The sequence below is a fragment of the Ursus maritimus genome, unplaced genomic scaffold (genome assembly GCF_017311325.1).
Source record: "Ursus maritimus isolate PB19 unplaced genomic scaffold, ASM1731132v1 scaffold_22, whole genome shotgun sequence".
Lineage (NCBI taxonomy): Eukaryota > Metazoa > Chordata > Mammalia > Carnivora > Ursidae > Ursus > Ursus maritimus.
This window is the reverse complement of record NW_024424675.1, coordinates 32,544,279-32,825,327: the sequence shown is the minus strand read 5'-3', so window position 1 is coordinate 32,825,327 and position 281,049 is coordinate 32,544,279. Positions and strand designations below refer to the sequence as shown.

The following is a 281,049-nucleotide window of genomic DNA, read 5'->3' as shown; positions in this document are numbered from 1 at the left end:
AAAAAAAAAAAAAAAAAAAAGAGCGACTTGTCCAGGGTCACCCATCGGACAGGATTCACACCCAGTGCAGTGTTCTGGTAAACGTCCATTGCCTCTGCAGGCACTGAGCCAGGTTCTCAGCTTTGTTATTAAAATCACCTTTTTAAATTTTTGGAATAATTTTAGATGTACAGAAAAGTTGCAAAAATAGTAGAGTGGCTATCTTTCAGCCAGCTTGCCCCCCTGGGAACAGGGTCCATGTGTATATTAACGTTGGGACGATATTATTAATTATCAGCCGCAATGCCATTAACTGCAGGTCTCATTCAGCTTTCACTAGTTTTTCTAATAAATATGATTTTTCTCTTCCAGGATCCAATCCGCATTACATGTATAGTTCGTAATCTTTTTTAGGGTCACGACACTGGTCTGGCTCACACATTTGGACTTGAGCTGACATACTTTTAAAATCTGCCCTATTAGAGCGCATGTTCTATATCACTGGTGTTCAAACTGCACTTTGCTACCCATTCACCCGGGGGCCTGAGCCGGAGAGTTCATAGACCCCCCCCTCAGGGAGGCCAGTGGATAGGGGTCAGGAGGTCTGTGAACTTTATGGGGAAAATGGCCTTTTTCATTAGCATCCCCTTCTATTGTGAATATGGACCAAAAAAATAGGGGAGTCTTGGCTGTGCTTGGGATTTTGTCAGGAAGAGAAAGAATATATTTTCCTATCATGTTAATCACTGCTGCCCTCAAAATATCGTCTATGCTGACTGCTACCTCCCTAGATCTTACGGTTGGATACAAAAACGAAGCACCCACTGCTATCACCGTCATATCTTGATAAATATGTTTCAGTATAATTGTTTTTCTGTAAGTCTCTGAATTTTCTTTTATGCATTGAGAAATATTCTAGAAGGGATCCATAGGCTTTCGTCAACCAGATTTTCTTGGCACAAAAGTATTGTCTTAATAAGTTAATAAGAACTTCTGTTAGGTAGTAAATAACGACGAAATACATTTATGCAGCTTCCTATAAACACGACAGTGTTTTTAGCACTTTATAGGCCTTAACTCATTTTCATTCTCACTGTATTTTGAATGCAGTCAAAATCATATAAATATGTAGACTTACATAAAATACCCACTTTATAACCTAACTGGTCAATTAATGAGATAGTGCTGCGACTCTGAGCAACCCAGATTTTTACGATTCCCTTCCCTCTAGGAGTCCTCAAGGAGGTCGGTGAATCACCAGAAATGAGACACCACGTGTGAATAAGCAAATCATCATTTCACTGCTTGTTGTGGGCAGGTGCTCGGCCTGCAGGCTCTTTAGTGCTCAGGACACCTTGGGAGGTAGGGAATGTTGCTCCCATTTTACAGATGGGTAAACAGATCCAAAAGGCAAAGTCACTTTCCTCCGATTCTACAGCTAGTTAATGTAGGACTGGGATTTAGACCTAGTTCTAATTAACTTTAATATCCCAGTTTTCAACCACAATACCACACTAATATATTTGCTGGGAAGGAGGGCCCACAGCTATTTTGTAAAGTTTAAGCAAATTTACTGATGCTGATTTATAGGTCCCATGGCTCCCTCACAATTATCTCCACAGGTCCTTAACTCAAAAATTGTTAGAACCTCTGCCCTACACACCAGGCTTCCTGAAGGACATTTAAAATTGGATTCAACAGGGGCGCCTGGGGGGCTCAGTTGGTAAAGTGTCTGCTTTCGGCTCAGGTCACGATCCCAGGGCCCTGGGATCGAGCCCCACATCCAGCTCCCTGCTCAGTGGGAAGCCTGCTTCTGCCCCTGCCTGCCACGCCCTGTTTGTGCTCTGACAAATACATAAAATATTTTTTAAAAAATTTTAAAAATAAATAAAATTGGATTCAACAGGCAAAGAACTTCTAGACCACTTCCCAAGAACTCAACCATCACCTCACATATGCTGGTCTCCAGCTCCACCACTCACACTGATGTCTTTGGAAAGTTCCTGCAGCTCCGTATCCCCTCACAGCCAAGCCAAATGCTTCTGCCACTGCCACTTCTCACAGGAAGCCCTCCTTCCTGCTCCCCTGACCTACCACAGCTCTGCCTCCAATACTCCCAGCCCCCTCCACACACACCTTCTAATCGATTTGCGTTAGTGACGCGTCTGCCTTCCCCACTTGACTAGAAGCTACCAAGGGCAAGAACCACGTCTAACTCGTTACTATGGGCTTCCCAGAGGGCCTGGTAAGCCGGGAGGTGCTTAAGTATGGAATGAAGGAATACTGGGTTATCTGAAAATCCTGAGGAGGTTTAAAAGGCCCAGGCCCTACTCTGAAATCTTCTTTCGATTTGTCTGACTCCAGTGTCTGTCTTTAAGAGCTCCCCAGGGGATTTTAATAAGCCAGGGTTGAGAAACATCCCATGAGCCCAATACTCTCATCGTATAGGTGAAGTTCAGAAGCCATGGGCTAAAGGTCACAGAGCTACTGAGTCGAGCGGCCAAATTATCACCCATCAGGTGCTAAGTGGGCTGGGCACATGGCACTCAAGTGCTCAGTAAATGGGGAAGAAGGAATGATGAATGAAGCAGCCTGACCCTCTCGTTTTCCAAATGGAAACTGAGGTCCTGAACATAAGAGTCAGTGGAAATTCTGAGGTATGAATTTCTAGAATCTGGCATACAGTAGGCACTCAATAAATGCTTGTTGAATGAACCAAGTTTACAGGGAGCCCCAATAAGTCCAGCTGTGTGACTGGGACTGGACTCCCACCCCCTCCCCTCCAGAGCAGACAAGGCTGCAAATGGACATCAAGCTGGGAGTCAGACACAGCCCCCCAAACTCTCCAAGGAGTAGCTCAGCACCAACTCCTTGGAAGCCACAAGGAAGGAAGGGAGGGGCGTGCAGCCAGCAGGAGGACAGGAGGGGCAGGCTCTCTATCCTCTGCAGGAGCCCCCAGTCCTCACCTTAGCGCTGGTAATCACGCCATAGGGAGAGAACTCTTTTCTCAGCTTCTCATCATCGATGGAGTCATCCAGGTTCTTAACGTACAGGTTCACACCCTAGAAAGAGAGGTTACTGCGGGGTGCGTCCCTTCCCCTCCAAGCCCCGGGTTGCCCTGTGTCGGGGGCCTGGAAGCCCTGGCCACCCAGCCTCTTGTTTCCAATCTTGCATGGTACCCATGCCCCCCCGTCACTCAGCATGCCCATCCCCTGGAAGCTACAGCCCCCAACCCCCCAACCTCCAAAGCCAAGTTCACAGACGTGGGATTGCCGGAGGAAGGCTTCCCACTCAGGGCCCTCCACACACATGGACATGCTCACATAGCAGCAGCTGTCACCAGGGGGCTGTCACCTGGTAACGGGTCGCCCGGTCCTGCTTCATCTGCTCGAACCTACGCTTCAGCTCGTTCTGCCGTTCCACCCGCTTCTGGGCCCGGCCCACGTACAGCAGCCGCCCGCTCACCTCCTTGCCATTCATGTCCGTCACAGCCTGGCCAGGGAAGGGGCGAGAGTCCTTGGTAACCACCCCCACGAGGCTCTGGCCTCTAGTCCCAGCATCCGGGCCTGAAGGGGGCCACCTGCAAGCTGGCCAGCCTCGCTAGCTGAGAATAATTAGCACCAGGATAAAGGCCACTTAAAGTGAATCCACTTTTTAAAAACAGGGGACAAAATTTCAGAATAAACCGTAGATTTAAAAAATTTGGGGACGCCTGGGTGGCGTCTGCCTTTGGCTCAGGTCATGATCTCAGGGTCCTTGTTCGGCAGGAAGCCTGCTTCTCCCTCTGCCTGCTGCTTCCCCTGCTTGTTCGTTCGTGTTCTCTCTCTCTCTCTCTGGCAAATAAAATCTTTAAAAAATAAAAAAATAAAAATTTGATTGGAGCTATACTTTAAAAAGTGAAATTGAAATAAGCAAATCTCCCACATTTAACATTTAGGCTCTTCACTGTACCTACACTGATTGTCTGAACGGAGCAGCGAGCAGAATTCTTTCAAAATGGCGTGAGAGCATAATCAACAGCCTTCACTTCATGTTGGATTTCACAGCATAAAGAATCTATTTTGCTAACTAGGAGGGCTTTCGTTTTTGTTCTTAAGAAACAGGTCTTAACCGTTTTTTCTTTTTCTTTTCGTCAGTTAGCCGGCCTAAGACTGCTGTGTCCTAAATTGTCAGTGGCTTTGATTGCATGACATGCAACTTCTCTTAATGCGTTTATACTGAACTGAATTTACATGGACTCATCTGCAAAAAAAAAAAAAAAAAAAAAAAATCAGCAAAAGGTAGACTCCTGTGAGTGCCAGCTCAATGGCTAGGATTAGACACTAGCATTAGTGAGAAGAAATGTTTGAAAGGGGACTTTTTAAAGTAAGCTCTATGCCCAACATGGGGCTTGAACAGAAGGGAACTGACTTTTTAAGTGGTCAGCTAGTTAGTATTTTCACATAGGGGCGCCCGGGCGGCTCAGTCGGGTAACTGCTGAGCCTGTACTGGTGGAGCAGACAGGGCAGCGTGTGCAGCCCTTAGCGCTGGTCCGTGCTAAGTGCTCAGGGAGCAGCGGCTGCCATCGAGATGGCACCGGGTCAGATCTCCAGCCAGCATCCACAGTGAGCTGAGATCCCCTATGTCCAATGGTCTTGTACCTACTGGCAGGTGCCACACCAGAGATTTAGTGGTGAAATGAGACCCGGTCTCTACCCTCAGGTTCTCTACATGGAGATCGGTGTTACTGATGGAGAGGGGCAGAAGGGGCACCTCACCAGAAGCATGAGGACAGAAGAGGCTTCTTGGAGGAGGGAAAGCGTACGTGGAAACCCACAGGGTAAGCGCTAAGTAGTCTAAAGCCACACTGTCTCATAGGGCGGTCACTAGCCACATGTAGCCCCTGAGCACTCGAACCATGGCTGGTCTGAGTTCACCTGTGCTGGGAGCACCGGATTTCAAAGAATTAACACAAAAAAGGGGGAGTGTCAAATATCTCCATTTTAATATACACTGGAGTGATAATTTCAGTAGGTTAAGTTGAATGAGACATTACAAAAATCAACTTGTTTTTGGTTTTTTACCCTTTTTAATGTGGCTGCTGGAAAATTTTAAATCTCATATGTGGCTCCCACTATATTTCCATTGGACAGCATTAAGCTAAAGAGCAAGGGAAGAGAAATGTTTTGAGAAACAGCATTTGCAAAGACCTGGGAGCAAGGAATCACATAGCACATCCCCTCCCCAGCCTCAATCCCACCATCAATTCAAGAAGAGGGCAGTGGCTGTCTCAGAGGCCCCTCTGCCTCCCATGTGTGGCAAGAACCTACAAAAAGCAGTTGGCCTTAGGGTTTGGAAGCACCCAACGGAGGCTGAAACCTTCTGCCTTTGCCACAGGAAGGAAGGGCCCTGACTGGTGTGGGCCCAGACTGCAGAGGGATTTTCCTCTCCTCCACGGCAGCTGGAGCCCCCTGCACCTGATCTCCTTTCTTGCTAGGGCTGGCTTGGTGCCTCCTCCATGAAACAGAGCCATGGGGAGGCTCCTACCTTCTGGGCTTCTTCGTGCTTCTCAAAGTTGACAAAGCCGAAGCCTCGGGAGTGGCCGATGTCGTCCCTCATCACCTTCACACTCAGCATTTTCCCTGGGAAGGGCCAACCTGGCTCAAAGGGGAGTTTGGGAAGCCCCAAGATGTTCTCCTCCCTTCCCCCACGATGTGGTTTTAGACTACTTAATGCTGCCCCCTACTGACCCCTCAGGAAGCCCCCAGAAAGGCCCCTCCTCCCAGCCCAACCTGGGAATAGACAAAGTGATCCCTGATTCCCTTGGGGAGCTTGCCCACCAAACTGGGAGAAGAGGTCCTGCAGGCCCTGCTCGTCCACATCCACATGGAGGTTCTTCACATAAATGTTGGTGAACTCCACGGCCCGAGCTCCCAGCTCTGCTTCCCGCTCCCGTCGGGACTTGAAGTGGCCCACGAAGCTGCGGACACACTGATGGGGTTGGCAGCTGCCAGCCCTCAGCCACCCCATTCCACCCAGCAACCCAGGGTCACTTGCACAGATTGCTGCCAGCCTCCAAGGCCCCCGTACCCCTCATCAGGAGGTTGGGCAGGGCACTCGTTAGATGGAATACAGCCAAGGCCAGGCCACCTCCAACAGCCAAGATTCTATGCTCTAGCATAAGGTTAAGAAGAATTCATTCTTGGGGCAAATGTACAGGGAGCTCCTACCATCTGCCAGGCAGCTGAGTGCGCAGGAGAGCAGGGCAAGCCTGAACTTGGAAGTCATACAGATGAGGGCCTGAATCCTCACGCTGCGCTTGCCTAGCGGTGTGACCCTGGGCAAGTTACTTAACCTCTCTGAGCCTCAGTGTTCATTCCTATAAAACTGGGGATGAAGGGCACCTGGCTGGCTCAGTCAGTGGAGGATGTAACTCTTGGTCTCAGGGCTGTAAGTTCAAGCCCCACATTGGATGTAGAGATTATTAAAAAAAAAAAAAAATACAGGGGCACCTGTGTGGCTCAGTCAGTCAGTTAAGTGTCTGCCTTTGACTGAGGTCATGATCCCAGGGTCCTGGGATCAAGTCCCACATCGGGCTCCCTGCTCAGTGGGAGCCTGCTTCTCCCACTGCCCCTCCCCCTGCTCATGACTGTTCTCTCTCTGAAATAAATAAAATCTTTAAGAAAAAATACAAAATAAAATAAGAACTGGGGATGAAACTCAGGTCATACATTTGCTGACTCATGTAACAGTCCTGGATGTGCTAAGGAAGCAGTGGTGAGAGAAGCAGACATGGTCCACGCCAGGGTTACTGTGGGGCGACGGAAAATATTAATTTTCAAAATTGTCATTTCCAAGTTCATGTAAACACACCTAGGAAAGTATCCTAGGTTAAGAAGAAAACATAAGAAAATTCGATGGCATCTATAGCCCCCTTAGCACAAACAAGCGGTAGCCGGCACTAAAAATTACAGAGCATGGAGTCGCAAAGGTGAACCGGGCAAACCACAGCTAACAAAGATCATGTCCTTCTGCGACCTGGGGAAAGCCCGCCGGGCTCGCTTTCACGGATCGGAGCCTCCCCGAGCCGCTCCGGACAAAGCAACTCTCAGCTCTCCCAGCTTAGAGCCTCCTTCCCTCGGTGGCGCTGAGCGTGGGCTGGTGGTCACGCAGGCAGAATCCAGACTGGGGGAGGGGATTATCCGCAGCATCTGCAGCTCCACTGCCCCCCATGAAGTGAGGGGGGGGCTACCGAATTTACATGTATGAAGATGGCAGGCTGAGCTTCGGCCTACTTCCCTCACCCGTCCCCATGAAACGACACAAAAGGTTTAAGAAAAAAATTCACAGCCCTGCCGAGAAGGCTGGAAAGCAGACGAAATCACTGACCCCTGCGGTGATCTGGCCATTAGCTGCTCCTGCTGGAATTTCAAAATCCCCTTCCTTACGACTCAGAGCAATCCTCTGAGGAGTATCCACAGGCCTGTTCTTCCCTGGGGCAAGGGAACTCCCGAGGGACTAAACTCTTCCGAGGTCACACCGCCCGCAGCGTTCTGGCTGCGCTCCGCGCCCAGCGCCCATGAGATGGTGACCGGCAGCTCCCCCTCCCCCCACCACGTGCCACCACTCACACTTTGCGGTCATTCAGCAGCATCCCGTTCATGGTGGCAATGGCCTGCTGCGCAGCCTCGTGGGTCTCAAAGTGGACAAAGCCGAAGCCCCGGGACCCATGATCGTCACACACCACCTGGACCGCAGGGGAGAAGGATGGGGTGGGGGGGCACCCAACAGAGGGTTCAGGTACAAAACAATGGCAAAAGTGACGAATAACGACTGAGTGTGGACTCTGCGCCCCACACGGGGTCCCTTCAAGTTCCACTCCACCCCCAGCTCTTCTATCCAGATTTAATCATGTTGACTGGGGGCCCCACTCTGGACCAAGCACTGCTGAGGGGATCACATGCTCATCTTGTCATATTTGCTAGAAGAGCCCCTCCAGGCAATTCGTAACCTCTGAGCCCCAGCTGCCTGATTGGGGAAAATGGGAATAAAAGGGCTAGGCCAAGGTCACTAGCCAGCAAAGTTTCTGCTTATGACAGCTACCACTGAGATAGTGAACAGGGTGCTGGGTGTCCTTTCAATGTCGGGAAGACTACCAGACTTAAAATACAGGCACCACAAGCCTATGAGGTGGGCTCTACCATGGCCCCCTTGTAGAGGAAGCCGAGGTGTGGAGAAGTTACACAGCTGGCCCAGGGTCACACTGCCAGGAAACGGAGGAGGTGGGATTTGATCCCCAGACGGTCAGCACCAAAGTCCAAGATCTGACCCACTATGTTGTGCTGACTTCTTGGCAGCTGGACAGACTACACGTGGCCAGTGCTTTGCCCATCGCACTCCAGAACCCTTTCCCCAGCAGCCGCATGGACTTGGTTTCTATCCTGAGCCTCTGACTACATGGTTCACTAGGCTTTTCCCTCAGAGCCCAATTTCCAGCTTTTCCAAAAAGTCTCGGCGTCTCCAACCAGCCTGAGAACTCCCGGGGTATGCCCCATACCGTGTGCCTCGTATCTGACCTGGCCCACCACCACAATGGGTCCTCGTTAGGCCTCAGAGACTTGCCCGGGTCACAGCCAGCTTTCTGTCCAATCCTCAGTGGCCCAGAGGAATCCTCGAGACTTGACTGCCCTGATGGCCTTAATTAGCAGCCTTCCTGTATCCATGCCCTTTACCCTGTTGTGTCTACTGTCCTCTCTCTCTGAATTTGGACTGGTCTCATGACTTCGGACTGTTGCTTTGGCCAACAGAATGCAGCGGAAGGGAAGGAGGGCCAGTTCCGAGCTTACATCTCAAGAGGCCTGGTAAGCTTCCACTCGGTCTCCTTGGACACTGCTCTTTGTCAGGAGAATAGTCTGGGCTAGCCCACTGGAGGAGGAAAGACCACAGGGAGGAGAGCCGAGGTGCTCCAGCTGACAGCCAACCACACTCTAGAAACAGAGCCAGTCAGCCTGCAGCGGGCATAAGAAGGAGCCAGCCGAGAGCAGAACTGCCCAGATTGCCAACTGCAGAATTATGAGCTAAAGAAATGGGGGTTGCTGCCAGCCTCTAAGCCAGCGTTGGTTACGCAGCAAGAGCTGACCGTTACACAGGGACTTCTGACGCATCTGCCGAGAGAACTGGCGTAACTCCCATGCGCCCAGAGCCGCGCTGAACAGACCTGGGGGCTGTGAAGTGAGGTGTGGCTCGGGATCCCTCTGCCACTCGGGTATTTGACACAGACCCTGCCCCACAAGGGGACACACCCACCTTGCAAGACAAGATGTTCCCAAAGGTGGAGAAGGTATCATATAAGGCCTTGTTGTCAATGGAGTCCTCCAGGTTCTTGATGAAGATGTTGCCCACACCCGACTTGCGGAGTCCTGGGTCTCGCTGGGACCACATGATGCGGACAGGCTGGCCTTTGATCACTTCAAAGTTCATCGTGTCCAGCGCCCGCTCCGCTGGACGGGGGGAGAAAAAAAAGCAGCAAGTAAGGGGATTTCTTTCCCTGAGCCCCAAGGTGCTTCATTGGAAGGAAAAAAGGAAAAAAAAAAAAAGTGTCACTGTCTGGGTGTCACTTGAGAGAAGAACCTGGAGCCTTAGGTTCTGAGAAAGAATTCATGTGCGGGGCGTGCCTCCCACCTCCCCGCTGGGGTCTCATGCAGCTCCTCACAATAGCCATGTGAGCATATTTCTATCCCCACTTCACAGAAGGAAAACAGAGGCTCAGAAAGGGGAAGAGTCCGTGGCAGAGCGAGGTCCGCTGCAGTTTTCGGAAGCACACAGACTAGATGACAATGCAAAGGAGGGCCCATAGGACAAACAGCAGCAGCAGTTAGGGGAATTCAGAGCTCAGAAGTATGGAGGGGCAGAGTTGAGACTCAATCCCAAGTCGTAGGGCTTTGGGAGAGAACACCTCTCTGAGCTTGTTTCTTCACCTGCGAAGTGGGGATGATGAGACGTTGACCCCCTTTCCACATCTAACAAAGGGAGGTAATACTATCTACCTCCAGGGGTTTGGACAGGTTGAAAATTAAGTAAGATACGCAAGGTGCCTTACACTTTGTGCCTGGCATAAAATAGGAGTTTGGTAAACGGTCATGTGTCTGAAAACTAACAGCCTATGCCCATTCTCCTGCCACTGCTATCGCCTGTGCCCTCCCCACTGAGAGGCAAAATCCCTTCTCTTCCCTAGAGCTCAATTTATCTCCCCTGTGAAGTCTGGCAGAAAGGTCAGAGCATGCAGGGCTTGGAGGAGAGGTTAGAGGCAGTGGTGGGTAAGCAGAGCAGAGGAGAAGGCTCTCTGGAATCCAGCTCAGTCACCTGCTGGGAAACAGGGAGAACCACCCCAGCAAACCCTGATTTAGGAAACCTTCCCACCTACCCAGGAGACCCAAAGGAAGAGGGGCGTCTTTTGGATTTGGCTGGGGCAGGCCTTTGGAGTTGTTTCTGGAGTTTAAAGCCTCAACATTAGAGTTACCCTTATTTTTCTCAGGTTTGCACTTAAGGAGCCCTTACGATGCACCAAAGGATACCGGAAATACTTCGCGGACACAGCGCATTCCTTCTGTGTTATTGGAGAATAAGCCTTCGCCCCTTTTCACAGATGGAGAGGTGTGGAGTGTGAACTCTTGGTCAAGCTCACGCCTGGTGGCAGAGCTTTCACAAAACCTGGTGCTCTCCATCTTTATCCCCTGCGCTGTCAGAGACCTGACAAACTAATCAGTCCTATCAGCTCTGAGAAATCGGTTGCGGGGCCTGGGGTGGAGACTTTCCGTGCACACTCAGATCCGGCCGCTGGGAAGGGTGCGAGCCCAAGGCCCAGCTCTCCTGGCGCCCCCCACTCATCGCCTGGCGCCCCCCACTCATCGCCTGCCTCCTCACCAAGTGCTTCGACTTGCTCATCCTCCCAGCCACTCTATAAAGGCAGGTACGATCCCCATTTTTCAGATCGGCAACTGAAACTCAGAAAGTCTGAGTAATTGCTCAAAGTCACACAGCTGCCGGCTTTCTAACCCTTCTAACCCGAGGTCTGCCTGACCCCAAGGCCCTTGGCTGTTTTCACTCGGCCTTAATTAATTGCTATTTCCCCTCTGTAGAAGGGAGCAGCAGCAAAACACACAGTAGGCACACACTAATTGTCCGGTCCTGCCTCAGGCCCCTTCCCACGCCCTATGTCCCTGGGCCTCAGTCTCCCAGGAGCGGCCAGAGATGCCTGCGCGGGCCCGAGCTGCGTCGGTCGGTCGGCGGGGCGGCCGGGCGTCTGCGCGTCCGTCCCCCTCCCCCGGGCTCACCGTCGGCCGGCTGCTGGAAGTTGATGTAGGCGTAGCCCAGCGAGCGGCGGGTGGCCACGTCGCGGCACACGCGGATGGACAGGATGGGGCCGGCGGGCGAGAACTTCTCGTACAGCATGGCCTCGGTCACGTCGGGGTGCAGGTCGCCCACGTAGAGCGAGGCGAGCGGGTAGCCCGGGCCGCTGGCGTTCATGGCGTTCACCGAGGCGCCGCGGCGGGGCTCTCCTCCCGAGCGTAGCCCCTGCCTTTAGCCCGCGCCGCGCCCCGCCCCGCCCCGCGCCCCGCCCCGCGCCCCGCCCCGCCCCGCGCCCCACCTGGGACCCCTCAGCGCTCCAGGAGCCCCAGCTGGGGCCTCTGGGACCCCGCCTCCGGAGGCGGGGCGCGCCCTCAACCCGGCCTGGGGTCGGGCTGCGGGGACGCGGGTCAGAGCCGGCCCGAGACTAGTTCCAGTCCCGAAGGTCATTGCCTCCGGGCCTCTCGGTCCATTTCCCTTCTCAGTAAAACCCGGCCGGCGCGCTTCTCCGGGATTAGAAGGGACCAGGGGCATTCTGTGCGTCTCACCGACGGAGAGAATTCCGAGGCCGACACCCAGTTTCAAAGCTTGCGCACCTTGCCTCCTGTCTTTCTCAAGACAGCCCAAATCCAGCACCCCCTCTGGAACGGGCCTTATGACCTGGGACTGAAGGCTCCACTGGAGAATTTGAGACCACGAAGGTCTTCCCTGATACTGGCTCTCCTATCATCAACATCTTTTCCGGATATTCCTAGCCCGCACTCTTTTTTTGAGAGACAGTGGGGCGGGGCGGGGCAGAGGGGAGAGAAAGAATCCTAAGCATGCTCCACGTTAAGCGTGGAGCCCGACGCGGGCTCAATGCCAAAACCCTGAGATCATGACTTGAGAGGACATCAGAGTCGGATTCCCAACCCACTGAGCCAGCCAGGCACCCCCCACCCCACCCCACCCTTCTTTTGACAGCCATTCCCCGTGCATTCCATCAGGAAGCTTCACTGTTACCCTATGGGGACAGTAGGGACCTGACAGTACAAGGCTGTGGCAGTGGCCCCAAGCTGAGCTTGCAGTCTCAACCTAGCCGTGGTGTGGGGGACATTTAAAAGAAAATTCCAATGCATTGTGGGCCATATTTCCCAGTATTTCCCCCTGCCTCTCAAAGGGACTCTCCTGGTTCCCTAATGGCAACAAAGCAGGCAGGTTTCCACTGACCTCTGCTGGAGGGTGGTTTCGACAGGCACAAGAGCTCTGATCTAGTCTGGTTGTGCAGCACAGAGTAGCAAGCAAGCACCAGACTTCTAATCTTGGGCTGAAAAATACCCTCATTTTTCCCCTCCCCTTACGGGAGGGTGGAAGTTTTTAGAGAGAAGGCAAATGCCATGAGGAAACAGTGCTGCGGGCTCCCACAAAGTGCTAGGACAGAAGACAGTCTGGTAGAACCCTGGGTATGACTGGGGGGGCCTACTCTGGGCCAAGCACCTGCCTCACGCAAGCATCTGGCACAGGCTTGGTTACATCTCAGGGTTAAAAAAAAAAAAGTGTGTGTGTGTCTTGAATGGGATGCAAAGTAACTGTTATTAGCAAATCTCAGAAGCTACAAAAGAGGACTTAACACCTGGATAGTTCCTTGTGGAGGATGGAGAGGCATCCCATACTAGGTAAAGTGGCTGTTTATTAATGGTAATTTCTTCCCCTTTACAACACCTTGACTTCAGTTCTAAATAGGATGAAATAAAGATGTTCCCCTACTTTCAAACAAAGAGTAGACCAGAATAGGGAGCTAGTTCTGGTAGTGACAGAGATGGCGCCATACATCAGTTCACAGGCAACTGATAAAATTTTTTATTTCACTTTTGAATTTTTACACTTTTCCTGATTATTCCGTGTTAAGGTGGAAACTAGAACTGTTTAAAAGACATACACAAATCTAGTACATCGATAACCGGGGATTTTTCTTTTTCCTTTTTTTTTTTTTTGCTATACTATTTTCACAACCACAGGAGTGCTTGCTAGGCAATATAACCGTCACAGAAGCAAACGTGAGGCAGAATACTGGTAAGGAAAAACGAAGCAAGAAAGAGCTACCAGATATACAGACAGGCTCGTTCCACATTCACTACTGCATTTTCAAGCGCCAAGTATCAACTGCACATTTTTGTTCAGCTAGAAAGGGGGGGGAGGGATTTTTTTGTTTTTTTTGTTTTGTTTTGTTTTTTGGTTTTAAATCAGTGCATGAATGTTTCTTTTCTCATTTCAGCAGATGGACAAACAGGTGGACACTACAGCTACGTGGAATGTTTGAGGGAGAGGGGGTACTGTGAGACTGGTAGGCCTGGCTATTCTGGACTCTCCCCACGGTGGTGGTCATGCAACTTCCCTGCATTATAGGGTCTTGTTCGAACATGTCTATGAACTTGGCTGGAGGAGCACACTTGAGAGATCTGGTGACAGGTACTAACAAGCGTTATCAGGGCTGGCTGCAACACAGGGAGAAATCACGGGTATTTAAAAACACTTTTTTGATTCAGATCTTGGTCTGACTGAAGAGCAACAAGCGTGATGAAAACTGGAGGAAGCCAGAGCTATGTGCTGGAAGCTCTTCTTGACTCTCTGAAGCGAGGCCTGCTGACCAAGGTGCTCGCCGTCTTTACTCACCCCCTCCAGGCCCCCCACCCTGCCCACACGGTATCAAACAATGAACAGAAGATGACGATAGAATTCAAAAAGGAAAAATGTGTAAGGAAGGACAGAACTTTAAAGAGGGAAAAGAAAAACCAAAGTCAACAGTCAAAAAGGACAGTGGGAAGAATGTTTCGATTTCAAAATTTAAAAGCCCCAAGCTAGGAAGCACCCAAAGACTGAGTACTTCTTAAGTGAAAGGCGATCTCTGCAGAACATGACTCCTAAAGGTATTACCCAGGGAACAGATAAGGCCATTCATAAGACACACGGCTTTTTTCTTCTTTAGGTCCTGGTTACAAGGAAAACAGATTCCACTACTGGAGCACAAGCTGCCAATCAGTAAGATGGCTGTGGGAGAGGGGTGTTAGTCACGTGTTCTAGGAGCACTGGACCTTTTCATGGTGGCAAAACCCAATTATCTGCCACAAAGAGTTTCCATTTCAGGCTTCGACTTTACTCAGAGGAAGACACTGTGGTCATCTGCAGTCATGAACTTTTGAGTGGCAACAGCCCAAACCGGCCAAGTGTCTGTAATCCCCAAAAAACATGCAGAACTACTGTGAGTTGCTGTCACACTTGAATGTCACAGGGCAGGTGTCTCACTCCGCGTCCCAGCGTCACAATATAATCTCTATAACTTTCTGTACAACTTTACAATGGAACTGTTATTTCAGTGACTATTTTGATATCAGATCAAACTTTCCAAAAAGTTACACATAATTCAGGTCTATTTTTTCTATCAGTAAGAGTTCTGCTAAGTTACAAAACCCCATAATCACAGTGTTCAGTTTTAAAAAAATTCAACACACAGTAATCCTGTCAATGTTAATCAAAAATCAAAACTTCAGAATGCCGTGGCGTTTATGTGACCAATCTGAGTTTTAGATACAAACACCGGCTGTTTATCCCATGGACCCTTTTGCTAGGCTGAGGCTGTGAAAAATTGAAAGTCGACGTACGACTCTTTTTTTTTTTTTTTTTTTTTTTTTTTTTATCGCACAAAGGGATATATGTGGAGGGTACAGAGTGACACTGAACAGATCACGAAGCACAACAGACATTAGTTCTCTCCCTCCCCAGCATCTCCTTCATCTCCCTGGTTTTCCGACGTCCACAGCTGCAAGAGAAAAACAGAGCTCTAATCAAAACGGGGCTACTAACATTCACTCAGGGAGGCAGCCCCAGTCTGGACCACCTCATCTCACTGAACTGCTTCAAATTCTTCCTGTATTACTGCAGACAGCGAGGACTGCAAAGGTCAAAACTTGAGCAATCATTTACAACCAATTTAACAACTTAATACTTGTAACTCTACTCACAGGGTACAAACGCCCTCGGGTCTTGGGCAATAGTGAATTCTCAGGCCGGTGAGTAGGAACAAGACTATGAACCCTCCAGAAGCAGCGGCGGAAACCAGCAGTACTTACAGTGAGATTGTCCCTAAGCAACTGCATGATCAGGGTGCTGTCTTTGTAAGACTCTTCATTCAGTGTATCCAATTCGGCAATGGCCTCATCGAATGCCTAAAACAAAGAGGCTTCAGCAGAGCTGTCAGAGGTTCTCTGGAGCTAGGTTAGCCCCCCCTCTTTTTTTTCTGTTAACAAATGAATACACTTTCTTTTCCTGTACAGTACCTTTGGGGGAACTGAGGCTATTATTAACGACCTTGTTTGCTAGTTGTTTCAGCAAACAGATAATGCATGTTTATAAAGCACCAACCAAAATGACAAAAAATTCCCAGATAAGAACTTCACTGTATGTGATAAGACAGCAGGTCAACCCAGCACAAATCCACATAATTTTTTAATTGCCAAAGATACTTCTGGTAGTCCTTTTCTTTACTAAAACTCAAAAGGTCTGGACACACAAGGAATAAAGGGAGAACAGAAGTTCACACCACTAATCTGATTCAATCAAGTGATGGACTTTAGAGAATTCATGTACTTTTTCCAAATTAAGAAAAAATTTTAAAGTAACAGTGTGCATGTTGAAAGCCTTAAAAAATATGTAAAAAAGGCGGCTGAGTTACTGATAGAAGGTAGGAGGTAACCCAGCACAGAAAGAAAACCTGGTCTGATTTTTTGCATTTACAGCCTGTAACTTCAAATCTTGGTACAAGGAATACAATACGTAACGGAGGCCTACAGAGCCCAAAGCTTGACAAGAAACAACACACTACCTTCCCCCTGAATTTTCTACAACCATCCCCAAACCAATAATTACACAATGAAAACAAAAATCAGCAGGAGGTGTTGAGAAGAAATCAAAAGTGATAGGTCTGTACTTATGTCACAAAAGATCTACTCCTATCTCCAGAACATCCTCAGAGAAGGCTATGACAGTGAGTTGTTAAGTTCAGGCAATAAAAAGAAGTTATTTAACACACACACACACACACACACACACACATACACACACACAAGCAGTGTTTTACTATAATCAGAAACCACAGAGGGTCTTTCTCACCGTTTTTGCCAGGCTGCAAGCCTTTTCAGGAGAGTTTAGAATCTCATAGTAGAAGACTGAGAAGTTCAGTGCCAGGCCAAGTCGAATTGGGTGTGTAGGCTGCATTTCTTTCTTACTAATTTCAAATGCTTCCTGGTAAGCCTGCTGGGAGTTCGACACAGTGGCTATAAGAAAGATAAGAACATTAAAGGGGAGGTTCTTTCCTGGGTGCATCACAAGCTGGACCACCATCCAGCTAGTTTACCACACTGGGCAGGAGTGAGGAGTCATCAAATGAGGGTCAGTGTCTCCACCATCTGATTAACAACCACTTGTTGCACGTTTATTCTAAGCCAACAGACTAGTACTACATTAAATGCTTTGGCGGGGGGAAAGCAGAAATAACCTTTAACAAGATAGAACACGGGAAACAATATGCTCCAGCGGAAGAATCACTGACTTCATAGAGTCAACAGACTCAAACTTGAATTCCCAACTCGTACTCATTAAATGTGGGGCTTGGAATAAGTGAAAACCTCCGTGAGCCTTGGTTTCCTCCTCAGAAAAATGGGCAGATCCCTGCTGGAACTCCTAGAGTTATGCAAGGAATAAAGGAGACTCTGAAATACGCGGCACATAGTAGGCACTTACTGAAGCAGCACTGCAGTTCTCACCATCACAAAGCACGTATGTGATCAAACACACGCATCGTTACTCACCAAGCTGCCTTTACACCACCAGACATTTTAAAGTTTTACTTCTAAACACAAAGACACACATAATCCTCAAGAAAAACAGGTCTTTTTTTTTTTTTTTTTTAAGAAAAAGATCTCTTTAAATGCACCACTGCATCACACTTTCCATACCCTCTGCACTTTCCCCTTAGATACATTCTGATTTGTCAACCCCCATTGTGCTGACCCGCTAGCCACGGGTCAGCGTCATGCTGATGGTCTTTTAAATTCTCAGTACTGTGATGTTCCTGTCTACACAGCAAAAACTGTTTAAAATTATTATGGAGGAGGACTGGCTCCACTACTGGTCAAATTTCTTAAAAAAAAAAAAAAAAAGTTACTTACTTTGCTTATTATCTCCAGAAGCCACCTCAGAAAGATATCTAAAATAATCTCCTTTCATTTTCAAGTAGAACACCTTGCTTTCTGGTTGTGTAGCATTGGGAATAAGATATTTGTCCAACAGCTCCTAAAAAATGATTCACATTCTGTTAAGAATCTGGAAATATTATAAGATGTTAAAACTATGTTTGAGATTCAAGACACACTACCACTTCTAAATAATTTTGAAGATTAAAAAAAACATAATTTGCATCCAAAGCTTTTAAGCGGTTTTTAGCCCAGGTCCTAACAGCAGATGCCTGTATTCTTCGGTTAAAAATCACTATGACCATCCACAAAGGGTTGATTAAAGTACAGCCATACAATGGAATGCCACGTAAGGCCTTAAAAATGATGATGCAGAACTATACCGATAACATGGAAAGGTTCTCAAAAGTCTGAGTGAAACGAAAAGATCGTAAGTAGCACATGAATCCTATTTTAATATTAAGATATGTATGTGTACACGCAAATACATAAGGGAAAACTCCTGAGGGGTATTTATCAATATGTTAATAATGACTCTCTACGTGATCGGATTAGAAATGATTTTTACTTTCTTATTTATACTCCTCTGCCTGGTCACCCCCCCTTTTTTTACAAAACAATGAACTTGCATTACTTCTGTAATTTAAAAAAAGAAAAAATCTTTCCCTTTTGAGAGGAAAAAGGTGATAATAAAGCAAAACTGCCAAAAACTAAGTTGAAAATCAATCAGACCCGGGTAGAAATCCCTCCTCTGCCGCTTACCATCTGTGCCCCTGGACAAACGATTTAAGCACCCTGAGCCTCAGTTTTCCCGGCTACGCAATGGGGAAGCACAATAGCCATCTTCTAGGGTACGAGGATAAATGAGCTAGTGTACATAAAGCGCTTAACACGATGCCTGGCACGTAGTAAGCACTCAAAAAGTAGCTAATACTATTATTAATAATAAATTCCTTTAAACATTTATGCTTACAACAAAAGCAGTTCTGAAGGAGTCCAAGCTTCGTATACAGAGCAATATTTTCGAAGAGTTGTTTTAGAATGTGGCATCCTGAAAAACTGGTTAAGAGGCAGTAAGTACCATGCTTTTCTTCACATTCTTTCAGATGCTCTTAAAGCTGGTCTACATTTCAGGAATTATGGAACTTCCTTGCCCTTGGAATGCATGCCATACTTCATCTGAATACCAGATGTACCTAACATTCAGGAATTAGTGCACCATTAACAAACCCCCAAATTACCAAAAGGCAACAAACTCAGCCATTGACACTCTTACACCAGAGTCTAATAAGAGCAGCTCAATGCAAAAGCTTAGTTGTAAGGGGATTTAATCAATCAAAGTGGGAAGATGCAAGGGGCAGTAGTCATTTTAATACTCTTTGCAGACAGACAGGGTGTAACTCCTTATGGGTTAGGGAGGAGGAGGACTGCCTGACGGCTGACAAGCTTTGTACTGGTTTTCAAAAGAAAGGAGTCATGGGCAGTAATTCGGAGAGGCAGCCAGCAGGGGGAGGTAGATCCACAAGTGTGAATTCCTTTTCCCTTCAAAGCAGCCCTCACCGTTCATTTTTACCTGATTTCACCTGGAAGAAAAAGAAAGTTCCCAGTGGGCTCAGGATGTGAGAGAAAGACAATATGATCATGATTTGCTCTAGGATACGCACCCCTCCCGTCCAACCCCAGACTGTGGCCAGAGCCAAATAGTTACGGATCAGTCATGTGACTAAAGCGTATCTAAATCCCAGGAGAGGACAATCCCCGGACCATTTTTGATGTGGCTTTGGCACGCAGGCCGAACGGACGGACGTGGCTAACTTTTAGGACCTCACGCTGTGCGGCCATGACTAGGAGAGGGTAAGGGGAGCTCGGCTTCTTGCTCCCGCCTCCCCGGCTGGAGATGACACCACCGCTCAGACACAGAAGAGCCTGTCTGCGGCTGCGCCGACCGAGATCCTGCCTACGTGGGCTCGATTTCTAAAGAAAAGATGGAGGGACACGGATTCAATGCTCCTGTTTGTCACAGGTCTTTCTGAAGGGAGAGGAAAACACCCCATTCGTGATGAGCAAACTCGGATCAAATAGGAGGTGAGGAAAATCACATCATATGCTTAAAAATCAGTTCCGGCTGGTTTGCAGCTCTCCAGTATATTCAGACACCTCTCTCTCACGAGCCGTTTGAGTTTGCATTTGAACGTTACGTTAATACCGTCTGGAAATCGCCGTGTGAAACCCAACCCTGGCCTCTTACCAGAACATCATTGCAGATGTCCTGCAGCTCGGCCTCGATCTTCTCCCGGTACTCTTTGCCCATCTGCTGCTTCTTCTCATTCCTCTCGGTTTTCTGCTCGATGCTGGAGATGACGCGCCAGGAGGAGCGGCGGGCGCCCACCACGTTCTTGTAGGCGACCGAGAGCAGATTCCTCTCCTCGTTGGAGAGCTCGTGCCCCTGCTCCGTGACGGCCTTCATGGCCGCGGCCATGTCGTCATAGCGCTCGGCCTGCTCGGCAAGCTTGGCTTTCTGAACCAGCTCACTTTTATCCATGGTCGTTCCCTACAACAGCAGCGACAGAGAGGAGAGAGAGAGGAGAGCGACGGCGTCAGGCTTCCGGGCCCCGAAACGCACGCGCGGGCCTTCTTCCACCCGCCTGGACGTGAACGCGGGACGCGCACCTGCCGGTGCCCTCCGCCGCCGAACATGAGCGCTGACGGGGCTGAGGACCTTGCTGGGGGTTTCTGCCAATTAATTCTCAGACTGTCCTACAGAGTAGATACGTTCACAACGATCCCTTCCCCCACCTTTCTGAGGTGGAGAAATGGGAGGTTCAGAAAAGGCAAGTGACGTGCCGGCAATACTGCTAGGAGACCGCAGACTCCAGTCTCTCTGTCCCCACGAGCCCCATCTGCCTCCCCAACACATGCAGGCTGCTGAGCAACTGTTTCTTTAGAAGCTGATGCTAAAGACACTTCCTAACTTCTTTCGAGAATTGTCTGGTTTTGACCAAATCTGGTCTTCCCCCACAGCATCGGGAAAAACACCTGAAGTGTGAGGACTGCTTCGATTAATCTTAAAGTGAAGACAGGCCTTTCAGTGTTACATCTGGCAGTGCCCATCAAGCAGTAGGAACCTAAAAAAACAGGAGCCATTTTTGTCATATCTTCCGCAATTTGCTAACTTTTGCAGGACACACTGCAGACAAGAGCATAAACTAAAGGCAGGCAGATGTGGCTCTTTCTAGCACCAGCTCTGCTACTTACAAGTGGAGTGTGACCTTGGTCACATCACTTAATCTCTGAGAGCTTCAATTTCCTTCCTGGAAAGTAACAATACCTACTTTCCGTGGGGCTGCTGTGAGAACAAATGACCTAATAATCCACGTGAAGGTGCTTTGAGAAGTTTAGAGCATTACGCACAAATATCAGGCACTAACTTTCTGTATGGTACAGGCTGTAAGAGAAAGGACTTGTATTCAAGATGCATAGCAACAGAACTTCAAACCTAATTGAGTTCATTTAAAGTTTTTTTTGAAAGAGACAAAAATTTCAGTGACTTCAGTTTACCAAACCCTCTATACACCGATCAGTAAATACTCCTCAAATTATTCACCTCACCTTAGTCAATTCCCCCACTATAATAATCACCATTTATAGAGAATGCAGTAATTTTTGGATAATATGTAGCTAAAAAAATTTGTTACCAATAAGTTTTATGTACTGTTAATTTAAATTTCGATAAGTCCATCTGTGCCACAGTGTAAAAATACGCTACTATCTTAAAGTATAATAAGGTGAATACTACTTTAAATTGTCGTAGAAGTATCAGTATTTTTAGAACAAATTCTTACAGAGGCACCTGGCCGGCTCACTCAGTAGCACATGCAACTCTTGATCTCAGGGTCAAGAGTTTGAGCCTCATGTTGGGTGCAGAGATTACTTAAAAATAAAATCTTAAAAACAAAATAAAACAAAACACCCCAAATTCTTTCGTTACTACATACACAGTATCACAATTTAAGACTGAAAACAATTACTAATTTTTAAAATAGCAAAGGAAGTATTGCCCCTTCCTCACACAGAATTGTTTTGCCTCAGGTCATTTCTATATTTTCAAGTGAGAAATCCTACAGACAGGGCCCTACCACATGAAAATGTTTTATTAGATGGAGCACAATGGTAAGATCCCCCCAAATCTAGACAACTGAGGAGGAGTTGGTTCTCTAAGTTCGGAACTACTATTTTTCTTCCCATGGGTTATTATCTAAGTCATACTCGAGCTGCGTCCTACGTAAGGCTCACTAATTCTAAGCTTCCACGCAGTGAAGCAAGTCTCGCCTAATCTGCCTGGCATCTTCACCCACGTCACTGGAATGAGACTCTGAAACATTCCATTTGCTCTCCTACATTTCCCGGCAGCCCCCAGGCATTCAGGATGGGTCACAGGGTGAGTTGTGCCTCATGGAACAGCAGAAATGATGCTATTTCCAGGTGGAAACTGTGAAGAGCCTTTATGTCATTTGCCAGGCTCTCTTCCCTGACCTCAGCTGCCTAGAAGGCCACATCCTCTAGATGGTGTGCTAGTGCCTGGAGCCTGAGTCCCTGAGGGACTGCTGTACAGAGACTCCTACGGGCCAGCACGGGCCATGGCGGTGTGAAAACGAAACTCGTGTCAAGCCCGAGATGTTGGTGCTGTCTGCTGCCACAACACAGCCTAGTCTACTCTGATAAAAGTACATCAAAAGGGGCGCCTGGGTGGCTCAGTCGGTTAAGCGTGTGCCTTCAGCTCAGGTCATGATCCCAGGGTCCTGCGATCGAGTCATGCATCAGGCTCCCTGCTCAGGGGGGAGCCTGCTTCTCCCTCTGCCTGCCGCTCCCCTTGCTTGTGCTCTCTCTGACAAATAAACAAAATCTTTAAAAAAAAAGTACATCAAAAGGACACCATTCTTCAGCTTCGAATTACACACTTTCTCAGTTTATGTCTAACTTTCTTGACCACAAAGTCTTTCAATCAGGATACAACCTGCATCAGCAAATAATCCCACTTCATTGTTTCTCAAAGTGAAAAGCAGACAGAAGTCAACTTTCGATCAACTTCAGAAACGTTCCAGTCTGCAGACAAAATCAAAGTTAGCAGTCACTCAGTGGCCCACTCCAAAGTTCATCAAAGGGCACCTGTGCAACTCTACCAGGAAAGATTTCAATTAATAAAGTACTGGCCAAAAGCCAATTCAGAGCTAAGCCATCCCGTGCAGGATAATAAAAGAGTAACAGAGAAATACAAAGGATCAACACTGCTCAAGATGCCATGAAACCCTTGGGCCTTACGAAGCCCCCCAATTAAGCGCCCCTCCCAAACGTTAAAAGTTAAATCATACCTCTCTGAAGAATCCTACTTCTTGGGAGCTCCCAAAAGTACACACCCAGCTTCTCTCAAAATCAGATGTGGCCTGTTTGGGGAGCCAACTATTTTAAGCTTCTTCAGGATCTCTGCAAGAGCCCTTGGACATTGAAAGCCATCATGATATGGTAAGACCAAACGCATGCCTTAAAAAATGTTATCTGTTTAAAAAAATTTAATTCCACGTGCACACACACAAAACAACCACAACAAACAAAATCCACAGCTAAATGTCCTGATGACTACTGCTTACATAACTTTTGACTTATATAACACGGATTTTGAAGCAGCTAGACCAATTTCAACAGGAAATGGGTTACACAACACCCAGCAGTTTGGAAGAAGGCAGGAGACAAGGGAGATCTGGAATTGTTCCTAGTTCTACATCTGCAATAGCCTCCCATTCACTCTCTCCCCAGACCCACTACCTGCAGTCCCCTTCGTGTCTCTTCGATCAGACTCATTCTTAAAACTCTGATCAAGTCACTTCCTGCTCAAAATTCTTTTAAGTTCCTTCCTGCTGATAGTAGTCAGATTCCCTCCTGTCATTGAAGATTTCCCAACCTATCTTCCCAGCCTTTTGCCAGAACATGCCTTCCACACAATTTGTGCTTCTGCCAAAATGGTCTTCTTACAGAGTCTGCTTTTCTGTCTCCTTGTCTTTGCTCACCAAACCACTCCCTCTGCCTGGAATGTCCTCTCCCATTTACTCGGCATACAAAATTCTTCAGAGCATGGCTCAAGTGCCATCCCCTTCACGAAGCCTATCTGAAGCCACTAAGCTGGAGATGTCTTAATATGCTAGCCACCAGCCACATGTAGCTAGTGTCACATGTGGAAACCGTAATATTCTGGATCTATGGAGTTCAACTTTAAAAAACAATTAAATTTCACTTCTCTATACTTTTTAAATGTAGAAGATTTTAAGTTACATGTGGTTCATATTCCATCAGATAGCACTGCTCCAAGCTGCAAATATTCTCAACAAAGCATTTCATCTATACCTCTCTTGAGGTCCTATCACATTTCTTCAGCACTACAATTATTTGTATATCTCTTCAAGTCCCTCGCCACACCAACTCTTTTAGGGCAGATCTCCCACAGCGTCTTGCACATCATTGGTATGAACAAGCATCTGCTGAATGAACAGATACCCACATGAAAGAATAAAACTGCAAATTTGGCACAGTTTTCGCTCTGCTCAAATAATTCAAAGCACCTATTCTTCACAAGCACATGAAATCCTCATAATGTGTGCACCTCATTCCATGTACTCCTGCATCCTACTTCAAAGTTACTCCACCAAAGGTGCGGCACAGGGAACGGTGGTGGTGGTACTGTAACTGCGTCGTTCAGCGACGATGGTGGCTACACTCGGGTGAGCACAGAATTAACATGCAGACTTGCTGAATCACTACCTCATACACCAGAACTAATGTACCACACTGCGTATCGACTATACTTCCATTAAAAAAGAAGAACAGCAAAGTGACTCGTAGTCCTGCTGTCACCCTCACTCAGTCACTTCGAATGACTCTCTTTTGGCAGCTCCATCTAAACTCTGCCTGGCCTTCAAAGTCCTTCGTGATTTTGGCTCCTCCAAATCCGTCAGGCTTCATCATCGGCCGCTCTCCAAAATGTGCCTTTCCCTCCGCTGAACACCTCGAACACCATAGAAATGTCATGCTCAAACACCCCTGATATTAATTTTCTAGTTCCTTCGTCTAGAATGCTCTCCCATTTACTTCCTGCCTATGCAAATCGTATCCATCCAACTGGCTAGAAAGTCTTCCACGGCTACCCCGGCCCCTGCTAACGTACCGGCCCGTGAATCCAAATGTACTTGCAGCCTATCATACAGTCCAGGGCCTACACCGTGTGTTTTCTGGCAGAGATGAGGAGTAGTGTCTCTTTACAAGCAGTTCCACGTGTATATGTCCTCAAAGGAAAGCTTCACATTTGTTTCTCATTTAACGTCTCACACTGTGCCAAGCAGAAAGTTAATGCTCAGATAAGTAGCTGTAAATTTTTTCAACAAATCAGTACTGAGAGAGCAGGAAGAACCCAGGGCGGCTGTATTCGGGATGGCAGAAAGGCAGCAAGCCTAGGTCTAAGAGCGGGACGTGTACGACAAAGCCACGTGAATGTGTTCGAGCTCAGCCTTCCAATCCCTACACTGAAGACAGAGCATCCTCCTCAGAAGACATGTTGTGAAGAGGAGATGCAGGGAATTAAAGGAAATTTTTTTAAAAAATGCATAGTGCAAACCAAATGGAAGTACTATTATGCATCTCACAGGATCTACACATCACTGTTTCAGTCCACAATGGGAGTTTAGATTCTTTCTTACTTATTTAACATACAACCCATGAGAAGGAAAGCAAGTCTAGATTCATCTGGTACAGGAAGTGAATGTGTTACAGTGTTAACATTCCTAGATAGGACTCCACCCTCCAACAGCCTCACAACGGACACGCATGTTAACTGTAACACTTTTATCCATTAGTTCCTAATTGGGTTTTCTTGAATTGAATGCTAAGAAGTGATGGTTTATAATCAGGACCTACTTTTCTTCTGAGACTTTCAACCAATGTCCTACCAAGAAAAAACTCAGCAAGAGAGCCTTTGCCTCTTAAAAAACCTTAAAAGACTGCAGTTTCACCATCAGGCCTGGCACTAATAGCACAAAGACACTAGAGCAAACTTCTCCTTGTGCTGGGCACAGATCAGGAAGAAACAGAGATGCCTCTGAAGCGTTCTCAAGCACAGCCACAGGACGACGACGGGTGTCTGTCTGTTCTAAGCCACTGCATGCAGCACTTTAGAGGAATGGGAAGCATGTGCTGATTAAGTCAGCAATGCTTAGTGAAAAACTGGAAACCATCTAAATATCTAATAGGGGAGTGATTAAGAAGAGGGATAGGTGGTACAAGACTATATGGCTGTCAAAAGAAGAGATTTAATGTCATAGATCTGTTAAAGAAATATATACAATACGAAGAAGAAAAAGATGTACAAAAGTATTTCATTTTTGTAAAACACGCCTAAAAATACTATGAAAAATAATTCTAAGGGTGCCCGTGAAATAACAGGATTTCCTTCAAATACATGAAACCTCCAGTCTGACAGTAAATGGTGAAACTAGAGTATCTATGAACCCACCAAGGCCCTCTATTTCANNNNCCCTAAGGGATTTCTCTTAGCCAGGTTCAGAATATTGAGAGGCCATCTCCCAGTGGCCAGAGGCAGACATCCAAGTATAAGAGAAGAAAAAAGTAAAAATACAAGTGACTACCCTGTTAATCCATATTAAAAAAAAAAAAACAAAAAAGCAGCCTTGCAAATAAAGAGAATGACCTCGTGAAATGTGGCCTTTAGAAGTATTGAACTTTCAGCTATGTTTTGTTTTCAAGGAAAAGAACCGGCTCAATTCCTTTTTTTCTTTTTTTTTAAGTAGGCTCCACACCCAACGTGAGGCTTGAACTCACATCCCTGAGATCAAAAGCTGCATGCTCTACTGACTGAGCCAGCCAGGCGCCCCATGCTCAATTCTGAAATACTGAGCTTTAATCGAATTTGATTATTTCCTAGAAATTTAAAATTGAGGATTCCATTGTCTATCATGTGTGAGGATTATTAAACCTCTATTATGAAACACACACCAGTGGAATTTGTTTCTAGGAAAGCCCTACATACTACAAATCTCGGCTTCTACAGAGAAATTAGGTGATTTTTGGAGTAACTTCTCTGAACCTGTTTCCTTAAATGTCAAAAGGAGACATTAGCAGCTATCAAGGATGTACCAAAAAATGGCTAGATGGTGATGGTCAGAGTAAAGGCTCAACAGACACATTCTTACTCTTTTTGTTTTGGTTTGGGTTATGGGGGGGGTGACAGAGGGAGAGGGAGAGATAATCTCAAGCAGACTCCATGCTCAGTGCATGCTGCCTGATGCAGGGCTGGACCTCATGACCCTGAGATCATAACCTGAAATGAAATCAGGAGTAGGACACCCAACTGACTGAGCCATCTAGGCGCTCCAACACATTCTTACTCTTATTACTTCAGAAAAATGAAGTGCATATAATTTAATTGAGTGTTGAAATCACTGTAAATGAAAACACTACCAGTATGTCCAGGAACTTTCCTTGGAATTCACAAGAAATACAATTACAATAGCGTGGTCCTCACCTCTGAGAGCTTACACTCCCCCAGTAGGAACAGAAGACGGCCCATATTTGAGGGTTATAAAGCTTCTTGAAAAAGCAAGCAGCTAGAATTAGAGGGAAGAGGTTTAGTTTAAAAAGTGCCTGTGTCCTCACTGGTTTTCTGGGCTGGAAGGGTTCTGCCAGGAGAGGAAAAGGATACTCCAGGTAGGGACAGGAAACACCGATGTATGAATAAAGAGCATATTATGTTCTTCTAGATGAAACTGAAGAAATCGAAGGCCAAAGTAGATAAAGAGATGAGCAGAGTTATGAACCTGGAGAGAAAACTGACAGGAGCATCTTAAAAATCTAGACCCCCAAGCTTCCATGGGGCAAGGAACTGACAGTCAATTCTGACTCGTGTGCACAGTCGTACCATTCCAGACAGAGCATCCGCAGAGCCACAAGGCCAAAGTTAAGAGTTCCGGAGTCACTCCGCTGAAGGAAAAACAGATGCCAAGCTACAGCAGGAGGGACTTGAGAAAGGCAGTGGGGCCAGGTGGTTAGGGGGTGTTACCCAGAAAAAGTGAAGTACTCCTAGCTCTTAAAGAAAACTACTCACTGAAAAACACCCACTCTAAAAATGTCTGTGTGCCATTCTACACACAAATTTCACAGTCCTGTCATAAACCGAACTCCATTCAAACATTTGCTGGCTCTGTGTTAGAAAATGAAACACAGCATGTCCTAAATACAAAATCATTAGCACTGATGTCCAGCAAACACAGAATTGTGGAGGGCAACTTCACTTCCATTTCAAAAATCTCTTCCCTCTTCCACATCAGTTGTTGAGTATCACTGTTAATGATGTCCAAATAGCCAAAATTAAACTTTAAAAAATGGAGATATTGAATGATATGCCCAAGGTCACACACTGTGAATCAACAGCAGATAGGACAATAAATTGACCTCTTGGCGTTAGGTGATCAATCCCAAAAGACAACCTGCTAATTCTGATCCATAAACACAGCTCCGTTGGTCAATTCTTTGAGTTCAAAAGCTTTGAGCCCACCAATGTAATGGAGTGACCTAGCCCAATTTACCAGTACCACACACCAACGCCATAGGTTCCTTGATCTCTGTGTTTTCTCGTGCATAGAACAGGCAAATCTATTTCGTATGGTTCTTGGAAAGATTAAGTTAGTTCATGACGCAAAATACTTAAGTCTCTACACGCTGTAAGCACTCAAATGGCAGCCACACACAAGTCTACCAAATGTGGTCAGCCAGGGAAGGGACACTTACTACACACCTCATTTCTTTTACATCCAGATGGATTTCTTTAAAGACTTTTAAATGAAAGGCACATGTTAACTTACCTATGCCTATTTCTGAAGTAGCACTTAGCATAGTTTACTGTAAACATCTTTACTGACTCCCACACTGGACTGTGAGCTTAAGGTAGGAACCCAGACTTGGATCTTTGGGCACCCAATGTGTGGCACAATGTGTGCCATGCTGAGTTTGACTATTTGATCACTTGGTGCACTTTTTTTTTTTTTAAAGATTTTATTTATTTATTTATTTGATAGAGATAGAGACAGCCAGCGAGAGAGGGAACACAAGCAGGGGGAGTGGGAGAGGAAGAAGCAGGCTCATAGCGGAGGAGCCTGACGTGGGGCTCGATCCCATAACGCCGGGATCACACCCTGAGCGGGAGGCAGACGCTTAACCGCTGTGCCACCCAGGCGCCCCCACTTGGTGCACTTTTTAAAAGACGTGAACAAGGCTATTATTTCCTATGTGGACAGAGGTAAGTAGACCACACCTGACCTATAAAGTACAGACTATATTTATCCTCTGCCTTAGTCTACTTTAGAATAAAGCCACCCCAGCTCCAATCAGGAACAACACTATGGTTTCTGACTGATGTTTCTCAGCTACCAATTTTTGTACTTACAGATTCAAAGTGAATTTCAACAAGCCCTTGGAGTACTTTCTGTCTATCTCCTCTTTTCAAAAGTCCATACCAGCTAACTGATTTAGTAAACATAACAAAAATACCCATCATTTATAGTTTACCCAAATGTGTAAAGCACTAGGGCTTTATTATCAACTCATTTAATCCTAAACATCCTATGAGGCAGGTCCCCTTTAATAGATGGATGCCAAGAGTAACTTGCCCAGGGTCACGCAGGTAAAACGGGCACACGCGCTTTCCTCTATTAGCTCCTAACGATCAACTATGATTCTCAATGCTTACTTTTGGAAAAGACAGGATGGACAATTAAAAAAAAAAAAAACTATACAGAGTTATTACCGTGAGGTTTCAGGGATTGGCCTCAAGTTAATTTATCTAGCTCTAAAAATCAAAATAAAACTAAGTTAAAAACAGCATTTGCCCAAAGCTCAACAGACTGTCAAACAAGCTTTAAGGTGAAGTTTGTAGGCAAATAGTAACAATGGCCAGGACTCATATCTACTTTATTGTCACCTTTGTCCAGGTCAAGGCCATTCAGAAATAACTTTTACTGTTGGGTCTCTTAGAGGAAAACAATGAAATAAAACTAACAGGAAGAAACTTACATAAGAGAGGACTGGCCATATTTAAAAAAAAGTCCTCTCTCTAACCTACAGTCTGCTGGGAATGACTTGTTCTCTTGAGGCCATCAATCAATCTCACCTCATTATAAGTACATATTAGAAACACATAACTATGCCTGTATTAGAAGATCTTTTAGCCCAGAAAGCAGTAAGCTCTCTTACTTGGCTTTTAGCACATGTATCCCAAAATAGAAAGTACTTTGGTCCCTTTTTCCTAAGTATTCCCCTTAGAAAAATTCCCTTAGAATCCAGCTCCAACTGTTAAGTTTCTCCCTCATGACATACAGATGACTACCAGAACCATATTCGTGTAGGGACCAAGATGGTTGTGATGCCTAAAAGTTGCTTTTATCCAATGAATTTCTTGTCCCATGGCTAGTGTGAATTGTCTGTCACCTTTCCCTAGAAAAATGTAGGAACCAAGGAACGGAAAGTCCCTTTACAAGTAAATCTTAGTTTATTCTGGGGTATCCTTATTCCGTAAAGGAAAATTGCCCAGTTTGACATCATTGAAAGAACAGGTAGCCTAATAGAACATTATACTTTACAATTATAATTTACTATTTCCTCATCTCTTCCTCCCCAATGAAATATGGAAAAATCTAAAAATCTACAGAAAAAATAGTATGATAAACCAAAATTACTGATGGGAGTCCTGACCAAATTCTGTTAGATGAAGAACCAAGTGTTAGAATAAATCAGCATGCCACAAAGTAACTGATGAACTTTCTCACTAGTATGAAGCAAATGCTAGAAACACTGGGTTTTTCACAAGCTTGCTTCCTGATGCACATCAGCAGTATCATCCCACAGGCCAGAATGAATATAGTCCGCCCAAAAATCACATATGTATCTTCAGAAACAGCTAAAATTCCTGTGCGAACACATTTACTTTAATAGGATACATGTAAAGAAAAATTAAGGACTAAATGGTGTTCCCATGAAACATCCTCCACCACAGGTAGACACTTAACATTAGAGCCGGACTGCCTGGTTTGACTCCTGGCTCCAGCACTTACTTACCTTGTCGTGTGTGTTTGTGTGTGTGTGTGTGTGTGTACACCCCTGGGAAAATTATTTAACTCTTCTATGCCTCAGTTTCCTCATCTGTAAAATGGGGCTAACAGTACTTACCTATCATTGGTTGTTATGAAGGCTTCTTTAGTAGGTGTAAAGGACTTAGAACAAAGCTTGGCACATAGTAGGCGATGTGATAGCTATTATTATTATTGTTATAGACTAACTGTCCTGATGCTACCTCATCAGTTGGTGAATAAATCACAAACAGATAATGTGTCTATGCTATATAGCATATATGCTGTATCTAGTCTCTATATATGTATATTCACGGATATGATCAAATAACATATATTAAACACCTACTATATCCCAAATGCTTATTTTGATTATTGAGTTTATCACAAGAATGCAACAAAGACTATTACCATTTGCATTGTACAGATGAGAAAATAGGCTCAGAAAGACTGGAGATGCTGTACACAAAATAAAGTTCTACAATAATGCATCAATTTTTGAAAGCAACATGTATACAAAGCAGGGATGGGTCTCATCAGAATGCAGCTGGAGAAAAAAAGAAAACCATTAATAGTGAATTCTGTGATTAAAAAAACAAAACCAAAAGCTTATATTTAACAGTTTACAGTCTGTAAAAAGGCCCCAAGACAATTCTGGAGATAGAGAAACTAAGAACCAGACATTAAGTAACATACTGAATATCCCACAGTTAGAAAATGCTGCAGGCAAGACCTGAATCAAATTTATCTGACTCCAGGTCCAGTGCTCTTTGTTTCTGTATCCACAGCCAAACGGGCAAAAGGCACTTTTCGCAGTGGCTCAAATCTCTGGAGACTCTGCCTCCGGAACTAGCATCATGGGAATTTGCTCAGCCTGGTTTTATGGAGGCTGCCTCCCTGATCTATAGAGCTCCAATTCTAAAATGGCTTCAACATAACACAAGCACTGCATGATGGGAAATGTACAGAAGATTATAGGGTAGGAGCCATACTCCAGGGGCTGTCAGTCCAGAAATATTTGCTCCTGATGAATGAGGATATTCAATCTAAAAACTAGGCGTGTGGTCTAGGCCAAATTACCTCATTTCTCATAAAGACTTCATCTGTAATATGGGTGAATGGTTTCTTATCTCACTGAAAAGAGAGGGTAGGAAAATCATTCAGCAGTTGCTGCTGGATTATTACTCTTCCATTTGGAAGACCACACCTAAAATTCTAAGTTGGGTCTAGAAAAAACGGACAGGTTTTTACCCTCACCTTCCTGTATGCTAAAGAAATAGATCCAAGAAAAATGAGGGCTCAGACAACTGAGATATTCCTAACCGAGAAATGGGATACACTGGAAGCAGTCAAGAAGAAAACCATTAAGAATCAACATTATTTATACATATACATTTCCAAAGAGAAAATGCAAAAAGCTGAGTAGCCACGTGTCCAGTTCTATAAACTGCCTATGTGTGTGGTTTCATATGAACTGAGACACAGTGAGAAATACAGACAATTTTCATTATTCTTGAAAGTGCTTCATCTTTCTTTCTGGATCCTGTGGCCTCCTGATTTTGTATGTTCGTAACATCATCCTGCCAAATCTCTTCTCCCACACAGGGCAAGTAAAATCAGAGTCTGATGCTATCTAGCCTTAGCAAAAAGAAAAGGGAGTGAAGACAAGGACAAGAGACGTGCATCTTTAGAGACAGGTTGACAAACTGTCTTACCAATACTGCCACCTTTGAAAACCCCATTACATGCAGTTCTCCATTTGCAATAGACAAAGATGTACTCAATCCTCCGAAGAAAAGGGGCCCAAATCAATCCTATCCCTTCCCCACCACCAGGGAGGCCACCAGGCAAATTTCAGTCCTAAAAACGTGCTAACACACAGTATGGGGGAATCTGGGGTGAGAACACAAAAGACTCTAGCATTAAATGACGGTAAATACCGTGGGAAAACGCTCCCGATTTCCAGCCTCTGATCTTTTTATTCTGGGGATCGGGCCTGACTCAGTGACCGGTTCCAACAAATGCATTTTCTTGACTCAAACCTCAACCCTGTGCTTCTCAGGGGATCTCGGGTCCTGCTAGGCTCCCAAACCAGCGAACGATGATGAAATGACTTTACTGCAAAGTGGGAGGGGGTTTTCCCTCTGCTCTCTCCCAAGGTTAAACCCCTTACCCATCCAGAGAGTCAACAGAGACCCTGGGGCTCGAAAACTCGCCCGTATTTGGTTAAATTTTAATTTCTGAAAACCAGAAAGCAAGGAGCAGGGGTGACAGGGCTTAAAAGGCTGGTTTTCGCCGCCCGAGGAACAGGGAGGGGTCGCGCGGGGATCGAAGGTAGGTGGCGAAGGAGGGTCGGGGGTCCGCGGTTTAAGGTCCCTTCCGGCCCCATACGGAGCCGCACCCCGCCCGCAGGGCAGGGCCGCAGGCGGCGAGGGCTGCCTGGGCCTTTCCAAGAGCGAAGGAGCCCGGCCCCGGAAACAGGGAGGGGCCGCGGCCAGGCCGGGCCCGCGCCGCAGGCGGCCGCGCGGGGCCAGAAAAGCTGCGCGCCACCACCTCCCGGGCCCACCCGCGGGGTCGCCCGCGTCGCCGTGGCCGTCGCCGCCCGGAGGGAGCTTCGCGCTTGGGCCCCCAGGGGCCCCGGGCGGACCCTGCGCCGCACTCACCGGGGGAGGGCAAAAGGAGGCAAAGACGCTTGTGAGCGAAGCTCCGAGCGCGGTGACCGCTTCCTTCCCAGGCCCACTCCTCAGGCGGCAGCGGCGGCGGCTGCAGTGGCGGCGGCGGCAGCAGCTACCCCGGCTCCGGAATCGGCGGCGGCGGTGGCGGCAGCTCCACTTCCGCTCCGGTCACCACTTCCGCTCCGGCCCGAGCCCCGCCCCGCCCCTGCGCCGGCTCCTCATTGGGCGAGCGGGGCACGGGGTTGCCCCGGCCGCCCGAGAGGGGCGCTGACGGAGGGAGAAGGAAGGAGAGCGGAGGCCCGGACGCTGCGGACGGGGAGCGAGGAGGGGGCGGGCGGAGGGAGACGGAAATGGGGGCAGGGGGCGGAAAGAGGCAGTGGGAGAAGAGGGGGCGGAGCTGGGGCTGGGAGAGGGGGAAGTGTGGGAACCGGGGGTACTGGGCGAGGCGAAGGTTTGGGCGGGCCCGAGCCCCCGGTGCTGCGCTCCCAACTTGGGCTCGGAAACCCGGCAGGGCCAATCCCACAGACGCCGGGGTCATCGGTTCCCTCCCCAGCCAAAAAGGAATCGCCACCGAGTCGGAGGCTGAAGTCAATCCCTTTTGGCTGTGTGCTTTGGGAATACTGGACCTAGGAAAGGACAGAAATTGCTCATCCCTCAATTTTCGCTTAATCTTCCCTTCAGCCCTTCGAGGCACTCATCATTTTCTCCTTTTGTGGACAGGAGAGGCCACGTGAAGTGCCAGGACTCGAACCGGCCAAGTCTTTTGTTTTTTTTGAATCCCGTGTCTCTGATCTCTTCGTTGAGACACGCCCTTCCCAAGGCTTCTACGGGAAGCTCAAGGAAAGGAAACCGGCTTCTGCAGCCCCTCACTCAGTTCTCCAGAATGTCTCTCACCTCCTCTCCCGCCCTTTCATTCATTCTTTCAACAAATATTTATGGAGCAGGCTTTGTGCTTAGTGCTGGAGACACACAAGCGCAAGACAGCCGGGCCCTGCTGTCCTGGAGTTTACAGTCTGGTAGGAGAAAGAACAAAGTAAATAGGCCTTTGTCCTCTCTCCTTTACCCTTACTTAGCTCAATGATAGACTTCTAACTCATCACCCTGCCCTCAGCCCTGCCCCCATCAGCTGCCAAAGCGATCTTTAAAAAATGCCATTCTTATCTTCACTTTCTTGCTTAAATCCTTTGGTGATTACTCAGTCCTGGAAGACAAGTGATAAGCTTCTTGAGTGTGACAGTCGAGGTTCTCCAGAAGCCACCCTTAACCTTGCCCCTTTCCCTGCTACTTCCCCTCCATCCTAAAACCCCATTTCAATTGGATGATGCCTTATCCTCCCACCATGCCAGCTCCAGTATTTCTAAACCATTTCTGTTCGTTGCCAACATTTTTTAAAGACTGAGCGATTTCTGTGTGACCAGAAATCTGCATCAGTGCCTTGTCTGGCAGCACTGTGTCTACATTTCTGTGTGGCAACAGTTGGCTGAGGCCAAGGAGAGGCTGCCCACACTAGGTGAGGCACAGACTTTTCAAAGTGTCAGGGTCCCCTCCTGACCTGAGTCTGCTTTTCCCATTTATGTTATCTGTTATAAGGCCTTTGGGCCAGTGGCCCCTACACTTTTAACTTGAGCAAGAGTGAAAGAGAATGTTGTATAGTGTAAACAGCATGGATTTGACGTTAAAACCACAGGATTTTGAACCCTGGAAGAGTTTCCCAGTGCAAAAACTTCTCCTTGGGAATCCATCTTTGGCAAACTAAAAAGATCAATAATCTAGAGATTGCCCAGGTTGAAATAAGACTTAATGTAATCTGACTGTGCCTTCTGTCCCCATCCAGAAAATGCCTTGATGGGTCAGAGAGCTCATGATAATTACACCCAAATGATGTCATCATTACGTTGAGAGAACAGAAGTGCCCTTTTGCCAGGCATCCCTGAGTGTCTGCTCTCGGGTTGCATGGATTACCTGCTTTCACCATCTCTGTGTTCTAGGCCAGAGGTCAGCAAACCACAGCTATTAATTGACAGACAAAATACAATGTTACAGATGCAGCTATAAGAATATATAGGCCCAGGTTATTATGGGAGCCTGGGAAGGGCCCCAACTCATCTTGGAAGGGGAGTGTGGTAGGAGAGCAGGAAAGCCTTTCTGAAAGGGAAGACACTTGAGCTTTAGGTTCCATAAAGGACTTATTTTTTTAATTAATAGACTTTTTTAGAGCAGTTTTAGATTCATAGAAAAATCAAAAAGATAGTACAGAGAATTCCCATAGACCCAATCTCTGCCCACCCACAGTTTCCCTTAATATTAACAGCTTAGTGTCGTACATCAGTTACAACTGATGTACCAATATTGATGTGTTCTTATTAACTAAACTCAATAGTTTACGATAGGGTCTTTTATTTAGAGAAAGAGAGCATGAGCGGGGGTCGGGGAGGGGCAGAGAGAGAGGGGAGGAAAGAGAGGATCTTAAGCAGGCTACATGCTCAGCGTGGAGCCCAACTCGGGGCTCGATCTCAAGACCCCGAGATCATGACCTGAGCCGAAATCGAGAGTCAGAGGCTTAACCAGACCAGCAACCCAGGTTCTCCAGGGGTCATTCTTTTCGTTGTACAGTTCATTGGATTTGACAAATACATAATGTCTGGTATATACCGTTACAGTATCATACACAACACTTTCACCGCCTTAAAGCTCCTCTGTGCCCTCTGCCCCCTGGGTAATAAGGGAAGATGCTGAGCAAGAGGCAGAATTGCCTGCTTGTTTTGCTCCATCCTGTCCCCAGGGGGCCTGTGCTCTCTTTAAATAACATTTAGGCTAAAAGCAAAAAATAAAAGACAAAAAAACCCAAAAAACAAAAACCACAAAAAAACCTCAACTGTTTAATTATTCAACCCTCACCCCCTGCCCTCACCCCAATCCTTGGGAATCACTTCTCTTTTACACTGGCTTTAGTTTTGCCTTTTCCAGATGTCATATAGTTGGAATCATACAGTCTGAAGACTTTACTGACTGGATTCTTTCACTAAGCAGTATGATTCAAGGTTCCTCCAGGTCTTTTTATAGCTTGATAGCTCATTTCTTTTAATCACTAAATAATATTCCATTGTATGAATGCACCACAGTTTGGCCATTCACCTGCTATTACGGACTGACTCATGTCTTCCAAAAAGATACGTTGAAGTCCTAGTCCCTGGTACCTGTGAACGTGGCCTTATTTGGAAAAGCCTTTGCGGATGTAATCTAGGCAAGATGAAGTCATTAGGGTGGATTCTAATCCAATATGATTGATGGCCTCATAAAAAAAAGGAAGAGGCCCTGTGGTGACAGAGGCAGCCAAAAGCTGACGAACGCCAAGGGCCCATAACCACCACCTGAAACCAGGAAGAGGCAGGAAAGGACTCTACCCAGAGTCTAGGGGCGGTTGGGGGGGTGGGGGGGGGACCTCTGACCCTGTCAGCCTTCCCCACACCTGGATTTCAGACTTATAGCTTGTTGAACTGTGAGAGAATAGATTCCGTTGTTTTCAGCCACCCAGTTCGTGGTACTTTCTTCCAGCCGCCCTAGGAATACTACCTACTCAGGGACAGCTGTCTTGATTCCGTTTCTGACAATTCTGAATAAAACTGCTAGAAACCTCTGTGTGCAAGTTGTTGTGTGGACAAAAGTTTTCAGCTCATTTGGGTGAAGAACTAGGAGCATGATTGCTAAGTCACATGTTAAAACTATGTTGAGCTTTGTAAAAGATGGTCAACTGTCTTCCAAAGAGGCTGTACCATTTCAAATTTCCACCAGCAGTGGAATTTCCACCAGCAGGGAAAGAGAGTGCCTGATGCTTCCTGGTCATGTCAGCATTTGGTATTGTCAGGTTTTGTTGTTTTTGTTTTGTTTTTTATTTCAGCCATTCTTACGTAGATATGTAAAGCAAGAACCTAATTTGTTTCTCTTAAATTTCTTTTTGTTCCTATTACTCTGATATTTCATGGTTAATAGCCTTTAGACACCCAGTGGTCTCCCTCCCTTCCTTCCTTCCTTCCTTCCTTCCTTCCTTCCTTCCTTCCTTCCTTCCTTCCTTCCTTCCTTCCCCTTCACTTCCCCTCCCTTCCTTTTCTTTCCTTATTTCCTCCATCCCTCCTTTCTTCCTTTCTTTCACTTTTTATTATGACAACAATTTTCAAACACAGAAGTATAACAGTACAGTAAACTCCACGTACCCATCACCCAGCTTTATTTTCATATTTGATCTATCCTTTATACCTTTTTTTTTTTTTTAGAGAAAGAGGGAGAGAGGGAGAACACATGCACAGGGAAGGGCAGAGGGAGAGGGAGAGAGAGAGAGGATTTAAAGCAGGCTCCATGCCCAGTGTGGGGGTTGATCTCATGACCCTGAGATCATGACCTGAGCCAAAATCAAGAGTCAGATTCTTAACCAACTGAGCCAACTAGGTGCCCATTTTTGCAAGAGGATTTTACAGCAAGTCCCAGATATTTTATCATTGTAAATACTTTAGTATGTAGCTCTAACAGATGAGAATTTAAAAACTAATAATGACATAACCACAATTCTGTGATCTCACTTAAGGAAATTAACATACCGTCCATGTTTGATTTTCCCTAATTGTCTCAAAAATGACTTTTTTCAAAAAGAATTTACAACTTTAAAAAAAATATATTTTATTTATTTATTTGACAGAGAGAAAGAGACAGCCAGTGAGAGAGGGAACACAAGCAGGGGGAGTGGGAGAGGAAGAAGCAGGCTCCCAGTGGAGGAGCCTGATGCCGGCTCAATCCCAGAACGCCGGGACGACGCCCTGAGCCAAAGGCAGACGCTTAACGACTAAGCCACCCAGGTGCCCCCCAAAATGACTTTTTTATATTGGCTTACTTAAGTCAGGATTCAAGGTCTACCAATTGTATTTAGTTGCTAATTCTCATTTAATCTGCAATAATTACTCCTCTTTTTTAAAAAATACAAGTGATTTGTTGAAAAAACTGGGTAAATTATCCTATAGAATTTCTCACAGTTTGAATTTTGATGATTGGACCCTTGTGGTGTTTTTAAAATGTGACACCATGCCTTGAATATCCTGTATTAGATTGCAGTTCAGGGGCACCTGGGTGGCTCAGTCATTTAGCATCTGCCTTTGGCTCAGGGTTTGATCCCAGGGTTCTGGGATCAAGCCCCGTATCTGGCTCCCTGCTCTGCTGGGAGCCTGCTTCTTCCTCTCCCACTCCCCCTGCTTGTGTTCCCTCTCTTGCTGGCTGTCTCTCTCTCTGTCAAATAAATAAATACAAATCTAAAGAAAAAAAAGATTCCAGTTCCGTTTTTGGCAAGAATATTTTACAGGTGAGAGTGTGTATTTCCTATGGCATCATATCGAAGGCATATAATGTCTAATTGTTTCTCAATGATCTCTTTCCGTTTGAAAACCCACTTCCTTCAGCTCTGGGATATTTTGAGGAATTCTTTCTTTGAAGATGTCTTTCTTCCATCTCCCTATTTTCTACGTCTTCACTTTCTGGAACTCCCACTTATTCACATATCTGAGCTCTTGGAATGATTTTCTAATATCATTGTTTTTCTCCTTCTCTTATGTTTCGTGTGTGTGTGTGTGTGTGTGTGTGTGTGTGTGTGTGTGTGTTTGGGTCTCCTTTCTGAAGATCATCTTCCAACCTGTATTTAGTCAGAGCTCTGTGTAGGAGACGGAAGCAGAAACCACTCTAGATATTTTAAGCAGAAAGGAATTTAATATAGGAAATTAGGTGCTTGCAGACTCGTTGAGAGAGTTGGCACTGCCAACTTGGGGAGGGTGGGAAGGGGGCAGGGAGGGGAGGGACAACTCTTGTTTCAAAGTCACCACAGCTGTGATTGAGAGGTCAGCATTGTTAGGGCTCCTCCTACTGCTGCCACCATGGCTTCCTGACCCGGCGAAGCTGGAAACTGGACACTGGATCAGAGACTCTGGCCACTGACATTTGTTCCCAAAGTAATTTGTTTCCAAAGACCAGAGAGCTGTTGTCTGGCTTGAATAAGAAGTTGAAATTGTGGGGTAGTCTAGGACTACCATCCAATCCGTTCTGGCTTTTTGTTTTGATGGAACACAGGCTGAGATCCTGACTTAGGTCTACCGGTATGATCAGAAACAGAGCCCCCATGGCTCTCACTAACTTTGCCACAGAAGAGTAGACTGTATCAGGGGACGAGAAATCTCCAAGATCGCTGAATTGAATTTTGGTCACATAATCACCTTTGCTTTCACAATGAGGTCATTGGGAAGGCAGGTATCAGTAACCTAAAAAGAGAGAGAGAGAGAGAGAGAGAGAGAGATTGTGAGTCTGCATTTCAATTTCATGATAACTGGACCAGAAATAAGTTTCACAGTGTGTCTAGGTTTTGCAGATTTCTACCTGCAGAGAAAATGGCAAGGCATTGTCATGCTTTAGCACTTCCTCTAGCCTGGAAAGTTCGCGGAGCTATCCGCCTCCAGTCTGTTTCTTCAGAGTACCAGCTGGGCAAAAAGAACCATTAATTTGTTGGGTGTTTGTGTGTGTATTTTAAGAATGATATTTTTTAACATTTAATTTTAAGTAAGAAAACACCTGCTGTATTCATTTTAAATAATGTATTTTTGTTACATGGTGATGCACGCATATACTTGCATTGTAAGAAAACTAAAATATTAAAGATTAAAAATTAAAGTCCCCTGTGAGCCCTGCTCCCCAATGCCATCCCCCCCGAAAGTAACAAAGTAGCAATTATAGAGCAGAGCTCGTTCGTCATGGTAGGTCAGGTTATGCTGCAGTAACAAACACTGTCAAAATCTCAGTGCTTTCAACAACAAAGATTTACTTCTTGATCCTTATGTGTTTGTGTTTGTCATGGGTTGGCTTCAGCTGTTTCTGTGGACATAGGTTGAAGGAGCAGCCAGGATGTGCTAATCTCATGGCAGAGGGAAAAGAAAGAATGGTGGAAGCTTTTAAAGTTTCTGCTTAGAAGTATCATGTCATTTTCACTCACATTTCCTTGGTCAAAGCAAATCACATGGCCAAGCCCGACTTCAATAGGGGTGGAGATGTATAATCCTTCCACAGGGAGGGGCAGTGAAAATTTTCCCATAGTTTTATAGAATTCATAAAACCGTAGAAATAGGTATCATTTTAATATAATTTATTATGGTACTGAATCTTACTTTCTGCATGCAAAAACATATCTTAGAAGTCTTTCCATGTTATGCAAATAGATCCATCTCCTTTTCAAACAGCTGCATAATATGCCATAATATGGATGCACTATAGTTTATTTAGCTATTTCCCTATTTGAAGACGTTTAAATTGTTTCTAATTTTTTAGTATTGTAAACAAGGGTGTAGCAATATCGTCGCACTTGCCCCTTAGGCATATGTGCGAGTGTTTCTCTAGGGTGGGTAGGGAGAAATGCAATGGCTGATGAACGTCCTGTGCCAATTTTCTCTCTGAATCTCAATATGGCACGCTCACGAGATAATTCTAAAGAGAGTTTAATAAAGACTGTTTACAAAGAATAGTGCAGTGCCCCAGGGCTGGTGACAGCAAAGCTATCACCAGCCCTGGGCCAGAAGGAGCAAGGTGAGAGAGCAGGGAGTAGAACAGAGAGGAGAGTCATGTGGAATGGGATGGGTGAAGCCAGCCCAATATGGCCCCACAAGGAAGGAGCCGAGGGAATAAATGCCTCAAATCACTCATTTCCCTCTGGTCTCCTACTGGGCTGACCTGAACCTGATGACGGAGGGCCAGAGGGAGTCTGTTGCTGTAGCCCACGCAGGCCTGCCCCTGAGGACACAGAGGAGGAGAGGAGAATAGAGAGCCAACCTGGAGAACCAAATAGAAGATATCCACCCCATCTCCTACCCACAGTATAGGAAATGACTTAATTGTTTGCCAATATCATCAGCAATAAATAAATAAGTACTTAAAAGTGCATTTTTGGGGCGGGGCGCCTGGGTGGCACAGTGGTTAAGCGTCTGCCTTCGGCTCAGGGCGTGATCCCGGCGTTCTGGGATCGAGCCCCACATCAGGCTCCTCCGCTATGAGCCTGCTTCCTCCTCTCCCACTCCCCCTGCTGTGTACCCTCTCTCGCTGGCTGTCTCTATCTCTGTCAAATAAATAAATAAAATCTTTAAAAATAAATAAATAAATAAAAGTGCATTTTTGGGGCACCTGGCTGGCTCAGTTGGTAGAGCATGAAACTCTTGATCTCAGGGTTGTGAGGTCAAGCCCCACACTGGGTGTGGAGCCTACTAAATTAAACAATAAGTGCATTTTTTATTTGCATTGCTCTAATTATTAGCAAGGACTTCTGCTGATCATTCAGGGACACGGATTGTCTCTTCTTCCCTGGATACTGCTTCAGCAATTGTGTAATCCTATCTGGGCCAGTGGACAGGAAGAGCTGAGAAATGGATCTCGTGGCATCTTTCGAGTCCTGGGTCAAGCCTTACCTGAGGCTGCACACGACTATTTGGTAACACGAGCCAGTGAAGTCCCTTTTATTTCAGACAGTTTTGTTGTTGGTCACTCATAACTGAAAGGCCTCCCACTGATCTGGGATTTGAACCCCGTTCTTCGTAGACTATACCATGCTTTGTATATGTTCTGTGCATATAAATTTGGGGCTAAATGAGACCTTAGACATCATTCTATTCCAATTCTTTCGTTTTCATTTATATATTCAAAAGTTTAAACATACAAAATTAGAAGGCAGTAATGAGACAAATCTCTTGTCAGTTTTGCTTCTAATTTTAAATAGTAAAGAAACAGAACATTGTCAATCAAGTTGAAATCACTTTCGTATCCTTCCTCAGTTCCTTTCCTCAGGGGAAACAACTATCGGGAATTGGTTGTATATTTTTTCCTACCGTATTTTAATTGGTTTACCACATATGCATGTATCTATGAACAATACAGAGAATCGCTTTCTGGGTTTAAAGTTTTTTGTACGAATGCCGTCTTGTCATATGTAACATTGTGTACTTTGCTTTTACCATTCAGCATTAGGGTCTCAAGACCTAAACATGCTCATACTCACAGATACGCTTAATTTTCACTGTCGTACGGGCGCCTGGGTGGCTCAGTCGGTTAAGTGACTGCCTTCAGCTCAGGTCATGATCCCAGAGTCCTGGGATTGAGCCCCACATGGGGCTCCCTGCTCAGTGGGGAGCCTGCTTTTCCCTCTCTCTCTGTGGCTCCCCGTGCTTGTGCTCTCTTGCTTTCTCCCTGTCAAATAAATAAATAAATAAAATCTTTAAATTGTTTTTCACTGTTGTGATAGTATTGCATTGCCTGAATATATCACAACATACTTACCTAATTTATTTCCATAACACATACTGATATTATAGGTTGTTCCTTCAATGCTGCAATGAACATACTAGAACATCTCACGGGACACACTTGCAAGAATGTCTCTAGGGTATATGTTTAAAAGTGGAGCTGCTACATCGTAATATATGCACATTTTTCAGCTTTACTACAAATCATTAATTTACATTGACTGTACTAAGTTATAGTTCCACCAGCATTGTATGAAAATCTCTGTTTTCTCCATATCTACGTCAACACCTGGAATTATTGGGCTTTTGGATTTTGCCAATTTGATTGGTGTGAAATTGTATCTGCTTGTCTTAATTTGCATTTCTCTTATTACTAGGGAAGGTAAGCATCTTTTCTTATGTTTATTGATGATTCTGCTTCCTCTTCCAACTTTCTCACTGTGCCAGTGAAAAGAACATGACAAAGATCACACAGTTTGGGGCTCCTGGGTTGCTCAGATGGTTAAGCGTCTGCCTTCGGCTCAGGTCATGATCCCAGGGTCCTGGGATCAAGCCCTGTGTTGGGCCCCTGCTCAATGGGGAGTCTGCTTCTCCCTCTCCTTCTTCCCTCCCCTCTCACCCCCGCCACTCATGTTCTCTCTCTCCCTTCTCTGTCTCTCAAATAAATAAATACAATCTTAAAAAAAAAAAAAGATCACATAGTTCATCAGCAACTGTGCTAGGTTTAAAACTTGGGTCTTCTACCTCCAGTCTAGTCTTTTTTCCAGCACATTGAATCACTTTCAGATATAAATTTTTAGAGTGCTGTTGTTTCTACTAATGGTTACAACAAAGAAAAGATCTTTTTCCTTCTAGTTAAATGTTAAGACTATGAATTGTCGATAGTTGGATGCTGTATCAGTAAGGATGAGGATTGTCTGTGAATAAAAGAGATGACAAATATCAGTGACTTTAACAAGCTAGAAATTGTTTTATTTCCCCTCCCTTGTAAAAGTGGGAGACAAGGAGTTTGTCATTGATTTGTGCCATGAAGTCTTCTGGGGCTTAGGCACCTTTAATCTTGTTGCTTCATTCTACATAGCTGCTATTTCCAAGTTCACCTCATGTTCCAAAATAGCTGCTCCAACTCCTGCCATTACATCTTCATCCAAACCTGGTGGTAAAGAGGAAGAGACCAGGGGGAATGGTGGAGGTATTAGATGCAACACAGCTGTCTCTTAATGAAGGTTCTAGAATCTGCTATGTGATTACCTGATTTACATCCTGTTGGACAAAACTCAGCTACATGGCCATGCTTGACTGTTAGGGAAGTTGGGAAGATGAGCATTCATCTGGGGCACCATGTACCTAGGCACAAGGGAGATGATCTCTAAATGCTATTCAGATTCCAAGAATTGTACACTCATCTTTCTGTGGCAGGTGAGCTGGTCCTGCTTTCTAGGAGGAGTGTCCCTGTCCTCTGACCTCATGACGCCTGACTCTTCCCTCGAGGAAACTCTGCCTTGTCCAGAATCCTCATGGCCATATCTGATAGACACTAGTGTCACCTTTTGAGGGACCTGCCCAGGTTTTCATAGTCCTGTTTCCCAATGGTTTGGGAACCCTGGAACTTCTCATTGCCTTGTAGAAGAGAGGGAGACACTTATTAGGAGACATTTAGTGGTCTCTGCCCCAGATGCTAAGAAAAACGTCTGGCCCGTTTTTTTTCCATATTTAAGTGCACAAGTCTCATTTTACATGGAGATTAAGATCTAAAGACAGTTCTTAAAGAAAGATCATAAGTCAAAATTATTCTTGACATACCCACATGTGTGGTCCTCTACCACTCGGTGGACGTGTACCAATCGGCTGTTGCTGCTCTACGAGCCACCCCCAAACAACGCGGTAGAACACAACTGCCATTTACGTTCATGTCTGCTTCTGCTGGTTGACTGATCGAGGCTGGGCTCAGCGGGACTTGCCTGGGCTTGGCTCCAAGCTGTAGATGGGGTCAAGGTCTGCTCTACGTGTCTCTCGTCTTCTTTAGATTAGCAGGCTAGCCAGGCCACGTTCTCTGGGATTGCAGAAGCACAAGAGGGCAAGGTCAACCGTGCAAACCCATTTCAAGCTTCTGCTTGTGTCAAAACTGCTCACATCCCATTGGGAAAAGCAAGTCACGCGGCCAAGCCTAGTGTCAGTGGGTGGGGAAACAAAGAGTGCCCTGCTCTGCGCCAAGCTGAAGAAGTAGCATAACCAAGCCCACCAGTCTCCAGCATCGAAAATTCTCTCCGTCTGTGGAGGTGGCGTAGGGGAAAGACTGGAATATTTTTAAACAATTTGATTTACCACGAAGTGATTATTTATTTATTTATTTATTTAAAGATGTTATGTATTTGAGAGAGACCACAAGAGAAAGAGCAGGAGCAGAGGGGAGGAGTAGAGGGAGAGGGAGAAGCAGGCTCTCTGCTGAGCGGGGAGCCCGATGCAGGACTCGATCCTAAGCCCCTGGGATCATGACCTGAGCCGCTTAACCGCTTAACCAACTGAGCCACCCACGCGCCCCAACACAGAGTGATTTTTTAAAAATCAGTTACTCCAGTACATTAGTCAGTTTGTGGCCCTCAATCCTTCTGTTCCTTATTTGAGGATGTCAAGAAATCCATCACCAATCACTTGCCCAGCTAGCTGAACATCGCATTTTGCTTCTTTGTTAATGGCTTGGAACCCACAAAGTAATCTATATATTATCTCTGCGTGAATTGGTTAAAATACGCTGGTTTTGCAGCTGTGTGGCAGGCACGGCCTGAGCCACAGTTTCATTGATTGGATGGTGGGCAGAACCACTTCCGTGCTTTCACTCCCCCTCCCACTATGCATGCCACTGGCCTTGTCTACCTACCAGCTGTTCCCCTTATTTGAGCAGCACTGCAGATAAGATAGGTGCCTGGCTCTGTAGTAGAAACTGTGGCATGCTGCCCAGAACCCCCACTCCGGGACTACGGCTCTTACTCCCCCAGCTGCTGGGAGCATTGGCGGCTGACAGCACTCACCTGAGTCCCTCTTGGGGACTTGCCCTTGGCTGAAGCTCGTAACCTAGCCCGAGTACTGCATCCAATGACTGAATGAAGCGTGAGTCACAAGGTCCAGCCTCCTTGCCACCCCGGCTCCATACTACCCCCCCCCCTTCCTCCAGGGTGGACATCCTCTGAGGCCTCGTCAGATAAAGCTACATGGCAGTTTGACTTGCCCCTTCCCCTATGCTCCGGAAAGCACTCCGCAGTAGGCTTTCTGCAAGCACACCTCCACTCTGGAGTCTGATTCCTGCGGCATGTCACCTTCAATAGGCTCTGAAGTCACACTGAGCTGGCCTTGAGTCTTATCTCAAATACCCACTAGCTATATGGCTTCGGACATTATGAATGTGCTGGAAGCCTCTGTAAGTCAGATTTTTAATCTCTAAAGACGCAATAATAGTAGTATCTGCCTCTTCTAGCGACGGCGGAGGATGAAGAGAAATAATGAATGTAAAGCACTTAGCACAGTATCTGGTGCATGTTAGATTTGGCTGAAATGTATCCCCCCACCCCTGTTTACTCAGCTCCTTGCGGGCATTTCCAGAAACCTGTGTCTGACCCACGCCCCACTGAAGCAGAAACGGACCTGTTGTGCTACCTTGTGTCCAGCAGATGGCGCCAGCGGACAAGGCTGCAGTGTCGTCCCGCTCAGTTAACAATTTCCACTACTCAGAGGCGATATACATCAGTTTCCTGTACATTAGCTCGTCTGATTCTCCTTCATCAACCGTTTACCAAGTGCTGACTATTCTGTCGTTTATTCTTTCATCCCTTCCTCCAACAAATGCTTACTGAGCACTTACTCCAGCCAAAGGGCAGCTTTAAATCTCTTCTAAAACATCACAGTGACTAAGAAGCAACAACAAAATAGAATTCCAAGCCCCTGCTGGCAAGCTGGGTTATGAGATGAAAAGACAAGTTTTAGGCACTGGCATTGGGCTGGCGCCCGCTCGTTCAGGAAGAAGGCTGCTTTAATAAAGCGAAAGAAGCAGAATATGACCGAGACAGAGTCAGGAGGCAATGATCATTCTTCAGGAGCAGCGAGGGGCTTTTGCAGACCACCCACAGGCATTCCCAAGGGCTATGGACCCGAGGGTGGAAAAACTGGTCCCAGGGCTGGTTACAAGTGCCGAGTGGGAGAAAGAAGAAAGAATCCATAAAGGAGGTGTCGATGTGCTTGGGATGAGGGGTTAGCTGGTCTGGATTCAGGAGCCCCAGACTGGAGTCATTTTGCAGGTCCGTCAGCCATGCAGACAGGCCAGCAGGCACCCCTGGAAACCACCAGCCCAGGGCCCAGCCGAGGTCTGTTTCTGTGGTTGGGAGAGAGAGGCTGCCCACCTCTAGCCTTCTCGAACCCACTCCAGAACTGTGGGGGAATGAGCTTTCCTGAAGGTCAACGCACGGGGTCGTTGTAAAGCTTGAATGAGAGATGTATATCAGTGGCTGGTTACACAATCACTAAATGATAACTATTTATTGCTGATACTACTACTACTACCAGTCAATGGTTCTTATGATCTTCTCTGATGTAATTGCTAAGAGCAAGGTTTTATTAGAGGTACCCAAAATGGCAATCTACAGACAGTTGATTATTTGGGGGTTACAAGAGGATCCGGGATTCTGAAGGTAAAGAGAACACTAAGGCAGGGAACGGGATACACAGATGAACTCAGTAAAGTTGGTTGAATGGATGGCAAAGGGGGATTCTCTTCTAACAGCAAGAGTTACTTTCATGATTCCAACAAGCATTTACGGAGACCGACTCTGAGCCCAGCACTGTGCTTGCTATTGGAGGCACAGAGTTAGGCAAGCATCTTGTGTGTTTTCAAGGCGCTCTAAGTGCAAGGATAGAAAGCCAAGGTACCTAAGGGTCTAGCCTGGTGATGGAAATGAGGGAAGAGGTTGAGGTACGAGGAGGGAACATGGGTAAAAGAAATATTTTACTTTCTTCTTTCATCCACTATATATTAAAAAAAAAAACAACAGTGTTGCAAGAGTTGTGACAAATGGCTCTGATATGAGGCTTTAATGCAGAGACAATAGGGCATGGTGGGGACTGTGGAGAAATAGAGAAACCATGCTCTGTCCAAAGGGGCCTGCTGTCACAAGGGTGGAGAACTGTACCCATCTTACTGGAGTTCCAGTTTATCAAGAGAAGCCAGAAATTGAAATTTTCATGTGCAATCTCTTAATTTTTAATTTTTGGCAATGAATGAAAAAAAAAAAAGTAAAAACACCATGTGGGTCCAAACAGTGCAGGCCAAATAAAATATAATTCAGTCTGAATGCCAGATCTGAGCCTGAGGGTCCAGGGTATGACCTCTAGTCCAAGTGGAAGACAGATGGGTGCATGGGCAATTGCGACCCAGCTTGATAAGTTTAAAGATGGCAGGATGAGATGCGGTGGGTGCACAGAAGAGCTGGGGGGTGGAGTTGTGGTCTCTGAGGAGGAGAAGATGCCTGGTCTGAGTCCTATAGGAAGGGCCCAACTGGCCCTGGGAACTAGGGTCTGGCGATCCAGTCAGAGGGAAGGGCACAGGGCAGTTCAGGAGCCCAGTGGGCGGGCAAAGCTCAGGGGTCAGATGGGGCGGGGAGCAGGGGGAGATGAAGCTGGGGAGGGGGGCAGGACCCGATGGAGGGTGCCCTTAACCGCATCATCTATATTCAACAATTTCTTAGTTTTCCCTCCTTGTAATTTCTGCTGTTTTTGATAGAAAACCAGAGGTCGCTTCTGTGCCCCTAAAACAAGCCATTTCCTGTGATAAGGAGAAGCTCTTCAGCTTCCAAAGTTGGCTCTTTCTCCTTCCCTGCTTTGGCTCTTTCTCATCTGTGCCTCCCTCTGATCCCCACAGTATTAAAGAAAATAAATACTTTTGACCTTTGTCAGAACACCTTGGACTTGCCAGTACAGAAAGAAACAATTTGCACAGGAGGAAATGATTCCGTTCCTCCCAAATGAACCTTTCTCTGTGTCCAGGGCCAAGTGTGGTTCTGATTCAGAGACTATAGGAGTGGCCAGCAGGGCCCCGGGCCGGAAGACAGGAGCCCATTCTAGTCCTGATCCTGCGGACTGACTTCTCGTGTAGCTGTGGGTAAGAGCTGTGCCTACGCAAGTGGGTTGGACGGTCTCCCAGAACCTTCTCTCGTCAGGACCCGGGGCCCAGATCTCTTGCGCACAGAGCCAGTCTGGACCTGAGGTCTGTGACGTGTTGCCAATCTAACCCGTGTGTGCTGCATGTCACGCTCCGTGCCAGGCTCTTTCCACGCGTGATTTCATGTAATCCTCACCCTGCTTTATAAACAAGGAAGCCAAAGCCTAGGAAAGTGGCCCAAGAGGGTGAAGCATGTATGCACGACCTCAGAGACTATGTTATTTGAAACAAAATAGAGTTCATTGTGATGGTGAGTTCTCTGTGTCACCCTGACTGTGCTGAGGCACGGGCCAGAGAGCTGGTGTCATGCTCTCTCTGCGTGTGTCTGGGAGGCTGTCTCTGGAGGTGACTAGCATTCGAATCCAGAGACAGAGTAAAGAAGACCCACCTTGCCAATGGTGGGGGTGGGGGTGGGGAATCGCTCAGGCTGTTGACGGCCTGAATAGAATAAGGCAGAGGGAGCGTGCATTTGCTCTCTCTGCCTGAGCTGGGCCATCCGCCGTCTCCTGCCCTTGGACACAGGCACTCCTGGTTCTCAGCTCCTCAGATTCAGACCAGGACTGACACCACCTGCTCCCTGGGTTCTCAGGCCTTTGGATTGTTCCACCACTGGCTTTCCTGGCTTCCAGCCTACAGACATCAGATTATGAGCATGTGAGCCAGTTCCTGCGATACATCTCTCTCTTTCTCTCTCATACACACACACGTACAGACACACGCATATCTGTATCTGTTCTCCGGAGGGTCCTGCTAATACGTTCATACACGTGATAACATATCAAACAGCACAGACCCTTTACCATGAAAAGTAAACTCTCCTGCCCATCTCCCAGCTCCCCTGGGGCAACCTCTTTTAATCGTTTTGATTTTCTAGCGATAATCTCCCTAAAGATGAACAATGACTAGATAATATTTACTGTCTGTAAAGTTTGCTTATACTCCCTGCTTTCTCCCACTGTTGGTATTTATATACTTACCCATAGTTCTCATTTCTCCCCATAAGTTCAATAAACATCTCCTCTATTTTCTTCCTCCATCACGTGGACAGTCCCTTTTGACATCCCTTCCTTAAGGCGAAGGCATGAGCAGTATTTTTTCTCCATCTTTTGTCCCTGCTTCTATTTTCCACCTTTTGTCAGCCTCGCCGATTTCAAAAGTTCCCCACCTCTTTTCGTTGTGTGTAACCACATGACCAATGCTGGCTGTTGGGTTGTGGGAGGGAGTGACCTTTGTTACAGTCGGTTGGGGCGGCTAATGGCTGTGAGAATTCCATGCCCTGCAGGAAGACATGCGTGCTCTCCTCCCTGCTGCTACACCTAGCAACATTCCACAGGGAAGAACTTCTGTTCGTCTGGGTCCCAGGAGAGCAGAGCAGCCCCACCAAGAGACCGTCAATGTGTAGTATGAGGGAGATGTAAATCCTTGTTGTCCTAAGCCTCTGAGAGCTTGGGGGTTATTTGTTACGTGGCATAACCAAGCACACCCTAACTGATGCAGTGAACATATTATAGTCTGTCCTGCAAATACAACCAAGAGTTCCATGTTTTGTCCGTACTTCAAACAAACATATTACAAAAAAGACAAACTTTCTCTGTCCTTGCATGTCTGAAAATGTCTGAGTTTACCCTCCTACTTGATTACATTTGGCCAGGAATAGAATTCTAGGTTAAACATTTCAGAACTTTTAAACCATGTTATGGGCGTCTGACTTTTCCCTTCTGATGAGAAATCTTTTTTTTTTCCAAGTAGGCTCCATGCCCAGTGTGGAGCCCAACACAGGGCTCAAACTCACGAGCCTGAGCCGAGATCAAGAGTCAGCCACTTAACCGACTGAGCCACCCAGGTGCCCCATTCTGATGGGAAATCTAATACTGGTCTGAGTCTTTTTTCTTCATAGATGAATATATTTTTAAGCCATGAAAAACTTTTAGAATCTTTAAGATGTATTGTGTCTGAAACAGTCTCTTAACTTTATCCTCATGTTTTTCTTTCTTTCTTTCTTTCTTTCTTTCTTTCTTTCTTTCTTTCTTCCTCCCTCCCTCCCTCCCTCCCTCCCTCCTTCCTTTCCTTTCCTTTCCTTTCCTTTCCTTTCCTTTCCTTTCCTTTCCTTTCCTTTCCTTTCTTTCCTTTTTTAGAGAGAGAGAGAGAGTGCATGAGTGGTGTGGGGGGAGGCAGAGGGAGAGGGAGTGAGAGAGAGAATCTTAATCAGGCTTATGCCCGTATTTTCTCCCAACCTGTTGCTTGTCATCTCGTTCTTTCTAGGTTATCTTTTGCATAGCAGATGTGTTAAATTTTAATCAAGTCCAGATAATCAATGATTTCTTTTGTGGATCATGGCTTTGGTGTTGAACCTAAAGGCATCCCCAGACCTAAGTTTTTCTCCTGTTGTCTTCTAGGAGTTTGGAATACATATAATTTTAATCTAACCTGTGGCTGTTGCCCCATCCAGTTGGTTTCTGACAATGCCCTTGGCATATTGTCCTCTTACAGCCTTGGCCGTGTTAACATTCTGCAACCTTCTCTCCCTTATCTAGCTGGGACGGCAATTTGAGCCCCGCATTTAAAACCTCCCAGTACTTACGTCTGCCAGATTACCTCCCCTCTCTTTACAAGTCTTCTTATCAAATTCAATTGAGACTTACACTTCCGTAACCAAGATTCGTTTGATTCCACACGGGCTTAGAAGCTGATGTCTTCTCTCCGAGGTGGAATTACATTTACCAAGCTCAGGGGATTGATGTGGGAAGTCAGAACGTCAGCGTATTCACTGATAACGGGGAATATACTTGCCGAGCAGACTGGAATACTCTCATCAGCATGGCCAGCGCATCCGCTCGTGAAGGCAGATGTAAGTGAACAGCCGAATTATACAAAGAAGGCGGCCTGGTGAGCTTTGATCATTGGGCTCTACTGAGGAAGGGCCCACCGCATACCCAACATTGTGCTGGACACAAGGTGGAGAACGGTGAATGAGATGAGACCAGACAGATGAACGTGAGAATGAGAGAGAATGGGCGCGGTGCTCACAGGGCCTCAGGTGCTGGGAGAAGGCAGGCCCTGAACAATAATGAGACTTCTAGGTAAAAAAGCCTATACACCTTTGCTTCTGCTTTCTCCTTGAACCTACTAAAATAACAGTTACAGGGATTTTTTTTTTTTTTTAAAGGCAATACACAGAGACAGAGGTCAACGAGCTATGGTCCCCAAGCCAGAGCTAGCCTGCGGCCTGTTTAGGTACGGCCCGTACTAACAATAGTTTTATCTTTGCAAGTGGTTAGAAAAAAATCAAAACAAGAATAACATTTGGTGACACGTGAGAATGCTATGAAAGTCAGATTTCAGTGTTCATAAATAAAGTTTGGTGGGAATGCGGCCATGTGTTCCAATGTATGTTCTATGTATTGTCTACGGCTGCTCTCAGGCTACAATGACGTAGTTAAGTAGGTGCGAAGGAGACCATATGGCGTGCAAAGCCAAAAATATTTACTATCTGGCCCTTTACAGGAAAAAAAATGCCCACCCTGGCTCTAGAGCAGCACCGTTCAATGGAACTTTCTGCAACGACAGAGATGTCACGCACTGTCCAATACAGTAGCTAGCCACTCGCTCCCTGGGGCCACTGAGCCCTTGGAAGGTGGTGAGTGCGACTAAGGACCTGAACGTTTCTATAATTTATTTTAATGAATTTAAATTTAACTAGCGGCACGCGGCCGAAGCGGCTGCATCGGGTGGCATAGCGGTCGACTGTAACAGGAGGGTATCTGGGTCGGGAAACACCACGTGTCGTGGACGATGGGGCATCATCCTGAAAGCAGAGGGAATATGCGAAAGTTCACATATGGAAGGTTGATGTGCCCCACCCAATCTTCTCCTTACAGGCTTCTTTCCTGACCTAGATTCCAGAACGCTGGCAGGGAGAATTATGCGTTCCTAAAAAGAAACTATAAGAACCGTGTTTGGGGAATTTGACCAGCTCAGTAGGAAGAACCTAAAGATCCATTGGGGGCTTCCTAATAGTCTTACCAACGCTGGCAGTGAATAGACCTCCCGCCAATCACATAGTGGCCGGGAAACTTTAGACTGGGTCCCATGGTTCCGTATGAGCGGACAGCCAAGGACCCTCATACATTTGAGGGAAAATGTAAATGGGAAAGAGACCAAACAGACAGATGAACAGATCGAAGCAAAGATCTCTGGGAACACATATTCTATTAAATTTGGAGATCTATGATGCTGGAGGAGAACCATGGTCTTTATTTTCATTAAGCTCAATTTCAGTGCAGCATTTTCTTCACTTATAAACAACATAAGCAACAACCTATAGTAGTATTAGCACTTCTGGTGACTTCGTCACCCATAGAAACCAGATATTTTTCTATCAGAATGTTATTGTTGAAATCATTTCAAAATACCATTTATGCTCGTCACGACTTTGAAATGGTGGTAGTTATTAGACATACTGCTAATTCTTCTAATATAGAAGCACATATGTTACTATATGACAGATTTGTTTTTTAAATATTTTGATAACTGCCTTTTGATATACATGATTTCCTCTGTAATCCTATGCATGGAAGTTTATTCCTTTAAAAATATGACGCTGAGAAAAGGTCCACGGGCTTCACCAGACTGCAGGGGGTCCAGGGCACAAGAAGGTTAAGAATCCCACCCCCCCATTAATGTTCTCTTTAGGGCTGTAAGTGGATGGGGGATGGAGACAATAATCATGAAACACTGTGTGCCAGATTTTAAAACTCATAATTCGAAGAGTAATTATTATTATTATTTTGATAGCTTTCATTAGTCCTTTAACATGCTCATTTTGTCATTTCAATGGGATGTTTGGAGGGAGGAGAGACGAAGAGAGGGACTTAATTAGCTCTCTTGACCCAAAAGCTCAGTTTTCTTTTGTAAGAATAGGTGCACGCACATCATAAGCAAGTTAGAAAAGTACAAAGAGGACAACAAAAACCACCTCCAATCCCACGACCCATTTGGTGAACATTGTTCCAGACAGCACTGTGTGCATACACACGTAAATATACATACACACCCACACAAACACACAGAGATCAAAATACGTATGAAGAGACATACGTAATGTTTAACGAGAACAGGATCAAAGTACACATTTAACATTATTTTATTTTTTACTACACATGTATTGTTATTGTGTTTCTTCCCCTGCATTTATCTTTTACAGCAATAACAAGAACTGAGATAGGTGATTATTTTCACCATCCAGGCAAGGAAACAGAGACTCAGATCAGGGAAGCCTTGTCTGTGATCATACCTGGTGAGAGAGGAGGAAATCTCTTGGTCATCCCAGAATGACATACTGTTCAAGGACCTCCTGCCCGTGAGGGGGCAAACCCAGGAGTTCAGCTGAATTGAGAGATCTTCGTCCTCTCGGCTGCATTGACCTGAAAGCTTGTGACCTGAAATCTTAGTGATTTCCGGGGGATTCTAGCTCGGGTGGAGGTGACCCATATGCCAAGTCCCAACAGAGATCTGCTGAGAAGCTTCGGTTGAACTGTCACACTTGGAGGCAGGAATCTGGCACATCCTGGGTTCCTTTCTTTATTTCCGTTCTGATTCCTTTGGGAAGCAAATGGGAACAATTCTTTGCACTAACCCCAAATGCAACAACTCACTCCAGGCTGTCTCCATGGGCACCACGTGCTGCAGTGGGCAGATGGAAGACCCTACACACCAAGGCTGGGCTCTTCATCCTGTCTGGCTCCCAGGAACAGGAGGAAGGAGAGAAAGTGAACTTCCTGAGGTCAGTCCCAGAGTTTATTTAATCTACAGGTTCCCAAAGCTTGGATGGGCTACCCCAGAATCACCTAAGGAGCTTGTGGAAAGTAGTGACCCTGAGGATCCCAGAGCAGCGGATGTCAAGCTGGGTTACCCATTAGCATCAGCAGGGAAGCCTTTAAAAAACAAAATGTGGGGCATGGATGGCTCAGCCGGTTAAACGTCTGCCTTCAGCTCAGGTCATGATCTCAGGGTCCTGGGATGGAGCCCCACGTCGGGCTCCCTGCTCCATGGGGCGTCTGCTTGTCGCTTTCCCCACCTCTTGTGCTCTCTCTCAAAGAAAGAAATAAGATCTTTAAAAAAGAAATGGCAGAGTAGGCATGTTATGAACTCAATGTTTTATCTTCCCAAAACTTGTGTGTTGAAACCTTACCCATCCCTTACCGAAGAGGATGCTATTACGAGGTGGAGCCTTTGGGAGGATTAGAGGAGGTCCTGAGGGCCAAGCCACTTAATGGGATTAGCGCTTTAGGAGCTCAACCTGCTCTCTGCCCAGCGAGGATGGGACCGGAAGTTGGCAGTCTGCAGCCTGGAAGGGGGCCCTCCCCAGAACCCGCCCGCGCTGGCTCCTGACCTGGGACTTCCCACCCCCCAGACTGGAAGAAAGGAAGTCCTGTTGTTTATCAGTCACCCCCTGCATGATGTTTCTCTGAGAGCCGTCCTAGCCACTGCTAAGACAAGGTGCTCCCAGCTCTCCGGTAAAACTGAAAAAACAAGCAGAAACTGTCAGGACGAACTTGGTCAGAACTCTGGAAAACCGTCAAGGTTCAGCGCCACCAGGTCAACGCTGAATGAAGAAAAGAGCAACTCAAAAACGGCTCAGTGCAAATAGGGGTGTCGTCTGAGACAGAGTTGTGACAGCCTGGCTAAGTGTTCGAGGAGCACCCCAGCAGGAGCCAGTCTGCACTTACTGAGCGGGGTGTGTGTGTGTGTGTGTGTGTCACTGAAGTATAGTTGACACACAATGGGATATTAGTGTCAGGTGTACAACAGAGTGATTCAACCTGTGCTCGCAAGGGTAGCCGCCATCGGTCCCCATCCACTGTTCCACTCCCCTTGACTCTATTCCCTCCGCTGGGCCTTTCTTCCCCGTGACTTCTTCATTCCCTAACTGGAAGCCTGTACCTCCCACTCCTTCACCCACTGTGCCCACCCCCGACCTCCCGTCCCCTCTGGCACCCACCAGTTCCCAGAGGTGTGTTTTGTTGGTTTTGCTTTTAGTTGTGGTGTTTGAGGAAATGTCTGTCAGACACAGTGGGAGGGGAGCTGAAGAAACAGGCTTCAGCGATGAACTACGTGTGGGTCTGGGTTCATTCGTTACAGCAGCCACAGAACCTACCACGCGCCCAGTCTGTGTTCGCTCTCGCCGTCGGGGACGGACTCCAGCTTTTTGTGCGCCCGGTGAATACGAATCGTGATAAAAATAGTGAGGACCAGAATTCACCAGAAGCCGTATATCAGGGTATCTGTTCCTCTTCTGCTTACCTTTTGGCATCTGAAGCATCTAAAAACACTTTATTCAGTTAAAAAAATAATAATAATTCTGAACCTGCTACTTTGTTCCACTACTCGGGCCTAATTCCACACTTTGGTGAAAGTTAATAGTTTTGTTTGTTTGTTTGTTTGTTTGTTTAACAGGGAGAGTGGTGGTGAAATGATAACACAGCCTAGGTGGGAAGTTGGAGAGCTGGGCCCTGGTCTCAGCTCTGCCTCTGCCTGGCTGTGTGACTTAGGTCATCTTGCTTCCCTTCTCTGGGTTCCATTTGCGCCATTTAGAAAATGAGAGCGTGGGACCAATAATAACTCCCATTTGTCAGATGCCTACGACGTGCAATTATACGTGTGGGGAGCCACACAAAAGCTGTGTGAGGTATCCTCCCCATTTTATAGTTGAGAAAATTGAGATGTCCAGGGAGGTTAAGTGACTTGCCCAAGGTCACAGAGTTGGTATCCGGCAGAGCTGAGATTTAAAACCAGGACGTTTTGGCTCTTTTAGGTAAGCCCCTCTACACTGCACATGTTTCAGAGGTCCACACTGTCCTTGCAGAACATATTTACACAGCGCCTGGTTTTCTCTGTACGTCACGGTGAGGGTGATGGCACTATCTTTCCACTTGAAGCCTCCGGAACCTGGTCCATCTCTTGCATTTCTGAGAACCTCTGACTCAGGGACTTCTCTCACAAACACACATTCTCCATCTCACCTTCTGTGACAGACAGTCCTAGTTGCTGAACCAATGTCTGGTCTTCCCTTTTTGCTTAGACAGAATCTTAATTTTGTTTGAATAAAATGCACCCAGTTAAAAAATACCTGCCCGTACTCCCTTGCAGCTAAAGATGGTCCCCTGACCCAGCTCTGACCAATGAGATGTAAGTGGACGTTTGGATTGGGCTTCTTGGGAATATATCATCTTCTTCATACTAAGGGGTGGGGGACGTCAGCAGGCACAAGCGTTTTCCTCATTGCTTTTGTTTTCATTCCTGCCTGGAATGTAGGTGAGGTTTCTGGAAGTGGAGCAGCCATCTTGCGACTCTGAGGGTGAGAGCCACCTGCTAAGGATAACAGAGCAGGAAGACAAGAAGCTTCAGTTCTTAGCAATTTCTTTGTAATCAGTCCTCCGTACCAGCCTGTATTGCCTACCTCCAAGCTTCTTTTTACATGAGAAAAACAAAGCTTTATATGGTCAGATTTCTGTTCTGTCAACTTCATGCAATCCTAACTGACAAGTTCTCCAAGAAAAGTCTCTCCTCTGCCCTGTCGTCCTGACATGTGGCCTTCATAAGCACCTGTGGTGACTCAAAAATAGACCTGGGGGAGGAGAAATTGGCCATTGCCGTGATTCTGAACTTGCTGAGCCATCACCTGTTCAGCCCGTGCTCTGAAGAAGAGTCTGTTAATTCCACTCTCCTTGGCCAGCCAGAGCAGGAGCCTGTGTCTGTGTGCGCTCCGGGAAGCTCAAATATAGCTCAGGCTCCTTCACTGCTCCTGCTGAGTGTGCAGCCTCTGCGTGTCTGACAGCCCCGGGGAAGAATGAGGAAGCTTCTCCCAGGAGGTTAGAGTCTGAAGAAGGTGCTGGAAAACAGGGATGTTGACAAGAGCTTCACTCCTGCCTCCTGGAAGGTGGGTATTATACCTCCTTGTTAGCAGATGACAAAACTTGCTTGAGGTCCAAACTGAGGCTCAGAGGGGGAAGTGACCATGTGTCAGTCTGACTATTTGGTTGCATGCAACAGAAAAGGACTCTGTTTAGCTGGAGGGAAAAAAATAGTTTGGGGGAAGAATATGGGATGGCTCACAGAATTTCCGCAACGCTGGAGAATCAAGTTGAACACAAAGGGACCCACGGTTCCAGGTGGTCTGGGTAGCAGAAACCAGCTTCAGGATGACAGAGCTCGAGTCAGGAGCCCACTGCACAGTTAAGGAGGGCAGGAAGCCTTGACAGACCTACTTTCCAGGTGTTGGAATAAGTGGTTTTCCTGAAGCAACCTGAGGGTTCAAGTACCAGAAGAATAGCAAGAGGATGTTCGGTGCAAAAAAAAAAAAAAAAAAAAAAAGTTCACTGGAGGTAATATAGAATTGGTCAAGGGGGATGGGTTTGGGGAGCTGGCTGACCTTAGTTCAAATCTTAGCTCTGACCTTTGGTCAAACCAATTCACCTGTTAAGCCTTGATTTCCTCCTCTGTGTGTGCTGAGAATGAGACATGTTTAATCTGCTAGAACATAAGCTCTTGCGGGCGAGGACTTTTGTCCCCCACCCCCTTCCAAATGCTATATCCCCAGCACCTAGCCGAGTGTATGGCTTGTAGCTGATGCTAAAAGCGTATTTATTGAATGAGTGAATGAACTCTACATTTGTCCCAGAATACCTCTTATGTAGGAGCTACTTTGTTGAAACTATAACGTGATTGGTGCTCGGAGTGGAAAGTGAGCACCCCCTCCTGCCTCACTGCCTCCCTCCAGGGAGGGAGGAGAAGGAAGAGAAATCTAGGCAGACACTGAGGTAGATAAAAGGACGTCCACTCTGCAAACTCTTCCCCTGACACACTCCCCACCAGCACGCTGACCTGCTTACTCACATCAGTCACTCTGCCCTCGGCCTCACAAGTGAGGCTCTTTGGATGAAAACAACAATCCCACGTTGAGTGCAGGACGGATTCATTCTCGCAATCTCCAGGACGTCCCGGTATAATGTGGGCGTGTTAAACTCTGCTGATAGGTCTGATGGGTTAAGAAGTCTGCAGTCACCACACCCCTACGTTTCACATGACATAGAGTGGCAAACGGACTAAATCGCAGCCTTTTTTTTTTTTTTTTTTTTTGTCGAAAAACAAAACACACACACGGCAGGGCATCACTGGTGAAATGAATGCATTTCAACTTTCTCAGTCATGTTTTCATTCACCAGTCTCGACAAGACGAAATTCTGAGTAGTTTTTCTCCCCAGGGCCACTGTAGAAATACAAAGCATAAAAGAAAGAGACAAGCTTTGAAGAAATAGGGATTTTGGTATCTTTGGTCCCTGCCATTTATTGAATGCAGCCCCCCGACCGCAGCTACCACTTCTAGCATTTCCATCTCCATCATCTGCACCGTGAAAATTATCATCAGCATGGTTATCACTACATAGTAGATGACACTGGGACCCTACCCAGATGCCCTTCACCAGGCTGGTGTGCTCATTTCCCAGCTGCTGTGACAGTTGGTTGCTCACAGGTCATGGCCACTCCCTTCTGAGAATACCCCTCAGCCAGTGGAACTGCCTTGCCAGGAAATGCCTGGGAAGTTGTGCCCCTGAAGGTAGCCCGCACTCAATGACTTGTCTAACCGGATGTGTAAGTCCCCTGCCCCCTTGCTGCGAGCTGGGATAACTCGCTGGCTGTTCATGCTCCTCCAGCTCTCTTTGAGATCAGAAGGCAGAGGCAAGACTGCAGCCGAACCCACATTTTTTGGCCTTTCTCCCCTGTCCTATTCTGTTTCCCTTAGCCCCTCAAAGCCTTCATCTGAGCGATCCCTCGATAAGTCCTTGAACAAGAATCCCATTACAGAGCTTACTTCCAGAGAACCCAGGCTAGGACACACTACGACCACTGTAATCACTATCCTAGTAGACATCTATTGGAATGCTTTCCCTGCCCACACCCGCTTCTGGGAGAAATTCCACCTTGCACAGACATTCGTGTGTTGGAGCTGGCGGGCTCTAGCTCATGAAGGTCCAAGGCACAGATTCTCCCCAACTCTGTGTTGAATGACATCGCACTGATAGCTTGGAATCAGACATGGCTAGAGTATTTACACCATGGAAATTGGCAAAATATTTTGTGTTATTGTTTATTTGGGAGCGCTAGTTGTGAAATATTTACTGGCATAGCATCAGACATAGGTTGGCCGTACATTTCCAAACCTTTGTTGGAATGCCAGCTCTGAGTTGTAACTTGAGGGGCGGAGGTAGACTCCTACCCCTGGGGGGACTTATCCATAGGCTTCCAGTGGCATATGAATCATGTGGTGAGAAAAAATGGCTTAGGTCTGCAGGTGTCTCATGGAATTGGGAAATCAATAAGTTGTGGCCAGCTGGCAAGGAGAATTGAATAATGCTAATAATCATAGCTGCCATTTATTGAATGCTAAGCTAAATCTGTGTTGTGCTCAGCACTTTGTGTATTTTGTGTTATCTTGTGTAAGTCTTGTAATACCCCTTGCAGGAATACCATCATCCCATTTTATCAGCTTGCAGAAGCTCAGGGAAGTCAAGTCTTTGCCTAAGGCCACGTCGCTTTTTGGTGCAAGAACTGGGATTTGACCCCTACTCTTTCCGACTCCAGAGCCTGTAGCCATAGCCACTCATGAAACAGATCTGGGGGCCCAGACAGGCAAAAGCCACAGGCCCAGGGATGCTAAAGTGAACAGAAACCAGGGTAAGGCAAATGTGCTCATCAGGACACTTTGGTTTCCAGTTGCAAAAACTAAACTTGAATCAGCTTCAGTAAAAAGGATTCTTCCTTGGCTCAAATCTATCCTTAGGAGGGACAGAATGAGGGCTGCCTTTAGGGCAGACTGGAAGAAGGGTCTGGAATCCCAAACCAAGCAATCAATTCTCTCTCTCTCTCTCACTTCCCCCACCCTTTCTTTCTCCTTTCCCCTCTCCCCTTTGTTTCTCTTAGGGAAAGACTGTCCCAGCTACCCTGGGCTTTTGGTCCCATCTGATTGCAGAGAGTAGCTGTCCAAGGCATCCAAAAGGTAGTGGGGGCCTGAACCCAGAACTTATGCCAGATGACTCTCTGATTAGTGAGGAGACAGATTATGAAGACGATGAAAAATCTCATGGTTAGTGGATAGCCTCCATAGCTCATCATCTTTTCCCATGCTTGGAATTCCTGGACTTGATCACCGTTCTTCTCCGGCAGCAGGTGGTGTGAAGTAGAAGAGAGAGACTGCAGGTTTGCTGTCTGGGAGATCTTGACTCAAACAGCAGCGATCCCCCTACCCACCCAATACATTGCCTGCGAGATATTTGATGGTTAACTGGCAGTGTGGCTTTGGGCAAGTCACCTCACTTCTCTGAATCTGAATTTGCCCTTGTATGATGTGGAGACGACCATCACGCTTAGCTAGCAGTGTTGTGAAGATGAAATGAATAAGGTGAAGCACCTGGACCAGAGATGGTGCTTCGTCAGTGTGAGTTCCCACAGCCACTCGCTTTCCCAGCAGAATCAGCTCTCCTCTATTAGGTCATTTCTGACTAGGCTAGTGGGATGGCCTCCACTCTTACCCAGGGATACAGGGGAAAGGGAAATATATTATATTAAAAATATCTGGATGAGGCCCCAATTCTCTGTTCTGCAAGCAGTTACATAAATCCCAAAGTCATCTCTGTCTTCCCCTGCCACGCTGGCTAGCCTCCAGACCAATTAAACATTGATGATGTAGCTATACTTATCTCCAACTCCTTCTTCCCACCAAGGCTTGGACATCAATTCTCTCTTTCAAATAAAAAATTTAACCCTCACATTTTTGGAGTTCTTCGGTTTATGAAGTACTTCCAGATTCACTGGTTTCACATACTTATTATAGCAGGTGAAGCAATATGGAAAAGTACAAAGAAAGAAGTGAGAAAGTCAAGTGATCAAGGTCAACATCACGAATGGTAAGTCGTGATGATATTATGTGCTCCTGCTGGGATGTGGTAAAAAGAGTACATCACTCCCCCCCAAACCTACAACCTCAGTCTAATCATGAGAAAACATGAGGCTAGCTGAAATTGAGGATAATCTTTTTTTTTTTTTAAGATTTTATTTATTTATTTGACAGAGAGAGAGACCGCCAGCGAGAGCGGAAACACAAGCAGGGGGAGTGGGAGAGGAAGAAGCAGACTCCCAGCAGAGGAGCCCGATGTGGGGCTCGATCCCAGGACTCTGGGATCACGCCCTGAGCCGAAGGCAGACGCTTAATGACTGACCCACCCAGGTGCCCCGAAATTGAGGATATTCTACTAAATATCTGACCACCACTCTTTGAAAGTGTCAAGACTGTGAAAGACAAGGAAAGATGGAGAAACTGTCACAGGCCAGAGGAGCCTGAGGAGACATGACATCTGAATGCAACATGGTATCCTGGTTCAGAGACTGGAACAGAAAAAGGACATCAGTGGAAAAATTGGACAATCCCAATGAAGTCTGTAGTGTAGTTAATCACATCATGCATATGTTAATTTATAAGTTAATTTCATTCTGATGAATGCACCAAGCTTATGTAAGGATGTTAGAGCAAGTTGAGTGAAGAGTAAACGAGATGGGACTTTCTGCACTGTCTTTGCAACTCTTCTGCAAATCTACAATCATTTCAAATTTAAAAGTCTAAAAACAAAAGCAAACTAAAAAGCCTGAAATGTGCATAATTCGAATGAAATGAACATCATGCCAAGCATCTTTCAATGCATGTACGCAGATAATCAGAAATAATTTTATCGAAATTGTTTCATATTATAATACTCTTCTTCAATTTTGAAAGACATTTCAAATATCTTTCATCATTTGCATCATTTATTTGACTGGGATTTAACAGAATTTTTGTGAATGAAAGTAAAGATGAAAGACTATCTGAACTTTAGATATCTCTTTTTCCACCAAAAGCAGTATTATCTCATCAAAGATCCTTCCGGAAAACATCAGGAGGTTGCAGTCATCAATGTTTTTAGCCAAATATTTCAATTTCACATCGTGACTCCCTGCGGTGAAACATTAGCACTGTTATGCTTTTTTCCCCGTCTCTTCTCCCCAAACTTCCCATTTTGTATTAGCTATATTATTATGTTTACATTGTTGGGTGAAATAGTTAAAGATTGGTTTTAGTCATGGGTTACAGAAAAACGAATAGTAGCTTAAACAAACAAGTAGTGAAGAGTTAGACAGTTGCTGCCTCTGGTTCAGGGCCTCAAGGATGTCAGGACTGGGGTCTCTGCAAGTCTCCTGGAGTTTTCCTCATGATTACAAAAGAGCTGCTCCAGCTCCCACCACCGTGTGCTTATTCCACTAAAAGAAGGAGAAAATGATCCTATCAAGAAAGTTTCCCACAAATTCCTAGTCTGTATCTCATTGACCGTAACTGCACTCATATGCCACCTCTGGCTGCAAAAGAGGTTAGGAAATGTGGGATTTTTTTTTTTTTGACTAAATACATTTGATGGACCTAATAAAATTGGTATTTCTTAGTAAGGAAAGCAGAGCTGCTAATTCTCACAGTTATTTTTTTCTTGTTCTATATTTAAGCATATTTAATATTTACAGGTAATCTTATATTTGAAAGCTTCTTTGTACCTAAATTCTTTATTTTGATCCACTTCTTGGTTGGAAGGATTTCATTGTCAGGGATGAGCTGAAGCTTAGGAAGCAGCCACAAAAACCTGCCTTGCACCCCTTCTCATTTCTCCACTGCCCTGGAATGACTGTAAATGGAAAGAGAGAGTGAAGGGGGCCCAAACCCAGCTCCCTTACCCAGGCAGATGCTATCACTTTAAAAGAGAGAGGAGGCAGAGCTGGCTTACCGCTGGCAGAAAAGGCTTCTGATTGACAGCCAGCATGCTCCCCAGAGGTCTGATGTCATTGCCAGTGAGCAACAAGGAGTCTAACTGGCAGCAGAACGAGGAGCCTGGGAGCCAGGAGCCATTGCCGTGACTGGGATGGCTCTGGGCAGCACCCACCCCAGCAGGCTTTTAAAGTTGCGGTAATTTGTCTTAAGGACGTTACTTTGAGTCCAACCCAGGCTCTTCAGAGCCCCTCTCCCAGCTTTACCTATCAAGCAGGGCTGGGCACTGGGCTTCTCTCCTCCATTCTCTCTATCCTTGGAACCAAGTATTCTGCCTGCAAGACCAGACTCCAGTTCACCTCGAGTGCCAGATCTGGACCACAACTGGCTCTCAAGTGCATGCTGTCCTCCCTACACCCCCTCCGATAACGAATTTGATGTTATTTTTTTCTAACTATAAAACTACTATAGACACCGTAAAAAAAAGGAAGGAAAGAAGGGTGCCTGGGTGGCTCAATCGGTGGGGTGTCCAACTCTTAATTTCTGCTCAGGTCATGATCTCAGGGTGGAGAGATCGAGCCCAGCCTTGAGCTCTGTGCTCAGCCGTGGAGTCTGCTTGAATTCTCTCCCTCTATCTCTGCCTCCTCTCCCTGCTCGTGTGCTCTCATTCTCAAAATAAAGAAATAAAATCTTAAAAGAAAAAAAAAAAGAAAGGAAAGAAAGTACCCATTGACTCTTGGACATTGATGACCTCCGAGCAGTTGAAAATCAGGTATAACTTTGGACTCCCTGAAAACTTAACTACGAAGAGCCTACTGTTGTCCAGAAGCCTTACTGATAACATAAATGGTTAATTCATACATATTTTGCATGTTACATGTATTATATATTGTATTTTTTTTTTAAAAAGATTTTATTTATTTATTTGACACAGAGACAGCCAGTGAGAGAGACAGCCAGTGAGAGAGAGACAAGCAGGGGGAGTAGGTGAGGAAGAAGCAGCCTCCCAGCAGAGCAGCCTGATGTGGGGCTCGATCCCAGATCGCTGGGATCACGCCCTGAGCCGAAGGCAGAGGCTCAACAACTGAGCCACCCAGGCACCCCTATATATTGTATTCTTACAATAAAGTGAGCTAGAGAAAAGAAAGTGTTAAGAAAATCATAAAAGAGAGAAAATACATTTACAGTACTGGACTGTATTTATTGAAAAAAATCTGTGTATAAGTGGACCCATGCAGTTCAAACCCCTGTTGTTCAAGGGTCAACTGTAGAGAATACTATAAAGAATAAAATGAAAATTATATTTAGCAACAATCACTACTAACATTCTTCTGTTCCTTTCCTTCAGGACTTTTTCTATGCGTTTATGTATTTTTTCTTTTTTAGCAGAACATAGCTTATATAAACTTCTATCAAGCACACAGATTTTAATTATACAACTGGATTGATTTTTATGTGTGCACAGACCAACGTGACCCCAACCCAAATCAAGATCTAGAACATTTCCAGCACTCTAGGAGGCTTCCCAATTGACAACCCTCTCAATCTCGATCACCACACTCAAGTCTTTCCTACTTTTGAATGTCATAAAAATGGCATACATGCATTTTAAAAGTTAAAAGGGGACACAGCTGTTTTACATATTTTTTGATTAGTATATCATGAATATTTCCCAGTCATAATTTTTTCAAAACTGCTTAATGACTATGTATTTTATCATACGCATCTACATGATTAATTTAATTATCCTTCAATTTTTGCACAATTAAGTTTATTTCTGAATTTTTGCTATTCTAAACAGTACTATGTGGAACATTTTTATACAGCAAGAGGATAGAATAGTGAAGTTGTTCAGAGCATGGGTTTCAGAGTTAAAGAGATTGGAGTTTGAGCCCCAGCCTATCACTTGCTCGACAGGCTTGAATTTGTGCAATTTACAACACCTTGTTGAGCCTCAGTTTCCCCACCTGAAAATGGACATGGCCATACCCAACTCATTGGATGTGGCTGCAAGGGCTAATTGAGGTAAGCATAAAGAGCTTAGCATATTGCCTGGCACTGAATGAACACCCAGTAAATGTTAAGCTGCTATTATTCATCTTTTTGCTCACTTCTAATTATTTCCTTAGGAAAAATTCCTAGAAGTCGAATTGCTGGATCAAAGAGTGCTTGTCTTTAGGGTTTTTAATACAGTCTGCCAAATAGCCCTCCAGATAAGCTGTGCCAATTCACAGAACTACCAGCTGCGCGTGAGAGCGCCCTTCCACCACCATCTCTCAACAATCAGTATCATCGTAAAGAAGAGAGGGAGCAAGCCAGAAAGAACAAAGAGAAGGAAAAAGAAAAAGAGAAACCTTGCCAATCAGATAGGGGGGAAAACCCCTTATTGTTGTTTTGCTTTCTGGTGAGATTGACCATTTTCTTTTCTTATATTGGCCATTTGTTTTTCTTCATTTGGAGATCTGCCCGGTCAGGTTTTTTGCTATTTTTTTCTCTCGGGACATGTGCTGGTGTTTCAATAACTGGACTATTACCCGGTTTGAGAAGTCCTGTTCCATCTCTGTATGGGCCACAGTTTCTGTGATGGGCCTTTGGCCTTGGTCATCATTCCCAAGTTCCTACCTTGGTGGTCTACCTGATATCCTGGTTCCTTTAGGTTCAGGCTTCTGCTTCATTCTGGCCAGGACCCCCTGCTCTCTCACTATCCCATACCTTGCCAGCCTGAGATGCATAGTGCCTAGAGCAGCTAAGAATCCAGTGTCTCTTTTTCCCTTTAAATGCATGTTTGCCCAACATTTGCTTAGGAAGGAGGCTGCATGAGACATAAGAAAAGAGGTGGGAAGGAAGAATCCTTGTGGCAATAAGCAATTCAGCTCTGGCCCTGAACTTGCATAACTGGCTTAATGAGACTAGCGCCCTGGAGTTCAGCAGATCCATCTCCCTTAGAAGGCAGTTTAACAGTACAAATCATCTTTTCCCTCCCCAATGCCCAAGCAGTTTAAGTATCCCCTTCAAACGAGCATAGTGGTACTCTTGAAAGGAATCCAGGTCAGTATAATTCTTTCCATCTCATTTCATATGCAAAGTTGCTTTAGACCCTCAGAGATGCATAGCACCTTTGACAGATTAGAACTCTTGGCAACTGCCCATCTGATGATTGCTTTCCTGGTTCTGCCTGGTCCTGGTAGAAGCCTGGGTTTCTGAGATCTTTGGGGTCATTCCTCGCCAAAGAGGTGATCCAGGACACAGGGACATGAAGTAAACTCTCTAAAAAACTTGACTGTCCTGAAAGAAGATACCATTCCCTTCAATTAAATTGGAGAATATTTAAAAAGAGAGTGAGATGAGAGAAGGAAAGAAAATGAATTATCTAGAAATTAACTTAGCCAAGCATGTCAGAGAAAGCTCACTAATGGAGATGTGTATTTCTTGGGTAAATAGAGATACCTTTGTGAAAGGTAAGGCACAGCATTGTCATGGTGTCAACTCATATAATTCTAACTAATATTTGGGGGAGAGAAATTAGATAAACCAATTCCAAAATTTGCATGGAAGAGTAAGTTTCCAGGAGTAGCTAAGACAAGTAGTCTCAAAAATAAAAGCAAAGGTTTTTTTTTTTTTTTAAGATTTTTTATTTATTTATTCGGCAGAGATAGAGACAGCCAGCGAGAGAGGGAACACAAGCAGGGGGAGTAGTGGGAGAGGAAGAAGCAGGCTCATAGCGGAGGAGCCTGATGTGGGGCTCGATCCCACAACGCCGGGATCACGCCCTGAGCCGAAGGCAGACGTTTAACCGCTGTGCCACCCAGGCGCCCCAAAAGCAAAGGTTTTGAAGTGTAAGCACTACAGACCAAAGGAACAGAAGAGAAGAATCCAGCAAGAGACCCATGCATGTGAGTATTTGGTATGTGATAGAGAGGGCAGCACAGATCAGTGGGGAAAGGATGGATTATTTTAACGGTGTTAGGAAAGTGACTCTGCTGTATGGAAAAAATAAAATAACATCTTATCTCATATCACATAAAGACAAATTTCAGCTGAATTAAGAAGCTATAAAAAATTGAAAGGCAAATCGGTATGATATTGAGTTAGGGAAACATTTCTTAAATAAGATACAAAACCATAAAGGAAATAACTGATGGATTCCTGTTCAATAAATGACATCACAGACAAAGTTAAAAGGTATTTGCATCATATGTACAACAGCAGATGATAAAAAATTAAAATCTCAATTATATAAGAAACTGAGTAGTAAATCAAAATTTGGCAACCCAAGAGAAAAATAGGCAAACTCACTTTCTGAGAAACTCAAGTAGTGAATAAACATATGAAGACAAACAGTATATTAGATATCAGAGAAAGAAAAATCAAAACAGTGATATTTGGCTTTAGATTCATCAGACTGGAGGAAAAAAAAAATCAGTCCTGGCTAGGATGTAGGGAGATGAGAACCTAATACCTTGTAAATTAGTGTAGACACTCTGAAGTGTAATTCCAAAGTATTTCGCGAAACTGAATACATTTTAATCCATTATTTTCCTAATTGTGGGTCACGGGCCATTAACACATTATAAAATTAGATTAGTAAGTTGTAATTGATGTTTAAAAAGGGAAATTGAGCTAAATAGAATAAAACACACCAGAATGTTTTTCTTATGATGAGGATAAGCACTATTTCACAAAACTTTTGTTTCACTTGTGTTCATGGAGGGAGCCTTACCAGATTCTGCTGTAAAAAATGTATTTCTAATGCTGCATCATAGTCAAAAGAGTTGGAAAGACACTGTTAACCCTGCCACCCAGCACCCCACTTCTGCTTAGAAACTCTAGCAGAGATAAAGAGACGGGTATGAAGATATTCATCACAGTGTTCTTTATAACAGGCATGTGATGGCAACAAGTTCCACCAGTCTGAAAATGAATCATGTTTTAATGAAGGCAAAAATTAGACAGTCCTTAAAACAAATGAATTTGAGTTACACAAGTTAACACAGATCTCAGCGAAAACAAAAACAAAAAACAAAAATACCAGTATTGATTGAACAAAAAGGGGCAATAGAATGTAATACACAGCACGATAGCATTTACATGAGGTTTGATAAATGCCCTCCCAAAGCAGTATTATATATTGTTTGGGGATACACACACATATATGTAAGCAAGGTTTTGGGGGTGGATTGTCGAGGCTTACACATCTGACATGTGAAAGTAGGTGCCGGTGGTGGTAGGGAGTGGGAGTTATGCAGTTGTGGGACTGTGATAAAAAACAACAAAAAGAATCACAAAGACAATAGCTAATTTGAGAGAATGGGGACTAACGTCATATGCTTCTGGAGAGGAAGAGTGGGCCAATATTGTTTGGGGAGATTTGTCAATACTTATTAAAAGCTTCCAGAACATGCATCTTTTTTTTTTTTTAACGATTTTATTTATTTATTCGACAAGATAGAGACAGCCAGCTAGAGAGGGAACACAAGCAGGGGGAGTGGGAGAGGAAGAAGCAGGCTCATAGCGGAGGAGCCTGATGTGGGGCTCGATCCCATAACGCCGGGATCACGCCCTGAGCCGAAGGCGTGATCTTAACCGCTGAGCCACCCAGGTGCCCCATGAACATGCATCTTTTTGACCAGTGTTTCCACGTCTAAGGAAGCCATTAAGCGTTAAGTCCAACAGCTGAACTACAAGAGTGTTTCTTTGAATTTTAACATGAGAGCAAAAACATTAAATCATATGAAAGGTTATTCAGTAATTTAAAAGAGTGACATAGAAGTATATTTATTGCTGTGGGAAAATGTTCATGATAGGAAGCTAAGTGGAAAAAAACAGATCACAGGCCATGAAACTACTTACAGTATGAGACCATTAAAAAAGCACTTATATGAAACATGGTCAAGGCAGGGAAAAGGGAGAAAAACATCAGGTTAAAAAGTGGCTGTCTCTGGGTAGTGTGATGAAGATGATTTTCAATTTTGCCTTTGTGCTTATTTTCTCCCCACAATTTCCTAAAATGTGCAAACATTATTTTTGTAATAAAATTCATTTATTTTGATTTGAAAATTGAGGAGGCTATCCAGATGATTTGTCAAATGGAAGGAACTAGGTTGAGAAGGGAGAATGAGGCATGAAACTATCAGGATGGGAAATGAGGAGACGGTCAAGGAGCTCAGAAGCAGGGAGGGCAAGGAGAAAGTCTGGAGAACAGAGGATCTGGCCGTGACTTACAGGGACTCTGCAGCCTAGCGGCTTGGCCTGGAGGGAGGGGTCAAGGTGCGGAGTCTCAGCCCTGACGCAGCCCAGCCCTACCTCCTACAGGCAGTTTGCCAGTCTTCAGATGCCCAGTGGCCCAGACTCCATCATCTTCAAGCCTTGATCCGTTGTCATTGTCCTGTTGGTCAGGCTGGGAGTGAAGATTCCCCCAAATATGGGGCTCTGTTCACCATGGGGAACCTCAAGCCACTATCAGCCTCAGCTGGGTATAGCCAGAATGAGACAGGGAAGGGTTCCTTGAGGGTCACATGTAATAGCCTCAAGTCTAAAGGGTTCATAAATGAGCCATCCAAATGGGCAGGACCTGGAGAGCACTGGGACAGAAAGAATGTCTTAGTCATGTAATGCTGAGTATCAAATTACCACGTACATAAGGGCTTACACACACACACACACACACACACACACACACACACACACACGTTTACTAGCTCACAGTTTCTGTGGGTTAGGAGTCTGGGCAAGGTTCTGCTGGGTTTTTGCTTCAGGGTCGCTCAGAAGGCTGCAGTCAAGGTGCTGGCCTGGGCTGTGGTCTCTTCTGCAGGCTCAATGAGAGAAGAATCTGCCTCCAAGCTCACATGGCTGTTGGCAACATTCGGTTCCTCTGGGCTTTTGGATTGAGGGTCTTCATTCCTAGTGGGCTGTTGGCCAGAGGTTGCCCTTGGGCCTGCCTGACGTGACCCCTTGCTTCATCAAGCATGCAAACGGAGAAGGGCAAGAGAGAGAGTATGTCAGCAATGTGGATGTTACCATGGAATGCGATCTAAGCATGGGCATGACATCCCATCACTTTGGTCTCCTGTTATAGGTTAGAAGCAAGTCACAGGTTGCACCCGCACTCAAGGGTATTCTTGGGTACCCGGTGCATGGGCACGGGTCCGGGGGGGAGGATCATCTTGGAGTCAACCCAGGAAAAGGGCAACCCAGAGAACAACAAGCTGAAACAAGAGGGTGTGAGACTAAGGAATGGGATGGGGACCCCTGGGGATGGGATGTCCAGAACCATCTCAGTTATAGCCCTGAAAGGACATCCTGGGCAGCCCCTCAGTCCCAGGGAAACCAGAACAGTTGGAACACAGATGATGTGTCACACTACCCAATGTAGAGAGTCTCTGTTTCATGGACAAAGTTTTCACTTGGCATTGCTATGTCTTATCACTTCTCTAAGACCATCAACCAGCCTTTTATCAAAGAGATCGCTGGCTTCAGACCCAAGCCTTCTGCAGGCTACCGTATCTCCCTATAACTTCGTGTCATTTCAGTTGTGTCCTATTTACTTATCTTGTTACTTTCTATTTATGGAAAGTGATACTGGGTTCTTCATTTATAGTAGTGTTACCAAATTTTCATCTCAAGTAAATGCACCTAAACAAAAAGTCAGTTGAAGGAATAGCAACAAAATTATAATATTCGCGGCTTATGACCGCTGCACAAATCTGGAAGGCCTGTGCCACATGCCACTCTTGCCCATCAGCACCTGTGTGACTACACACTGTCCTACCTTCCCCTCCATTCATCCACACCAGTCACACTGGCCTCCTTGCCTTCTCCCCAGCACAGCAGGCACACTCCCCACCTCAGGGCTTTTGCACCTGCTGTTCCTTCTGCCTGGAACATTCTTTCTTCAGTCATCTGCACGAGTCACCCCTTCAGGCCTTTCCTTAAATGTCACCTTCCCATGATGCCTTCCCTGGCCATCCTGCATGACATCCTGCATATCAGTCCCACTCTGGACACTCCCCATTATCCTTTACTGTAGGTTTGGGGTTTGTTTGGGTTTTTAAGCTTATTTTTCTTTTTTATCCTGTTTCTCCCCCTTAGAATATCAGTTTCAAGAGGACAGAAATTTTTGTCTGTTCAAGTATTGGGTTTTTTTTTCAAAGATTTTATTTCTTTATTTGTCACAGAGAGAGCGAGCGAGAGAGCACAAGCAGGGGGAGCAGCAAGCAGAGGAAGAAGCGGGCTCCCTGCTGAGGAAGGAGCCTAATGCGGGACTCAGTCCCAGGACCCTGAGATCATGACCTGAGCCGAAGGCAGAGGCTTAACCAAATGAGCCACCCAGGGGCCCCTGTTTGAGTATTGTTTTCTGCACTCCCCAGGACCTAGAATGGTGCCTGGCTCAAAGGAAGTGCTCAGTAACTACTTACTCTCCAAGGGTTCTGTGGTGCGTGCGTGAGTCAGCGGGGTTCACAGGTACAAGGCTGGGGGGATGGCTGTCATTACCTTACTCCTCTCCCACACATTCCTCCCATGATCCAGGACCTGCACTCCCATTCCTCCTTCCTGTCTGCCCCCTGTACCCCCCAATCAGAAACGAAGACACCTGCCATGAAAATCAACATTTAGACGTGGCTTGGAGACGCTCTGGCTGAGTCTGGGGTTACTTGGTATCCAATAAAACATATTAAAGAGATGCAGGAGAATGTCGAAGAGTCTCTGGCAGGAAATAGAGTCAGATAAGTATATCCATGGGATGCTTTTGGTGACCAAAAATCCCCCCAAAAACAACAACAAACCCCCCCCCCAAACCCCCACCCCCAAAGCCCGAAGCAAAATGTATTAAACGATAATGAGATGTATATGCTAATAATTATCCCAACCCACTAAGTAGGGCAGCTCCAAGGTTGGTTAATTCAGTGGCTCAATGACATCATTAAGGATTTGGGCTCTTTTACCTGTTCCGCCGTCCACTGTTGCAGCTTTGTCCTAATTTAGCTTCCCTCTTGGTTGCAATAAGAATATGTCCAGCCATGGAAAAGGTGATGTTTCTCTCTCATGTCTATTTTTCAAGGGCGAGGGCACCTCTCCAAGTAGCTGCTTGCCCCCCGAATTTCACTCACTTCACAATGGCCAGAACTGGGTCCTAGGCATACACCAAACACGGGCAAGAAGAATGTGGGGCTTGTAGTGGAGGGTGAATTACCCAAATAAAAACAGAGGAAGGGGCAGGAAGATGGATTTGGTTAGGCAAGCTACCATGTAGGTTTCAGATGACCTCATGAAGGAACGGAACCGAGAACTGAAGTATCAGGCATCGAGGTCACCCGCTCCCTATTCCCATGGCTTGATTTGCTCTGTTCATTTCCACAGACTTCTTTTTCGCTGTCCTGCTTCTCTGGGCAGCCTGGCTTTCTTCACAGACATGGTCCATGGCCCAGACAAGGCTCCATTAGCCTCAACTTCATTTCTCCTCCCTGTTGAAGTACAAATACCCAGTAGTAAAGCTGTTAGCTAGGGAAGGGAACCGCTGTGACAAACACGTTTGAAATCTCAACGACTTCGGAGGATACAATTTTATTTCTTGCTTATATCCCAGCCCGATTGGGGTCAGTGTGTGTGTCTGCGTGTGTGTACGTGCGCGTGTGTGCGTGCGCATGTGTGCTGATCGAGGGTGACCCAAGAAGAGTAAGAGCAGCGTGATCCTGGGGCTGCTACAGGTGAAGCCTTGCTTAGAGGCAGCCCAAATGGGGTCTGCAATAAAGCCGAACTTTGTTCCCTGTCTTCCTGTCGCCCATGATCCCCCTCCCTCTCTCTTGCTTGTGCCTCTGCCTCTTTTGTTCTTGCGTCTCTCTGTTACTGTATCCCTCTCTCTTTCCTAGTCTTTGTCTCTTTCTACCCTTTGTTTCCTTTTTTCTCTGTCTCTTGTCCGAAGTGGTGGTTTATCGGAGCAGAAATCACACCCAGTTTTTTTTCCTCTCTTTTTTTAAACCGTAATGCCCCTCACCAAATAGTAACTGAAGATAGTCTTTGTGAAGAAGTGGAGAAGGTGTGTTCCTGCCCCCTTTGCTCCCTGTCCCCCCACCCCCCTCCCCACGCTTGCTCCCTGCCACTGGAGCACATCCGTTGCTTCCCCAGAGGGAGAATGGAGCCCGGAAGTCATAGGAAGGAAGCAGCAGAACGCAGGAGACTGAGTCATGCAGTGGTAACAGGTCCTGGCTTTGTTCCAGCTCTGTCTGGCCGTCCAGATGACCCAGGACTGCCATCCCACATAACTCTGTGGAGCTCTTTGTAGTTTTTAAAATACAGGTGAGCTCAGAATCTCCCTAAGGGGAATTCTGTGGCAAGGATGCTCTGTCCATTCTATGGAGCCAAGGAGGGCATGGGCTGTATCCAAGGTCCCACAAGAAGGTGGTGGTAAAGGCACTTAATGGCTTCCGCTATAGGGAAGGACTCCAGCCTCTAGCTCAGGGGTGGCCCTTAGTAAAATTTGCTGAAACATACCAGCCACCACAATGCTGATGATGACGATAGTTAATATAGTAAACACCTACCATGTGCTCTGCAGTGTGTTAAGTGTTTTATTTGCAATATCTCACTTAATTCACCCCACCCACTCCCAACTCTTTCAAGTAGATACTTGTAACATCCCCATTTTATAGGTGAGAAAACCGAGGCACACAGAAATTTAGTACTTTGCCTCAGAGAGAAAACCACATCGTTAGTAAATGTCAGTGCAATTGAGATGAATAGGTGGGTGGGTGGATGGATGGGTGGAAGAATACATTAATGGTTAGGTAGTTGGCTAGGGACTTGGAGTTAATAAAAGATTTTGATATCTCTATCCCCCTCAGCTTAGTCATGTATTAGCCACTTAAAGGCAAGAAGTGAGCCAAGGAAATACAAGAGTCCTCTCTCGAGCTCCAGTCTACATGGACAAGTTCATAAACAGCGGCATTCACGCTCAGTCAAGGATAAATTCATACCAACCAGGGTGCAGAGAGGCAGATACACGCACAAGAACAGAATCTTACAATGATACACAGATATCACTAGCACAACCCAGTTACACACACACACCAGGACATACAGAGGCCAGGATGCATGTTGCATTCAAGGGCAGACTGGACTCACTTCACACAGGAACACACACCTTGCAAGGACATGTTTAGAGACAAGGTCATTCACAGACAAGGACACAGATATGCAGAAATGCCCATCTATTGCAAGACGCGCACAAAGAAACAGATGTTTTACACGTGCACGTGCACACACACACGCACACATGCACACCCCTACCCCAGTAGGCAGGACACAGACACAGTCTGTCTCTTTCTGACAAAGCTGCAAACAGGCCCCTGTAGGGTTTAGCTATATTCTAGCCACTTCTCCCTTTCTCTAGAAAGGCACTCACCTGGGTCTTGTTAAATATGCAAAATTTAGGGGGCCACTTCCCTCAACGCTTTGTCTTAGAGGAGAACCCTTGAACAGAGGTGCTCCATCCAAAATGCGTTGTTTTCTCTTGATGCTCTGGAGCTGGGCAGTACCTCTGTCTTTCCTTTTCCTTCCTGGTCTTTACGAGTCCAGTCCGTCTCTTAATCCGGCTCAAGTAACCTCTGCAACTTCCTCAGGGTCAGCCATCCTGGCCCCGCCTCAGCCTTGTCATTTGTTGCCTCCCACCCGAGGCCCAGAGACTTAGGACCCAGGGTCCCCCTCCCTCCTCCACTTCACCTTTCCACAGGGCCTTCCTGCTCAGCCTCCCCGGCCTTTCCTGGGGAGGAAACAATCAGTGGTCTTTTGGTTCAAATTAGGATTTAACCTAAAGAGAAGGAGGAAGGCAACCCTCTGAATTCCAATCTATTCCTTCCAGAGAAGCCCCAGGGATTATTTTAACATGCAAATGTAAGGGCAGTGACTTTGTTTTATTTACTGATCTCTCTCTCTCTCTCTCTCTCTCTCTCTCTCTCTCCTCAGGGCCGAGAACAGTGCTGGGCACATAATAGGTGCTGTTTTCGGCTTAAACGCCACTTCCCCGGGGAAGTCTTCCTAGATTCCCTCAGGCTGGATTAGAACCACCCTACCCCCTCACACACTAGCAGGTGCAGACATGCACACACATGCACTAAAAGCACATAAATATATATCTTGTATGACACACATCACAATTGTAATTAAAATTATTATTATAGTAAAATAATTATATCATGTTATAATTAAATAATTATTGGCATAATTAACTGTTTAATGTTGCCAGACTGTAAACTCCATGAATTCGGGGACCAGGTCTGTTTTATTCCTCTCCGTGTGCCTAGGGCTGAGTACAATGACTGGACTGGGTGGGCACTCCAAATTACTCAATGAATGTGTCTATTGAGTACCTACAATCTACCAGGCATTGTATTGACATCTCATCTTCACCATGACTTGGTAAAGTGAATGTGAATTATACTCATTTTTTGATGGGACTCGCCCAAGGTCACACAGCTAAACTAAGGGTGGGCACTTAAACTCAAGGCAGGCAGTTCTTCTTCGACTACAAGCTACTGAGCCCTTGGCAATCTGTCTGGCCCTTGGCATCCTCCCTCTCCCTGGGCTGTGAAGCCCACACCACGAGTTTGTTCCTGACTCCCCACTGTTCCCTGTTCTGGACTCACCACTTCCCCCATCCCCCATCTCGAGCATCCCCACTATCAAACTTGTTCTTGGAACACATTATTCATACTCAGGTACAAGTAGTGGACACCTTAGATTTCCCATGGGAAAATGATATATTTACAAGAGATCGAAGATTTAAGCTTACAGGCCCAAACCCTACTGGGGGAATTTTAGGCATGAGCTAACCAAGAAAGGAGAAACCACACCAGGAGGCCACTGCCTATCTTGCTGGCCAGAGGCCAAGTCTGTTTCCGTTGGCTTGCTCTCCTCCTCTACACTGCCAGCTTGGTCTGCGTTCTCCCCAGGGACCCCCTGCCTCTCTTGCCAGGTGAGCAGGCAACCTGGAGCACAGCAGGAAAAGCACCGGCCCAGGTCAGGAGGCTTCTGCTGTGGTACCAGTTCTGCCCCTATGGGCGATACGGCTTTAGCCAGTCCCTTGCTCTTTCTGGGCCTCAGTTTCCCTCTCTCCCAGCGGGGGGAGGCGTTGGATGACCTTTCCGATTCCTCCCAGCTCTGGACGTCTGCCTCTGACAGATGGGGCTGTCCGGTCCTGAGTCGTAGGAGCTCACGCTTGCAGAGCACATACTGTGTTTGGGCACTGTTCTAAGAACTCCACATTTATAACTCACTCCATGATGACACTCGCCCTGGGAGGCGTTGTCCCCGTTTTACAACTGAAGAAACAGGCCCGGAAGAAGTTAATTCGCTTGCTCAAGGTCACGATTCCATTGTGGCATACGATATTAGCCCCAGACTCAGCGGTGTCAAACAACCACCATTTATTCTGTGGGCCAGGAATTTGGGAAGGGCTCCGCTGAGCAGTTCCTGCTTGCGTGTCTCTCATGCAGCTGCCATGGGATGGCAGTGGGGGCTGCGTCAAAGTTAGACACCCGAGATCACTCACTCACATGTCTGGTAGTTGATGCTGGCTGTTGGTGGGGGGCTCAGCTAGGCCCACTGTAGCCTCTCCAGCAAGCATGGCTCAGGGTCCTTATGTGGAGGCTGGCATCACCCAGAGTGCACAACCCAAGTGAGCCAGGAAGAAGCTGCGGGAAACTTTCTGACCTAGCTTCAGAAGTGACGCATGTCACTTCTTCTGCATTCTACTGGTTACAAGCCTGTCACTAAGGTTGACCCAGACTTAAGGGGAGGGGACATAGACCCTACTTCTCAATGGGAGGGCAAGGAACGTGCATACACGCTTTAAAACTACCACAGTGACTGAGATGATAAGTGGAAAAGCTAGAATGTGAACCTCTAAGCAGGGTCTGCATGCAGAACTGGCACGCATGTCTACTTTCAACATTTAGGCCTGGTTCCTGGGAGTCTCACTGCTTGTCAATCAGAAATGCCTCATGGGTCCCTGAGACTCCTTCCCCAGCTCCAGTCCAGCCTGCCCTGGCCTCCCTGTTGTCCTGTCCCTTCTCTCGGCCTCTGAGTGCCGCTCTCCCTCCGGCCTGTCTTCCTTCTGCCATGGTCTTAGGAGGCCAGCAGGGCCATGGACAGAGCACTGGCATTTCCTGCTTGCTGTGACCTTGGGTGTGTCATTTCCCCTCTGAAAGCCTCTGTTCACCTGTCAGCTTGGTGGGAAGGTATTCATCCAGTCAAGTATTTACTGAGCACCTGCTTTGTGCTAGGCACTCTTCTAGGCTCTAGGAACGGGGAGAGACAATGAGCAAATAATCAAGAAAAAAATATGTACAGTGTCATATATATATGATATGTCAGATAGTGATAAGGGCTAGAGAGACAAGTAAAGCAGAGTAAGGAGGATTTGGCATTTCAGGGAGGGGTGTCGCTACTTTACAAAGGGTGGTGAGGGTAGACTTTACCAAGAAAGTGATGTTTGAGCACAGGTCTGTGAGAGCGAGCCACACAGCTCCCTGGAGGGAAAAGTGTTTCAGCCAGAGGGAACAGCAAGGTCAGGACAGGGCATCTGGAGCTGACGGAGCCAGGGGCGTGATAAGAGGTAGGACAGACAGGGAGCAGAGCCAAAGGAGTTAGGACCACGCCCGCTTGGACTCTTACCCCGAGTGAAATGAAACCATGGCAGGGCTTTTGGCAAAGGAGCAGCAGCCTCTGACTTCCGTTTTCGACATCCCGATCCTGACCTTGAAGATGGAGGAGGTTATGAGCAAGAACTAGAGAGCCATTTCTAGGAGCTAAGAACAACTCAAGAGCAACTCCCCAGCAAAAGGCCAGCGAGGAAACAGGGGCCTCGTCCCACAGCCACAAGAAACTGCATGCTGCTACCAACGTGAATGAGCTTAGAAGCAGGTTCTTCTGCAGAACCATCAGACAAGAGCCCCATCTTGCTGGTACGTTGTGAGGCCCCAAGCAAAGAACACTGTCAAAACTGCTTAGATTTCTCACCTACATGACTGTCCACTAATACATGGATATTGTTAAGCCTCTTAGATTGTTATGCAGTCACAGAAAACTAACGCACATGTTATCTTCATCCTCACGGCCATCCAAAGTAGAGGGTCTCCCCATTATACAGACGAGGGAACAGGTCAGTGAGAAGGGCTTTGCCCTAGGCCACACAGAAGGGCAGTGCCACAGCTGGGATCAAAACTCTGGGATCTTGCCATCTCCCCAGGCTGCTTTGTAAAGAGTGAGTGAGAGCAGCTGGCAGAGGTTAGACATCTGGGGCTTGGCTAGATGGGGACCTCAGGCCCTGGGTTAGACAGAGAATGGAGTTCGGGTTTCCGACTGTGATTGTGTTAATCCTGGGGGCTCTGAGTGTGTGTGTGAGTCTGAAGACTATGGGTCCCTGGAGGTATCTGTGGGTGTGTCTGTGAGCGTGTGATCCTGGTGCAGTGTGTCTCCTTGTCTGTGTGCATCTGGGGGAATGTATCTGTCACCGGGAGTGACTGAGGCTGTGTGTGTCTGGGTGTGAGCATGCGTGTGTCGGGTGAAGTGTGTTTCAGTGACTGGGTCTGGGTCTGAAGGTCACCGTGTATGAGTCGCCCAGTGTTTGCTAGCGTTTGTGTGTCTGAGTGAATCAGTGCTCAGGGAGTCAATGGGGGGGGGGCTGAGTGTCTCTGTGTGCAGATCTGAGAGTGTGCGTCACCGGAGTGTATGAGTGTCTCTGTGTGTGAATTTTAGGATGTGTGTGAGTAGTGTGGGTGCATGAGAGTGTGTGTGCCTGTCTGAACTCTGTAGGTTTCTGTGGGATCTGAGGGTCTCCCTGCATGGCCAGGGGTGGGGGGCGTCCCTGCTTTTCATTCTGATTGCACGTGCGGGTCTCCTTTTGAGTCAGTATGTGTCTGTGGGTGTGTCTACCTTTGTCGGTCTTGTGTGAGTCTGAGGGTGTCCACAGGTGTATCTACCTGTGTGGGTCTCCGGAGACTGTCAGAGGGTGTCTGCGGATTGATTCAGCAAGTATCTCTACGAGCAAGTGAGTTTGTGGGTGCATCTCTCTGGGTGTGTGTGAGTCTGAAGGTGTCTTGCAGAGAGAATGCCCTCGTGTGGGAGCCTGTTTGAACTCCTCTGCGGGTTCACGTGTGAATCCGAGGGTCTCTGTGGGGGAGGCCGAGTGCTGTGAGCTGGTCGCTCTGAGTGCGTCCCTTCTGAGCCTGTCTGCGTCCCCGGGTGAGGCCTGTCTCGGTCGGTGACTGGATGCCTGCATCCGGGGCTGCGTGGAGGGTCGGCCCAGAGCCGGGGGCACGGCCCCGGGACCAGGGCGCAACCCGTTCGGCCCGCTCCTCCCACGGGGCGCGCACACCTGCCGGGCTGGGGGTGGCGAGGACCGGCCCCGCCCGCACCCTCCCGGCTCCCACGCCCCCGCGCGCGGCGCCCCCTCCCCCGGGCGGCGCCGATTGGCTGCTGCGGCTGCTTCGAGCCCGCCCCGCGCGGCCGGCTGGGGGCGCCGCGGGCCAGAGCGTTGCGCCGCCACCTCCTCCGCCGCTGCCGCCGCCGCCGCCACCACCGCGACCGCCGCCGTCGCCGCTGCCGCCGCCGGGACACAGCGCGCCTCGGGCTCCGCGCGCCGCCAGCTCGGGCCCGCCCGCCGCGCCCGCCAGCCCCGCCGCGGAGCCCCGGCCTAGCCCCGGGCCGCCGCCACCACGCCGCGCGCCGTACTCCGCGTCAAGAATGGGGCGGCCAAGCTGCCCAAGCCGCCCGCCGCCGCCGCCGCCGCGGCGGAGGCTCCCGGCGCGGGCGCGGGCATGGAGCGCTCGCAGAGCCGCCTCAGCCTGTCCGCCTCCTTCGAGGCGCTCGCCATCTACTTCCCGTGCATGAACTCCTTCGACGACGAGGACGCGGGTAAGCGCGCGGCCCGCCCTCATCCCCGGGGTGGGGGTGGGGGGTCCCGGGAGCCAGGGCCGGAGGCCCCCTGCCCGACCCGGTGCGCCCCGAGAGGGGGCCACTCTCTCCTCCCTACCGCCAGCCCTGCTCGGGATACGCCCCCACCCACGGGGCCCCAAGGTCTAGAGCATGCGGTGCCTTCTAGCCTCCAGCCGCCCCTAGGGACCCCTAGCTCCTCTGCATTCACCCTTTTCCCGCAGGTGGGCCCTTAGGGTTGGCTGGGCCAGCTCTCTTTACTCACCTGAGCCTACTGGATGCCCCCTGTCTTGTCCCTGGTTCCGACCTGCCACCCTCCCTGAGCCTCCCTCCTGTCTACCCTACACCTCGAGCCCCGGGGCTTTGGCCGCCTCACCCCTGGGGCTCCGACGCGCCCCCCGTCGTTGGAGGTGGCGCGCAGACCTTACCTCTCCATCTTTGTCTTGCCTGCATCCGGAGGCTCCCTGCCCAGGACCCCCGCCATGCGCCTAAGGCCTTGAGAGTCCTCATTTGGCTCTCCTCCCCTTCCCCCAGAGCCTGGGGCTCCAGACTCCCGGTTCCTATCATACTGGGGCGGACCGCGGGGAGACTGGCCGGGTGCGGCCTTTCCACCCCTCTCCTCCCGGCTGGTCCCGGAGGGAGGCGTAGGGCGGCGCCAACTCCTCACCTGCGCACCCCCCGGAATGTGCCGGGACCTTGGGTGCTCTTGTCCCTGGAGTAGCCCTTCTGGGTGGGCTGAACCCGGCCACCATCCAGCGGCCCGAGGAAGCTCGAGCTCCCGGGCCTGTGCGCAGCCTCAGCCAGAGCCCGAGGGGCGGGGAAATGTAGGGAAACCTGCTCTTTGGGGCCCTGGGACCGGGCAGAGGGAACATGAGGGCTCCAGATATGTTTCTGCGGTGAGGAAGCCAATCCACCAACAGGTGGGGTAGCTAGAGGGCTTGGGTGAGAGTTCCCCAAAGAGTGCCAAATTGGGAGTCAGAATCAGGTTCCAGTCTTGCTTCTCTACTTATTATCTGTGACCTTGGGCAAGTCCTGTCACCCCTAGCCTCGAATCCTCATCTGTAAAATGGGGTGAGAGTGCCTCAGACACAGGATGCAGTTGAAAGTGTTTACTGAATATCTGATGTAACAGAAGCTGACCATCTGAGAGTATTTGAGTTCAGGGAGAGGACAAAAAGGAGAGGGGCGTTTGTGGTGGGGAGGAGCAAAATGGCTTCATGGACACTTTGAGAACCTGATGAAAATATGGACTCTCTCTTCAAAAAATACACATATGAACTATCCTCAAAATTTTGTCTGCAGTTTTAGGGAGTTTATGGGTCCTGCTTAAGACTCCCTGACTGCAGGGACCCTTGCCTGGTCTCCAGGTTATCTGGTGAGACATGGGATGGAGCCGTGGGTAATGGGTGCTCACCTCTTCCTGCTGGAGCAGGAGGGAGGCAGGAGGGGAAAAGGTTCTCCAGAAGAATTTGTTGGCCAAGGAAATGAATGAGGGGTACATGAGGCAGACTCCTGACAGACCTAGAGTTGGGGGTGGGGTAAAGATGGTTCTTGCAGAGCCATTTTACAGAATCACCATTTTATGGAAAAAGTAAGTGAGGCTCAGAGCATCAAGAGCTTCCCCCTTGATGTAGCTGAGGGAGGTCGCTGTTCGGCACAGGGCGAGATGAGGGATGGCGAGGCTGTCTAACACAGTGGCCTCCACTGGAGGAAATCAGGTTAGTATGAGGGCTGGGAGAGGGACCCCCACCAGCATAGGCGAGCTGACTCCTCCACCCTTTGGCTAATGGTCAGGGACTCTCCTGAAGTTCAGCAGGCCACTTGGGTCTCAAGAGGCAGGTGGGGCAGGAGCATGGGTTTGTAGGAGCAGGGACAGTTAGGTTTTTTTCTCCTAAGTCATGCTCCATGTCCTCGGTCAGATGCCTTGGTTATCATTGCTGGTTGCAGGCAACTTGCTCTGATTTCGCTCAAGTCAGAATAGAGAACTTCATGTAATAGTAGAGATTTTTTTTTTTTTTTAAAGGTCCACCTGATGTTTTTTCAATCAAGTTTCTTCAAATTCTTGTTTTCCCCTTGGAAGAGACCTAGAAATCATCCTGTCCAACCCCTTTTGCCCTCCAATGGAAGAGTGTGTGTGCATGCATGTGTGTGTGTGTGTGTGTGTGTGTGTGTGTATAACCCAAGGTCACCCAATGAGGTAGGCACAGAGCTGAGACAAAAATCAGGTTTCCGGTTCTCTTTCCAGTAAACTACTAGCTTTCTGTCTGAAAGAGGATTTTTTTAAAAAGCCAAATCTCCCTGTGTGGAAAATGGTTCCCAGGTGAGGGGGCCCCAGGGAACGGCTGACAGCCAAGAGTTTGGTTTGGGCATCTTGCGCTCATTGTCTGCTCATCTTAAGGGATGCTTCGAGTTTGGGAGGGGGAGGGGGATAGTCAAGTTTCATTTCCGGGAGACTAATGAGTGTCTGGTAAAAATCGGAAGTAGGAAACGTTGTCTCGGTGCGTAATTTCTCTTGTTCTTCTCAGAGTCATTAATTTTCTCCTAAAAAAAGCCTTCTGGATTTATTCTTGTAGAACAGCACTGTGCTGAACTAATTTCTAAAAGCAGTGTGAATAATCTGTCACCTACTGGACAGAGACCGCTTCTGTAGGAGGGCTACTAGACCTGGCTTCGCTCCACCTTCCTCTTCCCTGATCCCTCCCCTGGCCCATGAATGCCAGTCTGTCTGATGGCTCGGAGGTGTGTCTCTGACAGCCTCTGGCTCATCGTGGTGCCTCCTCTTTGATGCTGCTTCCAAATCCCGTGGAATGCATCTTGTCCATCACCCAGGTCGAGCCAGAGCCATCTGTGGGCTTTACCTGCCCCTTCAGCTGGTTTCCTGAGAAACTGTGTGAGGAGAAGGCTCTCTCATTAGTCTTAACTGGGCCAGAGTACTTTCCTATACTGGGCTTGGGAGACTTGGACGTTCTGTGGGCATAGGAACCGGCTCCTTTCTCCAACCCTGAGGCTCGGGAGGCTGGTCAGTGTAGGCTCGTAGAATTCCTCCCAAGGAGCGTCTTCCCTCTCCTTGCACTCTGACCTCGTTTCTTATGCTGCTTTTGTCCCTTTTCCAAAGATGCTGGGGCTTTAGAGAGACATGACTTGGGGCATTATTGTGTAGGTGTCTTCACTGCTCAGCCTTGCTGGCACTGGGTTTGTAATTGGGGAGTTCAATGCAAGACCTTAGTGTTTTCACCTGGATGAGGAGGAAAATAATAGCATGGACTGCATAGGGTCAACATTTTAAAAATGATTACGTTTCAAAAGGCATCCTCCTAGGTACTTTAAATGTATTATTTTAATTCTTCCCTCATAGCAACCCTATTAAAGTAACATTTAACATCCCCATTTTCAGGTAAGAAAACTGAGGCACAGAGAGTATTTGTTCAAGGTCACTCAGCCAGGAAGAGAGGGAGTTAGGATTTGAACTTGAGCAATCTGACCGAAACATCCACGCTTTTGATTATTATATTGTTTGTGGTCTGCAAAGGGCTTAGTACAGTATCTGGCACCAGGTAGGCTCTCAATACCTGTTAGCTATTATCTAATTATCAAACAAGACTTGTTTTTTGAGCATGACTATAAAAAAGAATCTGTGAGGTTCGCAAAATGTTAGCTTTTATAATTCTTATAAGCTAATTTGTTGCATTGTTGTAGCTATTAAGACAGTGATGGGCCCTCTTTCTTGGCAGTGATTTAAAGATGGGGATCTGGGGGACTTGCATGTGGAACAGGGGGGTGGGGAGCAGTCCAACTCCCTGTTTCCCTGTTCTTCCGGAACAGTTAATTTTCATCACATCTGTAGTCCTGGCCCTGCTACAGTGCACTGGGGCACGGCTGGGGAGCAAGGGTGTCTCCACTTTCCAACAAATGCCAAAGGCGGTTATTAACATCAGGGTCTGGAATTGAGGATGGTGTCCCTGAGTCTGACCAAGTGGTTTCAGCATCCAATTCTCCCTGGTCTGGGAGAAGGGCGGAGAAGCTGGTGCAGCCAGCTCTGATTTGCCCATAGGATGCTTCGATCCAGCACAGGAGGAAGTTGCCATGGCAACACCAGGCCGGCTACCGGTCCCTCTCATAGCGGTTAGGGCCACATCTCTGGGCTGCAGAGCCCTTCGCTGCACCGCCCTCTTCGGCTCAGGCCAAATCTGGTGGGTGGGGCGGCATGGTGAATGGATCCCACCGACTAGTACCAAAGCCCACTCCCTCTGTTTTTGGACAGAGGGAGATGGAGGGGGTTGTCTGGGTTTCTTCTCCTGGATTGTGGGGTGGAGATGCCTGCGTCTTGCCAGACAGATCCTGGCCGGGGGAATTAAGAGCTTTAATTCTTGCCCGCACCCGGGGCACCTGGAATGACAGCACCGGACCTCCCTCCCCACCCCCAATTTGCTACATTTGGCAGAGTTTTCTTTCCCAGACCAAGTGCTAACTTTTGTCCTTGAAATTTGACCTGAGCTTTTTCTGAGAAACAAAATGTCATGCTGTCCCACCTCTTCCTGCTAAGAGGGTGGGTGGGACCGGAGTACTTCAGCCCCAGAGGGGGGCTAGGGCCCAGCGGATAAGGGGGAATGGTGAGGCAGAGGCCTTAAAGTATCCTTTGGAATCAGGTCCACTTGAGGTGTGAGGCTGGGGCTTTGAAGCCTCCATTCCCACCCTCTTTTCTAGGGCAGGCCACTTCCTGTTCCCCCTCTTTGTCTCCTCCCCCAATTTACCACCAAGTGCTGTCATGTCCTTTAGTTTCGGGAGTTGGGCAGAACTCTTCTAGATTTGGGTAACTGAGGCATGGTAAAGAATTGAACCAATGTTTCCCTGGTTCATGTCGCGGGGTGGGGTGAGAGTGTGGACCCAAACTACTTTATCTGAATCAAATTATCCTGAAAGAAGCATCTTAGAAAAATCGGATGCATGGGGATTTAGCCCTTCCCCCACTACCCAGACCACTGCCCTACAGGTCTGCCTCTATGCCGTCAGAGCTCTTTCTTTAAATCCCTCTCCCTCGGGCACCCCCTCTTCCCTGTCCCCAGGCAGCCAGACTCCCGGCTCCGGCTTCCTGGAGTTTGCAGTTGCAGGAGGGCCTGTCTGGTTCCGATGGGTGGGAAGCGGGAAGGAGGGCTCCATGCGCTTCGTCTCCCTTGGAGGGTGGTGCTCTGGCTCCCTCCCCACCCACCTGGGCCCTGAGGCAGAGCCAGTTCTCCAGGCGGGCTGAGTGAGGGCGGGGCGGAGGTGTGGAGGAAGAGCTGGAGTGTGAGCGAGCCTCCGAGTCAGCTGACCTACTCTCCAGGCTCCGGGCCTTTTACTTGGCCTCCTCGAATGTCTTTTCATTATGGCCTTAACAACCGTCGTCTCACCATGTCTTTTAAGAATTGTTGGAAAGGTGCTAGTTTTGGAGAATGTGTCCACAAGGGTGCACACATATCCTGCACTGTAATCTGTGCCCCCCACCCCCTCCAGGGCTACTCACAATCCCATTGCCTTACTGGCAGAGCGCCAGGTCCCCCCAGCTCCAGTCACCTGGAGTGACCGCATTGCAGTCCCGTCTCTCCCCCACCAGTTTACTTCGTGGGGCTGGGATTGGACTCCCAACGTGGCTCTGGGGACTCAGGCAGGTCCCTCAACCTTCCTGGGCCTCAGTTTCCTCTTCTGGAAAAAAGGGTTAATTATCCTTGTCTGAGCATTTCTCAGGATGGTAAAAATAAAATGATTGAAAGTGTTGCTTGGCTGTGCTCTGTGCTTTCCATGATCTTACTGAATGCTGTAGCAACCAGAAGGGAGAGCTGCTCTTGCAGATGTACCCATTTTGCTGACGAGGAAAAGCCAGTCACCCTGGAGTCGTTTAGTGACTTGCTTGGGTTGCACGGTGGTGATTCAGACTGAGGTGTGTTTGACTCCAGAGGCCACCCTCTGCCTCTTGGCATGAAGCAGCATTCCAGGTAGGAGAGGGCTGTGCACGCCCTGGGGGCCCTGCTTGTGCTAACAAAATGGGCAAGTGACAGAGGCTGGGTGTGGGGTCCTGTTCAGATTCATATGCGCCCCTCCAGGGTCCACCATCCCACTACAGTCCACCCCAGCCCCGCCGGATTGCCTGTCTGGCCATCATCTCCTGGATGACCCCCATCACGGGGCTGCCTGGCCTCCTTGAAGAATCCAGTTGTCTGCCCTTGCCCTGCGGGCCGAACCATCACCTGCGTCTCCAGACCGATGTAGGCCAGTGCTGGATTATATTTAACGCTGTGCTATTTCCACTTCACAGCCCCAGAGCGCCGTTCCCCCTCCCATTTTCTCCTTCCTCCCTCCTCCCTTTCTGATTCACTCGGAAACTGACGTGGCTGATGTCAGCGCCTTATTCTTAGCCCCCGTAATTGTAACTGCATTTAGCAGTGCGCGCTTCATTAACAGTTTCTGCAATGGGGGAGTGAGATGACTGCGTGCCTGGGCAGGGACACGGGTGGGGGTGCAGAGGGGGCAGCTGCTGCGGGGACCTGGCCAGCTACCTCTTCTGGACAGACCAACTGGACAGGTTCCAGGCCTGGCTTCCCAAGACTGGCCGTCTTCGAAGGACCCCTGGAGAGCTTCGAGTCCATTCCCCTCATTAGGCAAGGAGGGAAACTGAGGCTTAGAGAGGCAGAGTGGTTTGCCAAGGTCACATGTTAAGGATCCAGGGCTCTGGCCTCTGAGTCCAGGTTTTCTTCTTTGATATTTACTTACTCACCTAATATTTAATTGGCTGCTCGGTGCCGAGCAGTGTTCTAGGTGCTGAGGATACATTGGGGAACAAGGCAGACATGGTCTCTGGGCTCATGGAGCTATGTTCTGTGGTGGGGGAGGCAGACAATAAACAGGCAAGCAATTAAAAAGTAAGTAATTTCAGATGGTGTTAAGTGAAATGAAAATAAAACTGATGGGATAGCAGCTAACAATAGGTAAGGTAGTCAGGGAAGGCTCACTTGAGGAGGTGACATTCGAGTTGTGGCCTAAATGACAAAGAGCCAGCAGTGGGAATATGAGGGGGAGAATGATCCAGGCAGAGGCAACTGCTGGTGCAAAGGTCAGTGTGAGTTTGGGTGTTTATGGAACAGAAAGCCGACCAATGTGGTTAGAGAGAATGGGTGAGGGGAGACAAGGTCAGAGACGAGCTGGGGGCAGATCACTCAACCTTGCCGACAATGAGGAGTATCTGGTGGTGAATCCAAGGTCCAGGCTGGGAAGAGAAAAGCCCCCAGCTGTGCAAAGTTAGAGAGAGGCTGAAAACTCTTGCCTCCTGAATCCCTGTCTTTTTTGTTCCTTAGACCTAGGTTGCTGTGCCTTTAAATGCATCATGTGGCTTCCTTTCACACTGTAGTCTGAGCAGGGCTCTCTCTGCACCTCCCCCCGCCCACCTCCCCTCCTTGAGTCTCTCCCGACCTAGCTTTATAGCTCCTCAGGCTGATGTAGCTGTGAAAGACCTCTGGGAGCTTCTGTTGTGGGATGGAAAGAACATGGCTTTGGCATCCGGCAGACCTGAATTCTCATCCTGCTCCCGCCACTTCTAAGTTGTGTGACTCCGGGCAAGCGGCTTCAGCTCTCTGGGGCTCAGTTTCCTCATCTCTAAAAGGGGGGAGGCATTCTTCAAAGGGTTATTGTGAGAAAGATGTGATACACAGAACTCACCTAGTCCGAGCAGGACACGTGGGGTGGTTTCCTTGGTTACGGGGATGAATGAGCTCGTGTGTTCCGTGCTGAGCACATAGTACATGCTCAGTTAGGGGTAGCCACTGCCCTGTGGTTGTTCCGGTCAGTCTCTGTGGGTCAGAATCACCTAAGGGGCTTGTGAAAAACACGGATTGCTGTGTGCCATCCCGGCGTGTCTTCTTCAGTTTGGAGTAAAGCTGAGCATCTCGCTTCTAACAGGTTTCCAGGTGATGCTGATACCAATGCTGCTGGTCCAGGGACCCTACCTTGAGAACCGCGGGGTTAGGGAAGAAAGCTGGAGAGAAATGAAGGGTTCCTCTCGACTTAAGATGTCTGCTGGCTACCTGTGTCTTGAATGCTGGAACATTGGGTACCAAATGCGGGAGCCAGGACTAGTCTTCAGGCGTTCCTGTCTCCAGCACATGGTCTTAGATCAAATGAGCCTCCGATGCTGCTCTGCTTTGTACCGGGTTTAATGTGTGGGACCCCATAAATCCTTTCGGAAGTCATCTATATAAATGATAAACGAGTCGACAGGAATAACACATCAGGCCTTAATATCCTTTTGTGGGATATCGGAGTCAGACAGTTCTGGGGATTCTGAGGGGTTCACGTCTAGCACCTTTACCAGAGGGAACAGGACACAGTCCCTTTCCTGAATTGGAGAAAGGCAGGGCTACGTCTTAAAATCAGGAGGTTCATTTGAGGACAAGCCTCTGCTGGGAAGAAGTAAATCAAAGGAATCATTGATGTAAAGGGGCAAAATGCTGGAAAATGCTACCAAGGGAATTTACTGAGTCAGTTAATTTAGATGTTTCTAAGAAAAGGGTCGCTGGTAATTTTCTAGGCAAGGTTTGAAATTTAGCTCAGGTTGGAGGCAGGGCGGGGGGACAAACCTTATGATATGATAAGATTCACACCTGGTCCCATGAAACTCTGAGTCTGAAGCCAAAGGTGTTTACAAATAGTTTCCAGGTGGGACATGTCATAAACTGATGGGAAACATTCCAAGAGGGGTGGCGCTCGGGATCATAAAAGAGCACGGCTTTGGGTTTGAGTCTCTGCCATGTAACTGGCTGAGGCTCTCTCTCTCTTTTTTTTCTAAAGATTTTATTTATTTATTTGACAGAAAGAGAGAGTGCACAAGTGGGGGGAGGGGCAGAGGGAGAGGGAGAAGTAGACTCCCGGCTGAGCAGGGAGCCCAACGAGGGGGGTCGATTCCAGGACCCTGAGATCATGACCTGAGCCAAAGTCAGACGCTTAACTGCTTAATGGACTGAGCAGCCCAGGCATCCCCCTGCCCGAGTCTCTTGACTCTATGTAACTGTTCTGTCCAGCCTCATCCTCTGCAAAATGGAATGAATAACTCCCACCTTGTGAGAATTAGAGGTCATGTGTGGACGACTCATAGGGCATCCAGGAAATGGAAGCTGCTGCCTTTCCTGCTAGGGTTGACTGTCCCAGGTGCAGGGCGGGTGGGATGGTGGGAGTGCACACCTGGGGTTGGGACTCGTGGCTCTGGTCTGGATGGCTGGTGTTCACTGTGTGCTGAGAGGCTGCATGAGGAGTCAAAAGGAGTCTCTGTTCAGCTGCTAAATTTCAGTGTCTCCTCTGGCCACTTCCCTTTGTCTTTTGGGCCTTAGAATTCCCACCTGCAGAGCAAGAGTCTAGGGGGCTTGTTTATTACATACAACCAGAGTCTCCCAGAAAACAGAGGACAGTTGTCCAGACCCTCCATCTCCTCCTTTGGATGCCTCTCCCACTCAGCTACAGCCCCTGTATGGTCATTTTTAGCCCCAGTGTCCCCTCCTGCTGCAGTTTCTCTCTGGCTGGTCCTTGGCTGACTGGTCATTGAATACTTTTGAAAAGATTAAGTGCTATTTGAAGTAGGTAATAAATGCAGATGGTGGAGCGTTTTAAAAGCATGAAGAGTATCTAGTGAAAAGTGTCCTGGGCACCTCCGTCGCCTGACTCTCCTGTCCACTCCCCAGGACAAACACTGTTTCCAGCTCTTTCTGCTGTTACTGATGATATGTTACAGTAAACGGGCCAGACAGCACCAGTGGGCACCCAAGGAAGCATCAGTCTCCCTCCCATCTCAGTCACCCAGGCCCATTCCCAACACCATCATGGTATTTAGGCTACCAGCTTTCTCTCTATTTTCCAGGTACCACATTCTTATTAGGCACTTAGGGGGTGGTTAGCTCTGTGCGGGCACCTGAAGGTTTGCGAGTAGTCAGATTGAACTGGGCAGTATAGCTTGGTGCTGGTTCTGATACAGACTCTGCAGCCAGATGGCCTGGGTTTGAATACTGGCTTTGTTGCTTGTTGGCTGTGTGTCCTTGAGCAAGTTAGTGAAGTTCTCTGAGCCTCAGTTTCCATGACTATAAAATGGGTTAAGGGAGGCCTGGGTGGCTCAGTCGATTAAGCGTCTGCCTTTGGCTCAGGTCATGATCGGGGTCCTGGGATCGAGTCCTGCGTTGGGCTCCCTGCTTAGCGGGAAGCCTGGTTCTCCCTCTGCCCCTCCCCCTGCTTGTGTGAGCACGTGCACTCTCTCTCTTGCTCTCTCTGACAAATAAATAAATAAATAAAAGCTTAAAAGAAAAAGAACCAGAAATGGGTTAATAATAACCCCTCCCTGCCCTGTAGTTATCATGAGGATTAAATGAGTAAATATTTGTGAAGTGCTTTGTAGAGAGCCCCCACACAGTAAAAGTCTATCAAGAATGTTAGTTATTACTGTCTTAGAGCCTCCAAGCTGGGAGTCCCTCTGAGGTCATCTGCTTATCTTCTTTCGAGGCCCAGAGAGGGATTGCATGGTTTGCCGAAAGGCTCACAGCAAGTCTGTGGCAAAGCCGGGAAGAGAACTGATGTTTCTGTATTTCCCAGCCAGGCCTTTTCCTCTCCCCTGAGGTACTCCGAGCACCTGCCTCGGATCCGATCTGTACCTGAAGCTTTTTAAGTCCTCACCCTGCATCTCTAGCACTCGGTGTCCCTGGGAAGTGCCGCCTGGAGTCACCTGGGGAGTGGGTGGGGGGATGTGTCACTAATTGGGGCCTGTAATGGAAATTAATTAGTTCTTCAGCAAATGTCTCAAGAAACATCTTCTCATCTGCCTGGACCCAACACTAAGACTGGACCAGGTGCCTCTGGGGCCCACCCAGCCCCAGGCCAACCCATTCCTAAGTCATCTGGCCCCAGGAATCTGCCCCTTTTGCCCAGCCTCTGTTGGGTGTGCTGAGTTCTGGGAGAGGGACCCCCATACTGGGAAGCCTGGTCCTGATGGGAATCAGGTGGGTGCTGCTAGCCGGAGAGAAATGAACATAAGGAGGATTCTTAGGAATCCTGGAAAAGAATACAGGAGAAGGAAGAACTCTTTCTTCTTGTTGCTGCTGTCTCAGCCTGGGACATGGGCTCTTGTGCAGGTGAGGTGCCGTGCGGTGCTCTCGGGGGAGGCCTATGAGAGGGAGGCATGGCAGGCAGGAAAAGCAGCAGCTAAAGGTGGGTCCTCAGCCACAGGCTAGCCTCAGCCTGATTTGGGGGAAGCTCTTGGGAGCAGATGGCATTGCAGAGTTGACTGGCTTCCTGTATTTCCATATCAGTCATTGGCTGTGGGCAGTCCTGAAGGTCAGGACATAACTTTTGGGGCAAGGCAGCTCCCATCTATCTAAGAGCAGTTTTCTAAGAGGTTCTCCCAAGCATTGACTTGGGAAAGCCAGGACCTGCAGCTACTCACAGCAGCTATGGGATGGGTGTCCTGCTTGGTAAAGGGGATCTGGCTGGGCTGGGGATTTCTGGCTGAGTAGTGGTCACCCCTAATTCAGGTCACCCTCTCCACAGTCCCACAAGGTGTGTGTGATCATTGCAGTAGGTGGGCTGGAAGAATCGAGTATCCGGATGGACCCTTGACTTGGCCGTGGTCACACAGCTCGTGAAGGGTAGCACAGGGCTTCACATCCGGGTCTGCCTCCAACACTTGTGGTGTGTACTGCATTTCATTTTTTTCGTGAATATATTTGTATAATTCCTGCTTCTTAGTGGGCTTCTAAGTACCTCTTTGAAGGGTGTCTATCTTGATGTTCAAGCCCTTTGGGTTTGACAGAACATTTTTGCCTGTTTTGATCTCACCTGATCCTCGTGGAAAATTGGCCCTGTTTCCAGGGAGGTGGGCAGGGGCCCTCACAGGCTGCCCGAGGGGAAAGGTTAAGGGGTAGCTGATTTGTCATGGAATGAGCCCTGGCTTTGTCATAAGAAAACCCGGATTTGAGACCCCCTATCTGCCAGGTTGCCAGTTGAGGGACCCTGGGCAAGTCATTCTCCTCTTTGACCCTTGCTTGCCTCTTTGGATGAACAAAGTCCATGGCCGTTAGCCACAGGTGACCCTGCAGATATTCTAATAATACTGCAAGGACTTGGCAAGGCTTTGACTGGGGTGAGGGTGGGGCGTTCAAAACCAGGGCTGACCTCTGCCATGTGTGTACAGGGAATGGTCTCAAATTAGGGCCTGTCTGTCAAATGGGCACAGTGACACTTACCCTGTTGTCCAGGGTTGGGTTCCCCCAGAAGCAGGTCCCAAAACAAGGCTTTGAATACAAGTATTAGGATGGGCCACATGAAATTGCCATTTTCAGGGGTCGAAACAGTCACAGCAATTGTATGTGGTTTGTATGGTTCACAAAGGTGATGGATGAAACTGCAGGAGAGGCAGTAGAGAAAAGGAGTCAGGGAATGGAGTGAGGAAACTGTGTTATCAGCCAATTTGCTCCTAACTGAGGGCAAGTGGGGTTGAGACTTCCTGGGGGCTTCTGGGAGATTGTGTAAAGAGCCAGACATGGATATTTTAGTCTTTGTGGACCATAAGGTCTCTCTTACCAAAAGATCTGGTCCGTTACACAGCTGGAGCTTGAAAGCAGCCACAGAGAATATGTAAGTGGATGGATGAGGCTGTGTTCCAATAAAACTTTATTTATAACAATAAGCAGTGAGCTAATTTAACTCATGGGGGTAGTTTGCAGAACCCTGGAGTAGAACATGCACCTCGGTTATCCCACCCAGGAGTGAGGGAGCTGGGGTATTTATACACCAATTCCTATCAGTCACTCCTCGAGGGCCATGGGGGCTGGGCCGGGGAGTATTTGTTGCAGTTATTTGCGGCTTGCTACCAGGCGGTAGCCCTCAGGCCAGGAAGTATGGTTCCTGGCACCAGGAGGTTGGACCAGTGGTCACTGACAGGGGTAAAGATGAGGGATACAGGACAGGGGACCACCAGCATCGCTCATGCCAGCTCTGGGGCATGGCTGTGTTTGGAGCGTGTACTGGAAAGAAGGTGGCAGGATGAACAGGAAATCACATTTTTGGGTAGGGCCAGATTATTTAATTTCCTATTTCCAAGCTTTCCAGCCGTTCGTTACTTTCAGGCAAAAATCATCTTCTCCATTCTTGGCAGTTTTGTTCGTGTTGTCTGCCTCCATGCCTCTGCTTCAGTTCCCTTTTCTGGGATGCCCTTCCCCTCCCCCTCCCCCTCCAGGGCTCCAATGCCGCTGCCTCCCGGAAGTACACCTGTCTTTTCTCACATGGAGTTGATCATGCAAAGTGTGGCTGCTGTCATGTTTCCACTGCCACACCGAGAGGCCCTCCAGGTCAAGGACTGTGTGATTCCCTGTCTGCATCCCACCTGAGGAGCACTGACTTGGGAAAGGTGGAGCTGAATCCCAAACCCCTCCCTCCCTCCTATGCTCCCTACCATCTCTACTTCTCCCTTTCTTCCACCAGTCATTGCTGAGGGCCAGGCCCTATCCTAGGTGCTGATGACCTGGGTAATGCCTAGTCTTTGCTGGTCTCATGGAGTTTACAGTCTGGTGGGAGGTGGGGTTAGGCATTAGATTACCCAAAGGAACAATGAATAATTCGATCACTACTGTGGTAAGTGCCATACAAGACAAGTGGAGGGTGCCAGGAAGGGCTGGAGCTGGGAGAACTGACCTGTCCTGGTTGGGAGGAGAAGGGGGCGGGGACAGCTAAGCTGAGATCTAAGGGGTGAGTAGATGAGTTGGCCAAGTACAGGAGGCGGGAGTGAGACAGGATGCCATATGCTGAGAGGACAGACTTGGAAGTGAGAGCAGGGGGTCAAATCCTGGATTCTCTCAGTCTGTAGTCTCTATGGCTATCTCCCCTTTTCTCCTGTCTGTCACACATGCACATAAATGGAGATATTAGCTATAATTGCTTCTTCATGGCAGAATTATGGGTAGTGTTTACTTTCTAGTTTGTGCCTTTTTTTTTTTTTTTTTTGTATTTTCTGAATTTTCTACAATGGATGTGTCATGGTGAAAATTGAGGGCTTGAGAGCCTGGAGACCACACTCCCACTGGTATTTGGGTGACCTTGATCATGTGATTCTGGGTCTCCATCTCTCTCTGTAAAATGGGGATCACACGCTGCCCATCACGTTCTGACACTTCACCTCCGTTAATTTATTCAAGTCTCACAACCACTCTGTGAGGTAGGTACTTTCACTATGCCTGTTCTGTAGATGAGGAAACAGGCACAGAGAGATTAAATATGTTGCCCGAGATCACACTGCTGGTAAGAGTCAGAGGCAGGATTCAAACCCAGCTGTGTGACTCCAAAGTCTGAGCTTTATCACTTGGCTGGACCACCTACTTCATAGGGTAGGGATGGAAATTAAAGAGAGGACACCTGTCAAGCCTTTGGCATAGTGCCTGGCACATAGTGCTCTATCAGTATTAGTGCATGCTGTTATGGCAGCTGTGCAAAGGCCCTTGGTGGGAAGGGCACATGGTATTTTGAAAGCCTGGGGCAGCGGGGGGCGGGGGGAGCATGTAGTTGGCAAAGTATCAGGACTGGATCGTACTAGATCTTTAAAGTCAAGAATCCTGGACTTGAGCTTATGGACAGTTGAGCCCCTGTTGGGTTTTTAACAGGGAAGCCACAGACTCAGATCTGCAGTTTGCAGAGACTTCTCTGGCTGTAGGTGGGAAGAATGGAGCCAAGAGGCCCAGGGATGGCTCCTTTTGGTTATAGCGACTCTCCCCAAATGGGTCCGACCACTCCAGCATTGAATCCTCAGACTGTGGCAATGATGATCTTCTGTGTCTGGGCTGGCTGCGTGGGCTAGAGCACAAGACACAAAAAAGTCAGGAGTGTGTCACCAGTCTGGTCTGGTGATGCTGGGAGGCTGGAAAGTGCCGGTTTGAAGGCAGAAACAAATTACTCTCCTGGAGGTGAGGCCGGGCCAATTCCTGCCGTGTTACATTATTAAATTTGTAATCTTCATTCTGATACTTCCCAGCAGTGAATAAGAACCAAATTTAAAATGCCGGCTTTACATTTCTGGAATGAAGCTCTTTGTCAAGAGCTCTTGAAACCCATAATTTCTCTCCAGAGGTGAATGTCTATGTCTTAAAAAAAAAAAATTAAAATTAAAAAATAAAGGAAAGCTACTGTTTCAGGTAAAGGTTGGACTTGAAGGGTTGTCTGAAACCCCAGCCTCGACCGGGAATTGGGAATAGGGTCTATATATCTCCAGGCCCAGAAAGGGCTCAGAGAAGGACCGGGCCTACAGATACCTGGGGCTGCCCCAGAAATTTAAACCCCTAAATCTGGGCCTTGCCAGGGAAAAAAGGTGAGAGAAGCCTCATGTTCACCTCACCTCCAAGTAGTTGGCAAATTTGTTGATTTTTGAAAGGGTTTGGTAAAAATCAGGCCATAGTTCCCAAAAGAGTGGAGCCACATTGGGCTATGGTAAGTTTTCTCGTACCTGTGTGGTGAGTGGTAGCCCTGGCTGCTGGGAGAGCCGTGGGCCGTATTGTTACTGCCTTTACACCTGGCCGGAAGGGCCCTGATTTGGGGCCTGCAGCATTACTGGGCAGCTCTCTGGCCCTCCTCACTGGATGAGGAATCTATGGATGAAGGGGATATACCCACCTGGACCCCTCTCTCTAGGCCTGAGTATGTGGGACCCTGGAATCTTCTGTCCAAATGGGCCTGAGTCTACTTCTTGGGTCTGTCCAGGCCCCTTCCCTAGCTCCATCCTCCCGAGGGTGGACTCTGCCCATCGCTGGTGTCCTGATAAGTGGCTCCAAAGTGGCTGTTTGTGTAGGTGAGGACAGAACACAGATGTGCAAAGTGGGCCCTTTATATGAGGGGGTGGGCATGAAGAGGAGGGGCAGGATGCAGCTGAGGCCCGGCTCCCTCCTCACGCCTTATTCAGCCATGGAACACTGTGGATTCTAAATTTGAACCTGTGCTGGCCTTCAAGGTCATTATGTAGGCCTATTTGTCAGAGTAGAAGGATAGAACATATTTTATTCAATAGCCTAATTTATAACTTTTTATATTTAGAATAAGTGTGAGGGCCTCCATTGTGCTCTTGCCCTGGGCCCCACCATATTGGGGGGGGTGGCCTTTATGTCCTTCTATGAACTGAGAGTGAGAACAGCCCAGGGATGGCCCTTTTCACGGTCCCATTTGTGGTACACATGGCTTGTACGGGACCTTTGTGCTGACTAGAGAAGGGCACTTCTCACCCCCAGCCTGGCTGACTGAATGAAGAGATGGTACGTCCTGCAGACGGATGAATCAGGGAAAGGCCCCCCCTTCTCCAGTGCCAGCTCGGGAAGACAGGCTGTATTTCTGCCCCGGGCCCACCGTCTGCCGGGCACCTTTATGCAGGTAGCAGCTTGTCCAGTAGTCTGCAGGCCCCCCTGAACCTGAACCAGAAAGGAGCGGTGGGCAAGACCAGAGGGAAAGTGCTGGTACTCTGGGATCCCAAGATAATCATCAAGTCACCTGACGTTTTTAATGATCACCCTCTTCATGGTAGCAGATGTTTATCTTTGTTTCATACATGCTTGGTGCTCAGAGCACTTTTCCTGGAGTATCCTGTTGAAACACCAGCATCTGAAGGTGGCAGAATTGTCCTACTCATTGTACTGATGGGGAAACTGAGGCTCAGAGAGGCTAGGCTCATCTTTGGCCCAAGGTCACTCAGCGGGAAGGTTAAACAAGCCTGCCTGGCATGTGAGTCTCTTAGCCTAACCACTGCCATGCACGGCCCTTTATCATTTTTTAAAGCACTGTTTATGTAGTCAGCGTATTTGCTGACCCCTGCTCCAGTGTCCTGGGTACTTGAGGTGGGATGGGGGCCTCCCTCAGCCGAGGAGGAAAGATGAGCAGAGCAGGTAACTGGGTGACCCCATTGAGCAGGGGGTGCTGAGTGTGGCCCTGAAGCGTGAGTAGCTGTTTATCAGGCTGTGTAGTCAGGGAGGACTGTGGTCTATCGATGTCTTGTGGGGGCAAGGTAGGTGTATCAGGAGGTGGGGCCAGGAAAGAGGTGGGTGGTTGGGAAAGGCTCTAGTGCCCCCACCCTCCTGGGAGACTAGAACTCTCCCCTTCAGGCTTCCTCGGCCCTTGCTGAGAGGGCCGAGACTTACTGTCCACCCTCCACCACCATCTTTTGCAAAGGCCAAAAGTGAGATCGAGAGGGTGATTTGCGGTGTTTTCGGCTGGGATGGATTTGGGACCTGGGCCTCTGAGCCCTCCCAGACTGTGGCCCAGTCCCTTCACTGGACTCCTGCTATGCTGGGAGTGGTCAAGTCACTGATTATCGCTTTAATTTTTTAAAACAATATTGTGCTTTCCCTAGTCACAAACACGTGTACGGTTATACTAGCTGACATTTCCTGAGCACATACCATGTTCCAGATGCTGTGCTAAGATTTCACGCATGTTGCCTTGTACAGTCTTCAGTCCTGTCCAGTCCTGTTGCTATTCCTGGACTCCCCTAGCGTCACAACCTAGCAAACAGCAGAGCCAGTTTCCTTGTGCCTAGCGTCCTCAGTCTGTGCTGTGCGTACCCATGGTGGAGATTTTGCAAAAATGCAGAGAAAGCACACAAAAATAAAATAAAAATGACTCCGAGTCTATCATCCAAAAGCAGGATGTTGAGCCACTGGGGATGTTTCTCTCCAGTTGTGTGTGTGTGTGTGTGTGTGTGTGTGTGCGTGCAGGAATGTGTTTAAACCAAGGCAGGGTCATGCTGTGATACTGTTTTGTAAGCTGAAGCCACTACTTAAAAATCACCTTAAAAGGACCTTCACAGGCTGGTCTTCACAGGGACACTCTGACTTCTAGGATCAGGTCTAGAACTGTGTTATGATCCGTCTGTAGACCACAGCCCGACCAAGGCAGGCCTGGGGACAGCACAGGGCCGCTCACCCTAAGAGCCACGGCTCATTTTTGTTCCTGCTTTTCGCTCTTCTTCTTGTAAAAGATAAATAAATAAATAAATTGGAAACTGACAGACTTACCCAGGATTTTATTCCATGCCCGGCCCCGCATTTAAATGCGAGAAGCAGAAGGCTTGTGAGCTATAAATAGCGCAGGCCGATTCTGAACAGTGGCAGCGAGAATTTGTAGGTTCTGTTTCCTCCCAACCTGGTGACCTGGATTACTTCCTTCCTGCAGTGATGGCTCTCCTCCCTGCCTCCTCTGCCCATCCTTCATGGAGCGGTGCAAGTCCCTCTTGGCAGGTGTTCAGTGAGCACCAACCCCGGGCCAGGCCCTGGGTGCTGGCCACACGGATCTGAGTGAGCCACTGGCCCCATCACAGCCTGGGGTGGTGGGGGTAGACATAGACACAGCTGTCCACAAATGGAAATCTTGTCAATGCAGAAGCCCAAAGGCGGCGGGGGGGGGGGGTCCCTAGCTCTGGGAGTGGGGCAAGGTATCCTGGAGGATGGGATGCTGAAGGTGAAAGAGGGCAGGAGGAGACAGGAGCCCCGGAGAGGAGGGGTCTCTGGGGCGACGGGTGTGCTGCTTGGTACCGAGCAAGGTTTTGTTATTACTCAGCGATTGTGTGCTTCTTGAGGGCACATCCTAGCTTCCTTCAGTGGCTCCTGTGGCTTCTAGAATCTCACAGTCTTGGGTAAGGAGGGTGTTCAGCCTTTCACTAGTCCAGTGATTCCCAGCCTGCTGACACCAGGATCCTGAGCTCCAACCCAGATTACTCAACTAAAACTCTCAGGTGGGACTCGGAAACCTATTTCTTCACAAGCTCCCCAGGTGATTCTCATGTTTGACCACACTTGGGATTTGCTGTACTGATCCAGTCTCTATCTGGGGTCCTGCCTTGGTTCCCTGTCCAGTCTCCCTTGGATGACAGTGAGGGACAGTCCTGAACGCCCAGGGCAGTTCCTTCCATTGACAGCTCTACTGCAGAAAGTCCTTCCTTTGTGCCAAGAGTCACCTTCACCAGTAATCCTAATACAGTAATGATGCTGAAAATGAAATTTGCATAGCCCTTTGTTGTCTACACAATTATTTATTTAATTTGAGAGGCAAAAACCACATAGATTTTAAATTCAGAGGGACCTGCATTAAAACCTTCCCGCTTTTCTTGGCCTACTCTACTGGCTGTGTCCTTAAACCAGTGAACCTCTCTGTGTCTCAGTGTCCTCATCCCTTAAATGGACATAATCATAGTATCAGGGGTCACTGGAAGGACTGAGTAGTGTGTGATATGGGCTCAGGACGGGAGTAAGACACCGACTTCGTAATCATAATAATATTATATTATTGCTACTATTACATGAGACATTTACATTCAGCATTTAGAGGTTTTCATTGAGCTCTTGATGTGTGCCCAGCACTGCTGTGGGTGATCGTGAAAAAGCTCTCACTCGCTTATAGTCAGCATCAGTATTGTTAATATTATTTGAACCTTACAAAGTTCCTGGAGCAGGTCACAAGAGCATGTACCTTTTACCGATACGAAGATGAAGCTCAGAGGGTTGGGGGAATTCCTCCGTTGATAAGAGATGGGAAGGGAATTTAATTGGTGTCTTCTGCTAATTCTCATCTTTTCTCCCACCTTCAGCAGGCTTTTGCATCAGTCCCTCTAGGAAGGAAGGAAGGGAGGACGGAGGAGAGACCATTATGCCCAAGGTTAAACTCCCCCCTCCCACACACTTTAGCAACCCATGATTTCCTTGGCGCTGGACAGTTTAGGGACAGCTGTGTCCTTTATTCTCTTCCTCCACGGTATTCCACTGGAAAAATCTAGTTCTGGTGCCTTCGAGCATCTTGCAAGCATAAAGGAGTCCTTGGGGAGAAGTGTAGGGTTTGGCTCTTCAGCTGGCTCTGCAGGGCTGGGTTTGCAGCCTGAGCGGGGTTAGGGTCTTCAGATCTGCTCTGGCCGCTGCAGCTACAGCCCCCACTCCACCCAGAGTCACTACCTGGTGCCCACCGCATGACTTCCCTGAGTTCAACATCTGACCGGATTGATCAGGTCCAAGGCTGGCGCTGGCTGGCTGCAGAACGCCCCCTGCTCTCAGCCTTCTCACTGTCCTGGGAAGGTGAGCAGAAGTTCGGGGCACTGAGTTCCCTCTCCCAGGGAACTGCTATTCAGCCTGATCTCTCTGCATTGGATGAAGGGCCCCATCTCCTGGTAAGGAACCATAGACATCAACAAAGAAAGGAGAAGCCTTGTGGTTAGAAGAAGGTCGCTGTAATGAGACATACAGGAGTGTTGGCTGCTGGCGAGGTGGGGCCCAAGCCAGTGACTCACGTGTCTTTTATGCTATATTGGAGGTCCATCTCAGCTTCCTTCCTGTGAGCCTTTCTTTGAGTTCACTTGCTTTCTTGTACAATTTCAGCTGCCCTGTTCCTGCCTCCCCTTCCATCCATTCATTCATCAGGCAGATCTCATTTCTAGTAGCCTCTGACTGTGGGAAAGCCTTGGGTCAGGAGTCAAGAGCCTGAGTTGCAGACCAGTGCTGTCTAACAGAAATTCCTGTGATGATGACTATGTTCTGTATCTGTCCTACCCACAGTGGGTGGACACTGGCCACATGTGGCTGTTTCAGCACTTGATGTGTGGTTAGTATAACTGAGGAACCAAATTCTTCATTATTAAAAACTGTAATTAATTTAAGTGGTCACATGTAAGTAGTGGCTGCTATATTGGGCAGCACAGCCCTAGACCCAGCTCTGTACGTGCTGAGCTGTGAGACCTTGAGCAAGTTTCTTGCCCTCTCCGGCATTATGAAGGGGTGCAGTTGGAGAAACCAGAAGGAGACTATCTGGAATAGAGACTGAGGTCTGAGGTCAGCTAGATCTGGCGTAGATTCCAGCTCTGTCAAAAACCGGCTGTGTGGTCCCGGGCAAGTCACTTAACCTCTCTGTGCTTCAGTTTCCTCATTTGTAAAGGGGGCGTAATAACAGTCATTTCACAGGGTTTAAATGAGGTTTAAATGAGATAAAACAAATCTACAGGTGACTCACTCCCAGGAGGCTCTTGACAAATAGAAGTAGTTTCAGTTGATCTTATAGGAGCCCGTGTTCTCCTTCTGCCTCTTTGACGACTCTGACAGTTCTTGCTTTTGCTACAAATGTTTGAAACGTGCTTACTTTTAGGGCCAGAGGCTTTTCACCTTGAACCTCTTGAAATGATGTGTAGGTTGTGTCATTGTGCATCTGTATTTTTTTCTGGAGAAAATCGGAATTTTTTAATACAGATAAACAGATAAACAGTTTTCAGAAGATTTTCAAAGGAGTCCAAGAAGTTTAAGAACTCTGGGAGGGAAAGAAACTGGTCCTCACGGTACGTGTGCAGCAGGGCTGGTGTGTTCGGGAAGACAGAGAGTTCTGGCCCCAGACTGCCAGCATTTCTGTCCCAACGCTGCCACCTCCAAGCTGCATAAATCTCCTTGAATCTCAGCTTCCCCATCTGTAGGATGGGGATAAGATAGAGCCTCTTTCATGGGCTGCTGTAGGGATTCAATAAATGAATCCACGTTCACTGTCTAGCATAGCACCTGGCATGTGATCATTGTCCAGTGAATGCTGGCTGTTTCTAACATCATCATCACCACCACCACCGCCCATTGTTTCCATCCACTGCATGCCAGGCCTGATGCAAGCTGTGTCTGTCTGCCAAAGTCTGTCCCTCCACACCTGCCGCATCGTCTCAGACTTCACCTCGTACCGCTCTCCCGTGCTCATTCTGCTCCAGCCGCTCTGGCCTCCTTGTTTGTCGGACGGGCTCTGCAGACATACGTCTGTGTGCTTGGAGCGCTGTGCCTCCAGGTATCCATCTGGCTTGTTCTTTTCCTCCTTCAGATCTTTCCCTGCATATTATAATGAGGTCTCCCTGACCACCCGTCCCTCCACTCATCACCCTCTGGCACCCTCTGTATCTTCGTGTATTTGGGTGGTTCAGTGTTTCCTTCCCCCTCCTGGGCTGGAGCTTCAGGAGGGCTGTTTGTGTCCCTTATTTTGTTCCCTGCTCTGTCTAGCTCCAGTGCCTAGGACAGGCCCTGACATAGGGAAAGGTGCTCAGAAAAACACTTGGTGAGCCAGCGCATGGATGATTGGATCTCATTCAGTCTGCGGTAGGCTCCTGTAGGACCCTCAAGCTCCCAGAAGATGTCTCCTATGTAGTACCGTCAATCGACAAGTAGTCTCTGAAGCGTCCTCTGTGCCAGGTTAGGTGTTAGGTTCCGAGGATGGAAAGAGGGAGAACATCCCGGCTCTTGAGGAGCTCACAGATGGGGAAGTGACCACAGTGTAGTCCCCTCAGTTGTAACTGCGGAACTGTGCTACGACACTGGAGTCTGTCATCCACCCTGTCCTGGAAGGGCCGGGTGGACCAGGGCCCCGTCTACCTCGCTCCACGCTGCGACCTCAGCACTGTCCAAGGCCGGCGCGCATGTGTGTGCTGGATGCCTCAGTGAGCACATACAGGGTGTAGTGGGACAGGGACTGGCAGAGGGTCTGTGGTTGTGCCGAGGAGGAGCACAGCCTCCCTCGCACGGGAGGAGAGGAATGTTCTCCTGTCCCTTGGCAGCCTGCTTTGACTCTCACTTGGGCAACGATGCAGCAGCTTGGGAACCATGGGAGGATGGTGGCTTCCCCTCCGTCAGGAGGCTGGGTAGCCCGCCGCAGCCCTTCTATATTTCGGCTTCTGCCTGGGCCTCTGTCCTTGGAGTTAAAAATAGCCAGGGATGGGAGTGCAAGGACATGCTGTCCTTCTCTGCCATGGAGCGGGGATTCTGCTACCGCATCTCAAAGGGGGCTGCAGGGCGGCAGGTGTGAGAAGCCAGCCACTTAAAGAATTATCCCTTCCTGCCCCCTCGAGGACAAGCACGGACTTCTCTTTCCCCAGTCTGGGATGACTCTAGATGAGCTATGGAATGTCACAGCTGGAGGGCCTCTAGGGAGTAGGCTGATACCTGGCAGGAAGCCCATCACCTCCAGGCCTGGGACCTTGGCAGACATCACCAATCAATTAAGGCCCCTCTTTCTTGGGCACATGGCAGGCATCACCGATCAATCACAGCACCCTTTTCCTCCAAGTCCAGACACAGTCTAAGAATTCTTAACACAGGAGTATTTTAGGCAATAGCTATCAGAGCTGGCAAAAAAGAGAAAACCAATTTATCATTGTAATATAGTCCAGTCCCTTGCTGGTAGGAAAACTGAGCTCAGAGAGGGGTAGAAACTTGTCTGATGTCACACAGAAAGTCTGTAGTAGAGCAAGGACCAGACCCCAGGAGTCCTAACTCTGCTGGGGCTTTTTTTGTTCTCTGTCCCCTACTGCATCTGCTTTTTTATGAGAACTAGTGTGTCTGTCCAAAAGAAAGGCTTTTCACTGGACTGCAAACCTCAAAATTTTATGCCACATACTGTGTATGTGTGCTGACGGGTACTTTTCTAAGGAAAGAGAGAATAGCTCTTGTCAGCTTCTCAAGAGGCTCCTTGCACAATCAAGAAAGGAGAAGAAATCCAAAAAGTGAGTGGAATGGGCTCAAGTGCTACTCAAAGTGTGGGCCACAGACCAGAAGCAGGGACCTCAGCTAGGAGTTAAAAATGCAGAATTCCAGACCCCACCCAGGAGCTACTGCATCCAGTCTGCATTTTAACCAGATCCCTGGATGATTCATGTGCACACGAAAGTTTGAGAAGCTCAGGGCTGGAATTTGGAAGCTCTGCCTTTGGTTTCCTGAAGTGTATGGAGTGCCCGCTGGGGGCCAGATACCTTTGCCAGTCTGCAGGGCAGACATGGTGTCTGCCCTCATTTGAAGGAGTGGAAGGAAACTGAGGCTCCTTGGCCAGGATCGGGCCCAGCTGTGCTCAGTAGCTCTGCTAAGGCCAAATCAAGGGAGGCATTTGTTTAAATTGTTGGAAGATAAAGAGTAGCACTTCTGTCCAAGGAGTCTGAGACTGCAGCATGCATTAAACAAGTGCTGGGGGGACGTTCTTGCCCGGAAAGCCTTAGTAGGCTCCTGGTTAGCTTCCTTCTGCAGAGCAGTGCGGAGGGGGCCTGGATGCTAAGCAGCCATGATATTTGGATGAGCTGAGCAAGAGCTTGAGGCTAGGTTTACCAGTGGCCTCTGGTGCTGAGACCAGTTCATCGAGGGTGGGTTTGCTCTGGTGAGTGCTGGGGCTGATGGTTCCAGCTGGTTCTGACTGGTCTCAGCTGATCCTGGTTAATTCTTCTGAGTCCAGTAGGCTCTGAAGGAAGCTGGCCATGTGTAGACTGAGGAAGGTGCCAGTGGGGAGCCGGAGGCACAAACAGAAGGCTTGCCCCAGTAGGGCTGGGAGTAAGGGATTCCTTCCCCTCTCTCCCATGTGCCCACTGCATGTCCTCATTCGTGTGCCTTTGTGGGGAGATGAGTGTACAGGTGTGCTTTGAAGATGGCATGCCTAGGGTCTAGAGGGCACAGCCCAGGCCTCATCTGGCCTCTGCAATAGGCTTCCCATGCTGGCCTCTTGCTCCGCTAGCCTTTTGCTGCTCCTATCGGAGGCCAGCGCTGACCTGAAGAAACCTTACTCACCCCCATGTTACTGGCTCTGTGGGGGGGGGGTGTGTCAGTGTAGAATAAAGGATAAGAGCAGGGCCTGGGAAAGAAAATGGGTGCATATAAAAAGAGAAAGAAAGCTATAGCTGTAAACCATACAAGTCACTATGTAATGCAGACACCTCAGTGGTTGTTGGCACACTCACCATTGAACGGGCATCACCATACCGATTGTAGGACATTTCCATCACCCCAAAAGAAATCCTGTACCCAGTAGTACTCACTGTCCCATGTCCCTTCACCCCCACCCCTGGAGATGACTAATCTTTCTATCTCTGTGGATTTGCCTATTCTGGACATTTCATATAAATAGTCATAGACTGTGGTGTTCCATGTTTCATGCGGCTTCTTTGATTTTGTGTGTTTTCAAGGTTCATCTGTATTGTAGCATTCATCAGTTCTCCATTCCTTGTTGTGGTTGAATAATATAGTCATATTCTACTAAATACATATATACGCACATACATATAGAATACATTTTATTTAGCTGTTCATCAGTTGATGGACATTTGGGCTGTTTTCCACTTTTTGACTCTTGCGAATAATGCTGATCACTTGTGAATGAACACAAAAGTGAACATTTGTGCTCAACTCTTCGCGTGGTTGGACAGGTTTGTTTTGCATTCTGCCCCTCTGTTAACTTGCTGGGGGACCTTGGGCAAACCGCTTCAGTTCTCAAAGCCTTGGTTTTCTGAGAGTTTCTGGGAACTGGGGACACTGGTGTCCATCTCAGAATATTGTTGAGAATAGTGCCTATAATTTACTGAGTGCCGTTAACTTACCACGGCAGTCACTGTACATGTGTTCTGTCATTGAGGTCAGCCCCGCACGGGGCACGAGAGGATTTATTTCACAATTAATGCGAATCTCCGCTAAAATAGGCTAACACGCTGCCTTGTTATAACAAATCACTCGGTGGCTTGATGGGTTCTCTTTGCAGTGTGTGTGCAAGGGAGGCCTCCGGCTCCCCACTGGCACCTTGGCCTTTCCACATAATTAGGGGGCATATTTCTTATCTATCCTTTTGTATATTCTTAAAAATGCTTAAATATAGATAGAGAAAAGCGCAGTGGCTGGAAGAGCTGTCTCATGGTTTCATCATTTCTGTTTCCCCCTCTCTCATGCAATTAGCATGTCCCAGATAGGGTTTGCTCCTTCGTCCTGGATTCCAGAAGAATTCATGGGATAGAGCCACAGCTAATCATGAGGGATGTTTCATGTGAGCAAATGCTAAGCCATTAATCTGTGAGCCACGGAGATTTGGGTGTTGTTTGTTCCTGTAGCATAACCCAGTGAGAGCTGATCAGTATTACAACAATGAGAAATAGGTTCTGTGATTTCTATTGTATGAGGGGACCGAGGTCCAGAGAGGTTCAGTAACTTTCTTTAGTTTATTCAGACAGTGGCGGGAGGATGCTGCAAGTCCTGATCCCAGTTTCTCTGGCTCCCAGGCCTGTGCTCTTAAGAAGATGGAAGTATGTGGGCTGTGTTTGGTTAATGATGAGTAATCCAGTGTGGACGGAACACCTGGTGTGTTCATGATGTCAGACTCGTAGTATAGGTTTGGGGCAGATCCTGGAAGCCTTGAGTGCTGTGAATTATGAGCGTTCCTAGTGCCATATGGGACATAGACTCTACCTTTTTGCCCACAACCCAGCTTCTTCCAGAGCTTGCTCAGCTTGTCCCAAGGGCTATTGGGAATGGCTTCCTGGGGAAAGGCAGCCTCTTGTGGGGACTGTGAATTGTCTTCCTTCCAGTGATTGCTGAAATGCCTCTCCTCTAGAAAGTCTTCCCACTCCGGCAGGAGGAGAGTGAATGACTTTCCCCTGACGACCCCTGGTAACCATAGGATCCCTTCCTTCCCCAGATGCATTTACTCTGCATTCAGAGTTCTTTGTCCTCAGTTGACATTTTGGTTCCTCCTTTTTGCCTTCTCCCTACATATTTGTCAATATGGCTTTCGGTTGTAAACTCCCAGAAGGTAGCACTTGCATCCATGATAAAATCTCGCTTGATTTTATTTTGCAACCAAGTATAATTCAGTATGGAAATAGTTCTTCTTAAAACCCAAGCACTGCCTCTACTTCCAGTGCTGTATTAATTACTCCTCAGTTCCCATAGTACTATGTGTATATCTCTGTCCTTGAACTATTGTATGTTGTAATTATAACAGCTTGTGTTATAATTGCCCATTTACTTGTCTGTCTCCCCATAGACTGGGAGTTTCAACAATGTCTGGGTTTAATTCATCTGTATTATAAGTCTCCCGCACAGGCCCTGGCACTGAATAGGCACTTGGTAAGAGTTTGTTGAATGAATGACAGTTACTTATCTGTTATCGCTCCCCTCCCCCTCCACCAACTATAAGCTCCTTAAGGACAAGTCTTCTTCTAATCTCCAAGGCCAGGAAAAGCACGGGAGAAGAAATGAGCTCAGTAAGTGCATATTTCACTGGACAAATGAGAATACTATTTCCTCCCAGGGGCAGAACTCTTTAGAGTTACAGAGCACATTCATATACTTTACCCAGTTAATTCTTTTAAAATCTTTAGACTCTCCCTGTCTCGTGTTCTCAGATTCTTATCATGTGCCCTTTGCCTTCTCTGCTCCCACCAGTTTCAGTCTGCGTCTTTATGAGCTCTCCCTCTTCCCCCTCCATATCATCTTGGAAAAAGTTCTGAGGAATTCACACACAACTCTCTCCTGTCATCCCCCCACTGTAAAGCAGCCTAAAGGGCAAATTACTCCCTGGTCTGCGCTGAACCAAGATCATTCTCCCACTTAACAGCTTTGCCGTCTTGGGCAGGTTCATTAACCTCCCTGAGTCAACTTCCATTTCTGAAAATTGAGACAATAGTGGTTGTGAGGATTAAATGAGGTAACGTAGGTTGAGCTCTGGGAGCTCAGTAAGTGGGAGTTCCTGTCTTTATGTGGAAGGGTGGAATTTGAGACATCATTAAGCCTGTGGAAAGGAATTGTGGCTTAAAAACAAACATGGAGTGGGGGCTGCTTTGTTCTGAGATCTCTCCTCCCTGTGAACTGCGACCTCTGTCCCAGGCAAGCTAAGGCTCAGCATTTGGGTCAGCACCACGGACAGTTCCCAGCACGTCTGGCTACTCCGTTCTTGTTCTGTAATAGGTCTAAGAGGCCTTCAATTCCAAGTCACGCTTTATTTTGTATACCATCAAGAGAGATAAAACATGTCAGAATTTAACTGACTTGTCATTGGTTGTCATTCACATCTTAATTTCAGAGGTCTTGAAAATGTGTGTCTTAGAATCAATGAAATGACGACAATATCTGAAAGGTGGTATCAGTGAGCCTTTGGCCAATGACCCTTGAAGAGGTTAATTTTAATAGCCAGCATTTATTGAATGCTTACTGAGTTCCAGGCCTTTTTCACCCCTCCCTCTTCTGTCTTGGATGCTGTCTGCCCTTTATACATTTACTTAACAAATGTTACATTTGGGGAATATAAATGTGAGCCAGATAGACAGTTAATCAGCAGTTTTCCCACCATCCTTCTACCCAAAATATTTTAGTTCTGAGCCTCATTTCTTCAGAATGTTGCTTCCTGCTGAAGGATAACATGTTAACCTTTCCAGTCTACATCATGCTTAATCCCTTTAAAAAGCATTTTAAATGCATATCCTTAATGACCCAGCAGTTTTGCCCCCAGGTTTGTGCCCAGAAAAAAGTACACAAATGGTCAACAAAAGACACATACAAGAATGTCTTTGGCAGAGCTTTTTGTAATATCCCCAAATGGGAAACTACCCAAATGTTCATCAGCAATAGAGTTTTGATATGTAAGACAATAAAGCTATGAGAATGAATGAACTGCATTGAAACAATGTGAATGAGACCCACAAACATAGTGTTGAGTTAAAGAAGTTGACAGTGGAGAATATATAGTAGATGATTCTGTGTATACAAAAGCACAAAAGAGGCAAATGCAGTGTTAAAAGTCAAGATGAGGGGCGCCTGGGTGGCACAGCGGTTAAGCGCCTGCCTTCGGCTCAGGGCGTGATCCCGGCGTTCCGGGATCGAGTCCCACATCAGGCTCCTCCGCTATGAGCCTGCTTCTTCCTCTCCCACTCCCCCTGCTTGTGTACCCTCTCTCGCTGGCTGTCTCTCTCTCTGTCAAATAAATAAATAAATAATCTTTAAAAAAAAAAAAAGTCAAGATGATACTACTCTTGGAGAAGTAACCATGGCTTGTGAGGGGCTGCTGGGGCATTGGCAATGTTCTGTTTCTTTTTTTTTTTTCTTTTTCTTTTTTTAAAGATTTTATTTATTTGACAGAGAGAGACAGCCAGCGAGGAGGGAACACAAGCAGGGGGAATGGGAGAGGAAGAAGCAGGCTTCCAGCGGAGGAGCCTGATGTAGGGCTCGATCCCAGAACGCTGGGATCATGCCCTGAGCCGAAGGCAGACACTTAACAACTGAGCCATCCAGGCGCCCCGTGTTCTGTTTCTTGATATGGGTGCTGGTTCCATAGATGAGTGCACTTTGTAATATTCATCAAGTTAGATGCTTAAAATTGTACATCATATAATTGTACACTTTTCTGTATATATATTACACTTGAACAAACAGGTTTTTTTAAAGATTCGTTTATTTATTTATTTTAGGGGAGGGGCAGAAGGAGAGGGAGAGAGAGTCTTAAGAAGACTGTGTGCTGAGCACAGAGCCCAACACAGGGTTCGGTCTCATGACCCTGAGATCATGACCTGAGCTGAAACCAAGAGTCAGATGCTTAAGTGACTGCACCACTGAGGCGCCCCAAACAGTTGTTTTTAAAAGCATCTTTCTCCAGAAGAGAAGGGGATGGTGAGAATTTTATATGCAGGATGATTGGCAAGACATTTGGGGGTAGTTGGTCACATGGGATGTTTGGAATTACCTGAATTATTCAGTGTGAATGGAATGGAGAGCACATTGGAGGAAAGGGAAAAAATAGGCTGAGAATGTAGATTGGGACCAGATCCGAAAGGCAAGTGTATGTTAAGGCCTTTGGAATTTATTCTGCAAGCATTGAGGTACAATTGGAGGTTTTTAATCAAAGAGATGACATATTCAGGATTGAGTTTTAGAAGGTTCATGCAGGCCACAGAGTGGGGAACTGGCAGAGGAGAATGCTTTGGTGCTGCGACACGAGTTGGAGTAGAGGCTGACCGCCTGACCAGGCATTCCAGGCACCTGGGAAATCTTCTGAAATTACAGATTCACAGACCCCACCGTAGGCCTACTGAACCAGAATCCCCAGGAGAGGGGACAGAGGAATCTGGGTTTTAGCTAAGTTCCCAGTGTATTCCAAACCGTCGGACCAGCACTGGCCTCCAGGTGGGTGTTTGGGAGCCTCTAAGTTGGTTGACTATTGCAGCAGTCCAGGTAAGAGAAGGCTAGGGGGTGAGCTAAGGCTGTGACCCTGCTGATGAAGAGTAGGACTCAATTTGAGTCCCCAGAAGGAAGTGTGGAGACACAGTTTACTTAATTAACAAATACTTATATGTCATTTACTAAATAGCACTTACTATATGCCAGACCCTGTTCTGAGTGTTTTTTTTTATTACCAAATATTAACTCACTTAATCCTCATAAAAATGTTATGAGGCATTACTGTTATTTTCTCCATCTCTTTGAAGAGGAGGAAACCGAGATACAGAAAGGTTAAGTAACTTGCCCAGGATCACATTACTAATAAAGTGACCAGGGCCAGCTCTACAGCTCAGGCCATCAGGTGCCATTGTCCTTAGTTTTAGTCACTAGGCTTTGCTCCTTCCTGAACATGCTGCAGAAATAGTGGTGAACGACTTTATGGTGAAAGGGGCTGAGAGGTTTGCAGCAAAGAGACCTGAATTCTAATTTCAACATAGTCATTGACTCATGTCCCTCTCGAGACCTCATTTGCCCCTCCACACAGGAAGGCATTAGTCTGGATGACCCCTAAGTTCCCTCTAAATGGAATCTTCTCTGATTTTAATGGAAGGCAGATTTTGACAGCCTGGAGAGAAGAGGGGGAGGTAAAGGGCCCTCAATCAGAGCTTATGCTACCTTGGCCTGTTTTTGGAGACACAGCCAGAGGCAACATCAAGGCTAAGGAGGTCTGAGTGCCTGTATGTCATCTCAGCCTTGATTTTCAGATGAGTTTTAAGGCGTGGGCAAGGGAGACGTGAGGTTGAAGTCACTTGGAATAGCTAGGCCAGGGAGAGGTTGACCCTGGAGGAAGAAGAGGCAGCAGCTTCCAGGGTATTCATCTCAGAGGAACAAGAAAGGCAGTGCTAGTGGGCAGGGGAAGCAGAGTCCCAGGGGCCATGGTACTTCTCCTGTCCTGGTTTAAAATAACAGACTGACCCAGAGCTCTTGTGTCCAGGGGACTTCACAGACTGTGATATGGATCCCTAGTGGGCCTTTCACAGAGACAAGATCACACTCTGGTCAGTGACGTGGTGAGGGGTTTTAGAGCCTGGGGACCTGGAGTAAGTCGTATAACGTCTCTCAGCTTTGGGCTCCTCATCTGGAAAACAAAGCTGTAAAGACCCATCTTCGATAAAATGTCAAACTGGAGAATAGTTGTATCTTCTTCTTCCTCTACCTCCCACCGCCACATTCTTGGAATCTCTAGTGGTAAAGAGTATAGGATCTGTTTTCACACAGATCTGGGTTTAAAACCTAGCTCTGTCTTGTCTGGTGTAAACTTGGAAAGTTGCTGAAATGTTCTGAGCGTGGTTTCTTTTTGTAAAATTAGGATAACAACACTTGACTGTCAGAGTTATGGTTAAATTACATCTGTCTGTTTAGTGCCTGGCACAGGGTAAGTGCTAAGAATAATGGTATCTACTCTAATTGATCATTTTATTACCCTGTTCCTTATGAATGCTTATTTTTGGGAGAAGCTACATTAAACACATTCATATTCAGGTATAAACAACTGAGTGAAACTTACTTGTTTTCTTTATTGGAAAATTTGCATTTTTCTTGAGGGCACATCCTAAATATAAACCCAATTCAGTTAAACACTATTCTTGAGGATGGGCAACGTTGGGTGCTGTCCTTGGTGCTGAAGGGAAGTAAGGGAGGAGCACGCTTACTATAGACGTAAGTACTGACTTGGTTGACTGAGGTGCAGTGGAGTAGATACTTCAGGAGAGGTGAAGATGAAGTGCCCCTGGGACTCAGGGAGTCTGATCAGGGAAGTCTTTGTGGAATTGATGGCATTTGAGTTCTGCAGTAGAGCTTAGTGAGTTTAGTTTAGTGGTTCTTTATAAACATGGCTATTGGAGTTAGAAAGACCTGAGTTTGGGGCGCTTGGGTGGCTCAGTGGGTTCAGTGACTGCCTTCTGCTCAGGTCATGATCCTGGAGTCCCGGGATTGAGTCCCGCATCATCGGGCTTCCTGCCCAGCAGGGAGTCTGCTTCTGCCTCTGACCCTCCCCCCTCTCATGCTCTCTCTCTCATTCTGTCTCTCTCAAATAAATAAATAAAATATTTAAAAAAAAAAGACCTGGGTTTGAATTCCAGCTCTGCCATTAGTAGGTGTGTGTCCTTGGGGAAGTTCCTTAACCTTCTGAATTCTCATTTTCTTCTATAAAATGGGGCAGTAACTATTTTGCTCACAGTTATTGTGACAATTAAATGATACAGTGCCTCTTAAAACACTGGGCATAACATCTGACACAGTGGTAATAATAATATTAATAATAGCCATCTTTGTCAAGTGCTTGTGGTTTGCCACCGCCCACCTAGGACATCCTGAAGATTAAATATTTGTATCATTATGTTACCTTATTGTTATAGTTAATCGTCACAACAGCCCTAAGAGTTTGGTGAGTGCTGAATAAATTATAGGTGTTATTTAAAGCTTTGCTCTGGAGGATGGTTAGAATTTTGATAGAGAAGGTGAGGAAGGGAGGAAAGTAAAGGAGAGAAAACCAAGGTGAGGAGTTACTGAGGATGTACCTAGAGTGAGGTGCCCAGCTGGGCTGGGGTGTGAAGACTTGGGGGGAGACCAGTAGCAGATGGGCTGGGAATCAGATAATGGAGTCTTACATGCCTGGATGCAAAGGTTGAACCTAATTTGGCAGGCAACGGGGAGCCATTCTAAGGTTTTAAATAAGATCATGACATGATTGAAGTGACTTACTTATAAATTTATATTTCATCTTCATTGACATTATAGAATTAATACATTTAACCATGAAAAATTCAAAGGTCATAGAAGCATACAAAAGAGAAATAAAACTTTCCCAATGTGCTGGTTGGTGTAAATTGGACAGCTACTTTGGCAAGTCATTTGGCAGCAGAACAAATTCTTGCCCTATAACCCAGAAGTTCTGTTTCTAGGTATATTTCTGAGACATGCGTGTGAATCTTCCCTAAAGGCCAAGCACCAAAGTAATCATAGCAACATTGTTCCTGATCACCCCGTACTGGGGAAGAAAAAAAACCCTAAACAGTACAGTGGATAAATACAGTGTGGTATATTCATACAGTGGAAACTGTATGGCAGGGATAATAACCATCTACAACTACACACAACAACATGAGTGGATCTTATACGTTCAACATAACATTGAGCAGAAGCAGCCAGCTTCCCCCTCCCCAGAGCCATTCTCTGTTTATAAAGCTCAGAAACGGCAAAACTAATATCTGGCGCTAGAGATCAGGATAGTGGCTACCCTTGTAGAGTGAGAGAGACCAGAAGATGGGGTACAGTGGGTTTTGGGGGTCTTGGCAATGCTCTGTTTCTTTATCTGGGTGCTGGTTATACTGGTATGTCTGCTTTGTGAAAATTAATCAAGCTGTACGCTTTGGGTTTGCTGTATAGATCTTGTAGTACTTAGATTTGAAAGTTACAGAAACACATCTTTCATACCCCTCTTCTGACAGTCTTTCTCCCTACAGTTATTCCCCATTAACAGTTTGGTTTATATCCTCCCAGATTTCCACCCAAATATATATAAGCTATCTATAGCTTTACAAAAATGGTATTATGATTTCCATAGTGTCCTGCAGTATCCTTTGTTAACAATATGTTGAGGCAGTCTTTCTGTGTCACTGTATGTTTAGATCTAGATTATTCTTTTTTTAAAAAAAAGATTTTATTTTTAAGTAATCTCTACACCCAATGTGGGGCTCGAACACACAACCCTGAGATCAAGAGCTGCATGCTCTACTCACTGAGCCAGCCAAGCACCCCTTGATGATTCTTTTTAACTGTTGCACAGTATTTTATTGTGGGGATGTCTCATTTAGTAAACTGGTCCCCTGTTGATTCCAGTTAATTCCAGCATCTCATTGGTGTAAATGATACATGGGGAACCTCTTCATGCATATCTTTGTGTACTTTTGTGACTATATGTGTAGAATAAATTAGTAGGAGTGGACTATCTTTGTCTGAAGTGACAATTTAAGATGATTAATCTCTTAATGACTTGTTGGGTGGGTGGGTTGGAAGCAGGGAGACCAGTTAGGAGGCTGTGGACATAGTTTAGACTTGAGGTAATCAGGGTGGCTGTGAAAATGGACAAGAAAGGGGAGAAGTAAGAGCTATTATAGGCAAAGACCTTATCAGACCTGCCATTTGCTGAGAGAGGGGAAAAGTCAGAGCGGTCCTGAGGGGGTTCAGAGTCTGAGTGGCTGAGTTGATTGGGGGAAGTAGGACCAGGGGTAGGTTTAGTTTTGGCCAGGTTGCTTTCAAGGATTCTGCTCATCCAGGTGGTGACGTTCAGAATGCAGTTGAAAGTATTGCTCTGGCCAGAGGTAAGGGCTGCAGGTTGGGGGTGGGATTCATTTGCGAGGGCAGTCCTGAGTTTGTGGGAGGGGGATGAAATCATCAGGGGGCAAGGTCTAGAGAGAGAGAACCCAAGGACTGAGTGCTAAGGGCCTCATGTATAGGGATGGAGGCTATGGTCATAGGGACCGGAGGAGATTCATAAAATTTACTATCAAGGAAGCCAAAGGAGAGATCTGAAGTGACTGTTGTTCAAAGGATGAAGTGATCAGTAGCCTACGTTACTCCCCCTCCCACTGGCCCCCCAGTAGGTGCTGTGATTACATTTTGTACTTGGTCTTCAAAGCACTTACCGCACTTGTGATTAATCCGTGTGATCATCTGTTCAGGGCCCACCCACCCTCTGAACTGTGAGCTCTGTGGCAGCAAGGGCCGTGCCACTCTCATACTCTTCTATCTCCAGCATCAGGCACGGTGTCTAGCACACCATGGTGTTGGTACCCAAGTTGTTGCTGTTTCCTGGCAGGACTCCAGCTGTTCACACTTAGAACCCCCCTCTGTGCAAATTGGGAGAAGAGGGACTTAGGACCCTGCGAGAGAAAATTCAAGCTGCTCAGTTCAAGTTTTGGTTACAGCAAGTGTGAGTGGGTGGCCAAAAGTGGGTCATCCAAACTCCCATTTATTTGTACATTACAGTAGCCAGCTACAGTTGGTGCCCAAAGCTTATAGAACTCAAACTCCAACCCTCTCCGATGGGGCATTGTGAGAACCGTGGACAGTGTAGCTTCTCCTTTGCTCCCCTTAACCGTCCCTTTGGAGAGCATGCCTTTCCCCATGCCTGCGCTCATTATGCAGCAGCTCTTTTTATCACCGCATTCACGAAGGGAATGGTGTTCCCATTGTGATGCTGGAACCCACCTGTGCAAAGATTTTTGAACTTTGACTTCCTTAGGGTGCCAGTCAGGGCAGATGTCTTAAGTCAGATTTCCCCAGAAAGTACCCTGAGATGAGATCGTGTACGGGTGACAGAAGTGCCCCCACAGGAGACCAGGAAAGCAGGAAGCCTGCAGGGATGTGGGGTCAGGCAGATCCCACAGAGGGCAGCCTCAGCCTCCACCCCCCCCCCCCCCCCCCCCGCATAGGGTTTCTTTGGAGCCTGTGTTATGCCTCAGAGTTATTCTGCCCCGAGGCAAAGGACCTGAGTTGAGGGTTCATTCTCCTGTTCCATTTAGGCTTTGATTAAGGGGATCACGGGTCATGAACTCCCAGGCACTTCTGCCTCTGCCTGTGTGGGGGCAGTGTGGGCTCAGTAGACCGAGAAACAAACAAAAAGTTGGCAGGTGGTGGCTTTCAGGAGCCATTGGGGTGGGGGGCTCACAGGAGTGGCAAGAAGGGAGATCTGTAAGGTGTGGGTGGAGTGTCAGCATTGTCTGCTACAGGGGTCAAGCCAGGGTCTCTTTCTGGGACCCAAGGGACCCAAAGCAGAGGCTGAAGCTCCTCTCTGTCTTCCATCCACGTGTGCTCTATCAGTGGAGACCAGCACTTAGACGCACATTTCACATCTTCATGAAGGCTTCCCGCTGGGCCAAAGGCACTTGGTAGGTGTTCACTGAGTGAGCTGGAAGCACCACAGTTCAGGAGCTGGGGCTGAGATATGGTGCTTGTACTTGGTCATGAGCAATTCATTGGAGACCAGCTTAGGAAGCTGTGTGAATGGAGTGGAAGCCACAGTGCCAGAAATGACAGCGTGTGGTTGTCTCTGTGCTCGGAAGGAGTTTGCTGGTTGAAGGCGGTGGTGGAAGAAGTGAAGCCTTGAGCAGACTTGCAGGAGGAGTGGAAAGAACCAGAAGATGGAGAGGTGGCAGATTCAAGGCCCAGAGAGGACAAATGATAGGAGCTCCTGGTGCGGGTGGGAGGAGGTGGGATGAGGAGAACAGGTGGCGGATCAGCCTCAGCCAAGAGAAGGGTTACCCCCTCCTCCGAGAGAGCAGGGGAGGGTTGAGGGGCATGTTGAAAGGTCTGAAGATGGTGCAAGGTGGAAGTGAGAAAGAGCAAGTCAAAGAGACACATCTTTTCAGCTCAGTGGGGGAAAGGTCATTGGTTGGGGTGATGGGGTGGGGAGTGTTTTGAAAGCACAGGCACAGTCACTTTAGGGACCTTGACTGAGTCATCAGGAGATGGCCAGTGGAGGATCGGATGGCTGAAGTTAGATGGTGGACCTTGTTGGTGTGGTTGGGCACCAGACTGGGGACTCCCGTGGTGGGGAAGGTGAGATGTTTGGGGAAATGCAGGATAGTTGGCATGAGCAAATTTGGGGAGTGTTGGAAGGTCTTACTGTGGCTACTTCTGTTTCGCACCTACTATGTGCCAGGCTCTGTGGCAGATGTCCAACAGCTCCATGGGGTCGGTGCTACCTGACTTGCCCAAGGTCTGGCCCCCAGTGGTTGCAGAGCTGGGACTCTGTGCCTGCCCCGACTGATTGCAACACCAGCTGACTGCAACACCAGGTGACTGAGGCACATATAGGGTACTCATATGTGAAATGCTTTGATGCTGCAGAATGCCACACAGATATGAAGCACACCTTTCCAAACCTCCTCCTTAGCCCCCGTGGGGACTGAGTTGTGTCATGCTTTGGTTCTCCCTCTTCCAGGAGAAATGTGTCAGACCCTGGTGGGTGGGGACAAACCAGCGTGAGTCTCTAGAACAGGGCTCTGTGGGGAGGTGGAAAGCCCAGGCAGGCGTCTGCAGCCTGCCTGCAAGGTGCCAGGTTGTGGGTTTGTATCCCCAATGTGGGGGAGTGGGTTTCGTCCCTGGACACATGTCTGCACTGTGTGTGTGTGAGTTGGGGGACATCTCTCTGGCTTGTGAGTCTGTGCTTCTGAGTGAGCGCGTGTGTGGTTCTCAATCTTACTCTGTCTTAGCACCTGCTACACACAGAGGAACATAGAAGTGGTTGGGTGGGTTGCAGATACAGCTTAGGGAAAGAACAAATGGTGCGATGAAGGGAAGCACAGAGATGGGGACACACGTGTTCCCCCATGTGTCCAGAAACACACAGGTGACACACACAGAAATGCACAGTGTCAGTTTCTCTGTGTGCTTTCTTGAGTGGGTTGGCGTATATTTCTTACGGATGTGCATCTGTGTGTATGACTGGCACATACCCGTTTAGCCTCAGAAACAAAGAATGATAGGTATATGGAGCTCATGGAAACACACAAATAGAGACACTCAGACATACATTAGCATACTCTGTGTCTTTGCATGTATATTCCTGCGTGTTTCTGTGTTACTGTGTGTTTTTCTGAGTGTGTGGACATCTGTGTGCCTGAATAATGCAGATACATGTGGGATACAAATGTGGGTACACAGTGTGTGTGTGTGTGTGTGTGTGTCTGTCTGTCTGTCTGTCTGTCTTTTAAAGTCAGGAAGGGAAGGAGGAGGGAGGCCAGGAGAAGCCTACTAGGAGGCGTCCTGGTCTCGCTCTGCCTCCTGGCACGCAGATCTCTTGCTGAGCAGGATGATGGGATTTGGGTGACTCGGCTTTGCTCCAGTGGGTTGGCCAGCGAGCACTGAGGAAGCCCCTGAGGTATACGAGCTCATCCCAGACTTTGTAGAGCCATGGGGGAGATCCCCCTAAAGATCTGCCCCTGCGTCTCGTACACCCGCAGCTCCTGCAGGGTGTAAAGCTCACCCCGATCTCCAGGCTGTGGAGCTTGGAGCAAAGAGACCCTCCTGGCATCCTTTCCTGGTGCCGTCATTTCCCCCTCCCCTTTCTGGCTCTGTGGGTGTGGACAAGTGTCTTAACCTCTGTGTCTTGTGTCCTTGATGCTAAAGCGGGAGAACAGACTCATCTACCTCATGGGGGGTTGAGGATTAGGACCACTCTCACGGCAGACATCCATTCATCCAGCAGTTATTAATTGAGCACCTACTGTGTCTGGACCCTCTTCTCAGCCGTGGGACTTCAACAGTCAACAAAGCAAAGGACCATGTCCTGAGTTCACCTTCTATGGGGAGGAAGCTGGTCAATAAACCAGTAATGCACAAACATGTCTGGGGTGGTGTTGAGAAGAAAGCCAAAGCAGGGTAATAGGACAGAGAGGGGCAGGGGGTGGTAGGGGCCAGAGAATGGTCAAGGAAGGTCTCAGCTAAGATGACACTTGATCACAGAGTGGAAGCAAAGGAGTGAACTGCTGGCAGAAGAGACGGTGTTTGAGGTGAGGGAATGGCAAGGGCAGAGGCCCTTTGTTATAAGCCTGTTGTTCTCCCATTTTACAGTTGAGGAAATGGAGGCACAGAGACGCTGAGTGATTTGCCCGAAGTCTCACAGCCAGTGAAAGAGATCCAGATTTGAACCAGGGCAGTCTGGTTTCAGAGCCAGTCTGGATTTAGCCACCGATTCTGGCTGAATCGGTGGTCCTCAGTCAGGGGTGACTTGCTCCCCCGCCCCAGGGGATATTTGGCAATGCCTGGAGATATTTTTGATTGGAGGGTGCTACTAGCGTCTAGTATGTAGAAGCTAGGGATACCGACAGACCTACTACAGTGCACAGGACGCCCCCGACAGCTCAGCAGGATCCCATCTGAATTGCCAGTTGTGCTGAGGTGGGGAAAACCTGGTCCAAATCCACGCAAAGCACTCAGCAGAGTATGACACGTAATGGTGTTCCATAAAGAGTAGCTGAAGAGGAGGAGAAGTGATCTGTAGAAAGTTGCCGGCGAGAGATAAATTCCAGGGGAAGAAAAGGTACCTGTAAATGAATCCATCAGTTAACAGGACTCACGTGATTCTGCCTGTTGGGTGGGTATGAAGGGCAGGGCCACCCCAGAGGGGGGTACAAGTGAGGCAGCTGATAGGAAGAGTTTGGTGGGCTGGGGGTGGGGGCCGACACTGGGCAGCCACCAGCGACTGTAACACTAACCAGACGACTTGTCTCTCTATCCCTTCCCGCCCTGTGTCTCTCTCCCCATCTCTCTTGGCCTCTCTGCCCAGAAGGGGACAGCCGGAGGCTGAAGGGGGCCATCCAGAGGAGCACGGAGACCGGCCTGGCGGTGGAGATGCCCAGCCGGACACTGCGCCAGGCCAGCCACGAGTCCATTGAGGACAGCATGAATAGCTACGGCTCAGAGGGCAAGTGAGTGTGGGGCCCGGCCTGCTGCCAGCCCTCCTGGCTCTTGCAGCCCCTGTGGTGTGGGGCGGGAGGGGCCGAGCAACACCGTCTGGGAGCCCAGGCTCAGCCTCAGGCCGGGTGGGGCATTGGCTCAGCGCTCCTGGTCATTCAGAGGGAGGTGATAAAGCAAGCAGGCCCCAAGGGCGCAGAGAGCCGTGTGGAGCAGACTCCGCTGCCTGACTGCCTGCCGGCTGCGCCATGCTGGGCAAGTCCCTTCTCTACGCCTCAGTTTCTCCATCTGTAGAACCGGTGATAGTGGCAGCCTCAGGGACGTTGTGAGGATTCAGTGGGTTCATATTCACCGAGAGCACAGGACAGTGTTGGCACGTGAGTGCCATGTGTCAGTGCTGGGAAATAAAGAAGGGGGTTGAGAGGGGTTTTATCATGATGTTACTCTTTCCTCTTTACTTTCTTGGTTTCTTAAATCATGATTGGCTTTTAAAAATACATATTACTGCTTGATAAGGAGTTTCACACTTGTCAAACCATAAAATATTAGGTATGACCGCCTCCTCACCAGCGTTCTGTCTCCCCTGACTGTACGTCAGCACCACTGGGTACTTGTTCCCAGTCCAGATGGCAGGCCCCATGCCCTGGTCCAGAGTGGAGCTCGGGACTCCGTTTTTCTGAGGGAAGACTGCTCTAGACTGGGGCTTCTTGTCTTTGCAGCAATTTTGGACCTCTTTGAGAATTTGGGGCAAGTTTTGGGCCTGCTTTCCACTAAGAAATACATGCATGTACACCCTAACACACACATACACACAAAGTCACACTCACCCCCCCACAGTCACACTCATTCTCACACACACACACACATACACAGTCATACAAACATACTCTTTTCATAATTATAGAGGGTTCCCACAGTCCCCTAGAGCCCGTCCATGGATCCCTAGCAAGAAACTTTGCTCCCAAGTGTGTGTCTTAATGTACCGATGACCAGGCACTCAGAGAGGTTGGGGAGCTTGTCCTGGGTCACACAGCACGTTAACAGGTCTGGAACTCTAGAGACCTGACTCCCACTGGGGGCTCATTCCATGGCAACATGTCACTCCCTTGTCTTAGCCGTCCTCAGCCAGGGGTATGGGGGCTCTCGTCACCCTCATGAGGACACTGGGGCTTGGGGAGGTTAAAGTGGTGCTGTCCAGTACAGTGGATGGCTAGGCACGTGGCTATTTAAATGTAAATTAATTTCAACGTAATAAAATGAAATACTCCGTCTTTCCATCGTGCTGGCCATATTCCAAGTGCTCAGCAGCACGTGTCCCATGGCAGCTCTTTGGGACAGTGCAGGTGTAGAGCATCTCTGCCCCCGCAGACAGTTCCATTGGACAGCACTGGCTGAATGGCTTGTCAGGGGGCAGACAGCGGCCAAGCCACTGCAGGGCAGGGCGAGGCTGGGGCTTGGCCACCACCTTCTGCTCTTCTCCCGTTTCTGGCGCTACCTCCCAGCTGGGGGTTCCTGCTGGCTGGAAGCCTTCCCACCCCCAGCCCCTCCTAAACTGGGCATCTCCGGCCTCTGTGAATGGCCTTGCCTTGGCAGATGCTGCCGTTCCACCCACCTCCTAGGGAGGCTTTCCGGAGGGCGAGAAGAGGAGGAGGACAGGCAGAAGGGAGAGGAAGAGGAGGAGGAGGAAGGGAACAAATGTTTTCTTTAACCTGAGAAACTTGGCAAGGCAGCAGTGCTTGGAGGAAGGTATCATAGGCATCGGGGTAGCAGTGGGTCTCTGCTGAGTTCCACAGGGTCAGGAGGTTTGGGGCCTAGTCCTGGCTCTGCCACTGACCCCCAGGTGGCCTTGGGCACATCTCTTGGCCTCTTAAGCTTCAGGAGGCTGGTAAACATCTTGTCTGTTGGTCTCGCAGGCAGCTCAGGGGGAGGGCAGTGTGGTGCAGTGAGCAAGAGTGGGGAGTCAAATCCAGAGCCCCATTTTACAGAAGACTCAGAGAAGCCACGAGACTTGTCCAAGGAGAGCAGCACAGGAGGGCGTCCTGAAGGAGGAATGAGCTGATGCCTGCACATGACAGGTGCTTGGGAGGGGGCACTTTTTGTTGTTTGCTGAAATGTGCTTTAAGGGACCGGAGAGTCTGATCATGTTAGAGAGATTCCAAACCAGGGCTCTGGAGTCAGGCCTAGTTTGTGCCTCATTTCTGCTTCTTAGTAGCTGTGTGACTTTGGGGAAGTGACACTACCTCCATGAGCCCAGTTTCTTCATCTATGGAAAGGGGACAGTAATAGCACACAGAGACTACTCTTAGACTTGTATGGATTACATGAATTAATGTATGTACGAGCGCTTAGGGCAGTGGCTGGCACGTAGCGTGCACTATTATTCTGTTGTTATTGGCTATGATTATTGTTGTTTGTTGTTGAATCAGCCCCTGTTAGTTGGGTATTTTGCTCCTTGTGGCCAGTTGCATCTATTGGACATGGAGCCACCCCAGACGCAATGGTGTCTGTAAAGTACTTAGCACAGAGCAAGCACAGGAGTGATGTTGGCTGTGACATTTATGATCATCAGAAGGTTTAGTGTGGATGTCTTGAGCCCAACTGAGGAAGGATCAGGTGGGTTGGAGGGTGCTGGTTCCAGCAGGGGGGAGAGTCTTGCCCTCTGGAGGGGGTCTGAGTCTTGATGGAGCCCAGCCAGGTTCCACCACTCCACCTAACACCTGGGCAAGGAAGGGGCATAGAAAGGACAAGGGGGGACGTGGAGCTGTGGTCGGCCTCCTCCTTGTTCTGGAGGTATTTTGGGTACTGGTGGGACCCAGATGCCAGGCTCTGAAATAGGAGGGGGTGTGACTGTCCTCCCCTTGGGCTCCTGCCAGCCCAGCTGAGGCTTACGAGGAGCCAGTGTGCTTGAGCAGTCCCCGCGAGCCTGCAGCGCCTGGCACTGCGGGACCTGTCTTCCCGTGCCCTGGCTCACTGGCGTGTGTATTCCTGCAAGGGGGCGCAAGGGGTTTTCTTTGAGCAAACACGATCAAGTACCTACAGTGTGCTAGACCGTTGGGTGGGGCACCTGGGAACCCCTGCCTGGCACTGACTGAGCAACTCGAAGTGAGGTGAGAGCTGCCAAGGACAAGCATAGAGAACTTTGGAAACGCTGCATTCTCACCAGGTCTCTGGGCTGGGGAAGGGGCGCGTACGGGTGGGGCCATTCTGTCAGTGAAGATCCTTGGGCTCCAGGCTGCATGATATTAGCTGACGGTGACGTCAGCCCTTGCTGTTTCCCCAGTGTGGCCCACAGTCCAGCAGCATCAGCATCCCCGGGGGGCTTGTTAGAAATGCAGTGCCCCAGGCTCCACCCCAGACCTACTGAATCTGAATCTGAAGATTTACAAGATCTCCAGGTGGTTCACATGAACGTTAAGGTTGGGAGGCCCTGGCTCAGTGGGAATAATGTTCTAGAGCTGACCCTTATGGAGCACTTGCTACGGGCAGGCACCGTGCGAAGCACTTTTATATATATTGGCTCATTTAATCCTCACAACAACCCGATGACGCTGAGAACTGTGAGTGTCCCATTTTACACACGAGGACACAGAAGCCAAAAGAGGTTAATTAACTTGCCCAAGGTCACTCAGCCAGTAAGGGGCTTCAAATGCCAGGCTTCAAATCAAATCTGGGCCTTGGAATCTGCCCTGCACCTTTACACTTGACCCTCTCCCTCATTTAATGGTTGTGCCCATCGAGATTTCAGGAGGTGGATGTTTCCAGGGTGGTGTGGTAGCTCAGTGAGTCCCTTCATCTTTTCCCTCCCTAGATCTCAGCAGGTCAGACTGATCCTGGTGTATCTCCTGGGGCTGGGGAAGGGCTTTCTTTCCCTGAGCCCCTTTCTGCCTGGTTGAAAATTGGAGTTCTCTGTGTTAAGGATGGAAGGGAACAGCTGTGGGTTTGGCAGAGCCAAGCTCCCCACCTCCCCTCCAGCAGGCCCATCTCTCCCAGATAAAGGGCAGGGGTTCAAGCTGCCTGAGAAAGGTCCACGAGAATAGTGCCTCCCCAGACACCCCTGAATCCTGAGCTGCTCCCTGGTGACTGCTTTAGTTTGGGTTCCCCAGAACCAGACCCGAGAAGTGGATTTGAGTGCAAGTCATTCACTTGGGAGATGATTCCAGAAAACCGTGGCAGAGGAGCATGTGAGAGGAACAGAGCAGAGCAGGCATCCGGGAACATGTGCTTTAAGAAGCGAGCTGCCACTGCAGGCAAGAGCTTGATCCTCATGGGGCCTCTGGGAGCCGCCCCCGGCAGTAGGGGGAGCTGAAGTAGTCACATTTGACCCTTGAAGTGAGGGTTGGGTGTGGGGGGCGGGGACGAGCAAAGCCGGCTATCTGAGCGCACAGCGCCTCTGTCTCCTGGCTGCCCAAACCAGAAACCTGGGGTTCTCCCAGGCGGCTTCCCTCACTTTCCGTATCCAGCCCCTCATTGGGCTCTTCCAGTTTATTCCTAACTATCTTTGACTCATCCATTTCTCTCCCTCCCACCCCCCTGGTGAGGCCACTCATCACTCTTGCCTGGATGCACGCAAGTCTCCCTTTTGGTCGAAACTCCGTAGTCTGTCACTCAGCACTGATTTCCGCTGATCCCTGCCAGCTTCCCCCATGCCTCGACCATGTGCCCCCTGCGCCAGCTCCCTGAACCTCTTACGCTGCCCTCTGTCTCCCCTGCAGGTCTTTGCTTCCTCTACCTGGCACTGCCTTTCCCACCTCTCCTCGCTCTCCACCCTCTGACTCATTCCTCCTCCAGATCCCAGCTCAGAACTGGCACACAGGCTTCATCGCCTGTGCCAGCTCCGTGTCATTGATAGTGGCTCCCTGGAATGCTGTGTTGGGAAGGGTTCTGGAGCCTCGTCCAGCCTTGGCAGGAGTGTTGAGCTTGATTAGCAATGTCTGCCCCAGGTGTGGACGGAGGAGGGGGAACGGCAGGGGCTGTCCTTCCTCTGGCTGCATCAGTGGCTTCCGTGGCCTGTTCTGGCCACCACAGCACCCTCCACTCGGTCGTAATTGTCTATCTGTGGGTGTCTACCTGTCCCGCTAGACACCGAGTTCAGTGCCTGCCCAGCCTAGGACCTGGCCTACAGGTGACGTTTTGCAAATTTTGGTGGATAATGGGTAGGTGCTATGAGCAGAAGCACACCCACGTTCCACTCCTTCCCGCCCCTCCTCAGCCTCCATCACACAGAATCGGGGACCTGGCATCCTCTCTGGGTCCCAGAAGCTCTCAAAGCCGGCTCCCAGAGCTCCACCTCCTCCTTCCTCTGTTCCTCGTTGTCCTGAGGTGTCTGGGTCACTGACATCCAGCTCCTTGGGCGTCTGGGTCACTGTGTCCACAGCCCTGGAAAACAGGATGTGTGAGCTGGCGTGTGGCCACTGCACCTGGGCTCAGGGTCACGTTTTTGCCGAGGCTGTTTCCCTAATCACCAAAGGCCCTGGAGGCCCGGTGGGTGGGTGGGACCTCCTTTCTCTTGCCCACCTCTGCTCTGTAATGGTGCATGCCTGAAGGACAGACCGGGACTGGATGTGGCTGTGGGCTAGGAGACAGGGGGGTTTGTTTTCTTCCGTTTTGTAAGCTCTAGTATTTATGGAACATTTGACTGTGCCAGATTGAGTTCTCAGAAGTTCATCTTGTTTAGTACTTAGAACAGCACTGAGGGGTATCCTGTCGTTTATTCCTGCCTCACCAAAACGGAAACCCAGATTCCGAGAGGTGAAGAATTTATCTCTACAGCTAGCAAGTTGGGGGTGTGGCGGGGGGGTGGTGGCAGGATTCAAATCCAGGCCTGCCTGGCCCCACCCGGAGCCCGGACTACAAACCCCAGTGCTCTGCTCTGGGCAAGGGGAAGGTTTCCCCAGGGCGTGTAGACACAGGAGAGCAGAGAGGTTAAGCAGGTGCGCTCTGGAGCCAGACTGCCAGTCTCTAGCAGAGTGATCTTGGGGTTATGTAACATTTCTGTGCCTTGGTTTCCCCTTCTGTTGTTTATTGGATAAATAAAAAAGTAAATCAAATCCCTGGCATCATGCCCATGAGCCACACTCATGTGCTTGGGGGCAGGTTTGGAAACATCTGGATGCTTGAGAAGCCGGTCAGGACTGTGGATTCTGTGTCTCCCGGCGTACAGTCGATTGTGCGACACCGCTTGTTTTGAAAACGTGAATTTGTTCCAACACAGTGGAAGTATTAGGGAATAATTTGAGCACAATACAGATTTCACCTTTGCTCAGGTGGGTTTCTCATCCATGAAACACACGAGGGGAACGCAGAAAACTGCACCCACACGGGAATACACTAAACAGCCCTGCAGCTGCTCCCTGCTGGATGTCCCATCCACAGCTCCTGCCCCGTGTCCTGTCCACACCGGGCCTTATGATGTTCTATCCCGTTTCAGACAGCCCTTCTCCTCCACTAGGTAAAGCACCATAGTTATTGTAGTATGTATGCATTTCTTAACCATTTAATGTGTATGAAGACTGTGCTACTGTTTTTTTTTTTAAGATTTTATTTATTTATCCGACGGAGATAGAGACAGCCAGCGAGAGAGGGAACACAAGCAGGGGGAGTGGGAGAGGAAGAAGCAGGCTCATAGCGGAAGAGCCCGATGTGGGGCTCGATCCCATAACGCCGGGATCACGCCCTGAGCCAAAGGCAGACGCTTAACTGCTATGCCACCCAGGCGCCCCTGTGCTACTGTTTTTATTATGTTCCTGTCTTTCTTGTGTGTGTATGTGTGTGTGTGTGTGTGTGTGTGTGTGTGTGTGTACGTGATACTGACATAGTGTTTGGGTGGTGTGCCCCTAACCCTATTTTCCGCAGAAGCTCTGTGATTTCTTCTGGAAGGATTTTGCCCTGCAGAGGGATTTTTAGGAATGTCTGGTTTGCATGACAGCAAACTGTAGTGTCGTGGAGGCTCTGCAGGCCTGTGGGAGGGCAGATGGATGGGAGGAAACATGGGGGCAGACAGTGAATGGAAGAGCAGAGAACCCATAAACTACTAAAACCTTTCAGAGCCACATAACCTATAATCACCATGAGGGTTGTGCAGCCTTTTAATTTCGAATGCAGTCGAGACAGGTGATCCGTCCAGAAAAGAGAAGAGTCAACCCCCAGGTAACCCAGTTACTTCTTTAACTGTCGAGAGCGCAGAAAAAACAGGAGCCAAACGGAGCTCAAAGGTTAATAATAAAAGACAAATGGGTTTCAGTTCCACAAATAAAACTAACAAGATTTGAAATGCAGGAAATCTCATTTCGCCATTAACACAAAATAAAAGGCCAGCGGCCCACGGGTTGTAATCCTGTTTCAGGCCTGTGCCTCTACCCGTGTGGCTGGCGTGTGTCCTCAGGAGGAACCAGCTGCTGCAGCCCTCCCCCTGTCATCCCCCCATTGTCCCCCCATCGTCCCTAGCCCCCCCATGGCCTGGGCTTGGTCTCAGGCATCCAGATGTTGTACTTCCAGACAGGTCTGGAGTCAGAAGTGCCATGGGTAGTGCCATGGAGAGGGAGAAGAGGCTCTCCCAGGCCAGACAGCAGGGGCCAGCATTTATTCATCTGGCATATAATGTGTGCTGGGTCCCATGCCGAGCACCCTGCCTGTGCGATCTCACTGACTCTCCCCAACTGCTCAGTAAGGTGATTACAGTTTATCCCCATTGCATCCATGAGGAAGCAGCAGCTCAGAGTGGTTACAAAACTTACCCCAGGTTGCACAGCACTGGAATCCAAGGTCTGTCTTAGGCCAAAGTCCAGTCTCAGCCACTGTATTTTCTCAGTCTGGGACCAGCTGAAGGGTTTGGCAGTGAACATTTATTGAGTTCCTACTGCATACAACGCATGGCCTAGGTAATAGCATATGTCTGGTATTTAATTTAGCAGGCTCTTTCCCACCCCTTTGTGAATGGACCCTATGAACAGAGATTTGTGAAACTTTGAAAGCTGGTACAGCACAGGCACCCACGGATGGAATATTGCACACTGTCCAAGAGGGAGGTGGGCATGGTCTTGTGTGTAAATGAGAAGAGTTAAGCACAGAGACACCAGCAGCTTGCCAGAAATCACACAGCAAGCAGGTGACCAGTGACTAGAACCACCTCGGACTGTACGTCCTCTGCCTTTTGTCTTACTCCGGGGAAGACCCCGAAGTGGAGTGAGCTCTCTGATACAGTCGGTCCTCAGGCCAGCAGGAACCTGCCACTGCTTTCTTCTTCCTTCCTCCAGCCCCATGGAGGATGTGATAACCCGTTCAGGGTTTCTGGGGTGTCTGCCTGGTTCCTTGGCAGTCGGCGAGGCACCCTGGGATGGGAAATCAGGCAGCCGCCCAGATATTATAAACAATTACTGCTAATTACCAGGCCTGCCAGTTCCCCATTGTCTGCTCACAATCCCACCAGGAACTGAGGAGCAGACAATGATGATGTTGGAGGGACCTTTCAATTTCAGGCTGCAGAAGGCTCGCTCTGCCGGGGAGGCTGGGCCCTTCAGTGACTTGGAGCCCAAGAGGCACCACCGTTTCTTGGGCTTTGGGAGCCCAGACTCTCCTTACAAAGTGGAGCCTGGACCCCAAGATGGCCAGGAGTGTGGGGTGGAAAAAAGACAGGGCCGATGAGGAAGGCCCATGTCACCAGTCGTGAGAGAGTCTAGGCCTTAGCTTTGATGCTGTTAATTAAGGATCTTTGCAAGAATAATAGGTACACATTTCTATCCCTAGATATTTAAGTTATTTTCCCCATACTTTCTCTGTGAGACTGTTGCATAATTGCTGAGATAATAGATTCAGAAGCCGGACTGCTTGGATTCAGTACTCCTCTGCCTGTCTTGGTTTGGCCCTCTCTCTTGGGTGCGGCAGGAACATATGCTTCTCTTGGGCTTGGAGGGACACACAGAGCCTCAGAGACACGGGGTCACTTGACAAGACACCAGGCAGCCATTTCTGCAAAGCATCATGCCCTTTTCTTAGCTCCACCCAATAGGAAGGATGAGCACAAGTCCCCTCTGTTTGCAGATTCCCCAGGCCTGTGTGGGGGTTCCCCTCGGGTCTCAGCACCACCAGCCCCGCCCAGGGACCCAGACCTTCCCCGAGGACCCTCCAGCATCCCCGCTGTCCCCTCCTCCCCCACTTCTGCTGCTCCCTCAGGCTGGGGAGTTGTCGTTTGTTTATCTGGGGACAGGACAGCCTGGTTTTTGCACATATCCTTCTAAGTCTCTTCCTTCTTGGATTTGAAACTCAAAAGCCAAGAATCTGACCGGCTTGTTCGTTGCCTTCTGGGTTATCACTTGTCTGAGGCTACTGCCTGAATGGAAGAGGGTGGCAGGGATGGTAGGAGATCAGGAAAAGGAAAAACTCTCAGGCTACAATGTCAGATTATCATTCTGCCATCCAGCCTGCCAGTAACTTAAGTAGAAACAGAATTTACTGGCATGCCGCTCAAGTACCTCACACGGGTGGGGGAGGAGCGTGACCAGCCAGGACTGGGGAGCTGGTCTGGGGCTCTCAGCGAGGGCCACACACAGGGCTCAGTCCTCATGACTTTCCGTCCCTGGGATTCTCTCTTTTTGTTTCCCAGAGTTTTTGTTTGAGCTTGGGTCTGGTGTCTACGCCGTGGGTCCATCAGCTCTGGCCAGGGGCCAGGGGCCCTGTATTTAAGTAAAGCCGGTTACCATAACTGGCCTCTTTAATCAATGACTGAATGACAACGTTTGTCTCTCGTTCATGCCAATTTTGGTGCAGGTGTTTCTGGTCGTTGGGCCCAGGCTCCCTTTTTCTTGTGGCTTTTCTTGTGGCCTAATGATGAAGACCATCATTAGGGTCTCTGATAGGGGAAGAGAGAAGGTCATATACGAGGTTCCTAATTGTGGTAAAATACACAGGTTACCAACTTACCATCGTAACAGTTTTTTTCCTTGAAGTAGAGTTGACACAGTGTTACATTGGTTTCAGGTGTATAACGTAGTGATGGGACAGCTGTACACTATGCTTGGTCACCGTAAGCCTTGGTACCATCTGTCCCCATACGGCGCTAATATCACTGACTGTATGCCCTCTGCTGTGCCTTTCATCTGTGACTTACCGTTCCATAACGAAGCCTGAGCCGCTCCCTCCCATTCACCCCTCACTGTAACCATTTTTTTTTTTTTAGAGAGAGGAGGGGGGGTTTGGGGAGGGGGCAGAGGGAGAGGATCTTAAGCAGGCTTCACGCCCAGCGCGGGGCTCAATCTCACGACCTGAGATCATGACCTGAGCTGAAATCACAAGTCAGATGCTTCACTGCTGAGCCACCTGGGCGCCCCTGTTGTAACCATTTTTAAGCGTGTCGGTTGGGTGGCATTAAGGACAGTCACATTGTGCAACTGTCACGACCATCCACCTCCAGGACTCTTCATCTTGTTAAAGTGAACCCTGTCCCCATAAAATATGAACTCTTCATTCTCCCCTCCCCCTCAAGCCCCTGGTGACCATCCTCCTGTCTCTGAATTTGACTGCTCAAATGTCTCATATAAATGGAATCACCTAGTATTTATCCTTTTGTGAGTGGCTTATTTTGTTTAGCATAACATCTTAAAGATTCATCTCCGTGTGTAAAATATGTCACAACTTCCTTCCTTGTTCAGGCTGAATAATATTCCATTGTATGTACAGACCATTCATCCACTGATGGACACTGGGTTGTCTCCACCTTCTGGCTATTGCAAATGACTCTTCTGTGAACATGGGTGTACAAATGTGTCTCAGAAACCCTGCCTTCAGTTTTCTTGGCATACACCCAGAAGTGGAGTTGCTGGATCATATGGTAATTCTATTTTTAATTTTTTGAGGAACTGCCATCCTGTTTTACATAGCGGCTGTACCATTTTACATTCCCACCAACAGTGCAAAGGATTCCAATTTCTCCACATCCTTGCCAACACTTGTTATTTTGTTTTCTTAATTTTATTTTGTTTTTGATAGTAGCCATTTCAATGGGTGTGAGATGGTGTCCTGTGAGCCCTGGCAGTTTTTTTTTTATTCTTCTTTTTCTGCAATGCCCGTGCCTGATTTAAGCTTTGTTTGCTGAGGCCTTCATTTCGAAGAGGCAAACAAATTTGTCAGCCACACAAAGAGCCGGGCCACCTCCTCCACAATTGAGGCTCTTTTGTTTTAGAGATCTTTACTGATTTTGATAGCTGACCATTTGGGCCACTTGTCTTTTCTCTTCCTGTGCTTTGAATTCCTGCTCGTATGTTTTAAATTCACCAAGAAAGAGCAAGCCCTGAACCCCTAAGCCCCCATCCTTGACCCCAATAAAAGCAGAACCCCTGGTCTGTGTGCTCTCTTGCGCCCCCCCCCCCCTTCTTCACTGTGTAGCCCCAGGTGTGCTGTGCAATGTCCCAGGACTTGTAGGTAATAAGCCTTCATTTTTTTCAAAGTTTCCTGATGATTATTGCTGAAGGGCCTCTTGCAATCATAGTAAGAACCACAAGGCTTGGTCCAGTCCTGACATTGGTTTGCAGAGGGGAGATGTCTGTGGCAAGTGCACGGTGGCCCCGCTGAGTGCCCCAGGCATTTCTAGCTTTTGGCATTACTGTCGATAGGCTGACACTGGCACAAAACAGACGGCATGGGGGTTGGGCCTGGAAGTGGCCTGTATCCCTTCAGCTCACATCGGCCACACTTGGTTACAAGGCTGGGAGACAGATCGAGCTGTCTCTCCAGGTGAAAGAGATGAACGCAGCATTCCCCACGCTCAGAAAAGCAAAGCGGGCTTCCGGAGCCCACCCCGCATCCTGGGACTGGTCCTGGACAGGGGAGGTTGTTGTGTGCCGTGGCAGCTGTCTGAAAGGTGTCTTCCACAGGCAGACCTAGGCTCAAATCCTGCCTCTCCATCCTCTCACTGTGCAACCTTAGGCAAGTGGCTTTCCCTCGCTGAACCCCAGTGTCCTTGATGTTAGCTAAATAAAATCATGCCCGCTTCCCTAGAACCCACTGCAGGAGTCACACCAGAGGGTGTGGCCCATGAGGACAAGACTCGAATACGCCCTAGAGCCCAGAGGGGTGCTGGCACATAGTAAGCCCTTGGGACTGAGACACCCAACCTGAAATAGGTGGGTCAGGGACTGGGTGTGTCTTGTTATATTGTCCTCTCTTGTCATTTCTTTGGGAGCAACACTCTTCCCCAGCAAAATGGTAGGTTCTTAGTGTACAGGGTCTTGTCTCGGGAAAGGCAGACCAGTGGTTCAGAAGCAGGAGGGGACATCCGTGTGGAGTGGATCCCCAAACCCCACCTTCCTTGGAAGCACTTGGAAGCTTGTCTTGCTCCTTCAAGGCTGAGATCCCAGCAGGTTTCCGAAGAGGGGAGCTTTGGCGGCGGTGGTGGTGAAGGGGTGCACTAAGGCAGTGAACCAAGCATGCTGTGCCCTCGAGGCCCCAAGGAGGTTTCCTCCTCCTGCTTAGAGACCTCCCTGGCTGCTGTGGGCAATGGGGCACACAGTAGGCACTTGTCGAAAGTCCACTAGTGTTCTTGGGACCTGCCCAGGTGGAAAGTCACCAGGGATTGGCATTAGGAGTGTTGTATTCAAGTGCTGACTGCCCCGGGAACTCTGTGGCTTTAGGCGGAGCAGGACCTGGGCGGCCTCATCTGAACGGTGGTGATAAATACGAGGTACCAACCTCCTGGGGTTGGCGCGAGGTCAGATGAGGAAGTGGGCTGCCAGTGGTTTGCGCCTAAAGATGACAGTAATCATCTCATTTAATACAACAGACCTAGGAGATGGGAACATTATTATTCCCATTTCAGAGATGAGAGAGAAAAACTGAAATTGGCTGGGGTAAAATAATAATGATTGGTAATAATAACAGTTGTTATTGACTTATGGAACCACGAAAGAAATGAAGCATCTTGCTTCACGCAGAACTTGATCCGGGACGGCAGCACGGTGGCTCCAGTCTTCTGGCTGAGGTTCAAGTCTGGTGGGAAAAGAGAGCTTCTCACTCCCCGCAGTTCACACGAAGCTTCCTAGCCAGATTCCTGTGGGCTGAATCGGGCCACGCGCAGATCTCTGAGCCAGCAGTGGCCAAGGGAAGGAATGTGCTCATCGGCCAGCCTGAGCTCACACCCAGGCCCTGGCACCTGCTCTGCTCTGCTCCATGGGAATCAGTGCCTTGGGGACGGGACTCCTCAAAGCAGGTTTGAGGTCTCATTCCCAGCGAAGTGACCTTTGGGCAGCCCCGTAGCAACAGCACATGCAGGCCTCTGAGGCTGAGCCACTGATCCTATGCATCTCGAATAGTCAGGTGCAAATAAGTCTGCTGGGGCTCTTGTTAAAAGGCAGACTGATTCAGCAGGTCGGGGTGGAGTGGGGTGCAATTTTGTTCCTAATATTAGCTCCTGGCGATGCTGCTGGGCTCTGGGCCACACAATCAGTGTCGTGGCACTAAGCCACAGGAGCCAGGCACTGGTAAGCGTCACCTCCCACACTTCTTACAACCACCCCAAGAGGCAGGTACCATCAGACCCATTTCATGGAGGTGGAACCTGAGGCTTGGTGAGGAGAGAGGCAAGAGGATGGTACAGGACACAAAAGCTAAAGCCCTAGAATTTTGGAGTCGAAGTGGAGACTTCAGGGCCATGAACATGGAAGGAGGGAGAGACAGGACAGAGCTCTGTCTGAGGCCAGGTGATGGATGTGGACAGAATCCCCAGGGACTGAGGGGCGCTCTGGAAGTGACTGAGTCATCAGAGTCCTCAGTCAGCTCCTGGGAACATTTGGTTTTGTCTCATCTTTTCTCCTTGCAGCCTTAACTACGGGGGAGTTTGCCTGGCATCAGACGCGCAGTTCAGTGACTTCCTGGGCAGCATGGGGCCGGCGCAGTTTGTGGGCCGCCAGACCCTGGCCACCACGCCAATGGGTGAGTGCCCCAAGACCTGTTCCAAGAGGGGGGGAGCGCCACAAGCCCTGCGTCTTTCCTATCGCCCCTTCTACCTTGGCTTCCTCCACTGAGCACCCAGCTTAGAGCCTGGTCTGCACCTGCCGCCCTCAGCGGAGCCCGGGCAGTCATGTTGGAGTTGTCTCTGCTCTTGTTTTGGGCTGGGAGCAGGGGAAGGGGGTTTCATCTCTAAGTAGAGAGGAGGGGCTGAGCCCTTGGGTGAGCTGCTAAGCCACTTCCCAGTCCCTTTGCTTGGGGCCTCTTGCAGGGGATGTGGAGATCGGCCTGCAGGAGCGGAATGGCCAGCTCGAAGTGGACATCATCCAGGCTCGGGGACTGACGGCCAAGCCAGGCTCCAAGACACTGCCAGGTATGGGGACTGCCCTTCCTTTTCTGCAAGGCAGGGGTGGACGTTGGGGAGGAGGTCCTGAAGGGTATCTGGGTCTAGAAGAGAGAAAACTGGGCCCAACTACAGGGGCACCCCTTTGTCCCAACTCTAGTGACTCCCATGGGACTAGTGGTGTAGGGTTTGTTCTGGGGACGCACTTGAGATTGTCCGTTGACCTTACTGGTCTTCCCCACTGGTTTGAGCTTCTGGAGGACAGAAGCTTTCCTGTGTATGGCTATAGCCCCATCTGTGGGGCTTGGCACAGACAGGCTGAGCAAATGTGTCCATGATGACTGTGGAAGCCAGGGAAGGGGTGAGCAAATCAGGGCCTGAGAGAGGAAAGAGGTAAGTGCAGAGTGAGCAAAGGCGGGGAGGAGGCAAGCAGGTCCCCCAAGGGGGTGGAATAGGTCCCGCCCAACACTGGCTACACCCCATCATCCGCATCTACCACCTCACCCACCCCTGCGGCCGCCTCCCCAAACCCCAGGGAGGGGGCAGTGTGACCCCTAGCAGTGGGTGGGCAGCCTCCCTCTGCTGTGCCATGTACCCACCATTTGAGGGCCCGATTGGAAGTCAGCCTGCTGGCCTCTGTCCTCAGCGGCCTACATCAAGGCCTACCTGCTGGAGAACGGCGTCTGCATTGCCAAGAAGAAGACCAAAGTCGCTCGCAAATCTCTGGACCCGCTGTATAACCAGGTGCTGCTGTTTCCTGAGAGTCCCCAGGGCAAAGTCCTGCAGGTGAGGGGCCCTGAGGGGGTGTGCGCGCATTTCCCGAGGGAGAGGGGAGCGCTCCGGGGGAGAGGGGAGGTCTCCGGAGGGCCTCTGCTGGAGGAAGTAGAACTCTGTGGCTGAGCTGAGCTCCATGGTACAACTTGGAACAGGTTCCTTTCTGAGCCTCAGCTGCTTCATCCGTAAGATGGGGGTGCTTGTGTTACCTCCAGAGAACATTACTGTGACAACGAAGTGTGTGCTTTGTGCAGGAAATGTGTTTTTCAGTTCGGCCCCTAGTGAGCGCTCTGCAGTGGCTGCTGCCATTGTTCTTGTTATCACTCACCGTCAACACGGCCACCTCTGCATGCCGGGGCTTGGCCTGGAGCACAGACATCATCCACTGGGAGGCGTTGAGGCTCCAGAGAGGCGTGTGGTCCCCTGGCCATTAGGAGGGTCCTCGGGCGGACTCAGACGTGGAGCTGGGAGTAGCCGCCCATTGAGGGCATCGATAGGGCCCAGGTCGGATACCTGCAGGGACCGCGTGCCCGAGAGCTGCCACTCGGGCACCTCTAGCTGGTGCCTCCGAGTCTTGTTTCTAACCAGGGCAGGCAGAGCAAATGAGGGCAGGCTCTGAGCGTTCCAAGTTGCCAAGACAGCGGGACTTTCACCAAACTGCCCAGGGCTTGTCTAGGGCAGAATGTATCTGTGAGCTGTGAAATCAGTTTAGTGGCTCTCAACAAGTTTGTCTGCTTGTCTAATGGAGTGGGCTAGGAAAGAGAACATCTATCATTCCTAGTGAGGCAAGTCCTATTGGTGAGGCACTTGCTTCAGCTGGGAATCCCGTGTGCTCACTGCGTAATGCTGTAAAGGTCCTACTGTATATCCTTGTCAAAAAAGCTTGGGAAAAGTCTTCTAGCCTAGAGGCATGCCAATACTACGTAAAACCCCAGAAGACCATCTAAGGGCCACATCTGGTCCGCTAGGGGGAGCTCGTGCCTTCTGGCCTCTGGCCTGAGCGTCTTTGGAGAAGCTCCAGAGAAGGGCCCTGTGTGGGATGTGGAGAGGGTGGGGCGACAGAAATCTGAATGGGGTCCTTGCTGCTGAGCTCTCTGACTGACGTCAGAGCAGGACAGACCCACTGGCAGCATACGTGAGGCCCGAACGCCCGTTGTAGTAGTTTGCCAGGGCTGCCGTAACGTAGTACCACCAATTGGGTGCCTTACACAATAGAAACTGATTTCTCGTGGTTGTGGAGGCTAGAAGCCCAAGATCAAGGGATTTAGTTTCTCCCAAGACCTCTGCCTTTGACCTGCAAGCGGCCGCCTTCCCACTGTGGGTCCTCGCGTGGTCTTCTCTGCACACATGCATCCCTGTGGTCTCCGTGTGTCCCAATCTCTTCTCCAGTGGGATTGGATTAGGGTCCCCCTAATGGCCTCATTGGAATCTAAGGCCCTGTCTCCAAATACAGTCACATTCTGGGGGCTAGGGCTTCAACATGAATTTTGGAACACAGCTGAGCCCATAACCCCCGTTGAAAATGAATCCACCCATGCGCTAGAGGTGGGCTTCTGATCAGGTGCCCAAGGAGCCCTGAAGATTGGTCAGGTGAGCCGCCTCGGGCAAATGATTTAACTTCTCCCAGGCTCCGTTGAAACAACTGGAATGGGAGCATTTTGTAGGGTTGTTAAGACAGACTCTTAAGGCCAGTGTCGCTTTGGGGCAGTTCCTGACAGTGCAGGGTAGCATGGGCTCATGCTGTTCTCATCGCCCCCCCCCCCCGCCCCCATGTGCTTGGGGAGCTGCCGAGAGTTTACAGGGAACTTTCACATCCACTCCTTTCATCCTTACCCACGAGGTAAACTGGGGATAATTTCATTTAGAAACAAGAACTCGGAGACCCCGGGATGTTAGGTGCCTTGCCCACACCACCAAGCCAGGACTGGGATTTGAACCTACGAGTGTCTGACCCCGGAAGGTGGGCGTGCACACCGACAGGCTCTATGGAATCACTGAGCCAGCCCACCTTTGTAGAGGGAACGGGGTTAAAACCTGAGCCACAGGAGAGCACACGAGGGTCCCGCAGCCACAGGAACCCCCCAGCTGGCTGCTGCAGGAGAGCGTGTGGACCACACAACAGGGAAGGCACTGCAGAAAGGAGTCTGTCGGAAACGAGGGAGCTAGTATCACACCGCGCATCTCTCAGCCACTTGTACAACTTTGTTTCACGCGGGGGGTTTCCAAGGTCTGGAAGCGAGGCCCTGGTGGGGGCTAGGAGGGGGACCGGGCAGGGGACTCACCATGTAGGGTCAGCCCTCAAGGCTTGGCGTCAGAGACGGAGGGGTGTGGAGGGTGGAGTGGAGAGGGCTGGGTGGGAGGCGGGAAGCCAGTCGCGCAAGCCAGCAATAATGGCGGCACTAGAGCCAGCAAAGTCCGGTCAGGCTTGAGCCATTTTAAGGCGGTAGCATCCACAGGACTCAGAGATGCCGCGGGCGTAGGGGTGACCCCGGGTCTGGCTCTGGGCCTGTGAGCAGCACTGGCAGGATCTGACCCGCAGTGTCTCTTGCCCCGCAGGTGATCGTGTGGGGGAACTACGGGCGGATGGAGCGGAAGCAGTTCATGGGTGTGGCCCGTGTGCTGCTGGAGGAGCTGGACTTGACCACCCTAGCCGTGGGCTGGTACAAGCTCTTCCCCACCTCCTCCATGGTGGACCCAGCTGCGGGCCCCCTGCTCCGGCAGGCGTCCCAGTTGTCCCTCGAGAGCACCGTGGGGCCCTGTGGTGAGCGATCTTAGGGCCGGGGTTGGGGGGGGCTCCCCAACAAGGCCTGGAGAACGCCCAGCCCCAACCTGGGACCCCAGGCCCAGGGGCACATTGAACAGAGGAGGACGGGGTTCTCCCCCACAGCGGGGAAGCAGAACGGGGAAACCTACCCCCCAGGGCCCCTCCTCACCCCCTCTTTGCCTCCTACCCCCTAAGACCTTCCCTCTCCCAACGGGATTGGCTGCACTTTTGGCTTGGCCAGTTCTTGACCTGGTGGATGTGGCTGCAATCCGGAGAAAGGAAAGACTGAGGTGGCAGAGCAAACCATCCTCCTGTCCCAGACACTGTCCGACTGCTCCCCCTTTTTGCCTCCTCGGAAGCTCGCTGCCCGGAGCCAAGTCCAGAACCCAGCGGCCATCTCCATGGTGCCAATTACCAGCAAGTGTCTTTCCTGCGGCACCGGGTTCAGGCAGCTACTCCTGCCCCAAAGCCAATGGGGCAGCTTTGCAAGGATCCGGAGCCAGCTCCGGGGGGCCCAAAGCCTCCCACTTGAAGAGGAGCTCGGCCTCCCTCCGCCTGCCCGTGGAAGGAGCTTTGCCGCAGCCTGTCTGAGTCCATCTGTCTGTCCCTTCCTGCCTGCCCCTCTTCCGGTGGCTCTAGGAATTGGGGTCCAGCAGGGACCAAAGGAAAGGAGGTGGTACCCTGGGCTTGGCACAGACTCCCAGGGTGCCTTGCTCCGTGGGATGGCAACAAGCTAGTTTGGAATGGTGGACTGGAAAGAACTGGGTCATCTGTGTTTTGGTGGAGGAGCTGCGGGACCCTGATTTTTGAGAACCCCAAGTCCAGAGAGCTCACCATCTCTGAATTTTGGGGACGCTGGACTGGAGAGGGAGTCTGAGCAAAGTGGGGATTGGGACTGGTGGTGCCAAGGCAAGGGTTTCTCAAATAGGAGAATCCCTCCTCGTTGGATGAGGTCAAAGGTCTTGTCTACCCCTCTGCCTCCAGGCTAGGGGTCTGGGGAGGCAACAGAGCTTCCCTATTTTAGTCTTTTTAAACAAACCATCCTGTACTAAGGGCAGAACCCACTGCCCCGGCCTCAACTACCTTGGCTCATGAGTGTAAGAATCGGGAGATTCCTTCTCAAGCAGGCCTGGGTAGCTGCCTTCCTGGCCCGGCCCTCCCCGAGGCCTACGGAAGCCCTTTTGCATGCTGGGAGGACACAGGCTGGCCCCTCTTTATAGAAGCACATTTCTGCCACCTCCCCCTGGGAGGCACCCAGCAGCCCACCACCCCTCATTACCCAGTCCCTGCTGTGTAGGGCGTAGTCCGGGTTAGCTGGGTAGAGTTAGTGTTCCAGGCCCTGGGGCCTGTTCTTAGCTTGCATATAGTCCTTACAGAGTTCCAAGACGGGTGGAGAGGAGACGGCGGTCTCCTCACTACTCTGGGTCTGGGCCTGGAGCCTGGGTCATGCCCTTCTTCCTCTGCTCTCCCCCCCATCCCCAGGGTTGTAGCTGGAGCTGCCCCTTATACTCAGATGTTCTGATGTATTATCCTTGGTACTGGTTTTATCTGTGAAGCACTCCTGAGGGTTGTGGGCCTCGGTGGAGAGGCCTGGGCTCCATCGGACAACGTCATCTTCCACCGGGATGCCCAGCTGTGTCCAGATCCGCCTTGTCCTTGGACTCACTCTAGGCTCTTGACCAGGCCATTTCTTCCACCTGAAACCCCTTCCGTCCTCTCCCCCACCCCCTCCTCTCCGCCCATTTAAGCCCTGGGGAGCCTTGAACGTTCTGGATGAGTTATATCGCCTCCATGGAGCTTCCCATGCTGCACTGGGAAGGGGAGATGGAGATGCCCCTTTCTTTTATCGATGAGCTCTCCCGAGCTTCCTGGGATTGTGCTGGGGCAGGAGGCAGCAGGGCTCTGGATGGCCTCCAGTCTGAGGCCCAGAATCAGCCCCTCCCCCGTTTGTTTTTTAACCAGTGTGATTTCTCTGCTGTTCGTTTATGACTCACCATTTGGAATATTTTGAGCCAGGAGAGCGCCTTCTCTCTCCAGCCGTCGCTGCTCTGGTTGTTCAGGGGTAGCTTTTCAAAGACGGGGCAGAGCCTGGCTGTCCCAAACAGAGGGAGAGAGGGCTTGGTGCCCACCCCCCCAACCCGGCCCGAGCCTACCCTCTGGTGTCTGCACAGCCTTTATAAAGAGAGAGAGCGCGCTCCAAAGCAATAACAACATCCTGGGGGTGGTCACCGAGGGCCCCCCTCAATGACTTTCTTGTTTGTTCTGTGAAATCTCAGTTCACCTCCTGGTGGGGTGGGGTGGGGGCTGGAGCCCTGTTTCTTTGTATAATTGTTGTGAGCACGTGCCCTGCTTCCAAGGGGCTCTGACCATTTGGTGCAGGAACCACTGTCTGTCCTCACCAAGAGATGGGGGTTTGGGGAGGGGCGACTGTTCTCAGTATTAGCTTTGGGGAACCTTCAAGCCCAGCCCATCCCTCCTGCTTCCTGATCCTTTGTCCACTCTCACTCCATCTGGAGAGGAGCAGAGACGGGGAATTGTAGGGATTTGGGAGCCAGGACCTGGCGTCTATAGGGGCTGATTCTTTTTTCAATCACTGGGCCAAAAGTCACATGCAGGGGTACTGTGGGAGGAAGTCTCCATTTCCCTTCGCCAGAATCCGCCTTTCATACAGTTGGGAAAGGGCCTTTGGGACCATTAATGAAGTCCATTTTACAGATGAGGACCGAGGCCTGGTAAGGCCTGCCTCTGGGATCACCTGTGAATTCACTGGCTCCCCCAGCCTGGGCCTCCCCCCACCCCAGGCTGAGCTGGAGCCAGAGCAGGACCAAGTGAGGCCGCCATTTCCCGCAACACTTCCTCCTCCCTTCTCTCTGTAGAGCCTCCCAGCAGCCCAGAAAAGATGGGCAAATTGTAGCCCCTCCGAGAAGTGAGGCAATTAAAGCCCTGAATCAGGAAGTGGCTTGCCCAAGACCCTTCAACAAATGATCAGTGGGGACAGAACAGGGGCTCTGTCCTGCTTCCCTTCTTCCTGGGACCGGAAGCCACTGCCCAGGCATGTCTGCCGTTATAAGTATTTGTGGCCTTTGAGCCCTGGGCCCCCAGCCCCGCTTGGTTCCATCTCCGAGGGCCCGGGTTTGGGGGAGAGGGCTGCCCTAGACACTTAGCTTTCCTGGGGTCTGGCCCAGCCGACTGAGGGTGCACAGGATTTGGTCTAGGCCTCAGTGTCTGTCTGGGTAGGGCTCCCGCTGAGGGAGGTGAGAAGCACCATGTCCTGCCTGGGGCTGTGTGGGAGTGAGGCAGCCGTGGCACACCTCATCTTAAGCCTCACAAAACCTTCAGAGGTAACGCTATCCGACCTTCCTGTAGTGCTTTTCAGACTTTTGCTTTCAAAGTGCTTTTATGTCAAGTATACCCTCCCAAGAGCCCCTGGGCAGTAGAGGGGCCCAGTATTATCAGCCCTGCTTTACCGAGGAGGGAGCTGAAGCCCTGGGAGGGAGGGCACCTGCTGAGGTCCCACCGTGGGGTCGGGGCTGAGCCGGGACTAGAACTCAGTTCTCCAGCAGTTGAGAGCTGTATGAGGCGGTGAGGCAGATCGTTGAGGGGATGGTTACACACTTCACAAGCTGGTTCACCATCCAGTTCCTGAAACCAGGAGCTCCTGGGCACCCCCCAGTGCTGAGGCGGCGCTGAGCCCCCCCCCCTTGGAGCACAGCTGCTGCGTCACGCAAGGCTACCTGCATTTATTTATTGAGCAGCGGCGCTGTGCCCGGCCCAGGGGACCGAGCCCCCTCCCGTTCCCCTGCAGTGCTCCCCTTGGCTCTCTGGGAGGGCCCCTTGTCTGTATAGCAGCACCTCGGAGTGGACGGAAAGCTGCCATGTCCATGAGCTCATCTGACTCACAAGCCCTGTGGGGGAGGCAGGCTGTGCCCATTGTACTAGCTTCTGTGAGGGCGAAGTGGAGACTTGAACCCGGGGCCCCAGGCATCCCATCTGGAACCCTTTCGCTCTATGGCTGCCTCCCAAGGGGATGGCAGGGAGGCCGGAGCCCGGGTCCTCGGGCTGAGGGGCCTTTCCATCCACCCACGTTTCCCTCACTTCCTCTCCGGGAGCTGGAGCTGCTCGGGACTTGGGGGAGGGAGGGTTTCCGGGGCCCCTGGGTTGGCGTGGGTCACGTTGCATTGTGTTCATGACCATGTAGCTCATGTTGAAAATTAAAGTTTTTGGCTTTTCTAACCTGGCTCGCTCTGCTTTGTGCTGAGAGGTCTGTTGGGGAAGCCAAGGGTAGTTGGTGTTCGAAGGAGCACCTTGGGGCGCAGGGCACGTGATCCTTCTAGAGGCGCGCGGTGGGGGCGGGGCATTATTCCAGGTGAGCCCAGTCCTATTACAGAGGTGGAAAGTGAAGCCCAGGTGGGGGATGACATTCCCCACGGGCAGTTCCTAGATGAAGGCTCTTCCCACAGCACGCTGCTGCGTCCAGGGGCCCCAGTGATGCGGTGGCTGTCAGCAAGGCCCCCCTCATCCTGAGGTGGCATGGCCAAGGACAAAGAGCTGCAGGTTTGGGGGGGGGGGCGGGTATGCTTCATTCACACACGGGCCAGTCCACACCACACCAACTGAGCAAGAGAATGAACGATCATTTAAATAGTGCAGATTTGCCCACTCCTCCCCACTGGACAGATGTTTCCCTGCCGTCCATCCGATTTCCATGCTTCTCGTGCTGTGAGCGGCGGGCCTCACTGCTAGGATTCCCGCGTCGAAAGTCGCCCGTCTCCCCTGCAACACGGAAAACCTGCCTCTTCTCGCCACAGAAACACGGCCACAGCTGTTTGCACTCCAGAGGGCCAGCTGCTGACGCGGGCCCGTGGAGAGCCTCTCCCGGGAGGCTGGCGTGGCCACGCTTTGCTGAAACAATTTGGACCACAAGGGATTTTCACCTACAGGGCGACTTGAGAGTCGCACTTGTGCTTATGGTGCGGCTTTAATGTATTTCTGGAGAGCAGGGAGGGGCTGGCCGCAGAGGGGAAGGAGGCACTGCCCGTGGCTGAAGACGGCCTTGAGGCCACGGCCTCTCACCCCTCTCCAAGCTCTGGGCCGGAGCCGGGCGGTCAGATGGACTTCCGCCGGGCCGGGGGCCTGCCCGCCCCGCCGCCGCCCACAGTCCCAGGGCTCGAGGGGGGCGAGAAGCCCAGGTTGTCGCGGGCCCCCACCTGCCGCTGGTGCACGCGGGAGGAGACGGAGGAGCCCCCGGCGCGGGCCGGCCGGCGGGGCGGGGAGCGGCCGCGGCTCTCGGGCGCCCCCAGGCGGAGCGGGCTGGAGCGGCGGGCGGCGCGCTCGGGCGCGTCGGTGCTGGCCGCCAGGAAGCGCAGGACCACGAGGTTGAGGAAGGCGCCAATGACCGTGAGCCCCAGGAGGATGTAGAGGAAGCTGAAGGCCACGTAGGGCGGCTTCCTCTGCAGTGCTTCGTCGCTCTGCAGCGCCACGAAGTCGCCGAAGCCAATGGTGGTGAGGGTGATGAAGCAGTAGTAGTAGGCGTGGAAGAAGGTCCAGCCCTCGAAGTGCGCGAAGGCGGCGGCCCCGAGGGCCAGGGTGGCGGCGCACACCAGCAGCCCGGCCACCACCATGTTCTCGGTGGACACGCGCGGCCGCCGCAGCCCCAGGCAGCGCTTGGCCGCCAGCAGGAGGCGCCGCACCAGCGTGTTCAGGCGCTCGCCCAGGCTCTGGAAGGTGACCAGCGTCAGGGGGATGCCCAGGAGCGCATAGAACATGCAGAAGACCTTGCCCGAGTCGGTGCCCGGCGCGGCGTGGCCGTACCCTGGAGGGAGAGCGGAGGGGAGGGACGGGTGAGCGCCGGCCGCGGCCGCCCCGCCCGGGCTCCCTCCCCAGCCCCGGAGCCCGAGCCGAGCCGGCGCAGCAGCTTGAAATGCGGCTTCTAACTAGGTCATCCCCCGCCTTTGAAACCTTGCGTGGCTCTCCCTAATCGCCCCAAATTGTAAACAACCCAGCGTCCCTCAGCCGGGGAAGGATAAACAACGTGCGGTACATCCATACAATGCAGTTCTGTTCCGAACAGAAAGGACTAGGGTTACCTGCTGCCACAAAGGATGGATCTCAGCTGCGTTATGCAGAGTGAAAGCCAAGCTCAAAAGAGTACATACGGCATGGCCCCATTGAAATGACATTCTGCAAACATTCTGGCAAAACTATGGCGACAGAGAGCAGATCTGTGGTTGCCAGTCGTGGTGCTTGAGGAAGGGGTAACCAGAAAGAGGCAAGACAAATTTGGGGGTGATGGAAGCCTACTCTGTCTTGGTGGTGGCTGCAGTTGCCTGACAGGCCTTCATTTGTCAGAACTGGCAGAAGGCTGCTGCACTGGAAAGTGGTGCATTTCACTGTGTGTAAATTATGCCTTGATTTAAAAATAAAGCAAAATCTTCCATGGTGCCCCAGTCCCCACAGGCTAAAGCATCCACCAGTTCTCACATGGTGTCCGAGCTCCATGGTGATGTGACTCCCCTCCCACCTGTCCAGCCTCACCCCATATTGCTCCCCAACCTGCATGTCCCACCTTCCCATGCCTCTTCTCATGGTTTTTCCTCCCCTGGATCGCCCTTTCCCTCCCTCCCCCTGGTCCACTTCTCCTTCCCACACCCTGCCCCAAGCCAGCCCTCACTAAGCAGTTCTTCAGCCTGGTGTAGCAGTTCTGCCCTGTGGTAGGGGACCTACACGTGAGTGGGCATCCTTGAATCCTGGACCACGGTGCCATCGCCGAGAATAAGCATTCCTGGAGAGAGGAGCGAACACTTTCATGGTATTCTCAAAGGGGTGCGTAACCCAGGAAAAGTCAGGCGGACCTTCCCCCAGAAGAACACGCCTCCTCTAGCAAATGGGCACCATCTGCCAAAATGTAAATAGACAAACCCCTGAGCCGTGCAGTGCCACGGTGAGCAAGCTAGTCCTCCGGAATGCACACGTGTGCAAAGTGAGGTACGCACGAGCGTCGTCACCGAAGCATCGCTGCTCATGGTGAAAACTGGACGACCTGAGCGTCCGTCGAGAGGGGTCTGGTGAAATCAATCATGGTGTCAACCGGATGACAGAACCCTACACAGCAGTGGCTCCAACCAGGGGTAATTTTGCGTGAGGGGGACATCTGCCAATGTCTGGAGACACTCCTGGTTGTCACGGCTGGGAGGCCGTGCTGTGCGCTATTGGCATCTACCGGGTGGAGACCACGGATGCTGCCAAACGTCCCACAATGCACAGGGCAGCCCCTCGACAGAGCTACCCAGTCCAGCATGTCACTAGTGCCAAGGTGAGGAACCCCACTCTACAGCCATGGAAAACATGACACGGCTTTTTTTTTTTTTTTTTTTTTAAATAGCCCAGCGCAGGGCTCAAACTCAGGACCCTGACATCAGGATCTGAGCTGAGATCAAGAGTCCGACACTTAACTGACCGAGCCACCCGGGCGCCCCAAGGTGACACAGGTTTTAGGGAACTTTTAAAAAAATCACCAAAAAACATTAGGTGATAAAAAGCAAGAGGCCACACAGTGTGTACAACCTAAGGTCTGTATAATGGGCGTGTTTTAAAGGAACACATGAGCAGAGAATGTATCTGGAAGGATGCCCACAGAATTGGTAACTGTATTTAATCCAGGGACAGGAATTTATGGGTTGAAGGACAGGGTGAGAGGGAGACTTCCTGTTCATTCTATACTCTTTTGTACCCTGTGAGGTGTGTGTGTGTGTGTGCTGTGGGCTCATGTAATTTATTCAAAATATCAACACAATACATGTTTTTAAAGACTTGTGGCTCCACGTCCACATTTCTGTTGCATGGCCCTATCGCTTTGCCTCCATCTGTTATTGGGGGAGCTCCACCTACCCCTAGAGTGGGAGCTCCTGGAGGCCAGAGACCATGCCAATCAATTCTCTGTGTCCCTAGTCACGCTGCACAGTCAGCCCTGCACAGAGCCTGACACAGACTAGGGGCTCAATGGCTGTTTAATAATCAATAATCATCATCAGTAATCAAATCAAATCGAAAGAGGTGCTAAGCGTGAGACAGAGGAGCCTCTTTGGCAGTAAGAGGCCCGGCAGTGCTGTGTCCAGCTGTTTGGGGGTATAGCGGGCTTTGACACTGTTAAGCAAACAATGGTGATAACTAAGCATGCTAGGTACTCTGCATAGATTATTTTACCCTCCCAGTAACTGTATGAGATGATATTATTACCCCCATTCTGCAGAGAAGGAAGTGAGGTTCAGAGCGAGGAAGCTGCCTAAAGGTCACAGGGCCTGAGCCATTAGCCACCCTTCTCCGGCTTCTCAGTGCCTCTCCCATTCATGCAGGGCTCTAACTCCTGGGTTCTGGCGCCTGGCTCTCTGCAAGGCTGGCTTATGCAGCCCGGATCACACAGCACAAGCTAGCGCCCCCAGGTGGCCAGAAAAGGCAAAACTCTGGCTATTTCCACTCTGTCCCTTTCCCCAGGCTCCCAGATATCAGCGAGGAACCGCCAGCAGAGAAGACCAAAGGAAGCTCCAGAGTTCTCCAGATAGCGTGGGGGTGGGCAGAAGAGGTGGATGGGGTCCCACCCACTGGGCACGGTGTCTTGGGCTGAGCCCAGGTAGGGAAGTAAGGGTGCCCATGTTGACAGGAGAGGGCATAAAGGGCTGAATGGGAGCTGTGCCCACAGCTGGCAAACAATGAATTGTTATTATTACTAATTAATAGTGCCTATTTAGCCTCGGGCACCGTGCCAAGCATTTTACACACTTGACCTCATTTAAACCTGGCAACCACCCAGTGAGGCAGCAAGAACTGCATTTGCAGTCGAGAAAACTAGGGCTCAGAGAGGTACATCCAATTGCCAGAGAAGACAGGCGGCAACAGAGATGAGAACGGAACTCTGGGCTATGTAATTGCAGAACTCAGGCTTTTAACCCACAGCTCACATCCACTTGCAAGGGCATTATGAAAAAACTTTCTCCAATGCTCAGACTTCCAAAGTGGTGATCCAAGCCCTGGGGGCGGGGGGGGGGGGGGAGGGAATGCCTAGACATCCACAGCTGGGACCTGGAAAGCAGCTGACACCCGGCCTGGAGCCCTGCAGAGCCTGCTTCTCTCCTTTCCTGCTTCCCCAGGCTTCTGCTCAGCAGGTACCAGCCAGACGGTAGCCATGGCAACGGCTGCCGGTCCAGATGCTGCAGAGAAACTGCTCTGGATCCCCGAGGGTGAGGTCCAAAGCTTGTGGTAATCAGTCATTCCTTCAACAAATATTTATTGAGTGTCTACTATGCGCTAGGCTGGGTACACTGCAGTGACTAAGACAGACCAGCTCCCGTTCTCATGGAGTAACAGAATAATTATAATACAAAAATCAATCTCTCTTTTTCAGTGCTTCGTATGTGTCAGACCCTGCGCTAAAACTTTCTGCATACATTATCTCCTTGACAATAATGATCTCAGCACAGCCCCGAGATAAGGCTATTAGCAGCCCTACTTTCCAGAGGGGGAGATTGAGGCTCAGAGAGGTTAAGCAACTTGTCTGAGGTCACACAGCTAGGGTGATGCAGCCCGGCAAGGAAGCCTCCATCTCCAGCTACTGGCGCTTCGCCCCGCTCCATCTGTCTCCCAGCCCCCGGAGTTTTCGGAGCACTCCCGCGTGCCACCTCTGGGCGAACTTGAGCGCCTGACTCCTCCCAGCCCCGCCCGCGTGGGACGCCGGCCCCCTTCGGCGGAGGGCTGCTGAAACGACTGGTCCAAAGCCACCCAGCCAGGCAGGGGCAGAGGAGGGGTTCGAGCTCGGGGGGCGTCGCGGGGAGGCGCGGGGCCGCTCACCGATGGTGGTGATGACGGTGATGGCGAAGTAGAAGGAGCCGGCGAACTTCCACTGGCGGCCGGCGCGGTGCGGCTCGGCCTGCAGCGCCAGGCGCTCCAGCTCGCGGTAGTCCTCGGCCGAGAAGCCGTACTTCCTCCGGAACTCGCCGCGCTTCTGGGCCAGCAGCCGCTGGCGGCCGCTCTCCGCCTCGGACTCGAGCGCGTCGAAGACGGCGGCGCCCACCAGCAGGTAGGACAGGATGCACAGGATGAGCGCGGCCGTGCGCACGCTCTGCTTCCTCATGGCGGCGCCGCGGGCCCCGCGCCCCGGGCCCGTCCATGCGCCCCGACGGCCGCCCCGCGCTCCGCCCCGCGCGGCGGGAGCGGGCTGCGGGCGGCCGGACGCAGGGGAGGTGGGGGGGGGGGACGGAGGCGGGGCTTCGGGGGGGGCGCGGAGGGCCGAGAGGGCTCCTCCTGCCGCCCCGCCCCCTCGCAGCACCTGCCTTTGTTTCCCCGCCGGCGCTCCGAGAGCAGGTGTCTCCAAACAGTGCCGGCTGGAGCAGAGCGCGCAAAGCCGGGGTGTGCAGCGGTCCGGTCTCCACCGCTATGGTCCTGTGACCTTGGGCCAGTCATCCAGCAAAATTTCACTGAGCACCTACTCGGACAAACAAGCGTCCTGGGGTACATAGAGCTGATACCCTAGAAACGAGGCTTAGCTAACAGACACACAAAGATCATTGCAGACAAGTGTGAGGAGGGAAACAGTTTCTGGGGGGAGGTGGGCTCTGCCAGCTGAGGTGGTGGGAAAGGCCTCGCTGAGGAGTGACTGGGAAGGAAGTGTCCAAGCAGCAAGTGCAAATCCTTCAAGTCCAGAACCGGTGTGGCTGGAACGCAGGGAATTGGGGTGCTGGGGGGTGGAGGCGCAGGGAGCAGAAGGAAGCCAGAGAGGGAACTTCACACAGGGTCTTACAGGCCCTTAGCGTGGAAAGGCTGTAAGCAGGAAAACAAACAGGCACCAGTGATTTGATTGACATTTTTTCAAAAAGAGCATCCTGGCTGTCCCATGGAAAAGGGGTGCTGGCTAAGAGTGAGGCCACTTAGGAAACTCTGTAGTCCACGTGCATGGTGTGGGGGGGTGCGCACCAGGGGCACGGCACTGGAGCTGCCGAGAAGCCCGTGGACAGGAGATAGGGTGGGGAGCTGGAGCTGGGCACACACAGCTAGCCACATTTCCCAGCATCCTTTGCATTTAGAGCTATCATCAATGGCCTGTGGGCAGAAGTGACCTGTGTCAACTCCCAGGAGGTAAGCTCCTCCCCGGGCTCTGCTCCACCTCTCCTCCCCCACCTGCAGGCTGAAGGGGGGGGTGTAAAGTCTTTAGGAGAAGGCACAGCCCCAAGGAGGGTGGAAGGAGCCTGGGTGCCCGAATGACAGCGCAAGGCTGTCCCCACGCCAGGAGCACGAATTCTGAACTTCTGGTTATTGAGCTGCTGAGCTATGGGCTCAGTCTGTTACCCCAGCTGCTGTTACGCTGATTCGTGGAGCAGCAGCACCTGCTGATGGGCTGGATCTGGAGGGCAAAGGGGGACTCCGGATGACCCCTGGCTCCTTGGCCTGAACAGCTGGGTGCTTGGGGAGCCTTCCATTGACCTCACTCCCCAAGGAATCTACTCCTGCCACCCAGCACCAGAGTCCAGGGTGGGTCATTGTGGAGATTCTGAGCAAGCACACGACAGCCTCTCCTGCAGGTGTCTAGAGCACCTGCGTGGCCTGGTCTCTGCTGCAGCCTTGGCATGTATCCCTTGTCCCCCCATCTCTCCTCCAGCCTCTCTCCCTGCAGCCCCTTTGTGATTTTTTTTTCTTCAGTCACACTAAACTATCAGCTCCTTGCACAAACTCTTGCTTTGCTTAGAACAGTTCCCTTCCCATCACACTCAACAGCCCACATTTATCAAATGGCTGCCAGGGGCTAGACGCCGGGTGAAGCGCTTTGCAAGTGTCAATGCATTTTATCGCGACAGTCTCCTTACACTGTAGGCATGGCTGGCGGATGCCCCGTCCATCCTTCAGCTCCCGGTTTACTGTACGTGTCCTTCCCCGGCCCCTCCACAGATAGCCTTCCTCTGTGCTGCCAGAGGCCTCCGAGCTCCTGCTGTTTTGCCTTCGTCCCACTGCAGTGTGATCCCCACATTCCATATCTGTGTTCCTCCTACCTTGGTCACCTCTCTGTCCCCGGCACCCAGCTCGGGCACAGCACACACCGATGAGAGCCGGAGCAGCCTGTAGACGTTAAGGGCTCGGACTCTGCACAGCGACTGCCTGGTTACCAGTGTGCTGCTTACCAGTGTGCAAACATGCACATGACTCAGTGCCCCCCCCCAGTAAAACAGGGTTAGAAAAGTTCCTATCTCATAAGATGCTGTGCACCCCCACCAAAGGTGCCCAATTCTTTCCCTGGCACCTATAAATAGCTTAGGATACACAGCAGAGAGGAGGGAGGGTTGCAGGTGGCATGAAGGTTGCTAATCCGTTGACCTGGTGATGGGAGGTTATCCTGGACTATCTGGGTGGGCCCGGTGTCATCACAAGGGTCCTCATACGTGGACACAGGAGGCAGAAGAGGGACAACCAAGGAGATACGAGAAGGAATTGGCCCGAGGTTGCTGGCTTTGGAGATGGAGAAAGGGGCCACAAGCCAAGGAGTGCAGGTGACTTCGAGAATCTGGAAAAGGCAAAGAAATGCCTCCCTAGAGCCTCCAGAAGGGAACGCAGTCCTGCAAATCCCTCGGTTTTAGGCCAGTGGGGGACCTGTGTAGCCCTCCATCCTACGGAAGTGGGAAGATGGCGCGTTGGTGTTGTCAGGCCGCTGCACTGGCCGTCATTCTTTGAGCAGCAGCAGGGAATGACTTGAGTGACTGTGAGGGTGGAGGAGCCCGTAGGCAGGAAGCACGAAGAAGCATCTGGCCCTGAGGACTCATGTGTTAGCCAGTGTCTCAAATATCACAAGTGAGCGAACGCCCGGGCCCGCAGAGACGTTATAGCGGGTGCTCTGACTCAGCTCTGGGGCTGAATGGGGGGCCTTGCACCCTGCTCCCCTGGGAAGCCAGACTGCAGCTCCGGGGCCCAGAAGCCTCATTTGCAACAGTGGCATCAGCAAGTTTGCTTTTCTGATTCCTGCCCAGCCTTCAGAGGAGCCAGAGCCTGGGCCGTAGTCTCGGCGGCGGGGGTGGGGAAGGTACACCATGAATTTACTGCCCAAGAAGGGTCTGAAAAGAGCCTTCCAGGGCCAGTTAACGAGGCCTGGGCTCACATTCCAGCTCCTCTACTTTCTAGGTGGGTGAATGTGACTAGAACACTTCTCTGGCCTTGGTTTTCCTATCCGAGGAACGCAGGTGATAATAATGCCCACCTCAGAGGACCAGGCCGAGGAACATGAAAGATCTTGTGTGTCATTTTCCAGGAGCCTGGTAGCAGTAGCCGCGAGTCCTCCCTTTGTACAACTGACTGTCTGCTTGTAGATGTCAAGAATTCTTTTTCTATGGGGCACCTGGGTGGCACAGCGGTTAAGCGTCTGCCTTCGGCTCAGGGCGTGATCCCAGCGTTGTGGGATCGAGCCCCACATCAGGCTCCTCCGCTATGAGCCTGCTTCTTCCTCTCCCACTCCCCCTGCTTGTGTTCCCTCTCTCGCTGGCTGTCTCTGTCTCTGTCAAATAAATAAATAAAATCTTTAAAAAAAAAAAAATTCTTTTTCTGGAAGCACGTGTCTGTGCTAGGCATAGTCACAGACATTACTAACGGAGCCCTCACTTGCCAGTGCGGGAAACCAAGGCACAGAGAAGTTGCCCCACTTGCCAAGACTTGAACTCAGGGCCGTGTGGTCCCCAAGGTCATGGTCCTTCCAATACACCACACCGCTTCATCAGGCATCATGCCCCCGGCTTTACCACCCCTCCCATTGCCTCTCTGGCCTCCACCTTCCTCGTCTCGAAGGCGGAGCTGAGAGCCCTGGCAGGCTGCCTGCCCCCACCATCGTGAGGCCCCTGTGACACACAGCTGAGCGGCGTCTTGTCGGGTGTGCCCGCTGGGGGTGGGTGTTGTTGGGGCCAGGGGGGAGCTGTCTGGCCCTCCCGGGCAGGTGACTCCGCCCTGCGCTTGGCGGTTGGGCTCAGCAGCTCTATTTTAAGCCGGAAGAGGTTAGAGTTCGAGGATGTGTATTTCGCAGCTTGCAGAACCGTCAGCTGAGCAGTCACCAAAAACAGCAGCACTCCAGGGCACCCCCTTCAGCTGCCCCTCCCTCCGCCTCCCCCCTCCTTCCTCCTTCGGGAGCCTGAGGGGACCCAGTGATTTTCCTCTGTCCCTTCCTGCCAGAGTCACAAGCGTGGCCCCCCAACGAGGCCTTGGATCGTCTTCCAGGGTCCCACGGTTGTCAGCTTGGAGGACAACGAGGACGGTGATCCCAGTCCCCGGCTGGACCCTGGGTGCCTTTCAAAGAAAGCACTCCACATCCCTGAGGAGTCTAGCGCCTTCTGAAAGCTTTGTGAGCCAGGCAGGCCTTGCGGTTCCCACGTCAGAGAGAAGACACGGACTCAGAGCGGAAGTGGCTGCCACGTAGGGTGGTGCAGGGTAGGGCAGGAGAACAGGAGTTTCTGAGTGAGCCAGACTTCAGTTCCTTCTCCGACAAGCAACTTCACCTTCGAGCCTCAGTTTCCTCATCTGTGGCTTGGGCGTAAGGATATCGGCCTCTCAGTGTTTCTGTGAAGAGTAGATGAAAGTCTGAAGGAGCGCTCAGCACGGAGTAGGTGCCCAGCAAATGTTAGTACCCCTTTTGCCCAACTGATTTTTTGTTTTCCTTTTCCATGCTGCTTATTCCCCAGGCCTCCTGGGATCTTAAAGGATTGATTTTTATAGTTAGAATATAGTTCAGTAATTTCCCAGAAGCCCAGAGGACCCAGGTGTGTTTCCTGATAAGATCTCTCTCTTGTCTCTGTCCTCAAAGAACGATTATTTTGGCCACAGGAGATGGCAGCTGTAACCTTTTGCAGCCTGAGTATCACTTAGGGATCCCGGTTGCAAGAAATCAAAAGCTGCCTCTTGCTAATTTAAAGAACGTTATAGGCAGGATCTGGGGTTCTTGCAGAATCTTCTAGGCACTGGATGACCAACTGTATGGTTCGAGGGACCCAGAGAGACAGAACCTACCACCAGGGAAACACCATAGCCCTACCCAGTGTGGGGGGCACCACTGTTCCCAGGCTAATGCAAATACTACTCGGGGGACAAGTGGCAACTGTCTGAGCGTGACCCTGTCTCTGACTGTTGGGACCCACCAGAGCTGCTCAAAGGATTCCTGACGTGAGTTTGTGGCCATTCAGTTGGAGCCTCGGGGAGTTCTTCACTTTCCTGAGAGTGGGTATCTTTGGTTTAATGGAGAGATTAAAACCTTTTCTCTGGTTAATAATTTTAAAAATGAACGATAGGAGTGTGGGGAGTTATTAAACCATTCTGTAGCCTTTCATGTACGATGGAGAATTTTCACAATAAAATTGTTTTTTAAGAGAATCTTTTCTCTCTCTCCATCCCCACCCCCTTTTGTTCCCGCTCTTCCTTTGGTCTGAGCCGGAGGGTTACTCTGCGGGTTGGAGTGGAAGGACCAAATGGAAGGACATTTACAGAGCAGTTACTAGGATCCAAGTGGGGAGCTGGGCCCTCAGCAGGTGTCTCTTCCTCACACAGGGACTTTTCATCCCACCTCCCAGGGGAGGAAGCTGCCGCTGCTGTCAAGAGGGGAGGGAGCCGTCCTGTCCTGCTGGCAAGCTCTTGCTCCAAAAGGCCACAGTCGTGTGTGTCCCCCCCCGCCCCCCGTCCTGAGGATGGCGGTCGTGGCCACATGGCCATTGGGGTTCAGCCATTGCTGACAGGCCTGTCCCTTCTCCTTCTGTTCCAAAGTCAGCATAATGCATTGGAATCAAGGGACATCTGAATCAAAGGGGGCGGGGTTTGATTTCAGATGACATCATTGTCTGGAAAGGATCAAGGCAAAGACATTAAGAGATGCTCGCTCAGCAAGGCATGGGTTAAAGTTAGTGCAGCACAGAGCTGCTCTGTCCCCTGTGGGAGCCACTGGCCCTAGGTGGCCATTGATCTTTACCTTAATTAAAATTCAATTCAGCTTTAAAATTCAGTTCTTCAATCATACTAGACGCATTTCACATGCTCATTCGCCACAATGCCAGGGGCTAGGACATTGGACCGAGCAGGTCAGAGCATCTCCATCATCTCAGAAACTTCCATTGGACATCGCTGGTGTAGGGAGTCAGCACAGACTTTGCGACCAGACTGGCTGCTTTTGAATCCCGGCTCCACCCTTGAGCTGCTGTTATCCTGGGCCTCAGTTCGTTCACCTGTAAAATGAGGCTAATAATCCTATAGAGCCTCCCTATCCAGCTGAGCCTGAACCAGGGGTAGTTGATGAAAACACGGAATTATTTTAAATGATATACACCTTGAACATGAGCCATTCGTATCTTCGAGCGTGGGGCTGCTAATTCACTTTTCACATTGCCCTCTTTACATAAGCTACCGAATCTCTCTTCTGATTTCCAGTTTGGGTTTATTTCAAGCAGAACAAGCATTTGAAGATGTTGTACAGCCACTCGAGTGCAGAATCTCTCTAGATTCTCGTGGCAACTTTTTTCTGGCTCTCTTGTCATTGTTTCTTCCGTGCCTAAATTGACAGTATTTTTTAGCAACTCGTCTCTATCGACTTTTCATGAAAACAAATCTCTTCCTTTCTGCACTCATATTTCATCAGCCTGTGGAATATCGTTACAATAACAAGTGTGGCCGGTGCAAACTGGTTTGGGAACGAACCCAACAGATTCTTGGCAAACGTGCCATTTGTCTTAGCTCAGGCAGCTATAACAGAATACCATAGACTAGGTGGCTTATTTCTCACGGTGATGGAAGCTGGAAGTCTGAGATGACGGTGCCAGCATGCCGGGTTCTTGGGGAAAGCCTTCTTCCTGGTTTACAGACGGCTGTCTTCTCCTTTTCGCCGGCCATGGCAGAGAACAGAGAGGAAGCAAGCCCCCTCCTACCTCTTCCTGTAAGGGCGCTAATCCCATTCGTGATGACTCTACTCTCTTGACCCTACCTCCTGATACCATCATTGAGGATTAGGATTTCAACGGATGGATTTGGGGGTGGGGAGTGTACAGACTTTCAATTCATAACATCATTCTGTGGGGGGAGGGAGCAGAAGGGGGCAAGAACCCCAGAGAGTGGCCCACCAGCTGTAAGCATTCATTCTGTCCCGGGCAGGAGTGTTGTGTTCGGCAGGAATGCAGAACACGGGTTAGCCTGTTGGGCTGATTAAGAAAGTTTTTTTTTTTGTGGGACACCTGGGTGGCTCGGATGGTTAAGCGGCTGCCTTCAGCTCAGGTCCTGATCTCCTGGTCCTGGATTGGAGCCCCGCCTTGGGCTCCCAGCTCAGGGAAGAGTCTGCTTCTCCCTTTCCCTCTGCCCCTCCCCTGCTCATGCTCACTCACTCTCTCTCCAATGAATAAACAAAGTTTTGTTTTTTTTTTTTAAAGAAAGACTGGTCTGAGAGACTCTTTCCAGACAGAGACTACACTTCCCAGCCTCCTTTGGGTCCTAGCACGACCACGTGACTTGTCCCCACCAATGGGGTGAGAGTGGGAGTGGGCGTGCTGAGTGTCATCTCCAGGCGGGGCCTTTAGGGAGAAGGTGAGCCGCTCCGTCCCTGCCTGCGAGCTGGCTGCAGGAGGCCCTCAGGCCCAGGAGCTCTGCGGAGCCACAACCTGTATGCCTCCTGGCTCACCACACGAAGGAACTCCAGCCAGAAACCACCTGCCTTGGAACATCATGTGAGTAAGAAATAAACTTCCATTGCGTTGAGCAGCTGAATTTTGGGGTTTGCTTGTTATAGCAACTGCCATTACCCTAATTAATAAACTTACTGAATTGGGCTGTTGTGAGGATGAAATTTGATGACTATACGTCACAGACTCTTAAATGAGACTTTAATTGTTGCCTCATATATCCAGTTAAAACCTCAAGGTGCTAAATGCCCCCATAGTCCAGAAAGCCACAAGACCCATGTCTGTAGGACCTCCTGAGGGACGTCATACCAAAATTCTCCTACCCCATCCCTGCCCCCTCAGCATAAGCAGAAGATTTTTTCCCATAAGCAGAAGATAAGAATTTGAGAATGATTTTCTAGAGTAGGGAGAGAAATGACATACCTTTTCTTTTTCTGTTTTCTTGGGGAAAGAAGAAAGGGGTATGCCCCTTGTCCTGAGAGATTCTGCTGGTAGAGATTTGGGGTTCCTGCCAGAAGTGGTGAGTGGTATCTGATTCTCTGACTACTTATCAAGCAGGCTTGCACATCTGCCCCGTGTCTGTTTGAGCCCGGAGAAAGTGGTTCAAGAGAGATGGCAGGGCAGGCGGGGGGGGGGGGGGGGGTGGTGTGCGTCCTGCACACCCAACCATTTGGCCGTGCGAGGATGGGCGAGCTTCCCATGAGCTGAGTAGGTGCTGGGCCATCTGCTCAGTATCCTGCCCAAAAGGGATGATTGTTTTGCTTTCCAGGAAAGAGGACTCTGGCAGAAAGAGGCTGGGAAGTGTACTTTGGGGACAGAGTTTGAGAGAGGTCAAGGGGTTCTGGGTCTCCCCCAACAGACAGGGGACCACTACAGGGGCCCTGAATAGCCTCCTCATGTGACCCAGAGATACCAGCCCTTGAACACTTGCCACACAGAAGGAATTTATCCCCTTGAGAGGACCTGAAGCAACACCAGCTAGATTTTTGTCCCCTTCCCTCCACTGTTCCTTTCTGGCCTCATAAACAGGAGAAGCTAGAACTTGGACGGGGTGGGGGTGAGAAAGGTGTGAAAGGGACCCTCACACCACTCTCAGGGCTGCAGAGGACTATAAGGCAGAGATTAAGGGCAAGATTCTGGAGCCAGACAGCCTGGGTTTGAATGCTGTGTCTATAACTTACTAGCTGTGTGACCTGGAGCAAGTTACCTCACCTCTCTGGGCCTTCATATCTGTAAGCTGGTATTAATAATAGTACCCACCACATGGTTAGGTCACTAACAGGTTAAGTTAAATAGCAATGCATTCTTGAGGTGAAGGGTCAGTCCTGATTAAGCAGAAACGTTCAATAGGACATGGTGAGATGTTCAAGCTAGACTGGAAGGTGCAGGCAAGGAGAGGTTTGACAGAATGTATTCGAAGCCAGTGGTTGAAGAAAAACTAAACCCATTTCTGTGTGTCCTTCCCCAAGTTCAGATTACTCAAGAAACCAATGATATAGGTCAAGTATTTAGATCAATTTGGGGCACACTGAAACCCTCAATACATGTTAAATATTGTTATTCGAACTTCTGCCAGGTTGGGGATCAAATCCTCTCTAAGCTTGATTAGTTTGAGGCGATAATACAAATCGCGATTTTTGTGGTCTCCTACTTTTTGGTCTTTGTAAACCACCAAATTTCATAAAATATGGGTGAATTCATGTTAAGACTCCCAACTCCCATTTGCAAAGTAAGAACAATGGGGGGAAAATCCACAAGTATTATTTATAATCACCCTCAGCTTATAAAAGAATGAATTTCATAACCCCTCCAATTAGGAAGGTCATCAGTTCAGAGTAAAGGACAATGCTACAGATGACATCCATTTAACTTAATGAGATTCCACCATGTTGACCTTATTCGTAGTCCCAGTTCACAGGCTGGTGTCGGAAGACCTCACATACCAATGACATAGAGTTCGCAAGCATCTAGAGCTCTTGTCCCCTACCCTCATGGCTGGCCTGTAAGACTGGGACCGTGGTATACATTTTCTTTATGAGGCTGTTGTGGCTCAGAGAGCTTGGAAGACTCGTTGAGGCTCACCCAGAGCCTCAGTGATCCTGGAACAGACTCGTCTTTTCCTCTGGGTTGAATACATGTTGCAGGGGCCTCCACACGGTCACCCAGGGACCCAGGCTCCTTCTTTCTTGTGGTTCCATCATGCCCTAACGCAGAGACTCTTATCCTGGAGATGAGGGGGCTGGGGATGGAATTTAAAGCAGTATTAGCCATACCTACTTGTTGCCAGTAGAAATCACAGGGACTTTCACATCTCATTGCAGTTACCGCAGACATGCCAAAATACTCCTCTCCTCCTTATCCATCACACTGAAAGTACAATAACTAGGCTTGATCTTATTTACTGTGTTAAAAGAAGAAGGATATATGTAGTTGTCTCAACCTCTTTGTTTTAGTGAGCATAGTTGGATCATTTGTTTCCCTTGTAATGCCATATATTTTATTTTATGCATGTAATATTACTAGTCTGAGAAGGAGATCATAGATTTTTACCAGCATAGGCTCACAACCCTCTTGGGAGCTTCCTGTTTGTAGACTGAAGCCGGCCCCCATATGCAGAGGGCAGGGAGAGACCCAAGGGAGAGGCAGGCCACTCCAAGGAGGTAGGTGGCAGTTTTAATAGTAGCCAAGGGAACTCACACACGAGGCTCGTCTTGGGCAGCAGCAAGACTAGTGGCTCCCTGCACCAGCCCGCCAAATCTTAAAAGCTTATAAAGCGGCTCTACCTGGGCTCAGTCACATACGCCGTGCAGGTGTTTTCAATGCCACATCACCATCTCAAGACTGCGTCCTTGGAATGGTCTCTGGGAGTGGGGAAGGCAAGTGGAAGCCACATTCCAAGGACCGGGGAGGGGGTGGGGAGCCTCTGAATGCCGGGTGGGCTCAGGGGTCAATCTGTAGTCACGTGTTTTTGATCGTGTTCCCCAACAACCTGAGAAGACCTAGGCTCCTGAAGAACAGTTAGTGTTCTAGAGCCTTGAAGTCCTCCACTGGGTCCCCTGCATGGGACCAGCAGACGGAGCAGAGAGGGAGTGTGGTGGATTGTACAGGGGGCTTATGGTTCAGATCTGGAATCATAGCCCAGGGCCAGACCTTAGTCACCTGGTCAAAGATGTGGTCTCTCTCTGGGTGCCCAGGAGGAAAAGAGAGACAGTTTGGAGAACAAGCAGCCAGCCTCTGCCCCATTATCACATCACTTCCAAGGACTCAAATTTGAGGAGACCCTGGGACCCTCGTCTCAGTGATTTCTGTGGGAGGCAGGTGCTGGGCAGCAGGGGCCAGTCTTGCTTGCCTCACCTGTAGGTACGTCAAATCTGATGTGGCAGGGAGGTGGTGCTGGGGGCAGCCGAGGCTGCTCTTCTCAGATCTTCCTTCTGTTCTTCCAACATACTGTCTGCTTTGTGTCCCAAGAACGCACAGTCTGTTGGGGGCTGGTGAAATTAGGACAAAATGTACATCCTTGAAAATATAATTATAGCTCCATGTTTGTAGAGCTTCAGTTTGCCAAGCACTTTCATAAGCCTGGACTTATCTGGTCCTCACCACAGCCCTCGAGCAAGGCAGGGCAGAGATGACCGTGTCCACTGCAGCTGGAAACGGCTCAGAAAGGAGAATGAGATGCTCAAGGGTCCCAAACCAGAGGCAGAATCGGGGCTGGAACCCAAGTGTCCGTCACCATTCAGCAGGCACGTGGTAAACACCTACCATGTGCCAGGTCCTGTGCTGGCTTCAGGGACACAAGGATGAATCAGAAATCTACTTGGCTTCTAGGGAGCAAAGCCCAACAGAAAGCCAAGAATAGACTGGTAATTACACTGCCATTATACAATTATATCTGTCAAGACTCTTTTAGTTCAAGTGATAGAAACCCAACTCAGACTCGTTTAAATATAAATGGAATTTATTAGTTCACATAACCGAAACGTTTAGGGATGTATAACTTCAGGCATGGCTGGATCCAGCAGCTCAAGCCCTATTGCCTGGCATCTGTTTCTCTTAATTACTTGGCTCTGTGTGATTTTATTTTTGAGGCAGTCTCTTCTCAGGGTGGCAGACATAGCCTCTGGCAATCGAAGGCTTACCCTGTAATAGTTTGGCTACTTGAGTCAAAATGGTGGTAACCCTATCCCAGTTGTTCCAGAAACAGTTTTGAGGCTTTGCATGGAATGGCCGAACCACCTACCTGACCTGTTCATGCCATTCTGGGTGCAGGTAATGTGGGGGTGGGGTGCGGGCATTAGATCGAAGGAGCCTGAGTCTCTTAATCATTTTGTGGAGGAGACCACCTTCCAGAAACACCTGCTAGGAATGTGATGTAACTGAGAAATTGTGGTTTAGCTAGTAAGCCGTGGTGTGCCAAGGGGGGTCATGGTGGTGGAGAGGTCTGCCCCCAGTTGCAGGTGACAAAGGGGTACCCTGTCTTTAAAGACTTTTAAAACTATAATAAAACTGGCTAAATTCGATCTGCTTTTTATTATCACCACATACCCATAAATCTAAACATTGTCAGCATTAAAATATTCCTTCCCCAGGAAGAACGCTCCCTATCTGGGGCCTGCTTGCTGCTGGGATCTGGTTCACCCTAGTTGATAAAGACCTACATCAGGGTCTAAGTAGCACTGTGACGAAGGCCCATATGTACCCCACTGCGATTAAGGAAGCATTACACATAGGGCTGTTGACGTGAAATTTTAAAATAAATGTAGGTTTCTTTTGGAGATCAAATTTGGATAGCTGAGAAATCTGTTCAGTGAACGGCCCCAGGGAGACGTCCCATCAGGATCCCGGACTGGGCTTGTGGAGTAAGCGGTGAGACGACGCATCGGTTCCAAACCTTGGGCTTCGATGGGAGTGAGGGTGGTGCACAGAACAGGGACCAAGAGGGGACAGGAGGGTCACGGGATGTGAAGAGGATGTCTCCAAGACTGGGGGATGCAGGAGGGTTATCAGGACATGGAGGTCCGTCGTTGAGGGGAGAAGAGGGTGAAAGTCAAAGTCCACCACCTGCGCTTGGCTGCCGCTGGCTTCAGGGCTGGGGAGAAGCAGCTCGTGTTCATGTTGCCCATCCCACCCAGAGTGGATGGAAAGACCTAGCCCAGTGGTGCGATTCAGAATGCTTTCATGAAAGCCAGTAGCGAGGGGCCAGGAGGCAGTGATGGGCCACGGCTAGGAACCATATCAACATGATGGGACCACTTACAACTGTGCACATTGGCCAACCTCAAGGTATCCAAGAGGTTGGGTTCCTGCCCTTGGGTTCCCCCTGATGTTGTCATTAATTGTAGCAGAAGAAGAGAAAGTTCCTGAGAATCAGCTAAATCACAACCCTGTTGCTGAGAATGTGGCTGAGACCTTGGACCCCATTTTAGCCATCAAGAAGAAGGTGGATTTTTTGATAGCACCTGAACCCCCCCTTGAGGCTACTGGAGCTGCCCTTTTAAGAGGGCACCCTACCTCTTGTTAGCAGAGTAGTCAACGTGTGTGTGTGTGTGTGTGTGTGTGTGTGTGTGTGTGTGTGTGTGTTGATGGGAATGATCTGGAAGAGAGGGAGAAATTGAAGGCCTGGGAGGGGAGAGGGGGCATGGCAGGGCTTCATCACCCAAGAAGGCGAGAGGGGTGGGAGCCAGTGCACAAGGGGAGGGTGGGCCTCAGGTGGACATGGGACTCATGGAGAATAATGGGGGGTCATCCAGGCTAGATGTGGGGAAAAGAATGCCCCTGGGTTGGAGTGGGGAGCCCCAACCATCCAGTGTGGTGGGGCACAGAGGAGGCCCGTGAGTCATGGAAGGAGCCTGGACCCATCCCAGAGGGCAGCGCTGAGCCTCGGAGGGGTTTGAGCAGAGTGAGGTAACCGTAACTGTGCCCCAGAAAGAGCCTCGGGCTGCAGAGTCTGAGGGCTGGGGGGAGGGAGCTGGGCTGTGCGCAGAGGGACTGGGAGTCATCTGGGACCGAAGAAGGGACTCTGGCTCAGGGCAGTGCAGGGGTCCTCACTGGCATCTGTGTAGTATTTGAAGTAAAGAAAACTGCGGTATTGGAGCAAATAGGGAGGAATCCCAGGCCCAGCTCCGTCACTGCCTCACTCCAAGGCCCTGAGCGGGCTGAGACTCCCCGTGGGCGGGCCGCAGGGGGAGGGCTCTTCCCTGCCCGGGAGCTGGTCCGTTCGTGCACGGCAGTGCCACAAGGGGGCAGCAGCACACCACCGTCTTCTCCCATTCTCCTCCAGAGCCACACTATAATCTTACACAGACTTTAACTAGGTGGAGGACTTATTCAAATAACACAGACTTCTGGTCCCATCCCAAGAGTTTCTGTGAGTCTGGACTGGGACACAGGATATTTGCATTTCTAACCAGTTCCCAGGTGATGCCGATGCTTCTGGTCTGGGGACCTGACTTTGAGAACTACTGTGGTTGGACGTTGGGTGGGGATGGGGGGAGCACTCACCCACCCAGACGTGGCCACTGGGAAATCACTGTCAACTGGGCAGCCACTCCCATTTGACAATGACGTATTTACTTTTCTAAGCCTCATTAAATCCCCTTTTCAAAAGGAAGATATATTATTTCATTCATTCAATAAGGACCAAGCCTGGTTCTGTCCTGGGCACTGTTCTAGGTCCTGGGAATCCATCAGGGAACAAAGCAGGAAAAAGAAGTCTCAGCCAGTGCTTGTGGAGTCAGGCAACAAATAATAAGTGTTACAAGCAAGTCAGGTAGCGTGTTAAACCATATGTGCTGCATGCATCGGGGGGATGGAAGAGGGTGGCCGAGTGGGTTCTCCGTGAAGTGTTAACTTGTGAGTCAAACCTGAAAGACAGCAAGGGGATCACTCATGGGGCTACCCGGGGGAAGACGATGTCAGGCAGAGGGAACAGCCGGTGCAAAGGTCCTGAGGTGGGAGTGTGTCTGGCATGTTCAAGAATCAGCCGGGAGGACAATGAGGTCAGAGCAGCATGAGCAAGGGGATGAGGGCAGAGAGGTGACTGGGGCACGGAGCGGGGCCATGGGTTGTGTGGCATGGTCTGGCTTGGTGTTCACAGGATCCCTCTGACACGCTGAGGGGCAGGGTGGAGGCCAGGAGAGCAAGAGGAGGCTGCAGGGGTCATCAGGGCAGAGATGGCGGTGGCCCCGCCTGGGGGAGCAGTGGAAGGACAGGGGTGATAAGGCAGGACGGCATACACACGTACTTGTCTGTGTTTCCGTAACTAAATGGCCAGGGCAATCTGGTGATCGACTCCTCTCTGTGTGAGCGACTCTAATTCCCGACCTGAATGCTTGTGTCTGTGTCTGCCCATGTCCACCTGACCCATTGTTGATCTCCAGCGGCCTCCAGCCACACTGTCCTGGGTGACCACTTCCTCCTCAAACTCAAAGCATTGAGGACATAGAACAGTACCCAGGACAGAACCATCTGCCACCTGCAGGGGCTCCCGCGCTCTCCCCGGTGTCTGCCAGCGTGGCCCTTCCGTTCCGCCATCCTCCAGCACAAAGCCCAGGGATGTGCTGTGTATCCTAGTTCCCCTGCTGCTCACATCCATCCTTCAAACCAGATCTCACAGGCAGTGTCGGGCCATGGTGATTCTCCCATCCGTTCCCTCTTTCCCACTCCCACCACCTGTCCATATCCTCCTGCCTTACCCCTGAACGCCGCAGCGACTGCCCACAGGGCAGCCTCGTGGCCAAGGCCATGGGCTCTCGAGCAGGCCTCTCTCAATCCTGGTTCTGCCAACTGTGAACTCTGTGAACTTGGGCTATTTCTTTAATTTGCCATATCTCAGTTTCTCCATCTGTGAAACTGGGCATAATTATACTTCACATGGTTATTAGGAGGGTCAAGTGAGTGATTACATAGAAGATGCTTGGAACAGAGTCTTGTATGTGGTTAGAACTCAATAAATGTTAGCTCTTACTTTTATTATTTATGCAGTAAGTCTTTACTGAGCACTTACTGTATAGAGACCTGCATTGTACTGGGAGATAGCCTGACCCCGGGTAAAGAGTGGAGACCCTAGCAATTCCACTCCTGGATGTTTATCCAACAGAAAAATGTTCACCAATGTCCAGCAGAAGACATGGGCTAGAATGTTCACAATAACCCTTTTCATAATAGCGCCAGACTGGACACTACCCATCAAGTATAGAATGGATAAATGAAATGTAGTGTATTTATACAATGGAATACCATACAGTATTGAGAAGGAATGCACTATTGTTACTTGCAATGACATGGATATTACAAATATAAATATAACAGGGGGAGGGGCGGTGCCTGGCTGGCTCAGTCGGTGGAGCATGTGACTCTTGATCTTGGGGTTGTGAGTTCGAGCCCCACATTGGGTATGGAGATTACTTAGTAAATAAAATCTTTAAATATATACATATTTATACATATATAAAATTTATTTTTATATAATTGAAAATTTAGATATATGTAAAATATGTATATTTTATAATTTAAAATTTATATATATAAAATATATATTAAATATATATGATTTATATATAAATATAAAAAATAAATATGTAATGGGGAATGGCTGGGCCTGGTAACTCCGGGCTACAGGTTTCAGTGGGGTTAGTCTGATTTTCACCTGTGACCTTGCCCGCAACATCACCTCCTCTTCTTTGCAAACAAAAAAATCCCAGCCTTTGCCTCATATCACTCTCCGACTTGCAAAGAATCATGGAGGCAGGATTATATAGGTTATATAAGTGAACACAGAGGAATTACTGACCATTATAATACAACACCCCTATGTGATGGGAGCTCACTCAACACAGTGATCCTCTAGGGTGGGCACTGCTATTTATGCCCATTTTACAGATGAAAAGACTAAAGCACTAAAAGGTCAATAGAATGATAGCAAAATTGTTATTTAAATCACACAATACTCATCGACCCTCTGTGTAGAGTGCTGCCCTCATCCCCATTTTAGAGGAAAGGACACTGAGGCACAAAGAAGTTGGGTACCCTGCCTAAGATCACATTAGGAAACAGCAGAGCAAAGACAGGGCAGGTGGCTGAGTCCACTCCATGCAGCTCTGTTCCCAGCTGCTCGGTAGTGAGGTCGTGGGCCTTGCAGCTGTCCTGCACCACAACCCCAGGACAACTCATGCATTGCTCGGAGTCTCGGCTTACCTATCTCTAAAATGGGAACATCAGTAGCACTTTCCTTTCAGGGGTGTCCCAAGAGCAACATGCAACTGTGGGTAAAGCCCCTGGCAGCAAAGGCCCCACGTGCAGGAATCACTCAGTGCAGGTCTGTGGTCTCCATCCTGGTCACCATTTCTAGAGATATTACTGGAATTTTTCCCAGCGACGTGTTCAGCGTTTACCCTTGTGGAGCCTGACCCACTGAAACTCAGCCTGTGAGAGACCATCCACCCAGCCTTGAGTCAGGCCAGCTTGGCCTCTCCTCAGCTGCCGACCAGCTTTTGGGCGCGTCGCTTTCCCAAGCAGTCCCCTCCTCTGTGAACTAAAGTTAGTTCTATTTTGTGACCATCAGGTGGCTCAGTGCTGTCTGTGACGGGCAATCTGGTTTTTGGGGAGGAGGCGGAACCTGAGCGAAGTACGAGAGGCAGCTACTCCGAGGGGCAGGTCATGCAGGTCCTGGGAGCTGGGGGTGCCCTTCCCCTGCTCCGCTTTATACCTCAACACCCCACACTCCCCGGCTCCCTTGCGTCTCACCTTCCCAGTGGGCTGACCAATGGGAGGCACTACCAGAAACTGGGGGCAGGAGAGAGCGGAAGCCAGGTCTGCCTCCCCAGCTCTCTTGGCTTTGTGTTAGGTCCACAACGATGCTTCTGCTCCCAGCGGACGATGGGAAGGCCCTGCTGTGATTCTGTCCCAGCTTCTGGGCTGTCCCTCAAACCCTGTGTCCCAACAGCTGGTGCCAAGTGAAAGAAGCCATTCATAGGAGCATACCTACGGCATGGTTCTGTTGATGTGAGGTTCGAGAACTGGCCATCCATCCTCTTTGGTGGTAAAACTCAGAACAAGGGTTGCCTTCAGGGGCGGAGGGGACGGCCGGGAAGGGGCCAAAGGAAACTTCCGGAGATTTTGGAAACATGTACCTTGATTGAGGTGTTGATTACACAGGTGTTCACGTTTACAAGACTCGGTAAGCCGTACGTTAAGACCTGCGTGTTTCACTGTGTGTAAATCATGCCTCGATAAAATTGGTTTACCAAGAAGAAATCCCTGTTTAAATACTGAGAGTGTTCTCTGATTTCCTGGCTGGAGTCTGATGAAAACACAGTTTTTATTTTTAAACATAACATGTAGATCTCAGAGGAGGATGGAAAATTTATATGTAGGGTTTAAAAAAAAAAAAACAAAACCCAGTAACACATGAGACTTCAGACAGAATTTCACGCTTGGGTTGGTTTATTTCAGGCCACGTCCCCAGTCCCCAGGGGCTATCCTTCATTCTCCCCTACTTTTCTGTGGTCTTAAATGTTGCAAAGCACCAACCTATATATAAAGTGTCTATAGCTCAGCGCCTGGCACATGGCAGGTGCCTGAGAAAGGTTCATTCTTATTAATACAAGTTGGGTTTCACTCTCAGGCCTGTTTTCTGATTTTCTTCAAGACAGTGCGATTTCACCTTGTGATTTGCACAAAGCACGCAGCCTCTGAATTCTGCCCTGGATGGGGAGGGCTTTCTCAGACAGCATGAGCCTGGCCTACAAGCTCTTGCCTAGGTGTGTATTCAGGGACGTTTGTATGTCACTCCAGGAAAGGAAGCAGGAGATTCAGAATATCTGTGTGCCCCTCTTCACCACAGCCCCAGAAAAATAGTCCAGGCCAGCACCTGCCTCGGCCTCATGACTAAGGGACAGCTGGTTGCCCTATCTGCTGGAAACCTTGCCTACGCACATGTTCGATAAAGGCTGTGTGAAGGCTGGGAATGGACCAGAAGACCCTGGAAACCTTGGCCAGCCCCCTAGGCTGTGAGGTAGAGGAAGGGGGACTGGGGCATACATCCCGGCTCGATCTCAGGGTCCAGATGGACCAGACGGCTTGTGACCATTCTTGTCCTCCAGCGCCTGGATGCCGTTGCCCCAGCCAAGGGTGCGGGGAGGGGCCGTCCTCCTTCTGCTCAGGGCCCAAGCACTGGCCTGCCTGTTGGGGAGGGCGGGCACGGAGCCTCTGTATGCCCAGCCCTGCTCTAGAAGGCACCGTTCCGTGGGCCGCGGCCCCTGGCAGGTGGACAGGGCCCAGGCAGGCACAGGCGGTGCTGGGTCTCCAGTCGGCAGAGGCGGTTCTGGTTGGACACCCGAGTGGCCACGCCCAGCCCGCAGGTGGTGGAGCAGGGGCCCCAGGCTGTGCTCCATTCTGGGCAGGGGACACCAGGGGGCGGGGGAGCGACAAGGCCAGAAAACTGGGGTCCTGGGGAGAAGAAAGAGAGGTCAGCACTATGAGGTCAGGGCTTGGCAGCCAAGTCAACCCAGCCGCTAGCGGTGCCATCTTGGTCAAGTGGCTTAGCCTCTCTGGACCTCAGTTTCTTCCTATGTAAGTTTCCTAATGGGCAATTGTTAGCGCTGAATCAAAGAACGGCAGGGACATGCTTAGAAAGGTGCTGTAAGCACCTCATTTGTGTCGGTTACTAGGCAACTACGATGGTGCTGGCCGTGATGGTCCCCCAGTCCGTGGTGGGTTTCTCATTTCTGCACCCCATGGCATCTTCCAGGAAGGAGGTTGTGGCCTGCGTGTAGAGGTGCTGGGACCCAGTGGCAAAGCTGCTAGACTTTCTGAGGCTGTACCTGGAAGAAGATGGGGGGTTCAGCACCGACTAGCTTCTCCTCCTCCTCACATTTATTCTGCTCTCTTAATATCATGGTGTCCTTTCTTCTGGTCCTTATTAACCAGATAGTTCTCAACGGGGGGCGATTTTGCCCCCCCGCCCCGGGACATTTGGTAATGTCCAGAGACATCTTGGTGGTCACGACTGGGCGTGGGGGTACTGGAATCCATCAGGGGTGCGGCTAAACCCCCTGCAGTGCACGGGACAGCTCCCACACGACAGAGCATCACCCAGCCGGTGTGTCACAGGTGCCGGGGTCGAGAAAGCCCGATAGGCCCGTGTGTGCAGGGTGAATGGGCGCACACACACGGACACACATATCGGAGATCAGATTTGCATCTACAGTGTCCTATCCTGCTGGTTTATACATGAGATGAACTCGCTGGCATTCTCCTGTGTGTTTAAGTGGATGTGTCCCATCCCATCGTAGGGATGTGACAGCCACCACGGCTGAAGCTCTGGGTGCGAGGCACGGTGACTGCTTTCCTTGGCATTACTCATCCAGTCCTCCACAACTCTGCAAGGTGGACGCCCTTACTCACATCTTACAGTTGGAGGAACTGAGGCACAGAGAAGTGAAGCAACTTTCTCAGAGTCACACAGCTAGGAAATAGCAACGCTGGGCTTAGAACCCGGGCAGGCTCTGTGCTGAACCCACCATGCTCTCCTCTCATGTGGCACCGTCATCAATGGACCAATGCCTTCTTTTCGGATGCCTTTCTTTAAAAAGATCATGTTCATATAATTATAATAACCCAGTGATGTAACAGTAACAAATTCTTTAAAACTAAAGAGTTTATAGCATGAAGTAACTGTCTTTCCTCCACCTCTGCCCACCCTAAGCCCACATCCCAGAGGCCTCACCTGGTTCAGTTTTGAGTTCCTCTTTGGATAAGCCCAAATAACTACATATTATTAATATTATGTAATATTCAAATTATATAAATGTAATATTAGTACATATCAATGTATTAGAAATAGAATAATAGTATATGTCGTAATAGTATGCCTCTGCTATGAAGTATGAGCGTTCAAGTATCCTAGCCCTCCTTTCCCTTCCCCGCTCCGCCTCCAATTTTTACTTTCCATTATTTGTGATTTAAAATTATATACTTGCTGTTTTGTCAGTTTTAAGAGGTCTGGTGACTCCCCACTCAGTTTTCCTAGTCTCCTCAACCACCAGCCCCTCCCAGCTGCGGTCAGGGAAACCTGGGCTTTGGCAGGTCCAGGTGTCCCGGCTCCTGAGAAGCCCCGCCCCCGCCCCCAGGTGGCCTTGGCCCAGGCTTGGGCTGGCCCAGTGCTCACCTTGGGCCGGGAGGCGCTGGACCCCCAGCTCCCTTCCCTGGTCGCACACCCACTCAGGGCAGCACTTGCCGGGGACCTCCACCCTCCTGGGATTCGGGCAGTCCCAGCTGGGCAGCCGGATGTCCTCACTGCACAGTGGCACACAGGTGAAGCCGCCGTCCTCACATTGGCAGCGAATCCTGCAGTGGGGCTGGAAGGTCTCCCCATCCCGGTACAGGCGGCCGTTCACCTCACAGCTCCCGTCATCCTCTCCCCCTGCAGAGGAGAAACCAGACCCCCATTCAGGACCCCCAACTTTCCCCTGGGCAAGACCGTGCCAGCCACATCCTGCACACGGTGTCTCTGCAGAGCTGGCCCAGATCCTGCTGGGGACCAGGGCCCTTAGGCATCTGTGCACTGCCAAGGGGCTCCAGCCCGCCATAGGCACCCCGTCCCTATTGCCAGGCTGCCGTGGCATCCGCGGGAAGACAGTGTGGCATACCACATCCTGGCACAGGAACTGTGGGGACACTGGCCTGGTTGGAGCCCCCACCCTGCTTTTTATTAGCTATGGAGCTTGGCCAAGCGACTTCACTTCTTGCCTCAGTTTCCTTATCTGCAAAATGGGTTATAATGGCACTTATTTCACAGGGTTGTGGTAGAGACTAAATGAAATGATGTATGTAATGAATCCAACATAAAAGAGACCTTCAGTAGATCCCAGCTGCTCTCTTGTTACTATTAACATAATTACTATATATTAATAACATAGGACTTACATCACACTGAGAATTCATGCAACACACCTTCATTGTGCATCTGCTATGCTGTAGTCATCACTGTCAGGCCCGGGCTTAACTTACTGTCTTTGTGACTTTGCATAAGTTGCTTATCGTCTCTGAGTCACCTTAACAACAGCAATGATGAGAACAGCTCGGTACCTTCAGGTACAGGACATAATATGTCCATAGCATTGTCACTGTGCTAGGCATATAGTAGGTGCTCAAGAAACACTCTTCAAACGAAGCCCTCAAGATACGGGCGTAATCCCCGCTTCCTCCACTGGACAAGCACTCCTTGAGGGCTGGGGCTGAGAGTGTTCAGGCTGGCACCCTCCCCCGCTCCTCCCTGCGCTGGCTCAGAGCATGGATGGGACACACAGACCCTCAGGAAATGCCCTTTAAATGAATGCCTCGTCCAAGGCCCTGCACAGAAGAGACACTAATGAAAGAGTTCTGATTTCCTGTAGTTCCAGAGATACGCAGTGTGCCCTTCCTGGCTGCCAAGCACTGGGCTCCGAGACAGGACTAAGACACAGTCCTTGTCTTGAGAGATGGAGGGCCAGGCAGGGGAGAAATGTGAAAGTCACCGTCTGCAGGACAGAATGAAAAGCCGTGGAGAGGCACAGGTGAGCCGCCCAGGGAGGGCAGAGTGAGGATTCCAGAGGTCCTGGAGACACGGGTGGCAGTTCAGTTGGGTCTGGGGAGAGATTTGCCCAAAGGCAGGTTTTCCCAGGTCTTCAGAGAAAAACCTCCAACAGGCCCAGACCCATGCAGGAATTTGGGACCTGCATAGATGTGGGTGCCAGCCCCTGTTCCCACTTGCTAACTGTGGGACCTGGGGCAGATCACTGCATGTCTCTGAGCCGCCGTACCCAGCTCACAGGACCCCTGGAGGATGAAATGAACTAGTTACTTAAAGCATTTCGCCGCAAGCCTGGAACATAGCAGATGCTCAATGAACAGGAATAGGGGATGCTCATTCCTCTGGGGAGGACAGAACCAGAGCCAGCTCTCTCCCTGCTCCTTCCAGGCCACAGCCCTCTGATGCCAAATCCCTGACCTTTGGCCTGGATCATGTGGCTGCTGGTTTCCTGGAAACTAGGGGCAGCTGCACCTTAATCCTGAGGGGTCTCCCACCAGAGTCCTGGAGACACAGCCCTGGGGCCTCCTGGTCTCCAGGAGGACCTGGTAAACACAGGGATTGTTTCGGAAAGTCAGCTGGAGGGGTGATACTTTTAGCAAGGTTTCCTGGCACCTCTCCTGGTCCTCCAGCCCAGAGCTGGCTGGGGGTGGGGCTCATGATCCCTGGGCGGCCACTGCCCACCCTGGGGGCTGTGTGCACCTTTGTGCATGGTCCCAAACACCAGGAGGCACCTCCAAACGTACTCCCTCTTCAATCCACCCCCCCCCCCAACTATATACACATATAGTTGCCAAAACCCTACTTCCTCTTCCAGGTCCTTCCAATGCCCCCTTGCCCAGCAACCTCCCTCAAATAACTTCAGAGCCCAGTTGTGTCTTCTGGTGATCCCTGCGTCCCTCTTTCCCTCTGAGAGTCCGTTGCAGGAGAAGGAACAACAGAGGGTTTTTTTGTTTTTGTTTTTGTTTCTAACCTTTAGCCACTTGCACACTGTGTGACCTCAGGCAGGTGACTTCACCTCTCTGAACCCCAGTTCCGGCAACTGCAAAGTTGGTTTAATAATAGGACCTACCTTGTGATTAAGGGTAAAATGAAATCACATGTTTGAAGGACACTGTCACTGAATGGTATCTGTTACTGCTAGCCTCTCCAGAGCTCTTGCTATCATTCATTCACTCAGTCCTTGTTTACCGGGGGCCTACTATGTGCCAGGCACTGTTCCAGGGACTCATGATACAGCAATGACTGAAACAGGCAAAACTCTTGCCCTCGTTGGAGCTTTTGCTCTAGTGGAAATAAACACCATCAACAAGTAGTCTATGATGCCCAATGGTGATTAGAGCTAGAAAAATAGTGGAGGGCAGGGTTCAGGAATGGGGTGTTGCATGTGGTGATCGGGGAAGGCCTCCCCGAGAAGGTGGTATTTGAGTAAAGATGTGAAGGAGATGCAGGAGCTTGCCATGCAGATATCTGGGGGAGAAAGAACACTGGTAGAGCAAGCAGCCAGTGCAAAGGCCCTGAGGTGGGAGCCCCCCTTGGGTATTTAAGGAACAAAATAGGCCAGCATGGCTGAATCAGACAGCAGGAGAGAGAGAGGGAGTTAGATGGGGTTAGAGAGAAAACAGCAGCAGGACCCTGTGGGGCCTTATAGCCACTTGTAGCCACTTTGTAGCCACTTGGAAGCGGTGGGAAGCTATTGGAGGCCTGGAGGAGGAGGGGAGGGGGAGGAGGAAGGATGTGATCTGATGTATGTATTGAAAGGGGTCCTGTGGCTGCAGTGTTGGGAACGGAGCAGGGAGCAAGGACAGAAGCGGGGAGACCATTAAGGGTTGCTGCAACATCCAGCATGTGATGACAAGGCTCAGACCAGGCGCGTAGCAGTGGATGGACTAAGAAGAGACTAGAATCTCAGGTTCTAGAATATTGTGAAGACTTCGCTGGTGGCCGGTATGTGGGGTGTGCAAAACGAGAGATGTCAAGAATGACTGTAAGGTTCTGGGGCGCCTGGGTGGCACAGCGGTTAAGCGTCTGCCTTCAGCTCAGGGCATGATCCTGGCATTATGGGATCGAGCCCCACATCAGGCTCCTCCGCTAGGAGCCTGCTTCTTCCTCTCCTACTCCCCCTGCTTGTGTTCCCTCTCTCACTGGCTGTCTCTATCTCTGTCAAATAAATAAATAAAATCTTAAAAAAAAAAAAAAAGAATGACTGTAAGGTTCTGAACGCAAGCCCAGGAAGGGTGGAGATGCCCTTGACTGAGCTGGGGGGGGCTGCACACTCGGGGTGTGGGGCATGAGGAGCTTACGGTGGACACACGCACAGCTTGGAGTCTGCTGTCAGAGGTCCACCCGACTAGGAATTGAGAGGAAAGTCTGGGGCGGCATATTCCCTCTAGAGCAAAGATCTAGACTCCACCTCTGTGAGGTCTCATCTGTGGGGTTCACAAGCCCCCAGATCTGGCTCATAAGTACCAACTATGCTGCCTGACCAGGGCTGGAAGTTGTAGGAAGAAGCAAAGACCAAGTAGATTTTTGACCTCCTGCTGTCTGAAGTCTGAATCAAGATAGAAAAAGAAAAGCCCCTTAATAAACTTAGTGACAATAACAGCCAATATGTACTCATCAAATGCTGAGTGTCAGGCCATAGAGTGATGGAAATTAAGATTGTGGAGCCAGCTCCCTGAGTTCAAATCCCACTCAGCCAGTTATGAGCTGTGTGACCTTGGGCAAATTGCCTAACCTCTCTGTGCCTCCTTTTTTTTTTTTCCATTTATGAAATGCGGATGACATTAGTACCAACCTCATATGGTTGTTGCAAGATTAAATGAGGTGATATTTATGAAGCCCTTAGTGCCTGGCACGTGGTAAGTGCTATGCAAGTGTTCGATAACTAAAGTTCAGCCAAATGCTTTATATGTGTCCTGGCTCATTGAAACAGCAGCCTGGTAAGATAAGAGTACTTATCTCATTTTTTCCCTGGATACATTTTTTATTAGCAATCATCTATGAGTTTATAAAATAAATCACTATTTTCTCATGATTATACTCCCCTGATTTAAAAATATTGATAACTTTATGTCTACTAGTCTTGTTGGTTTTTTTAAACCTTGTTTTTTTTTTAATTTTTTAAATTTATTTGACAGAGATAGAGACAGCCAGCTAGAGAGGGAACACAAGCAGGGGGAGTGGGAGAGGAAGAAGCAGGCTCATAGTGGAGGAGCCCGATGTGGGGCTCGATCCCAGAACGCCGGGATCACGCCCTGAGCCGAAGGCAGATGCTTAACCGCTGTGCCACCCAGGTGCCCCTAAACCTTGTTTTTTTCTATAAGTGGACTCATTATCAGTGATTCATGAGCCCTTCTCTCTCTCGTTCTTTTTTTAAAGTGATACATGCAAATAGATGAAAGACGTAGATTGCTCTACAAGACTTATTTTTAAAAAAAGAAAGATCACCCTCACGTTTTTCTGTTTTTCTAGAGCAGTGGTTCTCTGTTAGAGATGATTTTGTTCCCCAGGGGACATTTGTCACGACTTGAAGGTGGGGGACATGGTAGTGGCATCCAGTGAGTAGAGACCAGGGATGCTGCTGAAAGTCCTACCACGTACAGGACAGCCCCCCACCCCGATAAAGAATTATAACAGAGAATTATCTGGCGCAAAAAGCAAAGTTGAGAAGCTCTGAGCGCACCAAGGCTTGAGTAGTGGGAGATGTCGCACGCCCAAGGTCACTATAAATGGCAACCTCAGGATTCAAACTCTGGTCCAAGGGCTCCCAATCCAGGAGGAAGACAGAATGAAATGTTGCTTCAGAACCCGTGTGACCCGGTCCCAAGCTGTGTAACAGCTATCATGCCCGCGAATATTACTGAGACTGTTTGCTCATCTGTAAAATGAGTCTGAAAGGACTCACCTCATAGGATCCTTGTGAGGATTGTGGGATTTATGCGAGGATCGTGTGGTAAGTTTCAGCGTACGGCCTGAGACCTATTACTCTACGCCCTCCCTAGATAAACGGTGGCACTTTTATTTTCTCAGAAGTGTGAAGGTCCTGAGAAAGGATAGTGATTCCTGGTTTGAGGAATCTGGGAGGACTTCTCGGGGGAGGAGTGTTTGAGCTTGGCTTTAACAGTTGGTTGTGATTTGGACACGTAGGAATGGGGGGGTGCCGTTCAGGTGGGGGGCATCGTCGGAGCAAAGACAAGAGGGGAGGAGCTGAGGGAGGGCCTAGGGAAACATAGGTCACCAGGTTTGTCTGGAATGGATGGTGTACCTGCAGTGAGGAGGTAGAGAGAGAAGAGCTTCTCTTTGACTCAGGACCCCTCAGCCTTGACCCTCCCAAACACACCCACCATTGGTTCCGCAAACCTGCTTACAGAGGCACACGGACCCTCGGCCACCAGGGCCCGCCCTGGGCTGGCAGACCAGGCCCTGGCTGGGGTCGCAGACGTGGAGATGGTCACAGGGCTCCCCTAGCCGCCGTGCGCACACTCGACAGCAGCCGCAGCCATCCAGCACCAGGGGCACCCCCAGTGGGCATCGGGGTGGTGGCCAGGGGCAGGCACATGGCGTTGGGCACAGCTGGGCACACACCTGCAGAGACAGAGCATGTCACTCGGCCACAGTCATTCCAGGTGGGCAGTGAGGGGTCCACGCTTTGGCCCCAGGGTCACACAGACCTGGCCTTGAACCCTGGCAGTCTGGTGACTGCCTAAGAGACAGTGTGGCCTTGTGGTCATGAGCAAAGACTTTGGACTAGAGTTGCAGTCCTGTCTCTGCTCCTTATTAGCTGAGTGACCTTGGGCAAGTTACTTAAGCTCTCCAAGCCTCAGTTTCTTCATCTGTGAAAAGGGGACAATAGTAATATTTAACTTGGAGGGTTGTTTTTAGGAGTACATAAGATGATGCGTGTTAAACCCTGAGCGCACAGCCCGGCCTGCAGTAGAGGCCCAGTGCGTTTAGCTATGCTGATCGCCATCGGTAATTACAAGGAGGGACTTAGGCCCTGCCCTCTAGAAGCTCACAGAAAGGCAAAAGCAGCGAAACAAAGGATTACAATGGCAGGGTACTGAGAGATGGGGGAAACTGAGCTCCAGAAAGAGAGGGGGTCTTGCCAAAAGTCACAGCGTGTTAGTTGCTGAGCTGGGAGCCCGCCTCCTCCTTAAGGATCCTGTAATAGGGAAAAGCCTGAGCCAGGGACCCACCCCCCAGGGACAGGGTCAAGGTATCGACACAAGTGTCCTGGTTGCTCCTCCACATTCAGGACAGAGAAATAACCAAACCAGAAACCAGATGCCGGGGTATCCCCATATATCCATTTGAAGGTGGGGACCCAGAGGCAGGCATAATTCAAGATGCTCCCCGCAGCCCTCTTGGCGAGGGACCAATCTTTAGTTCAGTAGGATCCTTGGAGGACCAGGGGGTTTTATCTGGAGATTGGAAGACTTACAGTTTGCAAAAATGGAATGAATCCCCTCCTAACTTCTGTGCCTAGTGCCCACTTTGTCCCACCCCTAGGAACCCCCAGTCCTGCAAACCTGCGGTCAGTGGCGTGCAGCTTGCACCCTGGCCACCAGGGGCTGCCCCAAACTGGCCAACCAGCCCTGGGGAGTGGGGGTGCTCCAGACTGGGACAGCACGGGTAATGAGGCAGGTGGGCAGCTCTGTGCCCAGGGCCTCACAGGGGAGTGAGTCTCCATCTCTGCAGGAATTCCAAGCTGGAGACGGGGTGATACCAAAGCGATTCTAGAGAAGATGGCCTAGACTTGCCCCCCAAAGTCTGGTCTGGACCAACAGCATCAGCATCACCTGGAAGTCTGCGGCAGCACCTAGGACCCCTCTGTATGAATCCAGTGCTGCATTGTAATAAATCTGGACATGATCTCATGGAATTGGCCTGAGGAGTCATGAGCTGGACTTTGAGGTTCCCTTGCTTAGTGAGGTGACTAAGTGACGGCTTCCTTGGTTAGGGAGAAGTGGGGACCCTCACCAGAATTGGCTCTCGAGTCCCTCGCACCCAACAGCAGGGTTGCCAGGCTACAGGCCTTCCGCTTTGTACTCGGATTCCCGCCGTGGGCTCTCTACACAGCCAATAACAGGTAGAGACTGGAATCTGGGTGCATGTGAATCCAAGGCCCGGGCTCTTATTACCACGCCTACCTCTTGACCTTGGGCAGCTCTGTTGCAGCTTAGCCTCTGCCTCAATTTACCTGTATGTTCAGGAGGGATGGTGACAGGTCAAGGGAGCCCAGCCAAGGAGAGATAGGCCCTCTCTGGACTCCCTGGATCTCCAGGGCCTTCCTCACCACCCCGGGCACATGCAGTTTCCCCAGACACTTGCTACAATCACCAGGGGGAAGAGCCCTAGACGTGGAATATTCTAGAGAAAGTTGAAATCCAAGTTGGACCACTGATGGGCTGTGTGACCTTCAACACGCTGCTTCCCTGCTTCATGGGGAGGGAGCTGTTTCCTTTTCAGTAAATGGGGGTGGAGACCACCTATCGTGAAATGGTGACAGGGATTAATGGCTAGCTCTTAGTCACCGTGACTTTGTCCGTTTCCAGGTCTCTGCCACCTGCCCCTGTTCACAGGCCTGAGCCCAGGAGCCCACAGGCTGCTGGAAGACTTAGAATTCTCTCCCTGGGGATGGTTGTGGCTTTCCGTGTTCGTGATGACTAAGTCCCTGATTCTGCGCGGGATGCCGCCCGGCTCCCTGGGACAGGGAAGAAGGGAGGGGTGGACAAGGAGTCCCAGAGGGCTGCGTTTTGGTCTTTCACTTAAGCTAGGGCCCAGAACCCCAAGTCCCCCGCTTCAACTACCCAAGCCACCCACCTGGGCATCATGTTTCGCTCAGCCCCTGCGGGAGAAGAACCAGTGGGATTGGGATGCCAGTAGGGTTTGTAGCCTTGCCCCCACTCCTGCTCAGGACCCAGGGAGAAACGCTCCTGCTGTGCTCCTCAAAGAAGCATGATCATACAGTGAGATCATGGCTTATGGTGGGGCCAATCTCCATGGCATCGGGAACTCAGCATTTGCTGAGGGAATGATGGGGCTTGGCAGCTGTGGCCTTGGTCCAGGTAGGGGAAGAGGCACAGGCAGCAGGAGAAGCACAAATAGAAGTGCCCCTTCCCCAGCCCCCTCACACCCAAGCCTGTCCTGGGCTCCACTTCCTCTAGAACTCTGATGTTTCTTGCTGTGTGATTTTAGGCAAGTTGCTTGCCCTCTCTGAGCCTTGCTTGCCCAAAAACAGGGGGTAATAATTCCTTATGAGGTTGTTGGATATGTTAGGCAAGGTAGATATTTCACAAACCTTTTGAAAAATGTTCCATAAGAGGAGATCATTATTCCATGAGGTGTGTCCCTGCCCCCCTTCAGCCCAGGTCTGCAGTCACTCACCACCAACGGCATTAATGCCCTTGCAGTGTGAACTTTCTAATCAGCTAGACACCAGCCCCCATTCAAATCCTGGCTCACAGTTAGGCAATGCAGGTTTTATGCTGCGTCTCCCCATGTGTAATGAGGACACCGCCTTCAGCTTTGTAGAAGGGCTCTGAGGACGGCGAATACCCATGGCCCTCTTCTTTTGAACACCTGCCACGTTCCAGGTCCTGTGCTGAGCACTTCTGATGAATTACATCAGTGAGCCTCACAAAGGTCTCATGGTCATGACGCCCATTTAGCTGAGGAAGCAGCTGAGGCTCCGAGAAAAGGGACTCGTCTGTGGTGACACCGCAGAGCTGGCCAGAGGCAAGTGTCTGGGCACCGGGGAGGGAAGCTGAGCTGTGCCCACCCCCGGGGACCTGCAGGAATTCTTCCCGGGGATCCTTGCAGTGATTTTACACCTCCCCCACCACACCAAGGAAGTCAGCAGGACGTTTTGGGGCCCGGGGCCCCCTTACCTTTGACAGGAGGCAGAGGATGGAGAAGGCCAGAAGGTGGGTCTGTGGCATGCCTCTCATGTCACTGTGTCCCCCACGGAGCCAGCTTTGAGCCTGGGAGGCAGGACCTGTAAGTCTTTATGTTCCGGCGGCTGTGAGGTCACTCCCGGGCACGCACACACACACACACACACACACACACACACACACACACACACGGGCTGGTCTCTGCGTTCCCGCTCCTCTCCCCATCCTCATGCTCCCACTGATGAGCCCATTTACCTGAAGATGAGTCCGTGGAGGCCACCAAGAGGGTACCTGCCAGTGTGAGTGTGAGTGTGTGTGTGTGTGTGTGTGTGTGAAAGCCAGGGCCAGTGCCAGTGCCAAGAGCCTGTGACAGGCTGGCAGGGGCCTCTCTTGCTCCTCCCAGCCCAAGGGGGGCTTCCGAGCCGCCTCTGTGGCTGCTGTAGCCCTGCCCCAGACCCCTGCCCAAGCCCCGGGGCGCTGTGGACCCAGCAAGAGCTCCACAGATACCCCCTTTGCAGCGCTGACCCAAGTCCTCCGAAGCCCCGTGGCCTGGACTCTGGGCAGTTTCGGCTGGGCCTGTGGTTTCTGGCAGGAAGATTGGCAGCCACCCAGAGGCGGGTGTGACCCAGAGCAAAACTTCCCTGGGCGGCCTGTTTGCTTTTGGCAACAAGGGGCCTCCCTCCGGCCTGCTTGCCTGGGCTCTGGAAGGTGGCCCACGGTGGAGGAGCCCCTGCCGGTTGGACCTACTGTGTGCCGGCACTTGCCGGGCCCTGCCAGATGATCTGGAAGAACCAAATCTATTCTGTTTAATCCTGCCCCCTCTGTAGGAACGGGAGACACAACAGTGACCTTGGGACAAAGCCCAGAGTGGGAGACAACAGTGGGAAAACGGGGAATTCCTGGGCATCCTGAGGAGGGGTCTTTGTTCCGATGGAAGGTGAGGGACGGCTTTCTGGAGGAGGTGTCTTTACAGAGAGCCACAGACAGAGGGGGTAAGAGAAGGCAGAATGTTGCAGGCAGAGGGAACAGCATGTATGCCTAGGCGGGAGTGAGCGTGATAACGTGCCTATTCTGGGAGCCAAGGTGCGGCTGGAGCTGAGGGAGGTGAGGAGTGGTGTTGTAAGTGTGGGAGCAGGACACCCAAATTCAAACCCCCCAGTTTCTGGGGGCGTCTCCATTGTTCTAGCCGCCGGGGGTAAGGGGTATGAGGACAAGGGCTTGGACCATAGAATTTAGTAAAGATAATAACAGGTGGTGTCGAGAGCAGGCTGAGGAAGGCTTTGGTCCCCATAATCTCCACCAGGACCCCAAACCTCAAAGTGAGGGCACTGGCTTCCAGAATGGGTGGTGGGTGAGGAAAAAGAAGAGTGACCTGATAAAGGGTCAGACCAAGTGATGTGCTCAGGGGGGACTCCATTCCAGCTGCAGTCCTGGGGAGGGAGGCGACAGGATGAAGGATGAAGGTGGAAATGCATGCTAGGTCTCGGTGGGTTCTGGCTGGGGGAGGAGGGCAGGGTGGCGGTGGCGGTGTCCCCAGGCCTGGAGGGAAGGAGATATGTTTGTTTGTCCACGCTTATGTGTGAGTCCGAGGCATGCCGAGGGCGCTCTATGCCCCGTTCCTCATTGCTGAGCACCCCGCTCCTTTGCACGACAGGATTATTTTCAATAATAACTAGGAGATCAGACAAATAGTTTTCACGTAGGAACTAAAGATTGCATTTACCAAATAAAAACAGCTCCCCCCTGCTTCATGGTCACACCGTTCCACTGTTTGAAATTTTAAGCACAAACCCAAACTCACATAGAATGAGAGAATTGAAATAGCTGTATCTTCACCGTCGCTCTGCGACCGTTGCTGCTGTGAGTCCGCTGTCAGGGTGCAGAACCGCACCCCCAGGGTCGGAGACAGGGCTGAGCAAGATTCTGAGCTGTCTAGAGCTTCTGCTCCCAGTGAACGCATGCTCCTGAGTCCATGTGCGCTGGGCAGCTGTCCTCCTAGCCATCTGCAAATTCCCTTCCACGCAGGATAGGTTTATTAAAGGGTAAGAAATTAGGGAGCGCCTGGGTGGCTCAGTTGGTGAAGTGTCTGACTCCTTGATTTCAGCTCATGTCACCATCTCAGGATTGTGAGATTGGGCCCCGCACGGAGTCTGCTTGAGAGTCTCTCTCTCCCTCTGCCCCTCCCCTGCACTCGCTCTCTCTTGCTCTCTCTCTAAAAGAAAAAAAAAAGGATAAGAAATTAAAATGTACAAAATTCGAAGCTTACTTAAAATTCAAAAGTTACCGCATCAATTGTTTAGAACTTGGACCAAGACAAGACATTTGTACCAAGACAAGTACTTGATGATTGACAGGATTTACACGTCTATACTGACATGATTTATAGTTATATACTGACTTCTCATCAGTTTCATCTTATCTTTAAACTCTCTGCAGACCATGTGCCCCTCGTACTGCCTGCACGCAGGGAAAACCACTCCGTGCTCCGTCCTTGCGAGGACCACTGGTTTTAAAAACAACGAAAGTGATTACGTAAAGGGCATGCACAGGAAGCCAGCTCTGTGCTAGGTACTTTTTTAAATAAAAAGTGGTGTTTCTGGGGCGCCTGGGTGGCACAGCGGTTAAGCGTCTGCCTTCGGCTCAGGGCGTGATCCTGGCGTTACGGGATCGAGCCCCACATCAGGCTCCTCCGCTGTGAGCCTGCTTCTTCCTCTCCCACTCCCCCTGCTTGTGTTCCCTCTCTCACTGGCTGTCTCTATCTCTGTCAAATAAATAAATAAAATCTTTAAAAAAAAAAAGTGGTGTTTCTAATCTTCACAGTCTACACCTCAATAAGAAAGGGGAGGCTCGGAGAGGTTAAGTAACTTGCTTAAGGTTGCACAGCTAGAAAATAGAGCCAGGTTTTCAGTGCAGGTCCACTGGGCTGCAAAACGTTATGTTGTGGTTTTGGTCGTTACTCACTTTGGCTACTGCTTACAGAGCTCTCGGTGGCATATACTTTCCAGATCGAGGGGAATGTGCTAGTGTGAAGTGTACATTTCGTCAACACTTCACATACGTGCACACCCATGTCACCACCACCCAGAGCAAGAATCGTTTCCAGAAGGTTCCTCATGCCCCTTCCAGGTACTCACTCTTCTGACATCTGTCACCATTGATCAGTTTTTCCTGGAACCACTTCTCCATCTGAGGCAAGAAGGAAGACAGGAGAATTTTGGTGTGGGGAGGAGCTGGCCAGAGGCACGCTGCTCACGGCAGCACCGGAGGGAGAGCCTCTGCCGACAGCCCGGAGGTGAGGCTGCCGTGGGCTCCCAGGGGAGTGAAGAAGTCATGGGCCAGGGCCAGCCAGGGAGAGGACAAGAGAGGAGCAGAAGTGCTGCCACCACCACCCTCCCCGCCCCCCCACCCCCAAGGCCTCTCTGAGTCAGAGTGTGGTGTTTGCTTGGAACGTGTCCTCTCTTATAACCAAGGATGGCAGCGTGTGGACAGTGGGAGGCCCTGGGGCCCGGCCAGTTCCGGAAGCACGCGGGCTGGCATCGGGGCGTTCGGTGATGGAAGTGTCAGAGGTGAGCCTTCCACACACAGTTTGGGGTGTTGAAAGCCTGCAGTGGGAACTGCCACTTTGCTAACTGCTTACATGTGGGGCAGGCCCCCCAAACTGCCAAGTTTGGTGCTAGAGGGATGTGACAGTCCAGAGAACCCATGAGTCTCTTGGCGGCTGCTGTAGCCCCCCCCACCCAAAACAAGACCCCAGAATGAGCCTGGCTGCTCTTTGCGTTACTGGAAGGAAACTTGGGCTCCTAAGTCCAAAGACCCTGGCTTCAAATCCCGGCTCTGCCGTGACTCACAGGGCTGGCGTTAGGATGTGGTAAGAGGTGCTCCTAGATGCCCAGAGGGAGCAGCACTGAAGGGGCTGTCCCTCTCAGGTGCCCCCCACCTCGTGCACTGCCCCCCCCCCCGGGGATGAGTGCCTCCTGAGGAGGGGGGTGCCTGAGGCACAAAACGAGCCCGCGGCAGCCACTCGGTGAATGTTGGTTGCCTGACTAAATGATAGTCCCCATCCGCACGTATTACTCGGGGTACGTTAGGCTATGCTGAGGCACAAATCCCCAGATCTCAGTGACTTAACCCCACGGAAGGTGTATCTTGGCTCCCGAAGAGTCCAGTGGCGTCAGGCCGGTCTTCTCCATCTTGGAGCTGGTCCCCTGGCTCTTCCCTCCCCACACGTGTGCTGGGGGCCAGTTGCCCCCAGGGGCTTGTGTGAAATGTGGAATCCCAGGCCCGGCCCAGAACCAGAATCGGCATTTTCCTGAGGCCCGCGGGTGTTCTGTCTGCATGCTTCAGCCTGGGAGTCACCCAAGGTCACCTTGGAGAAGAGGGGTGGAGAAGGCGCCCTGGGCCTTCACTGCCTCGGACCAGAGGCGACATTCAGCACTTCCGCTCCTGTGTCATTGGCCAGACCTAGTCTGCGTCGTATGAATTTTAGCCTCAGAGGAAAGTTCTGCTGTTCTTCCGCATTCTTCTTTGGTTTTCCAGTTCACTGATTTGCTCCCAGGAAGGTTTTCTGTTCTGCGCAGCCGAACCTTACTTAGGCCCTCAGATACCGAGCTGCTCCAGGTCTTCCGCGAGGTCACCTCCCTCAGGAAGGTCCACAGGACGGGCCCAGTGAACGGCCACGGCTTGCCCAGTCTGGGCTCCTGCCCCGGAGCACAAGGCTCCATCTCGTCAAGACTGGCCGCCTCCACGCTGTCCTTGCTGATGGCCACGTTGGGTGAAGCTGCTGGAGTGACGGCCTGTGCCTGTGGCACTGGTCTGCAAATACCCAGCCCCCCCCCCCCCGGGGCCTCCGCACAGCCTCTTCTTCCACACATCGCCCAGGCTGGGCGGGAGTTTGGGGGTCTGCTCCTGACCCTGAGATCCCAGGTGCCGTGATGAGCTCCTTCTCCCACCACAAGGACAGCTGTGGGCCTTGAACAGTTTAACACTTGGCTTCCGTCTGCGCTGGCAAGGTTCTGCCTGCAGGGACCGGCATGGTCCTCCCCCAAAGGGGGGTTGGAACGTGGAGCTCTCAGCACACGCATGTGATCGCCTCTGCACATGGCTTCCCATAGCACGGTGCACTGGGGGGCCTGGCAACGAGCTGGTCCTCACTTGCTGGGTGAGGGGGCTGGCCCAGGGGCTGTGCCAAGGGTGCAGCTGGTGAAGCATTGATAAGCCTATTGGGGAGCGGGGAGGAAGTCACGATGGGGCATGGAGAGGGTTTTGGAAATTGGCACGAGGGTTTATTGACAGACTTGGTATGCTGAGGAGAAGGCGCTGAACCTGGCACACATTAGGTGCTAGACGTGTCTTTGGTGCGTGCGTGCATGCATGCATGAATGACCTGGGGGCCCAAAGCTCTAATCCCAGCTCTATAGCTGTACATTCTTGTGCAAGTTCCTTGGCCTCGCTCGGCCTCAGCTTCCTCATCTGTTAAATGGGAGAGGGGCAACTCCATATTTTCTAGGACCTCTTGGCTCTAGGAATCTGTTTCTATGCCCAGAAGCATGGAGTGGCAGCTCTGACCCAGAGGGAAGCATGGAGGGAGGGCTCTCAGGAATACAGAGTTCCAGAATGTCAGGAGGCACAGGTGGTTCCTATAAATTCATTGATGTCCGACTAATTACCAGAGTTCAGAAGACCCCACGGAGTTGGACTGAGTGTCAGGGCAGAGGTAGCTTTGCTCTTGGCCAGACGTCTCTTGGAGGAGGCAGATAATGAGTTAGGTTACTCCCTCCCCATCGAAGAGCCCCTCCATCAGTGGGGATATCCAGTCTCTAGGGACTTACCGCTCACTGTCTGAGTGCCTACAGGTGCCATTACCTGTCCGTGTCCATACCCAATCCATCCATCCATCCATCCATCCATCTTTTCATCAATCCATCTATCTGTTCATCCATTGATCCATTTGTCCATTCATCCATTCAGCTATTGATCCATCCATCCATCCAGCCACCCACCCATCCATCCATCCGCCCTCTATCCTTTTATCCATCCATCTGTATATCCATCCGCCCATGCATCTTTCAACAAGCACTGAATGTAGTGGGCCATGCCCTACCAGTACATAAAGAATTAAAATAAGGTCTCTGCCCAATGAGCTCACAGATTAGAGGGGAAGAGAGAGACAAGTGGGGGTGATTACAGTACAGTCAGTGGAAAAGCAATGAGAGAAGAGGACCTAACCCAGTCTGGGAGGTGGGAGAGATGGCTTTGGAAGTCCTACTGGAGGACGTGACCTCTGAGCTGAGGCTTGAAGCAAGAGTAGGAGTTGTCCAGGCAAAAAGGCAATTAAAACAGAAGCTGGGAGATCAAAGGCCTGGAGGTAGCATGAGAGCAAGAGCCATTTGGGGAGCTGTGGTAGCTGAGTCTGGATAAAGCCTGGAGAGCCAAATGGGAGGCAGACTGAGATAAAGCTGGAGTCACACGGAAGGCCCTGAGTCAGTTGGGAAGGACATTTGTTGCTGGGGGTAGAAATAGGGACAGAGGCCTTGGACATCCAGGACTATGAGAGATGTAGAAAAGTGCTGGGTCAGGCATCAGAAAGCCAGCTTCCTTTCTCCTCTCTACCCCTGAGTGGCCTTACGGAAGTCACCTGCCCTCTCTGGGCCTCAGTTCCCCCACTGTGACATGACAAGGCGGCCCTCTGTGGCCTCTTAGGAACCTTCCAGCTCTGAGGGAGCCCTTGAGTCACATGTGGTTAGCAAAACCAATACCCACGTGAACATCTGGCCTGAGGCACAAGTTAATTGTTCCCAGTCCCTGTGCGTGTTGGGGGTGGGGAGGGCATTGGTTAGGAGGACCCTGGTTAGGGGCCGCCCCCATAGGGCTCTCAGTCACGGGACAGAAGCATGTGCTAAGAAGGGAGTGAGTCACCAGCCAGTCATCAGTTTGGGCCCCAGGGTCCCCAGGTAGAGGAAGGGGAGCCCCACGCCTGGCTCCTTGTCACTGCAGAGCCCCCTCCTCAAGACAGCAGACCCCTGGGGCGCCTGGGTGGCACAGCGGTTAAGCGTCTGCCTTCGGCTCAGGGCGTGATCCCGGCGATCCGGGATCGAGCCCCACATCAGGCTCCTCCGCTGGGAGCCTGCTTCTTCCTCTCCCACTCCCCCTGCTTGTGTTCCCTCTCTCGCTGGCTGTCTCTATCTCTGTCGAATAAATAAATAAAATCTTTAAAAAAAAAAAAAAAAGACAGCAGACCCCTGTTCAGAACAAACTCCCAAACAAAACTCTAATATTAAAAACAGGTCCAAGGAACATAGTTTAAATGATTTGGTAGGAAGCAGAGGGTGAGGGACCTCAGCTGGGGCTCTGGGTCCTCTCCATCCCCCAGTACCCCCCCAGGGCCCTACCACTGTGCCATATTGCCTCTTAAAAGATGGCCTGGAAGCACCTCCCAGTTTCTACTGTTTGGGATTCAGACAATAAGATAGAAGTGGTTCAGAAGGAAGGGAGAGACCCAGTCACGTCCTGGCTCTGTCACTAGCTGTGTGACCTCGGGGGAGTCCCTCCACTTCTCTGGGCCTCAGATTCCAAGCAGAGTTGTTATGAGACTTAAAGGGCTGGGGCATAGCTGCGCTCAGGGGAGTGGTAGCTCGTCCCAGGCAGTCCTTCCCCCCAGTTTGCAGCCGCTGGCTTTGGGTGGGGAGAAGGCCGGAACCACAGCTGAGACTTGTCCTTCCATCTCCAAGCTGCCTGGCTCTGTCTCCAGGAGCAGCTCTTTCTCTAACCCCCAACCCCTCAGAAGGGACCAGCCACAGCCTCCCTCTGGGCGCCGTTCCAGCTCTCAGGATCCCAAGACCCCCCCCCTCAGAGGTAATGTCACCATGGACACCGGATGGGCATAGGGCTGCCCGGGGCTGCAGTGAGGGGCAACCGGACCGCTTCCAGGAGCCCAGTGCAGGAAGTGGGACAGGGAGGCCCCCAGTGCCCCAGAGAAAACACTTCATTACTGGAAGCCCAGCCAGGCGGAGGGGGTGGAAGTGGCCGCGCGAGAGGAAACCTCACAGGGTCAGCCAAACCTCGGCCCTCGAGGCCAGCAGCCCACGGACTGGCCACGTGGGGCTGGCTCGCTGGGGTGTTTACGGAAACACTGGCCCTGAGGCCGGCCCAGCTGCTGGGCTGGGATCCCCTGAGGCACCCCCAGACCTCAAAGTGCCAGCTTGGCAGGAGACATCAAAGGCTGCAGCTGAGGCCTTGTTTTCCTCGCCGCCCACCTGGGGAGTGGAAAGCTGAGGAGCCCCCCAGGGAACAGGGGGTGGTAGAGAAGGGTGAGGTCTTCGGGCCAGCCCGGTGTCCTCCTGGTCCAGCTTCCTGAGCTGGGTCAGGGGACCAGGTCCTTTCTGGACACCCCTGGAAAATGGCATCAACTTAAGAGAAGCACCTGGCCAGGGGTCTCTGGAGCCAGGCTGCCTGGGTTCAAATCCTGACATTGGCCCTCACTGGCTGTGTCACTCTGGAGAGTTTGCTGAACTTTCCTGTGCCTCAGTTTCCCCATCTGACGATAACAGTACACACTTCACGGAGATGTTGTTTGAATGAAATGATCTCATATGTGCCAGGTACTCCACGCAGCCCCAATCACGGGTCACGCACCGTGTTCGTCATGGAAATCTTTTCAGCTTAAATATCTGGGGAGCATCCACGCCATGATTGAGGAGCTGAGGTTACAGAGATAAATCTGATTTAGTTCCTGCCCCAGGGAGCTTCAAGGTCAAGGTGAGCATCTGGGGGGTTAGGAGGTTGAGGTGGGTGTGATATACCTAATTACCGTAGTCACAATGGAAATGAAGGGGTGAACATCTACTTCTCCAATGTCTCTGTTTGTGGGAGCAGGGGCCACAAGGGAACAGTCCCTCCTCTATCCCCGCACCCAGCACGGAGGCCCGCACCCACTCGGGGTGTAAACCTGGCTGCGGAACCAGTAGATACACGTCTGATCCTTTCTGAGTGTTGGAAGGCAGCAGGCCCTGAGCCCCGCACACCGCGTGCATGACACCCGTCCAGCTCCTCAGCACCCGGATGGAGTCGGTCGTGTCATTCTCTGTGTTCGGAGAAGCAAACAGAGGCTCAGAGAGGCCAGCCCAGGGTCCCACAGCTGGTAAGTAGCAAAGCCCGGCCTGAACCCATGTCGAAGTTCAGAGCCTGCATTTTTAACCACTAAGCTCCCCATCGTCAGTGTGGTATTAAATTGCACCGCAACCCTCCAGCCTGGGAGTTCAGAGCCGTGCCCAGCCTGAACTGAGAAGATCCAGAAGGATCTTGGGTGGGGGGGGAGGACACTCCAGACAGAGGGACTTGCATGTGGAGAGGCAAAGAGGCAGGCCCAGGCCACTGCAGTACTAGTCTCGGCAGCACGAGCTGCTTGTGGACTAGCAAAGACTATGGTGTGCAGGGCTGGGGTGTGGGAGGGATGCAAGCAGCAGAGGGAAGGACTGAGGGATGTCTGCAGACAGCCTGGAATGCCAGCAAAAGATTCAGACTGTCCCGCGGAGTATGAACCCCTGGCCAGGCCCGAGCAGAGTTTGCAGGTGACCAGATGGATGGTGGCTCTGGTGGCCGGGATCAAAGATGAATTACTATGGAAGGAGTTAGGACGCAGGGAGGAAAACCAATGGGTACAAATGACAAACCTTAGCATTGTTACTGGTGATGAGCTATGTCTCCTAGGTCGAACCTTACCTGCCCCGTGTTCCACTTCATCCAAAGCAATGTGTACATGCCTTTGAGGCCCCGGGCCTGGGCATGGAGTGGCGAGGCTTGCAGTCCTTGCAGCCCAGAAACGTGCCTTCTTCCTCAGCCCAGCCTCAGGCCTAGCCCCAGCAATGACCTACTTTTGGGGTTAACCCCACTCTGCCCCCATTGGCTGCCAGCAGTGGGAGGAGGCCCAGAAGATGTGACCGGGAGCAGGTGCCCACGGGCTCTCAGCAGCCAAGGTTACACCACCACCACCACCCCAGCCCACCTGGCATTCAGACACATGGGAGTTCAGCTCTTGGACCTGCCATATACATGGACTATGTCCCTGGCCAGCTGCCTAGACGTCTCCCTCATTCCTAACACAGATAATCATGAATGAGAGGGATGTTGTGAGGTTTGATCGGGGTCTTGGATGTGGGGCATGGAGCACGGCGCTGGCTCAGGGCGAATGCTCTACAACTATGAGCTCAGTGTCATTACCACTGTGGCCTGAAGGCAGAGCTGCTGTTCTGGTCTGGGAAGAACTCAGAAACCGCCTGCTGGGGCCTGGAAAGGCTCAGAGGGCATCTGGGCCACCCCCCTGTCCCCAGGTGCCTGGCGCCTGACTTAGCTCGGGGAGGTCAGTCTCCCCCAGCAGTCATGGGAGCCCCTGGCTTGAGTGACGTGTCTGCACCTCGTGGGCACAGGCTGGTGAAAAGTGAAAGCTATGTCTGGGCTCCATCACGTGGGCCATGTAGTTAGACCACCTTGGCCTACCCCGAGCTCTGGCCCTCCCTCACAGCCCAAGCCAGGACAAGTTACTTCATGTTCCAGTGCCTTGGCTCCTTCATTTGCAAAATGGGCATAGCATAGTTCCTACCTCACGGGTCATGGTGAAGGTTAGGAGAGAGGGGGTGTATACACACTTAGCACGGGGCCTGGCACGTGCAAACACGTGGTAAATATTAGCAGTCGTCGTGGAGCAGGATCCCTAAGTCAGGAAATTCGCAGAAATTAAATAACCGAGAGAAGGGGGAGTAAATCACCAAAACCGTGCAGTTTGCACAGGTGGACGAAGACGCAGGCCATTGAGAGAGCCGGGAAACAGGGCCAAGGCTGGGAGAGGGCCCAGCCTCCTTCTGAAGAACAGCCAGTAAGAATAACAAGCAGCAACATTTCCCAAAGAGTGAGCCCAGGGCGTGGGCTAGGTGCGGTGCTCATGTGCTCTGCACAGAAGAGCTCGTTTCTGTCCCGCAACAACCCTGGGAGGCAGGGCTGGGACTAGGGTTGGCAGCGAGATGACAGGGGGACATCATTTAAGGGGCACGGAATCTCTCCTGCCTCAGAGCCAGCGTCTCCTTAAATGTCGGCACCCGGCTTGCCTCATCCTAGTCCCAGGTCTGCTGTGAGTTGGGATAATAATTAGCCCCATTTGATAGATGTGAAAACTGAGCCTTCGCCAGGCTGGGCACCTGTCCAGTGTCACACGACTAGGAAGAGGCAGATTCCAGGATTCTTCGATTTTGAAGCCTGGACCTCTTTTTACCCCGAGGAGCTGCCTCCCAGCCTAGGAATAAAAGGTCCCAGTCCACCTCCCAGAAGGCCCAGCGACCGGGAGAGCTGCCTGGAACCGCCCTCCTCTGGCTGGCCCGAGGCAGCCCAGAGAGCTGGCCTGTAGGGCAGAGGCCTGGAGATTCCGCCCCACATTCCTGTGGGTTAAGTCTGGGGACCCAGGCTCCCAGCATCAGCCATCACGTTCCCCAGAAAGAATCTCTACTCATAACAAACCCCAAAGGTCACTCATCTGGGAAGGAGCGTTCCATCTCCACCCCTGGGCAAGAGAGAGGGCCCAGCTTTTACGGAGACCACCCAGGTGCCCGGATGGGGATGACCTGCTTCTGGCTGGTTTGTGCACCCCTCTCACTCCTCTGGGTCTCCTCTGTGGATGGTGGTTGGATGGGACAGGTGGACAGAGAGGACGAAGGAACATCCCAGTAGAAGAAGCCCCTAGAGAGTCTAGTGCAAGAAATGCCCGGGGCTCTGGACTCAGCCCGCCTGACCTCAAGTCCCTCTTTCACCACCTCCTAGCTGTGTGGCCTTGGATCTGTTACTTTACCTCTCTGTGCCTGTTTCCTGTTCCAGCCATGGGGATGATAATAACACCTACTTGCATGAGGATTCATTAAATGAGATCCATTCATTCAACAGCTAGTTATTGAAGGGCTATCAACTTCCAGGCAGTGAACAATAAAGCAATGAATAGAGGAGACAAAACTCTCTGCCTTCAAGATTTTAAAGAGGAAATATCTTAATGAATATTATTTACTCTAGAAAATGCTGGCATCAAAAAAATATGAAGCAAATAGAGTAAAATGTTAACAGTGGTTAAATCTAGAGGATGGGCAAATAGCAAATGGTGATCATTATAGGTTTTCTACGCTTTTCTGTATGTTTGAAATATTTTACAAATACAAAGTGAGAAAGAAAAAGAAGTGAGATAGAGAAAGAACAGAAGGAAGGGAGGAGGGAGGGAGGGTAGAGAGAAAGAAAGGGAGGGAAGGAGGAAGGAGGGAGGGAGAGAGGAAAGGGAAGGAGGGAAGGAGGAAAGAAGGAAGGGAGAGAGGAAAGGAGGGAAGGAGGGAAGGAGGAAAGGAGAAAGGGAGTGCGTGTGTTTTCCCCGTGGCTGTGTTTCCGTGCGAGGGTGTTTCAGGCCCCCACATGACCATTTCATCTTTCAGTGCCTTCCTCACTCTACTTTTGGATTCCTCAGAGCTGTCTGGGGTCATGTTGACCCACAAAATTAAAAAAAATGTTCACTCGTAGCTGCTTCTCTGGCTCCCTTCCCAGCTTTCTTATTCGGGAGGAGGAGAAGCAGGAGGGAGGCAGTGTGCATCGGTCAGGGTCAGCTGGGTCACGGTGCAGTAACAACCACCCCCAAAGCTTGTCTCTCCGTTATTCCTGCTGAGTGTCCATTCAGGCCCCTGCACCCGGCTTCACGGCCCCTCACCCCAGGACCCAGACCGATGGAACAGCCGCCGTCCCAAAGGTGTTTGAAACCTAACACGGGATGCTCTGCTTTCACTGAAAGATTCCTTTCCCGAGTTGGTGGGTACTCCACAGTGCACCCATCTGAAGGGGGAACAGAACACACAGAGGGGAAAATGCATACAGTCCTAGACTCCTGGGTTTGGAGTATTATGCAAGCCTACATCGGAGTCTGAGAATCTTACAATCATAGATTTTCAAAACTGAAAGCTCTCTGAATCCAGTATCATTTTCCAAGCAGGAGTTCTTCAAGTTTTCCAAGCACCTCTACGACCTTCTTCAGAGAAGAAGAAGACTGGCCACTAGTCTTTGCTTGTACTCTCCCAGGACCCGGGAACTCATCACCTCCCAGGACAGCCTACTCCATTATGGATCAGCTCGAAAAAGTGCTGCTTTTATAAAGTGAGTCAAACTTTCCCTCTCGCAGGCTCCAGATACCGGCTATTTTCCTGGCAGAGCAAAGGTGCAGCCATCACCAGGACAGCCTTGGAGACAGGCTGAACCGGCAGCCAGCTTTGGGGAATGAGTTCAGGAGACCCTGAACAGCCCCGGGGACCAATTGTATTATATCTCTGCTGCCCGAGGCTCCACCGTCATGGTCTGCGGGTCCCCATGACGGAGGCTTATAAATAGCAGGAAGCATAAAGGCTTGGACCCAGGCCTAGGTTCAAATGCTGACGTCTTGACCCAGCTTGTAGGCAAGTTTCCTCACCTCCCTGAGCCCTGGTTTTCTCGTGTGTTCGGTGGGAATAAAGTCATGGCAACAAGATCACCATCTCCTGGGCAGGACGGCCGTGCCCACCCAACGGGCTCAGGAAACTTAACACCTGCCACAAAGCCGGGCACATAGTAGGTGCTCAACTAGACCTGGCTTTGGATCCGGCTTCTACCTCTTCTTATTTCTATGCCCTTGGGCTTCAGTTCCTGGAACTTCGGATTTCCCATCTCTCAGAGTTTGGTCAGGATTTTTTTAGCTCACATTCCCTGCTAACGTGCTAAACTCTTGACTGGAATTGGACATTTAATCCTCTATGGAGCAAGGCGGAGTATTTATAAGCACCCCAACGTTAGTAATGGAGAAACTGTGGCACAGAGAGGTTGGGTTGAGTGACTTGCCCAAGGTCTCGGGCTGGTGAGGGGATGGAGGCAGGATTGGACTGCAGGCAGTTGGGCCCCACGTAGACACCGTGATGTCGAGGGCCTGGCACGCAGTAGTTGTTCGTTTTGTGTTTGAACTGCTGTACCTTCCCCATCCCGTCCCCCAAATAAGCACAATACCGTAGGCAATGGCACTTAGGTGTTCTCAGCATTCACTCCCAAGTATTGGTCAGTTGGGAGATTTCAGGCTGCAAGTGATAGAATACCCATCCTGATACTCCTGACTTCAACAGTAAGGACTTTTGGGGTCCAGAAATCCACAGGTTGGATAGTTCCAGGATTGGTGAGTTCAGAGGCTGGCGCCTCATGATCTCAACACAGCTGCTAAAGTTTCAGACATCATATCCTCACACAACCACCTAAAGGGAAAGAATGGAGGAACGTCTCCCTACGCGGCTTCTTAGACTTGAGGCAAGTCCTGCTCAGAAACCAACCCCCCCACGGACTTTGTGGCTCCTTGGCAAGAATGGGGTCACATTTCTATGGAAGCCTGCTAGTGCTTACCAATAGCCATCTTCTCTCTGGGTGCACAGCGAGGCTCCAGTTCCCAGCCTCCTTTGCAGTTAGGTGTGGTCATGTGACCGAGTCTGGCTAATGAGATATGAGTACAAATAAACGCATCGTTTGCGGGTCTGGCCTATGATCCCTGCTTTCTTTCTCCATCGGCCTGCTGAATGGAGAGGACTCAGAGGAAGAGGATGGCAGAGTCACAAGACAGGGAGAGTCTCAGTCCCTAAATGGCTGCAGAGAGCTCAGGCCTCCTGCCAAGACTTCTCATACCTGCATGGGAGAAGAAAATCAGACATTTGTGGCGGAAAGCCCCTGAAATCTTGGAGGTCTTTGTTACAGCAGCTAACATGACTTAACCCAGCCAATACACATGCCTCTCCCTGAAAACTAGCCACGGGGACTGGAGAACCTTGAATGGCTTAGCCCCTGGGGCTGGGGAAGAGATTTCCTGAACATGTTGCCCACCCCATACTAGAACAGAGACAAGGCTCTAGAGAGAAGGTTGAAGGCAGGAAAGAGAGTGGGCAAGGGGTTCAGGACTGGAGTTGGATCAAGGGCCCCAGGAGGATGGGACCCAGGAGACACTGCCTTCCTCCCAGACTGCTGTAGGGAGGGGGGCTTCTGTAGATGGCCGGATTTGTCTGGGATGACCTGCTGTCTGAGGTCCCCGGCCCCTCGGTTGGCTCAGACCGCTGGCCCACACCCTGTGGATCATTCCGTGGGTGGCAGAGAACCGGGGAGGCTATTGAATCACGGCCCATGGGGCTTCGCTTGAGGAATGCGGTTTCTGAGAACTGTGCACTTGGGGACCCTTGGCAAAGGGACCCTCAGGAGCCTGGGGCCTGGCAGGCTGAGCAGGTTTTGCACAGACTGCTTCTGTGGCCCCAGCTGGGGGAGGGGAACTTGCAGGGTGGATCAAGAGGCCTGACGTTAGCATCTCAATTCCACAATTTTCTAGCCTGGTCAGCTGGGCAAGGGAGCTCCCCTCCCTGAACCTAAATGCAGGGGAGGAAAGTGGCTTCCTTCAACACGGGCGAAGATGGAGTGAAATCATCAAGGTAAGGTGTCCAGCCGAAGACCGGGAGCCCAGTTAGCGCTCCTTGCCTGCTGGCTGCCGTGGATACCCCTGGGTGGAGGAAGGGGCCACATTTGGGTCCCCTCCCCATCCTGCTGAGGTGTGACAGGGGCCAGGCCGCTCCTGGAAGAGCTTTCTCTCCCCTGGAGCAGGCATGCTGGCCAGAAGCCTGCCCTGGCCCAGCCCTGATTCCACCTCTTGCTCACATGCCGCTCATCTGCTCCAAGCCTCCGTGTTTCCACCTGAGCAATGGGTGCAGTCAGGCCCCCCCTGCCTCCACCTCACCGCTGTAACCGGCTTCAGCCGAAGCACTCAATCGTGGTGCCTCCCTACACAGAGTCCACGGGCACCCTGCCCTGGGTTCAAAGCCAGCTCCGGCCTCTTCTCATTTTATGACCTTGAGAATGCCATTGAATTAAGGTTTGGGGGCTTCTGAATGGGATGATGCTGTTTCGTAGCTCCTAGGGGGGATGAGAGGGGACCAGGCATGTGACGTGCTCAGCGCTGAGCCTGGGACTTAGTAAGGGTTCAGGTAATAGTGGTAATTACTGTATCTCTAGGGGTCTCAGGATTGTGCAAAGTAGAGAGGGCTGTAAGTTGAAAGGTTCTTAGGTCACTCTCCATGAGATACCGAAGAAGAAAGTTTCACCTTCCCCTTGAGGCTCTTTGGGTCCCTCTTCTTCCCCTGCCCCAATTGCTATACTCTCTTCCTAGAACTGGAACCACATGGGAGGCACTGTGGTGCGGGGCTGGGAGTTGGGAGCTTTGAGCTCTAGTCCGGCTTCCACTGCTCTCTGGCTGTGTGGCCCAGGGCAAGTATATCACCCTTTCTGAGCCTCCTTAGCAAGCATGTGAGGCAATGGGACTGCAGCCTCTACCCTAAGGACCATATGATGCGACATTCGTGGACTCCTTCCTCACAACAGCCAGTGGCCAAGGAGAGGGGGTGTGGCTCCCTCGCAGGCTCTGGGTCAGGGTCACGGCTCCGTGTGGAATCTGGTCTCTGCTGCCCAGAACTGCGTCTCTTGGTGCCTGGAATTCCACCATGAGTGACTCATGCCTTTGGGAAATCATTGCCCTCACCCCACTGAGTAACAGCAATAACACTCCCTCGTGGCTTCCCTTCGCACAGAAAGTCCACACTGCACCGTCTCACTGGGTCTCAGCACGCTACCGTGAGGTGGGCAGCGAGGTGAGGAAAGTTTGAATCAGATGCAGAAAGCAATGTATCCAAAGTGACACAGCAAGTTAGTGGCGAAGCCTGGAGTCCTGGAGTCTCCTAGCTTCTTGGTCACTGCATGTATTCCCCCCAACAACTTTGCTTAAAAATGCTGCTCCGGATATCCGTGCACCCAAATTTATAGCATGATTCCCAACGGCCAAAAGGTGGAATCAGCCCAAGTGTCCATGGACAGATGAGTGGATAAGCAGAATGTGGTCCGTACGTGCAATGGAATGGGACTCAGCCTGAAAAACGGAGGACATTCTGACCCAGGCTATGACACAGACAACCCATCAGGACGTTCTACTGCGTGAAGGAAGCCACTTACATGAGGGACCTAGAGCAGTCAGCTTCATAGAGACAGAAAGGAGAAGGGTGGGGGCCCCGGGGCTGGAATGAGAAGTCCATGTTTAATGGGAGCAGAGTCTGAGCTTCTCGGGATGAAGAGAGCTCTGGGGATGAATGGCGGCGATGGTAGCATAACCATGGGAATGTGCTTAATGCCACGGGACTAGACATTTAAAAATGTGAAGATGGAAAATTTTATGTTACATGCATTTTGGCAAAATTTAAAAGTTACAGTTTTTAGGGACACCTGGGTGGCTCAAGTCAGTTGAGTGTCTGACTCTTGATTTCGGTCGTGATCTCAGGGTCCTAGGATCGAGCCCCATGTCTGGCTCCATGCTCTGTGGGGAGTCCCCTTGTCTCCCTGTGCCCCTCCCCCAACTCTCTCTCTCTCCCTCAAATGAATAAATAAATCTTGTTTTAAAATGTAAAAATTATAGTGTTTTTTTTTTAAATGCTACTTCTGAGAGGAAGATGGGGGACGTCCTAACCTTTTTAAGACATGTAACGTAGTTTATCATGACTTGTATCAGTCAGGATAGGCTAAGTCATGCTGCTGTAACAAACAGCCCCCAAATCTGACTTTTGAGTCAAACACTCACTGTATGTTACCGCCTTACACTCTATACCCTATACCCCCTGGGACACTCTTCCTCACTGTTCTAAACATCTCCCTGCTCTGTCTGCACCCCAGGCCCAGGATAAGGCAATGGAATTGGTCAGATTCACCCTTGGCTGGCTATGTGGCTGTGGGTAAGCCAGTTAACTTCTCTAGGCCTCAGCTTACTCATCTGGGAAATGGGGGCAATAACAGAGGGTATCTTGAGGAGCATTTCACCCAGCTTCAGGCATGCTGTCCGGCTGTGGGTATTTTTAAGTCATGCGCAGAGTTTGGCACCTTGGCAGGAATGGGGTAGGCTTTAGTCTCCTGCCAGCCAGGCCCTCAGCTTGAACAATCCCAGGAGAAACACCTTCTTCCAGCCAGCCTTGCGTCAGGGCTGGGGAATGGGTGGGACAGGAGCCAGAGGCTGTAGAGACTGTTGTCTTGGGCCTGAAATATTTTTCTCCCCAATAATCTGTTTTCAATCTCTCATTCTTCTTTTTCCCCCCTTTTGCAAACCCATCCTGCCAAGGAACAAGCATGTAAGTGTGTGTCAGCCCCTAGCCCAGCCAACATCCCACCCTTTGGGAATTTCTGCTTTAAGTAGCAGGGCATGGGACCTTTTAACACACCCTGTGTGTTCCAGCCTCCACACCTTTGCACGTGCTGTTCCTCCTCCCCGCCGTGCCTTTCCCTGTCTGCTGGGTCTATTCCGATTCTGCTCATCACCTGTCAGGGTTTGGCTACAGGAACCTGTCCTGCAGCATCTCCTCTGATCGCTCCCTCGGCCCCTCTTAACACATCTCTCCAGGTCTGCACACATGTCTTCATCTCTTGTGTCCTCTAGTTACCTGATGCTTTTGAGGGCACAGATAGTGTCGTCCAGTTCTTTGCAAACTCCGAGGCTTTCGGAAGAGTGCTTTTATCACCACCATGTCAAGGGGTGGCAATTATGATTGTTATATCCCCATGTCGCAGATGAGAAAAATGGAGTTCCTGGGAGCAGAAGTGAGTGGTCACACAGATGGGGAGTCAGGACCTCAAGCCCTGAGAAGAGAGGCTCTTGCTAAAGGCCCCCGGCTGGGTCAGGAGCACGGGAGGCCTGTGCCTCCATGTGCATCAGCAAGGGAGGGGCAGCTGTGGCAGAGACAGGTAAGCCCGGCCTGCGCACGGTTCTTTCTGGACATGCAGCTGGCCTACGGTTCCCAGCCTCCCTTGCAAGGGAAGCAAGGCCTTTTTGGTAGACTGCTTATGAAAGTGGACTCAGTTCTCCATTCCTACTATTCCCACGCCCCTTTGCAATGTAACTTTGACCTAGCTCCCCTGTTCTCTCTTTTCCTTCAAATATGGGTTGGCCTTGGATCTCTCTTTGGTCAACAGAATGTGACAGAAACAACCTTGTGCTAGTTCTGGGCGTGGCCTTAAGAGAACTTTCAGCTTCCCTCTGCCTCTCTCCCTCTCTCTCTCTCTGCTTCCTCTCATTCCTCTGCCAGCTCCCTGGACAATGGGAGAGCACACGGAATGGGGTCATGTTATCTCGACAGCTTTTAGGTAACAGTTCTCCTGCCATTTTCAGTCACGAACATGGTCTCTACTCAAATTTTCAACGTCCATCAAGATACTCAGGGGAACTGCCGATTTGATTTGGGTTTAGACCTCCTCTCCTGCTTCTTCCCTGCAGTGGGGAAGGTGGAAGGTGGAGTGGGGGGCTCCTTCTCCATTCCTCCTCCCCTTCCCTGCAGGTGGGGACTGGGTGGAGGCGGCCAGGGAAGAGCAAAGACCTTACCAGAGCTGCTGCCGTCCTGGCTGGCTGCCAGAGCTCTAGCCAGCAAACATTGCAAGCTGCCCTCTTCCATCATCGGATGGTGTTGTGGGCTCCACAAATTTGGCCATTGCTTCAGGCTCCTCTCACCCTTGACCTTGGTGGAGGCACCTCTCCTCCTGGGGGTCCCTTGCCACTCCCTGCTCCGCCCTAGAAATCCCACATTCCTCTCCAGTTTCTTGGGATAGGACCCAAGATGACCCCTGCCAGCTCCCCCCACCCCAGCCTCATCTGATCCAGAAACCGTCCCAGGGCCCCAGCCCAGCATCCGGATGCACAGTCTCTGTTTGCCCATCTCAGGCTGGGGGTGGGGGTCCCTCAGGCCTCTCTTCCATGCAGCACCTCACCAAGTCCCCTCCCCCTTTCTCAAGTGATGAGGGGTGAACACTGGGGAGATGTGTCCTGCCTGCTTCCTTTGTGACTCTTCTGTACGTGGTGATCTGGTCTGGAAGGTCACTTCTGTCCTATCTCCGCGTCTTGTGTTTAATGTTTTGATATATTTGAACAAATGGAAACACTCCTTGCACGCCATTCTCCCCTTGACTTCTATTACCCACTGTATCTCGAATATTTTTCTCACCTTTCCTTATAGATACTTCCCTTTCTAGAAGTTTTACTTGTGGTAAAATATGCATGCATAATATAAAAATTGCCATTTTCACCATTTTTCGGCGTACGGTTCAGTGGTACTAAGCACGTTCACATTGCCACCATCACACCGTCCATCCCCAGGAGCCTTCTCGTCTTGTAAACCTGACACTATAGCCTTTAAACCCCCCCCCCACGCCCTGAGCACCGCTTCAGAGTGGGACTGCTTGTCCTTCCACGACTGGCTCATCGCACTGAGCACCGTGCGCTCAAGCCTCGTCCATGTTGTAGTCTGTGTCAGAATTTTCTTCCCTTGTACGGCTGAGGAGCATTCCGTGGTTATAGAAACATGCTGCTCATTTATCCGTGAACGAGTCCCTGGGCGCGTCTACTCTGTGCCCCTAGGAATCGTACTGTTGAGGACGTGACTGCGAACACCCGCTCTAGACCCTACTTCCGAGTCCTCCGGGTGTCCACCTAGAGGCGGAGTTGCTGAATGATCCATGGTGATTCTACTTTTAATTTTTTGAGAAGCTGCCCTGCTGTTTTCCACAGCGGCGACTCTGTTTTCTGTCCCGCCGCAGGGCACAGACGTGCCATTTCTCCCCATCCTCGCCAACACTTGGTATTTTCGCTGTTTTGACGCTAGCCAGCCTAGTGGTCTGAGTCGGTACGTTTCTAAAGTTTCGCTGTGATAGGAGACGACAGTGGACCGTCTTGTACACGCTCTATTTCACACACGTGGATCTGTATCTATAGTTAAGTTCCCAAAACTAGGATCGCTGCATCAAAGGGCTTGTGCATGTTTTGGGGGAATTTCTTATGGAAGCCTAACCTATACACCAAACCGAGCACCAATCCGGAGCATTTAGCTTGGTGAATTCTTACAAAGTGACGGGGCTCCTACAGCCAGGGCCTGATCGAACAGAACCCTGCCAGCCCCGCAGAAGCCCCCTTGTGGCCCGCAGACAGGAGGCTGCCTTCTGACCTCACGGGTTAGCTTTGCCTTGCTTGAACTTTGTGCAAGCGGGCGCACACCACACATACGGCATTGTGTGGGCTCTGTCTACACTGCGGCAGGCCCTTGGTCACTCCTTCTTACAGCACATGCGAATAGACCAACATTCGTTTATCCATTCTACTCTTGATGGGCATTTGGGCAGTTCCCAATTTGGGGACATTTCAAACAGTGCTGCGGTGGAAATTACTAGTAGAGTGCGGTCCAGGAACACCTACTCCAATATACACTCAAGAATCGAAAGCAGGGACTCGAAGAGATATTTGCACATAAACATTCATCGCAGCATTAATGACAACAGCCAAAAGCTGGAAGCAACGCAAAGGCCCATCAGCTGGGGAGTAGATAAAAGGTGGTACATAAATACAATGGAATATCATGCAGCCTTAAAAAGGAAGGACATTCCGACACCTGGAAGACATTATGCTGGGTGAAATGAGCCAGACTCAAAAGGACAATATTGTATGACTCACTATCCTAGAGCAGTCAGATTTAGAGAGGCAGAGACTCGAATGGTGGCTTCCAGGGCCTGGGAGGAGGAGGGAAGGGGGAGCTGTTGTTTAACGGGGCAGAGCTGCCAGAGAGGATGGGGAAAGTTCTGGAGGTAGACGGGGGGATGGTTGCACAACAGGGTGAATGTACTTGATGCCACTAAGCTGTACCGTTAGAAACGGTGAAAATGATAAATCTGATGTTATGTGTATTTTACTACAAAAAAAAATTGAAGCCACAAATGCAAACCACTGATGTAACTTAAAATTTTCTAGCAGACACGTTTTAAGAGTAAAAAGAAACAAGTGTAGGGGCGCCTGGGTGGCACAGAGGTTAAGCATCTGCCTTCAGCTCAGGGCGTGATCCCGGCGTTATGGGATCGAGCCCCACATCAGGCTCCTCCGCTAGGAGCCTGCTTCTTCCTCTCCCACTCCCCCTGCTTGTGTTCCCTCTCTCACTGGCTGTCTCGATCTCTGTCAAATAAAAGTAAATAAAATCTTAAAAAAAAAAAAGAAACAAGTATAATTAACTTGAAAAATTATTTAACCCAATCTATCAAAAATATTATTTCAACACAGCATCGATATTAAAAAAAAAAAAGCTATTAAAGAGTTGTCTCACTTTTTTGTCCCACACTAACAAAATCTGGTGTGTATTTTATACTCACAGTGCACCTCCATCTGGGCTAGCCAGCTTTGAGGGCTCCGTAGCCACATGTGGCTGGTGGCCACCATATTGAATGACGCAGGGCTAGCACAAGTCTTTAAATTCATGTATTATGCACTTCCATTGGATGCCCGTGATCTTGCAGTTCTCTCTCTCTTTTTTTTTTTAAGATTTTATTTATTTGCCAGAGAGAGAGAGAGCACATGCAGGGGGAGTGGCAGGCAGAGGGAGAAGCAGGCGCCCTGCAGAGCAAGGAGCCTGATGCAGGGCTCAATCTCCGACCCCAGGATCATGACCTCAGCTGCAGGCAGGTGATTAACCCACTGAGCCACCCAGGCGCCCTGAACTTGCAGTTCTGAGAGGTAACTACCAGATTGCCTTCCGTAGGTGTTAAACCAAGTTGGAATGCCCCCGGCAATGTATGCGGGCCTGTTTCCCTCACCTGCACAACTGCCAGTTTAATAGATGGCAAGGGCCTGCTTGCTGTGAATTTAACTCAGATCTCTGATTAAGAGCAAGCTAATCTCTTTATATGTTAAAAGCTGTTGTGTTTCCTTTCTGTGAACCACAGGCTCACCTCATTTGAGGGCTGTTTTGTATTCCTCTGCGCACAGCTCTGTGCTCCCCAAGCCCCACCTGAACCTGGGAACGCAGGGGGGCACCCACGGGCCCGGTGTTTCCGAATCATGGAGTAGCTGCTGCCTGGGGGCTGCTCCTGCAAGAAGTCTGTCCGCCCCGATGCTGGGAAACAGGGCTTATTTTTGGGGATGTGTCTCCCTCTGCTGGCCGCACTGAGTTTCGCCACCTCAGCCTGGACCAGCCCAGGAGGCGGGGCCGCTGGAGCCGGGCTTGATCGCCCTGTGACCTGGGTAAGTGGGAGCTCCCCCTCCAGTGTGTAAACTGGACAGCGTCAGCCATTCCTCTGCTCCCAGATTTGCTGGAGGAATAATCAAGTGGTGGGACGTGAAGGAGCTTCCCAGGCGGGTGGCACACGCCTGCTAAATAAAAGGTAGCTGGGGGTGGGGGGTGGGGGGTTTCTTACTCCTGGAGGAGCGAGAACGGGTGGCGTGGAGCCCAGAAAAGGAGGCAGAGGCGCACCTGCACGTCCAGGGGTCCACCGCTGCCCAGCCAGCGTCTACTTCCTGTTCTGGGGAGCGGCCACCTCACTTCAAGCAAGGGGCTGGGACGAGGCACCATACCTGGGACCGTGACACCCATACCACCCCATGATTCACCTGGACCCCCACCTTCCCCATACGGGGCTGGGCACACGACAGTGCTGAGCAAATCCAGGCTGAACACCCACCGAGGGATTTGGACTCTCCCTCCCAGGGACCCTGTAGAGAGGAGCACCCGAATGGAGGGGACTCCTATGATCAGATCGCTTGAGCACCCGCTGCTGGGTGGGGCTGGGTGAGGACAGTTTTACCCGAGCCAGCGGCCCCCTGCCACCTCCCCACAGGGCTCTGTCGTCCTATGTGACATTCAACTCTTGCTTAATTGATGATCACACTCAAATCCTCCCTCTGCGGCCCCACTGCCTACCAAAGAAATCCAGGTTGGATGTCACTCGGACATTCAAGGGCAACGTGGCCTAAATTTGCTCTCTCTATGCAGGAAGGCCTCCTGGCTCTGTCACCGACCAGCGAAGTGCCCTGGGTAAGTCATTTCCCCCAGTCTCAGATTGTTTTTCTCAAGGGATACCAAGGATTCCCACCTTGAGAGAGTGATGGCAGGAATTCCATGAGGTTAGGTGTCAACGTGCCTGCACATGGTAAGCGCTGGCATAAACCATCATTAGCAGGAGCAGCTGACCTCCCACGGGTTCCCCGGGTCCCTAGGGGACCCAGAGGTTTGCGCTCCTTGCCCACTAGAGGGCACCAGATATCACGAACTTGTCCAGGGCTCTGACTCTGGCTAAGCAGGCCCCAAGCTCCCAAGGAGGTAAGAGTAGGGGTTTCTGGGCTCAGAAGAGACCCCTAAGACCATCTAAGAGCCTGGCAAATATCCTGTGTTCCTAGGACTGACACACAAAGACTTCCCAAACCCTGAGCTTCGGTAAATGGAAAGGCAGCCGGGTCACCATGCCCCAAGCCCTACCGTCCTTCCCTGGCTGCGTCCCACAGCCTGAGACAGTGTGGGCAAAAGAGCCCTGGCTTCGGAAGCTGGCCCTTCACATTTCTGACTGTGTGACCTTCGGCAAGTGACTTGGCCTCTCTGAGCCTCTGCTTTGCTTTCTATAAAATGGAAAGGTTGCATATCCCTAGAAGGGAAAGGCTTCTGTGTGCAGAGCGCTGGTCATAATTGCTTGTGTTTCTTTCCGTCAAGTCTGTTACAGTGTCATCAGCTGTTTTCTGCTGATCACAAATACAATGGATTGATTAATCTGAATGCCTTTTAAAGCGGCTCACCATGGGGCAAGCCCTGTACTGGCTTGATTAGCAAAAATGAAATTAGTAGTTTTGTTAGGGGTGGTGAGATCCTGGGTGATAGGTCTCCCCCAATCGCAGCCCCTCTGTATTCTCCAGACTCTCTATACTGTTGATGCATCGTCTTCACATTGGTAGACAAGGGAGAAAAGAAGGAACAATGGACACCTACTATGCGCTGGATATTTTTACTTTATCCTCCCTCCAACTGCAGAGGCTCCATGTGGGCAGGGACTGTCTGCCTTGCTCACTGCTATATTCTCTGTGCCTAGCACTGTGTGTGGCACATAGTAGGTCCTCAAGAAATATTTGCTTAGTGATCAAGCATGATTTGTGTGAAGTTTACAAATGAGCTAAGATTCAGAGAGGCTGTGTGACTTGTCCGTGGTTACCCAGCTAGTGGGATCCAGGGCCCATATCCTGAGGAATTTCTTTTTCCTCCGTGCCTGTCCTTCATCCCCAAACCCCCTTTGCCCAAAACAGCTTATTTTGCAAATATGTACTTACATAGTACTTGTTAAGCAACAATCCTAAGGGGTAGTTATTGGAACTTATCCCATTTTATAGATGGGAAAACTGAGGCACCCATCAGTTAACTAACTTGCTCAGATCACACAGCCAGTCAATGGTAGAACCAAGATTTAAGCCAGGCAGTCTGTCACCAAAATGCTTGCTGTTGACCACTATGACAAGCCACCTCTAGGTGTGAATCTGTCTTCTTGACCCCTTGGGTACCCCTGGAGGACTTGGATCATGCCTTCTTTTGTACAACCCCTGGAGCTCTTGCCACAAGGTTAGGCATGTTGTCTGTAGGCCCTCAGGTCAGGGCCTCCAGCCCCCCTGGTGGATGAGGCCGTCTAGTTGCTGTAGCCCCGTCTAGAAGTTAGTGGGAGAACCTTGGTTTCGCGTGCAAGGTCTTCGCTGCCCTTTGAGCCTACAGACACCTATCTATGCCTCACCCAGCCCTGTACACACCTGCCAGCAGCAGCTGGTGCTTTGAAGGTGCAGGGAGGAGGCACGAACTGGACTTTGGCTCCTTTATCTGCACCCCTTTTCCCACTCTTAGATGTGAGTCCAAAAGTGTATGGCCTCGATGCACATGGATATATGTGTGCACGGAGCTCACGTGGACACGTGTGCCCTGCACATGCCTGCAGATATGAGCAGTTGTGCGTGCGAGTGCACCTGTGAGTCTAGGTGTGGTACATATGCTCCTGGGTGTGTCCAAGGGTGCAGATGCAGATCTGAGTGTGAACATGAGTTTCTGTGCAGCTCTGCACACGTATGGGTAATGTAGAAAGACAGCCCACCAAAGCAGAAGGCTTTGCACCTCCTTGCCCTGCCTTGGCTTCCTCCCATGTAACCTGGGGACAATAATGGCACCTGGATGGGGGGACAGCGCCAGACACACGGTAAGTGCCATAATATTAGCTTGTCATAATAGCTTGTATTACCAACCTCCCAAGTTGCGTGGAGATCCCATAAAATAATAGCTTTGAAGAATCTGGCTCAAGAAATATTATGCCCCTCATCCTTAGAGCAATCATTTTTTCTTCTTTCCCTTAGTCTTATCATTGCAAGGCACCATAACAATGGTCAAGAGAGTTTGGAAATAGAGGCGGGGGAGGGGTGGGGAATCTATCACCCAGGGCCCGCCACCCCCACACCGCAGTATCGGCATCGTTCCTTCCCACACCTTGTCCATCCATCAGCTCGCTTGGGACTTGGAGCATAGCACGGTGGTCAAAACACATCTGGATGAATTAACAGACATACGCTGTTTTCAGCGACGATGACTAAACTGAGTATTTTTTAATCCTGCTTTTGTTTACTTATTGTGAGCATTTCCCGTGTGACAACCAGTCTTTATAATTATTGGAGATAACAGAAGAAAATTAGAAACTACCCAATGCCCCCAAACAGGGAAATATCCATTTATGGAGGAGCCAGCTTAAGGAGTGTTATGAAGTTGTAATGGACATCTTTTTCCATGTAAGATTTTTTTCCATTTTAGGGGACAAGTTAGTGTTTCCATATCGGGAAGGGGATGTTCCAGGATTATCTGTCTCTGGAAACGAAGCAGATTCTGTTGAAGAAGATGGAGACATTAGCCATCAGGGAAATGCATACCAAAACCCCAGTGAGCTCCCACGACACACCCACTAGGACGGCTATAACCAAAGACAGACCATGGCAGGTGTTGATAAGGATGTGGAGAAATTAGAAACAATTAGAAGCTTCATACACTGCCAGTGGGATGTAAGGTGATGCAGCTTTGGAAAACAGTCTGGTAGTTCTTCAAAAGGTTAAACATAGAGTTACCATATGACCCAGCAATTCCTCTCCTAGGTCTACGCCCAAGAGAAAGGAGAACACGTTCATACATAAATGTTCACAGCAGCATTATTCATAAGAGCCAAAAGGTGGAAACAATCCAAGGGTCCTTCAACGGATGAATGGATATATGAACCGTGGTCTAGCCACCAGGGGGATATTATCCAGTAATACCAAGGAATGAAGTACGGATTCAGGCTACAACACGGACGAACCATGAAAACATGATGTTAAGTGAAAGAAGCCGGTCACAAAAGACTCTGTTAAGATTTCCATTGTGTATAATTTCAATTATTTGAAATGTCTGGAATAGGCAAATAGAGACGGAAAGTAAACTGGGGTTGCCTAGGCCTGGTGGGGGAAGGGAGATCAGCAGGGGAGCAAGGGGGTGATTACCAGGGGTACAGAGTTTCTCTGGGGGATGGTGAAAAGGTTCCAAAAGAGATGGTGAAAAATATACTAAAAGCATTGAATTGCACGCTTTAATGAGTACATTGTAAAGCATGTGAATTTTCTCTCTATAAAGCTGTTACCGGTTTTTCAAAAAGGCTGGAGACCCAGGGCGACAATGGAAATACACACCATCGTTTATTGCGAGCCTGGACTGTGGGCTGGGTACCTGCTAATGTCACTTAACTTCCACCATAACCCTGTTAGGTGATTTTTCCCTATTATGCAGATGAGGACACAAGGTTCAGAGAGTTGGAGCTCTGGCCTAAGCTCTTGGCCTAAGGTCACTCAGCTCTTTGGTGGTACAGCTGTGATGTGAACCCAGATCCGTGCTTGGTGTGAAGCACTTTTGTCGTAGCTGTGGTTCAAGATGGCGACGTGGAAGGACTCTGAACTCTCCTTCTCCCACAGACACGGGACCTACAACTACATACAGAACAATTGGCTGAAGGATTCCTCCACATGGGGCAAAGGAGAACCCACATCGGAGCAGGTAGGAGAGGCCAAGACACCATCTCGCCACAAACCTCACCCCTAGTGGGTAGACTCACAAATGAGAGGGGACTCAAGACCTCCAAGTTTTTCCCTGAAGAGTGAAGGGGGTGAACCCTACATCTGGTACCCCAACTTTTGAGACCTGCACCTGGAGTCCTTTTGTCGCCTCCTTGGGAGAGGCCGGGAGCTGGTGCACCAGGTCAGCTGGACAGATAATCAGTCGTACAGCAACAGGACATGTGGGGACCCAGGCTGGGGGGCTCCTCCAGGCTGGGGGGGGCTCCTCCCTGCCCTTTATCTGGCCTAGGCAGCCAGAGGTCATTCATGGTCTGGGCTCTTTATCACTCCCTCAAGCCTTCTCACAGCATCGCCCTGTCCAGGGTCCCTCAAGTGGACACCCATCACACCCATCAAAGTGCCCCCCGAGAAGCCCCAGGACTGGCGCGGCAAACAGATCCGGCTCAAACTGTCCACTGGGCAGCACCCAAGATTTCCCATCTTTACTGTATAGAGATACTCGTACATGTGCCCAGAGATGTATGGACAGGATGCTCGTCAGCATTTTTTTTAAGGATTTATTTATTTGAGAGAGAGAGCACAGATGCCCACATGCAAGCAGGGGGAGGCACGGAGTTGGGGGGAGAGAGACTCCTCATGCAGACCCCCTACTGAGCATGAGCCCAAGTCAGGGCTCCATCCCAGGACCCTGAGATCAGGAGCTGAAACCGAGTTGGCCACCTAACCAACTGAGCCACCCAGGCGCTCCATCACAGCATTGTTTATAATCGGGAAAAACTAGAAAGAACCTAGGTGTCCGGCACTGAGGGACTGGTACTCAGCAACGGGCCGGGCAGCAGGAGCATCGGAGGCCGCCCTCCGGGCTTCTGCAGTAAAAGGCTTATGGACATGGAGAACAGCTCACAGAACGTTCGGTGAGAGCGCAGACCCCCGCTAGCCGCCCCCACTGTCCCCCTGCCACCCAGACAGCTCCTGATTGCATCTTACGATCTAGCCACGCTTAACTCCTGAAGGTCCCCCAATGCACCCCCACCCCCACTGCTTTCTCTCTTCTCAGGTTTCCTTAGCACCTGTGGATCCCTCTGCCTGCGATGCCACTTCCTGTCCCTCCCTTTAATTCTCTTTCCAACTGGCTGACTCTGGTTCAGCCCCGGGTCTCAGGAGAAACTCCCTCCCCCACCCCCGAAGTACTCTCTGGCTCCTAGGCTGGGGCGGGGCCCCCTCTGTGCTCCCACAGCCCTGCAGCCTCAGTGAGGCCTTCTGGGACTGTCTGCCTCCAACCTTGGAGGCTGGAACGGGAGGCTCTTGTCTTCCTGGCTATTGTCTTCTTAGTATCTACTCTCAGAGCAGGCACCTTCCAGTGAATTCCTCGGCAACTGGAAAAAAAGCCAGACTCATTCTCATGGTCTACAAGGCCTCATGAGATCTGGCTAGGGCCCACTTCTTCAACTCACCTCTAGTTCTTCTCACTACACTACTCACTGACGGAGAAGGTTCTCCAACATGCCAGGTGCCTTCCTGCCTCAGGACCTTTGCATCTGCTTTTTCCTCAGCCTGGGATGAATGACCCGATGATGGAGACCTAGTCCTTCACCTCAAGTTGCTCTTGGTCTGCTGGAGGAGGCAGACGCATAAGCTGGCCCTGCTCTGGACCCTGTTCTCCTCGGACTATAAGCTGAAGGGGGGCATCTGACAGTCTCTCTCCCCTCTGCCTCCTCCCTTGCAGGCCATTAGAGCGTCCCATGGGGCCAGGGGTGGCGCCTCTTTGGGGAAGCATGCAGGGCAGAGCAGGTGTGGATGGTTGTTTTGTAATGGGCTGGGGGGAGCTCAGCTCCCAGATGGATCAGGAGGGGTCGGGGTGGGGGAGGAAGGGACACAAAGGCAGGCTGTTCCCCACTTTGGCCCAGGCTGCACCTGGCTGGGTTCGGCAGCCCCTGCTCTGAGCTCATTGCCACCAGGTGCAGCCTGGCCTTTAGCAGGGCCCAGCTGAGGCTGGGAGTGGCATCCGTGGGGTCAGGTGTCTGGTGAGTGGATCTCCCTCCCCTTCCTGAGCCACGAGGGCCTGGGGCGGGCTGCAGGGCACCACCAGCCCTGGCACCTCTCCTGTGAGTCTCTCTTTGCCACAAAGTTCACTTCTCTCCTCCCAGAAGGGACCCCAGGGAACAATAGGATGCGAGAGGCCCCAAATAATCAGTTATCAGGGGCTCCCCTCTGCTCTTTTGGCTCATTCCTGCACCTTCCCCCCCAACCTAGTGCTTAAGGGAATGGAGTGTATGTCCTTCAGCAAGACTCACTGGCTGTCCTACAGAATCCTTTCATTCGCATTTCCCTAGTGGAAAAGATGGCTGTGAACCTTTGTCTAGCAGGTAACTTTCAGTGAATTAAAACAGTATGTGAAGTTACCAGGACTGAGCCCCGGTAGGGCTCCTTATTCCCATTTGATATGTGAAGACGCTGGAGCTTTGAAAGATTGTGACCACATGGATTCAGGGTGAGAGGAGGCCTAGAAACTCCTCAGGTTGCTAACATGTGATCGGCACTTTATAATCAGGGTCTAATTTAATCCTCAGTCCTTCGAGGTAGGGACATTGGTCTTCATTTCGCAGATGAGGACACAGGCTAAGAGAGGTGAAGTGAATTGCTCAAGGTGTCCTCACAGCCAAGGGCTGGTGGATCTCAGACTCGAAGTCTGGCCACCTGCTACAGTCAGTGCCCTTAATCATGGTGTTTACCGCCTCTGGGCTGCATTTTAGCTGCAGGGCAGACTAAGAGGTAGGTTATCAGCTACATCTCTCAAGGAAGAAAACCTGAGAGAAATTGACAGGCTGTCAATATCCCACCAATATCCCACGGCGCTCTGGGCCCGCACACCCCTTGAGGGTTAGAAGCAATAACAGGGTCTTTAAGGTCCTCCCACCCAGCCCTCTCGTTTTACAGAGAGAAAACTGAGACGGAGAGAAGGGAAGAGACTTGCCCAATGTCACACGGTTAGTGGAATAAATCTACACCAGAGTAGTTTTGGTGGGGGAAACGAAGGCCAAAGAAAAATTAAATTTCCTTACTTCTTACAGCCCACTGACAAGTCCTTGAAACAGGCAGGGTGACCTTCCTCTAGGAACTCAGCTGCCTCGACTTTAATACTTTGCTAAGGGCAAGAGGCAATCTTAGTCCCACCCCAACCCCCAGGATCCTACAAGTCTAGTTTAACATATAAAAATTCCTCTGGAAACTTCCTTTATCTCTAACCCCCCCCCCCAAGATACGTGTTGGCAATCATCCCCCAAGCATACGGCCCACTGATATACATCCGAAGGGTCTCATGACTCAGGTTTTATTAGACGGTAATAAATGACCTTTTCCCAACAATAGCTAGCCCCCTCAAGGTCCTGGAAACCTTGCTTCCAAAAGTCTTTAGAGACTTACGCTATCCCTGACCCCCTCTCAACTTGAAAGTATATGATTGGCCATTCCTCATGACCCCAGCAACTCTTTCAGCCCACGGATCCTGTCCCCATGCTTTAATAAAACCACCTTTTCCCACAGAAGATGCCTCAAGAATTCTTTCTTGGACGTCGGCTCTGAACCCCAACATTTTTCCCACATCAGTTTGGTGTCGCTGGCAGGGATGGCAGCTCACCGTGACCACCTTCCTTCAACAGGTCAGTCCTCCAGCTCCGCATACCATCTCGCCATCCCACAAGGGTCACGTTGGTCCAGAAGGCTGAAGGGACCTGTCAGGGTCACCCGGATAGTAACTGTCAGAGCTGGGAATCAAGCTGGAAGGAAGGAGGGGAGGGAGGGAGGAAAGGACGGAAGGGAGGGAGGAAGGAAGGGATGGAAGGAAGGGAGGGAGGGAAGAAGGGTTGGAAGGGAGGGAGGGAGGAAAGAAGGGTTGGAAGGAAGGGAGGGAGGATGGGATGGAAGAAAGGGAGGGAGTGAGAAAGGGAGGGAGGAAGGAAGGGAGGGAGGGAGGGAGGGAGGGAAGAACCCCAGCTTCCCAGATGAGCTGCAGACCTCAGACAGAGAAATACACTTCTTGCCAGATGCCCTCGGAGCCCCAGCTGGCCTGCTTCCCTTCCTCCATCCTGCATAGCTGAACAGGAACCCAGAGAGGAGGTCCTCTGAGCCCCTCAACAGAAATCTCCCTCCCAGGCACTGTGGTGAGGCACAGATAAGAGTGTGGACCTAGGTTGGAAACTCCAGGCCCCTCCTTAGCAGCCGTGTAGCCTTGAGCAAGTTGGCCTCCCCATTCTGCACCTTGATGTTCTCCTCTGTAAAATGGGTTTCATGGCCGCGCCTCCTCCCACAGGGTGAGGGGACTGCAGACATGAGCTTAGCAGAAGTGCTCTGGCCACCGAGCAGCAGGCAAGTGGCAGCGTTCACTCTGTGAGGTGCCGCAGAAGCCAGAGCCTTTTCCTCCTCCCCGCATCCCCCCNGCATTCCTCCACCGCCTCTTCTTGGAGGGCGAGGGCTTCTCACCTCCGTCAGGGGTCAGGGGAGGGCCGGGCTCCCACCCACAGAAGCCGGAAGGCGGCTGCCCCTGGACTGAGTGCCTCTCAGTGGGGCCAGACCTTCCTCACCACCTGTCCCTGCACCCGGCCCAGGGCCTGGTCCAGGGTCACGCCCCGTAAACGCTGGTTGGGAATTAAGGAGGAGGCTGACACACCACCTGGCCCGAACCAGTCACCCCTGACTAGCCACTGGGGACCACGGGGCGCGTTCCGCGTTCCACGTGCCATGCTCAGCTGTTTGAAGGGCTTGTTGCCCCACAGCCTTATAAGACAGGTGCCATTATCCCCATTTCCCAGAGGGGAAGGCTGAGGCTCTGCCGGGACAAAGCACGTGCCTGAGCCCACGCCCCCACCGAGCGCAGGGCCTGGAGGAGACTCTCCCCACTGCTCGCAGTTCCCCCTCAGGGAACCGTTCTTTCCCATTGAGGAACGCTCCCCTGCTAAAATGTAACGCTCTGGCAAATCGCTCCAACATTTCGCTTTAAAAATCGAGGGCTATTTTCTGCCCAGAGATAAAAACAGCTGGGAGCTCCTCCAGGGAAGGCATGGTTTTTTCCGTTGTTCTCCCGTCCTCACTGCCTGTCGTGGGGCCGGTTTGGGGCAGGAGGGGGTGAGCACACAGCCAGACGGAGGCTGCAGCCTCGCCCGTGTAGAGGCCCAGGCCCAGAAGAGGAGGCCGCCTCAGCCACAGGTCACAGGCCGCAGCGTGCAGACCCTCCGGCTTAGAAGCAGGGTTTCTTTATTCCACACAATACCTTTTGACAGTCTGAATGATTTGCCAGTATTTAAAGATTAGAAGGTTTCACACGGGATCCAGGTTTCCAGCTTGTGGCAGAGACTGGCGAACTTTCACCAAACCCTTGTCCTTTTCTTCCGGGCACACGGCCTCCCTGGCAGTTAGTTGAGACCGTGTGACAAGAGTCCGGCCAACGGAAGGTGGGTGGAGGTAATATGCACCACTTCCTGCCTGGTCCCCCAAACTTCCCTCCCAGTCCTGCACCCTCTCTTCCCTGTCTGCTGACCAGATAGAGAAGATCCAGGGGGAGGACGTGGGGAGGACGAGGAGAGGGCAGAGCGGGGCTCCTTCATGGCTGGCCCACCCTGGACTGTGGTGGGACCAGGATAGAAACCTTTGCAGTAGTAAAGTCCTGAGCTTTGGGGCTGCTTGTTACATCAGCTTCTCCTGAAAAGTCAGACACGGGGTAGCGCTGGGTTCACTGTCCCGTGCGGCAGCCGTGAGCTGGAATTTAGTAGCTGCCGCCCCGTTCAGACTGACTGGGGTTTCCCAGCTCCCCTAATCCTTCACCTCAATCTGACTGACTCAGTATCCAGAGAAACTGAGGCACAAGGAAGACAAGGGAGCAGCTCAAGGTCACAGTGCATTGGGGGGCAGAGCTGAACTTGGACTGAAGTCTCCCAGCTCCTATTCCAGGGTTCTTTCTCAAGATCACTTGTGAGCAGAGAGGAGGTTTGATTAGGAAGTGAGGAAAAGAGGAAGAGGTTCAGAGTCTCGCGCCCTTTTGGGGTGAAAGGAGAGCTAGGTGGCCAAGAGGGGAAGGGGCACCCCAGATGGAGGAGGGGGTGAAAAGGTAGGGGGGACCATGGCTGCTCTATGATTCTAGTTTGCAGAAGGCTTGGAAATGCACAGCAGGCAAAATCAGGCCCCCTCCCCAAGGGGCTAGACCTGCGTCTGGTGTGGAGGCCTGACCCCCGTCCTCCCTTTCTCTCTCCCTCTTGGGAAAGGCCTATGCCCTACATTGCCAAAGCCCCACTGCAAAGAAGCAGAAGCCAGTTTTCCTTTCCAGACAATCAAACCCAGAAAGAAATGATTTGCAAAACAATCTCGTGTTGTGCCGGGAATGTGGACGTCAGGAGGCTGGGAGGCTGCTCTGTGAAGTGTGGAGAGATGGTCCAGGTGAGCCCTCTCCCAGTGGCTATGTGGGGGTGGGGGGGGTTGCCTGCCCCCTTGCAGCCACTGTAACTCCCTAATACTTCGAACACCTGCCAAGAATGCATTTCCTGGAGTGCCCAAAGCATACCCCACCTGGGGACCTCCCCGGAGTCCCCTCTGACATTTGTCTCCCATGAGGTGTTTGTGGACACCCGGGGGGCCACAATTGAGGGGCCATGAATCCTTTAGCTTGACTATCTCACCTGCCCAGACCAGACCACTGCCTGGAACCGATGGCAGTTCTTCCAGAAACTCAGCTTGGTCAGCACTTCTCCACAGCTTATGACCCCATCCCCACCCCCAGACGCTGGCCACTAGGGCCCAGCTGGCTCCCCAGCTCAGACCGAGAAAGGCACTTGGAGACTTGAATTTGCATCCCATCACCCCAAACCCCACCACCGACCACCACACACTATGAGCCTATTGACAGGAACAGAAAGAAATGACTACATCAAGGATCTGGGTAGAGAAAGAAGGAAAGCGAGTGTCCCCTCAGAGCTGCTGCTGCGAAGGCCCTACTAGGAAGCTTCACGAACCCACGGAGACCTTGGGCACTAAAGCCTGAGTTGTCCTTAAGAAGTGATGACGTGGCGCTTACGTCAGATGTGCATTAAACAACGACCCAGCAAACCCGTACCCATGTCCACAGTCCCCTCCCTGCACTTCTGAGTCCAAGAAATTCTGAACAAAATAATTTAAGGTTAGCACTGGAACTCACTTGGTGGAAAAAATTTAACCTGAACAGATATATAAATATTCCTACGTTATTTTCTGCAGGAATATTAATGTGTTTAAGTATGGGATGCCAACCTTGACCCCACTGGTGTGTTATATGACATATGGTGTGTTCGTTCGTTCTTTCTTTTTCTTTTCTTTTTTTTTTTTTTTTAGATTTTTTATTTATTTATTTGACAGAGACAGCCAGCGAGAGAGGGAACACAAGCAGGGGAAGTGGGAGAGGAAGAAGCAGGCTCCCAGCGGAGGAGCCCGATGTGGGGCTCGATCCCAGAATGCTGGGATCATACCCTGAGCCCAAGGCAGATGCTTAACGACTGAGCCACCCAGGCGCCCCTCTTTTTCTTTTTTGATTTTATTTTGATTTGATTTATAAGTAATCTCTACTCCCAACATGGGGTTTGAACTTACAACCCTGAGATCAAGTTGAGGTCAAACGTTCCACTGACAGACCCAGCCAGGCACCTCTGGTGTGTGCTTTCTAAAACCCCAAAACCTCCAAAATCCCAAAGCACGTGAAGGCCCTGAGACATCAGGGTTTGAGATAAGAGATTGTGGCCTATGTGCATTCTAAGCGCTTTTTGTCTATTAACTCACGCAATAACTCTATGGAGGAGAACTCGTTATTACTATTATTCCCGTCGGAGACGAGGAATCTGAGGTGGAGGGAGGTGAGGTGACTTGCATCAGAGCTGCTGAGTGTTGGAGCTGGGGTTTGGCCCCAGCATCCTGGTTCCAGAGCCTGCTCTCTGAACCGCTCCACCTTCTGTCTGGGCTGGGTGGTAAACAGCAGGGCATTGGCATTTCAGCTCCATGGGCAACAAGTCTACACCCAGGAGGCTGTGTGAGGAGTGAATCTGCATTACAGGTGTTCTCGAGGGGCGGCCGACCATCCAGTTTGCCCTGGAACCATCCTGTGTCCCAGGAAACCCCTCGGCCCCACCAAACTGGGATGGTTCATGACCCTAGTTCTTGGGAACCCTGTGTCTCCTCTCTTCCAAGTGTCCCGAACATTCCGATCCACTGAGGGGGATCCCAGGGTCAACCCAGACCAGGATCTCCTGCAGGCACTTAACCAAGACGCTGGGAGAAAACTCTGGAGGGAATGCGGGCTGTGCCAGACTCACCGGGAGGCTGTGTGTCCGTGTTCAAGGCTGGCACCTGCCTCAGGGTTTATAAGGACAAGGGTGACTCTATCCAAACTTCCCCTTGAGCATTGACTTTGGACTCCATTGTAAACAGTGGGACTATTCCTTTGCAGGGAGATTTACTCTGATGTTTCAATTCAGAAATGACTAGGTCTTATCCCTGCCTTCTAATTTTAACTTGTTAAAGCCCACCCCTGACTTCTTAGGAATGAGCCACATCCAGGACTTTTACCCACCTGCCACAGGCCTGCCCCGTCCTATCTAGGTGCAAAGTGGCGGGAGGCAAGGCGCCTGCCCTTGACGAGCAGGTCTGGGCTGTGGAGGTGGGAGAGAAACTTGCCTGGGCTGAGGGAGAGGGAGAGAGGGTGGGAGAGAGAGGGAGAGGGAAGGAGAGAGAGGGAGAGAGAGGGAGAGGTAGGTCACCCCATGTGCTGAGGGTACCCCTAGTCAAGAATGCAAGGCTGGAGGCTGCTGCTGGCTAAGCCTGGGAGACTGAACACATCTATTTACCTCCACTGTTCTCTGAAATTCTAATAAAATGGCATAAAAGCATTTTTTTAAGTGCATACCTATCTACTGGGAGAAAGAGACCATGTGAGGAGCTAACAGCAGATGAGAGGAATCAACCAAATTCTAGCAGCTGAAACAGATGGTGAGTGGGGGCTGATTTAAGAAACCCAGAAGATTGCCCGGAAGGCTCAGGGATGAGAGAGACCAGGAACCTCCATGGACGAGTGAGGGGAAGGACTGAAAACAGAAAGGCGGGCGGTTATCCGGTGGGCAGCCAGCAGACTTCTAGGCCTCCGTGCCCGGCTGGCACAGGCAGGACAGGACCGTCCCCAGCCCCGGGAGGCTCGCCCACCAGAGAGCCCAGAAGATGTTAATCTGAGGTAATATTTGCACGGGGCTCCGCGCAAGGCCTGGACTGTAGCCGGTCCTTGGTAAGTTGTTGCTCCCGTTATTATTTTCAGCTGGCCTCTTTCGGTCCCATTCTCTTCTTGTCTTGTCTTGGTCAGACAGAGCCTCGAAGACGGAGGAGGCAGGAGAGGTGAAGTGGACAGCAGAGTCTGGCCGCCTGGCGACACCCCTCCACCTATCCGCACGCCTTCCTCGCACTTTAGGCTCTTTGATGTGGCACAAGTGGCTCGTTGCCTCCCCATAGCTACTATCCTCTTCTTGAGTAACCGAAGATCGCTTTTTCGCTAGCTACCTTGCCTCCCAGCCAGGGGCATTTCTCAGTCTCCTTTTCAATTAGGTGCAGCCATTTGACTATAGGAGTGGAAGTGTTGTGAGGAAATCAGGACTTATCTTTTAAAAGAAGAGAGCCCTTCCTCCGCTCTGCTCTCTGGGCTGCAGATGTGATGGCCAGTGCTCCAGCAGCCATGCTGGACAATGAGGATAAAGGCACATGCTAGGGAAGGCAGAGCAGAAAGATGGAAGGTGCCATCTTCACAGAGTTGCCATACCAGCCTGCATTGCCCACCTGTGGACTTCCTTTATATGACAGCCAAATAAGCTTCTTTCTTGTTTTGGCTACTGTTATTTTAGAATTTCCTGTCATGTGCAACTGATCCCAATTCTGTCTGGTTAAATTTGAGTTAGGGACAACACCTCCCTGTCCTCTGTCCTATTCAGAGATCAGAACCAACAGAGACTTTGGCTGTTATGAAGCCCATAGGGCCAGGGGCAAAATTTGGCCCACCGATGTTTTTCTTAGCTCATACAAAGTTTTTAAAATTAGGACGAATTTGAAGACATTTTTGTTTTTACCAGGGTTACTTTTTTCTTCATTTTTATTATTAATATTTTTAGAGTTATATTTCTTGGTTTTAATTAATTAGTTTAAAAATTTATTATTGAGGTGTAATTGTCACACAATGTTATATTGGTTTTAGGAATACAACATATTGATTTGACAATTCTATAAATCACTCCGTGCTCACCATGATAAGTATAACCACCATCTGTCTGAACACATTTTAAACATGAACATTGCGGTTTCTGGATTTGCTTGAGTAATTGGGGGACCTGGTACCACTGGATCCACGTTCCAGCACGGCAGCATTTATACGGGCCATCCACCATCTCATTGCACGGTCCTTCCATTGCCCTCCCGTGAGCTAGGCATGTTTGTGTGTGTGTGTGTGTGTGTGTGTGTGTGTGTGTGTGTGTTAGCTCATGATAGCTATATCATGTTTGCTCACGTTAGCTCATGAGCTTGGTATTTATAGAGGTTGTCCGATGAGCTACGTTTGTGTATGGGTTACCCCACAAGCTAGGTATTACATGGATTGTCCTAGGTGTTAGCTATATCTGTGGGTTATCCCATGATTTAAGGATGTCTATGTGTTATCCTATGTGCTCAGAATATATTATATGCTATCTCCACTCACCCAATGAAGAATCTGAGGCCCAGAGAGCGCTCGCCCCAAGTCACAGACCTGGAAGTGGCGGAGACAAGACTCCAGTCTGTCTGCATTCCACGCTCGCTGTGTCAGTCTTCGAGTTTGCAACCCTTGACTTTCCAACTCCTTGCTTGACGTTTCTCAGGAGACAATAGAGCCAAGGAGGAAGAAATACTTAATGACTCTTGTCATATCATATCAAATGGATGGTGCTGGTTCCTCTGCTGCCCCGGGAGAAACCACCTAAAGAACGGATGTTTTTCTGCATATCCTCCGTGCCTGGCACAGAGCCAGCCCAGGGGACTACGTGCAGAACCAATGAGGTGCCCCACCCTCAGTCACACAGAGCCGGCTGCAGAGCCAGATGGGAACCCAGGGCTCCTGCCTGCCTGCCCTGGCCTCTTGACCCAGACCTGGCTGCTGTCCAACTTACCCTGCTTTCTCTTGGATACTGACAGAGGTCAAGAGCACAGGATCTGAGTCTAGCACATTCACACCCAAATTCCAGCTCACCTCTTACCACTTCGAGTCTTGATTTCTCCACCAGTGAAGGGGGCTAACAATGGGACCTACATCATAGGGCCGTGGGGGGAATCTCTAGATGAAATCATTTGCAGGTGAATAAGTGACCAGCACAAAATAGGTACTCAATAACCGTAGTTGTTGTTGTGACATGAGTTTTGTATGAGTGTGTGGGGTAGGAAGAGATTTGTCTTGAAATTCTTTCCTTAGGTATCATCTTGCCCTTCCTTAATCCAAGGCAGCCGAGCCCTGTACCGGGCTGGACACAAGGTCATGCTCAGGCAAGGGCTTCCCGTATATCTCAGAAGCTTGAGAACAATGACCTCAATTGCCCACTCACATTCTATCATTCCACCAACAGGTAGTGAGTTCCTACTTTCCCCCAGGCCCTGGGTTCGGGCTGGGGCTCCAGGATAAGTTGACCCTGTCCTGCCTTTGTAGACTGTCCAGCTGGGAGGTTAGACAGGGTTACGAGACTCTGTGACACACAGTTGATGACAGTCTCATGGGAGAGGAGCAGAAGGGCTACCTCGAGGAAGACGCATGCCGGCTCCAGCGGAGACGGTGAATGCTCCCCTGTGCACATCTGTGCGCTCCTCACCTTCCCAGGTGTGCTGCCGGACTACATTTCCCAGGCTCCCCCGCAGCTCAGTGTGCCACATGACCCAGCTGTGGCGACTGAATGTGGGCTGTAGTGATGGGTGCCACTTCGGATCCCTGCCCCTTCGGAGCCCCAAACGCTCCTTCATACTCTCTTCGCCCTATGAATGGCGAATCTCTATTCGAGATGACCCCCACGGCCACCTTGGGACCCGCATGTTGAAGATTCAGCCGCAGTCCCAGAAGGATCAGTTAAGAGTCCACCCCACTCAGAACTGTTACAGAGGCAGGAACTCTTTGTCTAGCTATCTTCTGGGTATTTGTAACATCCTATGTGTAGCAGTAGCTAGGGTTACCCTAACTGATAATCAGCCACAAAAGCCTGATTTTCTTTATTATGTAACTTTTCCCCTTCGCGACTCTAACAGTTGCGTCTGGCTCTGTAGTACTAAGTGACCAATGCTATTGTCCCAGTTTAGTTCTTTGTTTAACTGGAGAAGATACTCCTGACCAGTGGTATTTCCAATTGGGACATTCTTATTCATTCTGTTTCCCTGCATTTGTTGCTGTTGTGGTTGGCTGGAACTAGATCTTGAGCTAGATTTTTCTCTCTCCACCCCTCTTCCAAGTCTGTAGACATTGGCACCCTGGATTGATGTGGAGAAGTTCAAGACCCGTCTGTATCACCCAGGGTCCTGGCAGGAGCCAGGCAGACACTCAGACTGAATAATTGAGGGGAGTTTGATAAAGGAATTACATTCGTTCAGTTATAAGATGAATCAGGTCTGAGGATCTAATGTATAACGAGACGGCTGTGGTGGGTAACAGTGTTGCATAACTGAGATGTTGAAATGTGCTGAGAGTAAAACACAAATGTCCTCACACACACACAAAAAGAGGTAAATATGTGGTGATGCGTGTGTTAATTAACGTGACGGGGGAAATCATTTCACATGTATACGTCCATCCAATCATTACATTGTGCACTTTCAATATCTTACAATTTTATTCGTCAATTACACCTCAATAACGCTAACAAAAAAAAATAAATGATTTACGAAGCTGTTGGCCGGTGAAGCCCTCAGTGCCAGCCCCCATGCCCTCAGCATCACCTCCGCATGGTGCTTTCCTGCTAATACCAGAGTCAGGCTCCTGCTGGCTCTCTCTCTGCTGTAGGTGTTTCCTGGCCAGGGGAGCAAGCTTAGCCAGCTGCTGAGCCAGCCCAGAGTGCCGGGAAGTTGATGTCCTAGAAGCAGCCCTCCAACGAAGTCAAAGGGCGGTTGGTAGATAAACCTCCCAACTTCCTCACTCCTCAGCTGGGTTCACTCTGGGACCTATTCCACACGGTCTCCCAGAGCTCCCCTGAAGGACTGAGCTCTAGGTGCCTTGGTCCGTAGCCTGCCTGCATTGGCTCACTTCCTGTCTAAGCCGGCACTGGCCTTCCAGGGTTTCCCGGGCTCTCTTCCCAAATAAACTACTTGCCCTCGAATCTTTGCCTCAGGTTCTACTTCTGGGGGAACCCTAACCCAGAGCAGAGTCTATGGAGAGCAGTAAGGGGTGGCACAGCAGCCTGAGGCTAGTAACAAAAGGAATCCCTGCCTTTGAAGGTGGGCAGGAGGGACCAGTGTGGTATGGACCGCCTGCCAGGAGCTGGGGCCTTAGTGGGGGGACACAGCGGACCCGGTGACTGACTGCACAAGGGGAAGGGGAGAGAAAGAGTAAACATCCTGACTTCTCCCTCCTCCCACTTTCTGATCTCAAGCTGGTGCCCCCTATTGACCAACCCCAACCAGAAGCCAGAGGGCAAGAGAGTCTGCCGGTGTTTCCATAGTGGTCAGGCTGCCTGGCACACAGGAGAAGGGTAGGGAGTGCATTTGGAGGGGGAAAAAGAAAATGTGCAGCACACAGCCTGATTGTTTCTCTTTGTTTTTGACCTGCTTGGAAGGCAGAATTTTAATAGTCCAGGATCTGGCAAAAGGCTTTTGCAGGTGTCAGGATGGAGTAAACTTAGGTGCAGAGACTGGAGGGGCTGGAGTGGGTAGGGACCAGCATTCCTATTACCTTCTGCGTAATGATCTGCCCCCAAGACCTAGTGGCTTCAACTAACAATTTTACTACATACACCAATTCTGCAGGTTAGGAATTTGGGTTGGGGTCAGCTGGGTAATTTTCTGTTCCACACGGCATGAATGAAGTCCCATATTCAGCTGGTAACCGCTCTGGTCTGGTCTAGAGGGTCCAACGTGGCTTCATGAATATGTTGAGTTTCTCGGTGGGAGAGGTGGAAAGGCTGGCGCAGCAAGACTGGAGTGACTTAAAGAACTATGGGTTCTCCAGCATGATGCTCTCGAGGTAGTTGGACTTCCTACACAGCGACGCAGAGTTCCCAGGGAGAATGTTCAAGAGGGCCCGTGGACGCCGCAAGGCTTTTTATGACCTAGGCTCATAGTCTAGGGATGTCATCTGGTTCTATTAAACAAGTCCCTCCACCCAGCCCAGATACAAAAGGAGGAAAATCTTGCAATGGGAGCAACAGCGAAGAACTTGTGGTCACCTTTCCTGGACCAGCAAGTCATCCAGTTTCACTGGTGTTTGGGGGATGTGTAGGGAAGTCAAGGGCCAGATGTTGGAGAGGAACTTGAAAGTCATGACAGGGGCTGGGGAGACAGTAATAAGGCAAAGAGTGAAGGCTCTAGAGTTAGATTCAAATTCAAATCCCATCTCTGCTGCTGCTAATGCGTGCTAAGCAGGTGGTTTCTTTGAGCCTCAGTGTCCTTATCTGTAAGGATGGGCTGGGATGCCGTCTGCGAGTCTGCGAGTCTGCGGTTCTAATCAGCCTTAGGTGATAATCGATGCCAATGATTGCCGGACTGAACTTTGAGAAGCTTGAGACTTTTTTTTTTTTCCAGATAAAAGTTTCATCCCATTTTGCCTCCATTTACAAACCTTCCACTCATTTCCCAGTGTTCTCAGGGGGAAAGACCAATTAATCCCTGTGTCCCCCACACCCCCCACCACATGATCAAGCTCTCACTTGACTATCTAGCCCCATAACCTCATCCTCTCCTTTCCCCTTAATTATTATTTATATTATGAAATGAAATAAATGAAATAAAACCACCACGCTACCCAAGTACTGGAGCATTACCAATAACCAGGATGTACCTGTGAGCTTCTCTTCTCCCCCTCCTTCCCCATTCCCATTCTTCTCAAATATGTGTTCATCTTTCCCTTTAAAAAGTTTCTTCTACTCGGGTATGTATCCAAACACGCATCTTTTGGGTTTTGCTTTTATTGTACATTCTAAAAGTTGAACCATAGTGTATACAGTTTTCTGCAACTTATTTTTTCACTCAAAATTGTTGCCGAGATCTAGCCTCTCTGCCGGGGAAGTTCATTCAATTTCACGGCTGCGTAACAGTCTGTGGGATGAATATTCCAGTTCATTTGCCCACTCCCTGTGAATGGGCATTTGCGGGTGTTGCCAGTGTTTTTGTTGTTAGGTACAGTGCTGGTGTGAACATCCTTGAAAATGTTCTCTGAGTGTACACAGGCAGGTTTCTCAAGGAGAAAACACTGGAAAATATCCGTAGGAGGATATTTCCTAGGCCCCCCTCCTCGCCTTTCATTCCCGGGCTCCCTGGGGTCTCACAGAGAACGCCCGCTCCCCCCTGGCTGCCCTCTTCCACCCTACTCCCACCCGCCCCAACCCCCTCACCTTGGAAACTCAGAGAACCCTTCCCCGACCTGCAAGCCACAGCTGGTCCGCATTAAAGCCGCCTAACTATACATTTATGTTGTGCGATTCTGTGATGAGCGTGTCTCGCCCAGCAGAGTGCAAGCCCCACGAGGTCTGTGACGCCCACCGTTCCCCGCTTCCAGCTCGGGCGTGGCCAGCTGCGGGCGCCCAGGCGGTAGCTTGAATGTTGCTCGAGGGACCAGGCGGGAGGCAGAGCTGGCCAGGCGGCCGGAGCCTGAGCCCACAGGTGGCTCCAACCCTGCGTCCCGGGGCCGGCGATTTCGGGCGGCCCACAGCCTGAGGAACTCCGGCTTGTCCGCGCGGCGGTCCAGGAATTCCAGGAAATGCACATCCCGGGTCTGCGGGGCGGGGCGGGGCGGGGGCTCCGGCGAGGGGGCGGGGCCCGCGCGGGGCGGGGCGGGGGCGGGGCCGGGCCCCCTTAAGAGAATCGTGGCGCGCAGCCGTCCCGGCAGGTTCTCGGGGTGAGCACCGACCGGCGGAGGGAGTCGCGCAGGGGCGCACGCTTGGCACCATGACCCAGACGCCCGCCTTCGACAAGCCCAAAGTGAGCGCGGGAGGGACTCGGGGTCTGGGGAGGTCCCGCTCCGGGTCTGGCTGGAGGGCTTAGGGGCGTACACAGCCCGGGAGCGAACCGGGGCCCCTGCAGCCGCTTCCGTCCCTCAGCTCAGGCCCTCGCTGCCACAAGGCAGTCTAATGAGGGACAATGAAGCAGGGAGGGTCCTGAATCCCAAAGGCGCCCCGGGCTGGCTTCCGTGTTCTGCTTTCTGTTTCTGCCCCTGATTTGGCCTCTCGGAGTCTCAGTTTCACTACCTGTCAAATGGGCCTCGGGGCGCCACCAGCTCTGGATAGCTGTGTGAGCCTAGGCCGGGGGCTTGACCTCTCGAACCTCGGCTGTAAAATGGGGCCCGGTGTTTACGTCCATTGGCACCTATAGTGTTGTGGAAACAGCTTTATACTCTAGCACTATGATGGTTTTGGGAGCACCGAGAAGCTCAGATTTGTGGATGTGCCAGTCGGGAGGACCATGCTGTGGAGCAGAGGGAGGGGATCAGGGCGCCCCTCTCTCCCTGCTAGGGGCTGAGTGGGCCTTAGGCCTTGGGTTCATTCCGGGCCAAGCCACAGCCATTGGCCTCAAGGGATAACTCCGTGGTCCCTCCTCCCACCAGCTGTGGCCTCTTGGGAAAGGCTGGGTCAGGGAGGGTCTGGGCCCCACTTGGCAGGCTTTGAAGCACTGAGATTCAGTCCACGGAGGGGAGGGGTCTAGGGGTCTGTCCAGCAGATGCATCAGCTAGCAGGGTTTGAGACTGCTGGAGGGAGGGTCATGGGAAGGAGTGAGCTGTAATTAGACTCAGCTTACCTCTCTGAGAAATAGGTGTGAGTGATGATGGCAAATATCACAGAAGTGTTGGTGAGACTCCCATGTGTGTATGGGAGTGCTGGGGGTGGGATGGGGGCGTAGGCAGCACTGGAGGAGGTAAGGCCTGGCCCCCACTGCTGCTGCCCCCACCATAGGCTCAGCTACCCTCTGCCAGATGTTGTGAGCGGGGGAGCCCTCCTGCCGGACCCCACCCCATGCCTCCACAACTTGTCTGGATCCCATTACTGCTGCTTCTTTCCTTGTGATGTCTTTTTTTTTTTTTTTTTTTTTTTAATGCTTTTGGATTCCCTCTGCCCTTGGGCTGGGGAACCACCTTACCCTGATCTGCATCCTGGGGCAGTAGGCAAAGTCCCTCGGAGTTCAAGGCCACACTGCTGTAGAGCTTATTCTATGCAGCAAGCTACCCTTGCAACACTGTAACAGCTCCGTGAGGGAGGGACCGTGTTACTGGGCCTCACCCAGTCCTCTCTGCTTCGAGCTGGCAGGTTATTTCCCCTCTCTGGGCCTCAGTTTCCATACCTGGGAAATGGGTCCCACCTGCTTGAGGGGGTGTCCAGAGGTTAAAAGGGGATGCTTGAGAGGGAAGGTAGAGTGTTCTCCACTGTGTAGATGAGATGTGATTAAATTTTCTGTTGCAAGGAGGGAACGTGCCTGAGCTGGCAGGAGAAGCAAAAAGGAGCGTGTCTCAGTCACTGCAACCAGATCAGCTCCCTGCCTTCCTGTGGGTGGAACAGATCCTAATGAGAACTAGTATTAGTAGCTGGAGCTAATTAAGTTGTTATTGCTCTGTGCCGGGTACCGTTCTGAACAGGTTACTTTCATTAATTCATTTGATTCTAGCAATGACTCTGTGAGGTCATTGGTATTATCCCATTATACAGATGAATAGAGGCACAGAGAGATAATGAGGCCCAAGATCACACAGTGAAGAAGTAGCCAAGCTGGGGTTGAGCCCAGGCGGGTCTGGCTTCAAATATCCCGTAGCCAGCTTTCCTGGACTTGCCTTTGCAGAAGCCTTTGGGGCAGCAGGTGCTGGTGCCCCGGGTGTGGGCCTCTCCGGGGCAGGAGCCTCTGCTGGGCTGTCTGGCTTCTTACGCCTACCACCAGGGGAGGCCCAGGACGTGGCCAGCTTTAAGAAGGCAGAGCAAGGCTGTGCTTTCTAAACTTTAATGTGTACTCAAGTCACCCGAGTGCCTTGTGAACATTCAGAGACTGAGGTGGGAGGTTGGAGGTGGGACTTGAGATGTTGCCTTCTAACAGGCTCACGGGTGATGCTAACACTGCTGGACCGCAGGCCACACTTCTTGAGTAGCAAGGCCCTAGGTGGCTGCCTCCCTGGTCTGATTGTGTTATTCTAACAAACGCTTTCTGAGCACCTGTTGGGCATTGGAGGAGGTACGGAGGCGGTGGAGGGGTGGCCCTTATCAGTCTATTTCCCCACGAGGTAAGGCTGGAAATCCCGTGGCGCTCAGGAGTTCTTTGTCACGGAGGACAATGCTGATCACATGCCTGTTTTTGTAAGAACAGTGGGTACCAGGCACCTTCCGTGATTTACATCACTGTTTCCTGGACAACTGGACGGCGTAGATCTCGTCCTCCTTTCACACACCAGGAAACTGACAGGTGAAGTGACTTGTCCAAGGTCACACAGAATGAGCATCTCCAAGCAGTAGACCAGAAAGTGAGCTGGCGCAGGTTAGAAGAGCGGTTTCTCCACTGCCCTCCCTGATGCAGAGAACTGGGGCCAAATCTCCCACATAAATTTAAGTAGGCTCTCTGCCCAGGGTGGGGCTTAAACTCACAGCTGCGATCAAGGATCGCGTGCTCCACAGACTGAACCAGCCATGTGTCCCACCCACCTCATTTCTTCTTTCTCCTTTTTGTATGTTTACTCGGTACCAGGCACCGTTCAAACTGCTTTCCGTATATTCATTTAATGCTCGCAGGATCGCTTTAAGATCGGTCCTTTTCATTTCTGTAGAAGGAAGTGGCTCAGAGAGGGGAAGGAACTTTCCAAAGTCACACACAACCAGAAAGTAGAGCTAGACTTGAACCCAGTTCTACCTAAAACTGAAATAGATGCAGTCCACTGCCTTGCCAGTTTGCCGGTCCCACTTTGGGGGAGGGCGTGGACTCAGGGTCACCTTGGGCCTCAGATAGACTGAAGGTGGGTCCCTGCCTCGCTGTTTGGCAGCCGCAAGAGCTCCGGAGGACATTTCCCTGAAACTCTGTTTCTCTGTAAAATGTGTTGGTTAAAACCAAGGTCATGGGTTCTTGGGGACATTGTGCTGAGTGGCACTCGTGAAGCCCCTGGTTGGCAGGCAGCAGGCCCTTAAGTATGCTTTTCCTCCCCCTGGGGCTGTTGTGCCCCCGCCCCCACCCCTCTGGGAAGCCTTCCTCCCCCGCAGTCTTTCTTACCTCTTGACTTCCTGCCACAAAGCCGTGAAAGCCCACCGTTAGCATGGCTTTGGGCTTTCTGGGCTTTTTGGTTACCACAGAGCCACCTGTTTTTATTTTTTTGTTTGAAGATTTTATTTCAGAGCAAGGGAGGGAGCATGAGCTGGGGGGAGGGGCAGAGGGAGAAGCCAACTCCCCACTGAGCAGGGAGCCCGATGCAGGGCTCCATCCCAGGACCCTGAGATCATGATCTGAGCCATCCAGGTGCCCTGAGCCACCTGTGTTTAAAAAGCCCCTCAAGGAGCTTGCCTTACCCATTATAACTCACGTAGCACTTTGGGGGGAAGGGAATGAATGAGATTGGGTTTCAAGGAGGCCTTTTGTTTGACAGAGGAAGCAAGGACCAGAGAGGGGAGACGTGGTCACAGAGGGAGGGAGGCTGGCCACGCCCCTGATTCTGCATCCGACCTTGAGGTTGGCCTGGCCTAGATGGCAAGGGGGCCCTGTGAGCTGGGGGGAATGTGTCTCCCTATCCAGTTGTCCTGGGGGGGGGGTGCCCCCTTGGGGCAGGGAAGGGAGCACTGTGCCTGGCTTTGGACAGGGGAGAAGAGCACGGGGGCGGGGAAGGCACAGTGAGGTTTGAGCCTATATTTACTCAGAGTTTTGGGGGGCAGGCTTGCTCTTACCCCTTAGGGTTCTGAGGCCCCAGAGCAGCAAGGTGAGGGAAGAAACAGGCTCTAGGGCCTTTGTGACCATGGGGCAGAACAGTGACTCTTCCTGTCTGTGCGATGGGAATCCGATGGTCTCCAGCCTACATCAAACACCAGGTGCAGGCCTGGCTGTGGTGGGGGGAGGGGCAGGCCAATGCTGGCAGCTGTCCATCATCCTCCTTGTCCCGGTTCTCAGTCCTGTTTAGATTTGACCAGCATTGACTCAGCACTGCTACGCAGGGTGAAGGGAGTGGGTCGTGGCAGTTACAACCTCTGGCTTTGACTCCCCAACAGCTTCTGGCTGTGGTACTTACTAGTCTGGCCTGACGCTGGTTCCTTAATCTGAGTCTCCGTCTCCTGACCTAGGAAATGGGGAATGACCGCGCTGCGATTGCCCCTGGCTGAGGACATGCCTTCCCTTCTCTGAAACCTCTGGAGAAGCTTCCAGCAGCAGCTGAGCACGCCATCAGGCCCCAAGGCTCAGCAGCTTCATTACTGTACCTCTGATCCATAGGAGCTCACGTGGGGCAGAGCACGGAGGACTTCCTAGAGGAAGTGTGACTGAAACAGTATGTCAGCCCAGGGCTGCTCTGTCTCCTGGCTTTACCCCAAAAATCCGCTGAGAGGCCATGGTGGACACTGACCCCTAGCGCCACGCAGCTCATTGCCAAGAGCCGGGCTAGGAAGGGAGTGGCTGGCTGGCTGTTGGGGGCACCTGAGGCTCACCGGGGTTCTGGGAGGGCCGGTCAAACAATGCTGGCGACTCTGCCCTGTCTGGGTTCTCTTCCAGGCCCCAGCGCGTCGGCCAGTCCCTTCCTTGCCCTGGGGAGAGGACCCAGCCCTGCTGACCTAGGACAGGGAGAGGAGAAAAACCATCACTTGGTCATTGATGTGCACTGAGTGCTTTTTGCTGTGCTGGGCACGGTCCTAAACCCCGAAGACCCAGCATAATGACCCCATTTTGAGGGAACGAATAGGGACACGGTTGTGGTAAGTGGATTTAAAAAGTCAGCGGTTTGAAAACGAAACCGGATGGTGTGTTTGGGGGAGCCTGGGGAGACGAAGTTTGACTCGGGCGTGCCTCGGAGGCACGTAGCCTGCCAGTTACGAGCGGGAGTTCGATCTGGGAGTGTCTGGCCCCGGAGTCCGTGACCTGTGTCCTTGCTGGCCCTGCCACTGATACCTCGGCTGAGTGGATGGTACCTTCCTGGGCCTCGGCCGGCCGGCTGGCATCTCTTGAGAGCAAGACTGAACATGCTCGCCCGTGCCCCACGGTGCCCAGCAGCTCGTAGGGGCTTAGTAAATATGTAGTAACTGGGGATGCTTCCGACGGCTGTCTGGGATTTCCTGCAGCTCTGTCGATGCTTGCTGAGTCAGCCTCCTGGAGAGCAAGTGCAGGGGGGCAGGGGTGGGAGTGGGAACTCCAGAGAGGTCATGAGGCTGGGCACAGGGCAGGGGTGTGGCTCCTGGGCAGGACCCGGGCTTCGAGGTAGGGAGACTCGGGTTCTAACAGCTGCAGTCCTCAGCCTGGGCGGCACAGGGCAGGTGGCTGAGCTGCTCGGAGTTAGCTCAGCAAGCCCCTTCCCTGTCTGCAGCCCGGGCTACCGTGCACCTTGCCTGGGGGTCAAGATTAACTGAGACAAAGGACCTGGTAACAGTAGGCGGTGGCTGTTACCGCCGAATTGCTTACAGCGGCCTCTCTGAGGCCAGGCCTGCAGGGAAAGTAGAGTAAAAGCTCTTGACTCAGGCCCGGGTGCAAATGCCGACTCCATCACGGCCTGCCTTTGAGTCCCTAGATCCTTCTTTGGGCTTTCGCGTTCCTCCCCTGCGAAATGGTAGCAAAGCGCCTGCCTTGCTGGTTGTGAGGATGAGGCTGGCCCTGTACGTACCTGGTCCAGCACAGAGTAGATACTCCATAATCAGAGGACACTGCTGTTCCTTTTCCCTGAATGTGGACCGCAGAGCAGGGTCCCCACCCAGTCTCTGAGCTTATACCCCACTGTCACCTGGGGTATGCAGACAGACATCTTCATGAGTAGCGGCTGTTTTCCAGAAAGTTCCGTGGGAGGCCTGCCTGAGCTTGGGCTGCCTGAGGAGGTGGTTGCTGCCTCTGCTTCTCCCCTGCAACGTGTCTAGGCAGCTTCCGACAAAGCCCCAGGGGGGCAGGAGCTGTAGGGCATGGTGGGGCAGCAGGCTCTCCTTTTGCTGTCCCTAGGGCTGCTCCTGCCTCCTGCGTCCCGGGCCGGCTCTCTGAGCCCCCCTCCCCTGCTCTCCTGTGTTCGGAGCTGCGGGAGCCACTCCAGTGGGCGCTTATCTCTTGTCCTGACTATGGGGCGGCTCTGTCTTCTGTTCTGGCTTCTCTCTCCCCTACTTTGCATACGTCAGCCAGAAAGAGCTCTTAAACGGTGTCTCCTGATCCAAAACCCTCAGTGGATCCCCTTAACGGTGACCTATGACTGCTCCCTGCCTGGCACCCCCTGACTTTCTGTGGCCTCCTCTGTCCCCACGAACCTCATTCTCCATATCAAGCCCGTTCCCTCCCTGCTGCCTGACTCAGGTTCCACTGCCTGGGCCCTTCTCTCTCCTCCCTCCTTTCCCCTGGCCAGCCCCTCCTCCAGCTCCTCCTGATTTGTCCCTTCTCTGTCATTGTCTCCTGCAACCCCTCTTCTCCGGCAGCCTTGCAACCTGCCCCACTCACTCCCACTGCCTGGAGAAGCCGTTCTCTTCACCCCCCATCTGCCTCTAGTCCTTTCTCCAGCCCTTTCTTCCCCTTCAGGGGTGAAATTCTGGAAAGAAGAATCTATACTTTCTCCATTTTATTTCCTCTACTTAGTCCTTACCCCATTCCAGCATGGATTTGGCGCCCCTCAGGCCTCCGGAACATTTCCTGTAGGACAGTGGTTCTCAACCTTGGCTTCATGTGTTGAAAACCAGCAACAACCCCGTGCTCGGGCCCAGGCCGAAGGACTGTGACTTCTTGGACCAGGGTGGGCCCAGGCATAGGCAACTTTGCAAAGCTTCCCAGGTGCTCCTAACGGGCAGCCAGGGCTGAGCACCTCTCCTCTGGCCCCGGTGTCCTGGGGCCTTAGCCCCAGGGACATGTTCTCCTCTTGCTTGACCTCTGGCAGGACCTGACCGAATTCCTTTCATGTAACGAATTACCACACACACCAGGTAGCTTAGAACAACAGAAATCTCCCCATTCTGGAGGTCAGAAGTCCAACATCAAGGTGTCACTGGTAGGGTCCCACCCCTTTTCCGGCTTCAGGTGACTCCGGGCCATCCTTGGCTCGCGACCCCCAGCTCCCGTCTGCCTCAGTGATCACCTTGTTGCTGCCTCTTCTAGAAGTTACTCTCAAAACTCCGCGTCCCTCATAAGGAGATGAGAAATTGCATTTTTTGGATAATCCAGGATAAGCTCAAGACTTTAAACCACCTCTTTTTTTTTTTTTTTTTTTTTTTCTTTCCTGGCCACGGGAGGTAACACAGGTTCTGGGGATTTGGATGTAGACCGATTTGGGGTCTACCAACCCACTGACCTGGGGGGGCCGCCGCTCCTTGCAATCTGCTCGTCCCTTGCCTTCTGCACACGCCCCCCCCCCCCAACCCTAGTTTCCCTCCTGCCCCTCTGGCAGCTCCTCTCTGGCCTCCCCCTCTCCAGCAGAGCCACTGGATGCTGGTACTTCTGAGGCTTCCTCCTCCGCCCCTTCCTTGACCTACTCTCCCCGGCCGAGCTCGTTCAAGACCTCGGCCTCAGCTGTCCGTATTCCTCCTTGCTTTGCCAGCCTGGGTCTCTGAGCACGCTAGAACTTCCCATGCATTGGCTCTGTCCACTTACATTTGGAGGGCTCAAAGGCATCCCAGCTGAAGATGAAACTGACCGTGTCCCTCTCCCCGCACCCCTGCCCCGCCTTCCCCCTTAGCACTTGGCTTCTTCCTGGGCGGTGTCCTGAGCGTGGGGATCCCTACCCACAGCCACCCAGGCCTAACCTGAAGCATCCTCCTTGACCCCCTCTTTCTGTCCGCCTGCTTTTCCATATCTGTCTTGCCACCCTGGTCCAAAGCACCATCCTCCCTCAGAAACTGGACCATAGTAGCCTCCAACTGCTCTTGCTCTGAGTCCGCCTCGCCCTCTCGCTGGCTTCAAACCCTGTTGTGGCTTCTCTGTTCCCTCAGTTAAGAGGACTCCTTGTGGCCTGGGTGGCCCAGAAGCCTGTCCAGCCGCCCGGCCCCTCCCTTCTGAGCCGGGTTTCAGTTCCTCTCCTGCGCCACAGGCTTGCCTACCCCCACGGCCTCTGCACGTGCTGTTGCCTCTGCCTGGAACGCTCTTCCTGCCTTCCTCAGCCTGCCTTTGCCTAGTTGGTTCCTCTTCACCTTTTGGATCTTGGCGCAAGCTCTGTTTTCTCCAGGAAGCCATAGTTGGCCCTCGAGCTGGGTACGGTCTTTTGTTTGCTCTCTCTGTAGGATTGTGCCTCTCAAGGAGCTGTCTCGGCTTGTGACTGTACATTCGTCACCGGCCTGTATCTACCGCCTCTTCCCCGGCGGGACCATAAGTGTCACAGGAGCGGGGCTGTGCCTTGAGCTTTACTCTCCATCCCTCGCTGTCGGCAGGGCCTCGACAGTTTGCTGAATGCAGGACTCTTTACTGATGCTGTTTTAGTGTTTGCTACGTGCTAAGTGCTGGCCTAACACACTGCACTCACAAACATGGTCAAGCCTCCCAAAGCCCTAGGAGGAAGGCTTCTTATCCTCCCTCTTGGACCGATGAGGCTGCCAGGGCACTGAAAGTGAAGTCCCTTTCTCCAGGCCACCAGGGAGTGAGCGGAGGAACCAGGATTCCAGGTCTAACCGGAGAGTACCCTCCCTCTCTGGCCAGATCCTCAGGACGGCTGGCTGAGTGTGGGTTAAGGATAAAAAAAACCCCTGCAGACTCAGAGAGGGGAGGGCCCCTCTCCAAGGTCACGCAACCCCTTGGCAGTTCCCTGGGCTGGAAGCGTCAGTGTTCCCGATGCTGAACATTTTCTGAGAACACGATGAACATTTAGCTAAATGGGCATTGAACTTGTTTTGTCAGGGAGCCTAGGGGTGAGTGCCGCTGGGTCCTTTGCTGGCTGGGTGACTTCCGGAGAGGTCTTGTTGCTCCGACCTCCTGCTGGGAGGCGGGCTTGGTAGCTCTGCCCCTGCTGGTCTCGGTGGGTCTGCAGCTCCCTCTCTCACCAGGGCAGCTACTTTCTCGTCCAGGTCCCCAGATTCCAGGGAAGGCCCCAATCTGGCAGATGTCAGTGGAGTTTTCTAGATCTCCCCCTGGTCCAGGGAAAGTCACCGTCACCCCCCGCCGTCTCCCAGCATCTGTTGTACTGAACAGCTCCTGGGAGAAGCCCTGGCTGAGAGGCACAGGGCTGCTTCCTATGAACCACACATGTCCACGTACACTGTGTTGTTTTTTTATTTTTTAAATCCTTACAGTTGTTCTTGGACGGGGAAGCAGAAATACCCTGTTGTTTTGCAGTTGAGGAAATGGAGGGTCTGAGATCAAGTGTCTTGGCTGAGCTCACACAGCCAGCGAAGGGGCGGAGCTGGGAGTTGGGCTGAGTTGGGCTGACGGGCTGTCTCCAAGCCCTTGTCCTTCATCTCCTGGCTTTGCGAGCCCAGCGTTGTTTGTGGGACCGCGTGTGTGTAGGAGATGATCACCAAGATGGTTGAGCACCCAGTACCCTTTCTGGAGTACTGGAAAGATCTATTGCCTCCTGTTAATTCCTGATAACGGTGTTTAAGTAACACCTGCGTCTGAAAATGGAACCTGGGTGTTTGAAACCCACTGTGGGATATTCACGGGCCCAGGAAGTCTGTGGTCAATACTTTTTGTTAAAGTCGGATTTTGTTTAGTGAGCCGGGGAGGGCGGACCCTGCCAGCGTGGTGGCTGGGGGTCCGCAGCGCCTACAGCCCCGTGGCTGGCCTTGCGTTCGGAGCACTGGCTTTGGGTTTGGGCTAGAATGCTGGTTCTGCCGTTTACCAGCGGCCATTAAGAACCGAGGTACCGGGTTGGGTTCCTGCCTCTATGGCTTGCTGTGTGAGCTCGGGCAAGTTATTTAACTTCCCTGAAACTCAACTGTGGTTGAACCTCTGTGGTCTGAACCGTGAAAGAGCTAGAGAGGACTGTTAAGCCCACCCCGCAGATGAGGAGGAAGCAAGATGGTGTGTATCAAGAGCTTCGTGGAGTCTGTGGCCAGTGGCCGGTCAGTGGGACGTAGTTAGGGTGGTCCTGACATTCACGTGTTTGTTCTCTGCCCCACCCCTGGTTTCCTCTCTCTGCCCCCTTGCAGGTGGAACTGCATATCCACCTAGATGGGGCCATCAAGCCTGAAACCATCTTATACTACGGCAGGTAAGCCCACAGAGAGGAGCCCTTCCTCCCCCCCATTTGGGGAGCTGTGGGGGTCCACGGCTCAACCCAGAGGCCTCTGGAGAATTCCAGGGCTGTTGTTCCTTCCTATATCCCCATGGAAAGAAGCTGGCCCTCCGGCCAGAAGAAGGTGGTCTGTGGAGAAATGGCAGCCCCTCAGCTCTGAGCTGGAGACCCACATCCCAAGCCTTCTGTTTTCTGTGCTGCTTGTCCTCCTGCTGCCAGGTGAGCCGGGAGAAGCTTGTTTGCCTGTACGCGCGTGCACACACACACAGACACATGCACACACGTGCACACATGCGCGAGGAGGCAGTTTCCAGGGCTGAACGAGTCACTGTGTTTTGACTCCGCAGAGAGCCTGCTCCAGAGGCGATACGCCCGTCCGGGATGCCGGGACCATTAGCCGAGCATCTCCTAGTGCTGGGCGGCTGGGCTGAGCCCCCTCCTTGAGTCAGCAAGTGTAACCCCTCCGCAGGGGAGGAAGATACTGCCATTGCCTCTCACAGAGGAGAGCAGGGAGGGAGCTCAGAAAAAACGAAGGCAGTTGCCTGAGGCCACATGACAATAAAAAGTAGAGTCTAGAGTTGACCCAGGGCCATCTCCTCTCCAAGGCTTTCCCCGTGTCGCCAGGGCAATCGCCTGGGGAATGTGGACAGGTGGCCCCTCCTCAGGGGCCCATCTTCATCTTCCAAGTAAGAATAAGCCTCCTGCCTGGGCTCGCGTGCATGCGGCTGGGACGAAGGGTCACCGGTGCCCCCCAGTGAGGGATGCCTGTCCCTCCCTCCCCACCTCCAGCGCTCATGGTGGCCCCTCCCTTGGGTCTGACGCTAAACAGCAGGGACTTTAGAGGTCAGTGGGTCTGGATTCAAATATGGGCACACCGTTTCCTCACTGCGACCTTGGCCTCTAGTTTGAGGGGAAGAACAGAGCCTTCCTCCAGAGCTGACCCAGAAATGGGGTTCCCTTCTGCCACCCACCCCTCCTTCCACAGACGGTGCTCTTCGCGGGTTTGCTGGGCACTCCTTTCATTCGGAGCTGGAAGGAGTCCGCCTCTCTCACTGCCTGAGCGGTTCCGCCCCAGACCCCAACGCGAACACTCTGCTCCATGAGCCACAGTCCCCCGAGTTCTCCAGACACCCTGCTCCGGAGAACCAGTGAGGCTGGGGAGTCTGTCCCCAGTTCTCAGGAGTATCTCTCCCCACTCCCCGAGGCCGAGTGCTGGCAAGAACCCTTTTCTCTACTCTGTCCTACTTCCATAGACCTCCCTCTGCCCTGGGAAGTTGCTACTGATTGAATTCTTGACTCTCCCACGTCACTTGTTAGCACGTACCGTGCGCTACGAGGCGCTGTGTCGGGGCTGACATACTGAATCCGCACGACAGCTTGTGAGGTGGGACTCTTGGGGCCCCCTAGTATGGAGGAGGACCCTGAGCCATGGTGGGTGAGGGGACTTACCTGGGGAGCACGGGTGTGACCCTGAGTCCACACCCCTGACCATTACTCCTGCCAGCGAGAGGCTTGGACGAAGCCGTGCACGGAAACCACTTAGCTCGGGGCTAAGCACGGTGTCCACGAGGGCACTTAATGACCGAATTAATGATATGCTGTGGTGCTGGCTAAGTGGGGTGAAGCTGCTGGGCTTATCTCTGCCTGTCCTTTGCCCGTGCTGAGTGCCACCCCTTGCCCCAGAGTCCCGAATGAGGCTCTTAGGGCGGGTTATCAGGCACGGGGATGGGATGAGGTCTTGGGTACTCGTTAAGGGGTCAGAGAGCACTAACTAGTGGAGCTGGAAGGCGGGAGCCCGGGGCAGGCTGGAGAATGGAGGGAGGGGAACCGCCCCTGTGGGGAGGCTGCTCGGATCTTCTGTTTCCCCCATCACCTTGGCATCTCGGGAGCAGTCGAGGTACCTCGGTGGGCCCCAGGAGCGGGGTGTTATGGGTGCCAGCTGGAGTCTGAGCTCAAGGTCAGCAGGCAGGGGACCAGGGAGTTGGTCAGACTTGCTTATGGATGCCTGTAAACATACTGGAGGACTTCCTGGTGGTGGTGGGCTGAGAGAAGGAAGGAAGCCCCTCTCTCCCTCTGGCCAAATCCAGTGGCCCCTTTTCCACCTCTGTGATTCGGGCCTCTGCTGACTGTGTTCTTACCCACTTCTTCCCTCAGCTCCTATGATTCTGTCCTCTCTGGGGCTTCTCCTACCTCTCTCTCCATCTCCTTCATGAGCCTGTTAGAACGGGCTGTGGCAGAAGAGCTGACTCTGGCCCTTTTCCCCTCCCTTCACCAGCCTGAGCCACCAGGCATCCCTCACCTGGGCTATGGCAATGGCTTCCTGACGGGGCTCTGGGCGGCCACTCTGGCCTCCCCCGTCTCCTGTCTCCACCGTACTGTAGTCAGAACACCTGTCTTAAAACCTAGTCTGACCAGTCGCTCCCCGGCTCAAACCCTCCCACGCTCCCAGCTTGCTTAGCGTCAAAGCCAAAGTCCATTCCTGGCCCTTAACGACCTGCCAAGCCTGTGTTGCCTCTCTGACCTCTCCTGCCCCTTAGTCCACGCTGGGGGTTTCTCAAACCTGCCAGACCTGGTAAACACAGAGAGGGTAACTAACTCTCCCGAGGTCACACAGCCTCTCAGGAACACAGCTGCAATTCAGACACAGTCCAGCAGGCTTTGCAGTTTGCTGTTGGACCCTGGACACGTAAACCGCCTCATTTCTTCTCTGTACCGAGCAAAGAAAGTGCTGTGTTACTGACAAGGCTGTGGCGGTCCTCGGGTGGGATGGCTCCTCCCCTGGGTGATTTGGTACATGGCAGGGGATGGACTTCGAACTCCAAAGCCTGAGCTCTGCCTCCTTGCTGGGCTGTCTGCAGCCAGGCTCCTGGTAGGCGTGTCCCCCACCATGGCAGGACGAGGACTGGCCAAGGCGTGGCTGACTGGGGGTGTAGGGAGCATCCGACGGCCAAGCTCGGTCCCAGGGGGAGCCTCTGCTGCTGAGTGGCTGTGGGTGGCAGGAGGACCCCGGCTCTAGGAATAACTCCTTCTTGCCTCAACGTGGGTCCCAGACCAGAGCGTTACAGCTTGGTCTGAGTGGCTCGTGGAGGCCCAGCCCTGTGTGGGACCCCGAAGAGTGTCTCGTGCTGTTGGTTTCCTGCTGGGACTCCTGCAGTAGCTCTCAGATCTGGTACTCGCACGGCAGCCAGAAGGAGCTCTTCAGTCTCTTCATACCGCCCCCCTGCTTGAAATCCTTCAGTGGTTTCCTGGCGCTTTGGGGATGAGGCCACAAATTCTGTGAAGCGTCCACTGGGCTCTGCCTGCCCTCTGGCTCTCCACCTACCACCGACCCTGCTCTGAACTCCAGCCGACCTGTCCTCGCCTTCTCTCCTCTTCTAATTCTGCTTCAATGTCCCCTCCTCTGGCCTTCCCAGACCACTCTGTGTGCTCCAAGATCTGTTGGTGGCTAACGAGGAGAGAGGCTGGAGAGGGTAGGACGAATGGGACAGACCTTTAGGAGTAAAATCACTGGGACTTGACTGGCTGGGGGTGGGCAAGGCAGATGGAGCCCAGGGGAGGCCCCTGCCATGGGTTGGGCAGCTGGGGGCGGGTGGTGGAACTATATTTGGAAACATGGAGCATGGGACAGGGAGGGGAGAGGTGGCAAGAGGTGGGGCGTCAGACACCTGGGTCTGTCTTGGTCACTGACCTCTGTCCAGTGCCCGGCACGTTGTTGGCTCTCCAGGGGTGCTGTGTAGTGGTAGAGACCTCCGGATCTTGGGCTGAAAGCCATGAAAGCGGAGGAGTTCGTGGGGGCAGGGGTGTAAAAGGGAGGGAGTGCAAGAATGGTCAGGAGGAAGCGGTGGTCGAGGCACTGGAGGGAGACCGCCAGGAGCCTTGCACACAGTGGGTCCAGTAGGCCCAGGCACGCGTGGCCACTGCGTCTGACCATGTGAGCGCCAGAGCCTTCCTCTGCTTCCAGAAAGCCCTCCAAAGCCCAGCATGTCACTGGTACGGGCTCTGCAGGACATGGTCACGGGGATGGCCTCCTGAAGGGAAGGCTGGGGTGGGAGGCACGGAGCACTGCCCTCTGTGGTAGGACCACAGCGGGGGTGCCCTCTCCGCCATTGTGTCCTATAGGGAGGGGGGTGCTGACTGCGGGCCAGGGGACACGGCTAGGGACTGGGGCCACCAGCAAGGGAGGAGGGCCTGGGTCAGGGGCTCAGGGGACAGGTGTTTATGTCGGGAAACATCGTATTTTAGGGACCGAGGTCCTTGAAGACTTAACCACTGTTTGGTCAAACTTCCCTGTCCCTGGCAATCCCTCCTTTCCATCTCCTGTTCGTTCTTTGCGGATAACCCGCTGCTTGAATCTGATTTAACCACCTAATTTCTGTAATCATCTGCTCTTTTTTTTTGATCTCCTTTTGTTCTACTTGCTGGAGGAGTTTCTCTGCTGTATTTTCCATTCACCTTATTAGGTCCTGATGATTGGCCCGTATTCCTTTAGATCTGCAGGAGCCCTTTCTTACTCTCAGGGTCCCCTTTCCAAAAAGGATGTTCTGTTTCCGGGATGGAAGCTCTTCTCCCATCCTGGAGGTGCCCCACTGTGGGGGTTTTAAGTTTTCTTCTGTTCTCTGCATTGTTTCCCCGGAGTTCCTTTTGTCTCCTGTTCTGTCCCCTCATGGTGGAAGTGTTTCCTGGGTGTCTGGGGTTCTTTGCCTGCCCCTTTTATCTTCAGAGTGGGGAAACTGAGTCCCAGGGTGATCTGTGAGTCCTGGCAGAGGAGGTAGGCCCAGCCTCGCCCCTGCTGCCCCTGGCAGGGAGGAGGCTCTGGGCCAGCCCCACACGGGGGGCTGTGGGTGGAAAGGGGGACCGCTCTGAGTTGGATGGCTGCTGCACGCCTTCCGGCGAGCCTCCGCTGGACCCTCTCCCAGCTCGCCAGCCGGGCAGGCGTCTCTGATGCGCCGGCCAGATGCAGGGCGGAGGCCAGAAGTCCGGCGCCTGCCCCTGCCCCGGGCATTGTGGTGCTGCAGTCACAGCCCTGATAACCCCTGACCTGGCAGACGCCCAGCTGGCTCTACCCACTCCGGGGTAGCAGTGGGAAGCAGTGGGCTTGCCCCGGCAGCTTCCCTGTTCTCAGGCGTGTGCGTGCGTGTGTGCGTGTGTGTGTATGTATATATGTACGTACATGTACGTGTACATACGGACTTCAACCCCAGTTATCCCCCTTGAGATTCCCTGGCTGCTCATAGCCTTGGGGACAGGAGTTCCTGGAAGGATTCCAGTCTGGGTTCTATATGCCCCAGGCCTCCGTTTTCCCATCTGTTCGATGGGAGTAGTTGGACAAAGAGGTCCCCAGGTGTCCTGCTCCGGGCCCCGTGAGGAGTGCGTCGGGTCCCGTGCAGAAGTAGGCCACCGCCCGTGCTGTTGTCCACAGGAAGAGGGGCATTGCCCTCCCCGCCGACACCGCAGAGGAGCTGCAGGCCATCATCGGCATAGACAAGCCGCTCAGCCTCCCGGGCTTCCTGGCCAAGTTTGAGTACTACATGCCCACCATCGCGTGAGTCAGCTCCCCGGCCCAGGTCCCGGCAGCGCCCGCGCCGGGCCCCCGACCTGCTGCCTGCCCCTCCCCCGTGGGGTGGGAGAAGGTGCTCAGAAACCCCAGGTCTGCGGCTCCTCCTTGTGTATACTCGGGTGACTCTTTACACCTTTTGGGCCTTGATTTTCCCTCCTGGAAAGTGGGTATAATGTCTAGAAATTTCTTCAACTTCTACAGGAAAGTGAGAGTGTGAGGTCAAGAGCCCACATCCTAGTGCCTGAATCTTTCACGAAATAACTGTGACCGTGGGAAAATTTACCCTCTCTGGGCCTCCGTTCCCTCATCCAGCCAAGGGGCTTGTGATCCTATCTACCTCCAGGGGCTGGCGTTTGGAACGGACACAGCACTGGCCTCAGCAAGCTCCCTCTTACCATAAAGACAGTTGCTACCTCTATGGATAGCTGGGCACAGCTGTTTTTCTGTTCCCTTCCGTTCCTTCCATCTTTGCCCAGCAGAGTATCTTAGGTCTGGAAGAACGTGTGTGCAGCTCTCAGAACTATACTTTCTGTAGTTGCCGACGGTCCTGCTAGGTGGACACGCTCCTCGTCTGCAGAGGAGGAAACGAAGGCTCAGGGGAGTGTAGGATCTTGCCCAGGACCACACAGCTGGAAGGGGTGACGCCCAGATCCCACCCTGAGGCCACCTTGAGCTTCCTGGCACAAGGCAGGGCTCCCCAGGGCAGGTGAGAGACAGGCCTCTTCAGTCTGTGCTGCCAGAGCTCAGGAAGGGGAAGAGGCAAACGGGCGGGGGCAGTCAGGGAAAGCTGCCTGGAGGAGGAAGCACAGTGCAGGCTTTGGGACAGAGAAGGTGTGATGTTGTCCAGAGGGCTAGACCAGAGGAACGGTTTGGAGCATGTGCCAAGTATGGGTTGTTGGAGGACTGGTAAAGAAGGTCTGTGAGGCAGATGGAGGCCCTTGGCTGGATAAGTGGCAGGACAGGTAGGAGGAGTTCTGGGGAAGGACGATGTGTGCCAAGGCTGCTTGCTGGAAGCTTCTGGACTCAGCCTGGAAAACACTGACTGTCCCCATCCCTGGCCCTGGTAAGCAGAGGCACTGACACACACATGCCTCCCTGGAGGCACCTGTCCTATCTCCCCCGACACCCCCACACCAGAAGAGCTCCTGTACGGGCCAAGGCACCTCTTCCATGTCACCCCCGAGGCAGCCCTGTCCCTCTGGCCATAGGACAGAAGCTGCCCGGTTCCCTGAAGGCCCAAGATGACCTGGCTGTTTGGCATCATCTCCTTTGAGTTGCTTGGCCTTTGAGGCTATGCCCAGATGACTAACGTCCATGTTACGCCCTTGCCCCCTTCCACAGGTATCAGATGAGAGCCCTTGTCTTCTGCCCTGACTCTTCTGCTCACTTCTTTTCCACCACATGGGCCACCTGGGGCACCAAGCACACTCCCAACCTCAGGTCCTCCATGCATGCTGTTCCCTCTGCCTGGAATGCTGTTCCCCGTAGATGCCCCACGGCTAGCTTCCTCACCTCCTTCTCTGGTCTGCTCAAGTGTTACTTTTGTAGCGAGGCCTTCCCTGACTGTACTGCTGAAAATCGTAGTCCCCTCCCGTTTTCCGTGTGTCCATAGACCATTTCACCGCCTAACCTACTGTGGACTGTGTGTTTTCCTCCCTCCCGTACCGGTCTCTCCTGCTAAACTAGAGGCTCCGTGAGGACAGGGGTTTTGGCTACATTGTTCGCTGTATCCCCAGTGCTGGGCACGGTGTGGGATGAATGCATGCCACTGCTGTGGGGGAGATCGGGCATCCTCCTCCTGGGACACCAGCTCCCCTGTAGCGGGTCCGAGGTCCCGGATCCAGGCCCTGGCCCTGCTGGCCAGGGAAGGCAGCAGCTGCCCATCCTTAGCCTCAAAAGCATGGTACTTCCAGTGACCCTTCTCCTGGGTGTGGCCGGTGTCCCCAAGGCCCTTCACTCGCACATCCCGCATTCTGGTGACCATTCTGTGTTCACTCTTCATGGTGGAAACTTCCAGCTAGGCCCAGCTCACTGTCACTCGATCACCACTTAGCATGGCCCTGGCGGGTTAACGTGTGCCTTGCTTCTAGAGCCAACGCTTGACAACTAAAATACTTCAAGGATCTGTCTGTCCTACTCTGAGCCCTGGCTTAGGTGAGCTTTATGAAGTTTAACAGTTTTGTCCTCACAGTAACATTTGCTGTCGGTGTCAGGGTGACTAACCAGAGTCCTGCAACAGTTAAGGGTGGGAACCAGGATTCAGGAGTCCTGGGTTTCTCCCCCCACCCCAGGGTACCCTCTGGGTTTGTCCATCTCTGTCCTTTCTGCTCTCTTTTTCGTTTTATTGGGGTATCATTGATAAGTAGAAATGATGTGTTTAAGGTGTTTTGATACACGTCCACGTGGTGAAATCACAGGCAAGCTAGGTTACCTGTCCCTCACTGCGGAGAGCTGCCTTTTGCTTTTGCTGTGTGTGTGTGTGTGTGTGTGTGTGTGAGTGTGTGTGTGTGTGTGTGTGTGTGTGTGACATTTTCTTTATCCGTTCATCTGTCAACGGACCTTAGGCCGTAACCACATCCTGGCCGCTGTAAATAACGCTGCAGTGAGCATCCAGGTGCGGATATCCGAGACACTGACTTCGTTTCCTTTGGATAAAGATCCAGAAGTGGGATTGCTGGATCATATGGTAACTTTTTAAGACCTTTCTTGAGGAACCGTCACAGACCTGCATTCCCGCCAGCAGCGCACGAGGGGCCCCGTTCTCCGCTCCCCGCCCCAACACCTGCTGATTGTAGCCACCCTAACAGGTATGGGTGATCTGTCCTCGTGTTTCTGATCTGCATTAGCCTGACGACTGGTGACGCTAATTGTCGGGGAAATGCACCTTTCCATGAAACTGTTGGCCATTTGTATGCCTTCTGAGAAACGTTTATTCGGGTCCTTTGCCCATTTTGTAATCCAGTTATTTGGTATTTTTGCTATCGAGGGGTAGAAGTTCCTCGTACGCTTCGATCTTCGCCCCTCCCCAGATAGGATTTGCAGATATTTTCTCCCACTGTAGGTTGCCTTTTCACTCTGTTGAAGGTTCCCCTTGCTGTATATGCTTTTGTGTCTAATGCAATCCCATTTATCTTTGTGTTTGCTGCCTGTGTTCTCTTCTATCCCCTGCTGACCTATGCCCACCACCCAACACACACTTGAGTGGCCTCTCCATCCCGGGCTGAGGGGTCCTAGCCATGACGAGACTGATGGCAGGACCCTTGTCTCATGGAGATGGCATTCTAGTAGGAGAGATGAAAATTGATAAGCCATGTGATAGTAACGCCAAGCGGGGGTAAGCGCCGTGCTGGTAAAGCGCAGGGGATCGGGTAGAGAATGGCAGAGGAGCCCTTTTCAGGCAGGCGGTCAGGGAAGGGCTCTCTGGGGAGGCCAGGCTGGAGCCGGATCTAAATGGAGAGGAGGGGCCGTCCAGGGGAAGAGCCATGCCAGCTGGGGGAGCTGTGAACACAGGAATAAGCTTGACTGTTTCTTGGACAGAAAGAAGGCTCTAGTGGCCTCATGGAATGAGTGAGAAGGAAGGTCTGGGGAGAGTGACAGGGGCCAGAGTCGACCGGCCTCGTGGCCTGGGCCGTGGAATTGAGATTTCCTTCTACATGGTAGGAAGCCACGAGGCTTCAGAGTGGAGGAGCACTGTGGTTTGAGTCCCATTTTTAAAAGATTGCCCTAGCTGCTGTGTGGAGAACAGAGTTGCAGGAGCGAGCATGGAGACACGGAGGTCTGTAGGAGGCGGTCAGAACGTGGGTGGACGGGCAAGAATTGGCACATAGTTTGGAGGTAGAGCTCACAGGACCCGCCATGCTTCTAGGATCTTCTCCAGCAGATACCCCAGAATTTGGGGCTGGGGGCCAGAAGTGGGTTTGATCTGCCCCAGGTGGGGAACAGCCTTGTTGCTCCTGGAGCTCCCGGGAGATTTGGGGAAAGTCGTTCCCAACCCCTCTCTTCCCTTCCCAGGGGCTGCCGGGAGGCCGTCAAGAGGATTGCCTATGAGTTCGTCGAGACGAAGGCCAAGGAGGGCGTGGTGTACGTGGAGGTGCGCTACAGCCCGCACCTGCTGGCCAACTCCAAAGTGGACCCGATCCCCTGGAACCAGGCCGAGTGAGTGACGCCTGCAGGGGCTGTTCCGAGGCTATGGTGGGGTGGCCCAAACGGCTATCCGAGGGGCAGACTGTGGGAGCCCCTGCTCCCTGGTCCTGTCCGTGACCTCAGAAAGATGGGTTTAAGTGTCACAAGAGACATGGTTCCCAGCCCGTACCTGGGCTTATTTTTTAATTTTTTTTCTTACCTTTGGCAAAAGTGTGTGACCATGTCTTGCCCCTGCCCCCCGCCGCCCGCCCCCGGACACAGGCCCACAGTCTAGGAACATTAACCCTCTTGTCCAGGGATTTCTAGATGTCCCGTTCTAACCCTGTAACTGAAGTGAGTGTGGCCCATTCCTGCCCCTCTGCTTAAACCCCCGAGATCTCTAAGTGGTATCCCCCAACTCCCTTGCCCCCCTCCGGCTAGGACGCGGAGCTGTGGATGCGTGGGAATCCGACCAGGCAGGCTTCGCAGCGCCCTCCATCCGCGGGGCCGGGCTGCGTCTGAACTGCCCGCCCCAGCGCACCTTCCAGTCCGGAAGTGCCCCAGCTAGCTAGAAGGGGGGTGTGCCGGGGCTCGGGGCCATGTCTTTCCCCAGAGGCAGTGGGCTAGTAGGGGCTGGAGCTGCTTCTTGAAGATTCTTCTTTCTCTTCCCCCAACCACTCCCCCATGTCCCAGTCCCAGTCCCAGGGCTGTCCTTTAGGCCTTCCTTTATCTCTGGCCCATCCCTACCCCTCTCCCCACACAGAGGGGACCTCACCCCGGATGAGGTGGTGGCACTGGTGAGCCAGGGCCTGCAGGAGGGAGAGCGAGACTTCGGGGTGAAGGTGCGGTCCATCCTGTGCTGTATGCGTCACCAGCCCAGTGAGTACGCCCTCAGCCCTGCCCCGGGCTGCCCCTCTGACACCGGCCCCCACCTCCCCGCCTGTCAAGGGAGCCACATCTGGTCTCCCCATGCCCCCAACCCCGCCACATCTGGTCCCCCGTCAGCAGGACCGCCCCTGGAGTCTACCCCGGGCAGGCTCAGAACTCCTGGCAGCAGGGAGACCCTTCTCCCCAGGCAGACCAGGCCTGACCACCGTGTGTGCTGCACGCAGGAAGCGTAAAAACCAAAGGAACCTGAACAACAGAATAAAACCAAGTTCTGATGAGCCCACGGTTTCCCCCCTTGAGACCCCGTAGGCCAGGCCTCTTCCTGTGTGGGCCACAGGCCTTATGAATAGGTATGATCTCTGGGGCCTCCGAGGCTCTCTCGTGACTGGTCAGACATCCAGAGCTCGAGCTGCCACAGTGGGCAGAGCCCCACTGTATGACTTTGGACAAGTCCCTTCACCTCTTCAGACTGCACGCCCACATCGTCACAGGTGGTGACTTCGCTCAGTCTCTGCTCTAGGGGGCAGTGCGAACCAGGGGGTTCACGCCCACCCAGGGGGGCCTGCCTGTGGACAGTGACTTGCGGGGGTTTCCTCCGATCCTGGTGGCAGCCTGCGAGGCCGGGCTGCCATCTTTGAGCCTCCTGCTGGAAGGGGGAGCTGAGGCTGAGAGAGGTGCGGCCTCTTTCTCCTCAGTCAGGAAGGCGCAGAGCCTGCGTGGGAACACGTGGCCTTCTGGTTCCAAAGCCTGCGACTGTTCATTTTTAAACACGGCATGACGACTTGGTTAGTTACGAGGACAGGGCACGTTAGCAACACGTTCAGTCACACCAGCGTGAGTGCTATTCTGGGCTTCGGTGTGAAGCCGCGGGGGCCTCCGTCTCCTCGTCTGCTGAGTGGGGTTGTGCCCCCCCCTTGAGGGCTGTCGTGGGGATCAAGGGAGAACACAGCCCTTTGTGGTTGACCCAGCCAAGCCCTGCCCTCGGTGCTTTCCACGCAGGGCCTTGCCACGGGCCTGTGCGCCGGCGGGTGGCATCCTCTGAGAGGAAACTGAGGCCCTGGGTGGAGCAGTTTGCTGAAGGCCATGCGCTTAGGCCGTGGCAGTTGGGAGGTGAAGACAAGCCCTGGGCCCCCTGCCTTGCGCTGGGCTCAGGTTGGGGACAGTGAGCCGGGGAGGGGGGCTCTCTCCTCGGCGCTGCCAACAGAGGCTGGGGGGGGGGCATCTCGCCCGCAGACTGGTCCCCGGAGGTGGTGGAGCTGTGTAAGAAGTACCGGCATCAGACCGTGGTGGCCATGGACCTGGCCGGAGACGAGACCATCGAGGGGAGCAGCCTCTTCCCGGGGCACGTGAAGGCCTACGAGGTAGGTCCCGCGGGAAGGAGGTAGGGAGGGGGGCACTGGGTGAGCCGCGGGAGCTCGTCTCCACCCAGGAGGGGGCGCTCACACGGACGGGGGGGGGCGTGGGGCTGCCTCCATTCTCAAGTCCGCCTTAGTTGGGTCTGGGGGTGCTAGAAACTGGGAACCTGGTATAAACAGAAGGTCCCACTTGGTGTGGGGACTCCTGTGTGTGAGCCTGTTTCTGCCTGTGATTTGCTGTGTGACCTCGGGTGTGACTGTCCCTTCTCGGGGCTTCTGTTTCATCTGTGGGATGACATGTCGGAGCCAACATCTCAAAGCCTCCGTGGCTGGAGCACGGGCGTTAGAGCGGGGGCCCTGGAGTCTCACCACCCCGGTTCAGAGCTTGGCTCCCCTCTTCCTAGCTGTTTGATCATCGTCCCGTTCCTTTCCTGGGCCTGTTTCTCCTCTCGTAAAACAGGTGTTAGAATACTCGTGGACATTAGGTAACGTACACAAGCCCTTTCACACGGTGGCTGACACCATAGAACAGTCTCGTAAATGGTAGCCACCACTTCAGTTAGGACTACCCCAACAAGGCCCCGACTTCCCCATCTTGAAGCAGGCCAGCGGACTGAGGAAGGGCATGGCTCAAGCCTGCCTACTTGGACCCAAAGTGTGGTGAAGGCCAGGCCTGCCGGGGCCCTCCCCCAGGCCGCCCGTGACCGACTCTCACCCTTCCAGGAGGCTGTGAGGAGCGGCATTCACCGCACTGTCCACGCAGGGGAGGTGGGCTCCCCGGAGGTGGTGAGAGAGGTGAGGAGCCTGGGCTGGCATGGGGCCCTTCTCGCCGCTTCCTCCCCACCTTGGACTAGGCTCCACTCCGCTTCTCTGCAGGCTGTGGACACGCTCAAGACGGAGAGGCTGGGACATGGCTACCACACGCTGGAGGACGAGGCCCTTTACGCCAGGCTGCGGCAGGAAAACATGCACTTCGAGGTGAGTGGCCAGGGGTGGGAGGGCAGAGGCGGAAAGCCGGGAGGGCCCCAGGAGCAGGGCCAGCGTGGCAGGAGTGGGCAGTGGGCATTAGAAGCGCCGGGTGGTGGAGGGGCCAGGAACGGGGTTCACGCGATTCGGCAGCTGGGAGGCCAGTGTGGCTACGGTGAGAACGGTGTCGTGGTGACGGCTCCGGCCCGGGGCATACAGGGCGGGGGCAGCATGGCCTGGGGGGCGCACGTGCCAGCCACCCACCTGCTCTTTCAGGTCTGCCCCTGGTCCAGCTACCTCACAGGCGCCTGGAAGTTGGGCACGGAGCACGCGGTGGTTCGGTGAGGCCTGGTCCCTGGGGCCTGTTCAGTTTTGTACCAGGAAAGCCAAGGGTGCAGGGCCTCTTGCTAGGACATCTCTTTGAGTCCTTGGGAAGCAGGTGCTGCTGTCCTCCTCTTCCAAATAAGGAGGCCAAAGCTCGGTGTCTTGTGACATGACTGAGGGAGCCCAGGTCCCATATAGCAGAACTGGGGGCCCTCTCACTTGAGCAGTCGTCGCAGAGTGCCCTGCTGCCCTGTGGAGGGAGAGGACTTCCACACGCTAGATCCTGCCTCCTGGACATCTGGGAGATGAGTCTCTCCAGTTCACGTGGTCCTTTCTGGTACCTGGGGTGCTCCACCCTGCTCCTAACCCACCATCTAACTAGAGGCCTTGGCCCTTCTTCCAGCTGTCCTGTGACTGGAACCTGGGAGTGGATCAGGCCTCAGGAGGGCAAAGCCACCCTTTCCTGACACAGGATAAGGCGGCAAGAACTTGGGGCGACCACGGCCAGGCCAAGCTTAACGGCAGGAGCTTAGGCTCTGCTGTGCTCCTTACAAGGGGGTCCCGAGGTCCGCTTCAGGAGGGTGGCGTGTGCGGTGCCAGCAGAGCGTCTGAGTGGAGGCTCTCGGAGGCACGTGGGTACGCAGCCTGTGGGCTGGACAAAGATGCACGAATCAGCTACACAGGTTCGGTGGTTGGAGACGTGACAGCCTCAGGAGCTGGTGGAGCAGGAGGGCCCAGGAGAGAACCTAGGAAGGGACACTGAAGGGGCAGCGGGGACTGGTCCGAGAAATCAAGAGAAAGGGTTTTAAGAACAGTCCACTGTAAAATTCTCCATAAGCTGAGTGAGTAGAGAGACCAGAGAGGCCTTGTGGGTGTGAGGAGGCGGTGACCTGGGACGGCGCCAGGAACCCTTTGCAAGGGGTGGCGGTGGAAGAGTCGGTCCTGGTGGGACTGAGGGTGAAAGGGGTACAGCCGACTCTCCCAAAATGCTGGCTGCGAAGGCAAAGGCTAGAGAGGGGGTGCTGCTTGCTGGCCCCCCCGGGCCCCCACTCTACCTGTTCCTCTTCTGCCTTTGCCCGGCTCTGGCCTGCTCGGATGGGCTCGAGTCTGGAGATGCTAGTTACGTGCGCCATTCAGGTCACCTGAGTTCTCTGACTTTCCTTCCCCTCTACCGCGAGCAGTTCTTCCAGGTCGAAGGGGGCTGCAGGCTCAAGGCTGCAGGGCCTGTTCGTGTAACAGCACAGGACACTCTTCCCTCTCACCCCTGTATCCAGGTTCAAACACGACCAGGCTAACTACTCACTCAACACGGATGACCCACTCATCTTCAAGTCCACTCTGGAAACAGATTACCAGATGACCAAAGAGGGAATGGACTTCACCGAAGAGGAGTTCAAGAGACTGGTGAGCGGGCATGAGCCCTGGTGGCCTGGACTCCTGGCCCTGGGAGTGAGCGAGGCCTGCAGGTCTTGGCCAGGGCCCGGAACCTCTAGACATGAGGCGTTTGCCTCACCAGGCCAAGCCACGCCAGGCCTAGAGTTAGGTGCCTTCTACGGACAAGATCTCTCTCGGGCTGGCACACTGATCTAGGACCAGGTTTTTCAGCCTTTGCTTGGGTCGAGTGCCCGCAAAGAATCTTAAAAGCTGTCAACTCTCTTCCCAGAAAGGTGTGCTCAACTATAAAATTCTGCACACACTTTTCAGGCCATTCATAGATCCCAGGCTGAGCCCTTGATGTTAGGGTTGTGATACCCCAAATCTGTCCCTGCAGGAATAGCTCTCTGGCCCCACATATCCCACCCGGTCTCCAGTCTCTCCAACTTCCTTCTCCCGTCACCGTGTCCTGTAGTGGCACTTCAGAACACTGAACCTCATGGTCTCTGGCACTCGCTGCCATGTGACATGGGACATGTCCTTCCCCACTGTGAGCTTACTCATTGCACATGCTCATGCAAGAGGATGGCTCATCACTAGATTGCCAAGCGCTTCCTTCCATGCTCTCTGGTTTCATATTATCTGCCATTCCGGCCCTTCTAGAACATCAATGCAGCAAAGTCCAGTTTCCTCCCAGAAGAGGAGAAGGAGGAGCTTCTTGATCTGCTCTATGACGCCTACGAGATGCCACCTCCGGCTGCTGCAGGTGTGTTCCCGGCTGAGCTTCTGGGCTGCGGCCTGGCTTTCTGTGGGATTTCCTACAAGAAGCCCGCCCTCCCTCTCTCAGGCAGCGCTCTGGGTATGCGAGGTCTCCCTGGCTCCATGGCTGTAGCTGCTGGCGCTTCTCACTAGATCGGCTTACCTTCTGTATAATGTCATCTTCAGGCTGGTCTCGAGGGAGACTTTCTGAAACCCAGTCCCAAAGGTCTTGGCAACATGAGTCATCCCCATGGCTACCTAAAGCCAAGGGCAGGGGAGCTGGGGCCAGGTCCTAGCTCTGTTCCACTCCTTCCTTCCAGTGTGACCTTGGCGAAGCATTCCCTTGCTCTAAACCTCAGTCTCCCCCTCTGCAGAATGGGGTTCCTCTCACTCTGATGGTCTGGGATTTTTTACATCCCAGGTACTAGCAGGTGCTAACCTTTCTGTCTCTCTGACCTGGCAAGCAGGGCTGCATCCCTGAAGACGTCACGGCCACCTCTCCAAGCCCTCACCCTGTGGATGGAGCCTCCCCAGCGCTGTGGGGTTGAACGACCCTTACCTTTACTCCTTCGAGGAAGACTGGCCTAGCTGGCGCTGCTCTTGAAGCCCACGTGCCCGTTGCCACACACACGAATACCTTGGCACGCCGCGTCTCTCCTCGGACTACGGGCCAGAGTCCGGTGAATCGGAACCCTTCCTCCTCTGGTGACTCGTGCTGAAATCTGGTGCTCAATAAATCTGGTGCTCATACCAATGGCTGGTATGATGCAGCGCCGTCGTCTTGGGCAGAGAGAGGATGGAAGGAGCCTCCGGGCTCCCAGACTCGGGCAGCCTGCTCAGCGGTGGGGTCCTGAGATCCTGGTGGGGGCTGGGAGGGGGAAGCTAGAGCTTCTAATGCCGGGGGCAAGGACGGGACCACAGTCTGCCCTCCCTCCAGAAGAAACAAGGCTTCTCTTGAGTGAATCTGCTTAAATGCTCCCTCTCAGCCCCCTCCCACTGTAGGCTTTAGGGCTGGGCCTGCCCATCTGGGTGAGCTGTGGACTGGGGTGAGCGAGAGGGACAGATGGAAGAAGAGTCATCCGGTACCAGGCCAAGGAGGGTGCCAGCCTCTGTGAAAACCGGCCTCAGGTACTTCTTGCACAGAAGCCCGGGGCAGTGATGGATCCCAGCTAACTGTGGACTTGGGGAACCCAGGCCCACCCCTGCTTTTGCTGTTTAAAGGAGAAATAATCGTAAACCAGTCACACAAATCATCAGCATTTATTTCCTGGGTCCTAGGTGTCACTTATCTTGGTAGAAAGGGCAAAGAGTTGATCAGACAGTTTTGAGCACAAAACCCCTTCCCTAGAAATGGATCTGTGGAGCTCTGTGAGGGGACGCAGAGCTGCATAGATGGTCAGTTTAGCTTATAATAATGCCTTCCAAAAAAACCAAAAAAACCCCCCAAAACCAAAAAACAAAACAAAACCCAAACCACAGCTCCCTCCTTCTCTGCTGAAAAAAATTTTAAAGTTTTTAAAAAGTTTAAAAGTGTTTTTAAAAAAGGGGATATGAAGATCTTGACCCAGAGGTTGGGCTTAGAGGGAGGGGGGCAGGGCTGGGCTGTGGTTGCTGCCCAGGCCACCTGTGGAGGTGCGTTCTTGGGGGGGCTGCTCACCCAGGTGCCCACTGAATAAATACTGCCCCCCAGCTACCGGGTCCTGGAAGTGTACCTGGGCACAGTGAGGAGGTGGTGGGCGAGTGGAGCCTGAGGGTGCAGGTGGAGGGCTTTCCCAGGGTAGGGGCCACGGTGGCCTCTGGGGGTGCCTTTTCACTCTGGCCTGGCTTGCCTGGGACAGGGGCTCAGAGTAGAGGCTGCCAGGCCAGTGCCAGGGCTCCCTGTCCAGGCGAGGACAGCAGGTCTCTTTTCCATCCTCCATGGGCAAGGTCAGACTCAAGACGAGGTGGTCCCATCGCTGCTCTCAGGCTGGTTGCTAACTTCCTTGTCTGGGGTGCCCACCTCTGTCTGTCCTTCTGGAGAGGAAAGGAGCATATACACAAACGTAAAGCACAGAAGACTACCTGGTAGGGCCCGAAGTGCTAACAGCGGATGAGCCCTGGGGCACAGGACATGAGCTGGATTGGGGTGGTGGTGACCAAAGGGACCTTTAGCTCGGCCTCTGACATGTTAATATTTACAAAGAAAATGCATGTAGTGCTACCAGTATGATCAAGGAAAGGCCAGGATCACAGAGGATGGCTACAAGCCTCCGGTGAAGGGCTGCTGAGGGCCAGCAAGTTTGCGCAGGCTCGCCAAAAGGAGAGGGCAAATGTGGAGTCCCGGCATGGAGCAGGGCTCAGGGGAGAACCAAGGTGTGGCGGGGGCAGAGCCCACAGCTGTTTCACTCTGCTGTGTCCTTACCAGACCAGCCTCACCCTGATAGGGGCTCTGTCTTTGCATCCTCAGACTGAGCCCTTCAAGGACTAAGGAGGACGATCCCGCCCTGTCCTGAGCTTGTCTGTGCAATCCACACAGCCTGGAGTGATTAGGTCACGACACAGAAGAAAACAGCAGGCTCGGAGATAGGCGGTGGAGGGAGCCAATGTCTTTTCCACCGCACTTAACTCCGGCCAGAAAGCATGCTCCAGAGTTTATAAAGGCCAGCTGTCCTCGACGCGGCCTCATTCTGCCCACGTAGCGGTCTGAGAAGGGGTGGTGGTGGTAGCGAGTGATGTGGCCAGAACTTGGACAGGTGTGCCCGCCCCCACCCCTACCCCCACCCCCTATCCTGGGGTGGTACCTGGAGCAGAAGCTTGGGCCCAGAGGGTCCTTCTGGACCTCCAGAAGCCCGACAAACTAGTCTGTACTTTGGGCATATTTCCCAGCTTGCGATGCTCTGTTTGACCAGATGCCCCAGCAATTTCTGCGCTGCCATTTCCTTGCTGTGGGACGTCAGGCGATTTAGGTCCTCTCCCTGAGCCCCTGTTTCCTGATCTGTAGAGTGAGGGTGGGGACACCTGCACCTGTATGTGACGGGAGCGTAGGGCCCACAGGTGGTCATGTGGCACGTGGGAAGGTCTTTGCCAATGGTAACAATTCCTCTCTGCCGGTCCCAGCTCTCTCTCAGCCAGGGGAGAAGGTTGTTTTGTTTTTTTAAGAGCGAGTGAGCGGGCAAGGAGGGCGAGAGGGACAGAGAATCTGATGTGGGGCTCAAGCTCACGACCGAGATTATGACCTGAGCCAAAATCAAGAGTCAGATGTTTAACCACCTGAGCCACCCAGGTGCCCCGGGGGAGAAGGTCTTGAGCAATTTCTTCACCAACCAGTACCCCTGGGACCCCCTTGGGGCCAGTTCTAGGGCACAACTTGAAACGTTTCACGGTCACATACTGCTGGGGCACTGTACTCCTTTCTTCGTGGCTTGTCTGTTTCATTGCTCGGCAGAGTAAGGAGACGTCTGCACTCCCCACATACGGAGCTATCAGGAAAGGCAAAGGTTTGTGTATAAGGGAGCATCAACAAACACGAGCAGGCCGGGCAGCCAGGCCTTCAGGACGGGCCAAGGCCCTGCCTCCTCATCCATCCGGCTAGGTATCCGTCTCCTGGGCTGTTTTAAGCAAACAGATTCTCAGCCGGGCCTGCTGGTCAGAATCCCTGTAGGCCCACTCCCTCAGCGAGTCTGGGGGCCTGAGCATAGCCTCCAGGCCTGCCTGTGGAAACCGCTCATTGCAGGGCCCACTGGAAGGTTCCCTGGCCAGGTCAGCCTACAACTGTAGCATGAGTGCTTCACTTTTCTGCAGTGAATACTGTTCCCTCCTCAGGTCCCCTTTTCAAATGTCTGTCACCCCGGCAGGCAAATGTCCTAGACCCGGAGGACAGGGACACTTCAGGGATTCCAAATTAGAGGAAACAGGTATTCGAAGGGCTTGGGCCCAAGGATGAGTGGCTACCACTGCTGAGGTGGGGGGCGGGGGACAGAAAATTTACCAGAGCCGAGGATAAGGCTGCAGAAGCTCTGAGCAAGCCCTCTGGCTGCACACCCCATGTGGGAGTGAGGCATGCTGGTCGGCGAACAGCCCTTGACTAGGCAACCTGTCCCACCTGCCAGATGCCATGTACCACGTGCACAAAACAAAGATGCAGGTGGCAGAAGCCCCCAGCCTAGAGGGGTGCTGTGCTAAGTGGGGTTACGGAGGTGGCTGGGAGCAGAGGTGCCGCCTCCTGCTTGAGGGGCAGGTGGTCAGGAAGGTTTCTCAGCAGAGAGCGGTCTGGATCTCTAATGCTGAGAGACGTGAGCCAGGTGAGGGGAGGGCAGGAAGAACCAGCCCGAGGGAGCAGCGTGTTGAGGTCCATCGGGGGTTGTTGAGAAACAGATGTGCTTTCCTCTGGCTGGGTCAGCGGCAGCAGGCTGAGTGAGCTGTGAGGCATGCGGGCCACAGGACTGGGGGGCTGACCACTGGACCAGGGAAGGGGTGTGGAGTGTGCTTCCTTGAGCTGGGGGCTGTTCTAACTACGTTAACCTGCTGGTGACCCTGAGCAAGCCACCCAGCCTCTTGGGCCTGCTGGTCCATCTTTAACAAAGAGTTAACAGGGTTGAGTCCATGTCCCCCCAGTCTGCTTTATACTCAGTGGTCACTTCTGGCTAATGAGCACCAAGAGCTCTAGACTGGAGACTACACTGGGGTGTGGGGGGGAATAAGACGGTGGTCCTCCAGGACAGCTCTGTGGGAGACCCATGGAACCCAGAGTGGCAGTCTGCTGTGGAAAGTGATGTGACAGTGCGTCCGAGGAACTATGGGGACAGGGAGGAGAGGGCTCTAGCCAGTGGAGGGTGAGGGAACGCTGCCCAGAGCAAGGTCCCAGGGCTGACCAGTGGACTGAGCAGAGGAGAGTCCACTAGGACAGAAAGAGAAGGAGGGAAGCCCCAGGCACTAAGGGGGTTGGCGGCGGCTACTTCCCGCATTCGTTCATTCGTGCAGCCTGCGGTTTCCAAGCACCTGCTCTCGTGGAGCTCACCTTCAAATGCATGAAACCTTGTCACTCACTGTTCAGGCAGGCCCCTCTGAGCACCAGCCACAGGACTGGGTGGGAAGGTTCTAGCAGAAGAAACCGTGACATAGGAGGCTCTGGACAGGGTAGGCCTGTGCCTTGACAGAAACAGATCCATGGTGGGTGTGACTGGAGGACAAAAGGTGAGGGCAGAGGGGCCCCGATGAGATCCAAGAGGCAGGGCAGGGCCTGGTCACACAGTATGGTGCTGTGATGACTCCTGCTTTCACTGTGTGACAGGAGTCTTGAGGCAGAGACATGATGGGATAGGACAATTTGAGGAGGCCTGCTGGCCGCTGGCTGGCTGGTGGGGAGTGGGGCGGGGAGGCCAGGCATAGGCCGTGAGTGAGCCAGGTGGGGGCTGTGGGGATGGAGGGAAGTAGAAGGACCTGGAATGTGTCTGGGAAGAGAACTGACAGGACCTATGGGTGGGTGGAGTGTAGGGCAATGAGGAAAGGGAGGAGGCCAGGATGCTTGGCCAGAGAGTACTCAGGGCCTGAGACACTGGCACCCTCCGGCCTAGAAACTGGTTGGCCTCTTGGCCATTGACCATGAAACTGGGGCCTAATTTAAAGTGGGGAGTATAGGGGCACCTGGGTGGCTCAGTCAGTTAAGCATCTGCCTTTGGCTCAGGTCATGATCCTGGTGTCCTGGAAAAGAGCCCCACATCGGGCTCCTTGCTCGGCAGGGAGCCTGCTTCTCCCTCGGCCTCTGTCCCTGCTTGTGCTCTGTCTCGCTCTTTCTCCTTCTCTCTCAAAATCTTTAAAAAATAAAGTGGGCAGTCTAGGACTTGAAGGGTGGTCCCCGGAGCCCAGCAGAGGGGCTCATGTGCAGGGATGAAGACCCATCTGTTCTGACCTGCCCCTTCGAGTGTCAGCTCGCCCATGTCTCCAGCCAGCTTCCTCACGCTCACAGCCTCAGAGTCCCCCTGGATGTCAGGAACCGCGTTCCGACGCCCTGTCCGGTCACAGGAAATGAAGTCCGAGTAGGAGGACTCAACCTCCATCATGCCTGTCGCATCGCTCCTCAGACCTGTGGGAACAGGGGCAGGAGGACAGGTGAGGCCAGGTGCATTCCGCAGGGAAGACTCCTCTCTGGGCCCCAGCACGGATGTCTTTTGACAAAATGAGTTTTTTGTCTTGATCACTGAAGACAAAACAGCAAAGAAAAGTACAAAGAACAAAATAAATCACCCATAATTCCACACCCAGGAAACCAGTACCAACAGTTTAAAGAACACTCTTTGTCTTTCCTCTCAAGTTATTGATAAATATCTAGCTCCGGCCAGGGGCCGGAGATGCAGCCGCGAGCAAGTCAGCCATGGTCTCTGCCCCAAAGGAGCCAACAGTCTGCTGGGGGCCACGGCACATTGCCTAAATCACCCAAGGAACTCCGAGGGTGCTCAGGGCTTCCAGGGAGAAGGCAGGGTGCTGGAGTGATGTAGCAGGGTCTGACCCAGGCTGGGGATCAGGAAGCAACATTTTAAAGGAACTCCAAGGAAGAACAGGTGTTATCTAGACAAGCTGAGGGGAAGAGCGTGTGCGAAGGCTCAGGGGAGGGAAGGGTATGGTGAGATGCAAGAACCAAAAGAACCACGGGTGGGAGTATGCTGGGCGAGGGGCAGGGACGCCAAGGGTGCTGCCGAGCCGGGCAGGGGCCAGCTCATGTCTGCAACTTGGTTGCAGGTCACAAAAGACCAGATCTGCATTTTCAAAGAGGACTCTGCATCTGGGCTGAGCAGGGCCCAGAACGGGCAAGTTGTGGGGCTCCTGCAGGTCAGGTGTGAGAAGATGGTCAGTGGAGGAAGGAGGTGGTGGCGCACATCGTGGATGTAACTTGGAGGTTAAATCAACAGGACCTGGTATCTGACTGGTGGGGAAGGGAGCTTTCTTTTTTTTCTTTAAAGATTTATTTATTTTTTCGACAGAGAGAGAGACAGCCAGCGAGAGAGGGAACACAAGCAGGGGGAGTGGGAGAGGAAGAAGCAGGCTCATAGCGGAGGAGCCTGATATGGGGCTCGATCCCATAACGCCAGGATCACGCCCTGAGCCAAAGGCAGACGCTTAACCGCTGTGCCACCCAGGTGCCCCTTGAAGGGAGCTTTCTGACATGACTAAGCGGAAGTGTGGCTTACTGAGCAATGAACAGCAAAGGAGGAATATTTGGGGGCATGATGGTGGAGTGAAGATTAAGAGTTCTATCTGACCACACCGACTGGGAGATGCCTGTGAGCCCTGTAAGGGGAGACGCCGAGTAGGTACATGGAGGTAGGGGGCTGGAACTCAGAGACGGGGGATGGTATAAGGGAAGAAAGGAAATTAGAAGTTACTGCTACAGAGATGATTAATCCTTGGTTGATAATACAGATGATTAATCTGCTGGTTGATAATACAGCCTAGAAAGAGAAGCGAACAACACATATAAAGACGTTATATATCTGAAAACGTCGGGGGGCTCATACTATACATTGTATTTTATAGCCTACTCCGTAGAACACTCTAGAACATGTCATTACGGTTCCCTCTAGATGAGTTTTGTACACATGTACTTGGATATACCAAGATTTGATCAGTCCCCTAGAAATGAACATGGAGGTACTTCCAGTTTTCTACATTACAGACAGTATGAGGTCTTTATGTAAATCTCTGAGTACCTCTGCTTTTCTGAAGGCAGTCAAATCACACCAGATGGACCTGTACGGATATAGCAAGGTTTCTGAGATAAACTGTTAATTGCAAAACAACCCCTAAGATAGAAACTAGTTTCTGTGGTAAAGAGCAGATACAAGGAAAAAAACCTTGTCAAGTGTGGTTCTTTCTAATGAAGGGGAACCTTTTTACTTCTAAGACTATTTTTGTAACGGTGAAGTTCTTATCGGCCCAAGTTACTGTGTGATCCTTTCATTAGGTGATTGACTTTGGCAGAAGGTGCCTGGGGGTGGGGTGGGGCTCAGTAAGGGCTGGGGGGGTGGGTATGCGCTGTGTGTGTGTGTGTGTGTGTGTGTGTGTGTGCGCGCGCGCGTGCGTGCGTGACAGAGAGAGAGAGAGCGGCGCGTGATAACGGACTGGCTGCCGGTGTGGAAGGCTGGCCCCACATCTCCCCACAACACCCAGCTCAGAAGAGACAACTAAAGAATACATCGGGGCGCTCCAAGAATGCTCTGCCCCTCCCTGGGCCTGTGTTACCGCATCCGTAAAATAAAGGCCAGTTCGGATCCTGTCTAAGGCAATGCCCCCAAGCTCCAACAGAGGGTGCGCTCGGACTACTTTTCTTGGCTGCCTTGGGCGAAAGAAGTTGCCTTAGTGTTTTGTCTTCTCAGCAAAAAAACAAAACAACACAAAACAGATTCTCTGAAGTCCCAAAAGGGGTTCCTTCTGCAGGTCACCAAAGTTTTACTTCTGCGCTCTCCCTCTTGGGAAATGGCTCAAAGCTTCAGAACAGGGGACGGACCCGCCGCCGTAACAGGAATAACAATGACATTTCTGACAAATAACAGCAATAAGAAAGCAAACAGTTACCAGGTCATTCCATGCTTTCTGGTCCTCACTTACTGAATGGCCACAGTAGCCCTCTGAGGTCAGTGAGGTGAGTTCAGAACCATGACTCAGAAAGGTCTTGGGCAGACCCATCTGGCTCCCAGGCCCAGGCTCATCCTCCATGTTACATCTGCGGCCGAGGGCAAGGGACAGACCCTGGGCAGGCCACACCATCCCCCCGAGCCCTGTCTCCTTAGCTCTTTCCCAACTAGAATGTCGGTTCCACGAGAACAGGGAGTTTGTTGTGCCAGACTAAAAGGCCTAATCCAGGGAGCTCAGCCAACATACTCTGGCTGCTCCATCTTTAGATTCTTTTCTTTTTTTTAATAATTTTTTTTATTATATTATGTTAGTCACCATACAGTACATCCCTAGTTTTTGATGTAAAGTTCCATGATTCATTACTTGCGTATAACACCCAGTGCACCATGGGTATTAAGGAGGGCACATATTGCATCCTTAGATTCTGACCAGTGCGTGGCAAAGACTATGTGATCAATAAATATTTTTCAAATTTCTATCTGTCCACCTATCTATCTTCCCTCCAACTCTCTTGTCCCTATCTGTGCGGACGATAGAGTGACTCCGGGGGACTGCTGGGAAAGGGCTCTGTCCACTGTAGACTGCTGTGATGTGCTTGTCTGCTATCTCTAGGATCTGACACTGTGGGATGGAGCTACAAGCTCCTTGTAAAAGGCCAGCTTCCTGCTGGAATAGACACCCTGGGGCTTTGGCTCCTGCCCTTGCCTTACACGCTGCCTTGTGCAGGGAGCTGACCCTCCTGGCTCAGAGAGGGAAGTGTGCCAAGCGCAAAGCCCAAACCTGGAAAACACCAACGCGGCCAACGCGCTCCAGCTGCCCCTGCCCCACCCTCATCCTCTTGGGGAGGAGGGATTCCAAAGGGATTTTGGGTTTAGTTAGGGGAACCCCCTGAGCCCAGCACAAGCACACAATTTCACTCTTCTTCAACATTTGAATTTTGCTCTCTGTTCTTTAAAGTCAACAGCAATGGGGAAATGAATCCTTAGAGTTGGAAACTGCGTCAGAAAATGGTCATTATCAGACTGCTAATGAGAGTATAAACTGCCAGAGCCTCTCTGGGGAGTGATTTACTTAGATGCATCAAGGAACCTCAATTTTTTCATATCCTTGAGCAACAAAGCTCATAATAATTGATTTTTTAAAAAGATTTTATTTGAGAGAGAGGGAGAGAGAGCATGCTAGAGAGCACAAGCAGGGGGAACAGAGAGGGAGAGGGAGAAGCAGGCTCCCTGCTGAGCAGGCAGGGACCCTGATGCGAGGCTTGATCCTAGAACCCTGGGATCATAACCTGAGCCAAAGGAAGACGCTTAGCTGACTGAGACACCCAGGCACCCCTCATAATAACTGATTCTAAGAGTCCAAGTTGTGCATGAAGATAAACGTACAAAGATATTCACTATGGTATTATTTATAATAGTCAAAAACTATGACACCAAAATGACCTACTATATAGACAACAGAGAAATATATACATATTTCACCAATTTATAGCCAAATGAAATATACTTCAGGCATTAAAATGTTTGTGAATTTATCTCATTTGAGAGAGAGAGAGCACACAGGCAGGGGGAGGGGCTGAGGGAGAGGGAGAGAATCTTTTTTTTTTTTTTTTAAGATTATTTATTTATTTATTCGACAGAGATAGAGACAGTCAGCGAGAGAGGGAACACAAGCAGGGGGAGTGGGAGAGGAAGAAGCAGGCTCATAGCAGAAGAGCCTGATGTGGGGCTTGATCCTAGATCGCCGGGATCACGCCCTGAGCCGAAGGCAGACGCTTAACCGCTGTGCCACCCAGGCGCCCCAAGAGGGAGAGAATCTTAAGCAGGCTCCCTGCTGTTGAGTGTGGAGTCTGACTTGGGGCTCAATCCGGAGAGATCGTGACCTGAGCCAAAATCAAGAATCAGACGCTTAACTGATTGAGCCATCCGGGTGCTCCATGTTTGTGAATATTTTTAAAAGACTCAGGAAAATGTCCACAATTATTAAATGAAGAAAAATCTCAATGATATCATCACATATTTAAATTACGACTTAAAATTTTTTTTTGTATTCTTCATTGTGAAAACATTCACTTTATTCTTAAATCATTTCATTTTTGAATATGTGTGCATGTAGTATAAAACTCAAAATGAACATGCACCAAAAAGAATAAAATCCTTAGGAATAACCAAGGAGGTGAAAGACCGGTACTCAGAAAATTATAAAAAACTAATGAAAGAAAGAAACACAAACAAATGGAAAGATATTCCATGATCATGGATTGGAAGAATTAATATTGTTAAAATGTCCACGCTACCAAAGCAATCTATAGATTTAACGTCATCCCTATCAAAATACCAATAGCATTTTTCACAGAACTGTAAGAAATAATACTAAAATTTATATGGAACCAATAAAAGACCCCGAATAGCCAAGCAATCTTAAGAAAGAAGACCAAAGTGGGAGGTATCACATTTCAAGACAGACGACAACGCTGTCGTATCAAAACAGTATGGTATTGGCAAAAAAAAAACAGACACATAGATCAACGGAACAGAACAGAGAACCCAGAAATAAACCCATGCTTATATGGTCAATTAATCTATGACAAAGGAGGTAAGAATATACAATGGGAGAAAAGACAGTCTCTTAATAAATAGTGCTGGGAAAATTGGGCTACTTTCTTACACCATACACCAAAATAAACTCAAAATGGATTGAAGACCTAAATGTGTGACCTAAAACCATGAAACTCCTAGAAGAAAGAAGGCAGTAATCTCTCTGACATTGGCCATAAGAGACATTTTTCTAGGCATGTCTCTTAAGGCAAGTGAAACAAAAACAAAAGCTATTGGGACTACATCAAAATAAAAAGCTTTTGCACAGAGAAGGAAACCCACATCAACAGAATGAAAAGGTAAACCTACTGAATGAGAGAAGATATTTGCAAATGATATACCTGATAAGGGAGTAATATCCAAAATATATAAAGACCTTATACAGCCCAACACAAAAAAGCATAAATAATCTGATTAAAATGGACAGAGGACCTGAAAAGACATTTTTCCAAAAGACATACAGATGGCCAACAGATGAAAAGATGCTCAACTTCACTCATCATCAGGGAGATGCAAATCAAAACCACAATGAGATATCACCTCACACCTGTCAGAATGGCTAGAATAAAAAAGACAAGAAATAACATGTATTATTGGTGAGGATGTGGAGAAAAAGGAACCTTTATGCACTGTTGGTGGGAATATAAACTGGTACAGCCACTGTGGAAAACAGTTATAGGGGTTCCTCAAAAAATTAGAAATAGAATTACCATATGACCAACAATTCCACTACTGGGTATTTACTCAAAGAAAATATAAACACTAATTTGAAAAAACATATACACCTCTATGTTTACTGCAGCATTATTCCTTTTAAGGATTTTATTTATTCATTTGATAGAGTGAGAAAGAGAGCATGAGCAGGGGGGAAGGGCAGACGGAGAGAGAGAAGCAGACTCCCCACTGAGCAGGGAGCCTGATTTGGGGCTCGATCCCAAGACCCCAAGATCATGACCTGAGCTGAAGGCAGACACTTAACCGACTGAGCCACCCAGATGCCTGTTTATTGCAGCATTATTTACAAGAGCCAAGATATGGAAGCAACCCAAGTGTCCACGCACAGACGAATGAATAAAAATGTGGTACATGTATACAATGGAATTATTTCATCATAAAAAAAGGAGATCTTGCTATTGGAGACAATATGCATGGACCTAGAGTGTATCACACTAAGTGAAATAAGTCAGAGAGGAAAAGACAAATACCATATGATTTCACTCATATGTAGAATCTGAAAAATAAAACAAATGAATAAAGAAACAAAGCAAAAGCAGAAACAGACCTAGAAATACAGAGGACAAACCGGTGGTTGCCAGAGGGGAGGGGAGAAGGGGGATGGACACAATGGATGAAGGAGTGGGAGGTACAGGCTTCCAGTAACAGAATGAATAAGTCACGGGGATGAAAGGCACAGCATGGGGAATATAGTCAAGGCTACTATAACAGCACTGCAGTGAACACAGTGTAAGCTATAAACCTGTCAAATCACTACATTGTACAGATGAAACTCATGCAACACTGTATGTCAACTATACTTCAGAAGAGAGAAAGAGAAAGACAGAGAGAGAGAATGAAGGAAGGAACCTACAACAGCAACAGAGCTAGAGAGAGGGGCTGCTCCTAGTCCAGTGCTTTTGTAGGCATTGAGACTATATGTTCATTCTGTCATATTTGCCCAGACTTTTAATAATGTCCACAGAGACAGTCATTTCAGAGAGAGAGACTGGTAACAATGTAGAGACAAGAAGTTCACTAGAAAAACTGGTATAGGTGACTTTAAAGGTCCAGAAGTAGAGATCGAAATGAGACAAGCAAAACTTTGCATTATATTGTTAAATAATTATTTCTGCCTCGAACATGTATAATTAACGATACACATTTTAAATTCCACATCAAGAAAATAGTAAGACCCAATACACTGTCCTCCAAAATCATGTCTTCTCGTGAAGATAAAGGCTTACTGGTTTCATCTTTCACTTAAATCTCTTGAATATAGTTATAAATTCAAATTAAAATTAGGTTCAGATTTCAGATTTGAAAATCAGTACCATGGAAAGAGATTTTAAAATGCAAGTAATACACATGTGAAAATACTTTGAAAAGTGTAACATGTAACATAAAGCTTAATAATGAAAAGAAACCCCAAACCTCAGAAGGTACAGAAGGCAAAGGCATAAGCGCTCGGTGGCCTCCTTGGACTCAGACACCCTCCCCAGGGCAAGCACTTCCTCTGTGCTTCCAGGTACACTGAATGCAGTATATGTATTCCCTCCCCCTCACTCCTTCTTCTTTTATTTCAAACAGAAAGTTGTTTTTTTTTTTTTAAAGATTTTATTTATTTATTTGACAGAGATAGAGACAGCCAGTGAGAGAGGGAACACAAGCAGGGGGAGTGGGAGAGGAAGAAGCAGGCTCATAGCAGAAGAGCCTGATGTGGGGCTCGATCCCAGAACGCCGGGATCACACCCTGAATTGAAGGCAGACGCTTAACCGCTCTGCCACCCAGGCGCCCCAGAAAGTTGTTTTTTTATCTTGCTTTTTTCATTTAAAAATATAACCTGGAAACAATTACAGATCACCCTGATGTCACAGCACTGATTACATCAAAACCCAAGAAACAAACCCAAAATCTTTTATAGCTAAAACTTTCTTTTTTTCCATTGACTGTATGGTATACTGTTGTCTCACTACTGTAGACTATTTCCCTCTTTTTTAAAAAATATTTTTTTTTCAGATTTTATTTATTTATTTGTCAGAGAGAGAGAGAGAGAGAATGCACAAGCAGCGGGAGTGGTTCTGGATCACACTGAGAAATATCTTCCCTACTCTGAGTTTAGTAAAGAATTCTCCCTTGTTTATTTCTTACACCTTCACGGCTTTATTTTTCACATTTAAGACTTTGATTTATCTGGAATTTATTTCCTATAAGGTATGAGCTAGAAAACCATTTATGGAATAATCATCCTGAGAAGCCTCTCATTAATAGCTGGGGAAACTGAGGCCCAGAAAGAAAAGCGTGTTGCCCAAAGTTCTTGCATCTAGGGGTCCTAACTCTTGGTCCAGAGCTCTTTCTCCTACACTACTCTACCCCCTCGGGAGCCCCACTGACATTACAAATCTCCAAGGGGGGTGTGTGGTGTGGTAGGAGGCACCTAGTGTAAACATGCCACCCAGCGCCCCTCTTCACTAGCTGGGAGACCTTGGACAAATCTCCAAGGGGGGTGTGCGGTGTGGTAGGAGGCACCTAGTGTAAACATGCCACCCAGCGCCCCTCTTCACTAGCTGGGAGACCTTGGACAACTCCCCTCACCTCTCTGGACTCGCTTCCTCAGCAGTGTGGGGATAACAGTAACACCCTGCTGATCGGGGGGGCTGTTGAGAAGACTGAAAGAGACGATGTGCGTAGAGTCCGATAAAGTATGTGGAATGTGAGAGGTATGCAATCAATTAAGTCCCTAGTGTGGCCTGTTTTCATTGGGTGTCTTATCAGTAAAACGGTGTTCTTGACATTTTCATTCAACTCCTTTGTTTTTACTCTATGTTTAATGGTGTGCAGAAGGCCAAAAACTTACACTTCCTTCTTTTGTTCTTTAGGGTGCTGAAGGGAACGTAAGTTCTGCACAAGTGGTAGCCCTGGCTGGCGTGTATCCTGCTACATCTGAAAGGCCCAGCGTACGGTTGAAGCTCAATGAATATTTGATGAATGAGTAAATATTAAAGATGTTCCAGATTCCAGGGCAGAAAGAGCAAAGGGTGTGCAGCCCTGCATCAAAACAGTGGCCAAAGGTCTGGCTCAGTCTCCATGCTGAAGGGTGATCCCCCTTCCTCTCTCCCAGCTTCCTTTTTCCCCATCTGAATATAACAAAGGTTGCAATATGCTCTCTACAGCTCCTCTAGTCCTGACATTTCTTCATTTCTTCCTTCCTTCCTCCCTCCCTCTCATTCATTCATTCATTCATTCATTCACTGTTTACTGAGCACCTTCTATACGCCAGGGGCTGTGCCAGCATGGGGTAAACACTGGAGACTAAAAAGACATTTACCATCTGATAAGAGAAAAAGGCACTGAACAGGTAAATGACTGATCATCACAGATAAGAGATAAGTGCAAAGAAAGAAGAGAACAGGTTCTCTGCGTGTGGATATTTAGTTAAGGGTTGTCTGGTCAGGGAAAGCCTCCTTAAGCAGGTGACCTCGTGTTGAGATCTACAGAAAAGCTGGACAGGGGGTGATCCAGGCAGAGTCAACAGCCAATCCGGGTCTACAGCAATCTACTATCTCCCATCTCGGCTCCAGCCCTATGAAGTGCTCAAGAGTGACATTCCTCTGCTCTTCTTCATCCTGAGATTTGGGGGCTTTCTTGGGGTCTGGTCACTTGTAAGGCATTTGACTCTGAATGCCCAGGATGGAAGGGAAGACTCTTGGACACAGCTTCCCAGACCCAGACCCAGACCCTTGGCGGCCCGGGGTCAGAGGCTCTTGCAGTGCTCGCTCTGGGCGCTCGCTGTCAAGCCCCCCACAGGAAGCTGCCTTCTCCCTTCAGTTCCTAACACTCCCCCCAGCTCTGTAAGCGGAAGAGGCCCTGGGCCCTGCCAAGAGCTACATGGTCTGTTCCAAGACTGCAGCTATTAGTCCTCATTGCTCAGGCCCATTCCAGTACAACTCTAAATTGTTTTCCAAATTTACCAGAAAGGTCATTTCCTGTTTTTTTTTTTCTTTTTCAAAAATTAAATATTTGCAGAGACCATACAAAAAGAAAGCAGACCCTTTTGCAAAGGACACCGGGCATGGAGTAAGACTTGGTCCTGTGGGAGAGGCCTCCTCAGGGGTGGGGAAATGCTCTCGAAGGCTTCTCTGAGGGAAGAAAGGGCTATGGAAACCTGATGGAAATACCAGGGCCTACTGAGCTGGCATTCCTCAAATTCAAAGGGAAGCGTTTCCTCCCTCTGATGGGCAGCCAGAGCCAGAGAGGCACTGAGGCAAGCAGGAAAGTCAGGGCCCCAAACTGAGCACCTCCCAGAGCCTGAGAAGCAGCAGGGCAGCTGATCCTAACCACGTGAGGCCTGCACCAAGGGGCCGACTGGCTCTACCTAGTGCCTCAGGGGCCTACCCAGAGCCCAGTCACAAGAGAGGAGTCTCCCGCCAGGGCAATGCCTGATGTCTGAAGAGCAGCCGCCGGGGAGGCTTTATTTGGAGGCAGTCAGGCAGGGCCTTGGCCTCTGCACCCAGAGGGCCAGAGCCATGTCCCCCCAGGGGCAGGCGATGGAGACACAGGCTTCTGGAGGCCACTCAGTGAGGAGGAAAAGGCAGGGTGCTGAGTCACACAAAGTCCTCAGCGACCTCCTGGTTGTCTGTCCTTGTGGACATCCTTTTTCTCAGATGTCCACCACACTCCAAGGGCCTCTCCTGACGTCTGTGGCCATGTTGCAACCCCTTCCACACAGGTGCTTCCCTGTTAGGGACTTTTGTGTTACAGGCCCCTAGGACCGGATCAGGACCGGGCTTGGGTCCTCCTCTCTCTCTGTTGGTCCCTGGAAGCTCTTAACCCTTTCCCTTAATAGTATGTGTTGATGACTCCCCATACAGCCCATGGCCTCTCTCCAGAGCTCTAGATTTGCCAACCTGACTGCCTCCTTCACACTTCAAACTTCACATGTCAAGTCACAAGCCCGCTCCCTCTAGCCTTCCCCACCTCGGTGAGGGCACCACCTGTCCAGACTGCTGAAGCTGGAAACCGGAAGTCATGCTGGATTCCTCCTTGTCCTCCACTCATATACAATCCCTCACCAGGTCCTGCCATTTCCACTTGCGAAGGTCAGCGTGGATCTGCCCTCCTTCCCCCTCCATGGTCACCACCTGGTCTCTGTCATGCCTCACCTGGGGGAGTTTCTTCACTGCATCCCTGTTCTGACCTTGCCCTTGGCCCAAGGTCTATCTATTTTGTATACAAGGAGCCGGGGTAATGTCTGCAAATCAGACATTGGATCATTCCCCCGCTTCATTCAATCTTTGATGCTTTTCCATTCCACATCCGGCAAAATCCAAATTCATCCCACCAGCCCCTGAAGTACTGCATTGATCTCAGCCCCACCTTCCTCTGTGACCTTTCTTCTCATTCCCGCTGTCTTTTGGCCCATTTACTGGTTAACTCCTCAAAGCAACTGAGTTCTCCCTCACCTCAGGGCCTTCAGGAGACTGTTCTCTCTGTCCGAACACTCTGTTACTCTACTCGTTTCAGAGCCTTGTACCTGGATCCTGGCCCTGCCTTTTCAAATTTTCCTGCTCTAGGACTCTGACGGAGGGTCCTGCAGGGCATGCAGCCCCCAGAGCCCCTCTGCCCCCCACTTCTGCAGGTCGGGAAGGCCTGGCTGAGCCACCTGGAGTCTTGCGTAGTGTGGTGGACATGACAGGGGCTGAGGAGTCACCAGCTTCTTCTTTTTTAAAAGATTTTATTTATTTTGAGAGAATGAGTAAGAGAGAGAGAGAGAGAGAGAGAGCATGAGCAGAGGGGAGGGGCAGAGGGAAAGAGAGAAGCCGACTCCCCGCTGAGCAGGGAGCCCGATGTGGGACTCGATCCCAGGACCCTGGGATCATGCCCTGAGCCAAAGGCAGACGCTTAACTGACTGAGCCACCCCGGTGCCCACCAGCTTCTGCCCCTACAGCTGGGCAACTCACCTGACCACAGATTGCTCTTCTGGAAGATGGGGTTACGACAACTGCCTCCAAAGGCAGTAGTGGGGAATAATCAGAGCCAGCATTTAGAGTCCTTCCTGCAGGCCAGACTGTGCTGAGGCATCTTACAGGCATCATCATCTCATTACTTTTATAGCAGCTCTACCAAGTGGAAAGTGTTCTTAATCCTGTCCTATGGAAAAGAAAGCTGAGGCGCAGAGAGGTTAAGTAGCTTCCCCGAAGTCACACACCCGCTGAGTGTGGGCTGGGGCCGATCCGGTGTGATTCGTGCTATTCGGCAGGAAGCAGAGAAATGAACTGCATCCGCAGGCGCATAGTAAGCGTTTGCTAAACGCGGTCCCTTCCCTTTTCTCCCCTCTGTCTCTAACCCCACAGCAGGGCTTTTCGGAGGGAAAAGCAAGAAAGCAATGAAGTCCCAAGGAAACATTCTATAGTGCTGGCTGAAACACAGACCCACACGTGCTTTTCCCACACTTACGCCAAGTTCTACTTACAATTTTCAGCTGGAGGCAAAAATATTCAGAATCTTTTTGGTGATGTTAGGTTCTCTGAATTCTGCCACCAAATTCTATTTTTTGTTATCTAACTTTACAGCAATGGAAAAATAATTACTTGGGGGTACAAATTTTAAAACTCTCACTCCCTCAGCAGCCATATCTATTCCTGGGGCAGGGCAGTGTGGGTACTGCACGGAGGGCTGGGGACTGAGACGGTGACACAAACTCCTCAAGCCACGAACATCTGTGCTTCTGTAGAGGTCTCTGGAAAGAGGCAGAAGAGTCCAGCTGGATTACCACTTGGGGACCAGGCAAGCTGGGTCTTCCTGGGCCTTCTGCTGTTTACACACTATCTAAACTTGCCGAGGGCTGGCTAAAGCGGTTCCCAGAGACTGGCAGTCCCTAGCATTCTGTGGGGGAAGGGAAGGAAAGTGCGATCACTTCCATGCAGGCCGGCCGAAGGTCCAGAGAGTGGCCTGAGCTCCAGCTCTGCTGGGTATCTCTGGGCAAGGTTCTTCCCCCTCAGACCCTGGGTGTCTCCAATGTGGAATGAAGTAAGCTGGGGTCTTTGTGGTGGTTTTGAAACACGTCTGCAAATGCTTTGACGACGCTATTAAGAGGGGGATCTAATTTGCATGCATCCTTTGAATGATGTGGCCTTACTGACTCGCTCCTAACTAAGGGGATGCAATAGGAGTCATGTGACTCCCAAGATGGGGTTAGGACAGGAGACACGGCCTCCACCTGGCTCTCTCTTGGGACACTCTTGTCTTGGAGCTTTGAGTTGCATGTAAGGAACCTGAGGCTGCCACGCTTTGAGGAAGCCCAAACCAGCCCAGTGAAGCAGCCACATGGCGAGGTCCTGCTAGGGCATGGAGAGAGATGCAGCCGGCATCCCCCCACTGCACTGGCCCCTAGCTGTTCACCATCGGACTGCAAGTGAATGAGAGATCCACGCCACAAGTGCCCAGCCAACCTGTTCCCCAATTTCTGACCAAAGAAATCATGAGAGATAAGAAATTATTACTGCTATTTCAAACCACGAAGTACTGGGACTGCAGTGTTATTTAGCAATGGATAGCCAGAGTGATCTCTAGCATGCTGCCTCTCCAGGCCCTCCAGAAGTCTATGAAAAGCATTTCCTAAATCCACTGTGGAGAATGAAAAGCAGCAAGATATGATCTCTATAATACTAATTTATTCATTTGTTCAACAAAATTTTAGTCATCACTCAGTCTATACGAGGCTTGGGACTAGATGCCATGGACGCAGGAACGGTAAGACATCGCTGTGTCCTTGAGGGAAGTTCATGGTCTAGCTGGGGTGATCGACTCATGCCCCGATATTCGTAACCAGTGTGGGGGACATATACCAGAATTACCAGGATCGCTGGGAGACCGTTTCAAGCTGGGCCCCTGGCCTCCCGCAGGGATTCTAATAACACCAGGCAGGGACGTGGGGCAGGTGTCTTTGCTACTGCCGGGAGGGTGTTGGAGCCCACAAAGGTGAGGAGAGAGAAGAGTTTAGGGACCACTTCTGTATAGAAATCTATAAAAACTTTAAGAATCTTTAAAGAGCTTGGTAGTTAAGAGCTGTGACAAAAAGATGTATAAGGCAGAGTGGGGGCTAATAAGAAAATTAAAATGGCTACCATTTATGGGGCGTATGTACTGTACAACAGGACATGGCAACAGGTGCTTTCCGTACACCCTCTGAGTCACTCTGCAGTAGCTCTGCGTGATAGATCCCGTTTACACACAGCCGGGATGGCCTGGAGCCCAGATCCCACCCGGGACCGGCTGGCTTCTGGGCCTCAAAGGCCATGTGTCTCTGGCTCAGGGAGGCAGAGGGTGTGAGAGCCCCCCAGGAATAGGTGAGGTGAAAGGGCTGACGTGGTAGGAGCAGGCAGCCAAGGAGAGGAAACGGAGGTTCTCCTCTGTCTTCATTTATACTTGTCTCTGCCCGGTCACCTGACCCGCTTGAGCTCTACTCCAGCCCCGAGAATCACAGAAGTTTCCCTCGTTCCTTCAGTCACTCATTTAACATTCACTCAGTGCACACTCTTTCCAGCAATGGTCCTGAAGGTATTTTAGAGGCACTGCATTATCTAACCCTCATGATGGGGAGACCATGACTCACAGAGGTGGCATGAGTCACCTAAGGCCCCAACCAGTCAGTGAGTGGATCAGGACTTGAATCTGTAGTTCCTCATTCCCAATTCAGTGCACGGCATTTAGGATGGTGCATTCTGGGGACGGCTTTGTCTTGACGTGGATGGTACCGCATCTGTCTCACCCCCATCGGAGCACTCCCTGCCCTTCTGGCTTCTCTCCGCACAAATGGCTACCCCCACCCGGGGAAACAAGGGCACGCACTGTAACGTGGGGGATGAGGAGCTCTCAGAACACAGATTTACTGAGCACCTACCACCGCGCCCGCTGCAGAGGGCCCAATAATGTTTTCTCGCAGAAAGAAGGAATAAACCAATGAGTCAGGAGACAGAATACAATGGAGCCGCTAACATGAAAAAGCTCAAGAGGGCGTGCCGTTGGACGTCCTCTGAGCGGGGCGGGCTCCTGTGCACGCTGTCTCCCGAATTTCACAGAGTGCATCTCCCGGAGCAGCCTTCACACCGACCACTACAGCAAGGCAGAGAGAGAGCCCACACCAGCCATTCAGGTGACAGAAAAAAGATCCTGTGCTGAGCTACCACTGGTTCCGACGCCAGCGGAGAAATGCGGCCCCGCGAAGCCACTGCTCCACAGCCGCTCACCGAGAGGAGCCTACCTGACAGGCAGTGTCGACAAGTGGAAATGACTCAGAAAAAACTTGTTTCTTGCTATGTCAACCCCAAACTCAGGCACATCAAAGACACGCTTGTCGCTTCTTAGCCAATAAAGCCATTTATAAACTACATTAGAGTCAAATTTCATTTGTCTAATCATCCTTCAGGGAATGACTCACCCCAGATCACCACGATTCCCACACTGTTACTTTTGTAAGTATCAAAACCTCATCTGGAGACCGAAAGTAGATCAGTGGTTGCCTGGGACTGGGGAGGGATGTGGGGTTGGGAAGGTGATGGGTAATGCAAGTGTTCTAGAATTGATTATGGCAATAAGACACAACTCTATAAATACACTGAAGGTCACTGAATTGTACACTTTAAATGTGTGAATTGTACGGTATATGAACTATATCTCAATAAAGCTGTAAAAAAAACCCTTATCTGAATTATAATGGATAGAAATTCTTCTCATATAATGCATTACTGTACTACCAGCCTTTGCTTGATGCTTTAAGATCACAGCTGTGTATCTGCTGTAACAGCAACGCTCTCACGATTACAACATACAGGGCAGTCTGCCCCACACTCAATGACCCCCTGGTTTTTGCTGTTCACTTTAGTTTTTCTGTCGATGCCCTTTACTTTCACTTGGTGGTTAAGCTCAGGGGCATGGGTCATATGTCACTTACTGACTTACTGGCTATGTGATCTCCGGTGAGTGACTAGATCTCCCTGTGCCTCTGTTTCTCCATTTGTAAAACAAAAGTAGTAACCTCACTGGAGGGTTGTGTGAGTTATAGAAGATGATGTGGATAAAGCATTTACTGCTCTTCCTGGCAGGGGGGAGCCAGACTGAATTTGAGCCATCAACACTAATTCTCACCACTGTCAGTGGTGCCTAGAGGGACCCTCCTGAGCTACGGACTCAGAAACCAGAAAACCTGCCTAGAGTGTTCAATACACCTGCTGTGTTCAATGAGATGAAACACAGGCTGGGAGTGCAATTTCAGGATTGGACTTTGGGACATCCCATGGGAAGGCTCTCCGCTTCAGTGATACTAGGTAATCTGTCCTAGTTCACCCTCAAACAGAAAAACCCAGAGGCCTGGTGAGGTCTCTCAAGATCCTGGATCTGGGAGGCTAGTGCCAGGGGGACACAGTGGTCTCCAACACTTTAGCTTTTCTCTAGACCAATGGTTCTTAAAATTCAGAGGTCACAGATACCTTTGAGAATCAGAGCAAAGCTATGGACACTGGGCCCATATTTATATTAATATATACTGTACCCATAACTACAGGGGAATCCTGAATCCCAGGAGCTAACCATAAACCCCTGGTTAAAAACCCCAGCTCTAGACTTCCTATAACCCCAGCATCCTCAAGGTTCGGTGGCTGTGAGCCCCAGTACTTCCACAGCAGCTGGAACAGAGACCTTCTGGAGGCTGGCCTCCTGAACTGGCCTTAGCCGGATGAGCAGTCCTGGGAGCTGACTGCTGCATCTCAGTCACTGCAAACAGCTGCATCCAGGGAGCTCCCAGGGGCACTGAATCAGAGCAGGACACAAGCCTGGTAGCTCGGGAAGCCACTGCAGGGCAAGGCCAGAAGCCTTGCTGATAAGCAGCTGGGGAGTTCCAGCCTTAGGGCAGCTGCCAGACAGACTCTCACTCTGCCAGCAACAGAGGAATCTCAGGTGCTGGAAGCAGGCGAGGCCATAAGAGGGAATTCAGAGGAGGCGGAAATCCCCCAAGCTCCAGGACTACTAGGCCTTGGACAGAGAAATAAAGGCTGGAGAGTCTGCTCTAACCCCAGGGAGACAGAGCCGAAAGAGGGTGGGCAGGTTGTGGGGAGGGGAGGGGGCTGAACCATGGATCAGAGGCTGTTAAACATGATTAACTGATGCCAGAAATGTTTAAATATGAACACTGACCCAGGGAGGCCATACTTCCGGGCAGGCCATTCATGTGTCATGGACTGCGATTTTCTTCCAACTGGAAGGGACCTGCACCATCTCTTCTCATCAGACCAGTGGGCTGTGCCTGTTTCTCTGGGCTGGGTTTTGCTTGCTTTTGCTCTTCTATCACAGTATTAAAATTCCCATAATGTGCCCTAGACTTTGTGAAAATAGCTTTGCAACAATTGGTGGACAGGAAAGCTGGCATCATGCCCAAATTTGCTAATAACTTCCGGGGATGATTCCATCGGCATAAGTAGCTGGCTGAAGAAACCCATTCTCTTTGGAGCCACTAAAAGTAAACTGTTTTCTGACGCTATAAAGAAACAGTCTGTAAAACTGCAGCGTGATATTGTAGGATTTCTGCAAAGGGCCATCCTGCTGCTTCTTCATGGGACCAAATTCCTTTCTGATTTCACTTGGAACCTATTTCTTTGATTTGTTCAAACAGAAGGAAAGGTAGGAGACAAACACTTGGGATGCTAAGGCAGAGTGGTGTGAGCAGTTGACTACCCACCTGGTTTAGTTTCTTTTTCCTACTCGCATCTCTTCAGATTTTCCACTGTTGACTAATCAGTGTGGAAATTCTAAGGGACCAGAAGAAAAACAAAAATTAGAGCCAGACACACTCTCGGGTTGTAAACTACAACAATCTTCTGGGAAGACAAGTGAGCATATCTAGTAATATGTTAAATGTGCACATCCTTTGGGTCAGCCAAAATCTAGGAATCTCTGCTGTAGGTATGTTCCCATAAGCAAAAGGATGCTCAGTAAAACACACTGTGTAATAGCAAAAAAAAAAAAACAAAACAAAGAGGAAACAAGGTAAATGTCTGTTAATAGGAAGAGTTAAGTTGTGCTATAACAATACAGTGAGAAACTAGGCGGCCGTTACAAAGAATGAGAAAGATTTCATTGTACCGACAAGGAAAAATGTGAATGCTCTGTTGTTAAAAAGTGGTGTAAAACTGTGTATGTCATCATTTTAAATAAAAAATATGAACATGATTGCTTATGCTTAGAAAAGTACAGCATTTGTATACATGTTTTTTGTATCTACACAGAACAAGGCCATCAGCAAACTATGAACAGTGGTTCTCTCTGGGACTTGGAAACTGAGGGAAAAGGATTAAACGACTTTCACTTTTTACATGAATAATTTCTGTTTTGGTTGAAAACTTTTAAAGAGGCACACATTACTTTCATAATCATTATACGTGCTATCTAGAATTCTAAAATATCAAGAGTGAGTGCAAAAGACATTTTCGGACAAAGACTGGGCAAGTTTGCCATTCAGACTCCAAGAACATTCTCCAACAGAAAGGAAACCAAACACAGAAAGTAAGCGAGATTCTGGAATCAACAGTGAGCAAAATTAGTAAGTACAGTGTATTGGTAAATTTAAAACACTGATTAAGTGAAACAGCTAACTGGGGAGATAAACACAAATTCGACAATATTACATATTTGACGATAAGAGTGTCAAGGATGGAACAGAGATCAGAAGTAAAACTTTGCATGGTCCTTGTTCATTCAGGACAAGCAGGAATACTGTTTGAGACAACATATTCATGATGCCTATTAAAAACTTTTAAGATAAAACGACAAAATACAGAAATAGAACACTTCAGTTTCAAACCAGTTAGCAGGGTCCTGGGTAGAGAAGTCTAATTATCCAAAAACATTAATCCTCTCCAAATTACTACATAGTTTTAATTAAATTTCAATAAGAATACAAATAATATTTTGGGGAGAGTGAAATGGGTAAAATTAACTTTAAAGTTCATATGGAATAATAAATTCCCCCCAAATTTAGCTAAGAAATAGGAAAAAATTATTTTAAAATGTAAATAGGGGATTCATCTTAAGAGATAATAAAAATTTACTTTATAAAGATTTAAGAAAAAGATATGGTTGTAACATAAAGACAGACAAACAGATCTGTGGACTAAAGCAGCAAGTTCAGAAATGGATACAAGAAAGGAACTTATTTATCACAAAGATGGAATTTCAATGCAAAACAGAAAAGGCGGTTTATTTAATAAATGGTGCTGGCATACCTAGAACAAAGCTTGACCACTACCTCTTTGCTACATATAAACATAATTCCAAAGGAATTACAGGTTCAGGATTAAATAATTAAAACCATAAAAGTATTGGAAGAATATTTAGGAAAATATTTATATAACTTCGATGTGGGGAAATTATTACTAAACAAGACAAGAAATCCAGATACTGTGAAGGAAAAAATAGAAGAAATTTAATAAACAAATAATAGATTAGGAAAAATATTTGCAATACATATAGAATCTTTAATATATAAATATATAAAGAGCTCCTATAACTTGTTAAGAAAAAAAAGCAAACAGTTTCTAAGAAAAAAAGTGAAGGAAATTCAGAGAAGAGGAAAATAAAGTGGCCAATTAACATGAAACAATGTTCAATCTCACCAGTAGCAAAGAAAATACAAGGCAAGCACCTATGAGACACCATTTTCTGCCATCAGCTTGGTCACAGAATAAAACAGTACAGATAGAAAAAGGGATGGAGGGAGGAGGGGAAGGGAGAGTGGAAGGAGAGACAGAAGGTAGGAGGGAAGAAGGGAAAGAATATCTCATATTGGTAAAGATTTAGGGAAATGGAAGTACTCCTATATTTCTGGGAAGAATGTAAATTACCAGAACTCTTTATATAGTATGATGATATTCTCTACTAAAATGTCAAATATACAACATGTATATTATTAGTAGTATACAATATTATTTTTGAAAATGTAACCTACAGAAATAAAAGCACATATAGTATAGTCAATGGTATTACAATAGTGTTGTATGGTGACAAACAGTGGCTACACATAACCACATAAACACAGCATAACCAAAGACTTGTCTAATCACTGTATTATACATCTGAAATTAATGTAACATTATGTGTCAACTACATGTCAATTTAAATAAATACACAAATGCGCCAGTAAAGAAGGATATGTATATAAAGATATCTAATGCAAAGTATTTTGAGTGAAAACAAAACATAACTTGAATATCTGTCAAAGGAGAAATGGCTGAATATATTGTGGACCTCTAGGTCTACAGCCTTGAAGCTATTTAAAAGGGTACATCAGATTTATACCTACGTACGATGTATTATTTAGTGCGAAAAATAAAGTGCAAAATAAAAGCGTGATCCCACTTCTGACAAAACAAATAACCACACATCTACACAAACACTACATCCATTTCAATAGGAACTTGGAGAAAAGATACACACCAAATTGAGTTCAGAAGGATGGAAATGGGAACTAAGGGGAAAGAAGGGATTATAACTTTTTCTTTATAACATCTTCAAATTATTTAGTTACAATGAGCATATGTATTACTTTAGGGAAAATTAATGAAAATAAAAACAATGACAAGCATCTGAGAGCAGAGAAAAACTCTGAGAGGCTATGTTATATGCTATGCGTTTATTTTTACATGGGATAGTTAACTCCACTTATTGTCACTTTCTTTTTTGGTCAAAATAGTACATTTTAATAGTTGGAAGACAAATTTTTTTTTAAAGCTTTATAGAGGGGAAAGAAAGGTACTTTAGTTCCTAAACATTTATGCTTTTTATTTAAGAAGGGCGAAAATATTACTTAGGAAAAAAAAAAGCTTCCCATGTTAAAATCCAAAAGAAAGCCTAAAACTTTGCCTTAAAACTGCTGTTTAGGTGGTGTGTGGGCTGGTTCTGTGCTGTTGACTGTTTTCCATGGCTCGGTGCCCTTGACTGCTTTCCTCCCCGCAAACCAATTAAATACACTCCTGGGAGTGAACTGGCTGCTGGGAACCAAAGCCCTGCACAAACCGCTCATCTCTGCTCCTGGGCTCTCTCGGTCTCCAAGCAGATGCTTTGGCTTCTACATCAAATGGGTTTTGGAATCCAGAGAAGTGAAATGGCTTGCTTTTTCAAATCATTCTGACGGGAGCAGGAGAGGAAATGGTTTATCCCAGCGGATGAAATAGAGGAGAAGAGATGAGGAACATCGCTCCCGACAAGCTCCTGGACAGTTACTACGCTGAGCCTGCCATTGCAGAGTTAGTGCGAGGTACACTCTGGCCTTCCCTGGTGGGATGCTTTGCTTTTAACTGCTGTTATTTTATTTCATTGGTAATAAATATTGCACTAAAATAATAATGACACCTCACGTTTCTATACCACTTGATATTTTGCAAAGCACTTTAAGATACTTTATTTCATCTTCACAATGACCCAGGTATCAGATCAGTATCATTCCCACTTACAAGTGAAAATGACTCAGAGAAGTTCAGAATCTTTTTAAGTCATGTGGCTAGTTGGTAACAGAGCTGCAATTCAATCTCTGGTCTCCAAACCCCAAGTTCAGCAGGGAGCTCAGGTATGAAATCACAGGGAGAAAGAGGAACTACAGACAAGCCAATGAATAACAGCTCTTCCTGCCCCTTAGGAAAAAAAATTGTAGTCTAGGAGTAATATTCTATGCCACCTCAGAGAGAAACTGCTCATTTACTGGAATAGAGCTGCTGACTATGGGAAGGAAATCCCATGCTCCTGGGTCTGCCCACCCACATCCTACCCAACCTTCAATGCCACTAGACCTCTAAAGCCCGGGGGACAGAGGATGTATCTCTTTTGTCTCTATGGGCTCAGGGCCCAGGCCTGGGTGTGACACAGACTAGAAGCCACTAAGTTTCTACCTCTAGTAGTTTCAAATCCATCTACCTCTTCCATCAACCCCGCCCCCCAATGGTCCTACCCAACACCAATCCTCTCTCCCCATGACAACTGCGACTGCCCCTCAACCCATCCCCCACACAGCAAATACCACCCACAAAGGCCTACTGACTAATCATCATCATCAGGCCCCTAATTCTCGGAACCCTAACCTCCACCTCTTTCTCAGTTCCTGTCCCCTCTATGCTTCAGCCACGCTGGCATCCCTTCAGTTTCTCCAACATTCCACATGCTTTCCTGCCTTGGGCCCTTGCACTCGTGTACCTGTCCCTACCTGGATTATTCTTTTCCACAACACCCTTCTTCCCCACCTCCTGCCTTAGCTCTTGGCCTAATGGACACCTCATCTCAGTTTAAACACTGCCTCTTCAAGCAAGCTTGCCCTGACCACATTCCTGTTTATTCACTTCATAACACCACTATACATCCTTGGCTGTGAACAACCACGAGAAGAAAGATCATGCTTGTTTTATGAAATATTGTCCACCTATCACCTTGCTCAGTGCCTGGCAGATAATGAGGTGCTCAATGAATATTAGGTGAAACTGTATTGAACTGAAGGCTTGACTCAAATGCTACTGTCCCTCTTTCCTCAGGCTTTGCACGGCAGTCCGTCTCTTGGGGCACATAATGACATGTGTGAGAATTACGAGTTTTTCCTATCAGACTACAAGCTACTTAGAAATCTAATTTACCTTGGTATTCCCACAGCGCCTTGCATAATGCCTAAACACAAGGGTTCTTCTGAACAGTGGATGAATTCCTGCACGCGCACAGGAAGGTGCAAAGGCAGGCTGCAGCCTCTCACCAACCACGGACGACGGCTTCTCCTACGTAGGGGACTTGAGCACAAGGCATGGGCACCTTTGAGATAGGCAGAGACTCTGCCCAGAAAATTAGAAGTGAAATCTGAAAAGCAGTGGTGGCGTGTGGGTGAGAGGACAGGACAAGCATGTACTGCTAAAGGGGAGTTTCTTATGCTGGCAGAAACCTTCTGGTGCCAAACTGGAATGTGTGTAAGAGATGTAACAAAGTTCACCTCTGACCTAGCCATGCCTTTTTAAAAAATCAGAGACGTGAAGCCACTGGGTGATGATTTAAGTGTTTTTCTGTACTGTCTAGCTTTCCTTCCTTAGAACATGTTTTAATTTCGTAATCTGGGGGAAAAAAAAACACACAATAAATGTTATAAAAACAAACCAGCAGAAAATCCAGTGGTGAACTGCAGAATCACCCGTCCTTATGTCTCCTTATTAAACTTGGGATTGTAGATTCAGGACCCTCCGGGGTGGGGCCCCTGCAATTTGTTTGGAAGAGTTCCTGTCTCTCATCTGAAGCCCTGGGCAGGAAGGTGCCAGGAGTGAAAGCTTCAGCAGGGCGCAGCTCTCATTTCCCCCTAAGCAAAGCTCTGAGAATCAGGAATGGTGGGGAAGTGTGGGGGTCATCAACCAGCTCAAGACCAGGACCCCCACCCACTAGATGCTAACCCACTGCAACTGTTCATTCACCTGCCTGTCTTTCCTGATGCACAGAGAACTTCACAAGGCCACAGGCTGCCTCCTCATAGTCCTGTTCCTCCACTCTCCTGCTTGGGACTGGTCCGCCTTCAGTGTAATTTACTGAATGGCAGAGACCACACCTATAAAGTTCTAAGCATAATGACTGACCTAGGTCCCTGGGACATAATAAGAACACATCAGCTACCGAGACTTCATTTCTATAGTGCCCCAAAGGTCCTTCATTCATTTTGGAAAAGCCAAGTTGAAGAGTAGTAATTTCTTGGAAGATTAAAGAGACTTCCTTTAAATGAAGTCAGGAAGTGCTGGCCTCCTCCAGTAAGAGCAAATGCATTTTAATCTGCAGTTCAGAATCACTCAGCATTGCAGCTGATTGCAGCTTCCGAAGGAACCACTCTTTGAAGGTGCGGTGCTCAAAGTTTTCATAAGGCCTTTCTGAAAGATTTCCAGGAGGTAGTGAGCTCAGCCTTGGGTCATGATTAATGACTTGTTTCCAAGAATTTTAGATTTTCCATGTCTGTCTCCACTTAGGAATCACTTCTGGTCCCTTGTGAAAGCACTCAGCAGAGTTAATTGGGTGAACTCAGCTTCTTGTCACACTCAGAAAATAACACCTGCCACCAGTTTCTTCCTTCAGTGGCTGGGCCGGCAGCTTCGAGTCCCAGGAGAACAGCACCCACTTCTGTTTTTGGTCTGAGCATCTGACTGAGCGATAGGAACCGGTGCTAAGACTTGTCTGAAAGAGCCAGCATGGCAGCTCCAGGGGGTTTCAACACTGATTAAGGCAGAGATGACCTCACGTCCCTCATACAAAGGCCATCCTATGACTGAAGGGGCCAGGGCCTATATACACTGGCTAACATTCTCTTTCTGGAAACCATAAAGTAGCCAATCCCAAGCATGTATTTTTGTGCCAACTAGGTGCACAACAAGCTTTATCCTGTTTTATCCTCGTGGTACCCCTGGAGGTAGGTATAACTGCGACCCCCACTTTACAGAAGAGAAGCAGGCTCTATGAGGTAACCTGTCCGAGATGTCTCCACTAGGAGGAGACCCTCTTCAACTTCTCACTGAACTCCACACAGTCTGAAGTGACAGGGACTGTGGACACCCACCAGCCCAGGGGTTGCAAATGTAAATGCCCACGGGGCAGGCATGAGACTAGAAGTGGTGACAGATGGGTAAGCAAATGGCACAGACAGTAATAAACTGGAGAACATACCTGCTAAAGACATTCAAATTCAAACAAAAATAAAAACCAAAACCAGGTACCTTCCGTTCAGAATATCACCTCCCCACCACCATCTTAGAAGAGGGACAGCCCTTTTTTTTTTTTTTTTTTTTTTAAAGATTTTATTTATTTATTTGACAGAGAGACAGCCAGTGAGAGAGGGAACACAGCAGGGGGAGTGTGAGAGGAAGAAGCAGGCTCCTAGCAGAGGAGCCTGATGTGGGGCTCGATCCCGGAACGCCGGGATCACGCCCTGAGCCGAAGGCAGACGCTTAACGACTGCGCCCCCCAGGCGCCCCCCCCTTTTTTTTTTAAAGTAGGCGCCACGCATAGCATGTAGCCCAATGCAGGGCTTGAACTCAGGACCCTGAGATCAAGACCTGAGCTGAGATCAAGAGTCGAACGCTTAACCGACTGAGCCACCCAAGCGCCCCGGGACCATTTTTTTAATTAGCCGAAGTCTGGAGATCTTGAGGAGCTGGGCTGAGGCAGACACAGACGCGGAGGCCCACTGCCCATGACCATGGCTGGTTCCATGGCAGCCACGGTCCACTTTCAAAGGGCTGAGCTGCTGGAGAAGAGCAAAACTCTCAGATACGCCAAGGGGCTTTGAGAACCCTCCTGGTAACCATGATCTTAAGTCAAACAGTTTTTAGATAACGCATCTCCCTGAGGGCTGGAGACTCTGATAGCCTTCAAGATAAAAATCCCTTACACTGCCAAGACCTGGAACCCCAGCAACTCAAAAACCCAAGATTTGACAACATCCTCTGCTTTCCTTTGCACTCTGGCTCCAGCCATGCTGTCCTGAAGTAGCAGAGGCTGTGTCTAGGTGAAATGAAGGTGGAAGGGCAGCAGAGACAGACTGACCCTTCCTTCTCTCTCTCTTTTGTGCCTAGTGAGGGACTAGGATGGTGGGCTCTATGTTAAAAGTGAGTATGCTAGGTCTCCCCAGGACCTGTGCGCCAGGCTTTCTACCAGGTAATGGGGTTATGGTAATGGGGGAGACAGACTCACAAGAGGGCACACGTGGTCTAGGCGAGACACAGTGAATGAAGTTCTGCCAGTAATTATGTAAGCACAGTTCAGGTGAACACGAGGAAGGCGTTCAGGATAATATAGGAGCACACCGCGGAGATTAACCCTCAGTCAGTGGAGTTAGGGAACAATGACCCTGACCACCTCAGGTTATGTAAAAGGCTGAGCACAAGGTGGGGTTGAGCACTTAAGAGACACTCGACAGTGTCATTTATCCTCCCTCCCTATTATGCCTGCGCGCACACACCACGCTGAGACTTCCTTCGGGAACACCAAACCTTACAAAACTATAAAAACTCAGAAGTAACTTAACTGTTGCCTGTTTTATGTCCTCTTTTAATTGTCCTTCTAGGTGCTGGGTTTTAGCCACTCTGGGATACTGAAAACCAAGAATACTTTGCTCCTCAGGCCCTAAGCATTCTCCTCAAAAGCAAAAGATATATGAACGGCTCATTTCAAGCTGAATTCCGAAATACTGGGATCATCTAGTTTTGTTCCCTGATTTAGGTACAAGGAAACTGAGGCCCATGGCTCATGGCCACAAAGTTTCCGTGGGTGGCCCTTTGTTTCTTAAAGCCGAAGTCTTTCCCCTTTAACCGCAATTTTCCAACTTTTTCCACCTGCTAGTAGGGGAGGTGGGTCGCACGCAGCAGCTGCAAGCCATGTACCTCAAACCACGGGAGAACCGTCAGCTCAGGCGCCCACTGCTGAGGGGCCTGGGGCAACAAGGCCCCCCTCTTCCCCTCCGCACAGAATGGCTCGCCTGGTTTAAAATCCTGGGCAAGACCACAACAAATAAAATGCCGAAGTGCTTACTTACATGTTTGTTCTGTTTACTTCCTAGACATCAACAGCAAATTTTAAAAAGGAAGCAATAAAAAGACCACAAAGCCAAAGTTAAAGTCTTCCGACGCTTCTTTCCATCTTGGGAGTCGGCCCAGCTGCTGCGGCAGTGGGGTACATGTGATAAGCTAACTTCAGTAACCCGATCATTTCTGTATCTTAAGTTTAGAATACCAGTCTTGTATTTGTGAGGGGAAGATTACAGGGAACTGTCACTTCCAGAGACATTTCTCTCTAGAGCGTTTACAACTGTTTGTACCACCTTTGTAATCAGAGAAAAAACTAAAGGTTTTACAGACCCCAAAGTCTAAGGAAGGACTTACCTCTTCACCTATCTTTAGGGCAAGGAGCTGCTTTTAAAGCCCTAGCCGATCTGTCAGTGTTCTTGGGGTAAAAAAGTCAAACAGCGTTTGAATGGAGCCCATCTGTGAAACTTGAGTTCAGACTCTAGCCCCAGGCAGTTTCAGACAAAGCCATAATTTTCACAGCAATAGTATATCATAATATAAAAATAGACGCTTTGTGACCGACAGGCTGTAAAGCAAGCCAAGCTCTCCAGAGAGCTCTGCCTCCAAGCCCTGCTCTCCCCGGGGGGGGGGGGGGGGGGGGGGGGGGGGGGGGGGGGG

At 50.6% G+C, this 281,049-nt stretch overlaps 7 protein-coding genes and 3 long non-coding RNA genes across 29 annotated transcripts in view; 3 read left to right on the top strand and 7 right to left on the bottom strand.

The window, feature by feature from the left end:
* The window catches only part of PABPC1L (poly(A) binding protein cytoplasmic 1 like), a 19,099-nt gene extending 7,615 nt beyond the window's left edge, over nt 1-11,484 (bottom strand). For all 8 annotated transcript variants that reach the window (XR_005836959.1, XR_005836961.1, XR_005836960.1 and 5 more), the window contains exons 1-7: nt 11,292-11,484; nt 9,265-9,458; nt 7,590-7,705; nt 5,799-5,938; nt 5,506-5,600; nt 3,334-3,471; nt 2,946-3,041 (exon numbers count right to left, since the gene is read on the bottom strand). Coding sequence is in view for 5 of the 8 variants with exons in the window: in XM_040638383.1 (XP_040494317.1) it covers nt 2,946-3,041; nt 3,334-3,471; nt 5,506-5,600; nt 5,799-5,938; nt 7,590-7,705; nt 9,265-9,458; nt 11,292-11,484 (972 nt within the window). In the remaining 3 variants the exon portion in view is untranslated. The remainder of the gene's footprint in view (nt 1-2,945; nt 3,042-3,333; nt 3,472-5,505; nt 5,601-5,798; nt 5,939-7,589; nt 7,706-9,264; nt 9,459-11,291) is intronic.
* Nucleotides 11,485-14,979: 3,495 nt separating this feature from the next.
* YWHAB (tyrosine 3-monooxygenase/tryptophan 5-monooxygenase activation protein beta) lies at nt 14,980-33,574 on the bottom strand. The gene is made up of 6 exons (XM_040638382.1): nt 33,373-33,574; nt 19,780-20,082; nt 17,508-17,631; nt 16,450-16,613; nt 15,411-15,506; nt 14,980-15,100 (listed from the first exon to the last, which is right to left on the bottom strand). The coding sequence occupies exons 2-6, from the start codon at nt 20,071-20,073 to the stop codon at nt 15,044-15,046; spliced, it is 735 nt and encodes a 244-aa protein (XP_040494316.1). The 5' UTR covers nt 20,074-20,082; nt 33,373-33,574; the 3' UTR covers nt 14,980-15,043.
* A 10,061-nt stretch (nt 33,575-43,635) lies between these two features.
* LOC103669727 lies at nt 43,636-44,771 on the bottom strand. The gene is made up of 2 exons (XR_570386.2): nt 44,493-44,771; nt 43,636-43,842 (listed from the first exon to the last, which is right to left on the bottom strand). It is a non-coding gene; the product is annotated as an uncharacterized LOC103669727 (long non-coding RNA).
* Nucleotides 44,772-69,285: 24,514 nt separating this feature from the next.
* On the bottom strand, nt 69,286-73,191 carry LOC103669728. 2 transcript variants are annotated; one of them, XR_570388.2, is made up of 3 exons: nt 72,676-73,191; nt 70,437-70,687; nt 69,286-70,314 (listed from the first exon to the last, which is right to left on the bottom strand). It is a non-coding gene; the product is annotated as an uncharacterized LOC103669728 (long non-coding RNA). The 2 variants fall into 2 exon arrangements; XR_570389.2 differs by having other exon boundaries at nt 69,286-70,687; nt 72,676-72,863; nt 72,977-73,191.
* A 7,353-nt stretch (nt 73,192-80,544) lies between these two features.
* On the top strand, nt 80,545-142,161 carry RIMS4 (regulating synaptic membrane exocytosis 4). Of its 2 annotated transcripts, none has more exons than XM_040638380.1 (6): nt 80,545-80,641; nt 119,987-120,125; nt 133,916-134,028; nt 134,315-134,416; nt 135,033-135,172; nt 137,717-142,161. In XM_040638380.1, exons 1-6 carry the CDS (start codon nt 80,545-80,547, stop codon nt 137,933-137,935), a joined length of 810 nt encoding a protein of 269 aa, XP_040494314.1. In that variant the 3' UTR covers nt 137,936-142,161. The 2 variants fall into 2 exon arrangements, with proteins under 2 accessions (XP_040494314.1, XP_040494313.1); XM_040638379.1 differs by having other exon boundaries at nt 119,984-120,125.
* A 377-nt stretch (nt 142,162-142,538) lies between these two features.
* On the bottom strand, nt 142,539-148,109 carry KCNK15 (potassium two pore domain channel subfamily K member 15). Its single transcript, XM_040638378.1, has 2 exons — nt 147,765-148,109; nt 142,539-143,736 (listed from the first exon to the last, which is right to left on the bottom strand). Exons 1-2 carry the CDS (start codon nt 148,045-148,047, stop codon nt 143,030-143,032), a joined length of 990 nt encoding a protein of 329 aa, XP_040494312.1. The 5' UTR covers nt 148,048-148,109; the 3' UTR covers nt 142,539-143,029.
* On the top strand, nt 147,854-192,599 carry LOC103669729. 6 transcript variants are annotated; one of them, XR_005836954.1, is made up of 6 exons: nt 147,854-147,993; nt 155,336-155,629; nt 156,040-156,104; nt 186,649-186,805; nt 186,923-187,187; nt 191,052-192,599. It is a non-coding gene; the product is annotated as an uncharacterized LOC103669729 (long non-coding RNA). The 6 variants fall into 6 exon arrangements; XR_005836953.1 differs by having other exon boundaries at nt 186,649-187,187; XR_005836956.1 differs by having other exon boundaries at nt 156,037-156,104; nt 186,649-187,187.
* On the bottom strand, nt 166,010-178,620 carry CCN5 (cellular communication network factor 5). Of its 2 annotated transcripts, none has more exons than XM_040638377.1 (5): nt 178,307-178,620; nt 178,046-178,160; nt 174,524-174,740; nt 168,753-169,007; nt 166,010-167,032 (listed from the first exon to the last, which is right to left on the bottom strand). In XM_040638377.1, exons 2-5 carry the CDS (start codon nt 178,103-178,105, stop codon nt 166,812-166,814), a joined length of 753 nt encoding a protein of 250 aa, XP_040494311.1. In that variant the 5' UTR covers nt 178,106-178,160; nt 178,307-178,620; the 3' UTR covers nt 166,010-166,811. The 2 variants fall into 2 exon arrangements, with proteins under 2 accessions (XP_040494311.1, XP_040494310.1); XM_040638376.1 differs by having other exon boundaries at nt 178,046-178,138; nt 178,307-178,618.
* A 29,460-nt stretch (nt 192,600-222,059) lies between the features above and the next one.
* Nucleotides 222,060-248,655, top strand: ADA (adenosine deaminase). 4 transcript variants are annotated; one of them, XM_040638369.1, is made up of 12 exons: nt 222,060-222,209; nt 232,475-232,536; nt 237,980-238,102; nt 242,129-242,272; nt 243,003-243,118; nt 244,361-244,488; nt 245,206-245,277; nt 245,359-245,460; nt 245,725-245,789; nt 247,047-247,176; nt 247,810-247,912; nt 248,373-248,655. In XM_040638369.1, the coding sequence occupies exons 1-12, from the start codon at nt 222,177-222,179 to the stop codon at nt 248,384-248,386; spliced, it is 1,092 nt and encodes a 363-aa protein (XP_040494303.1). In that variant the 5' UTR covers nt 222,060-222,176; the 3' UTR covers nt 248,387-248,655. The 4 variants fall into 4 exon arrangements, with proteins under 4 accessions (XP_040494303.1, XP_040494304.1, XP_040494305.1 ...); XM_040638371.1 differs by lacking the exon at nt 222,060-222,209 and adding an exon at nt 232,660-232,779; XM_040638373.1 differs by lacking the exon at nt 222,060-222,209 and adding an exon at nt 232,663-232,779 and having other exon boundaries at nt 232,491-232,536.
* A 494-nt stretch (nt 248,656-249,149) lies between these two features.
* The window catches only part of PKIG (cAMP-dependent protein kinase inhibitor gamma), an 89,215-nt gene continuing 57,315 nt past the window's right edge, over nt 249,150-281,049 (bottom strand). The window contains exons 4-6 of one of the 2 annotated variants that reach the window (XM_040638374.1): nt 271,557-271,626; nt 253,793-253,966; nt 249,150-249,918 (exon numbers count right to left, since the gene is read on the bottom strand). In XM_040638374.1, the coding sequence (XP_040494308.1) occupies nt 249,839-249,918; nt 253,793-253,943 (231 nt within the window). In that variant the 5' untranslated portion in view covers nt 253,944-253,966; nt 271,557-271,626 and the 3' untranslated portion in view covers nt 249,150-249,838. The remainder of the gene's footprint in view (nt 249,919-253,792; nt 253,967-271,556; nt 271,627-281,049) is intronic. The other variant, XM_040638375.1, reaches the window with a different exon arrangement.

What these genes read in the sequence shown, in the direction of transcription:
- RIMS4 (XM_040638379.1), top strand. Translation starts at nt 80,545, where the DNA reads ATGGAGCGCTCGCAGAGCCGCCTCAGCCTGTCCGCCTCCTTCGAGGCG. An exon ending in AGGCTCCAAGACACTGCCAG is followed by an intron (nt 134,417 to 135,032) that starts GTATGGGGACTG and finishes CTCTGTCCTCAG; the next exon opens with CGGCCTACATCAAGGCCTAC. An exon ending in CCCAGGGCAAAGTCCTGCAG is followed by an intron (nt 135,173 to 137,716) that starts GTGAGGGGCCCT and finishes CTTGCCCCGCAG; the next exon opens with GTGATCGTGTGGGGGAACTA.
- KCNK15 (XM_040638378.1), bottom strand. Translation starts at nt 148,047, where the DNA reads ATGAGGAAGCAGAGCGTGCGCACGGCCGCGCTCATCCTGTGCATCCTG. An exon ending in CACCGTCATCACCACCATCG is followed by an intron (nt 143,737 to 147,764) that starts GTGAGCGGCCCC and finishes CTCTCCCTCCAG; the next exon opens with GGTACGGCCACGCCGCGCCG.
- CCN5 (XM_040638377.1), bottom strand. Translation starts at nt 178,105, where the DNA reads ATGAGAGGCATGCCACAGACCCACCTTCTGGCCTTCTCCATCCTCTGC. An exon ending in CCGAGGGTCCGTGTGCCTCT is followed by an intron (nt 169,008 to 174,523) that starts GTAAGCAGGTTT and finishes TCTCCTCTGCAG; the next exon opens with GGGGAGAGGATGACGGGAGC. An exon ending in CCAGCGCCTCCCGGCCCAAG is followed by an intron (nt 167,033 to 168,752) that starts GTGAGCACTGGG and finishes TCTTCTCCCCAG; the next exon opens with GACCCCAGTTTTCTGGCCTT.
- ADA (XM_040638369.1), top strand. Translation starts at nt 222,177, where the DNA reads ATGACCCAGACGCCCGCCTTCGACAAGCCCAAA. An exon ending in CCGCCTTCGACAAGCCCAAA is followed by an intron (nt 222,210 to 232,474) that starts GTGAGCGCGGGA and finishes GCCCCCTTGCAG; the next exon opens with GTGGAACTGCATATCCACCT. An exon ending in TACTACATGCCCACCATCGC is followed by an intron (nt 238,103 to 242,128) that starts GTGAGTCAGCTC and finishes TTCCCTTCCCAG; the next exon opens with GGGCTGCCGGGAGGCCGTCA.
- YWHAB (XM_040638382.1), bottom strand. Translation starts at nt 20,073, where the DNA reads ATGGATAAAAGTGAGCTGGTTCAGAAAGCCAAGCTTGCCGAGCAGGCC. An exon ending in CTTGCAGCCTGGCAAAAACG is followed by an intron (nt 15,507 to 16,449) that starts GTGAGAAAGACC and finishes TCTTTGTTTTAG; the next exon opens with GCATTCGATGAGGCCATTGC. An exon ending in TGCTTAGGGACAATCTCACT is followed by an intron (nt 15,101 to 15,410) that starts GTAAGTACTGCT and finishes TTTCTCTTGCAG; the next exon opens with CTGTGGACGTCGGAAAACCA.